The sequence below is a fragment of the Asterias rubens genome, chromosome 13 (assembly GCF_902459465.1).
Source record: "Asterias rubens chromosome 13, eAstRub1.3, whole genome shotgun sequence".
NCBI lineage: Eukaryota > Metazoa > Echinodermata > Asteroidea > Forcipulatida > Asteriidae > Asterias > Asterias rubens.
Genome location: NC_047074.1, coordinates 10,750,178 through 11,038,535, shown reverse-complemented (window position 1 = coordinate 11,038,535; position 288,358 = coordinate 10,750,178). Strand labels below are relative to the sequence as shown.

General features: G+C 39.9%; 6 protein-coding genes and 2 long non-coding RNA genes across 14 annotated transcripts; 3 read left to right on the top strand and 5 right to left on the bottom strand.

Annotated features, from left to right (window-relative positions):
* Positions 1–2,825: 2,825 nt before the first annotated feature.
* On the bottom strand, positions 2,826–6,315 carry LOC117298824. The gene is made up of 3 exons (XR_004520004.1): positions 6,229–6,315; positions 5,731–6,022; positions 2,826–2,911 (listed from the first exon to the last, which is right to left on the bottom strand). It is a non-coding gene; the product is annotated as an uncharacterized LOC117298824 (long non-coding RNA).
* A 4,392-nt stretch (positions 6,316–10,707) lies between these two features.
* LOC117298823 lies at positions 10,708–14,727 on the bottom strand. The gene is made up of 3 exons (XR_004520002.1): positions 14,422–14,727; positions 13,922–14,213; positions 10,708–11,035 (listed from the first exon to the last, which is right to left on the bottom strand). It is a non-coding gene; the product is annotated as an uncharacterized LOC117298823 (long non-coding RNA).
* Positions 14,728–22,536: 7,809 nt separating this feature from the next.
* Positions 22,537–27,398, bottom strand: LOC117298675 (emopamil-binding protein-like). Its single transcript, XM_033781994.1, has 5 exons — positions 27,309–27,398; positions 25,455–25,663; positions 24,659–24,728; positions 24,172–24,354; positions 22,537–23,272 (listed from the first exon to the last, which is right to left on the bottom strand). The coding sequence occupies exons 2-5, from the start codon at positions 25,623–25,625 to the stop codon at positions 23,073–23,075; spliced, it is 624 nt and encodes a 207-aa protein (XP_033637885.1). The 5' UTR covers positions 25,626–25,663; positions 27,309–27,398; the 3' UTR covers positions 22,537–23,072.
* A 312-nt stretch (positions 27,399–27,710) lies between these two features.
* LOC117298532 (DNA polymerase alpha catalytic subunit-like) lies at positions 27,711–75,424 on the top strand. The gene is made up of 38 exons (XM_033781836.1): positions 27,711–27,783; positions 29,202–29,326; positions 29,708–29,804; positions 30,172–30,252; positions 32,362–32,408; positions 32,903–33,049; positions 34,423–34,478; positions 34,629–34,906; positions 35,510–35,636; positions 36,097–36,287; positions 36,976–37,088; positions 38,198–38,311; positions 38,821–38,895; positions 39,224–39,362; positions 39,982–40,136; positions 40,844–40,928; positions 42,217–42,278; positions 43,517–43,606; positions 44,512–44,628; positions 54,428–54,618; positions 55,288–55,417; positions 56,515–56,637; positions 57,813–57,915; positions 58,761–58,873; positions 59,768–59,914; positions 60,554–60,676; positions 61,244–61,276; positions 61,618–61,710; positions 62,474–62,562; positions 63,089–63,205; positions 63,492–63,624; positions 67,308–67,439; positions 68,209–68,383; positions 68,750–68,934; positions 69,844–69,975; positions 71,031–71,147; positions 73,112–73,205; positions 74,175–75,424. Exons 1-38 carry the CDS (start codon positions 27,738–27,740, stop codon positions 74,336–74,338), a joined length of 4,539 nt encoding a protein of 1,512 aa, XP_033637727.1. The 5' UTR covers positions 27,711–27,737; the 3' UTR covers positions 74,339–75,424.
* Positions 75,425–82,282: 6,858 nt separating this feature from the next.
* On the bottom strand, positions 82,283–86,959 carry LOC117298713 (aristaless-related homeobox protein-like). Its single transcript, XM_033782030.1, has 3 exons — positions 86,604–86,959; positions 83,773–83,818; positions 82,283–83,346 (listed from the first exon to the last, which is right to left on the bottom strand). The coding sequence occupies exons 1-3, from the start codon at positions 86,957–86,959 to the stop codon at positions 82,780–82,782; spliced, it is 969 nt and encodes a 322-aa protein (XP_033637921.1). The 3' UTR covers positions 82,283–82,779.
* Positions 86,960–89,584: 2,625 nt separating this feature from the next.
* On the top strand, positions 89,585–99,189 carry LOC117298221 (choline-phosphate cytidylyltransferase A-like). 2 transcript variants are annotated; one of them, XM_033781351.1, is made up of 9 exons: positions 89,585–89,764; positions 92,931–93,058; positions 93,299–93,397; positions 93,993–94,101; positions 95,444–95,560; positions 95,960–96,111; positions 96,977–97,204; positions 97,863–98,051; positions 98,574–99,189. In XM_033781351.1, the coding sequence occupies exons 3-9, from the start codon at positions 93,308–93,310 to the stop codon at positions 98,748–98,750; spliced, it is 1,062 nt and encodes a 353-aa protein (XP_033637242.1). In that variant the 5' UTR covers positions 89,585–89,764; positions 92,931–93,058; positions 93,299–93,307; the 3' UTR covers positions 98,751–99,189. The 2 variants fall into 2 exon arrangements, with proteins under 2 accessions (XP_033637242.1, XP_033637241.1); XM_033781350.1 differs by having other exon boundaries at positions 89,585–89,770.
* A 6,863-nt stretch (positions 99,190–106,052) lies between these two features.
* LOC117298266 (protein unc-80 homolog) lies at positions 106,053–229,914 on the top strand. Of its 6 annotated transcripts, none has more exons than XM_033781413.1 (58): positions 106,053–106,379; positions 110,388–110,436; positions 115,613–118,694; positions 139,498–139,677; positions 143,661–143,860; positions 144,657–144,802; positions 145,554–145,753; positions 147,422–147,540; positions 148,336–148,447; positions 148,966–149,162; positions 150,020–150,241; positions 150,625–150,760; positions 151,342–151,644; positions 152,021–152,128; positions 152,787–152,918; positions 155,452–155,568; positions 163,331–163,530; positions 163,936–164,142; positions 164,547–164,768; positions 165,529–165,667; positions 166,373–166,554; positions 166,954–167,088; positions 170,006–170,047; positions 176,298–176,478; positions 181,870–182,031; positions 189,650–189,793; positions 190,717–190,817; positions 191,662–191,748; positions 192,562–192,714; positions 193,129–193,167; positions 194,454–194,513; positions 194,922–195,018; positions 195,486–195,607; positions 196,878–196,955; positions 197,643–197,753; positions 198,418–198,462; positions 199,556–199,740; positions 200,719–200,797; positions 201,565–201,615; positions 202,581–202,637; positions 203,011–203,118; positions 207,636–207,749; positions 208,360–208,517; positions 208,838–209,008; positions 210,513–210,729; positions 211,569–211,772; positions 212,629–212,724; positions 213,738–213,914; positions 217,180–217,203; positions 221,705–221,828; positions 222,873–223,115; positions 223,288–223,383; positions 223,561–223,649; positions 224,596–224,761; positions 226,326–226,451; positions 227,602–227,752; positions 228,525–228,742; positions 229,578–229,914. In XM_033781413.1, the coding sequence occupies exons 1-58, from the start codon at positions 106,288–106,290 to the stop codon at positions 229,823–229,825; spliced, it is 11,004 nt and encodes a 3,667-aa protein (XP_033637304.1). In that variant the 5' UTR covers positions 106,053–106,287; the 3' UTR covers positions 229,826–229,914. The 6 variants fall into 6 exon arrangements, with proteins under 6 accessions (XP_033637304.1, XP_033637303.1, XP_033637302.1 ...); XM_033781412.1 differs by having other exon boundaries at positions 147,407–147,540; positions 208,841–209,008; XM_033781411.1 differs by having other exon boundaries at positions 147,407–147,540.
* A 7,737-nt stretch (positions 229,915–237,651) lies between these two features.
* On the bottom strand, positions 237,652–247,284 carry LOC117298837 (tripartite motif-containing protein 45-like). The gene is made up of 4 exons (XM_033782182.1): positions 247,111–247,284; positions 240,375–241,606; positions 239,227–239,312; positions 237,652–237,941 (listed from the first exon to the last, which is right to left on the bottom strand). Exons 2-4 carry the CDS (start codon positions 241,576–241,578, stop codon positions 237,870–237,872), a joined length of 1,362 nt encoding a protein of 453 aa, XP_033638073.1. The 5' UTR covers positions 241,579–241,606; positions 247,111–247,284; the 3' UTR covers positions 237,652–237,869.
* Between the last annotated feature and the right edge of the window lie 41,074 nt (positions 247,285–288,358).

Genomic DNA, 288,358 nt, shown 5'->3' with positions numbered 1-288,358 from the left:
TGAGAAAGATGTAATTTTCTACGAATTTGATTTCGAGACCTCAAAATTAGAATTTGAGGTCCCGAAATCAAGCATCTGAATGCACACAACTTCGTGTGACAAGTGTTTTTTTTCTTCTTCCGTTATTATCTCGCAACTTCGACGACCGAGAAAGAAATACATGTAGACATAACACTTACCTATTGTTTTAGATTTGACTTCTCAAACCAGCGAAACGGTGCTGCCGTCACCAGCCGCTAAAAATGGCGGACTTTGTTGGGGTGGGGTCAATCCGGAGTTCTGCATAATATCGGTTCAAAGTCTGTGATCGTGACTTTTTGTCTACCCGATAGCCGAAGTAGCGCCCTCTCGTGGATTAACCTCCGGGATAAAACTGGATGGGTCCATGTCTTCATCCGCAAGGATAAAGACAGGTACCTGTTATATATAGAATCAGTGATTCCATTGGATAAAATGATATTGGATAAACGTGCACAGTGACATGAGCTTTCTGTATAGGTGCCTAAACAGTACACTCCTGCCACGTCCGCAATAGAACTTGACTACGTATTTCTATGTGAAATGCATGTACGTCAAAGGTGAAGGTACACGCCGGTTTAGAGGCAGGTTTCTATCCTGGTTTTTATCATGAACACGTCAGATGTTTAGGATAGGACAACATTGACAGCTTATCCGTGGAAGAGTTTTTGCGAGGCTCATGCTGATACATTTTTTTAAACCCCGATCTCAGACTTGAAATTAAGTCTAGGAGTCATGCAGACGTTGTCAATCCATAATAGCTACAATATAGCTGGGGTCACCTTCAGGAGGTGGGACTTTTATATCGGTAATTTTAATATCAAGTAGTAATAAGCCACACATTATTAATTTTAAGGCTTTGCCTGCGAATGTGTGGTTTTAATAGCGTTTCAATGCAATCTCCTTCTTTTGTAATAAATATACAGTGTATAATTATACATTTTTCCTTTGTTCTCAATTGAACGTATGATAAATGTAATGAACATAATTCGCATGCCTCAAATTGAAATCGGTTTAATCTGTAGAGGAAAAAATGCTGATTACAAATGCAACAATGTGCAAATAGTAATGAACGGGGAAAACCTAGTTATAACTTCCGTATTAAGTTACACAATAACTAGAAGCTCATATTTTGTTTTGTTTTAATAGACTGTGTACGTCAAACAAAGATTTGTTTATCAATTCTATGTATTAACATTATATCAAAGAAACAATGATTACGAACAATAAAAACACTCGTTACAATGTTTATCAAATTAGTTTGAGCTTTTAAGCTCAGACTTTTTTGTTTAAATAGGATGTGTACGTCAAACAAAGAACTATTTTTTTTATCAAATCTACTTTTTAATATTATATCAAAGAACAAATAATTATAAACAATTCAAATATTCGTTACAATTTAAAAATAATAAGTTTGAGCTTTTTTACCAAAAAATATATTGGAAAAAAAAAATTAAAATCTGGGACAAGGATGCTTAACTTGATCTTAGTTTTTTAGAAACTACAATTTGTAAATCCACACCCGAATAATATGCAACTATCTAAGAGCACGGGCGTAAAAGTTAACTCGTGACGCAGATAGTAATCGTAAGAAGACCTTCAACTACCCTTAGTTCTTTTCTAATTAACACTTCTTGTTTGTGGCCACGGTTCCATGAAAAAAGTATTGCACACAAAAATATGACGATGTCACGTGACAAGCCCAAAAAGTAAACTGTCCTACAAGCTGGACACTGAGGGCGCACTTGGGATCCGTACATACGGCTCTGCCCTACATAAAAAAAAAGCCTATGTTCCTTGCCCGGTCAGATTTTTGGCCGATTGACCCAAAAATTTGGATTTAAAATTTAATAGGTATTTTGATGGGGGTCGAGAAAGTTACAAGCTTTCGTTTGAGCCATTGCTCGAAAAAGTCTGCCAATTATTAGTAGCAGTGAAATAAAGTGCTCAAAATTATTTTTTGTCATGGTTCCTGACCATTAAAAGTAAAAGTTAAACTTTTTTTCGTTAGAGCTGGTGATACTCTTTGAAATACCATTCACTCAACTAAATCTTTTTTTTTAATGTTTGGGGCCAAAACAAACATAGCATCTTTAACACTTGCTCATCTCTTATATATATATTGTATACACTTCTCTGAAAATCATTGTACAGCTTAAGCTATAAGCATTTTAAAACAAAACCTTCTGTAATTTAGCCCAAAGATAATAGTTTTAAAGTTTCATTTAATTGCCTGCAAGTCTATTTATATATAAAGTGACACCCATTGCAAGTGTTATCATTAAGATTTAAACGTGACAGTAGGCCTCCCTCTGCATTATACAATGACCCATTGCATTGCGACACACGCGGTTACTGTCACGCTAGCCATTTTTTGTAGTCAAATTACACGCACAAGTTTAGGTAAACAGTGGAGACAGGCCTAAAATGGTGGCCATTTTGAAAATTAATCGTTTTCTCATTTGTTATGAGCTTATTAGACAATATTAACGTTTACATCCTCCTCAGCAATGGGGGACTTTTGGGACGGTTAGTGGCAGCAGACTTACCAGGTAAAATCCATTGTTCTCGGTAATGAGCGCATGCTACAGAACTACTTAAACAATGGAAATTTACCAAGTAAGTCTGCTGCCACCTAGCACCTCAAAGTTTCCCATTCAGATCATCTTCGCTCTAATCATTTTTTTAAAGATTACCATTGTTGCTGCAAGTATGAATCCAATCACTACTCCACCAGTAGTTTTCCAGGAGTTGGCCCAGAACATTTCACCGTACGTGCGCCTTATAGGCTGTGCATACATGACCAAAGATTGACCATCTCTCTCCATTCGGGGAATGGCTTCAGTAAGCTCATCATCCGAGTTGATATTGTAGACACTGCCCTCACCCGGGACTTAAAAAAAATAAAAGCAAAGAGAGTAAAACACACAGGGCTATGGGCGGCCATCAGGGCAAAAAAGACAACTACCAAAATAAAAAGATTGCCAGAAATATATCGAGTCAACCACAAAAAAATAAAAACAATTGCCAGAAATATATCGATTCCTATAGAAATATATCAAGAAATTTATCAATCACCAGAATTACATCAAATCCCAGAAATATATCAATCCCCAGAAATAATATCAATTCCCAGAAATATATCAATCCCCAGAAATAGTATCAATTCCCGGAAATATATCAATCCCCAGAAATACTCCCCTCCCCTGAAATATATAAAGTCCAAGAAATATATTGAGCGCCAAAAATATATCAACTACCAGAAATAAACAAAACCCCGAAATAATTATATCAATTCCTAGAAATGTACCAAGCGCCACAATCAAGCTTCAGAAACGTACAAGCGCCAGAAATATATCAATCCCCAGAAATATATCAAGCGCCAGAAATATATCAATACAATCAAGAGCGCATTGTGCAGAAGGGGGCCTACAGAGCTAGCTAGAGAGGGCGCTAGCTTGAACAGCTCGTTAAAAACGGACCAGAGGACATGGAGGATCGACTTGGGACTCAGTGGAGCTCAAACTATCACTAGTTCACGTTCAGCACAGAGCATTCAGTGGTCTTTTTTAATAACCATTTCCCTAACAGTTTGACGTTGATTTGTTGTATTCCAAATAGTCAAGGCATTGGTTAGAACAGACCTTATGTTTGATGTTTAAATGCAAAAAAGAGTTGGGGTTTCAAGGAGAAACGGGAGGCTGGAGGGGGTAAAAATGAACCTTTTTTTTGTGATAATAATATCGAGCCATTTAATGTATACCTTTAATGGATGGCTCAAGAACATATTTTCAGTGCTTTATATAAGCTGCACTTCATCAGTCACAATTTGTTTTGCTTTTATCCTTTTTATGAGAGTTTTGGTTTATTTAGACAAGAGGATCCAGCAAGACATGTATTTTCTGCTGTGTTGTATTTGCTTTGTTGCTTGACGATAGGGAGCAGGAAAAAGTCCATAATATTTTGAGATTTGTTGAGTTGGAGCCCCACAACCACTGATAATCGGCCTTCCCACCAAACCGAGTACCATCTGGTGGATTTTTGTGGATCTTTGGTAAGAGGTAAAAGGTAAAAAAAAAGAATATAACCACAGATCACAGGACACCGGATAATTTATACACAGACACACACACACGGGACATTTGTGGCGCTTGGTATATATTTCTTGGAATTTATATATTTCGAAGTTTGATTTATTTCTGGAGGTTAATATATTTGTGGCGCTTGATATATTCCTGGAAATTTATACATTTCGGGATAATACATTTCTGGGAATTCATGTATTTCTGGGTATTGATATAATCTGGGGATTGGTATAATTCTGGCAATCTTTTTTTTATTTTTGGCAATCTTTTTATTTTTGTAGTTGTCTTTTTTGCCCTGATGGCCGCCCATACTGAGCTCCATTGTGTACGGAAGCCGGAAGTGCCAGGTGAAGCATTTTTTCCACATAAATTATCTGGCGGCCCGCCACTGGCGGCCGCCAGTAGTCAGTGGTGGACGTCAGATAACACAGTGGTGGCTGCCATGTCATTATGCGGTGGCCGCCACATAATAAAGTGAGGGCCGCCAGATAATAGTATTGGCGGCAGCTAGATATTATTATATAACACCCAAGCAGATCCTTGCCATTTGATTGGAGGATTGTCCGTCACGTGATAGCAAATAAAAAGTACCATTGCACGCTGAGTCACTCACCGTGCTTTTTCGTTCCATCCGAAAAGTACCATTGCACGCTGGCACGCTGCCAGCGTGCAATGGTACTTTTCGGATGGAACGAAAAAGCTGAGTAAAAACATCACTGCGTGCGCGTGTCTTTGGTAACGCAGCAGGTGTTACTGCAAGAAGGCATAGTAAAATTACTAGCATTCGGCTTCTACAGTTGAAATTGTTTGTTTTGAAAGTTTCAATCAAAATGACAAAGTTCTACTTGGATGTTATATAAAACAAATAATGAATGTTTTTCATTCGTGCAATGGTGCGAATATGTTCATTCGTTGAAAGCTGGAATGTTCCATTCAACTCGGCTCCGCCTCGTTGAATAGAACATTCCATCTTTCAACTCATGAACATATTCGCACCATTGCACTCATAAACATTCATTATGTGTATAATAATGTTACAAAACAAATTTCTTGCGCATGGAAACAATAATTATTTCACCTTCCGTAAATTGGTTGCCATCATAACTTGCCCAGTAAACAATATAGTTATTATCCCACCCAGTCGTTTTTTTTTAAATGTTTTTTTAAGTAAACTTGGTGAAAGATGTTCCTGAAAGCAGAAAGTCGGTTTTGCATTGGTGTTTGGTCACTCGTCTATCTTATACAATACTCGTGATAACCCGACAGAGGGCGCGCTCTTCGTTCTTGAGTTAATCAGCTCAGCTGCTAACGACTAGTTGCGACTGTCGGGCTCGGAAGCTAGGAATCGAACCAAGGATAGTGACGCCCTCTGTTGTTTGAATTGATCACACCGCAGATCAAAAATCATTACAGCGGTGGGTTTCCTCTTTGCGGAAGAGCCTAACTTTTGTTTGTATACATACATAGAGTATATAGCTCTATGTTTGTATATAATTGGAAGGCAAAAGGCCAACAGAAAAATGTGGCGTTTTGTGCAGTGATAGTATGGAAACAAATAATTCGATCCGAGACATAATAAAGTCTGGGGAAAATTCGGAGGTGAAACAATTGTTTTGCAGTTAATTACCTTTCCAATACAGCTGAAGAGGTTCGGTCTGATCTAGGTTGAAAATATTATGTATGACAAAACGCACATCCTCATAACGGGGATGCGCATTGCCATGAACAGGTACACGAGTAAAACGGGTTTCTCCGTCTCTACCATTTCGACTCGGAGCGGTCTTGTAGTACGTCACTTTCAGGCGTGTTCCATCCGCTAGATTTTCGTCGTGAGCCATCACCAGAGTTGATGGGATATGACGATGATGGTGCAGCAACGATATTCCAGAATAGGAGCAGTCTGACTCTGAGTAGGCTTACTGCAAAAAACGCGAGGAGACACGTACAATTTACTTTCTGTATATACATGTACATACACCCGTTCCAGACGGACGCTCCTGAGTACACAGACTATGATCCATTATAAGTACTATTATGATGATCCATGTATAAAACCAAACTACGAAATCAAACACGTAGGCCTCCTGAACAAAACTGTTTCACATACAAATTATTATGTACTTACTGTGGTTGCCACAAAGTGTTGTTTTGAGAATACTTTGTATAGGTAAGGCCCCTCACCGAAGCAACGACTTTCGAGCGTTTAACAAACCCAGCGCTTCTGTTGGAAAGGGGATTCCCCCGAATCCAAACTCAATTACATCATTTTAAGCCTAGCTTTGATTTAATGTGTGATTTTATCCTTGTGTACAAGGTTGTTCCGTGTTTGCTGCTCGTAAAAAAAGATGTATGCTCGTAAAAAAAGATGTATAGAAGTAACACTATCCACGGCAGTGTTAATATTATGTGAAATGTGGAGGATTTTACTTCGAATGGAATTCCCCGTGTGCATAGACCCTTTCGCAAATACCGGGGCGCGCGCGTAAAGCTTGGAATTAGGTGCATTGTGGTCTAGCTGGTATTCAAATTTGATCCATATATATCCCACAATGCACCTCATTCAACCAGTCTGCTTGCCCCTAGCATTCGTAAACAATTATACTGCGTCAAACAATTGGCCCTATGCCAAATACAAAACAAATCCTAACATTTCATTTTGAGCTTTTCGAGGCTTGAACGAAAGGGTGACTTTAGCCATGCTCATGTGCACAATGAAAATGTTATACGTGCATGTAAAGAAAGACATGTAGACATAACACTTACCTATTGTTTTAGATTTGACTTCTCAAACCAGCGAAACGGTGCTGCCGTCACCAGCCGCTAAAAATGGCAGACTTTGTTGGGGTGGGGTCAATCCGGAGTTGTGCATATTGGTTCAAAGTCTGTGATCGTGACTTTTTGTCTACCCGATAGCCGAAGTAGCGCCCTCTCGTGGATTAACCTCCGGGATAAACTGGATGGGCCCATGTCTTCATCCGCAAGGATAAAGACAGGTACCTGCTATAGAATCAGTGATTCCATTGGATAAAATGATATTTTGGATAAACGTGCACAGTGACATGAGCTTTCTGTATAGGTGCCTAAACAGTACACTCCTGTCACGTCCGCAATAGAATTTGACTACGTATTTCTATGTGAAATGCATGTACGTCAAAGGTGAAGGTACACGCCGGTTTAGAGGCAGCAGGTTTCTATCCTTGTTTTTATCATGAACACGTCAGATGTTCAGGATAGGACAACATTGACAGCTAATCCGTGGAAGAGTTTTGCGAGGCTCATGCTGAAACATTTTTTTAAACCGCGATCTCAGACTTGAAATTAAGTCTAGGAGTCATGCAGACGTTGTCAATCCATAATAGCTATAATATAGCTGGGGTCACCTTCAGGAGGTGGGACTTTTATATCGGTAAATATCAAGTAGTAATAAGCCACACATTATTAATTTTGAGGCTTTGTCTGCGAATGTGTGGTTTTAATAGCGTTTCAATGCAATCTCCTTCTTTTTAATAAATATACAGTGAATAGTTATGTTTTTATCGTAGGCATGGGTCAGGCTGTGCATATAAGTTTTTATAGTTTTTAATAAAAATGTCTAGCCCCTATCCAACTTGTAATCACTGAGCATTATTATGTCTGCAAAAATTGCTAGCTTGATCCACACTGTCATTCTATTACGCTTTTACAATGAAATTTCTTTCGTATACATTTTTCCTTTGTGCTCAATCAAACGTATGATAAATGTAATGAACATAATTCGCATGCCTCCAATTGAAATCGGTTTAATCTGTAGAGGAAAAAATGCTGATTACAAATGCAACAATGTGCAAATAGTAATGAACGGTGAAAACCTAGTTATAACTCCCGTATTAAGTTACACAATAACCAGAAGCTCATATTTTGTTTTGTTTTAATAGACTGTGTACGTCAAACAAAGATTTGTTTATCAATTCTATTTATTAACATTATATCAAAGAAACAATGATTACGAACAATAAAAACACTCGTTACAATGTTTATAAAATTAGTTTGAGCTTTTAAGCTCGGACTTTTTTGTTTTAATAGACTGTGTACGTCAAACAAAAAATTGTTTTTTATCAAATCTACTTTTTAATATTATATCAAAGAACAAATAATTATAAACAATTCAAATATTCGTTACAATTAAAAAAAAATAAGTTTGAGCTTTTTTACCAAAAAAATATATTGGGAAAAAAAAAAATCTGGGACAAGGATGCTTAACTTGATCTTAGTTTTTTAGAAACTACAATTTGTAATCCACACCCGAATAATATGCAACTATCTAAGAGCACGGGCGTAAAAATTAACTCGTGACGCAGATAGTCATAGTAAGAAGACCTTCAACTACCCTTAGTTCTTTTCTAATTAAACATTTCTTGTTTGTGGCCACGGTTCCATGAAAAAAGTATCGCATACAAAAATATGACGATGTCACGTGACAAGCCCAAAAAGTAAACTGTCCTACAAGCTGAACACTGAGGGCGCACTTGGGATCCCTGCATACGGCTCTGCCCTACATAAAAAAAAGCCTATGTTCCTTGCCCGGTCAGATTTTTGGCCGATTGACCCAAAAATTTGGATTTAAAATTCAATAGGTATTTTGATGGGGGTCGAGAAAGTTAAAAGCTTTCATTTGAGCCATTGATCGAAAAAGTCCGCCAATTATTGGTAGCAGTGAAATAAAGTACTCAACATTATTTTTTTGTCGGGATCCCGACAGTATATCACGTGACCAATTCTTATGTGTTTTATAAGAAACGTTTTAAATTTTTGTCATGGTTCCTGACCATTAAAAGTAAAAGTTAAACTTTTTTTTTCGTTAGAGCTGGTGATACTCTTTGAAATACCATTCACTCAACAAAATCTATTTTTTTAATGTTTGGGGCCAAAACAAACCTGACATAGCATCTTTAACACTTGCTCATCTCTTATATATATTATATACACTTCTCTGAAAATCATTGTACAGCTTAAGCTATAAGCATTTTAAAATAAAACCTTCTGTAATTTAGCCCAAAGATAACAGTTTCAAAGTTTCATTTAATTGCCTGCAAGTCTATTTATGTATAAAGTGACACCCATTGCAAGTGTTATCATTAAGATTTAAACGTGACAGTAGGCCTCCCTCTGCATTATACAATGACCCATTGCATTGCGACACACGCGGTTACTGTCACGCTAGCCATTTTTTGTAGTCAAATTACACGCACAAGTTTAGGTAAACGGTGGAGACAGGCCTAAAACTGTGGCCTTTTTGAAAATTAATCGTTTTCTCATTTGTTATGAGCTTATTAGACAATATTAACGTTTACATCCTCCTCGGCAATGGGGGACTTTTGGGACGGTTAGTGGCAGCAGACTTACCAGGTAAAATCCATTGTTCTCGGTAATGAGTGCATGCTACAGAACTACTTAAAGGCACCTGGCAATATGATTTTTTTTTTTTTAAACATAAGAGTATATGTTTATTAACAATAAAACAATTTTTTGAGTAATTGTTTGTCACGATTTATATGTTAAAAAAATTAATTAAGTGCTTGGGGGGTTGACTCCGCCTACCCCTTTTGTGACTTAGGAAAAGGAAGACTTTGCCTCGATCAAACATAGACCCCCCTCGATGCGTAGATAAACACACGTGCAAAAGTACATGTAATTCTAAGACGTGAGTTTGTACGCTGCGAAAAAGGTTTTTTTTCTGGAATTTTTCCGGCAATGCCGACCAGGTGTATTGCTGCTGGATGCAGCAAAACAACTAAAGATGGGGTCAGTCTTCATCTGTTTCCTGCAGATCCCAAGTATAGGCGGTTGTGGGCTGCGAAAGTCAGATTAACTAGAGCAAAGTGGTCCGGTCCGACGTCTTTCTCAGCGCTATGCTGCAGCGAACACTTCGAGCCGTCGTGCTTCGAATCCGGGATACACCACTCATTTGACATGACGAGAAGAGCCATTCTTAAACACGACGCCGTCCCAACAATTTTTCCAGCTAGTGGGAAGTCGAAGAAGGTATCTGAAAGACATGACGAACCCAGAGGAGCATTTGCTAAACGTGAACAAATTCGGGTAAGTTTGAACTTTGAGGGTATGTTAAGTGACACGATTTTGTGTTGGTACTGCATGCGACTCACCGTGCGTGCAGGTCCTATGTGACCGTCCGCACATTATACAGCAGCCATAGTGCGTGCGTGCAGTCTGCTCCGTGGCCGTATTTCTATAATAATACGTAGAATGACCCACATCTTACAATTGGTCACTAAAAAGTCGCATAGTTAAATAAAAATAGCAGCAATAGCTTTTGTAAAAACCACTAGGCGTTCAACATGTTCAAGTTTCAATGTACGTATGTGTGTAAAATCGTGTCTAAATTTGTTTTGATGTGCCATGTTCCCAGACGTAATGTACGGGGGCCTGACTACACATTTTCTCTTCAAATATCGCGCCTTGAATTACGTCACGGACAGCGCCCTCTCGGGTCGGGGCCTACTCGTAAATTTGTAAATACAATCAAAACTAATATTTTTAAACCTTAGTTAACTTTTTATTCACATTCCTCTCATAAAAACACATGTTATAGTGACAAAAGCTTTATTTAAAAAAAATACCACTTCCAGGTGACTTTAAACAATGGAAATTTACCAAGTAAGTCTGCTGCCACCTAGCGCCTTAAAGTTTCCCATTCAGATCATCTTCGTTTTATTTTATTTTTTTAAAGCACGCAATTGTTGCTGCAATTATGAATCCAATCGCTGTTATAACAGTTGTAGCTTTCCAGAAGTGTTCCCCGATCATTGCACCGTACGTGCGCCTTATAGGCTGTGCATACATGGCCAAAGATTGACCATCTCTCTCCATTCGGGGAATGGCTTCAGTAAGCTCATCATCCGAGTTGATATTGTAGACACTGCCCTCACCCGGGTCTTAAAAAAAATAAAAGCATAGAGAGTAAAAAACACACAGGGCTATGGGCGGCCATCAGGGCAAAAAAGACAACTACCAAAATAAAAAGATTGCCAGAAATATATCGAGTCAACCACAAAAAATAAAACCAATTGCCAGAAATATATCGATCCCTATAGAAATATATCAAGAAATTTATCAATCACCAGAAATTCATCAAATCCCAGAAATATATCAATCCCCAGAAATAATATCAATTCCCAGAAATATATCAATCCCCAGAAATAGTATCAATTCCCGAAAATATATCAATCCCCAGAAATATATAAATTCCCAGAAATATATCAATCCCCAGAAATACTCCCCTCCCCTGAAATATATAAAGTCCAAGAAATATATTGAGCGCCAAAAATATATCAACTACCAGAAATAAATAAAACCCCGAAATAATTATATCAATTCCTAGAAATGTACCAAGCGCCACAATCAAGCTTCAGAAACGTACAAGCGCCAGAAATATATCAATCCCCAGAAATATATCAAGCGCCAGAAATAATCAATACAATCAAGAGCGCATTGTGCAGAAGGGGCCTACAGAGCTAGCTAGAGAGGGCGCTAGCGTGAACAGCTCGTTAAAAACGGACCAGAGGACATGGAGGATCGACTTGGGACTCAGTGGAGCTCAAACTCTCATTATGTTCACATTCAGCACAGAGCATTCAGTGGTCTTTTTTAATAACCATTCCCTAACAGTTTGACGTTGATTTGTTGTATTCCAAATAGTCAAGGCATTGGTTAGAACAGACCTTATGTTTTATGGTTAAATGCAAAAAAAGAGTTGGGGTTTCAAGGAGAAACGGAAGGCTGGAGGGGGTAAAAATGAACCTTTTTTTTTTATGATAATAATATCGAGCCATTTTATGTATACCTTTAAATGGATGGCTCAAGAACATATTTTCAGTGCTTTATGTAAGCTGCACTTCATCAGTCACAATTTGTTTTGCTTTTATCCTTTTTATGAGAGTTTTGGTTTATTTAGACAAGAGGATCCGGCGAGACATGTATATTCGTTTGTTATTGGTATACGTAGTCTCGTCTAGATCAAAGCACTGGTTTAGTTTTTAGTTTTGTGTACCCAACTCTTGTTCCTGTAGTAGGTCAAGCAGGATTTGCAAGTTCTGTTCGTCCATTTTTTTGATTGTGTTTTCTTCGGTTGAAGCTTGCAATCTAGCTCGAATTAGTTGGTCTTTTATGTCTTTTGTCTTTTGAAGGCTAACAGAGGAAGTGCAGGAAAAAGGTTGTGAAGGAAATCACTATCATTAATAAGGTGCCAATGTTTGAACAGTGCACGTTTGAGATTTGAGTGTTTGATCTGTGGGGAAAATGGCAAAGTAAAAACAAGCGGTGGAGTTGTTTCTTTCTTGATTAGGTGGTGCAATCAACATTGAATTTCTGTGGCCATCATTCGATTCCGTGAAGCGGGTCAATTCTGCTGTGTTGTATGTGCTTTGTTGCTTGACGATAGGGAGCAGGAAAAAGTCCATAATATTTTGAGATTTGTTGAGTTGGAGCCCCACAACCACTGATAATCGGCCTTCCCACCAAAACCGAGTACCATCTGGTGGGTTTTTGTGGATCTTTGGTAAGAGGTAAAAGGTAAAAAAAAGAATATAACCACAGATCACAGGACACCGGATAATTTATACACAGACACACACACACGGGACATTTGTGGCGCTTGGTATATATTTCTTGGAATTTATATATTTCGAAGTTTGATTTATTTCTGGAGGTTAATATATTTGTGGCGCTTGATATATTCCTGGAAATTTATACATTTCGGGATAATACATTTCTGGGAATTCATGTATTTCTGGGTATTGATATAATCTGGCGATTGGTATAATTCTGGCAATCTTTTTTTTATTTTTGGCAATCTTTTTATTTTTGTAGTTGTCTTTTTTGCCCTGATGGCCGCCCATACTGAGCTCCATTGTGTACGGAAGCCGGAAGTGCCAGGTGAAGCATTTTTTCCACATAAATTATCTGTCGGCCCGCCACTGGCGGCCGCCAGTAGTCAGTGGTGGACGTCAGGTAACACAGTGGTGGCTGCCATGTCATTATGCGGTGGCCGCCACATAATAAAGTGAGGGCCGCCAGATAATAATAATGGCGGCAGCTAGATATTAATAATGTTACAAAACAATTTTCTTGCGCATGGAAACAATAATTATTTCACCTTCCGTAAATAATTGGTTGCCATCATAACTTGCCCAGTAAACAATATAGTTATTATCCCACCCAGTCGTTTTTTTTTTTTTATTTTTTTAAGTAAACTTGGTGAAAGATGTTCCTGAAAGCAGAAAGTCGGTTTTGTATTGGTGTTTGGTCACTCGTCTATCTTATACAATACTCGTGATAACCCGACAGAGGGCGCGCTCTTCGTTCTTGAGTTAATTAGCTCAGCTAACGACTAGTTGCGACTGTCGGGGGCTCGGAAGCTAAGGCCGTGTCCGAACGGCGACTTCGGCTACAGCTACGGCTAGATCGCGCGCGTCTGCCTATTCTTCAACACTGACAGACGCGCTGATCTAGACGTAGCTGTAGCCGAAGTCGTCGTTTCGGACACGGCCTAGGAATCGAACCAAGGATAGTGACGCCCTCTGTTGTTTGAATTGATCACACCGCAGATCAAAGATCATTACAGCGGTGGGTTTCCTCTTTGCGGAAGAGCCTAACTTTTGTTTGTATACATAGAGTATATAGCTCTATGTTTGTATATAATTGGAAGGCAAAAGGCCAACAGAAAAATGTGGCGTTTTGTGCAGTGATATTATGGAAACTCTGAGACATAATAAAGTCTGGGGAAAATTCGGAGGTGATACAATTGTTTTGCAGTTAATTACCTTTCCAATACAGTTGAAGAGGTTCGGTCTGATCTAGTTTGAAAATCTTATGTATGACAGAACACACATCCTCATAACGGGGATGCGCAGTGCCATGAGTAGGTACACGAGTAAAACGGGTTTCTCCGTCTCTACCATTTCGACTCGGAGCGGTCTTGTAGTACGTCACTTTCAGGCGTGTTCCATCCGCTAGATTTTCGTTGTCAGCCATCACCAGAGTTGATGGGATATGACGATGATGGTGCAGCAACGATATTCCAGAATAGGAGCAGTCTGACTCTGAGTAGGCTTACTGCAAAAAACGCGAGGAGACACGTACAATTTACTTTCTGTATTTATACATGTACATACACCCGTTCCAGACGGACGCTCCTGAGTACACAGACTATGATCCATTATAAGTACTATTATGATGATCCATGTATAAAACCAAACTACGAAATCAAACACGTAGGCCTCCTGAACAAAACTGTTTCACATACAAATTATTATGTACTTACTGTGGTTGCCACAAAGTGTTGTTTTGAGAATACTTTGTATACGCCCCTCACCGAAGCAACGACTTTCGAGCGTTTAACAAACCAGCGCTTCTGAGGAAGGAACTATGTGTTTGGAAAGGGGATGCCCCCGAATCCAAACTCAATTACATCATTTTAAGCCTAGCTTTGATTTAATGTGTGATTTTATCCTTGTGTACAAGGTTGTTCCGTGTTTGCTGCTCGTAAAAAAAGATGTATGCTCGTAAAAAAAAAGATGTTTAGAAGTAACACTATCCACGGCAGTGTTTATATTATGTGAAATGTGGAGGATTTGACTTCGAATGGAATTCCCCGTGTGAATACCCAAACTATACTGAAACAGTGCTGCTGCCACCTTGTGTCGTAAAGGTGTCCAATACTTATAAAATAATTAATAATAATATTATGAATAATGAAATTATGACATGTAGCCTCCCCGTATCGTTTTTAGCTTCATCGTTTACAATCATGATTGTGCAGGCCTCTATTAAAGAGCATTTCGTAGAATTTATTATGCACATCGGCGTGAAGGACCTCAAAACATTTTATAATAATTATACAAAATGGAGAAAACAACATTAATTCGATACGTAGAATGAGTTGTCCATTCCTTACATGGAGAAAACCAAAAATAAAGTATAGGATGCGTTTATGAGTTGTAACGTTATTCAATTCGGGAGGAACATACAACTTGACTGGAACTTGGAAAGTACAACATATTGGTTTACGCATGTGTGTGTTCCATTCAGCAACTGAACTATCTAATCCTACATTGACAGTCTTCGTTGGGCTGTGATCGTGGCTTTTAGTCATTGATCTCCATAGACCTTATCGCAAATACCAATGCGCAAGCGCAGACTGTTGAATGAGGTGCATTGTGGGATATATATGGATCAAATTTGGATACCAGCTAGACCACAATGCACCTAATTCCAAGCTTTACGCGCGCGCCCCGGTATTTGCGAAAAGGTATTTTATACTGACTAAAAGTACAATGCTTTTAATTTACCCGATAGCCAAAATATTTTTGCCTGAAATAGCGCCCTCTTGTGGATTAACCTCCGTCATAATAGCCTATGAGATCAAGAGTTAGGGCATGGTGTGGGGAGTTTTGCGTGGCTGATACTGATACATATTCGCGACTTCAGACTTGTAATCAAGTCTATCAGTCATGCAGACGTTGTCAATCCATAATAGCTAGGGATCCGGAAAAGGGGGTTTGAAGTGGGCTCACCTTCGGTCAGGGTCAGACTTTGTATTTTCAGTATAAAGTATTCATAAATACCTCATACAGTTTCGCTATTCCTATTGGTGGAGAGCGCGTCACGTGGACGTGTATAAACCTTTGTTTATGACCAGTAAAAAGTGTTGAAACATGGGCGTGACACAGTACGCGAACTTGCCCAACGCGCACAGCTTTCCCTTAACAGGAGTTGTTTACCCAAGGGCCTTGACTGGGCCTTATTATATAACTGACATACATATCCTTGTCATTTGATTGGTGGAACTTACTTCACGTGACATTCACTATTACTCCCATCCGCACCGGCGATCAAAATGACCTATCGCCCATGGGGAATAGCATTTCAACTGTCCAACTTGTAATTCTATTGTGTATTTTATGTCTAAAGAATTAAAATAATTTAAAAGAAATAGCTAGCTATTCGATTTTCACGTTACAATTTTTTTTTTCGCAGAAATTTTCATTTTGTGAATGAAGATAATTCGTATGCGAAAAGTGAATTATGTTTAAACTGTAGATGCGAAATAACTGTTCATATACAAATGGAAGAGTGCAGGAAATGTCTTTATTGAACAAAAACCTATAATTAACTTCCGTACTAACAAACTGGATATAATAACTAGAAGATTATTTATTTCTTGTTTATAAGCTGTGCAGCTAGCTACTCGCGCGTTTCGGATCGATAAACCAGGTTAAAACGAAGAACATGTTATTTTTCTCTGAAGTTAAATCTTTGTTTTAAATTATATCAACGAAAAAGTATTAACAAACAAAAATACTCATTACAATTTTTATTTAAAAAAAAAATTAGTTTGAGCTTTCAAAAAAATCACTACTAATTTATTAATTATTATTGAAATTAAATTAAAACTCTGTGGGACAAGGATGCTTATATGATCTGAATTTTTTAGAAACCACTTTTTATAAATCCACACCCGATCAATTATTTGCAGCTATCTAAACGCATCGGGCGTAAAATTTACCCAGGACGCAGGATAGTCGATTCATTGTCAGGGTACTGTGTAGCCCGTTCTGAATTCACGAACTGCATAAATACTATACCGCACGGCACACAGTATACAAATATTGACTGCCTCGATGGTTAAAACTATGACTCCCGAGGTGATCCCCGGAGCGTTCTATTTTTTTAGGCGAAGCCGAGAGAAAATAGAACGCTCCGGGGATCACCGAGGGAGTCATAGTTTTTAACCATTGCACGAGTAAAAGCAGTCAATATTTGTTTTATAACACCCCAAACATTTCTAAATACTGTACTTTTATTATTAAGTTACAGACCTGAATGCTACAATCCACGGACGACGCGAATACAGATTGCAAACACTTTTACTGTACTGCATGTAGTGTCGTGCAATCCGAAATGGTTACAGACTATTAATTTATCATCCTCGTACACGCAACGGTCGTCTGGGTGCTGCACACATGATAGCATGGCAAACCGACGCACTATCACACGGCCGCCGTCTAGCAAAACCAAGACATGTCATGTGACGCGCTCTAAACCAATAAGCAGGCAGAATACTTGTAAGGGGTCGAAGCATGGTTTGTCGAACCTCGTACAACGAGGCTCGTTCTCCTGAATGGACCGATCCGGCCTATCAATCAAACTGTGCGCGTTCACCCATTTGACCAATCACAGCAATTATTGTGGTCGGACAAACTCGGTCATGCGTGCGCGTATATTTGGCACGCGCGGCAGAATCGTGCAGAATGTCATTGGGAGTTTTCGTACACGTGTCTTGTTCACGTGCGCGGTGGGCGGAGCTTAGTGGAAAGCAGGAACGGTCCATTGGTTCTCCTCCTCAAAGGAAAACTGTGATAGCAAAAACATTAATCTTTACAAATCATTAAAATATTCTCAACCTAAAAATGCTTGGAATTTCTCGTTCTTTCTCAGGAAAAACCCACGAATTCCCATTAGTTGCAGCTACCGAATTCGTCTGCTGGTTAAGATTGAAACTTGACAGTACCTATAAGCCATATTGCATAACCATGATCCCTTGCATTGCTACACACACTGTTACTGTTACACACAATTACTGTCTGACTGCCACGCCAACCATTTTTGGTAGTCAAATTACACGTAGTATCAGTTACATAACATGATAACAGTTATAAAGTAAGCAGTTTGTTGTTTGGTTTTCAAATATTTATGAGCTACACTCCTTCAAAAGAGAATTATTACATGGTTGTACCCTAAAGATTACTTTTATTATAGTTTAGACGTATCCTTCAACACCATGCAAAGCTTAACGTCAATTATGAGCTTAATTTGACACCTAGGCCTAGGTTTACAGCCCTCATCTTTTCAGACCACTTTTACTATTGTTTACAGCGATTGCAATGATTGCCACCCTCATGAGTACAACAGTAAATCCCCCCAAAAAATATCCCACCGTAAATGCATCTCCATGGCAATGGAAAAGATCGTCAAAAATGCTTTCAAATATGGTTCTTGTACTTCTTGCCTCTGCATATATGACCAAAGATTGGCCGTCTCTTTCCATTCGAGGAATGGCTTCCAACAGCTCATCATCTGTGTTGAACTTCACCAGACCTTCCTCACCCGGATCTTAAAAAGTAAAAAGCATAAAGTAGATGTTAAAGACACTTGACACTATTGGTAATAGACCTTTCCCATGAAATTATGTAAATTGCACATAGCACGTGCGCACTAACGTTTTTGTTGGCAAAATGAGGGAACATCGTGCTGTTTTGTACACGACTAATGGCTGCGTGACGTAGATGCGATCGCGCGTCTGCTCAGTGCACAAAACTCTATGGCGTTTGCCAACCAAAAGGGTCTATACGCACGCGTGAATGTAACTAGCATATTTCATGGGAAGGGTTCATTGTCTAAGATCAGTCTTCTCACTTGGTGTATCTCAACATATGCATAAAATAACGAACCTGTGAAAATTTGAACTAAATTGGTCGTCGAAATTGCGAGATAATATTGAAAGAAAAAACACCCTTGTCACACGAAGTAATTGCAATGTGTGGTTTCACTTCTTTACTTCTTTCACGAAAACTACGTTACTTCAGAGGGAGCCGTTTCTCAATGTTTTATACTACCATTACTCGTTACCAAGTAAGGTTTTGTGACTAATAGTTATTTTGAGTATTTACCAATATTGTCCACTGCCTTTAAATAGCCCTAACTATAGCTTCATAAAATGTATACTATCGGCTGCAATATTTATCCCGACAACTCGACTTTTTGTATTTTGTTATTATCATCGTGTTCTATTTGGCAAAACCATTGAACATACCTGACCAGGATAGTTGTAGAGAGTCGGTGACATGCAGTTTAAACAGCCTATGTATCTCAGTACACAAGTCATCATGGCGGGGATGCACCAGATTATGTTTAAACCCGTGGTTGGGCACATGAGAAAAACGGACATCTCCGTTTTCACCATTTCGGCTCTGGGCTTTCTTGGATAAATAAACTTTGATATGCGTGATTTGATGTCCTCCTTCGGGCAGCTCTAGCTCTCCGTGATTGGCCATCACTAGAATGGTATACGAAACAAGGGTACAGCAGTAATGCCTATAGGCTTGGCATGCAGGGAAAAAAATGGCGAAACCCATTCAACATAATATGGCTCTTCATTCATAGGCCCTTTTCGAGTTCACGGTTTCGGCTTTCAAATCGGCTTCATCAGGCTCCGTTCTCTCGTCTGAACCCTGAGCACGTACGGAAAGCACGCGCAATTTTGTCAAACTCTAGACCCGAAGCCGTAATTGTTTCGAAAAGGCCACACAACCATTGCAACGTCACATCAGTCTTTGGACCAGTGTCAAAAGAATGTTTGCTGTAAACCGTCGTGACGGTGTAGCAACAATACTCTGGACTACATGAACGTATTGACTCTGATAAACATGGATAAATTAGGCCTGCAGCTTTAAGGCATAGGACACCTTCGGTAATTGTCAAAGACCAGTTCACATGGTGTATCTTATCACATGCACGAAATAACAAACTTGTGAAAATTTGAACTGATTGGTCGTCGAATTTGCGTGATGGTGGAAGAAAAAACACCCCCGTCACACGAAGTTATGTGCTTTTAGAATTATGCTTGATTTTGGGACCTCGAAGTCTAGTTCTGAGGTCTCGAATTCAACCTTCGAATATTTTAGTGGAAAACTACTTCTTTCTCGAAAACTACGTTACTTCAGAGGGAGCAATTTATCACAATGTTTTATGATATCAACAGGGGCCAATTTCATAGAGCTGCTTTAGCAAAAGATTTGCTTAATCACGAAAATAGCTCGCTTATTTTACACATGTTACTGGCTAAAATGTTATGCTATACATTGCTTGTGACTGGTATTAAGCTGTTGTTCACTAAGCACAACAAGTGAGTGGAGTCTTGGCCGGTAATCTGATTTTACTAAGCAAGGATTTGTTTTGCTTAAGCTCAACTTTCTGCTTAAGCAGCTCTATGAAATTGGGCCCAGCTCTCCATTGCTTTTTACCAAGTAAGTTTTTATGCTAACAATACTTTGAGTAATTACCAAAAGTGTGCGGTGCCTTTAAGGCTGCAGCATCAATGGCGAGGACACATTCAAACACGTCATGGCTCCCATCCATATGCCTATATTTTGTAACGTCGCATTAGTTTTTGAGAGACTGGTCTTTGGACCAATGTCAAAAGTACAGTCTGCACTTAATGTAAACAAAAATTCAACATCATTCAAAAGAAATCAAGTTAATATCCGTATCGCCAATCTCTTTAAAAGGGGAGGTGTGCGTTTGGTAGTCACTCTTAAATTTAATGGCAATAAAACCTTTGGTTTGAAGCCTACATCAGCGTAAGATAGAGTAGCTTTTTGATAAACATTCCGTTTTATTGTAATGTGGTTTAGGCCCATACAAAAAATATATCATTTATTTGTATGCCACAATTTGAATCCGAGTGCGTGACTGTAATCTTAGATTGTGTATTTCTCTTGGGGATTATTTTCCTGCTTGGACACATTATAACCGTTCCAGATTTTCGGATGTAACTCATAACTGCGAAATATGTTAGTTTTGTGTATACGTCTTGTATTAATTTTAATAGGTCCAATCCAACGGTACCGAATTCCTGCGTGGCAGGAGAGACCCCCCCCCCTCAACTTTGTACCAAGTCTTCCGATAGTGCCCTCTTTTAAATCACCCCCATGTTCAGCCCATGTTAACTTCCCCACCCCCGGGAGTGGGGTGGGGGGGGGGGGTAAACGCACGTCACACAAAATCCTTGGTACGCCGTCGTTCGGATCCCCCCCCCCAATAAAAACATTTGGTTCTGCCCCGGTCTCCTATTTATAGGGGATGAGACTTTTTTTCTATAGTTTCAAGTAGTTAATATAACTAGGCTTTCCTGCAAGCAAGCGGCAAATTCAAACATCTCATTAACATAATTCGCGTGAAGCTACTTTTTTTGAGAATTCATTATTCTTCTTTCTATTCGCCAAACTTTGTCCTTTGTAATTGATTGCCTTGTAAGTTTAACACATAATTTGTTTTAAAAATGAACGTCGGGAAACCCCATATTAACTTTCATACTTACAAATTTTACATAAAAATGTACAGCTCAGAGTTCTTCGTTTTAATAAGTCCAACTCGATGAAGGCATGTTTTTCCTAAAAGCAGCATTCATACCAAAGATACTATAAAAGTATAATGCATTAGAAAGGAGATTTGCTGGCCAATAAGAAGCCACGATTTCTTGCATGATGTCACTAGAACGTTCGAATGCATTATACATTACATTTTCTCCAACCAAAATCGTTGGCAAAATGTAAAGAAAAACGAGTTGCTGAAGGCGCTTCGCGGCTTACGCTGCTCGCGCTGGTAGTCTTTTTTCGTGCGTTACATTTTTGGGGTTGTGCTTGCCGTCCGGTGTGCAGCGTGCGCCTTGACTAAAGGCTAATTAATTTCCTGAAGCCTGTAAGCAAAACACAGGTTACCAGCCAACATTCCACAAAGTTTATATAAATGTTATTGTTGTGACTGGTTCCCCACTATATTTGTGTTGAGCAATACTTTCTGCTAATCAGCTAAGATTGGACCATGGTTTTGTTGCTTCAATTTTCATGGTTTATAAAACCTGATTTGTAAATCATGAATTTGATGCTTCAATTTTTATATAAATCGTGTTTTAAGATGCGCAAGTTTTCATGGTTTGTGAACCATGATTTGTAAATGTTTATTGCATGTTCATGGTTCGTAAACCATAAACTTACACACAACAAATACAACTGGTTTGTAAACCATAAAAAGGATTTGGCAGCACTGTCTATGGTTTACATCTAATTGCTACCATGGTAAAAACACGTCTTAAAGTGCCAAACAATTAATTGACAGACGGTGCCCCATACTGATTTGAATACAATTTTGAAATTACAAACTCACTGATTGCGGTCTAACCTTTTATAAATTGAAGTGATTAAAATTTATTTAATTCTAATGAATTACTAATCTTTCAGAATAGTACTTAGTACTTGTTTTAATGTATACTTTAATTGCATTACATCAATCACTTAACTTAATACTTTAAAGCCATTATACACTTTCGGTGTTGTCCAAGTCCCACACTTCGTGTATCACAACTTTTATATAAAATAACAAACCTGTGAAAATTTAGGCTCAATCAGTCATCGGAGTCGGGAGAAAATAACGGGAAAACCCACCCTTGTTTCCGTGCGTTTGTGTCATGACATGTGTTTACTATAAATCCGTAATTCTCGACAACGAGAATTGATATTGTTTTAATGTTTTCCCAAAAAGTAAAGCATTTCATAGAACAATATTTCAAGAGAAGTCTTTCACCATTACCTTCTGTAAACCCTGTAAATTATTTGTAAATCTGTGAACTTTTATTTTTTTGTCTATACCGAAAGTGTATAATGGCTTTAATGTGCAGTGTCTATTTAGATATGGAAACAATATTTGCATAAAAATATACAAATCTATGATTTTTCATACTTCTCAAACTTATATCATTCCCAAGGCAATTTAAACAAAACATCAATCCACGTTTCTCAGTCAAATTATTCCTGAGACATGCTTCTGTTTTGAAGTGATTTTCTCAAAATGTACAGGGGATAAAGGAACTTGTACTTTTCAGGCAATATTTCACAAGGCATTAAAATAAATGGTCTGGCTTCGAACATTAATTGTAATAAAAACGTACTTGGTAAAGAAGTACAGCAGCTTTGAAGTATAATGCATTTTGAGAAAGTTTCACTCCGAATTACTGTGCTTATGGAAATTAAGGCTCTCAATTGCTCATCACCAAGTATGATTATGCTACCAATTTTTTTGAGTAATAACCAATAGTGTCCAGTGCCTTTAATTGAACAAAATATACATAGAGCCGAGCTACTTTCTTTTTCCCTTGGCACGCCCCTCAAGCTTGGCATGCTGGTCTCGTAGACTAACCCAGGACTGCCACATGAGGGCGCCGGGTATCACGACCCAGATGCCATTGAAGAAGACGAGGTAGACCCAGAGAAACAGTGCATTGCTGGTGTCCAGGCTCGGGCTACCGGTCAACCACTCTGGACAGAACGTCATCCAACCTGTTGATTTGAACAAAACTGGTTTCACACATTTTTCCCTCATTTTGTTGTTTGTTAGGTTGGTTATTGTTTTTACTCAAGGAGTATCAATATGTCACAGGGAAAGAACACTCAAAAGACCATTTACATGGTCCAAATATTAAACACGAACAGTTTGGAAACTTGGCATCATGCCTGAAGCTTGCAATAATTTTGTTGATCTGCTCACCCTTAGTGGACTATAAAAAGAACGGATTTATTGCCAGCCACTAAAATTTGTCTAGCTACTCCTTAATGTAAAAGATTGAAAACCACTCGTTTTGAATGCCATACCACTCTTGCAAAGAGCCCTATGGGCCATATGACATGGCGGACAAATCTTTTTATAGTGAAGGCAGCAGGTACTTTCAACTCGGTTTAGAGTAAAGTTCGTTCCAATTTCACTTAAAGCCATTATACACTTTCGGTAAACAGTATTGTCCAAGTCCCACACTTCGTGTATCACAACTTATACATAAAATAACAATCCTGTGGAAATTTAGGCTCAATCGGACATCGGAGTCGGGAGAAAATAACGGGAAAACCCACTCCTGTTTTCGCGCGTTTCGCCGTGTCATGACATGTGTTTATAAAACAAATGTGTAATTCTCGCTAACAAGAATTTATATTGTTTTACCGTTTTCTCAAAAAGTAAAGCATTTCATGGACTAATTTTTCAAGAGAAGTCTTTCACCATTACCTTCTGTAAACCCTGTAAATTATTTGTAAATCTGTGAACTTTTTTTTTTTTTCTGTACCAAAAGGGTCCAATGGCTTTAAAAAGAGTGACACAGCTCGACTTTCACAACAGACAAGAGAGTGACATTTTCACTCTTGTACATAAAGAGAGTACAGCCCTGCTCAAACTTAATTGTACTCACCGCCGTAAATTTCACACACGCAGAGTACAATCTGTACATAATGCCTGTAGTGTTTCTTGGCTAGGATTGCGTAAATCAAGACAACAGCTAGAAGTCCATCTACAACCACCGTCAGTATTTCCAACGAGACGATTGTCGGATCCGACTCACCCCAACGAGAATCGGCCCTGGAATACTCCTTCCCTATAAAAAAATAACAGATTAAAACTTGAAGTTATTTTGCCGACCAAATGTCATTCTTTTTCCAAATAAGGTTTTGTTCCGGTTGTTAAGATTTTCTAAAAATATAACTGAACCTGTGCTGGGGCGTGGTAGTATTTCTTGATGTAGTGATAACAAACTAGTTTCCACACACACCAGTACAGGTACATGTAAGATGCACCTACAACGCTGACGCACAATACAGGCCAACCGTTGTTCAATCTGAACCATGTTTTTACTTTTTATAAATTGTAAAGTTTATGTAGACTTTTCAATGTGGACTTACACAAATCAGTTAGGAACCCATCTGATGTCTGCACAGTAGCAACCATGGAATAATAGAGAAACGCACCTTCCTTAAATGAGAATAGAAAAGAAAATTAAAACAGGCTAGCTATGGGGTCTAGTTGTACGATATCTGCCCTAGCAATGCAATGTGGTCTTGGGTTCGAATCCAGCCAGAGTGGTATTTATTTGCTTGTTGGGTTTTTCCTAAGAGCTCGGGAAAGTAAAACAAACTATAATCTTCATCCCTGATCCGAAAAAATTACTCTCGATTTGGAAACATTTTCATAACTTTTTTGATCCGTTTCTAATGTTTATCAGTGAAAAAATACCTATACCCCTTAAAGACAGTGGACACTAATGGTATATGTCAAAGACTAGTCTTCTCACGTGGTGTATCTCAACATATGCACAAAATAACAAGCCTGTGAAAATTTGAGCTTCATTGGTCCTCGGAGTTGCGAGGTAACTATGTAAGAAAAAACACCCTTGTCACACGAAGTTGTGTGTTTTCAGATGCTTAATTTCGAGACCTCAAATTCTAAATCCGAGGTCTCGAAATCAAATTTGTGGAAAATTACTTCTTTCTCTAAAACTATGTCACTTTAGAGGGAGCCGTTTCTCAGAAATATTTATACTATCAACCTCTTCCCATTACTCGTTTCCAAGTGAGGTTTTATGCTAATAATTATTTTGAGTAATCACCAATAGTGTCCACTGCCTTTAAACACATTCACTTTAACATGCAATTTGTTTAACAGTTTGAAAACAATTTTGACATCATCTTACATACTCACCAAAATGAAATGTGTAAGCGCGTCATACACGAGCCATACAACAACCAAGCGGTCAACGGTGGGGAGCTTTCGTCCAAGTCCGTAACCAACAACGATGGACACAATAAAGAGAAGTGCAGCAAAGGCAAGGCTTGGAAGAGTGCTTGCTGATAGGGACGCAGTAGGCTCCATCGCTGTTTGACGAGTGTCAAACTACAATAATAATCGGGCTGCAGACAAAAGATCAATATGCTTTAGATACAATTTGGACCTAGGCCCAATTTCATAGAGCTGCTAAGCACAAAAGTTTGCTTAGCATAAAATTTCTTCCTTGATTAAAACAGGATTACAAACCAAATTTCTATTTGTTGCATATTGCTTGTTACTGGTATTCAGCTGTTGTTTGCTCACCTTGAAAATCACATGGAAACTTGGTTGGTTTTTATCAAGGCAAAAAATGTCATGCTACATGTATTAAGCAAACTTGTGAGCTTAGCAGCTCTATGAAGTTAAGCCCTGGTCATCCCAGGTCGAAATTCCAGTTGAACCTAGTTAAACTGGGTTTAACTGGAACTAGTTGAAACCAGTTGACAAACTAGTTAAACACAGTTAAAACCAGTTGGTTTAATATGGGAAAATGGACAGAGACCAACTGGTTTATAATTTCAACCTAGTTGAACACAGTTAAACCTAGTCCAAACCAGTTGGTTAATATGGAAAATGGATGAGGTGGATCACTATCCAGTTGAACCAGTTGACCCCAGTTAACTAGGTTCAACTGGAATTTTGACCTGGTCAGTGACGGTTTTATCTCGTGATATTTTTTGAACTGGGCATGTTGGCAATGGCATTCCTGGGTCAAACCACTTATGGGTAGTTGTAACTTAAGGTTCTGATTTGAGAAGAATAGTGCCCAACTTCATGACTCTGCTGACCGGCGAATTCTATGCTTGTGATCACCATTCCGTACCAGACAGGGCAAGGGCTGAATTTCTGAGCTAACAGTGTGAGCCTATAGTAACGTAAATATGCAACCAAGAACATTTCTATTCTAGTTGGGATATCATTAACCCTCTCGATCCTCCCTCCCCTGCTAGAGGGGTGCTATAAACCACCTTTATGTCATACACCTTAGCGTAAGCTCTTAATTCCCTGCTTCCAAAAGTGGCGATTCCTTGCTGCTTCCCATGCTTACATACACGGAAAAGTTTCCGTATGGCGCCACCACTTTTTCATTCGAAATAAAATAATATAGTATCTAATTTACCTGATTGATATATCCCTTTTTGTAAAAATGAGTGAAAAAGTGGTGGCGCCATACGGAAAGTTATCCACATACACCGCCGCCCCGGTAAGCAAAATCAATTGAAATTGGTCTCCGGTGGGGATAACTTTCCGTATGGCGCCACCACTTTTTCACTATTTTTTTACAAAAAGGGATATCTCATTATGAGGTAAATTAGAAATAGATACTATTATATTATTTCATATCGAATGAAAATGTGCACAGATTCAAATCAAATCCTACTACATCACATCATGTCACGTAGCCTACCGTATGTCTGCTAGTAGTAGTACTTTCTACTAGGTACTACCGTATTCAATTTAGCAGTTTGGATCGTGCCTGGTGCATGGAACTGCTACCCCCAGGGCCTATTGTTGGTTGGTGCATGGGGATCATGGACTCTGGGGGTAGTTATATGGTTGGTTGGTAATGGTAGGTAGGAACAACAACAAAGGAATCAACTAAACCTTCAAGACTTGTGTCCTCGATCTCGTTTTGGTAAAAAGGGAGTGGTAAGATCATTCAGGGGGATCAAATAGGGCTCAATAATCTTTATAATAATAGTAATACTATTCAAAAAACTAACTTACTTCTTATCACTGCACTGTAGCTTAACACGAACCTCAAAACAAAGCACTACCTGCAAAAACAACCAGCTGACGAGAGATACAACACGTACGTACACACACACATGGGCATCTCACTGTTTACGTTCTTGGGCAAGTTCATTCACGAAGGTTTGCTCGATCCATGAATGTGCAAGTTTAAGAAGAAAAAACATCAAAATTGTACACTTAGTTATTTGAAATTTATTTGTATACAATTTTATAAGATAAAATTTAAATTAATTTTAAATATTTGTTGTCAAAATTCTGTGTAAAAAAAGTATACACACAACCCCCGGTTTTAGAACACCCCTTGGTGCTTTTGGTACAGCCTCGGTCTATTGACCCCAATCCTGTTAATTGACCTCCGGGACGTTTCGCGCCATATTTGATGATTCGAAGTGGAGCGAAAAAATGGCACCGACTTCTGACGATCCAGACAAGGTTCCTGAAGATGATCGTAAGATATTTTGTTTATGTTTTATTTCGATCGTTTAGACCCTAATTTGGTGGCTTAAACATCTTTGGATTTTAAACTAGAAGTACAAAAACATGTAATGTTAGTGGAACAAGCGACCGTATTCGTGTGTTGTGACACAACTTGAACTTGTGTGTTGCATCTCAGACTTGACATGTTTTGTAATGTGTCATAGTCATTTGACGGTCATTCTTTCTTTCTTTCTTTCTTTGATCCGACTCCATGATTTGATTTTAGTGCAACTTTAGCAATTTCTAACAGTTTTGTGATTGTACATATGATTGAATGATCGGGAAATAATAATGTCCGTATTTTTATATTCGATTTCTTCTATTTCTATAAAAAATAAAGAAAAAATAGCTATTTTTAATTTAATTATTTATTGAACAACATTGAAATTTGAGTAGATTGAACGAAAAGGATAACTTTCCGTATGGCGCCACCACTTTTTCACAAATTTTTACAAAAAGGGATATCTCATTGAGGTAAATTAGAATCTGTATTATTTCATATCGTATGAAAAAGTGGTGGCGCCATACGGAAACTTTTCCGGTTTCCATATTAAAAAATGTAATGTACATGATATTGGTTATAATTTAATAAGTTATCTCCCCTTTTCGTAAGCTAAATACTGTCAGTGTCACTGTCACTGTCAGCTAGGCCTACTCAGTCCTATCCGAAACGTTCTGCCCTTCACAGGATTTACTGATGTTCAGGATGTACAGTTCTTCATGAAATTAGATCTTGCAAAAATTAGCTTCTGTGCGTTCTTTTGAGCGCGTTACCGGTACAAGTCTGTTAAGAGCAACAGACTAGAACTCTTGTATTTCTGATCAGCAGAATGTGATGTGGGTTTGAGTTCGGATCTTGACACTTGGGTCCTTATCTTGGCAAAAGATTTTTCATTTTTGCTCCTTCCTTCTATTAGAGTTAGACGAAAAGCTTATCACAGCTTGGTTGCTGCCTAGTAGTTTGTTGTGCTATAAACCGTCAATAAGAGGAACAACGAGTTGTATCCTATTCGTATAAATTATTTGTAATTTTGTATTATGCGTGAAATTGCCAAATTAATAATAATAATAATAATAATAATAATGGAAATTTGTATAGCGCCTATCCATGTAAACATGCTCCTGGGCACTGAACAATTAAAAGAAAACCTATTAAAATCCATACAATTTAAACACCCGAGAGAAAATACAGTAAACATGTAATAAATGCAGAATTTGTACACAACACTCAATGATTAAAAAAACACTGAGAATAAACCCTAGTTAAAAAACTAAAATTAGTTACTCCTTTATTCCCCTGTTTCTGTCACTTTTCCCAAGAACAGATCAACAATTGTCACTGACCCTTTGTATACATTTAATCAATATTTCCTTAAATATTTTCTCCAGTGTCAAGCAGCTTGGCTCAGAGACGTGGAAAGCGAGCGGTAAGCAGCAAGAAGAACAGTCGACTTGCAGCGTTGGAACGACTCAAAGAGGCAAAGAAAGGAACAGGATCCAAAAGCAGATTTGAGGTAATTTTTATTAAGTTATTTATATCGGTTTAAAAACACAAAACATGGTAGGTAGTTTCACTTTACTAAACGCCTTCAAAATATTCACTCTTTGATTTTTTGTTTTCCTCTCAATCGGAGGCTATCTCAATTCTAAACGATATGGAAAGGTTTGTGGTAACACCATGTAATGACTATCTCTAAATGAGTTGGGTTGGTTCTGGAAAGAACTGTTGGTTTCAACTCGACGTTTCGATCAGTATGCTCTGATCGTCATTTAGAGATTACATTACATGGTGTTACCACAAACCTTTCCATATCTTTCAAAACAAAGTTTCATATCCTACAATTCTAATCGATTTTGTAATTGTTTTTTGTTTTTTCTCAAAATTTTGCTATCAGTCGGACGACCTTCAGAATGTGTACGATGAAGTGGATGAAGACGAATACTCAAGAATGGTCCGGGATCGTCAAGACGATGACTGGATTGTTGACGATGGTAAATTATCAGTTCTTTAAACACACTGACAATTTCAGGAGTTACAAGCAGGGATGGGAAATTTCAGACTTTTATCTGAATTCAGACATTTTTTAAAGTCCGACTAGAAATCAAAGACTGCTGTACTGGGGTGGATTTCACAAAGAGTTAAGACTATTCTTATACTGTGATTGCCTCCATGTCTTATGGTCATTGCCTTGGTGCCCTTTAAATGCTATAGAAATGTATAGTTTCCTCATAGGTTGCTCTTTACCGAGGAGAAAATGCCTTGGTGCCCTTGCCCTTTCAAAAACGAAGCATACAGGGCTGATGTAAAGATATCTAGTGACTCAATCTAGCAACTTTACCCTCCCAAATTTCTTTTTAGATGGAGGAGGATACGTGGAAGATGGACGAGAAATATTTGACGATGATCTTTATGGAGAGGAAGGACAGAAAACAGCAAAAGGTGGGTTTCGATTGTGTCGTTGGGCAACTATTGGCAACCACCTACTATACTTCTTGTAATATGAACACTGTATTAACAAACGAGAAATCTTATAACTGAAATTTCTCCTGCCGAGCTGGAATTAGCTATGGCCGCTGTTGCCCTGATCTTTGCCTAGGTGCCCCTTCAAAAACTAAGAGTTTTTAAAAGATGTCCCAGCTAGAGTTTAAGATTTCCCAATGTAAGTGCCCTCGTCATAAAAGTCAACTATTACAAGCAACTTTCAGTAGGCATGATATTCGTCCTACTTTAGTTAGTGTGATACCTGATTTATCTTTTGCCCTTGGAAAATTCAGACTTGATTAAATAGCTGACACTGCCAATATAGGGCTAGATAGCTCAGTTGGTAGAGCGCCGGCACGTTAATCCGGAGGTCGTTGGTTCGCATCCCACTCTAGTCAGTTCTTTGTTCAACCCCAGAAATCATTTACAAATTTACCCAGTCAGTTTCCCTTGTGGTTTATATTGATATCTGAAACAAAAAGTCGCATCCCCTTAAGGTGATCCCCTAGCTGCCGCTTCCCAGGTTGTATCGTAATTTGGGTGTGATCCCTGGCTACACGGCAGTTAACAGTTGTATGGCTTCTGACTGGCACCCCCGAACAAAGATATTGACAAAATAGGGACACCGCCAATATAGGGCTAGATAGCTCAGTTGGTAGAGCGCCGGCACGTTAATCCGGAGGTCGTTGGTTCGAATCCCACTCTAGTCAAAATTCTTTGTTCAACCCCCCAAATCATTTACAAGTTTACCCAGTCAGTTTCCCTTGTGGTTTATATTGATATTGATTAAATAGCATGAAAATTCCTCTGAAGCCTCTACCATGTATGCATGTAGGTCAGCCCCTTGTACTTGAAGGAGGTTGACCCCGAGAAAGAGGATGATAGAGATAATCCAAGCTGGCTTCTGCCCCGTTCCAATAGGAATCAATACCGTCTGGCTACCAAGGGGGTTATCAATAGTACCCTCTTTGAGCAGGAAATCAGTTGGTTTAGTGATGAGCGGTAGACCAATACACACATCGGATAAACCGTAAACATCCAAGTCCGAACCACGAATAAAGACCGTAGGTCCAATACTAACCCCCAGTGCTATTGACCAGAGGAGCAGGACCATAAATATTGTCGACTTCCTCCTTAGCCTCCAATGCATGTAGGTCAGCCCCTTGTACTTGAAGGATTTGGGTTTTTTTTCAAAATGTACATAGATTTACATTAAACTTACAGGGGGTTGAAGATAACTATAGTGGAAAGCTTAGCTTCAAATATTACTTACTGAGGTGCTGTAGTTTTTGAGAAATGAGTAAAACAATGTCATGAAAATACATTTGTAAATGATTAAAATAGTTTTCGTCTCATGAGACGAAAAAATTATTTTCATGACAGTGTTTTACTCATTTCCCAAAAACTACAGCACCTCAGCACGTACTATTTTCAGGGAAGCTTTCTACTATCATTATCTTTGCAAACTGTGTAAGTTTTTAGTGTAAATCTGTGGACACTGTGTTTTTTGTCCTACAAAAGTTACATAGACCCTTTAATGAAATGTTCATACCTTTTTTCAAATGAGTGAAAATCATGCCTGTCTAAGGGGACCAACTATACTACTTGATAGGAACACGTTAGTGGCACACAAGACATTTTTCAAGTGCTCATTTTTACTGCCATGCTGGATTTAGACATGATATGGAGGCCACGACCTCTGTGCTCTTATATTGGACTTGGTGCCCCTCTACAAGAACTTCCAATGGAAGTGCCCTTTTCAAAATGAAAATAGCCTTGCCCTCTCAAAAATTAAATTCCAGGTTGTTCACTATGCAAAAGTAAAAAAACATAAACATTAACAACTTGGAGGGGGGGGGGGTTCGTGGAGAATTCATTGAAACTGGTTGCCTTTGAATTATCTTAAGTGACATTGTCCTTGGAATTTAAGACTGGGGTCTCCTATCGAAAAGATGAGTGCCCGAGCAGGAGGCGGGTCAAAGCATTGGGAGTGGGAGCCCTTACATATAACGTCCTTTGAAGATTATTTACTGAAAGATCAAAATTTGTCAACATTCCTTTCTGCAGGTAAAAAGGACACCAAAGCCGCCAGTGAAAAAGAATCAAAGAAACTGGTAAGACAGAATCTGTTTTTTAATTTATTTATTTTTATAAAAAGCACTATTTAAATAGGGCTAGATAGATAGGTCAGTTGGAAGAGCACCGGCACGTTAATTAGGAGGTTGTTGACTCGAGTCCCACTCTAGTCAATTTTTATTTGTTGAACCCAAAATAATTTAACAGTTCACCAAATCAGTTTCCCTTGTGGTTTATAATATTTAATATCTAAAATAAAAAGTCACATCCCCTGGCAGCCGCTAGAAAGCTCAGTTGGTAGCGCGCCGGCACGTTAAACCGGAGTTTGTTGGTTCTAGTCCCACTCTAGTAAATTTGTCTTTGTTCAATCCAAAATCATTTAAAAAAAATTCCAAGTCAGTTTCCCTTGTATTTTATAATATTTGATATATAAATACTATTTTCTCAATACAATTTTTTTTTTCTTCTTTTTTTTCTGGCCATTGTTGCAAAATTTCCACTTGAAATTGCGTCTGATTTTTCTTAAACATAGAATGTGAAGAAGCCGTCCGTTTCAAAGTCACATGACATCAAGTCCATGTTCAAGATGGGAGCGTCGAAACAGCGTAAACCTGAGAAGGATGCCAGCATCGCTGACGATGAACTTCTTGGAGACATTCTGAATGATCTGCATAGTGATGTAAGGAAATTAAACTACACTAACTTCCTTATTTACATCCTTATTTATCCTTATTTAATCCTACATGTTGTTGTAAACGCTCTTAAAGACACTGGACCCTATTGGTAATTGTCAAAGACCAGTCTTCTCACTTGGTGTATCTAAACATATGCATAAAATAACAAACCTGTGAAAATTTGCGCTCAATTGGTCGTCAAAGTTGCAAGATAACTATGAAAGAACATAACACCTTTGTCACACGAAGTTGTGTGCTTTTAGGTGCTTGATTTCGAGACCTCAAAATCTAATTCTGAGGTCTCAAAATCAAATTCGTGGAAAATTACTCCTTTCTCTATAACTACTTCACTTCAGAGGGAGCCGTTTCTCAGAATGTTTTATACTATCAACAGCTCCCCATTACTCGTTACCAATTAAGGTTTTATGCTACTAATTATTTTGAGTATTTACCAATAGTGTCCACTGCCTTGAATGCCTTGCATAATGCTGTCTTTTGGCCAGGTGCCAAGCCCCAAGAGTTATCCTCCAAGGGCCAGCCTCCAAGGGCCAGCCCCAACCCCAGGGCCTGCAGCCCTAACCCCAGGGCCAGCCCTAAGTGCCAGCCCTAAGTGCCAGCCCTAAGTGCCAGCCCCTAGTAGGGCCTGGAGCCAGGTGTACATAAACTAGACTGCATAAATATTGACCCAAGTTTCCGGTCGGGTCTTCTTCTTTTTTTCTTTTTTTTTAAACACTGTGTAAAATGTACACTGCTCAAAAATTAATGATGGAGCACGAGCCAAAGCCTCTATAGACCTTTCTTTTGCAACGTCACAGCCCGAGTTTTTGCCAACCCAGATTGGAAAACTATGGAAAGCCGTAAGTGCAAATTAAGAAAAGATCGCTATTTTTTGTAACAATGTAACCAAATTTGTTGATTCTGTTAAAAACAAAACAAATAATTATGAGAGGTATTTTATTTAATTGAAAGTTTGCAGAAAATGATGAATTTGGTTAAAACATCTGTTTTTAAGATTTAGTGTTTTACTAACATTCGGCCGGCCATGCCAACCAAGGCGGTTTGTTTATCAACAAAAGAAAGGTCGATTTTGAAGAGGCCTAGGATAAAAGCACTGTATAACAACTCAGTGTTATTATTACTATTATTTCATTTTTTTTAACACAGCAAGCAAAAGAAGTATGACATACTCCTTTGTGTTGGTATAACTCCTCGGGTCAGGCTACATCCCAAAGCCCTAGATCTCAAGAGTCTTTTGCAGGATCCTAGCTTTCCCCAGAAGCGCTGCCTTCTGCAACAGATCTACGCTCGCATTTGTCCCTATTTCATCTAGATGTTTCCATACTTATAATTATTATTATTATTTGCTTATTCTTTTCAGAAACCAGCAATCAAACCTATGCCCATCAAAAAGAAAATGAAAACGCCAACATCTGGGTGAGCATTACTTACGACTGAATGAACTTTATACTTTCCAGGCTAACCTAATGAATAAACAAAATAAGGCCATACCAGTCGTTACACATGCGCTAATGCTTAAGTTAATCCATTTGTATATTATTAATCTATTGATAACTTTTGGTGCAGGATGTCCTCAACGAGTCGTAATCCTTTCTCCAAAACCCCCACACGTCCACGCCCCTCTCCATCGCAACCTCGAAATATGGGCTACGACGCAACTCCGCCAACCGCTATACATAAACAGCGCCCTCCTGTGAGAAAAATGGTGGTCAAACGGGAGCCGGAGGAGGATTATGTGGAACCAGCCAAGAAGGTGAAAAGGTCGGAGGTGGTTGTCAAGGAGGAACCTATGGAAGAGATCGAGGAATATTCAGAAGTGTCACATGATCAAAACCATGGTTTCGGTAAGACAGATTTACTCATCTCAATGAGGGAGACATATTGACTTTAAGGAAGTACTGTACATCTCATTTTTAGGAACATTTTGTATTGTTTTATTATTCTCTCAAAATTCTCCCTTAACAGCAGTCCGCTGACCAATAATAACAGTGAGGACCAGTCAAAATTCTTTCCGTATTGTCCAGCCTTGTGAATAGACCGATCCACTAAGCTCCTCCCCATTGCGTATTGACCAATCACACTGCAATGAAGGTCCGACAAATAAGCTCCGCCTATCTTGGCGCGCGTGGCAGAGTTGTGCAGAAAGGCATTGGAGAGGCCCACGTGTTCTTGCTCACACAAGCGTTGTGGGCGGAGCCTAGTGGATCGGGCCTGATACTTTACAGAAGGCAACTATGAGGAAGTTCAAGTGTGCACCATGGTTAACAAAAGGTTGACCATTTTGACTCGAACCCAGGCTGGTCGACCATTGCTTGACTACTGTGGTCGACCATTTGGAACCAGCCTAGAGCCCATGGTTTCTTTACTGGTCCCAACACAGGCATGAGAATCTTCCGATTTAAACCAAAATTTCAAAATTGTTGTATATAATTCTATTTCGCTTTCAGAAAATGTGGATTTTGACAACGAAATAGATGAGTTTGATTCGGAAGACGTGAAAGAACCAGTGAAAGTAGAGCAGGCAGTCAAAAAGGAAGCCCAAGTTAGCCAGCCCCAGCCAATGAAGAAAGCCTAGTAAGTGTGGGTTGAACGGTTCAACGATATAATGATGTTTCAATTCAAAAGCTGGCCTCATGGATCGTACCAGTCACACCTGCAGCCGATTTCACGAAACGCTAGGATTAATCCTATATCGAGTTAGGTCGAGTAACTCGTCCTAACTTAGGATGGGATCAGTGTGTCCGAAAGTCTTCGGATACGGAACTGAACTCGTCCTAAGTCCTAAGAAAAGTCCTAAGTTAGGGAGAGTTTGGTGAAATCAACGGCTGGCAATTTACAAGTAGGACACAATTGCATATGCAATAATGTCCGCCGGATAGTTTTGCATATAGAGGATATAATTGCATGCGACAGGGGACACAACTTTTTGTTTCAAATATTCATGGGAGTCACAAGTGAATCCGGCTGTGTTTTTTGCTGAAGGCACTCTGTAAATATTTGATTGATCAAAACCGTTCGTTATTCCATTTTAAAGCGTTCATCCTGACGCCTGCTCCAGCACTGGCTGGGAGACCATTCGAGAAGAGGCAGAAGACAACAAGGATGCGGTTGCCATGGATATACAGGTCAACAGTGCATCGTTACCGATGACAACCAATGAAGCAGGGGACCAGGTGTTGAGGTTCTTTTGGTTGGATGCTTACGAGGATCCCTATAAACAACCTGGTATGTCTGTTAACATTGGATGCGTTCCTAAAGGTTTTTTATCTTTGCACAGAAGAACCCTGCTTAACAAAAGTTGGTTACCATGCAAATCATGAATGTCTGATGTCAGTGGGTCAAGTGACCATTTGGTAAAACAGAATCTAGCTTGGTTTCCAGAGGCTGATTCAACAAATAGCTGAGATGGATCTTTACCATGTACCAATCTTATTTGCTAAGTGTGATGTCACAATTCTGACAACTCGTTTTACAGTATTTGGGTACTTTTTGTACAACACAAAACAAAATCATCCACAGATGTACATTATACTTACACGATGTAAAGATAATGATAATAAAAAGCTTCCCTTGAAATATTACTTGCTTGATGAGGTGTTGTAGATTTTGAGAGTAATTTCACAGAAATCATTTTAGCATGTGCAATGGATTTATGTACTCTCCTGAAAACATTGCTTTGTGGTTTTCATTTTTTTCCTCAAATGCTTGAGTAACTTGACAACTAATGGACCTGAAACTTTTACAGGTAAATTATATCACACGTATCTTTGTTAACAGGTTTTTTTGGGGGGGGGTTATTTTTGAGAACTTGTGAAAGTACTGAGTTTACAGTGCTAACACACATCGATATTAGGGTAAAACCAAAATTAATACAAATCTAAATACATATTAATTTTGTTTGTTTGTTGTTTAGGGACTGTGTATCTGTTTGGACGTGTATGGATTGAATCAGCCAAGATCTACGTCAGCTGCTGCCTCACGGTCAAGAATCTTGAGAGAGTTATTTACTTGTTGCCCAGAGAAACGGTATGTCAAGAAATGTCTTTGAAATATGCTTGATTAAAATCGGAATTGTAACTACACACAGAGAGCTTCTTAATCATAAGAGACTTGGGGCTTTTTCCCAACCTTGTCTTGGGCTCCATCTCTGAACTCCGTTTTATGTTGGAAACATCGTGAACAAAAGTGTACACTGTTTTTAAAATTGATGCCGGATACCAAGCCAAAGCTGGAGCCAAAGCCAAGGTGTGGAAAGCCTCCTAAAGGCCCGGTCAAACAGGCCACGATAATGAGAATGAAAATGAGAACGTTAAAAATGCACACCCTCGATTGGTTAAATAAGCGTGGGCGTATTCTGCTTGGAGCACTTCAACCAATAGAATGCGTTCTCTTTTCGTCATTATCGTTTTCGTTATTGCTGCATTGTGACTTTGCCTTAAATTTCACTTTCGTTCTTGTGCTTCATATTACAAAAAGTTGGCCTGTACATGAAATGCTGAAGGAAGCTGTTTGTTTGCACAGAAACTCCACTGGACTGAAGGAGCAGATAGCCATGTCTTTGACCTCGGCCAACTGGTCAGCTTTGAACAGGCATAAATATAACTCCATCATCAACATGATCACAATGAGCCAACAATATGACTTTTAGTACTGTGACGCCAACTGTCAGTTACTTATTGGACTTAAAATGTCAGTTACTTATTGGACTTAAAATGTCAGTTACTTATTGGACTTTAACTGTCAGTTACATATTAGACTTCAACTGGCAGTTACAAATCGGCTTTATCTGTCAGTTACATATTGAACTTTATCTGTCAGTTACATATTGGACTTCAACTGGCAATTTTACAAATTGGACTTTATCTGTCAGTTACATATTGGACTTTGTCTGTGGTCAGTTACATATTTAACTTTATCTGTCAGTTACATATTTGACTTTATCTGTCAGTTACTTATTGGACTTTATCTGTCAGTTACATGGACTTTATCTGTCAGTTACTTATTGGACTTAATCTGTCAGTTTCATATTGGACTTTAATTGTCAGTTACATATTGGACTCAAAAGTAACTTTTGGTAGCCAATCAAATCCTACCATATCAACTGGAATGTTTTTTTATTTTTCATTTTTTTTCAGGCTGTAGACATAAAGACAAAACAAAACACCGGGCAGGAAGTCACCATGACAGACGTCTATCATGAATTTGATGATCTCACCAACAAGTACAAAATCATGAGATACAGGTCAAAGGTCAGTGAATACAATAAACCATTGTCCCAGATCATATGAAATCTGGTTTGCAGGAAAATTGTTCAGCATCGGGCTAAATCTCACAACATCACACAAATTAGCAAAGAAAATGTTTTGGACAAATTTTACCTGAAAATTAAGATTAAATTATCTATTTTAGATTCAAGAAAGTTTAGATCTTTCATTGAAGGTATTGAATAAAGTTAAAATCTTAAAGTTAATTATTGTTCGGATCCTGACATTATCTCACTTCCATCAGCCAAGTACAAACAAATTGCGCAGAAATTCACGCCAGAAAGCCATCAGGCCGTGCACCTTCAACAAGCCTGTGAAGATTTTTTCAAATGCTAATTTCTAAGGTTTTACAGTTTTTCCAGACTTGAAGTGAGCTATTTCAACTACAGTTTAAACTTTATAATCAGTGAGCTTCAAAGCTTCCAAGTTGAAACACACTCACGTCTATATTATAATGGTTAAGTCAACCCTAAAAAAATTGCTTTTAATTGCAGAAAGTGACCAAGCAGTACTGCTTTGAGAAGGAAGGGGTACCAGCCGAATCAGAGTACCTGGAAGTTAGATACGCGGTGAGTACCCAAAAGAATGTGGTTTGTTTGTTTGTTTGTTTGTTTGTTTGTTTGTTTGTTTGTTTCCTGTATTAATGCCATGGAGTTTTAGCTCTAAATTACTCTTTTTGTTTTTGTTTTATCAAAGTCAAAGGGTTTTGGTACCTTTTGTGGATCAATACAACATTGCGTGTCTTGTTTTTTATGCAGGCTGACCGTCCACAGCTTCCCAGTGATTTGGAAATGAAATTGCATTAAGATAACAGGTGTGAGTTGTCAGATGCAAATGATGTTTCACTTTAACCTCTTTCTTAAATGAACAATGTGTGTCTGTTTTGTGTTGATGCAGGCTGATCTTCCACAGCTTCCCAGCGATCTAGAAGGAAGTACATTTAGTCGTGTATTTGGTACAAACACCTCAAGCTTGGAGCAGTTACTCATGGAGAGAAAGATCAAGGGTCCAAGCTGGCTGGACATCCAAATGCCTCGTAAGATATTGTTGCAAACTTTCCTTTAGGGCTATTGTCTTGATAATAAACAACTAATAATTAACTGCATCTATTAAGCACACAGTATGTGAAAAAAGAAATGATTTTCAAGGGCGCACTGGTTCGCAAAGTCAAAAGTCCAAGATTTAAAATGCTCGTTTGAAGAGGTGAGTTTTGAGCTGTCGTTTGAAGATTGAAGGATTGTTCGGTGTTCTGGGGTCAAGTGGCAGTGAATTCCATATACGATGATGCAGCTTGCCCTGTAATCCTACCCTTTCATGCTTCCTGCATTGTTACAATTAGAAATGCAGTTTCTGTAGGTCTATAATCAAGGGTGTTGTGGCTGAGCAGCTTAGGACGAAAGGCGAAGTTCTGTAATTTACAGAGTGTGGTTTTGAATCCTGATCTGGTCAGTCACTGCCCTTGTGTCCTTGAGCAAGGCACTTTAGCAAATCTTGCGGGCACTTGCGGTATTGTGATAAAAGCAGCTTGAGGCTGCTGTGTATTTACTGGATAACGAAAATCACATGGACAAAAATAACTTTTATGACCAGTAGGATTTTCCATTTCTAACAATATTTTGTGTCTTCTTTTTTTTCTTTCTATGAAATGTTGACAGAGGTTCCAAACCAGCCAATAAGTTGGTGCAAAGTTGAAGCGGTCGTCAACAAGCAAGACCACATCACCGTCGTGAAGGACATAACCCCTCCTCCCTTGGTTGTCATGACGATAAGTCTACGCACTATTCTCAATCAGAAGACCCATCAGAATGAGGCGAGTTATTTATTTTTGTTTACTTTGAAAATATTTGATGTACATAGCACATTAATATAAAGTTATTTCTAGGTGCTAAAAATTTGGATCACAGTTTAACAATTGTTTTTTGTCAGCAATGACTCTCGCAACCCTGGTTGTGGTGGTGTTCTAGTCCTGGACCCAATTTTAATAAACATCCCTATGAAATGGAAATCGCACAGCAAGCACAAAATCAGCCGTTAAGCATCTCTATAAAACTGGGCCCTGGGCCAACTGTCATAGAGCTGCTTAGCACAAAAATTTGCTGAGCATGAAATTTCTTCCTTGATAAAAACAGGATTACCAACTAACATTCCATTTGTTGCATATTGCAATTGTTACAGGTATTCAGCTGTTGTTTGCCTTTCCTGAAAATCACGTGGAAATTTGGTTGGTAATCTTGTTTTTATCAAGGCAAAAAATTTCATGCTCAGCAAATTTTTGTGCTTGGCAGCTCTATGAAATTGGGCCCTGGTGATTTGGTTAATCAGAGGCTTTGAAGTTATCCTGAGTGGATGCTGTTCTTTCTGGGAAGCACTTTAATTGTAAAAAAAACCAACACGGAGCCCTTTCCTTAGTTGCCAGTTCATGTTTGTTGTGTTGTCATTTTTAGCCTTTGAAATAGACTCTGCTAGGTTTGAAACGTCGTGCCATTAACAATTTATTACGTTATTTCTTTGCGTCAGGTGATTGCCATTGCTGCCCTCATACACCACAAGTTCCCAATGGACAAAGCTCCACCCAAACCTCCATTCCAGCAACATCTATGTGGTAAGCTAAAATGTGTTTTTATATTAAATTAATTCCTTACATCAAACTCACCTTTCCCGGTTTAGATGTTCTGCACACAAGCTTTTTATAGAAAGTGGAAGGTATGTAGGAATCAAATATGAACAGCGAATTTGCCCTCATTGTAATTTTGAGGTTGAAACTGAGATCCATTTTTTACTCAATTGTCCATTATACAGTGCTCTTAGGGAACAAATGCTTAACTTTGTGAGTGGAAATAATGCACATTTTCAGCTGTTTACTAACAGTGAAAAATTTGAATTTCTTATGAGTTCTACAGATGAATCTATTATTAATTGGGTTGCCAAATTCGTCTTTTTATTTATGAACTTAAAAGAAAAACATAATGTCTGATTGCCCCTGTTAGCTTTATTTCTGATTACTTCTGTGGACGTTATTTTTCTCCTGCCAATGTATATTAAAATAATTCAGGTTTAAAGATGTTGTTGTATCCCTCCCCGGGATTAAGGGGTGTGTTCCAAGTTGGAGTAAACAACAAATGAATGAATGAATGAATTAAAACCTATACCTTACCAAAACCAGCCCTCTGAAAAGAAGGTCAGCTCCAACGATGGGAGGCTGGCGACAGAGCTCCTAAAAGGCCCAATTTCACAAAGCTAATAAGCAGAAAATACTGCATAGCAAATTTCTATTCTAAGCAAAACATGGGTGGGACACCAGTCACAACAATCTAAACTTCATGGACTTTTAGCTGGTATTCTGCTGAGCAATATTTTTTTTGCTAACTTGCAAGTTGATGTGCGTACAGGCCTCATGAAATTGGGCCCAGGGCCGTAAGCAGTATTTTCTGCTTATTAGCTTTGTGAAATTGGGCCTTTTAGGAGCCCAGGGTCCAATTTCATAGAGCTGCTAAGCACAAAAATTTGCTTAGCATGAAATTTCTGCCTCGATCAAAACAGGTTTACCAACAAAATTGCCACATGATTTTCAGGATGAGCAAACATCAGCTGAATACCAGTACCAAGCAATATGCAACAAATGGAAATTTTGTTGGTAATCCTGTTTTTCTCAAGGAAGGAATTTCATGCTAAGCAAATTTGTGTGCTTAGCAGCTCTATGAAATTGGGCCGAGGTGGTAGCAGATACTTTTTCATACGTTTAAGGATTTGGGTTTAGCACAATCCATAAACAATGTATTTATTTTCCAACATGGAAGACGTCACTAGGTCGACATTAAAAAACATTGCATGAAAGTATTTTAAACATTTAGATTAATATCTGCTTTAAATTTCTTCTTTGTCTTGAACAGCCATCTCTAAGCCGAGTGATTGTGTGTTTCCCTTTGACATTAAAGATGCCCTCGGTAAACAGGTAATTATCATTTCATGTTAGAAGTTTGTGGGTACCGCTCATTTGAATTTTCTAAAACAGAGTCTTGGCTCTGGGAAAAGAAGCCTTTATTTCCTCAGATATAAATCAATCCTGCTATTTGATCTACTTCTCTAGCACTGAGGATACTGTTCCCAAAAGCTCATTGGTATCTATAACTCCAGGGGTTACCATATGGTGGAAATGCCATCATTTCAACATATCTCCTTAAATTCAGATTGGCTTCAGATTTTTTTCAAATAAAACATGAAATGGCTGTATACTGCTCTCTGTGAATGCGATATGTCACCCGCTACATGAAAATGAGTCAGATGTCGCCCAATGCATTATTAAGTTATGGACAGTTTAATGTAAAAAAAAAAAAAAAAAAATTACTTTTTAAGATCTTTATTTGCATGGTTAACCTTGAGAACACTTACCTTAAAGCTATAAATACAACACTTTTGTGGTCATACTTTTGTCTACTTTGTATCCTTTCGCGCGAAATGGTAGTTTAAAACATCGCTTTACTTGTAATTCGTTTTTCAGAAAAAATGATGTATTGGCTTATTTCAAATGGGAGTAAGTCAGCAACGCGACACACCCCCAAAGCTTAGACATATATACCAAATTACTGATGCTGGTGTGTTCTTTCCAGCAATGCATACAACTCAATTGTTGAAATTGTCAACATCTGACTCATTTTCACGTAGCAGGTAACATATGTACACAATCCATGTTCTTGTTTGAACTTAAATTATATGGGATTTGAGCCGTTGCATGGTGAGATAACAATGTTTATCTTCAAGTACGCGCTAATCCTCCAATCAGATTCGCAGAATGGAGTGGTGATAAAAACCTATATTGCATGGCTAATATCACTACCTGCGTCTTGTGTGTTCTATGGTCACGCGCCATGTGTGCTTGAAGATAAATACGTTATCACACGCGCGCTTGTGGAAATACGAAAAATATAGCGCGTCTGCGTCCCATACAGCCTTGTTGGATATGGGACGCAGAAGCGCTTTATCTTTCCGTATTCCACTCGCGCTTGTGTGGTAACTTGTAATATTTAGTTTGCAGTAACACCATGTGTATTATCTACTTGCTGGATAGATTATGTTCTTTTGAGAACATACTCTACCCAGCAAGTAGATACACACATCACATGGTGTTACTGCAAACTAAACACACATTGAAATTAAATAGATATGACGGGCATTGTTTCTTTTCCCGTTTAGAAATCCAAAGTTGAGATCATGGCAACTGAGCGAGCACTGCTTGGATTCTTCCTGGCCAAAGTGCATAAGATCGACCCCGACATCATAGTGGTGAGTCAATATCTTGGGGATATTATACAAGTACTAAGCGTGGTTTTCTCTATACACAAGCTAGAGTATAGACTTTTATCACGCTGTCACCATCTTGGTGATGTTCCCTGTTTCCATAATAGTAATGAATGCTAACATTCATTGCGCAAACATGGCACCAGACTATTATTTCATCCAGCCTCAGTTTGGTTACACTGAGTTGGAATAGAGTAAAATCAAGATGGCCACACTGTGATTGAGGTCTATTGGGTTTTGGCCGATACATCAAATTGAAATAAAACTATGACCCAAAAATACTTCAACAAAAGATTTTAGATCAAGCTCACAAAATCATCTGGAATCATTTAAAATGTCCCAGATGACACAGTAGAGCTTCTAAAACTAAACATAAATATCAAGTATATAATAATCAACAGAACTCATTTCAATTCAACTTGATTTGGCCAAACTTGCAAAACATGTGTCTAGATTTCTATAGTTTTACTATAGAAAAACTATAATTTTACTATTTACTAATAGTAATTTTTAATAATAGTTTTACTATTTTTCTATTTTTATATCTTTCTGGTAAACAAACTACGGGACCCTCAAAAGTGCTATAGAAAAACTATAATTTTACTATTTACTGATAGTAATTTTTAATAATAGTTTTACTATTTTTCTATTTTTATATCTTTCTGGTAAAGAAACTACGGGACCCTCAAAAGTGCCTAGCAATGTGACCTTTAGGTCTCAATGTGACCTTTAGGTCTGAAAAAACTTGTCAAGAAGAGTACATATGAAGATACTGTCCAGTTTTAGAAGTAGTACAACAAATCAAAAAGTAGGAAAACCTAGGCAATTTTGTAGGGACTGCAAACTGAAAAGGTTGTACTATATACTTTTGAATTTTGTTTTCTTTTCAGGGACATGACATCTTTGGTTTTGACTTGGATGTCCTGCTACACAGGATCAATGCTAACAAAGTTCCACACTGGTCTCGGATTGGACGACTAAAGAGATCCATTATGCCCAAATTGACGGTAAGAGTAATTTGACATCGCTGTTTGACGTCATATGCAGCTTGAAATTCGCTTCGATTTTCACAAGAAGTATGGCTTTATGGGTAATTCATTTGATAATAATGTTTTGAATGAAAGGTTGTTATTAGACACATAGTCTTTAGGGCTCAAATTTCACGCAGGCCCGAGGCCAGTGATTTTAGCTTCGGTCCAGTATACTTTATGCCGAACAAGTCCGGCGGTCTTGTGGGTTTTTCATGCATACTAATATAGTTACTATTACAAATAATTATATGAAATATATTATCTTTCATTAAAAAATGTATTTCAATCTCATTTAGTATAAAAGTTTTTGTTTTACTTGTCGTCAAATCAGTGTTCTGAGCACGCCTGCGGAACGTCAATCCGTCCTTTTTTCACGTGCATCAGGCTGCATACAAGTTTTCCATTCAGTTTACTCATGCCCACACCTTGTACATCTAGTCTCAAACCATTTATGTTTATGCACCCGGGGAGTGAGCGAGCGGGGACGAGAGAGTGATGTGTTGGTACCCGGAGCGGCGGCACACCTTAGTACAGCGATGTTTGATTACCACTGACCATGTGTAAAGTCTGATACCTTACAAAGGAGTGTTGAATTTGCATTAAGAAGGTCTGGTTGCAATACCACACATCCCTGTGTTGCATGGATTAAAAGTAAGGTCTTGTTGCCAAACGCTTGCTAAGTATGGCTACCAACAGTGATGAGCTTCTGACTACTGCTGTCAAATTTTTGGTCAATCTTTTTATGACGATCTTTTTATGAATGCTGCACGTTGCAGTGTTTTGTTGGTGATTTGACTGTCAAGTCGGAATTTATTTTTTGAGGCGGAGAGAATGACGTGAAGTAGGTATATGGAACTTTATTGATTGGGTTTCACAGCAAAAAAAAAGCCTCCTAAGGGATGAAAAAGGCCTGCTGTTCTATCGTGTTAACTTCTTTTTTCCTAATAAAAGTTTGGTTTGTAAAAAATCTTCCGGTCCAGTAAAAATTCTGAGCAACAAGCCCTGCGGTCTTGTGGATTTTTTCCCCAAATTCGAGCCCTGGTCCTGATCTTAAGATTGTTTCGATGTCTCTTTTTGTGGTCTTGGGCTGCAAAAGTCTGTCTCAGGAGGGCTCGAAGTTAGATGGGGAGGTCTCAGAACTATTTACTACATCAGCAGACCTTGCTACGAGTGTTGCTTTATTAAGGCCGTTCTATCATTCAATGCATGTTGATGGGGCAATCCAGCCAGAGCCATGATGACATCAATTTGGCTTTGCTAATGTAGCCAGGGCCATGGCCATGTCTGGATTGGCAGTTGTGGCTGTTGTTAAGATCTTGGTATTTCCTATCATTCAATGCATGTTGTGGGGATGTAGCCAGAGCCAATGGCTATGTCCGGATTGCCAGTTGTGGCTGTTGTTCAGAATATTGCTTGAGATGTCCTCTCCTTCAATGCATGTTGAAATGTTTGCTGCCTGCACAGGCCTACTGATAATAAAGGGGAGGCCATAACTCAATTGATGACAAGTGCTATAGCACCATAGAGTTATATATAAGAACTAGAGTGCGCACTGGCCTATATATGCGACCCGGCATGCGCGCAGGCGGCCATTTTCTAAGTTGACAAAAGAGGCATCGCACAGCTTGTGTTTGTGCGGCCGTTTGTAAGTTGACACAACAGCATCGTGTATAGAGATGTTCTATCATGTTGATGATGTAGCCAGGGCCATGTCTGGATTGGCAGTTGTGGCTGTTGTTAAGATCTTGGTATTTCCTATCCGTCAATGCATGTTGTGGGGATGTAGCCAGAGCCAATGGCTATGTCCGGATTGCCAGTTGTGGCTGTTGTTCAGAATATTGCTTGAGATGTCCTCTCCTTCAATGCATGTTGATGTTGGGATGTAGCCAGAGCCAATGGCTATGTCCGGATTGTCAGTTGTGGCTGTTGTTAATGAGTATTGCTAGGGATGTCCTCTCCTTCCACGATGTTGATGTTGGGATGTAGCCAGAGCCAAAGGCTATGTGCGGATTGGTTGTTGGCTGATGTTCAGAGTATTGCTAGGGATGTCCATGTTGGTGACCCAGCCATAGCCATGTCAGGATAAGTGTTTGCTACGAGTGTTGCTATATTAAGGCCGTCCTATCATTCAATGCATGTTGATGGGGCAATCCAGCCAGAGCCATGATGACACCAATTTGGCTTTGCTGATGTAGCCAGGGCCATGGCCATGTCTGGATTGGCAGTTGTTAAGATCTTGGTATTTCCTATCCTTCAATGCATGTTGTGGGGATGTAGCCAGAGCCAATGGCTATGTCCGGATTGCCAGTTGTGGCTGTTGTTCAGAATATGCTTGAGATGTCCTCTCCTTCAATGCATGTTGATGTTGGGATGTAGCCAGAGCCAATGGCTATGTCCGGATTGTCAGTTGTGGCTGTTGTTAATGAATATTGCTAGGGATGTCCTCTCCTTCCACGATGTTGATGTTGGGATGTAGCCAGAGCCAATGGCTATGTGCGGATTGGTTGTTGGCTGTTGTTCAGAGTATTGCTAGGGATGTCCATGTTGGTGACCCAGCCATAGCCATGTCAGGATAAGTGTTTGCTACGAGTGTTGCTATATTAAGGCCGTCCTATCATTCGATGCATGTTGATGGGGCAATCCAGCCAGAGCCATGATGACATCAATTTGGCTTTGCTGATGTAGCCAGGGCCATGGCCATATCTGGATTGGCAGTTGTGGCTGTTGTTAAGATCTTGGTATTTCCTATCCTTCAATGCATGTTGTGGGGATGTAGCCAGAGCCAATGGCTATGTCCGGATTGCCAGTTGTGGCTGTTGTTCAGAATATTGCTTGAGATGTCCTCTCCTTCAATGCATGTTGAAATGTTTGCTGCCTGCACAGGCCTACTGATAATAAAGGGGAGGCCATAACTCAATTGATGACAAGTGCTATAGCACCATAGAGTTATATATAAGAACTAGAGTGGGCACTGGCCTATATATGCGACCCGGCATGCGCGCAGGCGGCCATTTTCTAAGTTGACAAAAGAGGCATCGCACAGCTTGTGTTTGTGCGGCCGTTTGTAAGTTGACACAACAGCATCGTGTATAGAGATGTCCTATCATGTTGATGATGTAGCCAGGGCCATGTCTGGATTGGCAGTTGTGGCTGTTGTTAAGATCTTGGTATTTCCTATCCGTCAATGCATGTTGTGGGGATGTAGCCAGAGCCAATGGCTATGTCCGGATTGCCAGTTGTGGCTGTTGTTCAGAATATTGCTTGAGATGTCCTCTCCTTCAATGCATGTTGATGTTGGGATGTAGCCAGAGCCAATGGCTATGTCCGGATTGTCAGTTGTGGCTGTTGTTAATGAGTATTGCTAGGGATGTCCTCTCCTTCCACGATGTTGATGTTGGGATGTAGCCAGAGCCAATGGCTATGTGCGGATTGGTTGTTGGCTGTTGTTCAGAGTATTGCTAGGGATGTCCATGTTGGTGACCCAGCCATAGCCATGTCAGGATAAGTGTTTGCTACGAGTGTTGCTATATTAAGGCCGTCCTATCATTCAATGCATGTTGATGGGGCAATCCAGCCAGAGCCATGATGACACCAATTTGGCTTTGCTGATGTAGCCAGGGCCATGGCCATGTCTGGATTGGCAGTTGTGGCTGTTGTTAAGATCTTGGTATTTCCTATCCTTCAATGCATGTTGTGGGGATGTAGCCAGAGCCAATGGCTATGTCCGGATTGCCAGTTGTGGCTGTTGTTCAGAATATGCTTGAGATGTCCTCTCCTTCAATGCATGTTGATGTTGGGATGTAGCCAGAGCCAATGGCTATGTCCGGATTGTCAGTTGTGGCTGTTGTTAATGAATATTGCTAGGGATGTCCTCTCCTTCCACGATGTTGATGTTGGGATGTAGCCAGAGCCAATGGCTATGTGCGGATTGGTTGTTGGCTGTTGTTCAGAGTATTGCTAGGGATGTCCATGTTGGTGACCCAGCCATAGCCATGTCAGGATAAGTGTTTGCTACGAGTGTTGCTATGTTAAGGCCGTCCTATCATTCGATGCATGTTGATGGGGCAATCCAGCCAGAGCCATGATGACATCAATTTGGCTTTGCTGATGTAGCCAGGGCCATGGCCATATCTGGATTGGCAGTTGTGGCTGTTGTTAAGATCTTGGTATTTCCTATCCTTCAATGCATGTTGTGGGGATGTAGCCAGAGCCAATGGCTATGTCCGGATTGCCAGTTGTGGCTGTTGTTCAGAATATTGCTTGAGATGTCCTCTCCTTCAATGCATGTTGAAATGTTTGCTGCCTGCACAGGCCTACTGATAATAAAGGGGAGGCCATAACTCAATTGATGACAAGTGCTATAGCACCATAGAGTTATATATAAGAACTAGAGTGGGCACTGGCCTATATATGCGACCCGGCATGCGCGCAGGCGGCCATTTTCTAAGTTGACAAAAGAGGCATCGCACAGCTTGTGTTTGTGCGGCCGTTTGTAAGTTGACACAACAGCATCGTGTATAGAGATGTCCTATCATGTTGATGATGTAGCCAGGGCCATGTCTGGATTGGCAGTTGTGGCTGTTGTTAAGATCTTGGTATTTCCTATCCGTCAATGCATGTTGTGGGGATGTAGCCAGAGCCAATGGCTATGTCCGGATTGCCAGTTGTGGCTGTTGTTCAGAATATTGCTTGAGATGTCCTCTCCTTCAATGCATGTTGATGTTGGGATGTAGCCAGAGCCAATGGCTATGTCCGGATTGTCAGTTGTGGCTGTTGTTAATGAGTATTGCTAGGGATGTCCTCTCCTTCCACGATGTTGATGTTGGGATGTAGCCAGAGCCAATGGCTATGTGCGGATTGGTTGTTGGCTGTTGTTCAGAGTATTGCTAGGGATGTCCATGTTGGTGACCCAGCCATAGCCATGTCAGGATAAGTGTTTGCTACGAGTGTTGCTATATTAAGGCCGTCCTATCATTCAATGCATGTTGATGGGGCAATCCAGCCAGAGCCATGATGACACCAATTTGGCTTTGCTGATGTAGCCAGGGCCATGGCCATGTCTGGATTGGCAGTTGTGGCTGTTGTTAAGATCTTGGTATTTCCTATCCTTCAATGCATGTTGTGGGGATGTAGCCAGAGCCAATGGCTATGTCCGGATTGCCAGTTGTGGCTGTTGTTCAGAATATTGCTTGAGATGTCCTCTCCTTCAATGCATGTTGATGTTGGGATGTAGCCAGAGCCAATGGCTATGTCCGGATTGTCAGTTGTGGCTGTTGTTAATGAGTATTGCTAGGGATGTCCTCTCCTTCCAAGATGTTGATGTTGGGATGTAGCCAGAGCCAATGGCTATGTGCGGATTGGTTGTTGGCTGTTGTTCAGAGTATTGCTAGGGATGTCCATGTTGGTGACCCAGCCATAGCCATGTCAGGATAAGTGTTTGCTACGAGTGTTGCTATATTAAGGCCGTCCTATCATTCAATGCATGTTGATGGGGCAATCCAGCCAGAGCCATGATGACATCAATTTGGCTTTGCTGATGTAGCCAGGGCATGGCCATGTCTGGATTGGCAGTTGTGGCTGTTGTTAAGATCTTGGTATTTCCTATCCTTCAATGCATGTTGTGGGGATGTAGCCAGAGCCAATGGCTATGTCCGGATTGCCAGTTGTGGCTGTTGTTCAGAATATTGCTTGAGATGTCCTCTCCTTCAATGCATGTTGAAATGTTTGCTGCCTGCACAGGCCTACTGATAATAAAGGGGAGGCCATAACTCAATTGATGACAAGTGCTATAGCACCATAGAGTTATATATAAGAACTAGAGTGCGCACTGGCCTATATATGCGACCCGGCATGCGCGCAGGCGGCCATTTTCTAAGTTGACAAAAGAGGCATCGCGCAGCTTGTGTTTGTGTGGCCGTTTTGTAAGTTGACACAACAGCATCGTGTATAGAGATGTCCTATCATGTTGATGATGTAGCCAGGGCCATGTCTGGATTGGCAGTTGTGGCTGTTGTTAAGATCTTGGTATTTCCTATCCGTCAATGCATGTTGTGGGGATGTAGCCAGAGCCAATGGCTATGTCCGGATTGCCAGTTGTGGCTGTTGTTCAGAATATTGCTTGAGATGTCCTCTCCTTCAATGCATGTTGATGTTGGGATGTAGCCAGAGCCAATGGCTATGTCCGGATTGTCAGTTGTGGCTGTTGTTAATGAGTATTGCTAAGGATGTCCTCTCCTTCCACGATGTTGATGTTGGGATGTAGCCAGAGCCAATGGCTATGTGCGGATTGGTTGTTGGCTGTTGTTCAGAGTATTGCTAGGGATGTCCATGTTGGTGACCCAGCCATAGCCATGTCAGGATAAGTGTTTGCTACGAGTGTTGCTATATTAAGGCCGTCCTATCATTCAATGCATGTTGATGGGGCAATCCAGCCAGAGCCATGATGACACCAATTTGGCTTTGCTGATGTAGCCAGGGCCATGGCCATGTCTGGATTGGCAGTTGTTAAGATCTTGGTATTTCCTATCCTTCAATGCATGTTGTGGGGATGTAGCCAGAGCCAATGGCTATGTCCGGATTGCCAGTTGTGGCTGTTGTTCAGAATATGCTTGAGATGTCCTCTCCTTCAATGCATGTTGATGTTGGGATGTAGCCAGAGCCAATGGCTATGTCCGGATTGTCAGTTGTGGCTGTTGTTAATGAATATTGCTAGGGATGTCCTCTCCTTCCACGATGTTGATGTTGGGATGTAGCCAGAGCCAATGGCTATGTGCGGATTGGTAGTTGGCTGTTGTTAAGAGTATTGCTAGGGATGTCCATGTTGGTGACCCAGCCATAGCCATGTCAGGATTAGTGTTTGCTACGAGTGTTGCTATATTAAGGCCGTCATCATTCGATGCATGTTGATGGGGCAATCCAGCCAGAGCCATGATGACATCAATTTGGCTTTGCTGATGTAGCCAGGGCCATGGCCATATCTGGATTGGCAGTTGTGGCTGTTGTTAAGATCTTGGTATTTCCTATCCTTCAATGCATGTTGTGGGGATGTAGCCAGAGCCAATGGCTATGTCCGGATTGCCAGTTGTGGCTGTTGTTCAGAATATGCTTGAGATGTCCTCTCCTTCAATGCATGTTGATGTTGGGATGTAGCCAGAGCCAATGGCTATGTCCGGATTGTCAGTTGTGGCTGTTGTTAATGAGTATTGCTAGGGATGTCCTCTCCTTCCACGATGTTGATGATGGGATGTAGCCAGAGCCAATGACTATGTGCGGATTGGTAGTTGGCTGTTGTTAAGAGTATTGCTAGGGATGTCCATGTTGGTGACCCAGCCATAGCCATGTCAAGATTAGTGCTTGCTACGAGTGTTGCTATATTAAGGCCGTCCTATCATTCAATGCATGTTGATGGGGCAATCCAGCCAGAGCCATGATGACATCAATTTGGCTTTGCTGATGTAGCCAGGGCCATGGCCATGTCTGGATTGGCAGTTGTGGCTGTTGTTAAGATCTTGGTATTTCCTATCCTTCAATGCATGTTGTGGGGAGTTAGCCAGAGCCAATGGCTATGTCCGGATTGCCAGTTGTGGCTGTTGTTCAGAATATGCTTGAGATGTCCTCTCCTTCAATGCATGTTGATGTTGGGATGTAGCCAGGGCCAATGGCTATGTCCGGATTGTCAGTTGTGGCTGTTGTTAATGAGTATTGCTAGGGATGTCCTCTCCTTCCACGATGTTGATGTTGGGATGTAGCCAGAGCCAATGGCTATGTGCGGATTGGTAGTTGGCTGTTGTTAAGAGTATTGCTAGGGATGTCCATGTTGGTGACCCAGCCATAGCCATGTCAGGATTAGTGTTTGCTACGAGTGTTGCTATATTAAGGCCGTCATCATTCAATGCATGTTGATGGGGCAATCCAGCCAGAGCCATGATGACATCAATTTGGCTTTGCTGATGTAGCCAGGGCATGGCCATGTCTGGATTGGCAGTTGTGGCTGTTGTTAAGATCTTGGTATTTCCTATCCTTCAATGCATGTTGTGGGGATGTAGCCAGAGCCAATGGCTATGTCCGGATTGTCAGTTGTGGCTGTTAATGAGTATTGCTAGGGATGTCCTCTCCTTCCACGATGTTGATGTTGGGATGTAGCCAGAGCCAATGGCTATGTGCGGATTGGTTGTTGGCTGTTGTTCAGAGTATTGCTAGGGATGTCCATGTTGGTGACCCAGCCATAGCCATGTCAGGATAAGTGTTTGCTACGAGTGTTGCTATATTAAGGCCGTCCTATCATTCAATGCATGTTGATGGGGCAATCCAGCCAGAGCCATGATGACACCAATTTGGCTTTGCTGATGTAGCCAGGGCCATGGCCATGTCTGGATTGGCAGTTGTGGCTGTTGTTAAGATCTTGGTATTTCCTATCCTTCAATGCATGTTGTGGGGATGTAGCCAGAGCCAATGGCTATGTCCGGATTGCCAGTTGTGGCTGTTGTTCAGAATATGCTTGAGATGTCCTCTCCTTCAATGCATGTTGATGTTGGGATGTAGCCAGAGCCAATGGCTATGTCCGGATTGTCAGTTGTGGCTGTTGTTAATGAATATTGCTAGGGATGTCCTCTCCTTCCACGATGTTGATGTTGGGATGTAGCCAGAGCCAATGGCTATGTGCGGATTGGTAGTTGGCTGTTGTTAAGAGTATTGCTAGGGATGTCCATGTTGGTGACCCAGCCATAGCCATGTCAGGATTAGTGTTTGCTACGAGTGTTGCTATATTAAGGCCGTCATCATTCGATGCATGTTGATGGGGCAATCCAGCCAGAGCCATGATGACATCAATTTGGCTTTGCTGATGTAGCCAGGGCCATGGCCATGTCTGGATTGGCAGTTGTGGCTTTTGTTAAGATCTTGGTATTTCCTATCCTTCAATGCATGTTGTCGGGATGTAGCCAGAGCCAATGGCTATGTCCGGATTGCCAGTTGTGGCTGTTGTTCAGAATATTGCTTGAGATGTCCTCTCCTTCAATGCATGTTGAAATGTTTGCTGCCTGCACAGGCCTACTGATAATAAAGGGGAGGCCATAACTCAATTGAAGACAAGTGCTATAGCACCATAGAGTTATATATAAGAACTAGAGGGCGCACTGGCCTATATATGCGACCCGGCATGCGCGCAGGCGGCCATTTTCTAAGTTGACAAAAGAGGCATCGCACAGCTTGTGTTTGTGCGGCTGTTTTGTAAGTTGACACAACAGCATCGTGTATAGTCATCCTATAATGCATGTTGATGATGTAGCCAGAGCCATGGCCATGTCCGGATTGGCGACTGGGGCTGTTGCTAAGAGTTGCTAGAGATGTCCTCTCATGTTGATGATGTAGCCAGGGCCATGGCTGGCCATGTCTGGATTGGCAGTTGTGGCTGTTGTTAAGATCTTGGTATTTCCTATCCTTCAATGCATGTTGTGGGGATGTAGCCAGAGCCAATGGCTATGTCCGGATTGCCAGTTGTGGCTGTTGTTCAGTGTTCTGCTGCCCAAATGCCAATTAAAACACATGAGAACAAGTCTCTCCAAGTGATCCAGCAGGCTAGTTCAGTGTTGAAAAGCATCCACATTTAATTCGAAATATGAACCAGTGAAAAAGGTGGCGGACTAGTGAAATGGCAATTAACTGGTCTTGCTTGCTAGTCAATGAAAAAGTGAAAGGCAAACCTTTTTAAGGAATAGGGGAACTTCAGTGGAACTTCTTGGGAGATTTTTATTTTATGTCTGTACAATTAACACAGGGCGGTTACGGAGGAAAGGGCGGCACCTTTGCCGAGAAGAAATCAACATGCGGTCGTATCATCTGCGATATCAAGATCTCTGCCAAGGAGTTGATGAGATGTAAGAGCTACGACCTGACTGAGTTGACTAAGCAGGTCCTGAAGAGCGAGAGAACTCAGATACCGTTTGAAGAATTCAAAAATATGTACAGGTAAAAAAGTTGTCCTTTTTTTAAAAATATCAATATAAACCACTTTTTTTAAAAGTCAGAAATGGTCTTGTCTTACGAGGTATCAATGTATATTTGGTTTGAGGTAACACCATGTGTGTGTCAATTTGCCTTGTATATTTTTTTCTTTAGAGAACTGTCTTGCTATATATTCTACTACCGCAGAGTAGCTTTCCCGAAAAAAGTTTCTCGTAATCGGAAAAAAAACTAATCCGCGGTAGTGGAATATAAAGCAGGACAAGTTCTCTAAAGAACAAAATCTACCTGGCAAGTAAACACACTAATGATGTTATCCCAAATCAAATAACAAAAGTAAGTGCTAAGAAGTCAGAAGAAAATGAGAGAAGAAAACCAGGATCGATTTAGACAGCAATTGAAACAGCTTTTCACAAAGCTACTGCAATTGCTTTGCTAAGCAAGAAAATATTGGGGTACCAGTCGCAGCTTTTTCTGCTTAGCAAGATTTTTTTGTGCTTAGCAAGTTTTTGTGCTTACAGGCTTTATAAAGTTTGGCCCTTGCAGCGATGCTTTCAACTATTTTTTTATTTCAATATTTCCTTGTGTCTCAACACAAAAGAGACAGCTTAAACAATCTTCATAATTTTGTACACCTGGAAGTTGATTTTTATTTAATTTTGTTTAACTCTTCAGCACCTCTCGTCAGTTGATGTATTTCGTAGAGAATACTTGGATGGATGCGTCGTACATTCTAGGCATCATGTGTGAACTCAACGTCATTCCTCTATCCTTACAGATCACCAATATCTGCGGTAATATCATGGTAAGTTTTAGTTGCAATAAACATTCCCTGTCCACTTCCCTGTGACAGTTAACATTCTCTCCCCGTCCCTCTGTTTAATGTTGATGGGAGCGCAAAAGACCGCGCAATGAAAGCCAACATTGAAAGGGGGCACTGGGGCCCTGGTGGGGGGCCAAAGGAGATATGGCAGGGATTGTATCGTCAAAAATGTTTTGAGATTGTCACCAAGTTGGACTTTTTTTCTGCTGGGTTAGGATAACCGACACCCAAGGGTTGCCAGCAAGACACCCAAGAGATGTTAAACTTGCATCGTGGATAAAGAATATTAATTTTGGTTTTTACCCATACATCGATGTGTGTTAGCACTGTATACTCAGTACTTTCCCGAGTCCTGTGAAAAAATATCACAGGCATGTTACTCGGGTAGGATTCGAACCCACGACCCCTTGCAATTCTAGAGCAGTGTCTTACCAACTAGACTACCGAGGTTGCCCGGTAGTTAGAGGCAGTTCGAATCCTATGTTTTGGCAGCGGGTACCTCAACTGTATGGGTAAAAACCAAAATTAAGACACCCAAGAGTTGCCAGCAAGTCTGGTTATCTTGTGGGTGGTTCTACAGACATCTGCGAATGATCCTGTATGTGAGTGATTCTACAGACGCCCATTATTTCTTTGGCTTCTGACAGGCACCCCCCGAACAAAGATATTGACAAAATTGGGAGACCACCAACATAGGGCTAGATAGCTCAGTTGGTAGAGCGCCGGCACGTTAAACCGGAGGTCGTTGGTTCAAATTCCGCTCTAGTCAATTTTTCTTTGTTCAATCCAAAATCATTTAAAAATGTACCCAGTCAGTTTCCCTTGTGGTTTATTATTTATTATTTCTTTTGTCACAGTAAAAAATAAAATGTGTCACAGTAAAAAATCCCACTGTCAAAGGTCCACACAATCAGGTAGGGATTATAAACCCAACCCAAGGCTTCGGTCTTAAATTGGATTCGAACCAGGGTCATAAAAAGGTGCATGGCAGGGAAAGAAACCACTGAGCCAACCTAGCTGAGTATGAACTTAAAGATAAATAACACAACAAAATAATTTAATTCTTGGCCTTTGTTTAGTCGCGGACTCTGATGGGAGGTAGATCTGAGAGGAACGAGTATCTGCTCCTTCACGCCTTCTTTGAGAAGAACTTTCTCTGTCCGGACAAAGAATACAAGAAGAAAACTCCTCAAGCAAATGCCGTAAGTTGTTTTTGTTTATAGTAGGGTCATAGATACAAAAGTTTGACCATAAAGAGGTACTTGGTGAGCGGCTGTTTATTGTATAAATTATTTTGAGAAAGGATTCCCATAAAAGTAATTTGGTTTGACTGATTGTTCACCCAAAAACATTTAAATCTTATAAATGATTCATGCATGGTTTCTCAGATTTTGGAGGGTGGTGTTAGATGGATTGCTGTGGCCCGGGATGCGGTTGGTTTCTCGCTAAACATGACTGGATGCAACGGTCCTGTGAAAATATAATGACAGTTTCTTGCTGTTTTCTCGTCAAGCAGACACTGTATGCAGCAGAAGTTTTGTGTTTTTCATCATATCTTTCTTTGTAATCTTGCCTTTAAAGACAGTGGACACTATTGGTAATTGTCAAAGACCAGTCTTCTCACTTGGTGTATCTAAACATATGCATTAAATGACAAACCTGTGAAAATTTGAGCTCAATTGGTCGTCAAAGTTGCGAGATATGAATGAAATAAAAAATACCCTTGTCACATGAAGTTGTGTGCTTTCATATGCTTGATTTCGAGACCTCAAATTTCTAAACTTGAGGTCTCAAAATCAAATTCGTGGAAAATTACTTCTTTCTCGAAAACTGCGTCAATTCAGAGGGAGCCGTTTCTCACACTATAAGTTATCACACAAGCGCGAGTGGAATACGGAAAAATAAAGCGCTTCTGCGTCCCATATCCAACGAGGCCGAAGGATATGGGACGCAGACGCGCTATATTTTCCGTATTTCCTCGAGCGCGCGTGTGATAACGTATTTATCTTCAAGCAAACTTGGCGCGTGACATAGAACACACAATACGCATGGTAGTGATATTGGCCGTGCAATATAGGTTTTTATCACCACTCCATTCTGCCAATCTGATTGGAGGATTAGCGCGTACTTGAAGATAATGTTTTATACTATCAACCTCTCCCCATTACTCGTTACCAAGTGAGGTTTTATGCTGATAATTATTTTGAGTGATTACCAATAGTGTCCACTGCCTTTAAATTAGCGCAAAAGTGACAAAACCAATCTACATGTACACGTATGGCCATACATCAAAGTTGAAAATGTTCTCAAAGTGTCTGTTACTAACTGAGTTAACGAGTCAATGTGAAAGGAATCCTCCTATTGATGAACCTTTCAGCATGATGATGATGGAGACGAGAACCAGACTGATAGGCAAACGACTACAAAGTCAAGACGGAAACCAGCCTATACAGGAGGCTTAGTACTGGAGCCAAAACGAGGTAAATATTGAGTCCGCTCTCTCATTATATTTGACCCCGAAGGAATTTAGGGTAAAGGAATTATTTTTGTATAAGGGATTTCATCACAGGGCCATTGAAGACCATTTCAAGGTGAAGGCTACACTTCACTGATTTGGGCTATTGACCAAAATCAACTGTCACCAGGGGCATATTGCCACCTACTCCTGGGGCTGAAACAGGGGTTATCCCCTTCACAGTCCGTAAGGATGTTGGCATGGGAATCATCCACTGGGAGCCTGGCTGGTAGAGTAGAATGCTTACTCCCTCTGACCCCCAACATTCTAGAGCAGATGTCTAAAAGCCATTTGGACACTTTCGGAAAAGAAAAAAAAAAAAAGTTCACAGATTAACAAATAACCTACAGGGTTTACAGAAGGTAGTGGTGAAAGACTTCTCTTGAAATATCATTCCATGAAATGCTTTACTTTTTGAGAAAATATTAAAACTATTATCAATTCTCGATATCGAGAATTACGGATTTATTTTAAACACATGTCATGACACGGCGAAACGCGCGGAAACAAGGGTGGGTTTTCCCGTTATTTTCTCCCGACTCCGATGACCGATTGAGCCTAAATTTTCACAGGTTTGTTATTTTATATATAAGTTGTGATACACGAAGTGTGGGCCTTTGGAAAATACTGTTTACCGAAATTGTCAAATGGCTTTAACGGCTATTGCGTGGTGATGAGAGGCCATTTTGAAATCTGTCGTTTGCAGTACTGCATTCAATTCAAGGGTTAAACAAAAATGACATCCTTTGACCTCAATGAAATTATGACAATGAATTAAATTGTCCATTTTGTACTTTTATTTTGTTTCAGGTTTTTATGACAAGTATATTTTACTGCTGGACTTCAACAGTCTGTATCCATCAATCATACAGGAGTATAACATCTGCTTCACTACCATCAATAGAACACAGCCAGAAGAAACGGTAAGAGTACCTCCTTTAAGATGTGATTCAGTCTTTGAATCAAGTGACTGCCAGTAAAAGATCCTCCTTGCCTTTCAACTGTCCTGCGCTGCTCTTCGTAAAATTGGTCAAAACTGAAGCTCATCATCAATCAGGGATGAGAGATTTCAGACTTTTGTCGTTAGTCTAAAGGCTGTTGGTTCAAATCTCGCTCTAGTCAATTTGTCTTCTTCAACCCAAAATCATGTAAAATTTACCCAGTAAATTTCCTGTAGTGTAGTCGCTTTAAAGTCGCGTGCCACTTTAAGCTTTGCGCACGCGCTGTTGAGTTGTTGTAATCAGTTTTAAGAGTTCAGTTGTGAGGAAGAGTTTATTTCAGCCATGGAGCCAAGAAGTTGACATTAAATGTTATAAACGTACATCAATACTTGCGCCAGTCATTTTAGGGATTAGGACATAACATTTTCCTTGTGGTTTGTTATTTGACTTTGTTATTATTATGACTTTAAAGTCGGACTTTTTAAGTCGGCCTTCGAAGAAAATCAGGCACTATTTTTCCACATGTAAAGAAATCCTGCTCTTTGATCTAGTTCTTAAGTGCTAAGGATACTGTTCCTAAAAGCTCTGCGAAATTTAAACCCAAGAGGTTTTCAAAAAGGTTCAAATGCCATCATTTCAACATACTCCCTGAAATTGTGATCCTCGATTTAGATTCTCAACCCCTGATTATCAGGCCTGGAATTTCACGGAGGCCATGGCCTAAATTGCCCTGGTCTTAGCCTTGGTGCCCCTTCAAAAGTTTCTCATAGCCTTTAAGATTTCCCAATGGAAGTGCCCTATTTTCAATATATGAACATGGCCTTGCCCTCTCAAAGATTTCAGGTCTGGATAATTCTGATTTGTGTTTTTTTGCAGACTGACGAGGAATGGATACCAGACGTTCCAGACAAGTCAGTGGAGTTCGGAATCTTACCGACTGAGATTCGTAGACTGGTTGATAGACGTAAGCAGGTGAAGCAGCTTATGAAACAAGCAGACCTCAATCCTGATCTCAAACTCCAGGTAAGTACTCACTTCCAAAGATAGGCCTGCCGTCGAATTCACAAAACTCTTCCTAACTTAAGACTAATCTTAGGACTTAGGACGAGTCCCAACCCTGCACTGTAGCATGCAGACCTTAAGGTTAATTCTAAGTTAGGAAGAGTTACTCGTCCTAACTCGAGATAAAACGAGTCCTAACTCTTTGTGAAATCGACCCCTGGGTGTTTTCTAACAAGGTTCAACACTGATTTCAGGCTTGAGGTAAGTACTCCCAAAGAATGTGTGAGGGGGCTTAGGTTTTGGGGGATCAAGCAAACCTCAACGCTGATATCAAACTTCAGGTAAGACTCGCAAAGAATGGTAACGGGTCTTTGGGGTATAGGGTTGGTATATTAAAATTTTAACTAAAAAGTTAGTTAATAAATAGTAAATTTGCGGGTACAACCCTGTAACAAATCTCTTTTAAAAAGCCGGTATGGTCTCAACATTTCGAACAGTATGCTCTGCTCGTCATCATGAGAAAATTATTTCTTATTATTCACACTATGCAAGGCTTCAAACATCACTTACATGTAGATAGTTAATGGCCTGATATTTGGACCCTTGCAGTGTCTTTCGCAGACACTTATTGTGTTATTATTTATCACTCTTGACTTACAGTATGACATTCGTCAAAAGGCTTTGAAGTTGACGGCTAATAGTATGTACGGTTGCCTAGGTTTCTCACACTCAAGATTCTACGCCAAGCCCCTAGCCGCCCTGGTGACTGGCAAAGGAAGAGAGGTAACACTTGGGTTTCTTGCCCAAAAGTTAAACTCAAATGTACATTTATTTCTGTTATTAGATAAACAATGTATTGTAGTTTTATTTTTCTCTCATCCCATGTTTGGTTATTTTCTCTTCTATGCTGACAGGCATATGCCTAATCAAATAGTGTGTTTGTTACTTTGTGCATCCATGTAACACGGAGAGAAAAATGTGCCACTTAGGGAAAACCTGAGGGAGCTGTCAAGGGTCTTGGATTCAAATCCTTGTCTCAAAAAGTAAAATCTTTTCAAAATGAAAAATACAAAAATGTTGATAACCCTAGTAATATTTGTGGTGTGTACGAAAAGTAATAATACCACTAAACACATTTGTACTGTTTACAGTTGCCTTTTGAGTGAAGAGCCTACTAAACAGTTTGATTTTACATCAACTCCAGTTTTGAAAAAAATGTGAAATCAATCAATAACCCAATAGTTTTAAAAAGAAGACAAAAAGAAGAAATAAATCCCAAATTCAAACCTTCTTGATAATCTTGATATTGTAAATGACAAGATTTTTTTTAAATTTGTTTCTGTGTCTCAGATTCTTCTGCAAACAAAAGACCTTGTACAAAAGGTAAGTTAAACAATACATTTTGTGTATGTATTGAGTTTTGAATCTGTCGTCTTTTTATGGTTTAAATTATTTTATTGTGAACTTTGTAAACGCTTTATTGTACCTAATTTGCAATTTTGTTTTACTGTATTACGGTGTTCATGCACCTTTTTGCCAATAAGGCTTTGATTTCTCTTTTGCTGATTTTTACCGGTGTACCTTTTTTGAAACTTTTTCTGTGTAATTTTCTTTGGGTATTTTTACTGCCCCCTCGAACAGGCTGGTTCTGGAGAGAGCGTAATATAAATTCAATAAACTACTATTATTAGTTATTATTAAAGTCTGAGTTTGTTACTTTTTAGATGAATCTTGATGTGATCTACGGTGATACAGATTCCATTATGATCAACACCAACACCAATGATCTGGACCAGGTCTACAAAGTGGGCAACAAGGTAAGAGTGTTAATAGTTTCACATTGGACGCTGTGTTTACACGCAAACATTTTGCACTAACTTATAGAAGACATTTTTTAACACCCAGAATAACTTCAGGGTTTTCATCAGTTTTCATCAGTTTTTCACTGACAGCTGTATGACACATTTTTATCCACCTTAATTTTCCAGTGATTAACAGACGGGCACCTACCTTAATTTTTTCACAGGACTCGGGAAAGTACTGAGTATACAGTGCTAACACACATCGGTGTGTGGATAAAAACCAAAAAAAATATTCTTTATCCCCGATGCAAATTTAACATCTATTATATACCTTAATACACTTAATTTCACTTGTACAATGAGCAACAACAGATTCTGGAAATCATGCCTTATAAAATCCCTTCCTGGCGGGCGTTATCAGGGATGAGATTTTTCAAACTTTTATCTGAATTCAGACTTTTTATGCTGACCTGGTGAAGACGTTATTTTTTCCACATATAAAGAAATCTTGCTCTGGGGTGTGGTTTCTCTAGTACTGCTAAAACTGGAATCTATAACTCCAGGGATTACCAAAAGGTGGTAATGCCATCATTTCACCATTCCTTAGAATTTGTATCCCAGTTTAGACTTTTTTGTTACCAATGATTCTCATCCCTGCATTGTGTAACCCCTTGATTCCAGACCATCGTCCCGTTGCAATCGTAGAATACGGGAACAGACAGGCTCTACCCTCATGGTGGTTGAACCCTCCTAAATTTCATACTTATTTTCCCACCAGGTCAAGGTTGAAGTAAACAAGTTATACCGCCTGCTGGAGATTGACATTGATGGTGTCTTCCAGTCAATGTTGCTTCTAAAGAAGAAGAAGTAAGATTCATGAATTCTTATTCGGTTTGGTGTTTTGGGTTTTTTTTTGGGGGGGGGGGTGTTCAAGAGGGTAAAAAAAGAAAAGGAAATTGTCTCAAAAAGGGAGTGTTTTCTAACTGAATTTATAGAGGGCCAAAGCAAAACACAGTGGACCTTACCCAAATGGCAACATCATAAGATCCCTCAGAATAATAATATACCGTCCCTTCTCACCCATACACTCTTGTTTTGCTGAGATGTACAACAAAGAGTCGTCCCAACAGCTTTGTTCCACGTACTGCATATCTTTTGAACTCCTCGCCTGGTGCATGTTTTCATCCATCCTACAATCTAGACTGTTTTAAGAGGAGTATCAATTTCCAACTTCAGGTCCTCTGAGTTATTTTTACTGAGTTATATATTCTTCTGGTAGCCGCATACCTAGAAGAAAATTGTTTGGGGCGAACTTGTATAAATAAATAATTAAAAAAAAAAAAATGTTGAAACTGAAAGTGAATAAAACTTTTTGAATTTGAATTCCACCCAGGTATGCAGCACTAGCCGTTGAGCGTCACCCTGATGGCAAAATAACAACCAAGCAAGAATTAAAGGGTCTGGACATCGTCCGCAGAGATTGGAGCGAGTTGGCAAAGGAGGCTGGAAAGTAAGACTAACCTTTGACCTCATCTTGATGAAGTTATTTAAGGACACTGCTCACAAAAGATCGCTCCTTGAAAAAAAATTCAACTCCAGGGGTTACCAGAAGATGGATATGCCATCATTCCAATATACCCCCTGAAGTTAATAACGTAGTTTAAAACTTTTTTGTTAGGAAAAAATTCTCATCCCTGTATATTATTATGTTGGCTTCTCTTCTTATTTGGACTTTGGTGTCAACTTAAATAATCTGGTAATATGGATAGTTGATGTTTTGCATATATTATTTGCAGCTATGTGATTGGTCAGATCTTATCAGCTGACCTGAGAGAAACCATTGTGGAGAACATCCATTCCAAGCTGACGGAGGTCGGTGAGAAGGTCATGAAGAATGAAGTCCCTCTGGAGATGTATGAGATTAACAAGGTCAGTGTCGACCCCCAAAAGGGTCAAGTGATCAATTCGGGGTCAATGTTCTTCAGTTAAGAAACGGGGCCCAATTTCATGGAGATGTCCTCTCCTTCAATGCATGTTGAAATTGGGCCCAATTTCATAAAGCCTGTAAGCACACTTGCAACACAGAAAAGTATTGCTTAACGGAAACAGGTTTCCAGCCCAAATTATATTAAGTTTACACTGTTGTGACTGGTGCCCCACTCAATTTTTGCTAAGCAAAGAAATTTGTCTAGAGGTATTTTCTGCTTAACAGCTTCATGTAGAGCCCCTTCACAGCTGATTCTGTGCTTGCTACGCGGAATTCTGTTTTTAAGCGCTGCTAAACGTGGGAACACGAAAAGGCGTGCTGTCCGGATTGCCAGTTGTGGCTGTTGTTATGATCTTGGTATTTCCTATCCTTCAATGCATGTTGTGGGAATGTAGCCAGAGCCAATGGCTATGTCCGGATTGCCAGTTGTGGCTGTTGTTCAGAATATTGCTTGAGATGTCCTCTCCTTCAATGCATGTTGAAATGTTTACTGATAATAAAGGGGAGGCCATAACTCAATTGATGACAAGTGCTATAGCACCATAGAGTTATATATAAGAACTAGAGGGCGCACTGGCCTATATATGCGACCCGATGTGGCGGTTTCAGTCTTCCGCCGTGTTCAGTTTTCCAGGTGACGTAGTTGGTCATATCAGCACGTTGTTCGAACGGTTTTAGCTTTTGCTAAGAGTTGCTAGAGATGTCCTATCATGTTGATGATGTAGCCAGGGCCATGGCCATGTCTGGATTGGCAGTTGTGGCTGTTGTTAAGATCTTGGTATTTCCTATCCTTCAATGCATGTTGTGGGGATGTAGCCAGAGCCAATGGCTATGTCCGGATTGTCAGTTGTGGCTGTTGTTAATGAGTATTGCTAGGGATGTCCTCTCCTTCCACGATGTTGATGCTGGGATGTAGCCAGAGCCAATGGCTATGTGCGGATTGGTAGTTGGCTGTTAAGAGTATTGCTAGGGATGTCCATGTTGGTGACCCAGCCATAGCCATGTCAGGATAAGTGTTTGCTACGAGTGTTGCTATATTAAGGTCGTCCTATCATTCAATGCATGTTGATGGGGCAATCCAGCCAGAGCCATGATGACATCAATTTGGCTTTGCTGATGTAGCCAGGGCCATGGCCATGTCTGGATTGGCAGTTGTGGCTGTTGTTAAGATCTTGGTATTTCCTATCCTTCAATGGATGTTGTGGGGATGTAGCCAGAGCCAATGGCTATGTCCGGATTGCCAGTTGTGGCTGTTGTTCAGAATATTGCTTGAGATGTCCTCTCCTTCAATGCATGTTGATGTTGGGATGTAGCCAGAGCCAGTGGCTATACGTGCGGATTGGTAATTGGCTGTTGTTGAGAGTATTACTAGGGATGTCCATGTTGGTGACCCAGCCATAGCCATGTCAGAATTAGTGTTTGCTACGAGTGTTGCTATATTAAGGCCGTCCTATCATTCAATGCATGTTGATGGGGCAATCCAGCCAGCGCCATGATGACATCAATTTGGCTTTGCTGATGTAGCCAGGGCCATGGCCATGTCTGGATTGGCAGTTGTGGCTGTTGTTAAGATCTTGGTATTTCCTATCCTTCAATGGATGTTGTGGGGATGTAGCCAGAGCCAATGGCTATGTCCGGATTGCCAGTTGTGGCTGTTGTTCAGAATATTGCTTGAGATGTCCTCTCCTTCAATGCATGTTGAAATGTTTGTTGCCTGCACAGGCCTACTGATAATAAAGGGGAGGCCATAACTCAATTGATGACAAGTGCTATAGCACCATAGAGTTATATATAAGAACTAGATGGCGCACTGGCTTATATATGCGACCCGGTGTGGCGGTTTCAGTCTTCCGCCGTGTTCAGTTTTCCGGGTGACGTAGTCGGTCATATCAGCACGTTGTTCGAACAGTTTTAGCTTTCAGGCGTGTTCAGTTTTCCGGGTGACTTGTCAGATGCCTCCGCGAGTACCCTGGTGGGCACTGTAGTTCTCTCAGCAGTGACCCCACATTGTTTATTATTACGATTCTTTTCTGTGTAGTTACATAATCTCTTGCCCCATCTTTACATGTATTCATGGGTACAACTTCAGGCAGGTCACACTCTGCTTGCGTAAAAAACAACTCATACGATCCACGCGTTTGCCGCTAGTTGTACTCGACTCGTGGACGCCGCCATGACAGCTACCGGAGGGTAACGGATGACTCAATACGGCACTAAAATTGAACTACTTTCGCTTGCTGTGCGCAGGCATCGCATGACGTAATGCTACCGTATTTGGTCATTCAAAAAACTGAACACAGCGGAAAGTTGAAACCGCCACACCGGCATGCGCGCAGGCGGCCATTTTCTAAGTTGACAAAAGAGGCATCGCGCAGCTTGTGTTTGTGTGGCCGTTTTGTAAGTTGACACAACAGCATCGTGTATAGTCATCCTATAATGCATGTTGATGATGTAGCCAGAGCCATGGCCATGTCCGGGTTGGCGACTGGGGCTGTTGCTAAGAGTTGCTAGAGATGTCCTATCATGTTGATGATGTAGCCAGGGCCATGGCCATGTCTGGATTGGCAGTTGTGGCTGTTGTTAAGATCTTGGTATTTCCTATCCTTCAATGCATGTTGTGGGGATGTAGCCAGAGCCAATGGCTATGTCCGGATTGCCAGTTGTGGCTGTTGTTCAGAATATTGTTTGAGATGTCCTCTCCTTCAATGCATTTTGATGTTGGGATATAGCCAGAGCCAATGGCTATGTCCGAATTGTCAGTTGTGGCTGTTGTTAATGAGTATTGCTAGGGATGTCCTCTCCTTCCACGATGTTGATGCTGGGATGTAGCCAGAGCCAATGGCTATGTGCGGATTGGTAGTTGGCTGTTAAGAGTATTGCTAGGGATGTCCATGTTGGTGACCCAGCCATAGCCATGTCAGGATTAGTGTTTGCTACGAGTGTTGCTATATTAAGGCCGTCCTATCATTCAATGCATGTTGATGGGGCAATCCAGCCAGCGCCATGATGACATCAGTTTGGCTTTGCTGATGTAGCCAGGGCCATGGCCATGTCTGGATTGGCAGTTGTGGCTGTTGTTAAGATCTTGGTATTTCCTATCCTTCAATGCGTGTTGTGGGGATGTAGCCAGAGCCAATGGCTATCCTTTCTGTGCTTACTGTATGAAAATTAATGACGTAATAATACAAATCCATGGTGTATGCGCAAGATGGTTGAACATTTCTTTCAAGCCTGTTAAATACCAGGCATGCAAGTTTTCCTCGAATCAGCTAATTTCCTTTATTTTTTGTTCTCAGTTTTACCATTTGACATTGAAAAATACTATACAAAATCATTGACATTTTGTAATTTCCTCTTTCTTTGGGAATACCCTTTCGCAAAAAAATGTCTGCTATAGTTATTGCGAAAATTTGCTACATGCCTCATGCATTTGTTATCAATGAACACGTTATTTTTTTTCCAAACAGCCAAATATCATGCCCGCTTAATGTTAACAGATGTTGCATTAGTAAGTTTAATCCCCATTAATCCTCTGCCATGTATCTGTCTATAATCCTGATTAATCCCTTACCATGTGGGTTTTCTGTAATCCCCATTAATCTTCTACCATGTCTGTAATCTGCAGAGTCTGACGAAAGCCCCCCAGGACTACCCCGATAAGAAGAGCCTTCCTCATGTGCACGTTGCTCTGTGGCTCAACAGCCAGGGAGGCAAGAAGGTTGGAGCTGGAGACACGGTGTCTTACATCATTTGTGAGGTGAGTGGGTGAACAGACAGGGAGAAGCATCTTCATACTTTCATCTGAATTCAGACTCCTTTTGAGACCTGAGGCATGCAATTTTTTTGCGGGGATTTTTGCGTTTTTTTTTAATAGAAATAATAATTAAAAAAAGCCGCTTTGGATGGACAAAAAAATCACCCTGAATTAAACACAATGTTAGAAATGGCGAACACCCATACACAATATAGTACCAGGGTTTGCTCACCTGGACGTTGCTGTACAAAAGCTTGCCCGTCCAATTTGACATAGCAACTGTCTCTAAATTCAAATTTAGGCAGTACATTGTGACTCAAGCAAGTCATTGAACATGACTTTGTCCAAATCCAACTCACATAAGGGTTATTTGTTAGTACAACCATGGCCCAATTTGATAGAGCTGCTAAGCACACAAATTTGCTTAGCATGAAATTTCTTCCTCGATAAAAAAAACATTACCAACCAGATTTCCATTTGTTGCATATTGCTTGTTACTGGTATTCAGCTGTTGTTCGCTTATCCTGGAAATCAAGTGGACATTTGGTTGGTAATCCTGTTTTTACCGAGGCAGAAATTTCATCCTAAGCAAATTTGTGTGCTTAGCAGCTCTATGAAATTGGGTCCATGTGTAACAAAAAAAATGGGAGGGAGGGTTGGCCTTGAAAAGTGCTGTTTGGTCTGAATGTTTTAAGCAGAAAACTCTGTGGTAAGAAGCCCCGTGAAAATTGGTCATGCATTCAAAACTATTTCTCTTTTATTCTTTTCATAGGATGGCTCTGTGTTGCCAGCCAGTCAGCGTGCATACCACCCAGATGAAGTCCAGAAGCAAGACCACCTGAAGATTGACTACAAGTACTACCTAGCACACCAGGTTCACCCGGTCGTGTCGCGCCTCTGCGATCCAATCGAGGGCACGGACTCTGCCCGAATCGCTGAATGTCTTGGTAAGAAGTTTTTTTTTTAGGATGGTCGAACTAATAATAAAAATAACGACGTCTTCACAAAAAGTGCTCATTGCGCTCGCTTCAATAACAAAGTTCCCTCTTGGTTGTCCTCCAGCAACTAAGCAATGCTTGGCAACTCTATATTTGAATTCAGACCTGATACTTTACGGAGGCATGAAAGGCGATTGCCTCCATGCCCCCTGGTCATTGCCTGTGCCCTTGAAATGCTACAGTAGAAATTTACAATTTCCTCAAAGGGTGCCCTTTATCAAGGAGAAAATGCCTTGGTGCCCTTCCCCTTTCAAACATGAAGCGTACAAGCCTGTAAATTTGATCAATGTTCATGTGTTAACAATTGATTCGTAGGACTTGATCCGGCCGGTTACCGTCATGCAGTGCGCCAGCATAATGACGAGGCTGATGCCATGCTTGGAGGCGATGCAGCCATGGCGGACGACGAGAAATACAAAGACGCTGATCGCTTTAAGTTTATCTGCCCACGCCCTGGATGCGGTAAAGAGAATATTATCGACAGCGTCTTCACTGGAGGGGTAGGTCTTTATAATTAAAATGAGAAAGGGTTTCGGTACCTTTTGTAGATCACTTTGAATGAAGATGTTACCCGTAGAAGTTTCAGCTTCATTAGGCGTCAAGTTTTTGAGAGAAAACGTGAAAATCACAGAGCAATGTTTTTAGGAGATTCGGGTAAATTCGTTGGACACACTAAAAGCAAATTTGTCTCTCAGAGATGAACATTATTTTTGTGAAATTGTTTTAATCATTTCTGAAAAAAACAAAGGCACCTCAGCTAGTAGTATTTTAAGGGAATCTTTCTTCTACCATCGTTATCTGTAAACCATGTAAGCTTATTGTAAATCCGTTGATGCTTGTGTTTTTTGTGTCGTACAAACAGTACCCAAACCCTTTCAAAAGCTGCATTGAGGGAAGCGGCCAACAGTGGCAGAAAACTCTTGAGTACTTTGTTACAATTACCGTCTTAGTAAGAGGTACATACCTTCTGGGATTTGGAAGTACCGAGTATACAGCCCAGGTCAAAATTCCAGTTGAACCTAGTTAAACTGGGTTTAACTGGAACTAGTTGAAACCAGTTGATAAACTAGTTAACCACAGTTAAAAACCAGTTGGTTTAATATGGAAAATGGACAGAGACCAACTGGTTTATAATTTCAACCTAGTTGAACACAGTTAAACCTAGTCCAAACCAGTTGGTTAATATGGAAAATGGACGAGTTTGATCACTATCCAGTTGAACCAGTTGACCCCAGTTAACTAGGTTCAACTGGAATTTTGACCTGGGAGTGCTAACATACTTCAGTGTGTATGATCAAAAACCAAAAATCAATACAAGTACATCACTTTTGGACCTAACAGGCATTATATTCCTCCTACTTAAGTCTGATTTCTTCTTCTTATTTTTTTCTGTGAATTCCCTACTTCAGGACAAGCTGGTTCGGTGTGCGTTGGACGAGTGCGCAAACCCCGAGTGTAAGACAGTCTTGTCCAATCACTGGAGACTCATGAGTAATCGACTCAACCTACTTATCAGGGGATATATACAGAGATATTATGCGGTGAGTTCATTCAGCCGATTGGTTTGGAAGCCATTCATTAATTTGTTTGCTCAACTAGTTGCCCCCCTGATTATGCTCTGTTAGCTGTTATTGTTATTAATTATTGTGTGCTTTTTGCTTGAATACTTATTGTGTTCATTATCAATTTGATTGGTTCGATGAGTTATCGTTTCACTTTTACTGTGCTTTATGATGTTTTGTTTAGGTCAAATAAATAATATTAATAATAACTGTCTACGAACTTCTTCTGGAAACGCCATATTTTATTGGCGACATCGGGACAGAATCTCCAGGGAACGGATTTCTTTGGGACACTGGCTGCCATTCAGTTGTACAAAATAAAATTGGGCAGCTGGAAAAGTGCTGCAGTATCACTCATGTTCCAACTCCACTATCCTTAAAGTTTTGCTATTTTTGGTGTATGGTTTCCTTTTTTTTTTTAGTGTCTGCCTTTTTATCTTTCTAGGTTTTACTTTTTGACCTCTTTAATTTGTAGGCCTACTTTTTTATACCGTATCCTTTTTGATTTAATTTATGTGTGTTTTTACGATAACGGTCGCAGGAATTTACCAAACTAGGAAATTATAGTGTTTTTATTGTGTTGTATTTTACTTATTGCAATGAACTGTATTGTATTGTATTTGGTTCTTAGGCAGGCCAGTAAAAAATTATAAAATATCAGTGTTGTGTGGCGTTATAAAATGTCATAGAAATTTATCAAACTAGGACATTATTGGTCTTTTTTGTTATAAATGTATTGTATTGTGTTGTACAATATTTGCTTCTAAAACTATAAACTTACCTAAAATGTGTTATTTGAAATTCGTTAGGTGACTGCTGCTTGTTAGAGTTTTGTGATTTGGTTTTTGCTTTGGGCACTTGTGGAAATATGTAAGTGCTATTCAAACATACATCTGGCTATTAAAGAGGCCAGTCCACAACAATTCAGGACAACAACATAAGGGAAAATTCTGCCAGTAGTCTACATCTAAAAAAATCCTTTTTTTACTTTTTTGAATTTTGGGCATACTGAGTAAAAGCTGTTCTTTTTCTAGGGGTGGATGGTGTGTGAGGATACCTCGTGTGCACACAGGACTAGGAGAACCCCTCTGAATCCCCAACGGCAGGGCTTCATCTGCCCAGTGTGTCAAAGAGCCGTTCTGAAACCAGAGGTAAGACAAGTAGGATTTGAAACTTTGCATGGTGGAAATACGATATAAAAAGGTTTGCGGTAACACCATGTAATGACTATCTCTAATGAGTTGGGGTGGTTCTGAAAAGAACCGTTGGTTTCAACTCGACGTTTTGATCAGTATGCTCTGATCGTCTTCTGGAGAAAGCCAGAGGTAAGACGTTTAGCCTGATGAAGTTTTCGTCACATAGACGTGAACTGTGCTGAAGTTGACCTTCAACATACAAGTTCAGATTTTACAATGGATTTACCCGGTAAGTCTGCTGCCACCTATCGTCACAGAAAATCTCCTATTGGTGTTGGCAGGTAGATTCTCTTTTAATACAGTAGTTGTTGTTGCACGCTTCAGTATTGTTTAAACAAAAAAGTTGCTGTCTGTACATTTTTAATGCAATTTTTTGTTACAATTTTTCGTTCAGATCAAGATACCTTTATTTATAAGGAGTGTTTGGAGCATTTCATCTCGCGAAAAATAAGAAGAAACTAAACAAAAATAGTAAACTTGAAGACGTACAACCATGTATAAAACTCTTTTGGGGAAAAGTGTTGGTTCTGTAAAGAGCCGATGTGGTCTCAACATTTTGAAAAATATACTCAGCTTGTCTTGAGGAGTTTTTTTATATTTCAGGCATGAGAATCTTCCGGTTTAAACCGGAATTCCGGTTTTTTTCCTTTCAAAATTGTGGTCTCCGAGTTCGATGTGAATTTGCTATAAAATTCGGGGGGTAGGTTTTTGGGGGGTATAGATTTGGATTTCTCTAATCCCTCTTCTCTAGTCAGACAATGTAAGTTTACCTTTGTAATCGCGGATCCCCACACGTCGTTCATGAAATACTGGCACCTAAACAATAAATTGCCGTCCAGCAGCTAGCCCAATTTATGGCTTGTTGTCTTCCTGGCATCGCGCATGCATGCAGCAGCAGCGACAGATGTATAAACTTGCCTCATTCCTTGCTTCGTTTATAGTGGTACGGTTCAATAATGTTTGCGTGTAATGCGCTTGCTGCTGCAGCAAAGATAACACGTGTGGAGACTTTTGAAAGTCTACTGAAAAAAACAATGCACGTGTTTGCACCATGTGTACTGTGTACTGTGTACTGTGTACGTGCAGGTTTGCACACGAACCAATGAGCGGCGCGGCACAGATCTGAGATCGCCGGCAGGCCATGGTAAACTGGTACCTGTTATTGCCTCACAACCAGCGAAAGATATATTCGGAACCAGCGAACACACTGTACGTCCGGACGACGTGCTTACTTTATTGGTTCTATTTCTTTGTTGGGGTCTAATCTCAACCTCTATGCTGAATAACAACCTCTTTCACAAAAACACATCGCTCTCGCCAAATATATAGGCCTATATATATTTTAAATGTGCGTCGCCGACGGATCGTTAAAATCACAAACATTTAATTGCAAAAGAATTTCTTTTACACAACCGAATTTCAAATCAAGAACCTATACAAATGGTTGTTGGTGAGAAAAAAAGCATTTTCAAGGGCAGAAATAAAGGATAAGATCGTCAAAAAAAAAAAAAAAATTTATTACTATTATTTTTTTCCTCCTTTCTTTTTCCGGAATTGTAACAAAATCGCAGGCGAACCCAAAATTGTTTGAATTGTTTGAGCTTTACATTCCTTATTTTCCCTTAAACCTATTATAAAAAAAAAAAAGGAAAAATAACACAAAAGTAGCTCACTTCTACCTGGAAAAATAGGTGTCAGAAATGCATCAGAGACCACCACAGAGCTTCTAAAATACGCAGAGCTCCCAGGGCCCTTAAGCGGGCCCTGGACCCCGGCCGTAAGGGACTTCGCGCTGCGCGCTCGTATTGTGTGCTTCGCACACACAAAATGATGGAATATTGACATTTGCAATCAACTGAATTTTTTCCTGTTTTTTTATCATCACCCATTCTCATGCCTGATATTTGTTGTTGTTGCAGTACACGGACAAGTCCCTCTACTATCAACTGTCCTTCTTCCAGTCCATCTTCGACGTCGACAGAGCTATCAAGAAACTGTCTGAGGGTGAGAAGGGTAAGTTCACCACGTTCCAATCTTATGAATGTTTTCAAAAGAATTATTCCTATATTTTAAACTTGAATTATTTGATCAAAACATATCTGATAGATTTAGCATTAGCAATGTTTCTGTTTTTAGATGAGGTTTGCGGGTGGCACCATTTGTAAATCTCTTTTGAGTAGTGTTGCTTCTGAAAAGAACCAGTGGTTGATAATAAAGACTACTCAGAACTTCAATCAGATTACTCTATTTTTGCTTACCATTCCTAGGACCCGTAGCAAATCTGGCGATCGCACATTCACTGTAACTGCATCCACAGAATGGAACAACATCCCTTTCATTAAAGCCGCTAAATCCACAGACCAATTAAAAAAAACTTCTGAAAACACATCTCTTCCCTGTTTAAGATTTTCTCTTTTTCTCATTCTTTTCAAACATTGTGTATGTAGCTTTTCTGATTTTGTTGTTTATTGTGCAAATCAGTGTTTGTAAGCGCTGTGATATAGTTTTCTATGGGGAGCCTCTCTAAATACATGTTATTATTATTATTTAATACTCCCATCAGAGCATAATGACACGTTGAGTTGTCTTCATTTCAGAACCAACACTACTCAGTCTTCATTTCAGAACCAACACTACTCAGTCTTCATTTCAGAACCAACACTACTCAGAAAAGATTTACTAAAAGGTGCTACTGCAAACCTCACCTAATTGTACTCCCACCATGCAAAAGTTCAAATCTTACTATCGTAGGATGTCATGGCTGAGTGGTTAAGAGCATCAAAACCATGTTCTGGTGGTTAAGTCATCGGAGTGTGGGTTTTGAATCTCGGTCATGACACTTGTGTCCTTGAGCAAGATGCTTTACTATAATTGCTTCTCTTTACCGAGGGGTATCAATGGGTACTGAGGAGAAGTTATTGTAAAATGTGCTTTAAAAGAACTAGTTATTAAGATTATTATTATTTGTTCCTCAACCCTAAGGTTTTGCCAGCGTTGCTGTGAGGGATCATCTAGAAAACTACGCCCGACTCAGGAACTTCTTAGACAAGAAACTAAAACAAAGCAAGTACTCCGAGGTGGATTTGACTAGACTCTTCTCAGGGCTGACAACAATGGTACTCGGGCAATCCATAAAGAAAGAATGAGCTAGTCTCCATACAAGCAGTTTGGGTGTGTAATATTTAATTGTGTATAGACTTTATACCATAATGTCTACTACTTTGTTATGGTCACTGAATACTTTTTGCATTGAAAAGAGACCAAACTCCTATTGTGCCTGTTTTGGGTATTATTCCTTCTAGTATATCATTATGTCACTGAACAGAACGGACTGGTTGCTAAGCTCAAATTTGAGGCATTAGAAATTTCAGACTCCTATCTCGAGTTCAGACTTTGTTTATGTCTGCATGGAGAAGAAAATCACTGCTATTTTAATGAAGTCACTGAACAGGACGTACTGGTCACAAAGCTTGGAATTCAGGGATTAGAAATTTCTGACTTTTATCTGGAGTTCAGGTTTTTTTTAGTCTGCATGGTCATGAAAATTGCTGCTATATTTTTTCAGTGATAAAGAAATCGTAGTCTCTGGTTTACTTCTCTAGCACGGAGGGCACTGTTCCAAGCAGTTCTTGAAATCTATAACTCCAGTGGATACAAAAATGTGGAAACGTTTTCAAAAGTTGTCTGTTAAATTATATAAATCAAATATTTTAAGAGAACTTGGTTTTGGTAATCTTAAATATTTTATAACTTTCCTGGCGAAGTTCTAATCTTAATCTCCTATTTCAAAAGTTGTCTATGACAACTCCAGTGGCTACAAAAATGTGGAAACGTTTTCAAAAGTTGTCTGTTAAATTATATAAATCAAATATTTTAAGAAAACGTGGTTTTGGTAATCTTAAATATTTTAAAACTTTCCTGGCGAAGTTCTAATCTTAATCTCCTATTTCGAAAGTTGTCTATGAAAATTATATCAAATAAAATATTTTACTAATATCAACTAAATATGGCTGAATCTTTCTACTGTCCTATTACAAAATAATCTTAAATGTAAACTAAATTATAGCTTGTAAATGTACAAAGTTATTAAAAATGAAGAAAAATAAGGAGAATTTCCCATGACACAGTTGTGACTCACTCTTGACTCCAGTTGTGAATGTTTTTCCTAACAGGAATGTTCTTGTTTATCAAATATCTAATCCACAATTTGGAGAGTAGGTTTTTCTAATAAATGGTTATTACAAACTTATCGTTTCAATTTTGATTTTGTTTAAAATGTTTTGTCTTTATAAAAAATAAGAGTTGTCTGTGTTTTTTGCTGTATATGATCTTCTTTTTTCTGTGCAGTATTGTGTTTTGGGTTTTCTTTTTAAACACAGGACTAGGTTTTTGCAGAGATGTGTGATTTCTAAACGTATGTCTTTGCACTGTCATCAGAGTGGCTGCGGTCATTATGTGAATGCATGAGAGACTAAAGTTGATTTCTTTTGTCCCACTGTCTCTAACCTTGTGATTTGTCAGGACTTTTTAATGATCTCCCAGTGCCTTCAGATTTTCTTCAAAGAGATGAAAAGTCTTGCCCGTGTCATGACCAGAGACCCACTAAATATCTAGTTGAAATGATGTAAAGAGGATCTGTAACATCATGATCTTGTGAACTCGGGCACTTCAAAGAAAAGTGTATTCCAATGTTCAAGAAATTTCGTTTCTAATCTCACCCATGGTTTTCCCATTATCCTCTTTGTCTCTATGGATGTTCTGTCAAAAGCCATTCTCAACATCGGGAATGAGATTGCTCCGTCTTTTAGCTGAATTCAGACTTTTTATTTCGGCCTGGTGAAGAAAATCAGACAATTATTTCTTCCAACAAATAAAGAAATCCTGATAATTGGTCTACTTCTCTAGTGCTTTGGATACTGTTTCCAAAAGCTCATGGAATCTATAACCCCAGGGGTTACCAAACAGTAGAAATGGCATCATTTCAACATACCTTTGAATTTGTATCAAAGTTTCAGACTGTTTCGTTAGTATATGACTTTCACCCCCTGCTACATAGTATATCAACATTGTGTCGTTCCGTTTACTCGACTGTTTATTCATAACTTTCTTGACAGGTAAAAAAATCATTTCCTTACTTTTGTTTTAAAACGTGACCTTCCCGGTCGCGTGATCCATTTCCGTCAAATACTTCTCCGTTTACTCATCTGCCTATTTCTTTGCATCTCTATATATTTCTTGATTCGCCTTGAGCCGTCACTGAGTTATCGCATTGCTCATGTTGTCTTCTGTAAGTTGTTCTTTTACTATTTTGGATTTTTGTATGCAAGTCGCCCAAAACAAAGCCACTCTAGGTTAAGGGCTACAAGGAAGAAAACATAGACATGCAGAAACTCAGTGGAGCTGAAGGTAGGATTTGACATTCCTCGTAAAAGATGGAAGATCATAGGATGAAGGGAAACATGCACCAGGCAGGGAGTTCCAAAGAGATGCAGTACGAGGGAAAAGGCTACTGGAGTAACTCTTTGTTCTATATCTCGGCACAGCCACAGTATAAGGATGAGAACAAGCAGAAAGCCTGGTCTCGCGCTCAAACACCCTGACAGGAGGAACAAGGTTAGATAGACTGGTGGAACATTTACCATGGAATTTTATCTGTAAAACAGACAGAGGCTGGCTACAGACCTTCGGTGAGAAAGGGGTTGCAGTGTAGTTCCTAACTCTTCTCCAACCAGGTTTATAATACGCTTGTGGATGATGCATTGAAGGCACACGTGGAATATCAACCATAGAGGCCTACCGTTTGCACTGTTTTGTATTTTTACATCCAAACTTGAAATCCAAATCTTTGCTATTCCTCAGAATCTCATTTTGGTTTTGTCCATCTTTCCCAAACCACGAAAGTATACATATTTTTTTCTGTTGGCATCTTGATTTTTTTTTTACATCCCAAACTTTAAATCCAAATTGTTCAAATTCTCACTTATTTTCTGTTCAAACTTTCCCGAACCACACCAGTGTCCTCTCCTTTCTCTCTGCATCTTTAAGTTTTTTTCATACCAAGGAAACGCACCCATCCCAGCTGCTTTCTACATCGGACCCTTACATCTAAACAACCACAAAGCATTTAGGGTCCACTTGTTCCACCACACAAAAGTAAAACTTTGCAAGTGTTGCAGTCTTTAACAAAAGGGGTGAACCGATCCCCACTACCCTCTGCTCAGTCTCTAAGACCAGCCAGTAAAATGTCGGGGGCCTGGCCAGAGTCCCCATCGAATTAGCTCCCCTCATTGGTTCTTGAAGGATCTGTAAATGGATCCTTATTTGGAGATAAAAGACCCCGAGAGACTAGGGACTGATTGCGCCTGCCTTTGATAAATGAGGGGAGCATCATATTCTTTCTTTTTTTGCGTTAATGCCGTTTTCCAGTCTGGTGGCGATGTATTGTCAATGGGTCATCCCCTAACGCTTGGCCGGACTAATCTTAGGTACCAGAAGTGACAAGGCTGGCGGATAGTGTCGCAAAGGGCCTCCTCTGGGATTATTATTTTAGGAGTTTTCCCCAAGACATAATGCCTTTGTGATGGGGAGATGCGAAGAGGTCTGCGGTGGGTTCATTTTCGTTTTGTTCTTGGCGAAAGAAACGAAGAGGCCTTCTGGAAGGTCAAATTATTGATGGTTATCAAATAATAGTTTTTAATCTTATTAATGCTCAGTACATAATGTTCCAGCCAGTTGGCCGACAAATCTGTCTGAGAAATGTTTCAATCTGAAATTCAGTCAGTTGAGGAAACTACAGATGTAGACCCAGGAACCACTGTTTCTTATTTCTGTTTGCAGCAATCGTGTGCACTGCTTGAACCAATTTTTTAACACCTTTAAGCAGAAAAAGACTGCTTGACAAATGTCTTTACTAAGCAAAAATTGAGTGGGGCACTATGGCAAATTTTCTTGCCCCCTTAATCTAATAGTGGCTGATAATTTGCTCCTGGTAAGCAATACTTTGCTGTGTTTAGCAATCTTTTGTGCTTACAGGCTTTATGATATTGCTGCTGGTCATAATCCCTGACAAAACACGCACTCTCAAAATTCCTGTGTCAATTGACCCGATTTCGATATTCAGAGTCCCATAGTGGGCCTTACCCATGTGAGGGTCAGGCTGACCCATGTGAGGGTCAGGCTGACCCAGAAAGTGGTAACAATAGGATTCTGATACAGTTTGGCCCATTTCTGGATAATTTTGACACATGATTCCGGGTCATACTGACACAAAAATTGGTAAGACACCCCAGGACCCAGATCCTAGTAAATTCACCCGAAGTTTTTAGATTTTACCCAGAGCGTTCATTCTCCCTCTGGACTTTTCTGATTGTTGCAGATCTCTCCCCCGCTCCCCGGGTGTTACAGCCCTCCCACTGGGCTGTCTGTTGCATCCCCTCTCTCCGTCGACCCAAGTGGCTTAATAGGTGTGACGACCTTGTTTTCTGTCTGCTTGAATGTCTGTCTATGTTTGTGGGGATTGCTCTTTTAGTTCGCTTTGGGGATAGTTTTGCAACCTACGCTCTTGCTCAAGCAACGTTCTCCTTCGGGCATCGAACAAACAGTAAAGAAGGAGACCGAGCCTAATGCGAGCCCAGCGCTTTGAAACTCCCTACAAGATAGCTGCAGATATGCAACCTCACTTGAATAATATCAGGAAATTGTTGACGACACACTTGTTTTGTTGACAGTGTTTGTATTTGCTTTGTACCATCTTTGATTTTTGTATTATTTATTTCCACCCAATGGAAAGGGCACTATAATGCCAGCTTGTTGTTATCTCCCTATAGGCCTAAAGGCTGTTGTTTGTTGTTGTGCCTTTTTTGCACGATTGGACAAAAGTTGTATGTGATGAGCCGTAAACAACTTTGAATATTGTGTACAAGATTAAAGGCAGTGGATACTATTGGTAATTACTCAAAATAATTATCATCATAAAACCTTTCTTGATTACGAGTAATGGGGAAAGGTTGATGGTATAAAACATTTTGAGAAACAGCTCCCTCTGAAGTGACGTAGTTTTCGAGAAAGAAGTAACTTTCCACGAATTTGATTTCGAGACCTCAAGTTTATAACTTGAGGTCTCGAAATCAAGCATCTGAAAGCACACAACTTCGTGTGACAAGGGTGATTTTTCTTTCATTATTATCTCGCAAATTCGACGACCGATTGAGCTCAAATTTTCACAGGTTTGTTATTTTATGCATATGTTGAGATACACCAACTGTGAAGGCTAGTCTTTGACAATTACCAATAGTGTCCAATGTCTTTAAGGCCCTGTTCGTAACTTCGGCTTTGGATTCGGCTTCAGGCTCCGTCCTCTCGTATGAAGCCCTGAGCACGTTCGCAAAACAAACGTGAGGCCAAGCTAGCCAGAGCCGCAGCCGTGGTTTCGAAAAGGGCCTGAGGTGACCCTGGAGATACATCGCAAATCCTAAAATATAGGCTTCATCTTTTAAACTCATTGCAAAACAGTTTCCACCAATCGGGTTTACTTTTCCCATGGGGAAACGGATGACGCTTACACCGTCTGGGAAGCCAAAAACAAGCCTTACCTCCAAAACATTGTTCCATGAGGACCAGACTACGAGACGAGAAGCACCTTTCTTCACACTTTTTCGGGTCATTATCCCCCCCTATTGAATTGATGATGAGTTAGTTCTACATGTTTACAAAGGATGCAACTAGCGGTCGCTGTGGGTATCATGGTACCGTTAATCCGAGCGTAATCACCGGCTGGCTTAACCAACAATGCTGCTTCGATTAATTTCCATTAAGGGCAGAGAAAGGCTCAGTAAATAGTGTAATCGAACCCGATATTGGTTCGATTGACTACTGTCATTAACCCCAAGAGTAATAAATAATCTTATGGCAGGTCATTTCCCCGACACCTGAGCCCGTCTTCTTCACCGCCACCTAGCTCAGAAAGAAACAATGAATTACTGGTTCGAGGAAGAGTGCACTTATTTCCATCCTCGGGTTTTCAACAAACACACTATACAGCCAAGCCGCGTATTATCATTAATACTGACAGTACATCTAAGCCAGCCAAAAACACTAGTCAATATGGTCTCTCAAAATGGTCCTGCTGTCCCATTCGCTGTTAAAATCCTTCTCTAATTATTTCAACTCGACTCATCTCTACATTTATTTCCAGATTATTGCAAACAGCAAAATGAACATACACATAATTATAAAGAATGTCTAGTGGAGTATAAAGAACTGCTAGAATAATATTTAAAGGAGATACAATGAAAAAATAATATTTAAAGGAGATACAATGAAAAAATAATATTTAAAGGAGATACAATGAAAAAGAGGCAGATATGGAGGCATATTTAAAAGTCAAAGTCTTGTATATAGCAGTATAGAAATGCCTTATAAACAAAATACTGGACTTTAGAACACAATTAACCGTAGCCGTAGCAAAAGACGCGTCCCTCCGACAATGCCTCGTTAAAATATTGACCAGAGAAAATAGTTCTTGTACAGAGTGCTTGACGATGCGCGGCTACACGAGCTAGCCAGGTTAGTCTCGGTGCAAGACGTTAGTGTGCAGTTCCTCTTTCCTCTGTTTGAACATTGCACTTTATGTTGGACTTAGTCGGTTATGTACAGCGCGATTCGTTCACAAGAAACTTCTTGTATCAAGACTATACATAGTAACACCAATGCAATCAAATGACCTCTAAAGAAGGGTCTGACCTTCCGAGTCATCAAGGTGTGTTTAATTCGAAATGCGGTAATCAATAAAAGAAACTAGCCTTGCTATGATAAATTACCTCACTGATAATAGCAGACTGTCTGAAACTGACACCTAGGGGGAGATCGAATGTACAAAGTAAACGCACCCCGAACCTTTGTAGTGATAATTGGATTGGAATTGGTGTCATTTGTCAAAAATGGGAAGATGTTCAGCTCGGGTGTCATGACGGGCTTGTGGTAAAGGTGACTTACATAGACGATAGACCGAAGACCACCGTCCCTCTCCCAGACCCAGTACCGTCTTGCGGTCCTCCCTGCCTCATCGGTTTCTTGACTCGTCAGACCTCCCGTGTCTCGAAAAGGACTACTTTTTTGGACAAATACTACACACAACTCTTGACATGTCAGCGACTACGAAAAAAGACAACGAAAACCACCGTTTCTCGACCAAGACACATGACGTCACTCCAGCCCTCCTCACCCCATCATAGGTTTCGTGTTACGACAGCGGCTACGAAGACACAAATGCGACCGCCCCTTACCCAGACCCATACCGTCCTCCAACCCCACCCCATCGGTTTCTTGACACCTCAGCGACTACATGGAAGAGACCGAAAACCACCGTCTCTCACCCAGACCCATCGCCGTCCTCTGGCTCTCCTCACCCAATCGGTTTCTTGACTGGTCAGCGACTACGGAGTTTATAAGAGACCGATTACCATCGCCCCGCTCACCTAGACCCATACCGTCCTCCGGCTCTCCCCACCCCATCGATTTCTTAAACTTTTAGACCTCCCGTGTCTCGAAATAGACTACTTGTTGTTGACTAATACAAGGCTGTTCCATTTTTTTTATACGCACAACTCTGAATGAATTACAAATTGATCAAAACACAAATGTTTACCTTCTGCATTCTGTTTATGTTTTACTAAGTAGACAAACTTGACAGTTTTGTATAGAGAGCATTTAAAGTGTAATGCAAAGCAAAGCAAAAATCATAAAGTTGAAGAAAACAACTTACAACAAAGTTCTGGTTGCTTGTAGATTTAAATGTACTCGATCCTGGACATGGCACAATTTCAAAGAGCTGCTTACAGCAGAAAATACTGCTTAAAAATATTCTGCATAGCAGAAATGAGCAGGATACCAGTCACAAATTGTACGTGTGACATTGTGGTTTGGCTGGTAAAATTGTTCTGGTAAGCATTGCATGTGTCCTAAGCTATATTTTGTGCTTGAAGCAAGTATTCATGCTAATATGTGAATATATATATATATTGAGAATTACCAAACCAGTGCATTGAAAGTAAAAATATCTCTTTTCACACGACGTCTTAAATAATGGAGTATTCTTCTTTATCCCCCAATGCAAAAATAGAAATAGTAAACCTCACTCCAAATATGGTGTGTTCACTCACGCCGAAATGCTTCGGCTACGGACCTTGTGCCATCACACATCAGCTTTTTGGGGGTCAGATTCACTGTATACACAATGGCATGTACAGTAGTTTCAATTCTCAATTTATAACAAGGAACCAGACTACCTCCCCTTCCAGCTTCACTTTGGTTACGTTGCTTTGAATGAAAGAAAAACAAACAAGATAAAAGTATTTTGTTTTTTTATGAAAGATGACGTCATGTGCACTCCATCTATAAGCAGGTGACGTCACACCACGGCACCTTGAAACCTTCTCCCATGCTTGCTTGATGCTTGCGCGCTTTCAGACGCAAAGACGCAATGATGTAGTGCATCCGATGTAGTGCTGTTAGTGCATCCGACGGCTGTTTTCGAATGTCATTGTTTTTAGCATTGATCTCTAAATAATATAATAGATATCAATGGTTTTTAGCAGGTGACGTCACATCGAGACAACACTCCTTCTCCCATGCTTGCTTGATGCTTGCGCGCTTTCAGACGCAATGACGCAATGCTGTACGAGCTTCTGTCTGTTAGTGCATCCGACGGTTGTTCCTCAATGTCATTATCACTTGTTGTTGGAATACTACAACTGGATACTTTTCTCTCTTCGGGCTTCTTTTGCGGTACCAAAGTCGTAGCTGGGCACCACGGCGAGAATTGTTGGGGTTGGGCAAATGATGGAGAAACGAACGGACGGTAGGGCGTGAAACCAGGTTGGAGTAGTGGGTAGTACAGCGACGTGAAAGGCGAAGAAGCTGGTAAACGGGAGAGTATGGCAGCCGCCACTCCAAAGCTAGACTGCTCCGGTGGTGAGAGGGGCACCGCGACGCCTCGTAAATCTAGACGGGGCTGGGCGAAGGGATGTACGGTCGGGGTGTGGAGTGGTGGCCCGCTATAAGGCAGTCCGTGATTATACCCGCATGATGTGGATGCAGGATGGATCCCCTGCTTCTCTCGCTTTCTCCATTTGGCTCGTCTATTCTGAAACCACACCTGTTGATAAATTGGAAAATTTTACATCTGAAATGTTCTTGCCAAACTTAGGCTTTCCCACCGAGGAGGGTATTTTATTGAAACCATAAGTCCATTGTTTTATTTGCAACCATGGGGCGTTAATTTTCAGATGATGTGATGTTTGATAGTTTGTTGTTTGTGTTTGATGTTTTTTGGTTAGACACCAACAACTTTACTCGGTAAAGCTCCCACAATACGAGGGAATATAAACGCCAAGCTGCCAGCAGCCAATCTCTCCCATACAAACCTCTTGTTTTCACGTCTATGATTATGAATTGCACAAATCAAGAAATTGTGATTCAGTAACTAGACGCTGCCCAGAGTGTACACGCATGCATTTTTTTCGTTGAGTGTGATCAAAGATGGCCGTCAATGACGTCATGAGCACTCCATCTATAAACTTACCTGAACCCGTGCCTCCGTTAAATCGACTCGCACTGCCAAGTCCTCCCTGTGTGGAGTAATCAGAGACAAATGCATTGATATTTCTAGATATCTTTGGGGAAATGTGTGTCATTACCGTTTATTCTTATGAATTTTGACATAATTAATAAGTTTAATTATTTCTGGCATTAAACCCGAAGAATCGGCCCAATTTCATAAAGCTGTTAAGCAGAAAACACTGCTTAGGCAAAAAATAAGTGGGGCACCAGTTGTAACAACAAACTTTACGGAGTTTGGCGGGAAACCATTTTTTAAGCAATGCTTTTCTGTAGTAAGTTTTTGTGCTAACGGGCTTTCAAAAATTGGGCCCTGGCAATAGTGGCAGATTCCTCTGACTCAAATCAGCCTAACAACTTTCACTCACGCAACCCAAAGCGAAAAAATATAACTCTCAAATACCCATTTCATCAAGAATATTGTTTTTTTTTTTTTTTTATAACTGCTACAAATTATGTAAATAGGCCTACGTAACTCAAAACTGTGCCATATTTAGTTATAGAAATCCACGTCTGCCTAAATGCATTTTTTTGTATAGCTCCATGGTTAGACCAATGTTGCCTTTTTATTATTCATAAGGGGTTTCTACTGGCGGCCCAATTCATATGATTTCACGTTGGATTTCACGACGAAGCACGGAGAAGCGAGCAGGTCGACATCAGTGAATCCCCACGGGAGATATATCACGGATCTCCCCGGTCTCGTCCTTGTGCTTTAATCCCCTGATCGCTTCCGCGCCGTAGGTTTCCCAAAACCTCAATTAACCAACAAAAATCTGTCCAATTCGCCGGCTTCGTTTGCTAGCCAGTCGAAATCAGCGTAAAACTTAAGGTATCCTATTATTTTGTCTGGTTGATTTCATACAGTAGGCTCACCTCGTAGGCCGATTTAAAAACCTCAAGGACACATGTTTTTAACACTGTAAGACATACCTACCCCATATATCTATGTTATGAACGCTTAGTTTTGATGGTGTACTTTTTGTGTTGATTGGTGCTCAAGAGATTTGTCTGAGCATCTTCTAACCAGTGTTAATGCTCACATTGCGAGCGTGGATTGAAAAGCCGGCTGTCTGCCAATTCAGCGTGTAATTATTTTGAATTATTCGGGTGTGGCGCCTGGGGCTATTGCTCGTAAACCGATAGTTTATAGAAACAAAAACTCAACATGAAGATGGCCACCACCGGATGAATAACACCTAGAATAAGTTTCTGTTTGACTTGTCTCAGCAAATTATAAAGTATACTTTAGTAATAATTTCCACTTTGATATCTGATGTTTGGAATGTTTCGTACTGAACCAACTTAATTTCCTCCATTCGCGACGCAAGTGTTGCATAATATTTTATTTACTGAAAAATAAATTGTTTGTGTTCTGATATTGCTATATCATGTGGCATTCGATATTCTCCTTTTCCTTTTTGGTTTATGACATTTCTTCTTTGCACCTATAGAGGCTTACTGTTTCATAACTTACACTTATTGTTAAAGGCAGTGGACACTATTGGTAATTACTCAAAATAATTATTGGCATAAAACCTTTCTTGTTGACGAGTAATGGGGAGAGGTTGATGGTATAAAACGTTGTGAGAAACGGCTCCCTCTGAAGTGTCATAGTTTTCGAGAAAGAAGTAATTTTCCACGAATTTGATTTCGAGACCTCAGATTTAGAACTTGAGGTCTCGAAATCAAGCATCTGAAAGCACACAACTTCATGTGACAAACGGGTGTTTTTCTTTCATTATTATACCGCAATCGACGACCAATATTAAGCTCAAACTTTCACAGGTTTGTTATTTTATGCATATGTTGCAATACACCAAGTGAGAATACTGGTCTTTGAAAATAACCAATAGTGTCCATAAGTGTCTTCAACTTAAGAAAATTACGCCTGAGTATAATTCTTTTGAAGAAAAAAATACAAGAAACTTTGTATATTGCTTGTTTTGTATGTCGTCCACAGTCATACACACATACAAATCTGTATTCATGACTGATCCTTTATTTAGTAAAAAAATGCAAGGGTATACCTACATGTTCAAGAGAAAACTCAAATGTGTTCTCTTAGATAATTACCATGATTGAATAGTATTATTTTCCCTTAAGTATATATTACTATAGTTAACTGCTTTTGTTATATATTATTTTTGATACAGCTTTTACCACTTTTTTTTTACTTTTCTCTGCATATCCACCATAGAGAACCACTGTCTTTGTGTTTGTTTGTCCTGTTAGTGTTTGTCCATGTCTTTCCATGTGTAACTTTTTGTGTGCTTTAAATATCCCAGGCATTGTTCTGAAAACAAACTACGTTTGTATTTACTCACATCCCTGGGGGACTCCACCCTACAAGCTTGCTTTTGGGAGTCCTCCACCACTTAATCTATTGTGTATCTTAACTACTCTATGTTATATCTTGTCATCTGAAATGATTGAGTGGAAATAAAACTGAACTGAACTGAACTAGTATAGTTAAATTTGCATCGGGGATAAAGAATATTAATTTTGGTTTTACCCTCATCCAGTACTTCCCCGAGTTCTGTGGTGGAAAACTGCCTCTTTATAGCTACCGGGCAATCTCGGTGATCTAGTTGGTAAGGCAACGCTCTAGTATTGCAAGGGTCGTGGGTTCGAATCCCACCGAGTAATAATATTCAGTTAAATTCAGTTTAAAAAAAACCTGTATTGATCCTTACAGGCCAGCTCGGTTAGGGTTATAGGGTTAGCCAGCTCCATATAAAAACTATACCTGTGATAATTTGCTCAAACAAACAAATAAACAAACAAACAACACACCTTGTGAAAACATCCGGATAGTGCGTCTTGCGAAATGCCCGCTCTAATTCCTCCAACTGCTCGACGGTGAACGTCGTACGGTAACGTCGCTGCGTTCGCTTGGCCATCGTCATCCCCGGCCTGTATACGTAACCACCGGCTATACTATCACCGTCTTCAGAGCACTCGATGGTGGGTGGTGGAAGAGCGCTCGCCCCGTACTCCGCGTCTGACAGCTCCGGTGATGTCCACTGGTGGTTACTCGTACGATCAGTTTCAACTCCTGTGTCGTTTGGGAGGACGACGTGGCTCCTACCAACTCGCCTCGTGAGGAGAGATGAGCAATCGACCGACTCGTCATCCGAAGTTGGACTCATCACCAAACAATGGCACAGATCGATGTGTTTAGTTTCCAAAAGGCTTGTTTAGGTCAGCATCGCATGTTATCTCAGAACTTCTGCATGACGCTTGCTTTCTTTGCACACTTTACTTTCCATAACACCATCATTATCAAATCATACCGGGATCAATTTCGCTCCGCGTGGAAAACTATAAGTAAATTTTTCACCATCCGTAACATTTGAAGCAGATGCATCATGCAAACGTGAAGTTGTCTCATAGGTTAGGAGGCAACACCATGATGGTGAACCCAGTAAAATTCAGAACTCAGAAATATTGAAATTGGCCTACTCGTTCATTTGCAACAGTCTGTCTCGAAATAAAAGAAACAATGTATTCGTCTTGGGGCCCGACTGCAGACAAGACCCAATATTTAACTCTGATTATCCGGTTTGTGCGTGTGTTGGGGTCGGGAGAGGGGGGGGGGGGCGGGGGTATCACAGAAAATGGTCAGTGAGCCGCAATCGGATTTTCGGTTATTGTTTCCGAAATCTGCAGACGTCTGGAGCTGTTCTAAAGTGGTCGCGGTAAAAATAAAAACAGTACGCGAAATCTCTCCCCGGTCGAGTGTGGGGGAAAAGACTCATCGAAGCTTGGCGGATGAGGGGGGCCTCTGTCTCGGCTCACGTCATGCGCGTGATAGGATTGTAACGGCCTAAGATAATCCACATTTGATGGTTTCACGCTTTAGAGAAGTGATGGGGCTCAGCGCTCTTGCAGCCCCCATCATCTTTGTTCAGTGGTCACTTCGGCACGAGACAAGAGGGATCAGCTGTCCCAGTGTGTATATAACGGTGATGGACAAACGGTAGACTGTTTGATCAAGGTTTTGATTTAGCCAAAGAGATGTATATTTAGGTGACGGGATAGACAACTTAGAACACAATACGATGCTGTGTGGTGAACCGTGCACCATTATTGGCTTAATTGGTTATCAGTGACAAGGCCGAGTAGTTCTTCTGTGGTATTTGTAGCAAAGTTTGTTATCAAGAGGCGCTAGAACACAACTATGGACAATGTTTGTGATACAGCGAGTTACTAACTTACTAAAGTTAACCATAGACAACGGAACCCAGTTTTGAGTTCACTAAGTATAGAAAATGGCTCATTATAGAAAGTGTTTTATAAAAAGAGCTGAAATGGCAGGTTTCGGGAGGTCATCAGAGCCTTAATATTGGACCCCGACTATATGCGGGCGCCCAACTCACCAGTCCATTTCTAGTATGATTCTCATTGTTGACCCCCCCCCCCCCCCCACACACACACACACCCCTCCCCCACCCGCCATCTTCTCAAATAATATTCTTTCTTTGTTGAAATAATTGGAAACGAATGGTTACTTAAAATGGGAAGCAGGTGTGTAAAGGGCACTGGCATTAATGATTCAGCAAGGAGAAATAATAAAGAAAAACAGAGAAGTAGACGGGGGGGGGGGGGGGGGGGGGGGGCAACACCAGAGTCAGGGTTCACCCCTAGGTTTATATTATACTGGGCATGAGATGAATATCAAAGAGTGCGTGTTGTCACCATGGTCCAATTTCATAAAGGCTGTAAGCACACAAATTTGCTTAGCATGAAATTTCTCCCTTGATAAAATCGGGATTAACCAATTTCCTCGTGATTTTCAGAATAAGCAAACAACAGCGGAATGCCAGCAAGCAATATGCAACAAATTAAAATTTGGTTGGTTATCTTGTTTTTACTAAGGAAGAAATTTCATCCTAAGCAGATTTGTGTGCTTACAGGCTTTAAAGGCAGTGGACACTTTTGGTAATTGTCAAAGACTAGCCTTCACAGTTGGTATATCTCAACATATGCATAAAATAACAAACCTGTAAAAAATTGAGCTCAATCCGCCATCGAACTTGCGAGATAATAATGAAAGAAAAAAACACCCTGTCACAATAAGTTGTATGCGTTTAGATGCTTGATTTCGAGACCTCAAGTTCTAAATCTGAGGTCTCGAAATCAAAATAGTGCAAAATTACTTCTTTCTCGAAAACTATGGCACTTCAGAGGGAGCCGTTTCTCACAATGTTTTATACCATCAACCTCTCCCCATTACTCGTCACACTAAAAGGTTTTATGCTAAAAATTATGTTGAGTAATTACCAATAGTGTCCACTGCCTTTAAGAAATTGGGCCATTGTCACAACATGAAACCATGGATGAAATAAATATTACCGGCTCATTTTGCAAAAATGGACGGGACAACAAACTGCAACTGCCGTGAAGAAGCCGGTGTCGAAGTGAATTAAATTAAATCAACTTCAATTAAAAAAACTTTAATCATCCTCAACAGGCAATTACATATCAGTTGGCCAAATAATTTCTCCATGTAAAAACGATAGACAATAATTTAAAAATAAAATATAAAGATTATATTTTAGCAGAATGTTCATAGTTTTAAGATCGTGTCATTTTTTGTTAGCTGATTGTGTTTTGAATCAGTTATTATTTTAAAACAAGCTATTATTTTCTTTTTCCGGTCCAACAATTCGAACACTTGCCGATTGAGGGCGGCATTGCAAACAAGCAGTTCACATGTAATGATTTTGTGACGCGTGATGATGATGTGTACATTTTGAGGGGTCACTCAACAAGCTAGCTGCACTGGATGACCCCGAGACTGCTGATGACCTCCAAAAAATAGATCATGCGATTGCGAGATTTGCCAGAGATTTTTGAACGTTTATTTATCACAAGTTTACGATGTTCGACAGACTTTTCAAATAGTTGATGGGCAGTAGCTTTTGCTGAATTTAAAGGCACATTTGGGAGAGGTAAATGTAAGTTCGTAACTAATTATTTAATTTTAATTAGTTGTGTCGTTGAACTTTTAATAGCTGAAATAATTAAAAGACAACACACACCAACTTGCAATTGCATCATGTTGTTGCATAGTCTTTATCTTCATAATCATACAAGGGAAAAGTTTCCGTATGGCGCCACCACTTTTTCATTCGAAATAAAATAATATAGTATCTAATTTACCTGATTGATATATATCCCTTTTTGTAAAAATGAGTGAAAAAGTGGTGGCGCCATACGGAAAGTTATCCGTGTACTGTAAGCACTTTATGTAATCCACCATACCATAAGGCATGCCATAGGCATAAAGCAAACCTGTACTAGTAGAAGTTTGAGATTGATCGGCCGTCTTGGTCACGAGAGAATAGTGAAAAAAAAAGATTACAAATTGTGCATTGCATCAATCAATGCCAAAATAAAAATTAATAAATTGTTCCCGCTGCTCACTGCTGAGCGATAAACTCCAAACGCGAAGTTAGATGATTTATTTCTCATCAAATAATTTATGACATTTCAGACAGAAATATTTTAAGGGATGTTTTCTAATATCATCATCATTAGAGTTAGACCGTTTAGAGTTAGAAGTTTTATGTAAATCTGTGATCTTCGTGATTTTTGTTTCTTACCAATTCTGTACTCTTCCTTTAAAATTATCACCTGAGAAATTGTTAATTTTTGTAAAGAAAAACACAAATAATTGTTATTTTAACCTGTTTTTGTTAGCTACCTCCAGGTTGCGATATAACGTAACCCATTCCCAAGTTTTCTCGACAGCGAAGAGGAGGGTTGCGTTATCGCAACTAGCTACTTCTGTGGTTAGACCCAACCAGTCTGAGACTGGGGCGCTGTACTGTACTCTGTTTTGGAAATTTGTCATTAGGCCTGTCAGTCGTATGACAAATTAGACTTTGTTGAGACTTGTGGGGGATCTGGCTGGTGGTGGTAGCTAGACCCAGTAAATTACTACTACAAGGGTGGGCAGGGGGTGGCTGTACTCCTTTAAAAAATTGACATCTTATTCTTAGGTAGTACAATGAACCAGAGAGACCCTGTCCCTAATGATGCGAGCAGCAGTTAGGCATTGGCTATGAAATGATTTTCTGAACACCCAGCCATAACTTTAAAAAACGACCGGCATTTTTTTGTGGCTGGCAGCTCAAGAATAGGAAAATAGCTTGAAAAAAAATCGAACTGGCTTCAAGCTGCAACAGCAGGCTTTTTATTCTACAACCAACAGCCGGAACGATCTTGATGAACGAAAAAAAAAACTATTGAAAAAAAAATATTTTCCAGCCAGAGAGTTGGGCTACCTTTTGTCTTCTCCCAAATTTCTTTTTGTAGGAAAGTCTAACTTTCCAATCATGAAAGTTTGATGCACACTTTTATAGACTTTGAACAAGATCAATTTCTGTGTGCACAATTTGCAATGTGTAAATATACGGTTTTAAAGTAAACAAAATAGTTTTTTAAAGTAAATATTTTGAGCTGCGATCAGCAAATGAACTTTGGTCCATTGTCACACATTCTGTGCATGCATCAGACTGGCATGTAGTTGTATTGTACGGTAGTTCTAAGAAATGAAAGCATGATAAAGCTATTTTAATTATGCAATCAATCTATTGTTGCTGGGAAGCAGAGGTGGTACAATGTAAATCAGTTTGAATGTAGGGATGTTGTCTAGATTTTGTATAATGTGCATGGAGCTGTGCCACCATGCGAGGCATTGAAATGTACAGACAACCAGGGCCCAATTGCATGGCTCTGCTTACCGTTGAATTCTGCGCTTACGATCACGATTCCCTGCTTACCTGCAAGCGCCAAATTTCTGCGCTAGCCTTGTAAGCGTAGAATGCCTAGTAACGGTGAGTATGCACGCGCAGAGGCCAAAATTCGCCGCTAACCCGTGAAACAGGCTTGCCATAAGCACAGAATTCCCTGCTTCAGTAAGCGCCGATTTTTTTCTTACTTTAGGCAGAGCCATGAAATTGGGCCTAGATTTGCTTACCACAATAAGTTGTTAACTTCTGAAATCGGGCTTAAAGGAACACATTGCCTTGGATCGGTCGAGTTGGTCTTTGAAAAGCGTTTGTAACCGTTTGTTATAAAATTCATATGATAATATGGCCTAATAATCCACACAAGTTATTTGTATCACTCGTAGTTGCGTGCTTTTCCTTTTACCTGGTCGACTAACACGGTCGGCCATTTATGGGAGTCAAATTTTTGACTCCCATAAATGGCCGACCATGTTAGTTCGCAAAGTAAAAGAAAAACCACGCAATTTCGGGGCAAATTTGTGTTGATCATTATATTCTACTTTTAAAACACCTTTCTAACAATTTTTTATGCATTTTATAACCATTTTTAAACGCTTTTCAAAGACCAACTCGACCGATTTAAGGCAACGTGTTCCTTTCATTAAATTTTTCATTTTAAATTTGGCCCAGCCAGGCCTGTATGCTTCAGGTTCTTTTTCAAAGGGCTAGAGCACAAATTCATTTTCTCCTTGGTGAAGGAAGACTCGGGCATGACAGGCACCCTAGAGGAAGTTGTAAATTTCTACTGTGCATCTCAAGGGCACTAAAGCAATGACATGGGGCATCAAGGCAACGTCCTTCATTGCCTCTGTATAGGAGTACATGTATCAGGACTGCCTGCCCATGTGTTTGATTCTCCTGAAGGATTTATCCTGGTTTAAAGCCATTGGACACTATTGGTAATTACTCAAAATAATTATTGGCATAAAACCTAACTTGGTAAAGAGTAATGGGTAGAGGTTGATATAATGATAGTATAAAACATTGCGAGAAAGTGTCCAGTGTCTTTAAAGTTTGGGATTTTTTCAAACCTCCTTGAGCCTTTGGTCTTGAAAGAAGCAAAACAGCCACTTAAGAAATAAAGAAGTAGCCCACATAGTGCAAGCCTGTCTAGTATTGTATCTCAAGTGGTGCACAAAATCTGCAAACTTGTTGGATTGTAACATCTGGGAGAAGGTTTTGGGTCTAGAAATGATGGGGAGGGGGCCAGGCCTGCAAGCCATTAATCAGGAGTTGTCATAATTCACTGATTGTTATACAAATGTTTGCGAAAACTTCATGAATCTTACAAGTTTTGTTTTTGTTGTTTTATTGTTCATAGAATAAATTGAACTTCGTACCTGGTTCACAATCTTATCTCAGTCATCGTTGATATAGATACAAAGTTTACAAATTCCAGCACCACCGGGTTGAAGAACCATCGGCATAAGAGTGATCAACTAAACAAAGGTAAGAAAAGGCTGGATCTGAAAGTCTTAAAGTTGTCTTGGGTTTGTGTCTTTCTTCTGTCCATGTACAATGTACTTCACGCCTGTCAATCTATAACTCCATGGGTTACCAAAGGTGTAAATACCATCGTATCAAGATACCTCCTAAAATTTAGAGCACGGTTTCAGACTTTAAAGTCAGCAATGACTCTCGCCCCGGTTTGTTTTTTAACTGGGTGTCATATTCAACCGTTGATCTTAGATACCAGCCATGGCATCAACGTCTACAAAAAGAAAACGCACATTAGAAGATGCAGAGAGTGGGACTTTGGATGCAACGCCACACAAGGTCCACTGTATGGTGAGTCTTCCAAAGAAATGTCGCCGGGGGTTGTCATGGCCGAGCGAATACGAGCACCGAACTCAAGCTGTGGTGTTTCTGTTCCACAGAGTACTCGCTCGAGTCCCAATTGTGACACTTGTGTCCCTGAGTAAGACACTTAACCTATAATTGCTTCTCTCCACCCAGGGGTATAAGAGGGTCTGTGAGGGCAGAGATGGTTCTTGTGATTGATTTAGCTTTGTCACGCATATTTGTTGCACAGGCTGTGTACTCCCCAGGGAGCTGAGATGGTTTAAAGTGTTTGTAACACAAAACACAATTTCCACAGATTTACATTAAACTTTTGCGGTTTGAAGATAATGGTGGTTGAAAGCTTCCCCTTAAATATTACTTGCTTAAGTGCTGTAAGTTTTGAGAAAAGAGAAAAACACTGTCACAAAATACTTTTTGTCTCGATAAGACGAAAATCATTTTAGCATGTACAAACAAATTTACCAGTAATGGTACTATATATACCAATTGAGAATACAGGTCTTTGACAATTCCCAAATATGTCCAGTACCTTTAAAGATGATGATGTTTTTACTCTTTATTTTTAATTTTTTCCGAGCAGGGTCTTCTAGAACCAGCTATTCTTGGAGGATCAGTGGAATCGGCCAGGGAGAAACAAAGGTGGCAATTCTACCCACTCACTCTAGAGCAAGCAAAGAAGGGTGACCACGGTAAACTAACAATCTCAGAATGTTGTCCCTCATGCACAAAACTAGATCAAGTCCCATTTTAGTGACTCTGCTTACCGCTTAATTCTGCGTTTATGATCATCATTCTTGGCAAGCGCTGAATTTATACGCTAGCTGTGAAAGCGTAGAATGCCTAGTGTGTGGAGTTCACACACACACAAGCACAAATTCCTTGCATTATGCTTGACGTAAGCGCCAAATTCCCTGCTTCTGTAAGCGCTGAATCTTTGCTTACTGTCAACAGATTCCATAAGCGCTTACCGTAAGCAGATTGGGATGAGATTGGGCCCTGGTTGGCTTGGGGTTTTGTTTTGACATAAGCGCCGAATTCTCTGCTTCCGCAAGCGCTGAATCTTTGCTTACCGTTGACGAATTCCATAAGCGCTGGATCTTTGCTTACCGTAAGCAGAGCCATGAGATTCGGCCCTGGTTGGCTTGGGGTTTTATTTTGACATAAGCGCCGAATTCTCTGCTTCCGCAAGTGCTGAATCTTTGCTTACCGTCGACGTATTCCGTAAGTGCTGGATCTTTGCTTACCGTAAGCAGAGCCATGAGATTCGACCCTGGTTGGCTTGGGGTTTTGTTTTGACATAAGCGCCGAATTCTCTGCTTCCGCAATTGCTGAATCTTTGCTTACAGTCCACGTATTCCGTAAGCGCTGGATATATAATGACTGTAAGCAGAGCCATGAGTATTGGCCCTGGTTGGCTTGGGGTTTTGTTTCCTGTCTTTCACATAAGTAGACCCCTGGTTCAAATTCCGAACCAGAGCCTCGCATGGTGATTGGGTATTCAGTCTCTTTATAATAATAATATCGAAGTCTTATCTGCTTATATAGCACATGAATCTACCAAACAAGGTACTCAAGGCGCTGAGTATTTACAAACTTTCAGAAAGATAGGTTATTGCAGTGATGACTACTGAGACCCAATTATTTAGCACCTTATAAGGGTTAACAAGGTGCTACGGTGCATACAGCAGCCACAGCCAAAAATACTGGGGCCAACCCCTTCTCTTTTCCGATAAGTGCATTGGGTTCTTTTACATGCGTTAATTCACAACACACGGAACCAACGGCTTTGCGTCCCATCCGAAGGATGAAGCAATGGTTAAGTGTCTTGCTTAAGGACACAAGTGTCACGGCTTGGGATTCGAACCCACGCTCTGCTGATCAGAAACACCAGAGTTTGAATTCGGTGCTCTTAAATGCTTGGCCACGACACTTCCATACACCTTCTCTTTGGAGGTGAAGGTTGGGTAGACTGGCTCAGTCATCTTACCAGTCATTCATTCGCTGTATTCTTGCGTATGGTTTGTACGACAGGCTCAAGACCGGTGCGGGTGTATGCAGATGGCATCTTCGACCTTTTCCATGCTGGTCATGCGAGGGCGCTCATGCAAGCTAAGAACTGTCTACCGAACGTATATCTCATAGTTGGAAGTAAGTTGTTTTTCATTTCAAAATAAAAAGTGTTAAAATTTTGTGTTTTTCCTTGAAGCCAAATCTGTAGTTTTATTTAACAGAACAACATAGTAACAAAAATGGCAAAGAAATGGTTGATATTGTTTCAGCATTGTTGCATAAATCTTGATGTGTACTCATTTATAAATGAGTACCATACAAAATATTGTGTTTGTTACTTTGCCCATAGTTGCGTACCCATGCAACACAGAGGACAAAATGTGGTTCTTATTTCCCCCATAGCTTAGTTGCTAGAGCACCTGCTCGAAGTGTCAGGAGTCTTGGGCTCAAATCCCAATGGGGACCGTTTGAGTTTTCTCTCATCAAATGTTGAGTTTTTTTGTGGTTGAATTAGTATTTTTATTTTTCAAATTTTAGTTTGCAACGATGAGTTGACAAGGAGGTTAAAAGGCAATACAGTACTGAATGAATGGGAACGCTATGAAGGCGTCAGACATTGTCGTTATGTTGACGAAATCATCTGTGACGCACCATGGGTCATTACTCCAGAATACCTCGATGAACACAAGGTCAGTTTTAATAATATCAATAATATTGTGGCGTGTGGTGGTTAAGAGAATCGGATTCAAGCTCTGGTGTTTGATCAGCAGAGTGTGGGTTTGGGTCCCGGTCGTGACACTTATGTCCTTAAGCAAGACACTTAACCATGATTGCTTCATAAAGTTAGGGAGGTAGTGCTTTCTGCCCTACCAACCAGGCTTCTGATGGATAATACCAAAAATGGTGTAGGGTTAAAACCAACATAAATATTCTTTATCCCGATGCAAATTTAACATCTATCAGTCTCCTGACGATGACTAGAGCGAGCTAGTCGAAACGTTGAGACCAATTGTTAATATTTTTAGACTCGCAAGCCGAAATGAATTTCACTGTATATGTATTTATATGTGTGACAAACAATTGAACTGAATTGATTTCAAGAACTGACTCCGCGGTAGTACAGTTAATTACGATCATGTCAGCTTAAGTAGTAGTCCAAGCCTACGTATTTCTCTGCCATCCGCCCTGGTAATAATTAATAAACAGGACAGTTCAATTCAGAACTGAGAAGTCTCTCGAACACCCGAACAATATACTCCGCGGTAGTACAATAAAGCAAGACAGTTCTCTAAGAACAAACTCTACCTGGCAAGTAGATACACACATGGTGTTACTGCAAACCAAATAAATATATATCTATTAAATCGTTGTGGTATCTGCTGCTAAAATATAGGATTTGAACTGCCTCTTGCTACCGCCCAATTTCCGTGGTCTATTTGGTAAGACACTGCCTAGCATTGCAAAGGTCGTGGGCTCCAATCTAGTTGTGAGGGTGAAACCAAAATTAATAAGATGATATTGTCAAAAGGTTTGAAATCTTCTTTACGTTCTTAGATTGATTTTGTGGCACACGATGACATTCCGTACAACACCCCCGGTGTCCAGATGAACGACGTCTACAAAGACATCAAGGCGGCGGGGAAGTTTGTCCCGACGCAGCGAACCGAAGGTATCTCGACGTCGGACATCATCGCCAGGCTGGTCCGCGATTATGACATGTACGTCAGAAGAAACCTCTCGAGAGGTTACACGGCTAAGGAGATGAATGTTAGCTTCATCAAGGTAAGGAGACGAGTCTGAGGGGATAAGATTATTAAGACTTGTAATGCGTAAAAAAATGGGGGGGAAAAATATATAAAAAATAGACACAACAAAATGAGTCCTCAAAAACCTGTCACACATGAAATAAGTTTTGAGAAATGATTTGAATTTTGTGGTACAAAGACAAGATCTAAGATTAAGTGGTAGAGAGTTCCAGATACGTGGCGCAGCTAAAGAAAAAGACCAGTCACCCCCAGGAGTCTCAAGACTTGGGTTCAATGAGGAGAAGCATGGAACTTGATCGAAGATTCCTTGATGGAGTGTAAACTTGAAGTAGTTCAGAGATGCAAAGTCTTATTTATCATCCAATGTGGTTTGCAATGATACAAACTGTGGCAAGCTGCACCGTTTAGGGCACACTACTAGCAGGGCTACCAACACTCCCTGATTTCGCAGAAAATTATTTCAATGGATAATGGGACTCTCCTGAAAACATTGCTCAGTGATTTTCTCTTTTTTTTTTCCCTCAAAAACTTGATGACTAATGAAGCTGAAACTTCACCAGGTAAATTATACTACTTGCATGTTCATTCACAGTGAGTAGGAATTTATGTCATGCCCGAAAACTTGATCTACAAAAGGTACCAAACCCCTTTAATGTTGCCTTGTTTGTTTGAAGGAAACCAGCCTGAGTTTGCAGGACCGAGTTGACAAGGTCAAGAAGAAGGTCACCAGGGTGGAGACCAAGTCCAAAGAATTCGTCCAAAAGGTGGAAGACAAAGGAAGGGAATTAATCCAGCGATGGGAAGAGAAATCCAGAGAGATGATCGGAAACTTCTTGGACATGTTTGGATCTGACGGACCATTGGTAAGTTTCTCGTTCTAACTCGAGATAAGACGAGTCCTAACTCTTCGTGAAATCGACAGCAGGGTCCCAGAGGTGGAAGGCGAGGCAAGACACCACTACACCTAGCCTGTATATAGGACTCTTCCTCTGTGCTGATTGCAGATACAAAGTCCTAAATATTAGGGCCTGTTTCTGGGGTGGAAAATTTTCAAAGCTTCATAACTCAAACTTGCCTGCCAGAAGCCACTAAATTCAACACAATCACATTCCATGGCAGCATACATTTTTTCTGAGTAGGGTTTTGGTCATCATATATTCCTCACAAATCCGTCATTTTTGTTAAATAATGCAGCTCCCAATGTTAAGAAGTTCCCGTTTTGATCGCATTCACACAGTTGTCTACCGTGTCCCGTTCTAGTCAATTTTGATATGTTGAACCCAATATAGTTTTTTGCTTTATACTGATTCTAAAAAAAAAAAACGGGAAAATCATGATGGTGTTTTTTAATTTGAGACCTAACTCTTGCTGTTTTTTTTTTAAAGAAAAAGATTTTTGTGGACGGCACAGGTCGTCTGAGAAATGCCATTTCACCTCCGGCCAGTCCAAGCTCCGCCTCATACCAAGACGACTACTCTTCAGGAGATGAATTAGGCGAGGAGGAAGAACATCAAGAAGAAGAAGAAGAAGACAAAGACGAAGAAGAAAATGATGATAACTAAGTATACAACAGACCCTCTGATTGGCTTTTCTTTTTAAATAAATTGCAGTGATTGGTTGATTCGTGGTGATGAGCACACACAAAAATGCATCTTTTGAATACGAAACCATTGTTTTATAACAGATGTTCCGATTGGTCCATATGGCAGAACGCATCACGGTGATTGGTTGGTCCGACTATTTAACTTTTAAGTGCTACAGGGTGAGTGACACCCACTGATGTTAAAAACAACTCTTCTGATTGGCTGGTATTTTTGAATTGATAACACAGTTATAATTTACTTCAAATCTTCTGAGTACTATTGAAAATCAGGTTGTCATATTTCTCACATTCCAAGAGAAGAAGAAAGAATTAATGTTTTGGTCTTTAAAGGGACTATGTACTTTTTGTTTGCACAAAAAACACAATGTCCACAGAATTACATTAAATTTACAAAGTTTGAAGATAATGATAGTAGAAAACTTCCCTTAAAATATTACTTGCTGAGGTGCTGTAGTTTTTGAGGAATGAGTAAAACAATGTCATGATAAGAAAGTATTTTTTGTCTCGGTGATCATGAGATGAACATAATTTTAGCATGTAAAAATGTATTTTCATAACATAGTTTACTCATTTCTAAAAAACTACAGCACCTCAGCAAGTAATATTTTCAGGGAAGCTTTCTAATATCATTATTTTCAAATGGTGTAAGTTTAATGTAAATCTGTGGAAACTGATTTGTGTTACAAAAAGTATCAAAATCCTATAATAACAATGTTTTAATTATTATTCTAAATCACCTGCACGCAATCACCAAATTTAAAGTCCCTTCATTATTCTTAGATGCTGTGAATTCCACATTTGTAACAACTCATAATGTAGTTGCCCATTTTTGTATTTTTTTCCAGAGTGAAACAAAGTTGTTGTTTTGCTACCTTTCTGTTATAGATTTGTGGGTGGTTTGCAATTTTAAGGGCATTGTTTGTGCCAAACACGATCTTTGGTTGACATAGACGATGTGGTTTAGTGTCGATCTTTGGTTAAAGCCATTAGACACTTTTGGTAAACAGTATTGTCCAAGGCCCACACTTCGTGTATCACAACTTATATATAAAATAACAAACCTGTGAAAATTTAGGCTCAATCGGTCATCGGAGTCGAGAGAAATTAACGGGAAAACCCACCCTTGTTTCCGCACGTTTTGCCGTGTCATGACATGTGTTTAAAATAAATCTGTAATTCTCGATATCGAGACGTGATATCGTTTTAATGTTTTCTCAAAAAGTAAAGCATTTCATGGAATAATATTTCAAGAGGAGTCTTACTCTTTCACCATTACCTTCTGTAAACCTTGTAAGTTAATTGTAAATCTGTGAACTTTAAAAAAAAGTTCTGTTTCGAAAGTGTCCAATGGCTTTAACATAGAGGATGTGGTCTAGTGTCTTAAAAGACCTGCGGCCCAATTTCATGGCTCTGCTTAAAGCCATTGGACCCTTTCGGTACAGAAAGAAAAAAAAAAGTTCACAGATTTACAAATAATTTACAGGGTTTACAGAAGGTAATGGTGAAAGACTTCTCTTGAAATATTAGTCCATGAAATGCTTTACTTTTTGAGAAAACGGTAAAACAATATAAATTCTCGTTAGCGAGAATTACGGATTTGTTATAAACACATGTCATGACACGGCGAAACGCGCGAAAACAGGAGTGGGTTTTCCCGCTATTTTCTCCCGACTCCGATGTCTGATTGAGCCTAAATTTCTACAGGATTGTTATTTTATATATAAGTTGTGATACATGAAGTGTGGGACTTGGACAATACTGTTTACCGAAAGGGTCCAATGGCTTTAATAACAGATTTGGTGTTTACCGATTAATTTTCATTTCATAGCGCTGTTAACCATATGCAATAGGAGACTTTCCAACGCTAGGTGGCAGCAGACATACCGGGTAAATTCCCATTGTTTACGTAGTTCTGAACATGCGCATAATTCTGAGAACAATGGATTTACCCGGTAAGTCTGCTGCCCTCTATCGTCCCAGAAAGTCTCCCATTGAAAAGACATCCCTACCTTCAGGTGCTTTACTGCACAAAAATGAAAAGACGTCCCAATGCAAATTCATGGTGAATGCCCTTCTTTTCTTGCTAACCTGTTAAGTACGCTCACACCTTCAAGGGAAGGTACTTGTTTGGTAATTACTCAAAACAAATATTAACTTAAAAACTGACAAGCATTGGAGAGCTGTCGATAGTATAAAACATTGTAGGAAACGACTCCCTCTGAAGTAACGTAGTTTTTGAGAAAGAGGTATTTTCTCACTAAAATAATAAAAGAGCTACATGTACATGTAGAAGTCTTTTATTCCGATCTGAAAACACAAATTCGTCCAAAAAGGGTGTTTTTTCTTTCATCATTTTCTTACAACTTCGATGACCGATTGAGCCCAAATTTTCACAGGCTTGTTATTTTATGCTTATGATGGGATACACCAAGTGAGAACACTGGTCTTTGACAATTACCAAACGTGTACAGTGCCTTTAAAGGAAACGTTGCCTTGGATCGGACAAGTTGGTCCATAAGAAGTGTTTGTAACCAATTGGTATAAAATGCATATGATTGGAAAGAGGTTGTAAATGTAGAATACAGTTTTCCTTTAACTCGTCGACCTACACGGTCGGCCATTTATGGGAGTCAAATTTTTTACTGTTAGCTCTCAAGGTAAAAGGAAAACGACGCAATTTGGAGGCAAACTTGTGTGGATAATTTTATTCTACTTATAAAACATCTTTTTAACCATATGCATTTCATAACAAACGGTTACAAACGCTTTTTATAGACCAACTCGTCTGATCCAAGGCAACGTGTTCCTTTAACAATTTAGTGATTCTGTAACTAATTGCAAAACAAAACTTGTGGTTAATATTTCACCTTTTTCGATGTGCCTAAACTGTGGATCCTAATTTGAGTTTCAGATTATTATTTGTTTTTTCATCAAATACTCTAACCATTGAAATAAATATTTGCTTGTCTTAATTTCTGTGATTGCAGCTATACAACCCATTGCTTGGGTCCTATTTTGTAAAATCCTACAAAACATTAAAAATGATTGAACCAAATGAAATTAAACTAAATGAATTATTAAAATATAAGAAGCATATATATATATTGAAAAAGTAAATAAAGCTTTAAGAAAAATAATATACCTGTTATTTTTTCTTTATATTATGTAATGTTATATTGTGGTAAATTCTGTTTTGGTTCTGTTTTTGTTTTTCCCAGTGTTCAATTGATTTGATCATTTAGTTGGGAAAATATATGTCAAACTTAGTTCAACTTGGTGCCTTCATGTTATTATATGTAGCAGTAAACAAGTCTTGTTTTTTTTTTAAAGGCAGTGGACACTATTGGTAATTACTCAAAATAATTATTAGCATAAAACCTTTCTTGGTGACAAGTAATTGGGAGAGGTTGATGGTATAAAACATTGTGAGAAACGGCTCCCTCTGAAGTGCCATAGTTTTCAAGAAAGAAGTAATTTTCCACAAACTTGATTTTGAGACCTCAGATTTAGAACTTGAGGTCTCGAAATCAACCATCTAAACGCACACAACTTCGTGTGACATGGGTGTTTTTTTCTTTCATTATTATCTCGCCAGTTCGATGACCGATTGAGCTCAAATTTTCACAGTATGGTTGTTTTATGCATATGTTGAGATACACCAACTGTGAAGGCTAGTCTTTGACAATTACCAATAGTGTCCACTGCCTTTTAAAGCAGAAATTAGGCATGACATTCTTCTTACATTAGTCTGATTTCCGATTTTGGTTTGTCCTTGGAAAATCAGAATAATTGTGACCAAATAGCCAGAAAAGTCTATAAAAGGAACACGTTGCCTTGGATCGGTCGAGTTGGTCTTTGAAAATCGCTTGTTATAATATGCATATGGGTAGAAAGATGCTGTAAAAGTAGAATACAATGATCCACACAAACATGCCTCGAAATTGCACGGTTTTCCTTTTACCTCGTCGACTAACACGGTCGGCCATTTATGGGAGTCAAATTTTTGACTCCCATAAATGGCCGACCATGTTAGTTCGCACAGTAAAAGGAAAACCAGGCAATTTCGAGGCAAACTTGTGTGGATCATTGTATTCTGCTTTTAAATTATCTTTCCAACCATATGCATTTTATAACAAACGGTTACAAACGCTTTTTTATGGACCAACTCGTCCGATCCAAGGTAACGTGTTCCTTTAAAGCCTACACCATAATGTGATGCGATCAAGGTAAATGCATGATTGCATATCAGGCCAACATAGGTCGACATGGGTGTACATTTTTATACATCTCTTGGTGTTTCGACTTCTATAACTTTTGAACCAAAGGTGATATCAACACGGGGTTTTCATGTCCTTCAAGCTGAGATTGTACTTCTTTGAAATAGATTTTTTTTTTATTTTTTTTTTTCAAGGGTCGACAAAAGACTCATTTAGCTTGATCGCATCACATATGTACAGGTAGGTCAGCCTCTGTACTCAATAAAATTGTTCTACCTTTTTCCAAGGACCAAATATCATGCCTGAGAAATCTGAAGAAGGTAGTAACAATACAAATCCTTCCACCAAGGACAAACAATTTCAATTTATTTTGATTAATGTGATTTTGGGTCAAACACTCAAAATTTGAATTTGTACAATTCAAACCGTTCTGTAGTCTTGGTGCAAGACGTTATTCACTATCCCTCAACTCTCACGATCTGGCGGGTGCTGTTGGAAATCTTCCAGATCATCCACCACCAAAGACCTTTTTTGCAAATACATTTGTACCCATTATGCAAGCGATAACTGTGGAATGAGGTGCATGCTGGTCTAGCTAACGATCAAGCTAAGCGAGCGTACCGATTATTTGCAACAAGGGCTACGCACTCTATCGGAGGAATAGTTGTAATGTGTGTTGCGATCTGGTGTAGGGCCTTTGGGTTTTACCAACAACGCAAAAAGAACAACTTGCACCAAGACTAACCGATTCTGTTGAACCAAGTAGAAAGGTAGTAGTGATGTCTTGAATGAAGTCAAAATTTACCTAAATATAAAGGCGTCCATAAGAAACAATGATTTCAGGTCTTCCTTATTTAAATGAAATGAACATTTTTCAAGATGATCACTTGGATGTATAATTTCATAAAGTAATGTTGTGATATTTTTCTTCGACTGATAATTATATTTATATTATGTAGTTGTACTTCATGCTGGATTTTGCAAATGCTGTTAACGCCAAGTTTAAAACATGGTTTTTGTGAAACTGTAAATTAATTATTCAAGTTTGTTTTCAACAATAACACCATTCATTTGACCTCGTTAAATTTTGCACTATAGAAAGTCCTTGGTCAGAGTTGACCCGGATTCACTGGTCTTGACCCATTTATGGGTCAGTTTGACCCACAAATTGCGAACAAAATGTGGATTTGACTTCAACACTGCATCAATTTCGCAATGTATTAGGTCAGTTCTATGCTGACCCAGATGTAAAACTGACCCAGATGGGATAAATTTCGCCATGTTTTAGGTCAGTTTGATACTGACCCAGATGGGATCAATTTCCCAATGTTTTAGGTCAGTTTGATACTGACCCAGATGGGATCAATTTCGCAATGTATTTGGTCAGTTTTATACTGACCCAGATGGGATCAATTTTGCAATGTTTTAGGTCAGTTTGATACTGACTTAAATGGGACCTCGAATCTGGATAAATTGTGAAAAAAAATCTTTTGCGAAGGGGTTCGTGTCCGATCATACTTGGCTTATTTCGATTCCGACAATCAAAATAAGCAACCGTGGTATCTGGTCTCAGTCAATGCTATTCTTCTTGACTTGTTTTGTGAAGAGGTGTATGTCTGATCATACCGGGCTTATTTCGATTTTGACAATCAAAATAAGCAACTGTGTGGTATCGAGTCTCAATAAAATGCTATTTTCTGGACTTTCTATAAAGTATCTCAGATGTAAATATTTCCCTGGTGGAATGGTTCTGAGGTAAAATAATGGTAAAACCAGTATAAAGTTTGCAAATTAAAAACATGAAAACGAAATGGGGATAATCATGATTCCTTTTCCTTGAAGGGAAAGCTTGTTCTATTATGTAAAGTTTATGATTTATTGTTGTTATAATACATTCATGGATACAGCTGCATGAAATTAATTTTTTGTTTGTATAACAACTTGCCTTTTGTTAATTCTGTGGAGATTTATTTTTTCTTTTGAGATTAGGTTGAAGGAAAGAATTTTTTTTTGAATTTATTTACAACGTGCGTTCTGGAAGAATAAATCTTTTACAATAATGTTGCATGATGATGGGAGGTGCTGATACTTTGAAGAAAGCATTAAAAAAAACATAAAATAACTGTGGTGAAGTTATTGTTATTAATATTTTAAGCACAACAATTTGTGTATAAGCCATCTTTTTATGTTATCAGACTCGTTTATCAAAGTTACAAGTCCCTCCCCCTCCCCCCCCCAACTTTTGAAGGCTGGGGACAAAGTCCCCCTCCCCTCGTTTTGACCACCTTTATTATGAAGCTCAGGTATTTGTGACACGCTACGTGGAAATGAGTCGGATGTTGACAATTTCAAGGATTTAGTTATATGCATGTCTGAAAAGAACACCAGCAGTAATTTGGTGTCTATAAGCTTTGGGGTGTATTGCGTTGCTGAGTTACTTCCGTTTGAAATTAGCCAAAACATTTTCTGAAAAACGAATTACAAGTGAAGTGATGTTTTAAACTACCATTTTGCGCTAAAGGATACAAATAAGACATAAGCATGATCACAAAATTGTTGTATTCATAGCTTTATTACCTAAAAGTAATAGTCTAAACATAGATCTTAAAAAGATCTTTTCCCACATTAAACTGTCCATAACTCAATATGCATTGGGCGACATCTGACTCATTTTCACGTAGCGGGTCACATTTTATATGTTGTAAAACCCAACCCTTTATCCCGCCATCGGCATCAACCTGGGGGCAACGGATGGCACCACTTTTTAAAGAGTTTCCTCTCAAAATTGGCCTGATATTGCACCAGATCAAGAATGCATTGTCCCGGGCCCCTTTTATGTACCTCAATTAATCAAAAGAGGGCGCTTTAATACTTCCTGTGTGCCGAACGCAGTTCACGCCCGACAGCTGCAAGGCTTCATCCGCATGCAGCTATTTGTTTATGTGTCAAACTGCCTGTATGCGTGATGCATCGGATGGCGTATACACACGCGCGATTGCCCAATGTCATAATGTTATGTACGACCACAACACCGGCCGCGCACCATTGATGACTGTGTGTATTACGTGATGCATGAGCATGCGGCTAGCCGGCCAGCTGATCGTCTCGTTTACGTCTCCTTTGCTGAATGAAATGCACGGCAACCTCTGGACACAATTTTTGACTGTTCCTCTACTTTCCAACAATGATAACTCCCTCCTAAAAACAACGTAAACCTTCTGCTCAAGATGTGGACATAAACCAACAGTTTCTTCCTTCGGCAGGAGCTTCTTTTCCAAGATGGTCAAACGGAAAAGTTGCAACGATGACCCGAAAATTCTTGCCCGATCTGTGCCGTTGCCGTTGCAGATTTTCCTGTGGAGGCAAACGAGGTTCGTTCTCTTTTTTTTTCTTGTCACTTTTCCCCGTGCGGTTGTCTGCTCAGTTTCTCTGTTGTGGTGTTTAATGAGATTGCCGTGCGCTGATTTAGGATGGTCTGCATTTTTGGAATATTTTGAATCCCGCTGGTGCAATTTCTGGTCAGATATTAATAGAGCGTTTTGTTGAGTGGTGCACTTCTTAAAAAAATATGGAGGACATTTTTGAAAGGAGAATGAAAATATGGTCAAGCAAGATGGAGTGTTATATCTGTCAGATTCGGACACTTGACTTTTAAGAGCAAAGACCAGATTCAACAAGCACTACACTAGAGCTTATAATTAATATTACCTAGTTTGAAACCAAAAATAATAAAAATCGGCCATAATTAAACACAGAATCAACTAAAGAAATTGGATGCAAGTAATTAACTTTTTGAGTAAATATTTTTTGAATATATTACAATTTCTATTGTTGTTAAATATTTGCTTTTAGAATAGAAGATCTCTTCTTAAACTGACTTTCATACATACGTACAGTACAGGTTAAATCACAAGAGCAGTTAAAAAATATTGTAATTGTTACGTAGGCTCAAACACAAGTCAGGAAAAAAACAATTTATAGTATATTTACTGTGTTTAATTTGTATTTTTGCACAGTGGAAACTGCGCACTGTATTAATATTAATACTAGATGAAAACCGTGGAGGTCTGTCACTTTGTTCAAAATCAAAGGGGATTAAACAAATTAAGCAGATTAAACAAAACCCCTGAAACAAAACCATACATTTTTCACCTGTCACACTATGTTCATACCATGGTCAATACATCCATGGTCAAACTTTGTATCATAGCTTTTAGCAATAAGCATAGGAAAACAAGGTTGATTTATTTAAGATGCTAATCACTTCATTAGCTGATGTTTATTTGTGGTTAAAGTAAAACTAGACACATTATCTCTACGTACTAGTACAGCAGGCCTACTGTACAGTGCTGCACTGTTTGGGTCCTGTGTCTCGTGTGACCATAGAGCTAGGACCCACCATGGTGTGACAAGGCCTTGTATTGTTTAGGGCCTGAAGTGTTTATTTACCAGGAGTTAGTAGAGCTGACAAAAATAGTCACAGAAAGTGTTCATGTATTGTGTGATCAACCATGAACAAACCTGTGGGAATTTAGGATTTATCTGTTGTACTGGTCACAGGAGAAAATAGTGGAAACTGGAAAACTTCACATTTTCAGCATTTTAATTTGTGACAACTAAATTAGCCGAACATTGTGTTTTTGTAATAAAACAAAGGAAAACTGTCAATATCCTGCCATCACTTTTATTTCCCCAAAGGAATATCTCATTTGACTAAATTATATTATTATTTAATTTCATATTAAAGGAATATCTCATTTGACTAAATTATATTATTATTTAATTTCATATTGAATGAAACTTCTGTATCTATGGTTTTCAGATATTTTCTTGAATTTGAATTTGTTTCAGAGGGAAATATAACTAATACTATGTTCTTATGAACTTAATAATCAGTAAGCTTCTAGACAAAATTAAATTATTTATGTTTTTATTCTGACCAATCCTGTACCTTTAAAGTGAACACCAAGGCCTAATTTCATGAAGCTGTTTAAGCACAAAAATCTTCTAAGCACAACAAAATGTTGATAACCAGAATAAGGTTACCAGGATATGCACTATTTGTGACTGGTATTCTGTTCATTCTGCTTAGCAGGGAATTGTTTTGCAATATTTTCTACTGAAGCAGCTCTACGTATGAAATTGGGCCCAGGGCCCAATTTTATAAAGCCTGTAAGCACAACAATTTGCTTAGCATGAAATTTCTTTCTTAAAGGAACACGTTGCCTTTGATCGGATGAGTTGGTCTATAAAAAGCGTTTGTAACCCGTTTTTTATAAAATGCAATGGTTAGAAAGATGTTGTAAAAGTAGAATACAGTGATCCACACAAGCTTGCCTCAAAATTGTGTGGTTTTCCTTTTACTGCGCGAACGAACACGGTAGATCATTTATGGGAGTACAAAATTTGAAAAATGGCCGACCGTGTTAGTCGACGAGGTTAAAGGAAAACCCTGCAATTTTGAGGCATGTTTGTGTGGATCATTGTATTCTACTTTTACAACATCTTTCTACCAATGCATTGTATAAAAAACAGTTACAAACGCTTTTTAAAAACCAACTCGACCGATCCAAGGCAATGTGGTCCTTTAATAAAAACAGGATTACAAACCAAATTTCCACATGATTTTCAGCAAACAACAACTGAATGCCAGCAACAAGCAACATGCAACAAATTAAAATTTGGTTGGTAATCGGGAAGAAATTTCATGCTAAGCAAATTTTTGTGCTTACAGGCTTTATGAAATTAGGCCATGGTCTTGTCCTTGCTGTGCATACCGGAAATCCTTCCCATGTTCAGTCTAAAACATTTAAAAGAAACAACAAGTAAGCCTGTACTACAAAAAAGTGTTTACATTTAAAATTAATTATCGGGTTCGGCCTACATTGAAACATACAAGGTAAATTAATGTATTATAATTTTTTAGACTCAACAAGATTGTTGTTAATAAACTTCAAAACGGTCAAAATGGTTAAAAACTGTAAATTAATTTGACATTTTTACAAATCAGATTGTTTATATCAGAGATACTCCCAGCGGAAGTTTATCTCAGACAATAATTGATTAATGAGAAATATTATTTGATTAGTTTAAATTAATATCGAAGTGTACCATCTCTGTCCATTACAGATTCTTCTGAGTAATTTAGTAGGAAATTTCTATAATTTAATCTGAAAACATAAATTGGTATTTTAAAGCGCAGACCTGTGTAGAACTCTGAAGCTCAGAAAAAATCTAGTTTTTCTTTAATTTCTATAGGCCTAGTAAAATATTTTTTAATTTGAGATATTTGATTTAAATTTTTTAATCTGAATGCTGAATTAATTATACTGACCAAACAAAATAAATTGTATTGTTACAGTTTACCAACTTCCAGAGACAACATTTTTATCTGAGGAAAAAACACTAAAAAAACACCAAACTGATTGCTTTATTTTAATTGAGTGGAAAATGTTTAAAAGCCTGATATAATTTGCAGAATCCCTGCCTAAACTTTGCATTTTTGCCTTTCCTACCTTAATGTGACCAGCTACTGAGTGTAAGTAGTATTAAATAGTTAGTTAATTTTTCAGGCTGACTCTTATCAATGTCAAACGTAAATAAATAATAATAATTATAATAATAATAATTTGGGGGGGCTAATCGTCCTTACTCGCAGCAAAGAGCTGAATTGCGATGGACGCGGCTACAACGTGTTCGAGAAGCAGGCATGCAAGGGCGCATTCAGCTGCCAGCCACATCAACCCATTATGACCACGGAGCACAGCCAAGATCGAAAGTGTTTGATTTTTTCCTGAGGGAGGAAAACCGGATAGTCTGGAAAAACCCTCGTGGCACAGCAGAGAACCAACGCACAACTCAACTCACATATGGCCCCGACCGGGAATCGAACCGGGGTCACCTTGGTGAGAGGCGAGCGCTTTACGCACAAGCCAACCGTGCCACCCGTGCAAATAATGTAATTTCACGGTGAGGTTACATCAACAAAATTAACATAAAAATTATGTTTGTGTACTCAAGAGAATTAGAAAATAGAACGATTCATACATTCTACCGACATGTAGCCAATTTCCAGCCCATCTCGCATGACATGTAATTAAATCATGAAGCCATGATGTAGTTCATCTCACAAGACCCTGACATTTTCTGAGACGTTTTAAAAAGGTTTTACACAAAGTAGTACTTTGTCTTTTTGAGATCCGGAATGGATTTTATCTTCATAATAACAAATATAAAAATAAAAAAAATATACAAATATTTACAGGTGGGTTATTGTTTATGATAATTGAAAAAAAAATTGGGGTGGGTTCCACAACATGTTGTGCTCTTAATTTTTTTTACTAAAACATTAAATGTACATTTTGTTCTCTTAATTACAGCCCCTTCATCAGACCTAAGCTGGGACGACTCTATGAGGCCAGTTGTGTGGTGAGTAGGAGTTTGTTTTTTAAATTTAAAGCAAACCAACCAATAAATACCAGGCAGGATATTTTTCCTACTTGAGTCTGTTTTCCGATTTTGTTTGTCCTAAGATAAATCAGAATTTGGTTTATTAAAATGGCCGGAAAAGTCTAGTTAAACCTATGTACACCATACTGTGTACATATTTTATCAAGGCCAGCCTCTGTACTCGATAAATTGTCGTACTTTTTTTCCAAGTACCAAATATCATGCCTGCAATACAAATCTGAAAAAGAAGCTGAATTCTCACTCTGATTTGCACAATGTTTCTCACTCAATTAGTAGAAACACAAAGTAAGCAAAATTAAATTAATAAACTGTCACACTGATACATTTTGTGCCATACTTTCTTTGAAATTGGATAGTATGTATGCAAAAATTACCGTTGCTGTTTAAAATTGTTTTTCACAAAATAATTAAAGCTATTATTTTTTAATTAAAATTAAATTACAAGTTGTATTTAAAAATTAAAGCCCATGATCAAGCACTTACATTATTATCACATTATTATTAGAAACTTGCATTTATAATTTAAAACATAATTTATGTAGACTTGTGAATCTTTTTAAATTAAATTCAAATTATAAGTTGTAGGCCTATTACTTTTTTTTTCAAGCCTGAAGCACTTACATTATTATTAGAAATTTTGCATAATTTTAGAAATGATTTATCGAGACTTGTGAGTCTGCATGAATCCTTGCCTAACGACACTGCCAGAACAGCTCGTCACATTATGCAAGTCTGCTCCAGAGACATTAAATGTATAATGTGAAATCAGAACCCCCGCCTCTCCGCCACACACTCAGTATGCATTTCATCAGTCTATAACGGTTGTGATTTTAATCTGTGCACAGTAAAGTAGGGACATCCTTTCCTTGCAATCATTTTAATGATTTATTCGGGGGGTCCAAACATCCGCAACAGCTGGTGACTTTATCCCTCCACTCGCCAACCATTGGCAGGCCCTTTTGTCTGCATCTCACTCCTCCGTGGTCGTCCTCTTTGCCCTAGCTTACAACGCAAGATTCAAGCCTATTGATTAAGTACACACAGGGTGATTATCATTGACAATTATTTATGAGGAACCTTTTTTCGCCGTGGTTAGGGGCCAGGGCATCGCGTGGCAGCAGGCGAGCTGGCTGTTTAGTCGCGCATTTTCTGTACCATATGTGGCGTGGTAGCGTCGGTGGAGTGTCGGAATAACTGTTCTCGTGTGCACGATTGAGCCGGGCAATTGTATTGTGATTAAAATGTTAATTTAGCCTAAATTAATCTGGCTGTAGTCACGAGCCTTGGGCTGGTTGCAAATGTACAGGGCAAAATGCACAATCTGGGTCAGGGAGAAAATAATTTCTTGTGTAAGAATTTAGTTGGCTACATCTGGTGTGTATTGTATTTGATTTGTTTCACAAAAGTGTACACCTATCGTAAACAAAAAGTGTATGATATATTTACACTGTCCACTGTTCTCCCTAAATAATTTGATGTGTAAAAGGAATATTTACTATTAAACTTGAAATGAAAATGACATTTTATTTTCCGCCAAAATTTGTGTTCAATTACTGAAGGTATTTTACCCAAATTGTCAATCAGTGACATTTTTTTTTACCATCAGAAATTGATGTTTTTAAACGGCGATCAGCTATTAAGTAACTTCAGGTTTGAAAAGGGCTCAGAGCCCGCGATTATTATAACCAAAATTTTATCATCGGAAATCAATGTTTTTCATCAGTGATAATGAGCTCAAAATTTTCAGATTTGAAAGGGGCCCAGAGCCTGCTTGATGATAATAACCTAATGAGTGTTTTTTTTAATTAATTGTAATACTGCTCATTAAAGGAACACGTTGCCTTGGATCGGTCGAGTTGGTCTATGAAAAGCGTTTGAAACCGTTTGTTATGAAATGCATATGGTTAGAAAGATGTTTTAAAAGTAGAATATAATTATCCACACAAGTATCACTCAAAATTGCACGGTTGTCATTTTACGTCGCGAACTGACACGGTCGGCCATTTATGGGAGTCAAAGTTTTGACTCCCATAAATGGCCGACTGTGTTTGTCGACGAGGTAAAACGAAAACCACGCAATTTCGAGGCATATTTGTGTAGATCATTGTATTCTACTTTTACAACATCTTTCTAACCATATCGATTTTATAACAAACGGTTGCAGGACGCTTTTCAAAGACCAACTCGACCGATCCAAGGCAACGTGTTCCTTTAAACGTACAAGGAGTGTTCAACATAGAGTCGCTTGTTGACACAGCATATGGGGATCTGCTGGCTGGCAAGCTAAAACATGCTACTGAATGATGCTAACCATCCGCTTCATGGTGCGCTTGCCAGCCAGTTGATCCCTAGGTCTGGTCGTATGCGAGTGCCATATTCTGCGACAAACCGCTACCCATCCTCCTTTATCCCTCGTGCAATAACACACCACAATCTCAATTTTAAACGTTAATTATAAATTATCGCCCAGGCTCCAGTAGTTTTCTTCTCAATTTTAAAAGTTTATTGTAAATTTATCGCCCAGTCTCCAGTAATTTTCTTATCGCTTTTAAGGGTTTTTTCTTGTAATTGTATTAGCCATTGTCTGTTTTGTAATTTTTTTAATGTGTCAATGTTTTTACTGTATGCAAGCATTTGAATTACCCTTTTTGGGATCGAATAAAGATTATTGTATTGTATTGTATTGTATAGTGCAATTAAAGACAAAACATCTCGTGTTAGTCACAGAGTACCCTAGTATGCCAGGAATAATATCTTTGTGGAATTCTTACAACTTGCAGACATTGATATTCCTCCTACTTAAGTCTGATTTCCAATTTTGGGTCCTCAGAAAGATCCGCAAAATCAATAGAATGAAAAGTCTGATAGCCTTTGACATTGCCCTTTTCTGATAGCCTTTGACATTGCCCTTTTCTTGTACTCAATAAAAAATGTTCCCAGGTTCATGCCTAAATATTTGTATCTTAAAAAAGGTGCTAAGTGAATCAAATTGGTTTGGGTAATGAACAGACTTAAAAAGAATTTTAAGCATGGAATCCATAAAAAATAAATTAATCCGAAGACACCAAAAGAAAAAAAGTAATTATGAGAAAATTATTGAAATGCAATTAGTTACGTTTGTGTAACGCTAAATGCTGCAGAAAGTTCCCCTGTGATTTTGTTGAACAAAATGCATAAAAAGGCTGAAAACCTTAAAGCAGAGGCTTTTCCCTGTGATGGTGTTAAGACACATCTTTAAAGGTTAAAACCTCTGCTTTAACGTCTAATGAATTACACTGTACGGGGTACTGGATGACCTTATACGTTACATTATAATATTACGGCTTGCGGAGGTAAAGAGCTTTGTAATCTGATGGCATAATCTGGACCCATGCAATGTTTGCAACGCTATTCACTGCGTGCACAGATTACATGGAGCAGTTTAATCGGGACATACCATTTAGTATTAAATTCTGTCTTGTCACCATGGCAACCCATCTCCTTCTGCCTGACTGAAGGCACTGCAGTGTGTTACTTTAGATGTAAGATTTTTAGCTTGACTCAGTTTGACATTTAAAATGGCAAATGTCATGAATTTACCATGCATACTTCTTTTTCTTTCGTTTTAATTTTTTTTTTACAAAAACACTTCCATAAAACAGTTCATTGAATGAAGAATTGAAAATACCAAAGTGACATTTTTGTCAGAATTGACTCGCACCCCTGAGACCTGTTTTTCCTGAGGTGGCATTTTCTTGTTAAGCAATTTCACTTGTCGGTTCATGATTATAGCCAATGAATATAACATTTTATTAGCGCAATCAAAGTGACTCAAGCAGTGCTTGAAAATGTACTGTCGATCAATTTTTATGACTTCTCCTGAATGATGTAAAACAATAAAAACAGGTGAAGCCTAGTTTATGTATTTGCTTTATTTGTTATGGGAAAGAGCTGAGTTTATTGGAGCAATTGCCCAGGCTGCTCGCAATACATGTACACAACATGTGTAATTGTGAAAGTTTAAATATTTAATTTGACAATGCTGTGTTGTTTCAGCATGAAGGTATGAAGATTTGAATCAAATAATAAACCGCAAGGGAAACTGATCGGGTAAATTTTAAAGTTAAAGAATAATAGCAAAAATTTATAACACGCCCATTTTCACGGATAGAGTGTTCAAGGCGCCTACATAAAACCGTATACTTTAAAAGCTTACAAATTTATACATTTTTATCATTTATCATTTTTATTATTACAATTTATCATTACAATAAGTGAAAAAATGCTTGAAATACAAATTAGTTTTTAACTGAGATTTAAAAGTACTTTTTTTTGGGTAAAGAGTATACGTTTGTAGAATTCAATCCAACACTCCTTCATTTAGCTTTTTCCTGCAGCTTTTGCCATGCTGGCCCTAGCCAGATCTATAAAAACAAAATCACTCCAAACCAATTTGTTCACGAAATTCCAAGTTTGTATTATTTTAATTTTCTTGTTATTGTATTTATTTAGGTGTTTTTTTCTGTTTGCAGTGAGCGCCATGAGTGTTTTGCCTGACAGAATTGTTCGCTATTTGAGAAATCACTATTATTATAATTACATTGCCGTGTTCTGTGTATCTTACACAGGTTAAATTACTTATGATTTGTGCAGTCAGTGTGTGCCATTTTTATGTAAAACTGTATAGCAAAAGTCTTACATAGCGCACTGTCAATGAAACAAAACATTTAACAAAAGTATTTATAATGTGTGGTAACACATTATGTACTATACATCCCTTGACTTATATTATCAGAAATGATATTTAAAAAATGACTCGTACATACCATCAAGAATTAGAATATCAATTTGCAATAAATTGAACTTGCACAGGATCCCTGAAAAATGGTTTGGTTTTTGTTTGTGTGTTTATTAAAAAATTGCCACCTGCTGGGACAGACATTACACAGATTGGTGGAATGGTGTGTCTTATTAAGAATTGGAGGATGGGTTGGAATTAATACTCTTTAAAAAGACAAAAGATGTGTTATCTCTTCAAGTAGTCCAGTGTCTTCAAGGATGTTTTAGATTGTTTAGCTTGTTTTAATAAATCTGTATTCTGTGGAATGGTTCATTCAGTTTGTTAATAATGATATTTTCTTCTTTTCCTCTGCAGTCATTTGAACGAGTACTCGTCGAGAACAAACTCCACGGTCTATCTCCAAGCCTCTCCGATGCGATCAACAGCATCACAAGATGGCAGTTGATTCAGGCTTCCTTACCGCACCTCATGCACTGCTCTGCTGCCCTCCTCAGCAACCGTGCCAAGCTCGGCCATGCGGACAAACTGGGTGTGGCCGAGACCAAGCTACTCCACACCCTCCATTGGGTCCTGATAGAGTCCCTGGATGAGTGTATGCAGGAGAACAGTAGCCAGCTGGACTTCCTGCGGCTGCCAGGAAACTCAGAGCATGGCCTGACTACTATCCAGCTCTTCGTTTACCTCTTCGCTCCTCTTGTCTACTCCATCAAGGAGTCGGACCTCACTTTCCGTCTGGCCAATGGGTTGAAGCTCTGGCGATCGCTTTGGGAGCATAAACTGCCGGATATCTCAAGTTTCAATGCCATGGTGAAGCCCAAACGGTGCTACAGGTTAGCTCGCCGAATCTGGAAGGAACCTGAAATGAGCGAGAAGGTGGAAGAGGAGAATGAGATGGTTGAGGAAGAACAGGTTCAAAAAGAAGAGGAAGTCAAGGCGGAATCACCAAAGAAGGAGGAAGTAGCCTTGCCGGAGACACCACCGGGAGTGATTGTACCCCTTGCAGACATCTCAGAAGTCAGTCGTTTCAGCAGCGGTATAGTCACCCCAGATCCGCCGTCTGTTAATGTTGAGATAGTGTGTGAGGTTTGTAACACAACAGTGACACAGAACAATGTGTGTCGATGTGGAAATCTGAAGGTTACGGGCGACATGGCTGCTAAGACCAGATTTGATTTCGACCAGATCAGCTCATCCAGTTCTGAGGACGAGACAAAACCACTGAAGCCAAACAGAGCAAAGGAACGTCCCAAGTCACTCATTGAAAGAAGTATCCTCCCTCTCAATGAGGGCTTTGACCACGCTGAGCTTGCTGCTTCTCTTTCGGTGCCAAGACCTCCACCACCTTTAACCAGCCCAACAGACATCCCCAAACGAAGACTCCCACAACGAATCAATGATGTCTTCTCTGCCACCTACTTTGATGTAGGTGTGATGCGATGTCTGTTTATACCACACTGGGCCGAGGAGGGGGTGCAGTGGGCACTCATCTATCTACTGAATAGACTTCGACAAATTGCTGATGAGACCATGGCAGCTGAAAGAGTCCGGCAAAGAAGTAACTCATCGCCGATACCGCAAATCACCATATCCTTGTTTTCTCCTGTGCCAGGACTGCCACCAAAGAAATTTTCCGTCCCAATGAGCTGCATGGGAGGTTCTGAATCGTCCAAAGATGAAGGTAGGCACAGGGACTCCTACCCCTTGAGCGGATCCCCAAAGAAGATGAAGTTTGAGAGAGTGGAGCCATTACCTCTGAGAAAGATAAGTCCTCCGAAACGCGCCAGTTTTGTAGACCAGGGCCGTGGGAAATCTCATCGAAATCTCAGGCGTACTTCAAGTCTGTCCAAAACAGTTGGTGCTCTTATGCCTAAACTTATCAAGGAAGAGATGGAAGGCTCTGGGAGTGATGAACAGATAGTGCATACCTCAGAGTCAGGCTCTATTAAACCACCTACTCTCGGGGAGATGCCAAAGAGCTCCAGCGCGGGAACCCCAAAGCTGGAGCCTTTCAAGTTTAAAATTGACGTGGTGCAGTTGAAAACAGTTCCAGCACTTATGAGCCCAGAGGAACTTTCTAAGACAACTTCTCCAACATCACCAATGCTCTACTCAACCGGGTCCTTGGATTCCAAGAGACCTTATACCGGGGTGACCACCGCCTCCTCATACGTCTCAAGGCCTACAGCTCTACCATATCAACAGAGCTTTTCAGCTACTGCAACTAAGTTGACGTCTTTCGTCCAAGTTGGTGCAGATGCTGCACACCGACCATCCGTCATGACAACACAAACCAGGCCATTCGGGGCGATGTCTAAAGTCTCTCCCATGGAAGTCATCCCACCATTAAAAACGGAGAAGTCCTCAACCTGTTTCACAGTCACCAAGACTACAACGAGTGTGCAATCAACATCTGTTCGAATGGCCAGAGCTGATTTCCTGGCAGAAAATACAAACTCAACTTCATCCAGGTCAGAAAAATTATATGAAAGACGAGCTGTCAGGGCAGAGAATAATGCTATGACTTTACACAATCCTGTCTCGGTTGACGTCCACGACCGGCCACTTCTAATTTTTGACGAGCCGATCAAGATCGAACCTCAGCCTGCCAAAGTCACACACAAGGCCACTGTAGTGCAGCACAAAGCCCCTATTGTGGTCAATCGCCCGATGCTGCAGCGACAGTCTCCAGTATTTGAAGTGCCCCTTCAGTCACTCGAGGCACTACCGACCAATGACACTACCTTTGAGGTAGCAACCCCTTTAATTACTCCAATCACCACCATGACCAATTCCAAGTCGCCTCCTCTATCGCCAGAAGAGTATTACCCTGAGAAGTCTCCGTCATCGGTTAGCTCCGGATCTCTCCTGATTCCACTCTCAGAGGAGATAAGCGAGCCACCACCACCACCACCTCCTCAACCTCAGTCTCCCCACTCGCCGGATCAAACTTCTCACCATGATTCAAGCTCCAACATGTCCACCCTGGACATCCCAACATTCCTGCCTCGCAGTGCGTCTGATACCTTCGTCAACTACCATACCGCCGAAGAAGAAGAGATCACCGAGGCTGCCGGGTCAACCTACTACATCCAAGAGGATGGACAGATGAACTACAACGTCATCATCAAAGCGCTTCACAAGATCATCACAAAGGACACCTCAGCTAAGATCTGCGACACCTCCCTGCACATCATCGAGACTATCCTAGAGTTTCGGGTGATCAAGCAGAGTGAGAAGCCTTCCCAGGCCAAGATACCGGTCATCAAGGTAGAAGGAGAGAAGGTCAAGGCTCCAGACAAGGACAGCGAAGGGGACGTAGCGTCTAAGAGCCTTGAGGACATGACTGTACATAATCTGGTGATGGAGACACTGATTCAAGTGTTCAGAGCTCTTGGATGTCATCATGGATGTGGCGAGGGTCTGAGAGGACATTCTGGTGAGTGCTTTCTTTTTATTTTATTAAAAATAACTGTTTTTGTATACATAATTTGTTTTTACCCATACACGGAAGTGTGTTAGCACAGACATATTACTCGGGTGGGATTCGAATCCTTGACCTTTCTAAAGTGTCTTACCAACTAGACCACCAAGATTGCCTGGAAGCTAATGAGGCAGTTCGAATCCTATATTTTAGCAGCGGGTCATAGCACTGATTTAACAGATGGATATTTGCATTGGAGATAAAGAATATTTATTTTGGTTTTACATAATGCACAACACATGACGTACACATGGATTTCCTGTTTTAGATTTGAAGTCATTTATCTGAGCTTTATTTCGTGTTATTATTTTTGTTGGCTGGCTTCAGCATGGATACGTCATCGCTGAACACTGATACTGTCCAATTAGTAAGAATAGCAATTACAATGAAACTGAACACGGTGAAAACTGCTTGAGCTGAAATTGGCTTTTAAATGCATGCCAGACTGTTTAGGTCTATACATTGAGCAGTACATTCAACTGTACATATGGGATTGGATTAGTTCTCATTGCTCTTATTAGAGCCAAACCGGAAGAGAGAACACAATAAAGAAGTTTCAGTTTTAGATGTGGCTGGAAAACCCCAGAGAATTATCTCATGGCAAACCCATTCTGCAGTCAAGTAGGGACATAGTGCCCGCGGTGGGATTCGAACCGGGGCCCTAGGCGTGGAAGGCAATGCAAGACACCACTATTAAAAAAAAAGAACCTGACCTGCATTTGAATGTCAGCTTAATAAGACATTTAAAAAGGCGGACCTTTTTGTAAAATTTTGTTTTCAATGTTCATTTTCAACATTTTTCAAATTGGATTTTAAGTTCATCTAAACCTATTCATTTTTTACAAAGTACAATTGATTTACTCTACATACAATAGGCTCACTAAAGCTCAAACAGTTATTTCCTGGTAGTTATCTGCAAAGTCTTGAATGTACTTTTCTCGAGATGTGCAGATCTATAATAAAAAAATTATTCCCGGCATTTACAAGCTAAAATTCCAAAGAGAACTCACAATTTGGATTTGTACACGGAAGCGTCATGCATTTGTGATAGCGCTGCATTCTTTTTGCAGACTGCATAAATTTACCTTTGCTTGTCAATTTTAACATTTACCATCTCTGTCACAGTTCGTCAGGGAAACACAGCTGTCAGAAATACATGTAAACGCACACATTTGCTTAGCTCAGAAGAATCTTGCTTAGCATAAACATATTACCAGCCAAAATTGCCATAGAGTTCAAATTCAGAATCTTGCTTAGCATAAACAAATTACCAGCCAAAAATGCCATAGAGTTCAAATTCTTGCAAACTGGGCCCAATTTCATAAAGTGTTTAAGTTCAAAATTTGCTAAGCACAGAAAAACTAGTGCTTAGCAAAAATATGTTACCAGTCACAATACCGTATCATTGATGTGACTGGTACCCAACTCATTTCAGAGTTGTCTGCTTAACAGCTTTAGATGGACTACATGTAAGGACCTGCTTTGTGTTTTCTGCTTTCAGCCTCATTAAATTTGGCCCTGGATTTTTATGAACAACTAATTGTATAGTAAGCAGCTATAGTGTCATTTTAAAACTAAAAATCCATTACTGTAATACAGTGATAGCGGTTCGTCAAATTTTAAAATATTATTGTATTTTTCTCTGTATTTATTTATGAGCTAAATTTACAGTAATTTTTTCAGAGAGTAGATTCACTCATTACAATGGTAAATTCGAACTATAAATCGTTGATTCATTATTTTATTATTATTATTATTATTATTATTAATTTTTTTTTTTGTTTTTTTGGGGGGGGGGTAGGAGTTCTTTTTGTTTTAAGATAATCACAAAACAACTCAAAACAAACCAACATTTTGGATTTTTTTTTCAGTTTGCTTGAATGTCTGATATGGGCAAAAAACAAAGTACAATAAATTATTTAACCGATATTCTCTTGAACCCAAACAACCTTTTTTCATTATGAAATAATAAACCAGTTGCTTTTTTGATCAGGTTTATAGTTAAAAAGCAGATGGTTAGGTTTATATATGGAAAATCAATGATCAACGACGCCTTTATAGAGAACAATAGTTCACTGACACTGTCCACGTATTATATTCTACACATGAGGTGTGAAGATTGCAAAAACAATGCGAATATAATTCTGGCTCAAACCCCTGTGCGTTGAATTGATTAGAGAAGGATAGGTGTCTATCCCACCATAAAGTACCTGCAGCCGATTTCATGAAATGCTAGGATTAATCTTAATCTCGAGTTAGAACGAGTAACTGGTCCCAACTTAGGATGGTTTCAATGCGTTCTAATGTTTAGAATACTGAACTTAACTCGTCCAAAGTCCTGGGATTAATCCTAAGTTAGGGTTTAGTGAAATCGACAGCTGTACTAACACGTCACCCTCACAAAATGGGAATATCAGTCTGGATTTTTGGATTGAACCCAGTTAGCTGCTGGTAGTTTATGCCTCTTGAGGAATACTTGACTTCATGAGTCTCTTGAATGTACTTTTATTGAAAAAATACCGTATTATATTGCTGATAAAAATACATGGTGAAAGTACCGAGTATACAGTGCTCAATGCACATCAATCAGTGTAAGGGTATAAAACAAATTTGATTCTTTACCCCCTGATGCAAAATTAACATCTATTAAAAAAAAGTTTTTTTTGATAACTACAAAACAACTCAAAACAAACCAATGTTTTAGATTTCAAAAAAGTTAAGTTTATTGTTATTTCAGTTTGCTTCTCCTCTGATATGGGAGAAAAAAATAACTTGCAATTTTAAAGGAACACGTTGCCTTGGATTGGTCGAGTTGGTCTTTGAAAAGCGTCCTGTAACTGTTTGTTATAAAATTGATATGGTTAGAAAGATGTTGTAAAAGTAGAGTACAATGATCTACACAAATATGCCTCGAAATTGCGTGGTTTCGTATTAACTCATCGACAAACACGATCGGCCATTTTTGGGAGTCAAAACTTTGACTCCCATAAATGACCGACCGTGTTAGTTCGCGACGTAAAAGGAAAACTGTGCAGTTTTGATTGATACTTTCATTATATTCTACTTTTAAAACATCTTTCTCACCATATGCATTTCATAACAAACGGTTTCAAATGCTTTCAAAGACCAACTCGACCGATCCAAGGCAACGTGTTCCTTTAACAGATATTCTCTTGAACCCAAAACAACCTCTTTTTTTAATGAAATACACAACACCAGTTGCTTTTTTTATCAGGTTTATTGAAAAAAAAAACCAGATGGTTAGGTTTATAAATGGGAAATCAATGGTCAACTACGCCTTTGTATATTAAGAACAATATACATGTAAAGTTCACTCACACTGTCCACGTATTACATTATACATACGGGGTGTGAAGATTACAAAAACAATGAGAATATCATTCTGGCTTGAAACCCCTGTGTGTTGAATTGATTATATAGGAGGCTAGGCCTAGGTGTCTATCCCACCATAAAGTACCTGTACTCACACGTCACCCTCAGCCAAGCTGACGCCGCGGAGCGTTAAACAAGACGACTAAGCATGGGTTTTTTGACAGGCTCGACGCTCACGCCATTAACATGGAGATTGATATGTGTGGCTGGAGCTGTCAGTGGGAGCATTAATTCATTCCATTTTCTCCTTGTCAGTCGGGATGCGACTGTCTAGTGTGCATTCTGACAGCATGATGGGGAGGAGGGATGAGACATTTTTTCATATACGCAGACAAAATCTGTGCAGTACACTCGCCATACGAAGCAACAACAAAAACTGAGATCGAATAAGGTGTACAACCAGATCCCTGCAAACAATAAAAATATAGTTAAAATATAATTATTACAAAAATGGAGATTGCACACCAAAGGCTAATGAAATCATACAATTGTGGAATATTAAAACAAAAGCAAATTCAAAACCTGGTAAAAAAAAGCAACTTTTTACACAGTGGCCACAGATTTGCATTAAACTTACAACAGTTTGAAGATAATGAAAGTCGAAAGCTTCCCATAAGATATTACTTGCTGAGGTGCTGTAGTTTTTGAGAAATGAGAAGAATAAAAACAAGTCACAACAATAATTTCTGTGACATTGTTTTACTCATTTCTCAAAAACTACAGCACCTCAGCAAGTAATGTTATTAAGGAAAGCTTTCTACCGAAATTATCTTCAAACTGTTTATTGTGTATCTGTGAACATTGTGTAAAAAGTATCCAGACCCTTTAAAGAAAAATGTGATGAGTCTACACCTTTAAGACAGTACAGTTGACATGAATTCAAGCCTCCTAGCGTCTGTAATTGATATCTCATACTATGCAAATAAGATTATAATATTTTAATTCAAGTAAACATGGCCGATGCGCAGTCAATATACAGCCTAATATCACTTCCAGTGATGTAAATTGAATATTATCTCCTATGATTGATTTTTTATTACACTTGAAGTTGACTCATTAATATACAGGTTGTACACTGTTAAAGGCAGTGGACACTATTGGTAATTACTCAAAATAATTATCAGCTTCAAACCTCACTTGGTAACGAGTAATGGGGAGAGGTTGATGGTATAAAACATTGTGAGAAACGGCTCCCTCTGAAGTGACGTAGGTTTCGAGAAAGAAGTAATTTTCCACGAATTTGATTTCTCTCGAAATCAACCATCTAAACGCACACAACTTCGTGTGACAAGGGTGTCTTTTCTTTCATTATTATCTTGCAACTTCGACAACCAATTGAGCTCAAATTTTCACAGGTTAGTTATTTCATGCATATGTTGAGATACACCGAGTGAGAAACACTGGTCTTTGACAATTACCAATAGTGTCCAGTGTCTTTAAGCTTAAAGGCATAGTACATTTGAAAACAACTTTTTGTTACCTTTCTTCCCTTTTGTTCATCTCCTGCTTTCTCTGTACGCTTTCATTTAATATATCTAGCATCTATTTCCACTTGCCTTCTTCTATTACACAAGTTTGTGAATCTGTTTATGATAATGGTGTTTTCATGTAGCCTTCGAGAAAACTCTGTGAGGGTTGAACTATCAGGCAACTGATTATTTTTTTGCAGTTCCTCAAAGTATAAGAGGATATTCAACATGTAATTTGACTCTTTCATTGGTTTCTGAACAGTTTTCTGAAACACTCACAAAATTACGTAAGCCTTTTTGAGATGTGGCGGACACAATGCTATACAACCCTGTAAAGTTGTGGTAAATTTGTGCGTATTGACCATAGAAATAGAACGTATGTTATTCAGTGAAGTGCGCATTTTAGGCGTTTACACGAATACACGTGAACCTAATGACCACCAACATGGTGAGCGTGGCATCAGTTTTTTGAGTAGCTGTTTTTAACATTGATCAAATTATTCTTAGTTTATGGGCAAGTATACTGTCATAAACAGAATTGAAACATATTGATCGGACTGAAAGTCAACATGAGAATTTTGTGTTTTGAATTACAGGTTTAAGTATTTAGAGTAAATAGAATTAGCTGTTGTAAACAAATTACCAACCAAATGGACGATGGTAAAAATGCAAAAAAAAAGTGTAATTATTTACACGGTGAGGTAATACGTGTAGTATTGAGTTGAAAAATGCAGTCCATTTTAAATTTGAGACCCTGGCTGATAATAACATAAATTTTATTTCAATTTGCTAAGTCGGAATAAATGCCTGTGTGAAGTCCTACTTATGACTACCCGTTTTCCTAAATAAAAAAAATTGCAGTAAAGATAGAAGGTAGGGACCATATCAACAGTTACAGTCAAAATCGAATTGCAAAATCATTGTTTAAAAATATTTCATTTCACACTACATGTTCTGGGCCAAATTTCATTGAGCTTCTGAAGCAAAACATTTGCTTAAGCACGAAAATAGCTTGCTTTTTTTACACATTTTACTGGCCAAAATTCCATGCCACATACATTGCTTGTGACTGGTATTTAGCTGTTGTTTGCAGAGCATAACAATTGAGTGGAGTCTTGGCCCATAACATGATTTTACTGAGCAAAGATTTGTTTGCTTAAAGCAAAATTTTGTGCTTAAGCAGCTCCATGAAATTGGGCCTTGTCCATTAACAATGTTTAAGCACTAACAAAAAACTCGCCAAATAACACAATTTATTAGGAAACAACACAGAAAAACTAACAGTAAACTTTAAGTAGATACAAAGTTCGAGCATTCAATTGTGTGAATCAAACATGTTTTAGGCAACAAACAAAAAACCTAACACAAAAAAAAACATACATAACAAATATTTACAAAATACCATACAAAACAAACATTTACAAAATAACATACAAAACGAACATGATGTACAAAATAAATAAGAGCTCTGGAAATATAGGGGTGACCATAACATCCATTGAAGATGCGTAACCCTCATTAATCCTTTAAAAACCCAGACATATTTTATTCAAACCTATACATTGTACATTGCACTTCTCCTTCAAACCTGCATTTAACACTAGAGTACACTTTCGACCGGTCCCCATATTCCCAGCGTAATACATTTTAAATTAAGCAACGGTCGGTCCACTGCACATCCCTACTCGCTTGCCGTGTACCCCCCCCCCCCCTGAATGATTAATTAAATAATAGAGCGCTGAAATGCTGGCTACGGACACGATGCATGAATGATGGTGTAACGCTTCACGGCTCGACAATTTTTTGATTTGCAATACACAAAGTTTGGGACCAGATTCGTGCTATGTGCTGTAATGTGTCATACATATAAAATAGTCTGTATGCTTCGTTTTTGAAAGGGCAAAGGCACCAATGCATTTATTTTCTCCTTGGTAAACGGGACCCTATGAGGAAATTTTTTATTTCTATCTGAAGCATTTCAAGGGCACCAAGGCAATGACCAGGGGGCATAGAGGCAACCTTCTTTGTTGCCTCCGCCCCGTGAAGTATCAGGCCTGTAGTCGTACGTATTATGTAATAGGCAAGTCTGTGCCCAGGGCAAAATTTCATAGAGCTGCTTATGCACATAATATTGCTTATTAATGCTCTGCTTAGCAAGGTACCAGTCACAAATTGTGACATGGTAATTTGGCTGGTAACCGTATTCTGGTAAGCATAATTTTGTTCGTGCTTAGCTACGTTTTGTGCTTAAAAGCAGCTCTATCCTGCCTCAGTGAAGTATCAGGCCTGTCGTCATACGTTGTGTAGTCTCGTGCCCAGTTTGTCTTGTTATGTTAGCATTTTATACATGTTACTCTCGGCATGTTGACGCTTGTTTTTATAGTAGGGGTCTGTTGTTATTTTAAGAACTGACCTTTACGGAGACTAAGGAGACGTTCAGGGAAGGACATTTTTGTGATCTGATGGATGGATCAATCAGGGTTATCGTACATGTACCCACTTAATGGAAGAGATTCTTAGAGAAAACAACAATTTTGAAATATAAGACAGGTACATAATAGGCAGCGGAATGATTATTTATATGCATTTTAGTGTGTGATTCAAATTAAATTGTATTCAATATTTTTGTTAATACCCCTTTTTTTTAAGAAGATCTAAGCATTATTTTGTTTAGATTGTAATTGGAATGTATCACATGTTTTTTGTTTGAAGATCCAATAAAAACACTAACAGAAATTTGAATAGAAGAATTTTAAATAAAATTGTAGACAAACTAAAGGCCTTAAATTCAGAATAAGTTGTTGTTGAAAAAAAAATTAGCAGATTCTTCCTTTCTCAATAAGTTGTCTCTTTATTAAAATGAATAATTTACAGGCGACATTTATTGTGGTTTTCCTGGTAATGGGCATTACATTGACAAAAAAACAAAAAACGACCTCACATTTAAGTCAGAGAATACCAAATCAGTTGAAACTGGTTTGCATTAGAGCCCTGAAGGAACAATAAATCTACTGCATTTGTGCATAATGCACAGTTAAATTTGATTAGTAAAGAAAATACAAAGTAGTAAATTGCAGTGTGCATTGGTGTCCAGCAATAGGTAGTATTTGGATGAATAGTATTATTCTGCACAATTACCTTGAGAGAATACCAAATCAACTCGGAGAAATTACCAAATTAGTTAAAACTGGTTTCCATTATTAATATTAGAGCACTGCAAACATGCACAAAAAGTTTACTACATTTTACTTTATGCATAATGCACAGTTCAGTTTGAATAGTTATAACAGAATACAAAGTACTAAATGGCTGTGTGCATTGGTGTCCAATTGGAGAATACCAGATCAGTTGAAACTGGTTTACATAAGAGCCCCTCCCCAGACAGTAAATATACTGCATTTTATGCATTAAATGCACAGTCAATTTGAATAGTTATAAAATAATACAACAAAATACAAAGTACTAAATTGCAGTGTGCCAGATCAGTTGATACTGGGCCTAATTTCAAAGCGCTGCTTAACGATGAGCACATTTTCGTGCTTACTGTAGCAGAAAAATTTGCTAAGGTGCAAGCGTATTTCATAGACTAGCAGAAAAGATGGGCAGCCATGTTGGCCAACTACCATCATGGGTTTGCATTTTGACGTCATTTATTTTCGTGCGGTAAGCGCCGGAAGGTTAGCATGTCTTTTTGTGTGCTAACGGTTTGCAGCGCTGTGAAATGGAAATCGCGCAGTAAGCACAAAATCGGCTGTTAAGCAGTGCTATGACATTGGGCACAGCATACATGTACATGAGGCCGAGTAAAAAAAACAACATGTTTCACGTCCGGGTTTTTCAAAAAAAGGAGGAAGAGGGGCTTTTTATTTTTTATTTTTTATTTTAAGATGGCCGCCATTCTTTGTTAAAATGTCAAATATCCATTGTTTTTTCTACTGCTGAAATACACAAAACATAAATGAAACAAGTTAGTCGAGGCATTCAGACAAGACATTCAGATTGTTTTTGCTGAGATCATTTAAAATGACCCTATTTAAAAAATAAAAAAAAATTAAAAAGGAGGCGGCCTGTAAAAAGGAAGCAGGCGGGGACGCGAAACATGTTTTTTTTTTTACTTGGCCTTAACAATAAATTTACTGCATGTAGGTAACAATGGGAGACTTTCTGGGACGATAGAGGGCAGCAGACTTACCGGGTAAATCCATTGTTCTCAGAATTATGCGCATGTTCAGAACTACGTAAACAATGGAAATTTACCCGGTATGTCTGCTGCCACCTAGCGTTGGAAAGTCTCCTATTTGAAAAACAAAATACCAAAGTGCTATATTTTGTAGACTTGTGCGTTAATGTCCAATATTGGACATTAACTAGTTAGGCAATATGAGCCTAATTAGTCTGCACAATTACCCTTGAGTGGCGGTAGTGTATTATTCATCAAGCTGATTCATCTATTGATCAAATGAGGAAGGGTACTGCATGCTTAATAATACACAATTGCAACAAGGCGAAGAAGGCAAATCAAATCCACAGTTTGTAATTTGTAAATCACTGAAATTTATCAAATGTTGTCATTAAATAAAGAGCATCCTTATCAAGTAAAAAAAAAATCAACAGATAAGAAAAAACATTTTCATATTGAGTGTTAAATGTCAGGCATGTAATAAATGAATTTAATTATTATATTACAGACTCTTCGAGATTTGAGTTGGATGATGAAGGTAAATTTAGTTAAATAATTGTAAACTAGGGAATACTGTTAAATACAAGTAAAACAAGTTAACAAATTAATTTAAAAACCTGTGGGGAATGAAATGTTTTTATAAATATTATGGTGACATGCCAGAACCTAGCACTTTCTGCTGATTTTTTTATTAATTGTAAAATATGTTGAAAGGAGAGCTTGCAAATAACACCTTAGAAATAATCACTCCAGTTCCAGTTACATAGTACATTATTTGCCTAAAATGCTTGGCAATAAAAGAAAATTGTAACCTCAGACCTTATTTAAATGCACTACCAACAAAGTCAAAAGGATCAAATTCAGAACTAAAATATGTACAGTCATTGTACACATTTTCAGACTGTTTGCTTCGTTTTTGAAAGGGCAAGGGCACCAAGGCAGTCTCTCCTTGGTAAAGGGCACCCTATGAGACAAACTGTAAACTTCTACTTGAGCATTTGAAGGGCACCGAGGCAACGAGCATCAGGGGGCATGGAGGCAATTGCCTTCATTGCCTCCGTGAAGTGTCAGGCCTGCATTTTAACAGCAGTACCTGCTGTTTAGTTTGATCACTGCCTTGGTTATAAACTGTGCTGTGGTATTTATTACATGCAAGGTAATATTTATTTATGAAGATAAAATTCCCCTCCATGTTATGGTAAATTCTAGGCGGAATATTTTTAAAATTTAAAGAGCATGGCTCTTTAAATTTGAAAAATTGATAAAATGTGTGTGTGTGTGTGTGTGTGATAACGTAATTATCATACGCCATTGTTTCCAAGTCTTAAGTAATGTGAGTTGGGCCATGAAAAAGCACTGACTAAAAAGCATTGAAGCATGAGATACAAATGTGTAATTATTACCATCAAATGAACAAGCAGACGCACGGCACAGTTTTGCATTTTATTCACATGGAGAACAACTATCGCTGATGATAAATAATCCAGGTCTACTAAAAAGTATTAAGCCCAGTCTGGTATGGTATGGGGACAATTTCATGCAGCAGTTTGTATAGCAGAGTATTTAGACTAAAAATGGAAAAAAAATGATGATTTTTGAGCAGCAACCGACACATTTTGTGTAGCATTCCACTCTGATGATAAATAATCCAGGTCTTTTAAAAATATTAACCCCAATCTGATACACTGAATGTTTTCATTGTGCAGTTTTGTAAAGCAAATATTTAGACTAAATTGCATTTTTTGTGCACACTATAAATGTTAATATTTCAGTAGAAAATGACGGTTTCAGAGTAGCAACCGACACATTTTGTGTAGCATTTTGCTGTGATGATAGACATTCCAGGTCTAACAATAAAATTAGCCCCAATTTGGTACAATGAAAAATTTCATTGTGCAGTTTTGTATAGCAAATTATTTTTTGTGCACACTAAATGCTTATAGTGAGTTGCAATTGATTGTTTTTGAGTATAATCTGACACATTTTGTGTACTATTTTGCTCTGATGATAAATAATCCAGGTCTTATAAAAATATTAGCCCCAAACTGGACCAGTTAAAAATTTCATCCCTCAGTTTTGCGTAGCAGAATATTTAGACTACACTATGCTAATATTGCAGTAGCAAATGAGGATTTTCTTGTAGCAACTGACACATTTTGTAAAGCATTTTTCTCTGCTATCCGAGTGAAATCGTTCTCGCTGTGGTATATAAAATATCATTCTCTATGTCGTTTTTAATTTGATCTACACATGTAGCTGTCACTAGACGTATCCAGTGTTGGTGAGATTGAACCATATGGATCGTGAAACGAAATGGTTAGAATTACGGTTTACTAAAGGTGAAGCTTCGGTCTGGGTGTTCATTGTGACAAATAAAATGTAGTAGCTTAAAGCCTGGTTCATACGTCTTGTGAATCCCTGTTTTTTCCCTGTGAGCACAAGTCAACCGACGCGAGTTATTAGTTGCTAACGTTTGTTGTCAAAGTTCATATCACGTTCGCATTCGCATTCGCAGGGAGTATGAACCAGGCTAGTCTGGTAGCTTCCTGATGGTAAAGATACAAATGCTAACTGCTGAAAGAATAGCTGTTAGAAATTGGCAAGAACATCTAAAATCACTGATTGCTTAGAAATTGAAAGAAGCCAGCCCGTTTAAAGGTGCACAAAATCCCTGAAAATAAAAACAAATGTTAATCGTGATTTAGTTTATATTTGTCATAGTTCCAACACTTTGAAGCAAGCTACCCACCCTCATTCGAGCGACACCTTCATTGGATACTTTAAAATCATTTCTTATAGCAGTGGACACTATTGGTAATTACTCAAAATAATTATTACCATAAAAACTAACTTGATAACGAGTAATGGGGAGGGGTTGGTAGTATAAAAAATATAAAACATTGTGAGAAACGGCTCCCTCTGAAGTGGAGTACTTTTCAAGAAAGAAGTAATTTTTCTCGGATTTGATTTTGAGACCTCAGTCAGATTTAGAATTTGAGGTCTCGAAATCAACCATCTGAAAGCACACAACTTCGTGTGACAAGGGTGTTTTTTATTTCATTATTATCTCGCAACTTCAATTGACCAATTGAGCTAAAAAAAAAATTATTTTATGTATTTTTTGAGATACAACAAGTGAGAAGACTGGTCTTTGAAAATTACCAATAGTGTCCAGTGCCTTTAAAACCCATCTGTTTTGTCAATCTGATTTATGTCTGGTTAGAGCGCTTAGAAACATATTAATCGTTCTAAAAACGTTGTAGTTATTACTTTTATTATTTATCACAAAAACCTCACCATCTAATCTTACAACATTTTTTAATGTTGATTATTTTTAAACTAGAGGAGGAGAGGTATTTCACTCTCCCCAAAAGCCAGCAATGTAAGCCCTCCTCTTGATCATTATGCATAAACCGATGTTATCCATACTGCAAAAACCTGCATGCACAACAAACAGCCTGTCACCGAGGCTGCTGAGTAAATTGCCTTTCCCTTGAAAATTCTACGGGGAGTATTCTCCTGCACAGAGAGAGATGGCTGACTGAATTTCAGATAAAATCTTGATTGAAAACCCAGGCCGCTATAACAGAAAAAAAGAAAAAAAAAGGTAATATAATAATAGAAGGGGATGGCCAGACATTCTCCCCTGCAGTGTCCGCCTGACGACCGAAGCATTCAAATGCCAAGTTGCCAGAGTGACGGTCTTGGACCTGGGGAATTTTTTCTTCTTCTAAACCTCCCCTCATTTTTTCCCCCTATTTTTGTTGTCCTCGTCTTGTGGATTGGAAAATGCGATGTTGCTCAGCGTTAATATTTAATGAGGGAGTTTGACACACGTATCGGGTATATATGTGCGGCGATAAATGTTTCTGTTTAATTTGAAATCTTTGGTTTGTTTGTATAGAGAGGAAAGTATGGTGGTATGCGTGTTGACTGTTCGTGTATTCGAGATGGTCTCTACTCGTGTGTGTGTAATGCAACCGTCTGGTAAATTTATGATTACTTGTATTAATTTATTCTTATTCTTATTCTTTATTTGGCCTTTAGACAATTACAATTACAAATACAAGCAGACAGTATGTCAAATAGATAATATGAGTACATGTACAAAAGTAAATACAAAGCAAGACAAACAGTAAGGGCACAGGAAATTACAAAACAACCCTAATGTGATGGCCAGGATCATTAAAAGTATAATTAAACACTGTAGCTCGGAAGCCTGTTAATCCAGTCACATAGGGAGGCAAACACACTATATAAAATACTCTCTTTGGAAAATGATAATAATTTGAAATAAATATAAACATAAATAATCTGTATACACAAAGCACAATATAAAATAACCAAAACCAGAAATTAGACAAGCAAATAGTAAATAAATAGTTAATTTAAAAAATATAAATAAAAGGAAAGGTTTTCTCTGTCAATTTCGGCAAATGAGCAGCCAATTTAACCAACAAGCTATTCTATTTCGCGCGAAATCGAATGCTACAAAAAAGGGTCATTCGATTTCGTTTTATGATTCGTCAAATGTTATGTTGCGTCATTCGAATTAACAAAACAATACCTCAATTTAACAATTCATCAAAACAGCATTCAAATTCACAGACGCTTCTTGAGGAATTTGACTCGACTCAAAACAAAATTGAATGGCCAAATTCTGAATTTGAAACGCAGTAACAACTGGAGAGGCAAAACAGCTTTAATTCGAGCGCATGAAAATGAAATTGGCTGCTCATTTGCCGAATTTGACAGAGAAAACCTATATTAACAAATAAATGAATAAATAAAATACAATGTCTGATATTTCAAAGTCTGAATATACTAGCTCACTGTTACATAGGGGGGGGGGGTGCAGTGCTCCAATTTGGGGGGAAATCCATTAAAAACTATCAGGATATGTAGCTCAGTTTTTTCATTGGACCAGATTTGATTTTGTAAATTTGCAATCCTTGTTTTCTAGTCTATGAAAAGGACTCTAAAGGGACGAAACGTCAGGCCTTAAAGGGAAGGTACACGTTTGGTAATTACTCAAAACAAATATTAACTTCAAAACTTACTTGGTAACTAGCATTGGAGAGCTGTTGATAATATAAAACATTGTGGGAAACGTCCCTCTGAAGTAACGTAGTTTTTGAGAAAGAGCTAATTTCTCACTAAAATAATAAAAGACTTCTAGCTAGAAGTCTTTTATTCTTATCTGAAAGCACACAAATTCGTCCAACAAGGGTGTTTTTTCTTTCATCATTTTCTCGCAACTTCGATGACCAATTGAGCCCAAATTTTCACAGGCTTGTTGTTTTATGGTTATGATGGGATACACCACAACTTACATATTTCATATACCGGTAATTTTTTTATTTGAAGATTAGGGCTTTGCCTCTAAGACGTTATGTATTTCAACTGGTAAACTAGTCTTGTAAGCATTATTATGATTGTGCTTAGCGACTATTTATGCTAAGTAGCTCTATCAAATTGGAGCCTGGATTATGAACCCATTTTCAGTCTAGATGGCATTTGCACAGAGTTGTTTTTGTGGTTGGGGAAAAATCATGCAGGATGGGAAATTAATTTACCCATCCAAGAAGAAAACGAACACACTTGCTCCTTTAAGAGTGTAATGATGATGTGATGGAGTCATCTTGCAGCATCAAGGCTCCTCCTCAAGGAACTCTCCGTGGTCTTATACTGATCACTGGATGTCTTAAGTGGACATTCCTCTGCAAGGGGTCGTCTTAGAAGCTTGTGACTCACATAATTGCTGACATATTTTGAAGGGATAAGCTCAGATGGTTGGGGTTGTACATACCTCAGATGTTACACATGAGCTGTGTAATCTAGTGTCTTCTATCTGCATAAGTACAAGAATTACTGCTATGGACTTTTGCCTATAGAAATTAGAATTGGTCCCTTGCTCTATGGTGGCACAAAGAAATAGGGCTCGATAATTTTTAAATATTTTTTTAAATTATTTTTTTTTTGGGGGGGGGGGATGCGCGGCTGGAATAAGTTTTGAAAAATAAGTACTTTGACTGCTCGCTTCATTTTGATGTTAAAAAATAACTTGATAAAAATTTTTTTTTTCAGAAACAGTGTCTACAAAATTTGTATAGGTCTAAAATATATCTTGCACAACACAAGTAAACTTTTAGGTAAAGTAAGGATATTATGTTTGTATTGATCTTCGCATACATGTATAATGTACAGTTAAAACTAGCACAGTGATGGGCCTATAGCTTGATCATATTTTTTTTTATTTTTATAAATATGTTTTTTCTAATTGCAATTCTACTTAGCATTTATGAATTTAGTTTTTCTACAGGTAAATTTAAAGATTAATTTATTAGTTTTATTTCTCTCTTTCCTGTAATTGGTCTTTCGTCCGCTGTTGGTTTGGACAATCAAATACAATACGAAGTAGAATAAAGACAATATGGTAGAAGAATCAAGAAAGACAGTTCTCTAAGAACAAACTCTACCTGGCAAGTAGATACACACATGGTGTTACAGCAAACCAAATATATATTGATACCTCACCATGCAATGCCTCAAATCCTAACAATACAATACAAAATTGGATTCAACAGAGACAGGTGTTCATAGAAAGGTTGCCCTACAGAAAGGCCTGTGTGTGATAGGCAGGCCAGATGTAAATTTTATCTAATCTTTGTTTATTTAGTCATATCTTGAATCAGTATCAACACAGAAATTCTGTCAGCTTCTGTTTTCAACATATGAAATGATAAAGGTTTCAAACTGTAAATGATCTGATAATGGTTCATAAACATTAATTAAAGGCAGTGGACACTATTGGTAATTACTCAAAATAATTATTAGCATAAACCTTTCTTGGTGACGAGTAACAGGTTTGTTATTTTATGTATATGTTGAGATACACCAACTGTGAAGGCTAGTCTTTGACAATTACCAATAGTGTCCAGTGTCTTTAAACCAACCAGTGCACTCCTGTAGTATTCACCATATTTCAAAAGGTTAAAGACCGTATCCTAATTGGCCTCTACAGCTACGGCTACGGCTGTTGCTAAGGGCGTTTCTAAGTACGTCCTATACCTCAACGCATGATGACGCAGAAATCTAGCTGTAGCTCTAGCAGTAGCCGCCAATTAAGACACAGCCTGAGCATGTTTTCACACAAGCAGGTACATATTTTTTTTTCACTAGCTGGCTGATTAGACCAGAGAAGCAAGTATGACTCTGTATGGTGCCTTACTCTGATGTAACACCTACATGGCACTGGTTGATAAATCATTCACATAGGTAGCGCCCCAACTAGCCATAGCTGGTACGCCAATCAGTTATTAGACTTGTGGACAAGTCGTTAATGTCTGTCGTGGTGATAGCATTCCGAATCTCTATTCCGAATCTCCCCGCGATTCCCGCTGTATTCTCGCGAGACTGCTGGCCCCGTAGACTACTGCTCTCACGACTACGTTCCTATTGGGGAGTAGAAGTCGGAAACCAGCAGTTCGCGCGAGAGCAACGATCTCGCGAGAGCAGTCTTCAATCGCAGAAACCTGAATCATTACGACACCGCCACAACTAGACTATCTCATCACGGCAGACAATTAACGACTTGTCCACAAGTCTAATCAGCAATACATGTTGCTCACAGACTGCATGGCCAGCATCATTTATTATTCACAAAATCTCTTAAAGGCCCTGGGCACTAATGGTAATTACTCAAAATAATTGTTCGCATAAAAACTGACTTGGTTCAACGAGCAATGGAGAGCTGTTGAAAGTATAACATATTTTGTTAAACGGCTACCTCTGAAGTAACATAGTTTCTGTGGAAGAGGTAAATTCTCACTCAAATATTAAAAGACTTCAGGGGTCGATTTCACAAAGAGTTTAGGACTAGTCCTAGGAGATATACAAATTGCATGGATAGTCCTAAGTTAGGCAAGTAACTGGTCTTAACTCGAGATAAGACTAGTCCTAACTCTTTGTGAAATCAACCCCAGGCCTGAAGCCTTTTATTTGGGCCTGAAGCCATTTAATCAGCATCTGAAAGCGCATAAATTTGTGTAACAAGGGTGTTTCATCTTTAATTATTCTCTTGCAACTCAAATCAACGACCAATTGAGTCCAATTTTTCACAGATTTGTAAATCTTATGTATATTTGTATAAAAGTGGAGTGCTGATATGAACTGTAAGAGCTGTCAGATCAAGCCCTACCATAATTTTCTTGTAGTCAATAATTAATGAAAACTACCAGCAAATACTACAGGTAGGTCCCCATTACTAAACCATACACAATATTTTTATCAGTAATAACATTTGTTTCTAGTTCTCTAAAACTATGAAATAGGGAAACCACAGGGGACTGGGTAAATTTTTAATGACTTTAAAGGCAGTGGGCACTATTGGTAATTACTCAAAATAATTATTAGCATGAAACCTTACTTGGTGACGAGTAATGGGAAGAGGTTGATAGTAAAAAACATTGTGAGAAACAGCTCCCTCTGAAGTGACGTAGTTTTCGAGAAAGAAGTAATTTTCAACAAATTTGATTTTGAGACCTCAAGTTTAGAATTTGAGGTCTCGAAATCAAGCATCTGAAAGCACACAACTTCGTGTGACAAGGGTGTTTTTTTTCTTTCATTATTATCTCGCAGCTTCGACAACCATTTTAGCTCAAATTTTCACAGCTTTGTTATTTTATGCATATGTTGAGATACACCAAGTGAGAAGATTAGTCTTTGACAATAACCAATAGTGTCCAGGTCTTTAAAGAGTGACTTGGCGGGACTTTAACCTGCCGCTCTCAAATAACTAAAACATGTAATGCACAAAAACTCATCAGTACAATACACTTTTTGCAGACTAACACGCCGGCCATTTTATGGAGTCAAAAACTTGACTCCACAAAATGGGGTGCTGTGTTAGTTCACTACATATAATGAAAACCGTGCACTTTCGAGGCATTTTTGTGTGGATAATTATATTCTACTGATGGGAACGTGACATTGCGTGTTTTTTTTACCTCGTCCACTAACACGGTCGACCATTTATTGGAAGCAAATTTTTGACTCCCATAAAGAGCCTACCGTGTTAGTTCCCGAAGTAAAAGGAAAAACCACGCAATTATGAGGCAAATTCGTTTTAAAATAACGTTTTCTGGAAGATATCCTCTTTAAAAAAAATATTGTTTTTTAACGATATTTTGATAATTTCAAAACCAACACCAGCATTGGCGATATTATTTTCAATATCGTATCGTGACGATATTCTCGTCTCCTAAAAGATCCATGTCATATTGTAAGATAAAGTTTTTTGCAGGTTGTCACATTGCCAGCAGTGACATCAATCCCTGGATTCAACCTGTCTTCTCAAACCCAGGGTTTAAGTACAGGAGAAAAAAAAACGGATTTTAACGATCCTCTCTTCAAGTGCAGAACTGCATACATGACACATCTTTTCACAATGTATCAAATAATTTGTCATCTCTTAAAAGATCTATGTCATATTTCCAGTTAAAGGCACTGGATACCTTTGGTAGTTGTCAACGACCAGTATTCTCACTTGGTGTATCCAAACATAATGCATAAAATAACAAACTGTGAAAATTTTGGCTCAAATTTGCAAGATAATAATGAAAGAAAAAACACCCTTGTTGCATTACTTTGTGTTCTTTCATCAGTATGCATAATAAAAGGCTTCAGCTGAAATCTTGTATTGAGTGTGAAATTTCCTCTTTCTCAAAACTACATTACTTCAGAGGGAGCCGTTTCTCACAATGTTTTATACTATCAACAGCTCCCCATTGCTCGTTACCAAAGTAAGTTTTTATATTAACAATTAATAGTGTCCTGTGCATTTTAGGTTTTTTTTTACCTTTAAAGTTTTTAAGAAAGAATTAATTTCTCACTAGAATATTTGAATTGAATTAGAGACCTCAGATGATGTCTCAAATTCAATGTATCTGAAAGCAAATAACTTGTGCGACAAAGGTGTTTTTCCTTCCATTATTCTCTCACAAGTTCGACGACCAATTGAGTCCAAATGGTCACAGGTTTGTTATTTGTGCATTTGTTGTGACACACAATCAAGTGAGAAAAATGGTCTTTGACAATTACCAAAGGTGTCCAGTGCCTTTAAGTTAAAATGTTGCCATCGTCGACATCAATCCCTGGGTTCAGAACCTGTCTTCTCCTAGAGTCCTACCCAGCCTGTGTACACACAAAAACCTCTCTCTCTCCAGCCAGCTAGGGCAGCTCCATATTTCATACAGACCAATCAATAATAGAAATCAATAATCAACGCTTGACTTCCTAAATGGAGGTGTGGACAACAAAGCAAGGCTAATTGATGTCTGCTCTTAAGAAATTAAACGTTCCGTGAATAATTAAAACACCTCGGCAATGATGGGGGTGGTACGTTAATTTCCTACTTGCATATTTTCTGAGACGGTAAACTGCGACGTGTAATGAGATTGTGATGTTGCGTTGTTCATTATTAATTTAATACAATCGCTGTTTAGAAGCCACTTGACCGCATTTGTGTGCGAACTCTATAGTAGCTGTTTTAACGAGATTAGAGATGGCATGAAAAGTTAATTAAATTGTCATCTTGTAGTTGAGGATGAGGCAGAGGATATATGAACCCAAATCAAAGAGATCTTTTTAATAGATGTTAAATTTATATAATGAACCAAAAACATAAAGCTCTTTTAAATGCAGTGGACACTATTGGTAATTAGTCAAAATAATTATTAGCATAAAACCTTACTTGGTAGCGAGTAATGGGGAGAGGTTGATAGTATAAAACATTGTGAGAAACGGCTCCCTCTGAAGTGACATAGTTTTCGAGAAAGAAGTAATTTTCCACGAATTTGATTTTGAGACCTCAGATTTAGAATTTGAGGTCTCGAAATCAACCATCTAACTGCACACAAATTTGTGTAACAAGGGTGTTTTTTTCTTTCATTATTATCTCACAACTGCGACCACCAATTGAGCTCAAATTTTCACAGGTTTGTTATTTTATGCACATGTTGAGATACACCAATTACCAATAGTGTCCACTATCTTTAAACTGATATAATGAACCAAAAACATAAAGCTCTTTGTAATAAATTATTCATCTTGGTGGTCTAGTTTACTGTAAGACATCGGATAGCATGGAGCTGTCACTTTGTGCCAAAAATGTGAATTTCAAGAAAATCAGAAAATGCCTGGCAACACTGCAAAAAAATGATTTTGTTTTTGTTTCCCCAAGCAAATTTTGTAATACTTCACCAGTCCAGTGTCCCATCTCAACTCTTATGTGGTCGAAATTGTGGTATAAAAATAGCTACATATAAAAAATGCCAGCATGATGTGAATGTAAGCCGACAAGCCACACTTGCAAGAGCATACATAAATGTGTACCTGTAATGCCAGAAAACCTGCAGTGCAGGATATTTACATAATTGACCTACAATTGAGATATTTTTTTTTTATTGTCACAACTCATTTTTAGGTTTACTTTTTGAACTGTTTGTGTCCCCTTATACATTTTTTTTTGTAAGTTTGTGATTATTTATTGTACTTAAATAAGAGTAACAAAACATAAAAATTAATGGATTGTAATTTCTTATGCACCATAACTTATTGTTGTAAAAGCCGATATGAATTTCTGTGGATAATAAAGTGAATTTGAAATTGAACTTTATTTTGAATACCCGTTTATATGAATCTTTTTGTACACCAGGAGACAAGTTACGGCTGATGGGACAGCAGTGCCTGAATCGCATGTTCAAGATCGACCCATCACAATTCCGCCGTTATCTTCGCTTCATGATCAGCACGCATCCACTGGAGAACATTCTGGATTTCTTGCATGCGTTGCTAGGATTCTGTGAAGACCCAGTCAGGATACCCCACCGGCCTGGTGAGTAGATGGCGTAAGATGGTCATAGGGGGCAAGCATGAGTGGGAGGATGGGGGCTTGGGGGATTTTGACCAAAAGTGATGCTTTTATTAGAGCTCAACTTTAATTGGCTGAGAAACTGCAAATGGAATAGTATTGAGGTCTTTTGAGTATGGTATGCAATAAGATAAGCAGGTAAACTCTGACTCTGAAGGGCAAGGCATGCAGGACTTATTCCTTAATAAGGGGCACCTCTACATTATGTGGGAGTGTTAAGGGGCGCCAAGGCATTTGCAAGGGATGTCAAACAATTGGAAGGGGCTAGGTTGCTTATCTTGCCAAGATGACCTTACATTTAATTTTGAAGTGCTCATATAGTCCGGCACTACATTTTCATGGTAGTTAAACAAAGTTGACATATATATATCAGGCTTGGCATTACGTGGAGGCCATTGCCCCCGTTGCCCCTACCTTGACCTTTGTTTGTGCCCCTTCAAAAGTTTCCAACAAAGTTTCAAAATGGAAGTGCCCTTTTGAAAAATGAAAAGACTTGGGACAAATTCCAGTGTGAGCTGTGGCTTGTTTCTTCATGCTGAAGAATGTTGACGTTTTTGATCAGTTAGGACTTGAACCAAAATATGTCTAATAAAGCCCTTGTCTTGCTGCATATATATGATTCCCTGGAAATAAAACCCCCAAGAAATTTCTGGGATTAGACCCCAGGAATTACCTGGGGAATTTCAACCTCCCCTGCCGTCCTGTGTTCCTTTCACACTGAACTAAATGTTAACCCTGGTGTTATCCCTTGTGGGTTCCTTACCGAGACAGGCTGGTAAAATTTTCTGGGAATTTTGCCTGTATGAAAATTCTAACCAAATTTTCCCAGGGAAGTTTCTGAGAAATTGACCTGGTGTGAAAAGGGGTTAGAGTATGTATGGGAGAGATTAGAGCAAATATTCTCTCTTGCCAGTATATACATGCATGCACTAAACCTTGTACATGTAAGTACCTTGCCGTATGTTCATCTGCCCATTAGACTAATTCCTTTAAAGCCATTATACACTTTCGGTACAGAAAGAAGAAAAAAAATGTTCACAGATTTACAAATAATTTACAGGGTTCACAGAAGGTGATGGTGAAAGACTTCTCTTGAAATATTGTTCCATGAAATGCTTTACTTTTTTAGAAAACAATAAAACAATATCAATTCTCGATAGCGAGAATTATGGATTTATTTTTAAACACATGTCATGACACGGCAAAACGCACGGAAACAAGAGTGGGTTTTCCCGTTATTTTCTCACCACTACAATGACCGATTGAGCCTAAATTTTCACAGGTTTGTTTTATTTATATATAAGTTGTGATACACGAAGTGTGGGACTTGGACAATACTGTTTACCGAAAGTGTATAATGGCTTTAAATGTGCCACAGTCTTCAAACATTCTCACTTCAAACATTCTCGACTGAATCAACTGTTCAACAACTAACAACTAAGCACAACTAAATAGTGCTTAGTAGGAATTGTCCAGCTTTACAATTTGCTGTTGATGTGTGTTCACTACACGTGGAAGTTTAGCAAATAATTTGTTGAGACATTTTTGAGGGAATTTTCCCAACATAATCAATTACAGTTCTCATTTCTGATGGATTTTGATAGGTTGAAGTTTCATTCGTTATGAAATAAATTAGTTTAATTTTTAGTTTTAATCTAATTTACTCAAAACTGAAAGGAAAAGTGGTGGCAGGAAGCGGAAATCTTCCCGCAAGGGTTGTGGGTTTTTTGGGGTGTTTTTTTTATAAATACAAAAGTTTATTTTTGGGGGCAGCAATTTTTTTAATTTGTTTCCCGAAACACAATTTTTGAAACACAATTTCTTTTGCGCCAATTCTGTAGTCAAAGTATTAGTAGGTGGGCCTCCCCGCTTTCTTTTTTAAAGCCGTTATACACTTTCGGTAAACAGTATTGTCCAAGTCCCGAACTTCGTGTATCACAACTTATATATAAAATAACAAACCTGTGAAAATTTAGGCTCAATCGGTCATCGGAGTCGGGAGAAAATAACGGGAAAACCCACTCTTGTTTCCGCACGTTTCGCCGTGTCATGACATGTTGTAAAATAAATCCGTCAGTCTCGCTATCGAGAATTGATACTGTTTGAATGTTTTCTCAAAAAGTAAAGCATTTCATGGAATAATATTTCAAGAGAAGTCTTTCACCATTACCTTCTGTAAACCCTGTAAATTATTTGTAAATCTGTGATCTTTTTCCTCCGTACCGAAAGTGTGTAATGGCTTTAACACAGATAAAACACAAAAAGTTGTTCTTGGTAAAATGATACAAAAGATGTGGCAAGAGTGACCGTTACCCATTCTGCTCGTCAGTAGTTCCCCATCACGTTTTTAGAAGCATTACCTTGCATGCTTTAGTAAAGGAGGTGTACACTCTAACCTAAATCATCCTACCCATAGAATTCATTCAAACAAGGCATACTCAAGACCAACCTTTTGCTTTAAAAGGTACTGGGCACTGTTGGTAAATACTCAAAATAATTGTAAGCATAAAAACTTACTTGATAACGATCAATGGAGAGCTGTTGATAGTATGTTAGAAACAGCTCCCTCTGAAGTAACGTAGTTTTCGAGAAAGAAGTAATTTTCTACTTAAAAATTGAATTTGATTTCAAGACCTCAAAACAAGATTTTGAGGTCTCAAAATCAAGCATCTGAAAGCACACAACTTCGTGTGACAAGGGTGTTTTTTCTTCCATTTTTATCTCGCAACTTTGACAACCAACTGAGTTAAAATTTTCACAGGTTTGCTATTATGCATGTTGAGATACACCAAGTGAGAAGACTGGTCTTTGACAATTACCACTGTCCAGTGTCTTTAACCATGGTCTGCTTAGCAAAAATAAACAGGTTACCATTTACAATGGTGGTACATTGACTCACTTTACATGTACATATTTTGTTGGCTGCTTACTGTTATCCGGTAAGCATGATTTTGTTGTGCTTAGCTACTTTTTGTGCTTTAAGCTACATGTAGTAGCTGATTTGGTTTTGTGTAAAAATTACTGATAAAAGATTGAACTGGATCTTTTCATTTAGCATTCTGGTTTGCCAGGCTTTTAGCATTACTCCATTCTAAATGTTTAAAAAAACATTGGTGTAAATATTTGTTGCCATTTCTAAATGAAACCAAAACGCAATGCACTTGTTATCTTGATGCCAACTTCTAACATTTAATCCAATAATGACACAAATCAAACACATACAAAATCTTTGTAATTTTCCATTTACATCCAAAAAGATTTATAATTAAGAATATCCAAATCACCAACTGGCAATGACAAATTCGGGTAAAGATTTCCAAAATCGCCAACTGGTGACAAACCTCAGGTGTACACAGCCTTTAGATACGTATATCCCCCTGTCCCCCTGAACTATGTTCCCAGATGTTAATCCAGTGATGTTTGTTGTGCAACCCTTCTCCTCCCACTACTATCTCCGCCCACCCTTGTCTCTTTCCCCCTCTGTCTCCTCCAAACCCATGTCTACCCCAACCCCTGTCTCCCCCTTTCACTGTCTTCCCTACCCCCTATCACCCCGACCCCCAAAACCCCTACCCCCTACCCCCAAACCCTCTTACCCCTTATCCCCCTACCCCCGTCTCCCAAAACCCATGTCTCTCCAAACCCATGTTTCTCTAAACCCATGTTTCTCCAAACCCACTGTCTCCCCCTACCCCAATCCCCCAACCCCTATCCCCCAACCCCTATCCCCCAACCCCTACCCCCTATTCCCCTACCTCCCTACTCCCTACCCCATATCCTCCTACCCCTTACCCTTTCCCCCTACCCCCTAACCCTCTACCCCTCATCCCCTCTACCCCCATCCCTCTACCCCTCTACCCCCTATCCCTCTACCCCTCTACCCCTCTACCCCCCTATCCCCCCTACCCCATCTCCTCCCTACACTGTACACAATCCTGTACATGTAGGTTCTCCTTTCTACAATGCAGGTCCAAGCTCAGGTCCAAATGAAGGGATCGCTAGAGGGGGCTTCGCGACCAACTTCGGCAGTGGCGTTGCCGGGACCGGGGTACGTGGAGTGGAGGGGACCATCGTCGGTAGCATCTTCAAAGCGCTCGTCACCAGACTGGCCAACTCTAGGGAAGAGTTGAACATCCCGGAGAATTCGGTAGACATTTATTTATATATATTTATTTATTACACGCCCAACAGCGCAATTAGGGCCAATTACAGGATGGAAAGAAAACGAGAAGAAATTTTATTTTAGATGTTGGATGGAAACCCAAAATGGGGAAAACCCGCGCAATCAGGTAGGGACTGAAAACCTAATCTACATGCAAGGCTACATTCTGAGGTGAGATTTGAACCGGGGTCAACAGAGGTGAAAGGCAGGTAAAGAAACCAATGAGCCCAACTTGATCCCCAAGTTCTTCGGTTTTTACGTGAAGTTGCTGGAATCAATTTGTACCCCTGGGTGGAGAGTTATGATAAAATGCCGTGCTCAATGACATGTCAGGATTCGAACCTACATTCTGTAAATTACAGAATTTGAGTCCACTGCCTCAGCCACGACACCCCACCACAAACCATGGTATTACTGTAAATCTTGCACTTTTGTAAAAGAATCTTCGAACCAGTACCACTTTTTTCTTCAATGAACCCGAAGTCTCGACACTCCTGGGGTAATAGCTCTTTTTCTTCAGCTGCGCCACGCATCTGGAACTCTCTACCACTTAATATTAGATTTTGTCTCAGAACCACAAAATTAAAATCTCTTCTCAAACTTATCTTATTTCACTGGTTTTCAAGGACTAATTTAGTTGTGTCGTTTTGTTTTGAGTTTTTTCCTTCCTACTTTTTTTTTTATATTATTTTTTTAATAAAACGTATGTGCACATTACGTCTTTATCAAGTCTTTATTATTATTATTATTACTTTTTATGTGATGCTATGATTTCTTTCAGGCCTTGTATGGTGATGTTCGTCAGCTTCTTCACTACATCCGTGAGGCTCATGGCGGAGTGTTTAGAAGAGTGGCTCTGAGTGGACTCATTGACTCCTCGGGGAAGGGGCAAGATGAGAAAGATAAAGACAAAGCCGGCAAACAAGGGTAAGACAGGAGTTCCAAGATAATTAAGTACAAATACAAGATTCCTTTTATAGGTGCAAGTTACGTGGTTTATTATCGATAAACCCAAAAAGAGCTAAAGTGGCATCAAGAATGCATTCAGTTTCTACCTCGAAATTCACACTAGAATTAATTGCTTGAAAGGGAGACTTAAGCCAAACTTATGAAAGTAAGACTGCGATGTCTGAATTGGCGGCTGGAGTTCTACATCACTATGTGTTTAGGTATAGGACGTCTTTACCAATACCCTTAGCACTAGCCATAGCCTTACCTGCCAATTTGGATACGGCTTAAGATCCCAATTAGGTTGGTCCGAATTGGTGGCTATGGCTGCTGCTACGACCGTTGCCAGGGGTGTTGCTAAGGGTGTCCTATACTTCAATGCATGACGGCGCGGCGATCCAGTCGTAGTCGTAGCCATAGCCGCCAATTCGGATACGGCCTTAGTTAGGTATAGATTTTAATACTGCTCGGTATTTCCTCTCTGTCAGCTCCATTCCAACCTGGTGGCAATGATGTTACATGATTGTTGATTTTCCAAATTATTTTCAAATGCCCTTTGAAGACTCTTAGCAGAAAAATTCATCTTTTTAGATGTTTTATCTTGGGGTCAGATGCACAGAAATTGGTAATTGCATCAGGTTAATTTTTTTTCCAAATGAAGGTTTACTTAGCAACTGCATAGATTCAACAACATATAGAGTCCAAACTTCATGGATCCTTTTCATTTCAGTGAGACCAAGTCTGACTCTGACAGGAACATACCGGCACCACCGGGTAAAGACGGTGGGGACGGGGGAGATGTCAGTCCAGGTACCCGCCTCAGAAGGCACCTCTTCAGGAAGAAGTTCCGCAGTACAGACTGCGCCCTGGATGATGAGAGATTGGCAGAGGGAGCCGGTGGGAAGAGACGGTTCAGTGTCTTTCAGTTCGGTGAGGAATACCAGAGTAATGCATGACTTGATGGCTGCAGGGCTTGAAGGTTGGGGGACAATCGTCAATACCACAAGGCTGGGTTTTTTATAGCTGAAAGTTGTACTGAACCAGAAATTTGCTGTAGTTTCTTGAGTACCCTCACAGTTGCCTGGAAACATTCCTTACAGGGACAGCACTGTAAAGGACAACATTCCCATGTTACAAACATAGTAATCTTGAAGATGATCCCCAGTTATTACTTAACTACAGAGAAGTGTGTCTTGCTCTTTGCAATTACCCTCACAGTTGCCTGAAAACATTCCTCACAGGGACATCACTGTAAAGGACAACACTCCCATGTTACAAATATAATAATTTGGAAAATGATCCCCAGTTATTACTTAACTACAGAGAAATTTGTCTTGCTCTTTGCAAACAAAAATCCTATAGTGTTTTGGAATTGGAAACAAGCTGGACGGAACTCTACTTTTTTCATTTTTGCCACCCATTTATGAAAAAATGTCACACCCCATTAATTAGTGTGGACACAGACTCAAATACCAAAAGTGTCCATACCCCCAGTGCCTTAAAAAGCAAGATTGATCTCATTTGTATTATGGGTAAGTATACTTCAATACTTTACCGTCCCAATACTAAAACCAATGGCCTCGAGTCTGTGGTCCGTTGAAAACTTGCACGCTCTTGACTGTTTTGATGAAGTCCTACTTTACTCTGGTATTCACCCAAATCAAATGAAACTTATGTTAAATCTTAGATAAGCCATTTTTGAAGTGCGCATTTCAGGTGACAGACACTGCTAGATGTAGACCATATCTTGACATGCAGTTTGACTCCCAAAATGGACCATTATGCAGATTGTAACCGCTTGTAATGATGTCTGTGCATTTAACTTTAGCATAAAATTGTTGGTTTTACACATTTAGTTGTTGTTGAGAAAATAGAACTAGCTGTTGCAAACTGCTTACCTACCAAAAGGACCTATGTTATAAATGCAATATTCAATGGCCTGACACTTCAACCCTAGCAGAGTCTTTCTCAGAAAGACTCTGCTAGGGCCGACTGTCAGCCGTTAATTTTGTTTTGCAAATTAAAAAAAAAAAAAATTAAATAAAGAATCTTGGTTTTTGTTCTGATTCTATGCCAGTGCCAGTTAGGTACTAAGAAAGTGTCATTAAAGGCAGTGGACACTATTGGATTGTCAAAGACTAGCCTTCTCAGTTGGTGTATCTCAACATATGCATAAAATAACAAACCTGTGAAAATTTGAGGTCAATCGGTCATCGAACTTGCGAGATAATAATGAAAGAAAAAAACACCCTTATCACATGAAGTTGTGTGCGTTTAGATGCTTGATTTCGAGACCTCAAGTTCTAAATCTGAGGTCTCGAAATCAAATTCGTGGAAAATTACTTCTTTCTCGATAACTATGGCACTTCAGAGGGAGCCGTTTCTCACAATGTTTTATACCATCAACCTCTCCCCATTACTCGTCACCAAGAAAGGTTTTATACTAATAATTATTTTGAGTAATTACCAATAGTGTCCACTGCCTTTAAAATTGTTTTGAAATAATGTAGAAATAGTGTGATTTTTCGTGTGCGGATATAATGTTTTATATGGTGATTTCAGAATAAATTTACTAATTGATAGATATTTTGCGTACAGCCCAAGCTGTGACCACTTGGCGCAACCGGGCAATACGCTCAAATCTCGGCTCCGATGACGGCGCAGAGATTCCCGAACCAACAGAGACGCCCAGAGTGAAGAAGGTTCACGTCCACACTGTGAGTTCAGAAACTATTTCTTCTTTATTGCATACAGGATTTGAGGCATAGCATGGTGAGGTATCAATATATATTTGGTTTGCGGTAATAATAACAATAATAATAAAAGACTTGTAATGCGCACATATCCACCCTGCTGGGTGTTCAAGGCGCAGAAGATAACACCTTACATGTATGTGTATCTACTTGCCAGGTGGATTGTTCGGGTGTTCGGGAGACTTCTCAGTTCTGAAAAGAACTGTCCTGCTTATTAACTATTATCTGGGCAGATGGTATAGAAATAGGCTGGGACTACTACTTTAGCTTATAGGATCGTAATTTACTGTACTACCGCGGAGTCAGTTCTTGAAATGGTCTCAACGTTTCGATTAGCTTGCTCTAGTCATCGTCAGGAGACTTAAGTTATATGACTATGTAGGATACTATAGTGCAGTTTTTGATTTTGTAGGATTCCATGCCTGTAGAGTGACAAAGATTGTGGGTTCAAATCCTACCCAAGTAGTGTGCAAGTAGTATAACTCAGACAATTACTGAGTAACAGAACTTTCAGTTTTTGAGAATGCATATTTTGTAAATCACGTTTTTGAAGGATGTTAAGATGGTACCATGATAATAATGATAATAATTTGTTCTTGATATAACGTACACCATAAAATCATAAAATCTCAAAGCACTTTCGGGTCAGGAAATTACAGGAAACAAAATACAAAGATGGTCGTTACAAGAACAAAAATGTTTTAAGACATTTTCTTATTTCAATCATGTTTTCATTTTCCTGCCATTCTTTTCTTTCAGGACTCTGGCAACCTTTACTCAAGCCGCAAGAAGGTAGAGGATCACTCTTTCTTCCTCTCCAAGTTTCGCAAGAAGAGTAAACGAGACCCATCCTCAAATGAGGAAAGAGATGGTGAGAAATAAAAGCTTAATTCGATGTTAGTTTTGCTTCGCGGATAAAGAATATGATTTTTTTTTTTAAATCATTACACTGTAAGGTTAAAACTTAATTGTTTTGTTCTCCTCAATGCAAATTTAACATCTTGGTAGTCTAGTTGGTAAGACATCTGGACCCATTTCAGGGTTCTGCTTACCATAAGCAAAGAATTTGCGCTTGCGGTAAGGGAATTCTGCACCTACGACAAGCGTTATTTCATGGGTTAGCAGGGAATTTTGGCTTGTGCACGTTCGTACTCCGCGTTACCAGGCATTTTACGCTTACACAGCTAGCACAAAAAATTTGGCGCTTTCATGTAAGCGGAGAATGGTGATCGTAAGCGTAGAATTTGCCGGTAAGCAGAGCCATGAAATTGGGCTCTGCTCTGTCATGGCAAAGGTTGTGGTTTGGAATCCCACCTGAGTAAGTCACAAGTCTGATCTTACACCACACAAAGCTTCAAGTCTTAACCTCCCACCAATCAAACCCTACAGAATGTGACACACCTCGCTCGATGGAGGATGAAGAGGAAGCCGCTTCGGACTCCTTGGACCTCCCCACTGAGAAGGAGAAGAAGCCAGTGGACAGGGTAGTCATAGCCGCTGGGATGAAGAGACTTAATCTCTTGATGGACTGCTGTAATCCAGGGACAGTCCCTGATGCTGAGTTCCTGGCTGCTGCTCTAGACCTGGTAAGACAGACTCGGGCCTGACTCCGTCAAAGAGGGAATGAAGGTGATTGCCCCCTGGTCATTGCCTTGGTGCCCTTGAAATGCTCCAGTAGAAACTTAAGATGTCCTCACAGGGTGCCCCTAACCATTCCAAGGAGATGGATATGCTAAATTCATACCTAGTGGGGTTTTAAAATAATAATAGTATTAACAAACATTCAAAGGACATTCAAAAGTGCCTTTAACCAGGGGATGCAAAGCGCTGGAAAAGAACAAGAAGAGAAAGGGACATTCCCTGATGCTGAGTTCCTGGCCGCTGCTCTAGACCTGGTATTAAAGACAGACTCACAGGCCTGATACCTCACTGAGGCAACGGAGGCGATTGCCTCCATGCCCCCTGGTCATTGCCTTGGTGCCCTTGAAATGCTCCAGTAGAAACTTAAAATGTCCTCACAGGGTGCCTGTTTTACCATTCCAAGGAGAAAATGCCTTGGTGCCCTTGACCTTTCAAAAACGAAGCATACAGGCCTGCAGACTGGTATGTTATCGAATAGAGGAAAATAACTAACACTCACTGGTTTATGGATGTAAAATGTACACACAGTACTCTCCTGGAGCAATTTGTGCTCACATTCCTCATATTGTAACTACACAACCTCCTTTTTTACTTGAACCTCAGTTTGAATTTGTCAAGTTTGGACTAAGCAAGCTAAATTTCGACTCGGAATGTGTTTGACTTGATGTTTACGATGGTTTTCGAAAACTCTCCTATGCCATCTAGAGACCTGCTTCTTCAGTTCTCCTATGTATGATACAAGTTCTTGAGTTGTCATCAGAGCTTAGTTGAAATTCACAATTTGTTTTTCGTTCCTCGCCAGAATGCACCAGTGGTTGCGAGGGCAGCCTTGCTGCTAGAGTGCTGCCATTTTGTTTATCGTTGTAACCATGGTGACTGGCCTGAGTGGATGAAGAGCGGCCGTTCCTACCAGCGAGGGCGTGTCTCTAGTAATGTCTTCAGCTCTCGTACGATGGGTTCCTGCTATAGGAAGAATGCCTCGCTGCAACGGATGGCCGCCAAGATGTTCTATCTCTGGGCTGAGGTATTGTTAGTTGTCAATAGAAGCCATTTGTGATGCGATCAAGCAAAATGAGCCATTCGTCAACCCTGGACTTCAAACAATTCTATTTGTAAAAGAGCATTATCTATGCTTAAGTACTGTTAAACCCCATGTTGATACCACTTTTGGTTCAATATTTGTGAAAGTAGAAATGCCAAGAGATGTGAGAGAATAAAACTGAGAAAAGGGGTTTATAAAGTTGAGTTGTTTAAAAAAAAAAAAAAAAATACACTGTATACTCAGTACTTTCCCCGAGTCCTGTGAAAAAATATCACAGGCATATTACTGGATTCGTACCCACGACCCTTGCAATTCTAGAGCAACCAATCAAAAACAAGATTCCCGTTCGTCTTTTCCCCTTGCAGGCGATCGGAGCTCGCTTGGAGGAGATTGAACGGCAGGAGGCGAGAGACTTGACCGTGGTTATCGGTAAAGTCAAAGACGAGAGTGTCAGGAAAAGACTGAGGGAACAGGACGATCAGGAGGATTTCTTAGACGAAGGTAGGAATTTGAAAGAAATATTTAAATAAATATCAAAAAGAGAGAGTTTTTCTCTCCTGAAGATGAGCAGAGTGTACTGTATGAAACATCAAGAACACACCTAGGCTCTTTTCGGAGCTAACACTCCTCCGAAAGAGATTTTGTACATGATTGGATCCACAAGTTTACTAGTAATGGTTAATTATTATCCTATTTTCCCACACCATGCAAAGCTTCAAACAGCACTTAGAAAGTTCTGATGTTAATCGGTGGATACAGTCTAATATCACAGGCATTTTACTTGGGTGGGGTTCAGAGGTGGATTTCACAAAGAGTTAGGACTAGTCTTATCTCGAGTTAGGACCAGTTACTCGTCCTAACTTGGGACTAACCATGCAGTTTGTATATCTCCTAGCCTAACTCTTTGTGAAACCGACCCCTGGTGATTTTTAGAACCAACACTACTCAGAAAAGAAATTTTCACATAGTGTTACCGAAAACCTCACCTATTTATACTCCAACCATTCAAAGGTTCAAGTCCTCTTTATAAAAATATCATCATTGCAAACTGTTATTATTATTTATTATTTGTTTACCTCTAGCCACCGTTAACCCAACCGGCACTGCCTGCCCTCACGCCTTGAAGATGGTTGCCTGTCAGCTTCTTCTAGAAATCACATCCTTCTTACGTGAGACCTACCAGAACCTTCCGAAACCCCGTAAGGTGGACCGAGGCGGCTTCGGTCGAGCCCCAACCCGGGACTCTGAGTATCTGGAGTTGCCTTCCTCATCGGCGCCCAGCATGACGACAGTACAGCGGCAGGCTAGCGCTGGGTCAAGCGTCACGTCTAGCCCTCCCCCACCAAGGCACAGCGCGCCGCATACTGTGGTGGATAGTCCTTCTGGTAGGTTTCAACTTGAGGACCATGTACCACGAAAATCTCTTTTGGGAAGTTTTGGTTCTGAAGAGTGTTGTCAACCACTGGTCCTTCTCGGAACCACCAGTACTCAAAAGAGATTTTCCCATGGTGCTACTGCACTCATCACCTAATTATACTTTTACTATGCCAAGTTTAAAACCCTACTCACTTGAATACCTTGTAAATATTTGGACTAAAGTGATGGCTGAGTATAGTAGCCTGATGTCTCGATCCTACAAGAGTCTTTCCCAAAGGTAATCGACCAAATCAGACTTTGCAAGGGACGAAACGCCAGGTCACTAACACTGTTTTTGCAGGATATAGCTTTTATAAGAATCCATATTACTATTAATTTGACCAGGAACGAGTGAGAGGAAGATCAGCTTTGCTCTTGGAGGTGATGATGATTCCCAACATAGCAGTAACACTGAGCTCAACAATGTGGATCAACAGCAGGACGACAAAAAAGGTAGCAGTCATAAAATCGTTCATGTCTCAACCAAAGACATTTGAAGAAATGTGTCTATGAGGTTTCCATTTGTGTCTCTGAAAAGAAAGTTCCCAGGGTCCAAACTTAGCGGTCACCCCTTCGCGTCAGACGTGTTAAATAAACCCTTCCTTTTCTAGTCTGTTGAGGTGAGTAACAAAATGTCAATGTCACTATAAAAGAGAGGTACAATGGTAAAATCCCAAAGAGAGATTGTTTTTAAGTTTGTAAGATGGTGTAAAAAGTTGTATTCATAAACAATTTTTGTTTGCGTCATTGATTGATAAATGTCAAAGATTTGATTGCAAAAGAGTTTTATACATCCTTAAATCACGAATTCATGAAAATGGTTGTTGATGGAAAAGTAATAAAGTGGGATACTTGTGAACTTCACTTACTTGTTTTTTATTTAAATTTGTTGCTACTTTTTAAATTGTGTGCATTATTACGTGAACAAATGAGTGGTGATGAGTGGGAAAAAAAAAGGTTTAGGGAAACCCCAGCCCTTTTAAACTTTTTCTAATGTAAGAGGTTAAGATAATGAACTCTTACATAAAGTGCTACAAGTGTATTTCTGTTACTCACTTTCTTGAAAATTTCAGACAATTGATATAGTCTGTAATACTGTTTTGATTTTCAGTCACCCCCGGTAGGAAACAGAGTCGTGGTGGACTCCTACGCCGTCATCCCGTCCCTTCATCCCCAGCTGCAAGGGATCAGCATAATCATAGCTTCCGTAACCGCCATCGTAGCCGACCGGACTCGCTATTCGGTAAGGTTGTCGCTAGAGTTTAGTCCCGAGGATTTTTTTTCTGCTAACACAAAGCTAGAACTACCTGGAGGACCTTTCCTCTGTTGCCCCCTGCTCTTTGCCTTGATGCCTTTTCAAAATATTTACACAGACTATTCAAGCAAATATGAAAATGGCCTTTTAAAATTTTTGACGAAATGTGATTGTTCAAAGTAATCTTTGCTTTTGGTCCAAGCAAATTGGAATGGTGCCATCAAATGCCACAGTGTGGGTCTGGAGTAAAGGATTATTAAATGGATGAGAAATGTCTAGACTTTTATCTGAACGGTTTTTTTTTTTTGGAATGACTGCTTGGTACAAAAAGAGCTTCTGTTTTCTTCAGATTTGTGAAACATGTAGAGCACAGGACACTGGTCTTAAAATCTCCTAACATTTAGGTTCTAGTTTATTTGGGTTCTAGTTTATTTGGGTTCTAGTTTATTTGGGTTCTAGTTTATTTGGGTTCTAGTTTATTTGGGTTCTAGTTTATTTGGGTTCTAGTTTATTTGGGTTGTTTATTTGGGTTCTGGTTTTGGGTTCTGGTTTTGGTTGGGTTCTAGTTTTGGTTGGGTTCTAGTTTATTTGGGTTCTAGTTTATTTGGGTTCTAGTTTATTTGGGTTCTAGTTTATTTGGGTTTTAGTTTATTTGGGTTCTAGTTTTGGTTGGGTTCTAGTTTTGGTTGGGTTCTAGTTTATTTGGATGCTAGTTTATTTGGGTTCTATTTTATTTGGGTTCTAGTTTATTTGGGTTCTAGTTAGTTTGGGTTCTAGTTTATTTGGGTTCTAGTTTTTTTGGGTTCTAGTTTTAGACCCCTTTCAAGCAATGATTCTCACTCCTGGATTAAAACATAAAAGGAGAAGAATTTTTTTGTTAAAAACTCTTTTTCTAGTTTAAGAGTTGTGGATCTCCAATCTCGAAGTTTCTTCTTCAAAAGTATTTTAGTCCGATTGTTCTGAGTGGTTTTAATTCATTGATAACACACACAAAAATACTTTCATCGATATTTAAGCCTTTAACACTGCATGAAAGTTCATTATTTGTTTCTGTTTCTACCAGATTTTTGTCTATAAACAATGATTTAAAGCCACCTTTTGTTTTTACTGAAGAAGGCTGTTGTCATTTTGTTTTAGTTTGTTAACAGGGATTCTTGCTTGTGTAAGCAGTAAATATCTACTTACTTTTAACACATTTCATTTTATGGAATGATTTTTTTTTTAACGCTCAAAAATATTCATCATTGATAAGTTTCATAGCTTGAAGTGAACATAAACAATCAAACCAATGGTTTTTTTTTAAAGCATGAATATTGACACACATTTACTTTTTATTTATGCGACTGGCATGAAACCTTTAGAAAAAAATCAGTAAAATATTTACTATTAAGGCTTCAAATATCTGTTACAGCCTACACCATGTGTGAATGAATATCAGCCCTTGTACTGGAAATAATTGTCCTACTTTTTTAAAAACCAAACATCTTGCCTGTATATGAATAAGACACGATTGAAGAGGTTTGCACTGTGCGACAAACCAGCTCCTATTTGTAAATCACTTCTTTTAAGATGTGTATTTTGTTCAATTAGTTGAAAAATTAACTTATCATCCAAATTCTTTGAAAACTTTTCACATATTTACAATATTCTTCCGGCTGGTATTAAAAGGCACTGTTTTATTCTGTTCACTTGCTGAAGAACTTTCTGTTTTTAATGAAATTGTTTTGGGGTTTTTGTGTGGTAGTTTTCTTGTGGGTTCAAACAGTTTTCCAAACATGTGCAGAGGAATGCATGCTATTATTTTATTAATCAGTGATTCAACACCTTCTTACAAGCTTTCTCGAGAAGTTTCCCTGTTTTTTCCACTACAAAAATGTTGTGACATGAACACAATTTTCTTTTTATGCCCTGCAAGCTTCTAACCATAAATTTGTATTACCATTCAATTTAAGAGTAATTACCAAATGTATACATTCCTTTTAAAGGCACTGGACACCTTTAGTAATTGTTAAAGACCAGTATTCTCACTTGATGTATCCCAACATATGCATAAATAACAAATCTGTCTGTGAATTTTGTTTTACTCAATTGGGCAACGATGTTGCAAGAGAAAAAAAAAACCCGAGAAAAAAAACCCACCCTTGTTGGGCAAATTTATGTGTGCTTTCAGATGCCTAATAAAGGCTTCAGCTAAGTCTTTTAACATATTTGAGTAAGAAATTACCTCAATCCAAAAAACTACATTACTTCAGAGGGAGCCATTTCTTACAATGTTTTATACTATTAACAGCTCTCCATTGCTCGCTACCAAGTTGGTTTCTAAACTTTTTCTAGGGAGTGACACAAGAAATATTTTCTCAAAATAAGATGTTTTTCTTATTTCAAGAACACAATTTTTAGCATTTTTGCATATATGCAATTACCTTTATCTTGAGTAATTTACAATAGTGTCTCCAGTGCCTTCTTAGGAATCCTTTGCATGATTGTATAACAGTGTTACAATCCCACCCCTATATACCAGGATCCCAGGCTGGTTCCCAGGCCACGCCGGTCGCCGATACTACACCGCACGTTAAATTCAGTGCTGAGAGTCAACCAACTATCATCGGCATGTCTCATGACAACAGCGCCACCGCAGGTAGAAAACATGCCAATGGCTTCCAAAAAACTTCATTGTTTGTGTTTTTTGGTTTTTGTTTTACTTTCTCTTTTTTTTTTTTAAAGAAAGGCATCAGTGTACACTTCTGGTGGAAAGACAGCAAAACTTAAGGTTTACTGGGCCAGAAGCAAATTTAATGGCGCTGCTTTTTTTCCGCTCATGCTTACTGGGCCGGAAGCCAATTTCATGGCGCTACTAACGCAGGGCATTTTTAATTTCATTTCTAATGCGCCATGTTTTGGACTAACACTTTAGTGGATTTGCAGAATCGCAGACAAGTCCCATGCTTTATATTCCCCCTCCACCAAGCTGGCCTCGAAGTTCCCTCTTGTTTATGTAAGCGAGGAGCCAAATTCATGCTAGGTTCACAAGGAGTCTAAAGTGATACTTGGTAACGAGAAGTCCTTAGTCATAAAAGCTATGTGAGGAATTCATTGCCATGATGCTTTGCTTACCTGTGATATTTTAAACATAAACCACAAAGTGTTCTGTTACCGTTTGTAGAAATAATTGAAATATTAATAAACAGCGTCATGAACTTTGGAAAGTGCATGATCTACTTGTCATGTTCCACCAGTGGTGTACACAACTCCTTCGCAGCAGTCCTGAAATTTTAACAGCGCTTAATTTGTAATTTTGCTTTGCTGGTTAATTTCTTCCTTTTTGCATTTTTTTTAGCCCGCAATGTGAGTGAGGAACATTATATAGAGTTTTCTTAATTTGATTGTGTATTTCAGTCTGTGATAGCTATCCACGAATGCGCTTTAAAAAATATATGAACATTGCTTGAAATTAGACTATACACATAGATTTTTAAAGTACTGACTTAACATTTAGTCGGGGCCCAACCTCACCAAGCTTAAAAAGTAATTTTTCCTAAGCAAGACTGAGCAGGGATCCACACCTGCACCATTACATGATAGTTTTTGCCAGTAAATTTCTGAGAAATAAGACTTTTCTGTTCTTAGCACAGTTTTTTTTTTCGCTTACAGCTTAAAGAAATTGGACCTCAGAACTAGAAATCATCACACACACACTTTGAGACCTAATTTCAAAGAGCTGTGCACACAAAATTTTAACAAAAAGTACTATTCTAAAACGATGTGATTACCGAAAACAGTTACCAGCAAACTGCCATGTCGTGTCGATGTGACTGGTTTCCCACCAATGTGTGCTTTTTAGAAATTGGTTTAGCAATATTTTCTGCTTATTAAGCAGTTTTATGACATTGGGCCCTACCAGTGTTGTTGCTTTCTTGGTCACCTAAATTTGTCTGAGCATCTTGTAGTTTTACTAAGCATCTTGAATTGAAACTCTGAGTCTGCGCTGCATATTTGAAAAGGAATGTTTGATATGTATGGCAGCATTACTAATCTAATGGCATGGGAAAGTACAACAGTGGTTTGAAAATTGTTTTAAATCCTACAGTCCCATTAAAATTTATGTGGTTCATCATTTTTCTCTGTCATTATAATCTAGAGAGAACGCTCTAAGCTGTGACATAAAAATATTAAACTGGGGTAATTTTTTTTTTACCTTTTTGTGAAATGTGAAAATGTGAACTTTCACAATTACTGTTGAACTATCCCTTTACTTTAATAATCTTAATTTATATTTGCCTGTCAATGCCTGATTCACTTTTACATCTGACTTTCTCTTAGAGACACAAATTCGTGCAAAATATTTTTATGAAAAGTTTCACATATTTAATCAACAGTTTGATCAAAATAAATTGGGAAAATCATAAAAAAACATTGCAAGAAATTGTATAGTCATCTTCAACCCTTATAAGTTGATCTGGGTATGCATTTTTTCCTCTACCTGGTTCTGTTTTTTCTTACCCAGGAGAAATTTTAAGAAAAGTTTCACAGATTTAAGCAACAATTTTTGGTCAAATTAAATTGAGAAAAATCATAAAACATTGAAAGAAATTTGATGTCAACTCTTCAAACCTTTTAAGTTGATCTGGATATGTTTTTTTCTGTACCTGGTTCTGTGTTTGTAGTGAATAGTAATTTTAATTTCTTAAAAGAAGCGTTTTGGGGGTTTTTCTGCTGGGATCCATAATATCTGAAACGCCATCAGTGGTCTGTGAGAGACACGAATAGCAGCACTTATATATGGAGAGAAAAACAATCCAAGACATGTTTTGAATCCCTTCATTGGACTTTGAGTTTGGAATGCTTTGCACCGGAATCTTTAGAGTACAACCTAGACGTAGAAATGTAGATATTTTGGGCAAGTCAAAACAAAGGTGCCATTGTGGTGCCATATGAAATGCACCTTGTTTTATGCAATCATCCCACGGACCAATAACTTCTCGGGAGTATACTGCTGGCAGATGCTTATAGTTTATAGATATAAACAAATCATTGAAATCACTGACTATCTTAGCTGCTTTTGTAAAGGTTTTATTTTTCTGAATGTCCTTGGGTTATCGTTAAAGGAACACGTTGCCTTGGGTCGGTCGGGTTGGTCTATAAAAAGCGTTTGTAACCGTTTTTTTTATAAAATGCATATGGTTGGAAAGATGTCTTAAAAGTAGAATACAATCATCCACACAAATTTGCCTCAAAATTGCTTGGTTTTCCTTTTACTATGCGAACTAACTTGGTCGGCCATTTATGGGCGTCAAAAATCATAAATGGCCGGCCGTGTTCGTCGACGAGGTGAAAGGAAAACCGTGCAATTTAAAGGCAGTTTGTGTGGATCATTGTATTCTACTTTTACAACATCTTTCTACCCATATGCATTTTATAACAAACGGTTACAAACGCTTTTCAAAGACCAACTCGACCGATCCAAGGCATCATGTTCCTTTAAGATTGATGCTTATCTTAAGATCAATCTTAGCTCTTTGTGAAAGGAAAACCCGTTCACACATAAACATTCTTATGCATGATTTTCTCCGGTTAAACGCCCTCAATTTGTTGTTTCGGACATTTGTTAATTTTCTTGAATTAATGTTTTGGTTTAACTAACTTGACAAAGAGTTAGATATTTGAGTGATGATTATACATATTTTGATGATAGACTCTTTTGAGATCTAAAAGAGGGAAGATAGTTACAAGAAAAAATACTCTGGGAAATTATACTCCACCGGAAAAATTATCAGTTGAGCATGTATTAGTTTTCTCAGCTAGTGGATAGCTACCATAGGACAATCGATTGCATAGAAAAGCGCTTTGAATATTAAAGGAACACGTTGCCTTGGATCGGTCGAGTTGGTCTTTAAAAAGCGTACATTGTATGTGACCGTTTGTTATAAAATGCATATGGTTAGAAAGATGTTTTAAAAGTAGAATACAATGATCCACACAAAATTTGCCTCGAAATTGCGTGGTTTTCCTTTTACTTTACCAACTAACATGGTTGGCCATTTATGGGAGTCAAAAATTTGACTCCCATAAGTGGCCGATGTGTTAATCTATGATGGAAAAGGAAAACCACGCAATTTCGAGTGATACTTGTGTGGGTCATTATATTCTACTTTTAAAATATCTTTCTATAATCATATGCATTTCATAACAAATGGTTTCAAGCGCTTTTCAAAGACCAACTCCTCCGATCCAAGGCAACGTGTTCCTTTTAGTAAGTAAGTAAGGTTTGCGGTGACACCATGTAAACATATATTTTTTTATGAGTAGGGGTGGCTCTGAGACAATCCATCTTGTTCTACATGGTGTCAATGCAAACCTTACTTACTTAGTATTTTTCCAACATGCATAGTTTTATCTCGCTTTGAATATATTGTATTCTGCAGTGTGTATATGTTTGGTTTTTTTTTTTTTTTTTTTTAAACAGTGTGTCTAAAAGTTTTTTTAAACATATCCCTTGCTCTTCTAATATTTCTCTCAGATTGTTTGATAACGAGTCAAAAGTTTTTTGTTTAAGTCAATCTTGGGAGGCGCCTCTTTCAAAAATGTGTTATGTATCCATTTGGCAGGAACTTAACACAAGCTAGTTTTACCGATTTTCTGAAGATTTTTTAAATGAAAATTCTAAGAGTTATACCGATTTACTTTTGTAAAATGCGTTTGAGAGAAAAATTAACTTTTTGATAAAATATGTTTGAGAGAAAAATAAGAGAAGAGCTCCGTGGGGCAGTTGCATGGTAACTCACGTAACATTGGCCACTTTTCAGAAATCAGGTTTCCAATCTGAGTTTTAATGACTCATATCAAGAGATTTTCTGTCCAGAATTGTGACTCATGTGACCAGTGTAATGCGAGTAACTGTCTGGGTTTACTCGCATTACATTGGCCTCGCTTCAGAAAACTGGTTTTCAAACTGAGTTTTATTGACTCGATTTCAAAAGATCTTCTGTAAATACATGTAACAAAAACTCAATACTGTCTTTGAAATCATTCTCAAGTCCAGAATTGTGACTCATGTGAATAGTGTCACGCGAGTAACCTATGTTTTGGTTACTCTCGATACGTTAATCTCATAAGTAAACATGGGTATAAGAAACTTGGTTTTTGTAATGAATTTCGATAACAACTAAAAAATATCCACACGAGTATGCCTGTGATTTATTGTCCACTGAACTCAGGAACGATATACCATACATACACACACTGGTGTAAGGGCAAAACCACATAATACAAACAAATCTCACTTAAAAACCAGAAAACCAGAATTGTGGCTCTTGTGATCAATGTAAGGCGAGGAAAGCCCAGCTCGTACTTCCTGCGAATGCGATTGCAATACGAATGTTGACGTCACAAATTCGCAACAAAAAATTCGCAGCAGTTCAACTCTGCTCAACTCACTTGCGAATATCGCTGCGAAAGCAGGGTTGCGACGACAAATTCACGTCAAATTCGCTTCGCATGAAGTATGAACCGGGCTTAACCTACTTTTTTTTTTTGCAAAAGGCATTGTACATGTTATTTATGTTTGCTTTATATACACAGATGAACACCCCATGTTTGGCATAGCATCCTCCTTTTTGTCTTCGTGTAAGTGTTTAGATTGTCTCGCACTGTTAAAGATTAGTTTACAACATTGCAGCATTTTTCCCCTCCTTTTAAAGTAATGTTTTTTTGTGGTGCTTTTTTTTATAAGATGATGTGGAACACGTAGAGTAGGTTAAGGAAAGAAATGGTGCTTGTTTAGTGTCCTTGTTCAACCTAGGATAGCCACTTGCTCTGCAAACCAAATTTATTAAGTCGGGAACTTGTGAGATTGAATCAAAGCCTAAAAGTCTACATTTGGAATTCTACATTTGGAACTTTCCTTTTCAAATCTTGGTTTTAATTTGATAGAAAAATACTCAATGTTTATTCAGTAAACATCCCAAAGCTTTGTGTTGAAAATGAAAACAAAAATTACACACAATACATATATATATTTTTCCACAATCACACTTTCTTTTGATGAGGATGCTGACCAATGGACTATTTCTATTCACTAATCCAATGATCACTCGTTTCTGACTTCACTATACACATTCTACCTCACCATAATTTAACATGAAGCAGTCATTCGTATTTTATCCAGCAATGCATTTCTTTTCTTGCATTTCTTTTCTCGAGTGGAATTTCCTCCAATCCCAATTCATCATCCCTACCTCATTTCACTGTTAATCCATCCATTTTTGGTATGAGATGTCACAGGTAATATTTGTTCATTGATTTTCAAAGGTAGTGTTCTGTTCTGTAATGTGTGCGTAAAATTTCAAGATTGATTGTAAAAGAATCAAAAGGCATCATTGGTAAATTATTAACATTTTGGCATAAATTCAAACCAGTGGTGTTAGATCGAAAAAACACATGCAAATTGTATGTCATTAGCCCTACACATGTGGTTGTATGACTTCTGACTGGGGTACCCCAGAACCAAAGATTCTGACAAAACAGGGAGACTGCCTTTGATAAATCTTGAAGATTGCTGGTTCAAATCCCCGGATTTGTCAATTTGTCTTTGTTCACATTAAAGGTAAAAACTACCTCAAATTTTACAGACACTTTCCTAAAAGTGAACATTACATGTACCTTTGTATAGATCAATCACAGCATTCTTCATTCTGCTTTCCTATTTGATAATTTGTTTGCTGTCTCGAAATGTGACGCTCCACCAAAGAATTGGACACATCGTGGAAATAGTCAAATGGCATGAGAAGTCAAGAAAACAGAAATATCAGCCTTGATTTCAGTGTGATGTGATTTCTGAATTATTTAATTGTTGAGATAACACTTGGACCTCTAATTAACCCATAGTGATGCCATGTACATGTACTTTGGCTGTGGTGCTCTTTGCATTGTTCCACTACAAATTTACATTTTCAGCCCTTGTGCTAAAAAAAAAGCTTTCCTACTTTTTTCAAAGGGCCTACATATCATGCCTGATTATGAGAAAATGGAAAAGTTGATGTTATTTCATGGTGGTGGTTGCCTGGAATTGCATTGTGTGACAGAATAAAACAATGGCTTACACCAATGAGCAAGTTCGAGTGACGACTAGACTTGACTAGACCGGCTGGACTATTAACCAAAAAACCATGGAGCAAAGGGAGATTGACTATGTCGAACCATGCATTGGAGCATGGTCGTATATGGTCAATTCAAGAGCTACATGTACATGTACATCACAGTTACTGGTCAAATGCTGAGCGTCTAGTCATAGTGGAGGCAATTTTTACTAGCAACTAACTGCATTATTCAAAAGATACACTTTAGAGCCCTACTTCACGGCACTACTTACCATGGAATTCTGCGCTTACCATGTTCTGTAGAGCACAGGATTCTATAAATAAGCCAATTTAAGCGCAAAATTATTTGGTAAGCAGCATGTAGAATGATCAGGGCAAAATTTCATAAAGGCTGTAAGCACAAAAACTTGCTACGCACAGAATAGTATTGCTTAACCGAAACAGGTCACCAGCAAAAATATTATAAGTTTACATTGTTGTTGCTGGTGCTCCTCTCACTATTTTGCTTAGCAAAGAAGTTTGCTTAGCAAAGAAGTTTGCCTAGCAGCATTCTCTGCTTATCAGCTTTATGAAATTGGGCCCAGATGTGTTGACTTACTAACTTACTAATTGCTGCGTTTGACCCCCCAACATCAACCACCGACCCTCCATCAAGCATCTCTTAACCCTAATCGTTGTTTCGGCCCTGGGCCTAATTTCATGAAACTGTTAAGCAGAACAAATTTTGCCTAGCAATTGTTTTTCCTTAGCAAAAAGTAGCTGGGAATCGTGAAGATTACACTGTTTAGGCTGGTAACCCATTTCTTCTAAGCAAGATTTGTTTTTTGTGCTAAGCAATTATTTTTGTGCTTAGCAGCTTTATGAAATTGAGGCCTGTTGCCCTTTTTGTACTTAATCTCCTCTCATGTATCCCAATGCCCAATGGATGAACGAAACGCCTTCCTACAACACAGACTCCACTAATTCCTAAACCCTGTGCCGCTTTGTTTTAAAAGCAGTGTTTCCTGCTAAATGCAGTTTGATTGAATCTTGTTCCTGCCACTGCATCTCTGAATCTGTTCCCATCTTCCTCAACCTCTCCCCTTCCTTGGACATTCATTCTTAAGACGCAACACTAATCCCTGAAACGTTCTTTAACATTGTTTTAAAAGCAGTGTTTCCTGCTTAAAGCGATTTGATAGAATCTTGGTCCTGTCCTGTCGCTGCCTCTCTGAACCTTTTCCCTGAACCTCATCTCTCCTCTTTGTGAACGTTGATTCTTAAGATGCTAAACTAATCCCTGCAACCTTCTTGACCTCCTTGTAGTGCTCGGTCGTTCAGGTAGCATCAAGAGCCGTAAGATCAGTTCGGTCTCTGTGGATGAGGATTCCACCGGGGAGACGAGTAGCGTCTTCAGCGAGCAGGTCAGCCCTCAGGAACCAGAGCATGTTCCTGAAATGGCTTCAACCCCGGACACCGTGGGACTGGATGAGATTGATCTCAGCAAGAATATGCCTTGGATTCCGGTAAGGGAAAGTAAAATTGTTTGATTCCTGTCAAATTTAACCTCAAGATAAGGGGGAAGATCAACAGTGATCTTGTTTGATTCTGGCCGAGTAGTGGGATCATACTGGCTGCTGGGGTTGTAACGCCCTGTTTCTCTATAGTATCGAAGCTACCAGCTTGAATTTGTGCGGTGTGGCAGCCCACAAACCATTGATCACATCATACAGTTTATTGTAATTAAAGTAGTAGAAACTAGATATACTTTTTTTCTCATTTCATTTCTGGTTTTGGCAAAAATCATTCTGAATTTTTTTTAGAGCAGCCCTGTCGTCTTTTGGATTCACATTCAAGCCCTGTCGGTTGAGTTATGCCATACATGCAAATGAAAATAAATTAATATCTCCATTTGTGTTTATATACATTAGATCGTTGTCGAGATAGCAAGCAAAACCAACTTCATCTGCAATCACCAGCGATGCTGCCACCCAAACTGCTTTGAGCGTCAGAAGCGTAACTGTTATCGTCTGATGAAGGCAGTAAGGTACATCAACGGTGAGGAAAGTCTCCTCAGACCAAAGGATGATGACTCGGATGATCGGATGAGGAGGGTCGATGGCAAAGGCAAACGCAAGGTAGGAGGGTTTTGTTAATTGCATCTAAGATAAAGATGTGTGCAGTACTCCCGAGTTACCTAGGAAAAAATCCACTAATCGGGTGGGATTTGAAATCAGTATCACTGCATTCTATTGGTAGATGTCTTAACAAAATAGACCAATGAGGATGCCCGGTGTATGGCGTGAGTGCATTCAGCAGATTATATCATTCTGCAGGCTTGCGTAAGATCCTCCACAACCATAGTGGATGACTTTGATTGGTCAGCTAGATTCATTCACCACAGAGTTCTATAGTGCAGACTGGCATAGTTTAACTATAGATTAAAACTACATTGAAAATTATCGAATGGTCAGACAGTAGGAGGGTTAACATTAATAACGAGAATAATTAAATGATTCGTTTTTACTCTTATAAACTTCAGGAGTCGGGACAGGGCCACTCTACGCTACGCAGCTTCCGTGAGCTAAGGCGAGAGAGCACCTCGTCTACCTTGGACCGGCAGGTCAGCGTCTTCCGTCACCAGGCCAACACTTCCACCAGCCGCACTAACTCTGCTGTAGCCCTGACCAGTGGATCTTTCCCTGTAGATCTAGAATGGCCTAGGAAGGAAGATTCTCCTCAACTGAAGTATCTCAAGTCACAGGTAAGGGCTGACCTGGAAGGACTGACCAGTAAGGGCTGACCTTTTCGTACTGACCGGTAAGGGCTGACCGAGAAGGACTGACCGGTGAGGGCTGATTGGTAAGGGCTGACCAGTAAGGGCTTGACCGGTAAGGGCTGACTTGTAAGGGCTGAGTGGTAGAGGCTGAGTGGTAAAGGCTGACCTGTAAGGGCTGACCGGTAAGGGCTGACTGGTAAGAACTGACCGGTAAGGGCTGACTGTTAAGAACTGACCGGTAAGAAATGACCGGTAAGAACTGACTGGTAAGAACTGACCGGTAAGAACTGACCGGTAAGAACTGACCGGTAAGAACTGACCGGTAAGAACTGACCGGTAAGAACTGACCGGTAAGAACTGACCGGTAAGAACTGACCGGTAAGAACTGACCTGTCGGGAGTTACTGGTAAGGGCTGACCGGTATGGGCTGACCGGTAAGAACTGACCGGTAAGAAATGACGGTAAGAAATGACCGGTAAGAACTGACCGGTCAGGAGTTACTGGTAAGGGCTGTCGGTAAGGGCTGATTGGTATGGACCGACCACGAGGGCTGACGGGTAAAAGCTAACGGGCAAGGGCTGACGAGCAAGGGCTGACGAGCAAGGGCTAATCCATCACTAATCAAACAACATGGTGTTACGTCAAATTTATCTATATTATTACTTTGTTCCTACCAGGTGTAGTTTCTAGTTTTACAAAAGCTGATTATATTTTGATTACATGTACATTCATTCCCCCAACCTAGGCTATGTACCTGTGGCACAGCCCCCTGTCTCTTCTCAGCAAGGCAGCTCCAATCCTGACTGAAGATCTCTTCGCGGACATCCTGACGCTTGCTTGGGAGTTACTCCTGGACAGCAGTCAGCAGCTGGCTGGATCTGCAGGTAACCTCTCGCTCTAAATATGAAAGAACTACATAATTTTGTTTGGTTCATCAAAGATTATAAAAGATTACAGAAAGCCGAAGGCACAAGATGGGGAAGTGGGGTGGTTTTCACGAAGAGTTAAGACTAGTTTAGAAAACTAGCCTTAGGTTTTTAATAACTCCTAAAGAGTTCCAGGACTGGTCCTAAGTAAGGACTATTTTTGTAAAATCCACCCCTGCAGCCGATTTCACAAAACTTTACGCAACTGCGTAAGTCCACTTGCGCAACATTTATGGCGTAAGTTGCGCCATAAATGTTGCACAAGTGGACTTACGCAGTTGCGTAAAGTTTCGTGAAATCGGCTGCAGGTGCTCTATCTATTGTTTGAATGTGAAACTTGCACAGCACAATCTGTGAGAACCATTATCAACTATTAATTGTAAATGTCGCACAACCTTCCACTAGCTCCAATGGACCTCATCTGTGCTGTCAACATCATCAAGGTCATCAGAACAGTTATGGCTCATGACATAAAAACCGTCGTGGCCCTCCCAACCCCCTCCAAAAATGTGTGTATCTACTTGCGAGGTAGATTTTGTTCTTTAGAGAACTGTCTAATTGCTTTATATTCTACTAACGTGGAGTAGATTTTCAGAACTTGTGAGACTTCTCAGTTCTGAAAAGACAAAAACATGTTAACAAATTTCTCCAACCTTCCACTAGCTGCCATGGTCCTCATCTGTGCCGTCAAGATCCCGGAGGTCGTCAGTAAACTCATTGCTAGTGAGATGCACCACCAGGAGCCCGGCCAGCGAGTAGATGCCACTCAGCGGTTCGCCGTTCTCTGGAGGTTCAGGCATCAAGTCTGGCCACGCATGGAAGAAAAAGCTTCTATGATCTTTAGGGTGAGTACCACCAATCTTTTGCCTCCTTCGGCCTCAATGAGGGCGTTTTTTTTTTAGAGTGTTATATCATCGGCCTTACATTGTTGATAAAAAAACTGCGCTGGTTGGCATGGACAACAAAATGTTAGTAAAACACTCATGTTGACATATATTTTAACAAACTTCACTAGTTTCTGCAAACTTTCAGTTAATCAAAATACCTCCAATGATTGGTTATTTTTTTTCCAATGAATTCAACTCAAGTTTTGAATATTTGTGTAACATTTGCATCTTTGGCTTTCCATAGTTCCAACCTCGGTTGGCAAAAACTTGAGCTATGATGTTGCAGTAGAAAGGTCTTCAAACTGGTTATCAAACCAAAATACTATATGAAAAATAAAAGGATATTTCTCCTCTTAGGTTCCACCGCCTAGCATCGACTTCACTGTGCCGTCACCCACCATTGGGCTGTCCCATCTCGCAGTCATTGACCCACCTTGGATGCCAGTCACGACCTCCGACCTTGAAGAGAAAGTCTCAACCGAGGAAGAAACAGTAAGTTTGCGAAATCACTACAAGTTCTCAAAAACAGTCCACTCTCAACAACTGTTGTTAGTCCACACTAACCACTTGGTTTAACTTGGTATGTGGTGAAGTAGATGTATAGAAATGGCAAGTATTTTAATTCAGTTATAACTTTTATTTTATTTTAATAGACCCTTTTTTTGATGACGTAAAGGTTTGTTTACTGCATGGCTTAAAGGGTTTTGGGTATTTCTTGGCCGCAACAAGATTATGATGGTAGAAAGCTTCCCTTAAAATGATATTTGCTGAGGTGCTGTAGTTTTTGAGAAATGAGTGAAACAATTTCACAAAAAATAATTTTTGGTTCAGTGAGACAAAAATTATTTTAGCACTGATTTACGTGTGAGACTCTCCTGAAAACATTGTTCAATGATTTTCACTTTTTTTTTCAAAAAAAAACTTGAAGACTAATACAGCTGAAACTTTGCCAGGTAAATTATGTTGCATACATCTTCATTCACAGTGAGTAGGGATTCATGTCATGGCCAAAAAATTATCAAAACCCTTTTTAAAAGTGCTGTAACTGTGTCATGCAATTCTGACAAGAACAGAGACCAACAAAATTCTTGTTTCTTCTGCTAAGTGGTAAACAAACTGTGACGTCATCGGCACTAAAGCTCTATTTTAATTTGGCTTCTTTTTCTCTTTGGTTTTTGTTCTTTCAAAAAAACGTTGCACAAAACTTTTTTTGGCCGATCACGTTGTTTTTATTGTGTTTGCAAACTCTGTGGATGCGAATTTTCTGTGAAAGTATTAAGGAGGTATTATACTTCTGAGAATATGCTTTTGCTCGACACAATAAGATTCCTATTCAGATTCCTATTTTTTTTATTTTTTTTTATTTTTTTATTCAGACATTGGGTTTCTCTCATAGATTTTTCTTGAGTCCCCACCCCCTGTGAGTAGAATAGCGCGACCCATACTGCAATAGGTTTTAACCTGAAGGAAAAGTAATGACCATCCCATTTGAAGTCACAGGGGTGGTGGGAAAAGGTTTAAACATTCCCAAACTGAAGATTAGTTTGTTTGGATATGAAGTTGTCACTAACACATCTCACTAGTAGCATAAGGTGATCTTGTGTACAAGTCGTGATTTAGGTACAAATAAATAAAGAAAACTGATTTTTATAACCCGGTCATTCTACAGTTACTCAAATTGTACTGTCCATGGAGGAACACAAATTCTTGTTTCTCAATAATTTTGTGCCTGGGTGGTAGGAACTCATTTAAATTGTTGAAATTTGTTTAAAGGAACACGTTGCCTTGGATCGGACGAGTTGGTTTATGAAAAGCGTTTGAAACCGTTTGTTATGAAATGTATATGGTTAGAAAGATGTTTTAAAAGTAGAATATAATGATCCACACAAGTATCGCTCAAAATTGGACGGTTTTCATTTTACGTCGCGGACTAACACGGTCGGCCATTTATGGGAGTCAAATTTTTGACTCCCATAAATGGCCGACCGTGATTGTCCACGAGGTAAAACGAAAACCACGCAATTTCGATGCATATTTGTGTAGATCATTGTATTCTACTTTTACAACATCTTTCTAACCATACAGATTTTAAGACAAACGGTTACAGAACGGTTTTCAAAGACCAACTCGACCGATCCAAGGCAACGTGTTCCTTTAATAATGAAAAAGTGTTCACCATGTCAAGTTATAAAATGTTTTTGAAAAGAAGCAACTTTATTTCTGATACCTGTGGTCAGTGGACTGTGCTGAGTGAGTATCTCTAGAATAGACCCTTCTCATGAAATATGTAAATTGCACATAGCGCGTGCGCACTAACGTTTTGGTTGGCAAAATGAGGGAACATCGTGCTGTTTTGTACATGGCGAATGGATGCGTGACATAGATGCGATTGCGCGTCTGCTTAGTGCACAACTCTATGGCGTTTGCCAACCAACAGGGTATGTACGCATGCGTGAATGTGATTAGCATATTTCATGGGAAGGGTCCATTGCCCTTATTGATGTGTTGCCCAAGGAGGTGTGTACAAGAGTACAGAGGAGAAGGTTGCCTGAGGTACTCCGTACAGCCACTATAATATGCTGTCAATTTTTCTTAAGCGTTTATGAAACATAATGTCCTTACAGGTTTCTCTAGTATACATTGTAGTAAGCACACAAATTTGTTTACCAGTAAACAACTTAAATGGTTTGGTTACTTTTTGTACAACACAAAACAAAAAAACTTCCAAAGATTCACATTAAATTTGTACGGTTTAAAGATATTGATTGTCAAAAGCTTCCCTTAAAATATTACTTGCTGAGGTGCTGTATTTTTTTTAGAAACGAGTAAAACAATGACGCAAAAAATAATTTCAGCGCGTACATGTGCAACGGATTTATGCGACACTCCTGGGTAATATTGCTTTTGGATTTTCTCAAAACAAGACGACTATTGAAGCTGAACCTTCAACAGGTAAATTATGTTGCATGGTACATTCTTCATTCATAGTGAGTGGGGATTCATGTCATAGTCAAAAACTTGATCTACAAATGGTATGAAAACCCTTTAATCATTGTAGGTTGAAAGGTGTGCTGAAGGGTAACAGTCAGATGTAGGAGCAGTTAATATTTCCTACTATCTTGAGTTTCGATCAGTATGCTCTGATTGTCTTCTGGAGGAAGCTTTCTCCAGAAGATGATCAGAGCATACTGATCGCCCAGAAGACGATCAGAGCCTACTGATCGAAACGTCGAGTTGAAACCAACGGTTTTTTTCAGAACCACCCCAACTCATTAGAGATAGTCATTACATGGTGTTACCGCAAACCTTTCTATATCGTATTTCCACCATGCAAAGTTTCAAATCCTACTTATCTTGAGTTAAAAGTCACAAGTTTTAACATGTACTTTCTATTATAACATTTCTGCAGCCGGGATTCTTTAGGACAGGGTCTAAGTGTTGGCAGTTTGCAGTAAGTAATGAGTTCTTAATCGGCCCTCTCCAGTTTTGCCCGGTGTGTTGCATTTAGGTCCCCCCGTACTGACTGCAGAAATACACCCATCCCAAAAATGACAAAGAGTACTGTCAGGTTTTTGTTTTTGTTTTTTGTTTTTTTTACCCCTAAGTTTTCATTTTCATCACTCCCACAAATTCCCAGGTCATAATGTCATAGTGTTTTAGTGATTTCAGAAATGGTATTTGTGAAAGCGGGGACTACTTCAGGGGGTGAAACCATGGTTGTGGCTTTTGGCTATGGCTTGATACAGTACATTGGGCATAGCTTATGGCTTCACAATGGTGGACAGGAAGTCACAGCCAGAGTCGCAGGTTTATACATTTTCATCACAGTATTTCTTGCACACTTGAGATCAATAAGCCATTTGCAAGTTAGATTTGAATAGTGTCTGGTACCTTGGCTTTTTTAAGTCACAAGGTTAAGCTTGAAGTTTGAATTCCTTGGACTATAGATACAGTTGCTATGTCACATGACTTGGGACTCGGGCAAGCTGTTGAATAACAACCTCCAGATGAGCAAACCCTGGGGGTGGATTTCACAAAGGTAGTCCTAACTTAGGACTAGTCCTAGGCAATGCTAAGAGATAGGACCAGTCCTAAGTTAGGATGAGTTACTGGTCCTAACTTAGGACCAGTCCTCCAGTCCTATCTCTTAGCATTGCCTAGGACTAGTCCTAAGTTAGGACTACCTTTGTGAAATCCACGCCTGGTACCATTGTGGCATACTCATTCATACAAAATTGTGTGTTGGTGATCACCGTCTCTTATGTGACTCCCAAAAGCTTGCCCCAAATCATGCGACAAAGTGACTGTCTCTAAAGTCTGAGGGTTTCAGGTTTAAGCAGTGACTAAGCAAGTCATTATTCCAGACAATATTAAAATCTAACTTGCTACTTGCTATTGGCTTTACTGTATAAGTGGGATGTGCACACCTTTGATAACATGTCTAGAGGTTCAAAGCGATTTTTAAAAAATGAAAAAAAAAAAAAAAAAAAAAAAAAACTTTATTGGGACTGAATGGCAGTGGCAATAGCACATTTTTGACCGTTTCGTGGCATTTTTTAAACGAGTCTTTCTGGGCAGAGAATGTACATGTACTGTACTCCTTTTATAAAATCTGTGCCCTCGAACCTGATTCAGAAATGTCCAGGTATCAGTTGGGCATCACACGCACTGTTATGACTCTCACTCCATATCAACACATGGTGACTTAGTACATTGAATCCAACACACATGGTGTAGAGTTTATTAGAACTACATTTAGATAATCGTCCTCTTTGAGGCCTTTAGTGTTGCATGTCATGGCTGTATCACACTCTAGCAAGACGACTGCTCATGTGTGTTTTTTGGGATCGGTGTTTTCTGCCTGCCAGGGGTCCTTACAGAGTGAGCATGGTTTTTCTCGACATGATAGAGGTTGATTGGCCACAATGTGTTTGCATCATGGAACAGGTTAAATGCTATAAGGATTCAAAAAATCATCATCTTCATATCAGTAGACCATTTAGGGGCGAGTATCGACCAACTTTGAAGAACGGTCACCAAACCCGGTAGTCAATGGGAGACTTTTGAGATGTCGGCGGCAGCAGACATAAATAATGGTCCTTTTTTGCAGCTGTAAGCGTACGCGCACATAGACTTTTTCGCAAATACCATTGCGCAAGCGCAGACTGTTGAATGAGGTGCATTGTGGGATAGATATGGATCAAATTTGGATACCAGCTAGACCACAATGCACCTAATTCCAAGCTTTACGCGCGCGCCCAAGAATTTGCAAAAAGGTCTATGCTCAGTATTGCGCGGGGGGTAGGTCTGAGCACGTAAACTACTGAGTAGAACTTTGAAAAGGACCTTCCAAAGGTTTCCCATGTCCACCAAAGTGGAACATTTATTGCAACAGGCTGTTGTAGTGAGTGACTGCATGCCACCGTGCCATTGGCCAGTTAAATTTGAATGGTGTCTGGTACACTGCCTTCTTCAGTCATAAGTGAATGCTCAGTTTAAATTCCTCAGACTATATCCAGTCACATGGGTAGGGATAGTAAGCTTTTCGATTAATTTACTTGTACATCAGAAACAACAAACAAACGTTAAAAAAATATCATTAAAATACCCGGCAAAGTGCTCTTTTGGAAGATAATAAAAGCTTGCCCTGAACCACGCAATGTACGAGTAGCAACGACGTTTGAGGTTTGGGGAGTTTAAATTTGGCATTCACTGGGTTACCGAACAAAGGACACCAAATGGCATTCAAATCTAACTCACATGAGGTTTAACTATCACAAACTGCACATTTACTAATTTGATCACTTAAAACACACTTCCCTAACACCAAATGTGTGCAGCATTTTGGACTAAAAATGCCAAAGCAGTTATTGTGCCCTACTGTTTGAGTAACTGTCAAATGCATATATCGGTTGACTTCTACCCGTTTGAAAAGTGGCGAAGATTGGGGCGCCATTTTATCTGCCGAGGGTAATGCTGCATGTGATCAACATGCACATAAGATCTCCAGAGTTTGCCAGGCATGGTGTGATTGTCTGTGTGGAAAACCAAATGCAGTGGATAAGAGTTTTTCAAGCTTCACCACATAACAGAGTCATCTAAATTTTGCTGACAGTTTAAAAAAGGGAAATGTTTAAGTTCTATTTTGTGGTAAACTCCAATAGCTACGTATGTGAATGGAGAACAGATTACAAGTCTCTATCCTCACAATAAAAGGGTGTAAAATGCCATCGCATTCATTATCCTCCCATCTTAAAATATCTGATGACCTCATTCTGAGAAAACTTCATTACTGACTTTTCAGATAATTTTCTGATATTTGAAACAATGACGCCTATGGGTCTTTACATTCCAAAGAGGAATATTTAGACAGTCAAAATGTCAAATTTAAGGCTGTTTTTAAAGAATATCGTTGAAAGTCAGTACCAAGTTTACTGATCTAATTTTTGCTCAGAATTTTTGCTCAAAATTGAAGTTTAGATTCAAAAATGACCTTTAGTTTCAAAAATGACCTGGTGTGACATATTGGGTGTGTTTGGTTAGCTTTCCTGGGTTGACCCTGGTCTGCCCCCAGTACGTTCGAATAGCTTCGAAGTCATTCCAGGGGCTCAGCCGGGCCAGCCCCAGTGCCCTGCGTGTGGAGTGGGTCACTTGGGGGTAACTTGAGGTGCATGCCGTCACCACGAGAGGGCGAGTTTGATCGTTTGATTAGCTCTTGTCAGGGGCTCACCCAAGTGAGCACTGCGGAGTCGACACAGGGTAGCTAATCGAACGCACCCATTATGTCACAGTTTGGGCCAAGTCACATGAGGCAATTTACAGGCAACCAACGGAAATACTCAACTTTGTTCTGACTTAATTTTCTGGGGTTGTTAGACACTGCCAACAAAAGGTCTCGAGTATTTTGAGAAGTTTTCATTTTGTATGCAGTGCAGTTTGGTGCATCTGTGTTGCATTTTAAAATTCATGTGCCACTTAAACAGCTCATATGCATAATTAAAAAGAATTAGCATAATGGTTAGTAACATAATAGGGCCCAAAAGGATAGGTGGCAGCAGACTTACCAGGTAAATACGTTGTTCTCAGAATTGTGCGCAGCCTCAGATCAATGTGAACAATGGAAGTTGACCTAGTAAGTCTGCTGCCACCTAGCATTCTAATAGAGCTCATTAGCAGAAAATCTTGCTGAATATTTTTTTTACTATTCAAAATAAAGTAGGAAACACAGCCATAAATGGTATGTGTGTAATATGTATTGGACACTATTAGTATGTGTGGTTAGTAACTTCTTCTGATCAAAAGCAGTGTTGGTTTACGCTTATCACAAATGGTATGTGTATATGGTGTTAAACAGTAACAATTGTCATAAGAAATATTCACATATGAAATTCAGCCACTTTATAGAAAACAGCGTCCCAACACTTTAATTTCTTGTTTGGATTCACCTAATCAAAATCAGCATGTATGAATTTCATCAGTGACTAAGGCCCGACAAAAGCTTGGTTCATATTTCTTGCGAATGTGAAGTGAAACTTGATGTCGTAATAATCAGTACGCGCTGTTTTTCTAATTGTGACGCAAAGAAATTCGCTTCGCACGAAGCATTCCCAGGAAGTATGAACCGGGCTTAAGACGCATGTCTCTGATTATGTTTTAGAGGAGTGCAGTGTTTCAAAGTAGTGGGAAAAATATTGTACGATGGGTTTTTTTGACGTCCTGTTTTTTTTAACAGTGGTTAGTCTGTTAGTCTGTTAGTTTAATAATGAAAAGTGTGTATGGAATCTTCTTTTGCGCTGTTTTGCAATAATTTTCTGTAACAGAGTGACATAGCTTTGAAACCAGTCTTGGTTAACACTAGGATGTGTGTTGTGATATCTTTTCTATACCCTCAGTAACAAGAAATCTAATGCATGTCTAACTGCATTGGATGACATCTATTCTCCTATTGGCCAGTCTTTTGGGTTTCTGTCCATTTCTTCCACAACTAGCCAATGACAAGATCCCTTTCAAAGATAGAAATAGTCAGATGTCTAACTGCATTGGATGACAGCTATTCTCCTATTGGCCACTCTTTGGGGTTTCTGTCTATTTCTTCCACAACCAGCCAATGACAGGATCCTTTCCAAAGATAGAAATAGTCAGTTACTGTTTTGTGGGTGGTCATCATTACTCTGTTGTTATTTTTTTTATCAAATCTCATGGTGTCCCCCAGGTTCTCTTTTTTGTTCTCCTCCTGCATGTTCATACTAGAGTTTTCCCACGAGTCATCGCCCCCTTTTTATTTTCACGATTTGTACAGATTTTATGAAGAATAACAGTGCTTTAATCTACTCCCACGTTTAGGTGTGAGTTTGTCATTACCATTTTTTACAAGAACTGATCTGGTTTTAGGAAGATACATGTATTCAATCGCTCTTGCTGTAGTGTTTGTTTAAATACTAAAGCAGGGGAGTCAAAACAGAGAACTGTATGGTCTGAGTCCGCTGCTTCTGCCCCCCCCCCCCCCCACACATAATGGGCCTGATGGAGATTAAAATCACTTGATAGTGAGATCTCTATTGTCAGTTCTGTACATAGAATGCTTTTTAAAAGTTTCACTTTCGGCGCATAAATCAAAGGTTGAGACCAGTGGGCCAATTGAATCAAAACTGGACTCTTGAATATTTTCCCAAAGTAATTTCTCAATTCGTATTATGTTAATTTTTTGTTGTGTTCTCTACAGACTTGCATTTAGGCACAAACTTATTTCAAAAGACCTTATAGAAACAGAATTGTGGAATCTTTATGTTCTTCAACATCTTGTTTTCGTGTTAGTTTCTAAATCAAACTTCTGGCAAAGTGATGGATCACAATATACAAGATTCAAATGTAACTAATTCATCCGCTTATTAACAAGTTCAATTTTATTCTTTTTGCACTTCAGATGTCTTTGTTTTTTTTCTAAATACGGGTTGACTTTCATTAAATGGTTAAAAAAAAATTCCCTTATTGGTCTCACAAACTAGGCACTCCAGTTTTTGCTATTAATAGAGTGTTTTCAAGATTATTTTAAAAACGTAATAAACATAAAAAAAATTAACAAAGTAAAAAATGAACATGTACATCTGATCTGATTTAAAAACACAAGTAACCTTTCAAAGCCAGCACTCCCACCAAAAGATATTTACATATGGTTGTAACTGGTTGTTACTGTTTAGTAGTAACCATTATGTGCATTATGTAACTTGAACTTTTTGTGATTTGATTTGAGTTCTGAAAACTAATTGAAAAGAGCAAAATTAATCAATAAAGAAAATTTATAAGAATGTCTTTCCAGCAGTTACTCAAAACATGCGCTTGCATTCTCTTACATCAATTTGACTCTTGACTCTCCCTGAAGGTTGAAATTAAAAAAAAAATTACAAACAATATATGAACAAGTCCAACATTCCAACTAAAAAAAAATCTAGTAACAAAAATCCCTCAAGAATTTCGGTTGTGAGTTTTCCCGCCAGAAATCCCACTTGGATCTTGGTTGTGAACTATCCCGTCCAGAATCTTGGTTATTCAGAATGACCTAAACCGGGATCCCGGTAAGAAACCTGGATATTGCCAAATATTGCTAAATCTCGGTGGGATCCGGGCATAATGGAATCTGAGCCTTGCAAATGCTGCCATTACAATTCATATTACTAATCAATCATGCGGTTGTTTTTCAACAGCGCTCCTTCGCCGCCGTGGCAGTCTCCCGTACCACCCAGCGCCGTGAACACATCAAGAAGACGCTGCTCCGCGAGCAGGAGAAGAAGCGAGCGGCTCGTGAGACCTTCCACATGACCAACGTGCCCATCCTGACACAGGCTGCGTACGAACCCTCACACCACGTCACCTCAGACGACGAAGGTAAGCCTGATCCAAAACGAATTTAGTGGTTGTGGCATCTGTGCGCTGTCGCATGTTTGTCTGGAGTGTGTCTTGGGCTAATTTTTTCCCCCTTTTTCCCATTAAAAAAAAACTATAGATAAACGAAACTTGAAACCAGTACCTAGAGGAATGAGTGTCTTTTTTTTCTTTTCTTGCAATAATATTAAACTGCGCATCTAATTTGATTTGACTGACGAGTACACCTGTCACTTATAAGGCCACATCAAATAAAAAAGTTGTTGATCATCCCCGCCCGACCGTTCAAAACCCCCCGACCCCATTTTAATTTTTTTTTTAATATTTGTTTTTAATCATAAAATACATGTCGGGATATCTTTTTATACTTTTACTGCCCAGATTTTTCAGCTGATATTTTTTTCAAAATGTACAGGTTTGAAAAGATGTTTAAAGAAGGTTTTTATTCATGTTGGCATAGCAAGAACAATTCTTCAAATATTTACTTGGGCTACAATGTGCTTAGTTGTCTGGAAAAGTTTACAGAAATGTCATCTAGGAGTTAAATTTGTTTGACAAAACTATTGAAAACATCAAAAACACACAAACCCTCTGTTTTATAGTGATTGTGATGATTTCTTTATTCTTGATTTCATACTTTGGCATGTCAACAAAACTTTTAAAAAAAAAATTTAAAAAACTCCCTCCCTCCCCATCAGCAAAAAAAAAGGACGATCAAAAATTTTTTTTTTATGTGGCCTAATAGCTTGATTTTTAGAGATGGAAACATCTTGCTGTTCCAATAATTGCATTGATCGTGAGTTCTGCCCTGAAAGGATCTCAACAATTACTTGATTGGGTGCGCATACCAAAAAATAAGTATTTTTGGCTCAAAATCAACTCAAATATAAAGGGGTAGCACACCGTTATGTAATAAATGTTTTTCTACGAAGATGATCAGATCATATTGATTGAAACAGTGAGTTGCACATAGTGTTACCACCGACCTTACAAAATTACTTCTGAAGACGATCCAAGTATACAGATTGAAACATCCAATAGTTACGCCACAGGTTCTTTTCAGTAGAGCTGCTACAATTCTTAGATATTTCACGTACATAGTGTACCACAAACCATACAAAATTTCCCCCGGAGAGAGTTCCAAAGCCTGGACCATTACATCTTGATTAATCAACTTTTGGATGAAGCAATCTTAATATAATAAGTTATTATAGACAAATTTTGGAAATATTTAAGCCTTTTACCTACAAATATTCTGGTTCGGGTAGATTGTATGCATATGAAATTTTGTAAATTCTTCTTGTTTAGATTTGTTTTGAAATAGAACACTCCTCCATTTTATATAGACAATTTTTGATATGTTTTGCCTTAGAAGGGAATGCCTTTATCACACTCACATAAAACTATATTACTATAACAAATTTTATCTGATGAAAATGTAAAATGTCCACTCAGTTTGACTCGGTGCACGTTAACAGCACTGCGTTTGTCTGGGATTGTGCCAGCCATTGACCAATGGGAGACTTACAGGGGCCACTTAGTGATGTCAGACTTGAACCGAGTCAAATCCATTGCTCTAAAAAATGAGCGCATGCTCAGAAAATTACTCGGCCTGTCTGCTGCCACCTAGTGTCCGAGCTAAAGTTTCCCCCACTTATTTCGCACCTCTTGATGACTGTGCATAAAAAATGCAGCACAGATTAATGAAAAGCATTTTTTTGTTGAACTGTTAATACCTGGGGATGTGCCTGGCCCCTGACAAGCATTGCATGTGACAGTGTATGCTCTTTCTTTCTTTCTGTTAATGTAAAAATGTAAATGTATGCTCTTTTATAGTCCTATGGAAATAGAAATCAAGACAAACTACGGTCAAATTTTGATATACATTTTTTTTCTTAAATGCTGTGCGCCATTTTAAAATTGGGTAGAATTTTACCAGACTTTTTTATTTATTGATGGATTATGAAGACGAAAACAAATTATCCTCAAAGATCCTCAAGATTAAAGTGGTTGAAAAGGACACATCTGCTTGATTCGAATAGTTGTGTTTTAATGAGAAGAACCACCAGAGAAATAACTTAGGATGAAGTCGCATTATAGTATTTAAAGGCAGTGGACACTATTGGTTATTACTCAAGAAAGTTATTCGCATAAAACCTTACTTGGTAACGAGTAATGGAGAGAGGTTGATAGTATAAAACATTGTGAGAAACGGCTCCCTCTGGAGTGAAGTAGTTTTCGAGAAAGAAGTAATTTTTCTTGAATTTGATTTCGAGACCTCAGATTTAGAATTTGAGGTCTCAAAATCAAGCATCTAAAAGCACACAACTTTGTGTGGCAAGGGTGTTTTTTCTTTCATAGTTATCTCACAACTTCGATGACCAAATGAGCTCAAACTTTCACAGGTTCATTATTTGATGCACATGTTGAGATACACTAAGTGAGGAGACTGGTCTTTGACAATTACCAAACGTGTCCAGTGTCTTTAAAATAACCTTCTGACGAGATGGATTGATCTCTGCAGAAGGTTTTTTTATCAATCTTTATGGACCAACATTACATTGTCTATTTCAAATTTTCCCAAAACGTTTTAGCCACCCTCTCTTTGACTTTATTTATTTTGTTTGCTGGTTTTATTTCTTATCTATGTTCTTCTGTTTATTATGCAATTATTTTATATTTTTGTTAATGTTTAAAAAAAAATATGATTGATATTGTTTTGATTTATTTTTAGTATTTAGAGTTTGATTTGATTTGTTTCGATTTTTTTTACTGGAATGTGTCCTATTTCAAACGAAAATTATACATTTCTTCTGACACAACTGGCTAATAATAAGCTTTCTCTTTTGCGTTGAAATATTTTCCCTGAAAAATAATGGTTTGAATAACTTGACCTGCGTAATGAAAGACATAGTAGTCGGGAAAGTGCCCCTGACCTAAAAGAGGGTGTCTGTATTTGTCCCCCTCACTGAGCAAGTGAGGTCAGAGATTGTGCACGATGCTCATCAATAGACAGACAAGAGAAGAAACTAAATGGAATCATTTTTAATAGTGACGCTTTTTAATCCTTTCTTTACATTGTGACACCTCAAGGACCAGTTATTGTCAACTGAAATCTTTTCCTACAATTTTGATCACCATTGAGATAACATGAAAATCCTCATATATGCAAAATTCAGTTCTGAACAGGGCAAAGTCTTCTTCTAATTCTAACAATGAACACTTCCATTGGGAAAACCTTAAAGTCTATGGGAAACTTTTTAAGGAGCCCCCAAGGCCGAGACCAGGGGCAACAGAGGCCCTAAAACTGACCAATATTTTATTTCCACTGTTCATAAGATGATTATAAATGTGTACATTTCTTTGGTTTTTAAACAGGAGCTTGTGTTTGTGTATGAGACCAAAAAAAAATTAGTCTTGAGTATATGTATGTTTGTAGGGCATTGTTCTATATTGTTTTTTCAGTGTAAGTATGTATTCTTCGTTATAGCATTACTATTGAGTTATGACTGGTTATGTTGTCTTGTTGTCAGTGCGTGTGTCAATATATATTTTGTATATCTCCCCCCCCCCCCCAAACTCTGATTAGCTCTCAGACTCATTATAGCACCCCACTCATCTTCACAGGAAATGCCATTGTTTGATATCATGCCGAGGTCATTTTGTGGAAATTGGGTTTAGGAAAAAAGTCTCCAAACTGTTTTTTTTTTTTCCTTTATTAAATAAGCAAGAACAACTGATAAATATAGAAAGGGGTTGATAATTACAACAACAAAAACCTTTTTAAAAAAACAGGTCTGAATTTTTTTTTCATGGAGGGATGAACCAAAATTATTATTATTATTATTATTTTATTTTAAGAGTTTCTTAAGAAAATCAACTGTTAGGGTAGATTTTGCTTAGTCTAAACAACCAAATCTTACTTGGTGAAAAATGAGTTACCAGCTAAAATTCTATTCTATGTACATATGCAGGATCCCTGCCTATTTTTGCTCAGCAAATATGTTGAGTGGGCAATGTTGTCTGGTTAAACAGATTTGTGAAATTGGGCAAAGAGTGATCTTTTTGAAAAGGGTACCAATGCCCATATAAGGGTATCATAGCCCAGACAAGGGCGCAAGAACGCCTCTGCCCAAATTTGGTTCCTTTTTACTCCTTGAACAAAGGTCACTCAATGTTGGCTGACGCTCACCATGTTTGCCTAAAATGTGCACTACAGTATAAACCCGCAGTCCAAAAGCGGCACAACTAAGATTATATAGTGATGAAGTTTTCAGGTGAATTGAGTTGATAGCCAACAGAGTAAAATTTACGCTTTATAAACCAAAGTTGGCCCAAACTCCACAAGATGACCTCAAGAAGACATTCCATGTTTTGTTCATAATCATGAAATGATTGACCCGGAAGAGCAACACTATTATTTCACTCTCCTCTAAGAAGATGAAGCCCACATAGTTTGATATACTGGCTCAAACTAAGTGCTTAGTAGGTACTACTTGTTCATAACCCACATTCCATCAAGTGCTTAGCTAAGTACTACTCTAAAGTAACCCACCTCGAACAAGTGCTCAGGTACTCCTCTGAGATAACTTATTGAGACATTCAGTCTTGTATTAAGAAGCGGGCATGATGTTTTTCCTGCTTTAGTCTGGTATCTGATTTTTGGGGCTCTATAAAAAAAAATATGAAAAATTGTGATAGACTAGCCTGAAAGTCTATCAGAGCCTACAATAAAAATGTTTATACTTTTTTCAAGGACCAAATACTGTACATGTACATGCCTGAAGAAAGTATGATAAACTTGTATTAGTCTTTTTCTCTTTTTTTTTTAGCAAACAGTTCAATGGTGAATGACAGATTTTTCACTCTTTTACACCAATCTCTTTTGTCCATTTTCTCCCAATTCCAGTGTGTTTAAAATCCCAAGCTATAAGGCATGACATTGCATTTGTAATATATGCATTGTGCCGTGCATCACTAACCTCGCACAATGTGGCTAATTAATATTAATCAATTAATGAATTAATCAAACTGACCAATTAGCGTGGGTGATCAATATTAACACAGCCGTTCTTCTCATTGAGGAGGGGGGTGTCGGGGACGACAGTGCATGCCCAGCATAATTACATCCAATCTAGCCCCGCCCCCCTCTTTTCATAAAGTAAGATCACAAACGGGTTTAGTGACGAAACCAAACTGACTACGTATCAAGCTTCTTTAACGTTGCATTTTGTGTTTTGTCGTGTGGCTTTTTTAACTGATATTTACCACACTAACATGCATTTTCATATTCACACCACATTCCCATGATTTTTTCCCCCATTCCCCTCCCCCTTTATCCTGCCGGCTGCCCATTTCGCGTCTGCTTCCACATTTTTTATCCGCCCTGTTCAGACGACACGCCCATGCCCGTGACCGTATCCATGACAGCGCGTCGTGTGTCCGTTGCCCCGCCTGCCACCATGGCCGCAGCATGCGGTCTGAACCGGGGCCGGAATTTATCCATTCGTCGGGCTTCACTCTGGTCTGGGGGAGCTTCAACAGGCAACGCATCAGGTATCCCTTTGGTTGGTGTTTTCTGTTTCCAACACATCCCCCCTTGTGATCCCCCCTTCTCATTAATCGCCTGTCTGTGGCCCCTCCCACCCCCTCCCCCTTTCCAATCCCTTCTTCCCCTTTCCCCAATCCTGATTAAGTAATCAGCTTATTTCAGATTTACTATTCATGTGTTGTTATCATCATTCAATGCTCTATCCTGTCATGTTTTTATCCATGCAGCCATAGTAACGCTTCTTTTTACACCAATCTAAACACCCCATCATTACAATTTGACTTTCTCTCTTTTCTATAGAGATCATTGTCTGGTTCCCTGATGGTCATAGTAGTGATTAGTTGGTGATCACATAGAGTCACCAGCCTATTTTTTTTAATATTTTTAAATTAGAAACTTTGGCCTCATTTTTTGTTCCCTTCTGTTTGTAGATTCCTACAGAGTGCATGATCATGGGTACTTACTTCTTGTACCAAAACACAGGGCCTTGCATGAAGTATCTTTTTTCAACTCAAATAGATAGAATTTTTTCATTTCTATACTTATCCAAATCAAAAAGTCCCTTACAATAAGGTAAAGAAAAAATGTACTTTGTAAAAAAACACACACATCTCTATATTTGTTAAAGCCATTGGACACTTTCGGTACAGAAACAAAATTAAAAGTTCACTGATTTACAAATAACTTACAGGGTTTACAGAAGGTAATGGGGAAAGGCTTCTCTTGAAATATTATTCCATGAAATGCTGTACTTTTTGAGAAAACATTAAAACAATATCAATTCTCGATATCGAGAATTACGGATTTACTTTAAACACATGTCATGACACGGCGAAACGTCCGGAAACAAGGGTGGGTTTTCCTGTTATTTTCTCCCGACTCCGATGACCTATTGAGCCTAAATTTTCACAGGTTTGTTATTTTATATAGAAGTTGTGATACACAAAGTGTTGGCCTTGGCGATACTGTTTACCGAAAGTGTCCAATGGCTTTAAGCCAGAAGCGAAACAAAACATGGGTATACAAATTTTTGCTTCAATTTAACAACACAAACTCCCTTTTTCTGAGGTATTTTTTAACATAAATTTAAGCAACAAATTTGAGGATTCAAAAGTAAATTGCCAATCCAGATATTCAGTGACATTATTTTTTCTTGTCGAAGAGTTCACTCCATCAGTGTGAAAACTTGGAGACACAAGGCAGGGTTAACCCTCCTACTATTTGCACACCAGACAAAATACTTACTACCATTACCATTTTCATAATATTAAAGTAGGCTTTCGGATAAAGAATACACATTTTATGTTTAGATTCATTGCCAAAGTTTTACCATACTTTTAAGTGACTCAAAGTTTTGAAAACCTCTTCAAATGAGATTAAATCTTTCACCAAAAAAAATACAAAACTTTTTTTTCCAATTTATGGAAATGTTAACAAACCATACGTTTTTAAAGGGAAGGTACACGTTTGGTTACTACTCAAAACAAATATTAACTTAAAAACTGACTTGCTAAAAAGCATTGGAGAGCTGTTGATAGAATAAAACATTGTGGTAAATGGCTCCCTCTAAAGTAACGTAGTTTTTGAGAAAGAGGTAGTTTCTCACTAAAATAATAAAAGACTTCTAGCTAGAAGTCTTTTATTCCTATGTCAAAGTTCTCTTTATTCAACCCCGAATCAATATTTTTGTTCTGACCAATTTTCTAATCCAATCACACACTGGTATTTATCAGAAATCTCTTGGCAGTCGTTGGGCCTCACTCCCGACAGCTCATACTGTGAAGGGATTTCACTTATGAGTGGTAGACGTGGAGGCTCACCACGATTGAACCGACAACTATATACTCAACTCATATCAGGTAACTCAAATCCACCACCGAGGAACACCACACACTCAATAACCGGTGGACTCCATTCACAACCAACACTCAATTATCCACATGTTGGTTATCATGTTATCCACTCACCACTATCCACTATCACCCAATGAGTAAATCCACACAATATATCGCATCGAGTAACGCCACACACTCAACAATCGTTGGACTTCATTCGCAACATGTTCAACACTCAATCAGCCACCTTTTTGTTGTCATGAGTTTTATCCACTCACCACTTTTTACATCTACTATCATCCAGTGAGTAAATCCACACAATATATCGCATCGAGTAACGCCACACACTCAACAATCGTTGGACTTCATTCGCAACATGTTCAACACTCAATCAGCCACCTTTTTGTTATCATGAGTTTTATCCACTCACCACTTTTTATATCTACTATCATCCAGTGAGTAAATCCACACAATATATCGCATCGAGTAACGCCACACACTCAACAATCGTTGGACTTCATTCGCAACATGTTCAACACTCAATCCGCCACCTTTTTGTTATCATGAGTTTTATCCACTCACCACTTTTTATATCTACTATCATCCAGTGAGTAAATCCACACAATATATCACATCGAGTAACGCCACACACTCAACAATCATTTGACTTCATTCGCAACATGTTCAACACTCAATCAGCCACCTTTTTGTTATCATGAGTTTTATCCACTCACCACTTTTTATATCTACTATCATCCAGTGAGTAAATCCACACCATATATCACATCGAGTAACGCCACACACTCAACAATCGTTGGACTTCATCCGCAACATGTTCAACACTCAATCAGGCACCTTTTTGTTATCATGAGTTTTATCCACTCACCACTTCTTATATCCACTATCACCCAGTGAGTAAATCCACACAATATATCACATTGAGTAATGCAACACACTCAACAATCATTGGACTTCATTCGCAACATGTTCAACACTCAATCCGCCACCTTTTTGTTATCATGAGTTTTATCCACTCACCACTTTTTATATCCACTGTCACCCAGTGAGTTAATCCACACAGTATCAACTCATCACCAAACTGACTCCACACTAAACTTACTCCACACTAAACTTACTCCACACATAATCACCTAAATACACATCAATCTTCCACTCATTATACATGATAATTCCACTCAGTCTTTGTTCAAATACATTTATCACACCCTAAGTTCAGTCAATCACTTTGAGTACATATTCCCACCAAACACATTACTCAGTACTCAATGAGTATCTCCACACACTGATTATGTTCATCAACTCCTCATACCAGTATGTGGTTAAACTTAATTTACTTCATCTATGATACAAAATATTGCATTTATTAAAATATCAAAATTGTTTTAAATTAATAAAATTTAGGTTAAGACACAGGTTTGTGGCCTACCAGAATGATGTCTTTAAAATCAGAGAATTCCAATCGCTGGTTTTGGTAAAACATTCCATGAAAACTAGTCGACGGGAAAACATTTCTCTTTTATTTAAAAATTTATTGTAGTTAGCCATCTCACACCACAAAATTCCACGCTTTGAAGAGACCTCACAATAGACTGTATTGAAAAACCCCCTTTTTGCTATGAAAGTCGCCATCTTGTAGGTCAGACCGTCTAAACGCTAAACATCAAAGAAACACGCAGCTATAATGTTCCCAGTTTGATGTCTACGGCACAAGCACGCACACACACACCCACACGCTCGCAGACGTCATCTTGTAGGGCAGATATTTGAACGGTGACGTCATATTCAATACGGTCTATACCAAATGTTTTAACTTCATTTTCTGTGCACTGTTAAAAGCTGCACATCACCACACCTGTACACAAAGCAGCAAAATTGATTGGGAGAGTAAAGCGCACATAAATCCAAAACCTTGAATAAGGCAAATGCAAATGTATCACTACTTAAAATGCTGGCACAAGCATGACACAGTTCTTCTTTAATTATCACTCATCCACGCGGTGTCCTCAACAAACTTGTTTGCATCTCACAAACAAATAAACTTCACCAGCACTATAAAGGGGGGCTTTCTGATACTCAAAATGATATCTGAATATTTGTTGATTCACCTTTTATTACTCCTATACAACTCTTCCTGCCTTTTTTTAGTGTTTTTCTGAACGTGCCAAATATCTCAACGTTTTTCCTCGTCATCTTTCATACTATTTCGTAGTTGATTTAATATCTAGTAGTGTCAAAGTAGTAATACAAATTAAATCGCATAGACTATGCCAGTCTTGCCCGTATATCAACATTAAATTGTAGCCTTAGATACCAACATTTGCTTTCTTGATTGATGAAAAACAAATCCTGCTTCAACAAGGTCCAATGTGCGTAAAGTAGACTTGCATTTTCTCATAACATCAAGCATGTCCATTTCCAGAGATCTTTACTTTGATTCTTTTCACATCGTAGTAGAAATGCTTCATTTCTAGTTAAACCTAAGTAGAAAGTAACCCCTTAAAAAATATGATCAGTTTTGTAATTATTTAGTGGCAGATCTGACTAACACATTTGATTTACAGCTCTTAAGTCAACGACCCTAACTTAGATGCCCTTCAATTAACAACAACGTGGCAAAAGCAAGGGACCCAGTAAAACAAAACCAGAGCTCATGGTTCAATGTTTTTAGAATTTGGATGACATTCCCTGCAATTTTTCCCTGCTTCTGCAGAAAGTTCCCTGAAACTAACTAATGTTTACATGTCCATACTTAAAAATCTCTCTGACTATGGAAACTGTGTCCCTAACTATATTGATCATAATACAAAAAGGTATTGATTCTTAAAAAAAAAAAAATACGTTATGCTACAAAATAATGAACAAACAATATATTCAACCAACTTAATGAAATTTTCTCCAAGTTCAATTTTGTGGAAAATCTTACTTTTGTTTATTTTGTCCTTTTAATCAGAACTTTCTATATCCAACTTCACCTCAGCCTTAGTTTTTCCTGCATTCTGTTAAACTTCTCATTGGTTGAATTTTTCCTTATCCATTTTTTTTTTTACAATTTTCTCTTTATCATTCCTGAACTCAGCACTTATTTCAGTTCAATAGTTTTCCATAATTACATACTTTTAGCACTCCTGGTTGATTTTAATGATTTTTAAATCATTAACATCAACCAGGAGTGCTAAAATTAAAATTGTTTTTTAAATTTGATTTAGTTTTTTCAGGCTTTACTCTGTAGTCAAGTGTTTATAAACCTACATGTAATTCAAACATCTAAAAGGGTCTGTCTGCCTTCCCATAGATATTAGTTGACAGGAGAAAAGTCAAAATTCAAACTATTTTTTTTGCTTGACCAAGAGTTTTTTGTTTGGGGGGGGGGGGGGGCTTAGTTTAAATATTTTCTCAAAAGCAAAAGGAAGACACTCCCCCCACAACTTTTTAGTATTATTATTAAATCCAGACACAAATTTTTGAAACACATTTTGATATTTTTGTTAAAATATAAGTTGCTTTGGGATATATACATGTACAAGATTCGCTCTTGCAAAACCCCAAACTTCTCGGAATTTACCATGATGCGTAATGACCATGGACAGATCACAACTATTGACCCAGTGACCAATTTGAGATTTCCATGTAACCATTTAGAGCATTTTGTCTAGATTCTGATGAAAGAAGAAAAACCGACTGGCACCTCCGAACAGAGATATTGACAAAATAGGGAGGCCACCAACTTAGGGCTAGATAGCTCAGTTGGTAGAGCGCCGGCATGTTAACGCGGAGGTTGTTGGTTCAAATCCTGCTCTAGTAAATTTTTCTTTGTTTAGCCCAAAATTCGAAAAAAGGAAAAGAATGATCTTTTCAGAGCTTACATATCATCTTAGGAGAGGTTTAGACGTTTTGAACCAAGAACAGACAATAACTGAACAGAAAAGACTGAAATAAGCTGAGGCTCCCCTCATGTTGGATCCAAACTCACAAATCACAATAAGCCATTTGTGAACTAGTTTTGAATGATTTCTGCTGTTAGAGTGACTTGCTTAGTCACACCACTTAGTCACAAGTTACTGCTTAAAGACAAGTGACTGTTAAAAGTCACAAAATACTGCTTAGTCACAAGTTACAGCTTAGTGACAAGTTACTGCTAAAAGTCACAAGTTACAGCTTAGTGACAAGTGACTGCTAAAAGTCACAAGTTACAGCTTAGTGACAAGTGACTGCTAAAAGTCACAAGTTACTGTTTAGTGACAAGTGACTGCTAAAAGTCACAAGTTACTGCTTAAAGTCACAAGTTACTGCTTAGTGACAAGTAACTGCTTAGTGACATAAGTTGCCGCTTAGTTACAAGTTCCAGCTTAGTGACAAGTTACTGCTTAGTCACAAGTTACTGCTTAGCTACAAGTTACTGCATAGTGACAAGTAACTGCTTAGTGACATAAGTTACCGCTTAGTTACAAGTTCCAGCTTAGTGACAAGTTACTGCTTAGTGACAAGTTACTGCTTAGTGACAAGTTACCGCTTAGTTACAAGTTCCAGCTTAGTGACAAGTTTCCCCTTAGTCACAACTTACCACCTAATTTGGAATTCCTTTGACTATAGAGACATTTGCTACATGTATGTCGAATGCAAGTTTTTTGCTAAGTTACGAAGGAGACACTAAACACTCATATCTGAACGAGTGTGTAAGGCACAATGAAACCAATGTTTCCCATCGTCATATGAATAAAAATGGTCCGAGTCATGTGACATAGCAACTCTCTCTGTAGCCTGAGGAATCAAAATTAAAGCGGTAACTTGTGACTAATCAAGTCATTGTACCAGACATTATTCAAATCTAACTTGTAAATGGCTTCATGTAAACTAACGCTTTTTACCCAAAATGTGGCCTGTAAATCTGCATGGTTCATCTGTGCTGAAAAAAAGTTATACAAATTTGACAATTGTAAAACCGTTATGAAGTGAAATCCCTAAAAAACCTCCCCAGCCATAATCTAACAGGGCTTTCCATTGTGAGCAAATTATAATTCCCCAAAAATTAACTCTTGTAGTATAACATCCGCTTAAAAAAAAAAACGGCTTCTCACTGTGTGTATTTAGTTCTTTTTGTTTTATCAGCTTTTTTTCATTTATTATTATTTTGTTTAATTCATTTTATTTTTTCACCCAGTATTTTTAGTTGATTACTTTCCCACCTCATTGTGTTTCTTTCTTTGTTCCGATTCATCACAATCATCACCATTTTTCCATTTTTTTTTTTAATCATTTTCTTTTCTTTTAATTTTAAGGTTCCATTTTTAGGAACTTTGGTAGCACTTGTGTTTTAAATTCTCCCATTAACAATCCCATAAAAACATTGCTTCGTTTCTGTTCTAAAACGTTCTGTTTGAATTTAAAAAATTGTGTCGTTTTTCTATGAAGTTACGTTCCATTCAATTTTGGTGAGACTCACGAGTTCTGTGTTTGAAAAAAAATCGTTGTTGATGTCCAACTGTCACCGTAAAGTCCTGGACATGTGAAACCGTTTCTTGACAAAATAAATCTGAACAGAAAAAAGTCTGTGGCTGTATCGTTTTGGTTTTTTTGGTCTCCCGTTCTGTTATTTTTTGCTGTCAATTTTTTTTCCAGGAGACAAATTCGTACAATGACTCATTTTCAGAGACAAAAACAAAAACGAAAAACCTTTGACCCTCAAATCACAAAATATTAAAGGTTGTACAACATCCAAGCGGCCATGTTGGCCGTCTGTGACCTTTGACCTTCTCTGAATATTAATTAGGTGATGATGAGGGATTGGTGACTGAGCGTACTCATCACAGTCCACCTACCTTTGGAGTGTTCTTCCCGTCCTGTATTTGTACCACCATTGTTCATTTGGTGGCGCTGCTGGATGATTCTGAAGTCAATAAAGAAGGCGTTGCAGGTGAGTCCACTTATTTTGTGTATTAATTTTGATTTTTTGAAGAAGAAGAAAAAAATTGTTTTATTTTTTTTTCCTTCATGAGAAGTTGCCAAACATCACAAGGCCACGAATAAGCCATTTTTGAGGTAGGGTGGACAAAGCACTATAGGCAAGTGGTGAACATTTCAAAAGAGGGGTATTTAAGGAGTTCAATGGACCCACCCTACACACCTTCATCATACATCATTAGAATGCTTGGTATGTCTTCTTTCGCATTATACTATTAGGTCTGGGTAAACTTGTATGTAGATACTCGAACCAAACAGTGCAATACTATAGCGTCCTCCATACCTCAAAAGGGCAAATGGCCGATTCAAGGTGAGGGCTATATTAAACTGACTTGGACTGTCCACCCAAATTAGCTGCCACCATGTACTTTCTCAAGTAGGATTTGAAACTTTTCGTGGTGGAAGTAGAACTAGAAGAGGTTTGCGGTAAAACCATGTGAATATCTCTTTTGAGTAGTGAATATCTCTTTGTGACATTGGCCTTAGGTTTTAAATTTTTTTTTTCGCAGTTCAGGTTTGTTCATCAGTTTCTGGTACCATTCCTATAGCACAATGTATCTCGTATCAGCCACAAGGCAATTGACTGGGTAACTTTTAAATGATTGGGGTTGAACAAAGAAAAATTGGCTAGAGTGGGACTTAAACAAATGACCTCCAGATTAACGTGCAGGCGCTCTACCAACTAAGCTATCTAACCCTATATCTACCAACTAAGCTACATGTATCAGGAAACCGCCATCATGGGGCTAGAGCACAATTGGTAGAGCACCGGCACGTTAATCCGGAAGACGTTGGTTCGAGTCTCGCTCTAGTCAACTCTTCTTTAATCAACGAACCCCAAATCTTATATTATCTCCTGCAATCATTTTTCCTCAGTGTGTGAGGTCGCAGAGAAGGTCCTATGGGCATGTCTTGTGGAAGAGCCTGCTCTAATCTGTCGTTACATCTTGGAGAAGATCACAGCCAAAGACAAGCAGGTAGGTTTAAGACACTGGACACCTTTGGTAATTTTCAAAGACCAGTGTTTTCACTTGATGTGTCCCAACATATGCATAAAATAACAAATCTGTGGCAATTTGGACTCAGTTGGTCATCAAAGTTGCAAGAAGCAACTATTATTTGAGTGCGAAATTACCTCTTAAAAACTACATTACTTCAGAGGGAGCCATTTCTCACAATGTTTTATTCAAAGTCAATGATAACCTTAGTGGTAGGACATCTACTCTAGAATACTGGGTTGTGGGTTCGAATCCCACCTGACTAGTATATCTATGGATTTCCCCCGCAGGAATCCTGAAAACACAAAGTATTCAGTGCATATTTCATATCAGTATGTGGTTACACTTGAGTAGCTACCTATAGTGTCCAGTGCCTTTAAAGGCAGTGGACACTATTGGTAATTACTCAAAATAATTATTAGCATAAAACCTTTCTTGGTAACGAGTAATGGGGAGAGGTTGATGGTATAAAACATTGTGAGAAGCGGCTCCCTCTGAAGTGCCATAGTTTTCCGAGAAAGAAGTAATTTTACACAAATTTGATTTTGAGACCTCAGATTTACAACTTGAGGTCTCAAAATCAACCATCTAAACGCACACAACTTCATGTGACAAGGGTGTTTTTTTTAAATATTATTATTATCTGGCAAGTTCAATGACCGATTGAGCTCAAATTTTCAGAGGTTTGTTATTTTATGCATATGTTGAGATACACCAACTGTGAAGACTAGTCTTTGACAATTACCGATAGTGTCCACTGATTTTAAGTATTTTAAAGTTAAATTTATCAAGTCTCCATTTCCCATTTGTTTGTTGTCTATAGGAGGATCTCATTCTTCTGATGAAGAAGATGGTATCTCATTTTGGAGAACTACCAGCCCAGACTGCCCACTGTCTCTTCAACTACCTGGTGAGTTATCAACACATTGGAGTGATTGGAAGAGTGTGCGCTCATAGAAACAAGTGTAACTTGATTGATAGTCCTAGATCATCTTCCTTAAGTCTTTTTTACAAACTGACAAAAAAACAATTGAACTTTATTGGAGACACAAAATGTCTAACTCATAAACAGTTTTAGGGTCAAAATATAGAATTTGTGTTTCAGATAATTTCCTGAACTTTTAAACAACTTGAATTTTTTCTCCCCTTGTCACCAGCTTGACAAGCAACAATTTTATGTTCAAAATATATATATATTTTTTGTCAGGTAATTTCCCAAACTTTAAATAATTTGAATATTTTCTCTCTGTGAAACCAGCTTAGGTTTATTGTGTACCACTGCCGAGCGCCCCATGAAGGGGCAAACATGACAAACTTTAGGTTCAAAATAGAAATTTTTGGTTTCAGGTAACTTCCCGAACTTGAAAATAACTTGACTCTTTTCTGTCCATGAGCGCCGAGCGCCCCATGAAGGAGCCAACGAGGTCATAGCTCTCAAGACACAAAATGTCTAACTCATAAACAATTTTAGGTTCAAAATAGAAAACTTTTTTTTAAGGTCATTCCAAAACTTGAAATAACTTGAGTATTTTCTGTCCATGACCGCAGCTTGGTTTTATTGTATACCACTGCCGAGCACCCCATGAATGAGCCAACGAGGTCATAGCTCTCAAGACACAAAATGTCTAACTCATGACAAATTTAAGGTTCAAAATAGAAAACTTTTGTTTCAGGTCATTCCGAAACTTTAAATAACTTGAGTATTTTCTGTCCATCACTGCAGCTTGGTTTTATTGTATACCACTGCCGAGCGCCCCATGAAGGAGCCAACGAGGCCATAGCCAACACCCTGACCGTCCTTTGGCACATCATCCCCTTCGTGTCTGGCATCTCCTTCAAGGACCTCAAACAGACTCTCAAGAAAGAACAGTGTGATGTAAGTGGCTTCGGCATAGATAAATAGATATGTAGATAGATAGATACTGTCCTCACAGCGCAAAGACTAAATTATGACATTTTTACACTTTACAAACTAAATAAGGGGGAAGTAAGCCACTAGTCATTGAACAAGAACAAAAAGTTAAAATTAAGAAAAACTAGCAAAACTAGTGAAAAGGACAACAAAAACCAGAGAAACAATTTATTAAGCAGATCAACTCTTTGCTTGTTTTAAAAACATTAAAAACGGAGTAACATTGCTGTTTCTAAAACTTTTATCATATTTATTATTGCTTTTAAGTTGGGTTTTGTTCTATAAATTGGATGAGAAATTCCAGACCTTTATCTGAAGTTAACCCATTTTTTTTTCTTTCTGCCAAATGAACTATGCATATTCTTTTACCTTCTACAGCCCACCATCCTGATCAGTGCTAATGTACCATGTGCAAAGGTTAGTAATTTTTTAGTATTTTGTTTCCTAGCTCTGATAAAGCAACAGGCAAGAGTTCTAGCTTTGTTTTAAAGGCAGTGGACACTATTGGTAATTACTCAAAATAATTATTAGCATGAAACCTTTCTTGGTGACGAGTAATGGGGAGAGGTTGATGGTATAAAACATTGTGAGAAACAACTCCCTCTGAAGTGCCATAGTTTTCGAGAAAGAAGTAATTTTCCTTGAATTTGATTTCGAGACCTCAGATTTAGAACTTGAGGTCTCGAAATCAACCATCGAAACGCACACATCTTCGTTTGACAAGGGTGTTTTTTTCTTTCATTATTATCTCGCAACTTTGATGACCGATTGAGCTAAAATTTTCACAGGTTAGTTATGTTAAATTAAATTAGTTAAATTAAAATGTTATGCATATGTTGAGATACACCAACTGTGAAGGCTAGTCTTTGACAATTACCAATAGTGTCCACTGGCTTTAATGAGAATGTTTTACCCTTTCACTTCTCTATAATGATCACCATGCACCCAGACATTGCTACTCTTTTTGCGCAGCTATTTTCAGGTAAAATGTCAGGAAAATTAATAAGAAACATAAATACATGCTTTTGTTTTTTAGTTGTAGGTTTATTTTTTGTTATTCCCTGGAGGAGGAGTTTTTCCAAGCAACTTTAATATACAAAACTACAAAAACTACTGGTAAAACCAACTACTTATAGATCGATGCGTAAAGAGAAATGGCAAACGGCAAAACAGGAACTTTATGAAGGTCTCATAATAGACCCTTCCCATGAAATTATGTAAATTGCACATAGCGCGTGCGCACTAACGTTTTGGTTGGCAAAATGAGGGAACATCGCGCTGTTCTGTACACGGCTAATGGGTGCGTGACGCACACGCGACTGCGCGTCTGCTTAGTGCACAACTCTATGGTGTTTGCCAACCAACAGGGTCTGTCTCATGCGTGAATGTAATTAGCATTATTATTATTATTATTATTATTATTATTATTATTATTATTATTATTATTATTATTATTATTATTATTATTATTATTATTCAGTTAGTACAAACCACAAAAAAAGGCTCCCATTTGGTATTGAATTTATCTAAGTTGCAGATTCTATGTTTACCCAGGAAACATTGGACAAATGTCAATCCGGTCCCAAACCTTTTCTTTGACCCCATTGTTTGAGCAAAAGTTGGTCAAATATTCAGCCTCTCTGAGCTATTGTCTCTAAAGAGTTAGATCATAATAACATGTTTGGTTTTCTACTTCTACACAGAAACTGATTGTACACGGACCCAATGAAACGGACATCCCTACTCAGCTTCCCATCAGTGAGGTAGGCTCATTTTATTTGACTCTGCAGTTGAAAGACTCGCACTACACCTTTATCATTATGCAACCTTCTTAATCATTCTCCGACCTCTTTTGTTGTTCTGCAACCTGTTATTATAATTATTCAACAATCTATTTCATCATTCTGCAGTTCATCCTTTACTAATCAGACATTTTGTATCATTCTGTACTCTCATACTTTTCTCTAGCAACTTCTTATCATTCTGATAGGCATACTTCTCTTCTTTTTTAAATCTGAAACTTTGAATAATTTTGCAACCTCTCTTATAATTCTGCGTAATTTGTATTATTCTGTGACCTTTAATCATTCTGTAACCTTTTTATCATTCTGTACCTTATTATCATTCTGCAAACTATTTTATCATTCTGCAACCTTTTTTTCATCATTCAGGATATGCAGTTTGAGGAGATCCACCAAGACTGTCTGGAGTTCTTCAACATTCCTATCCAGGACCACTGCTCCCACTTCCTTGTGGATAAGAAGACTAGTAAGTGTGTTTTACAGATGCTTGATTAGTTGGGTAATTAAATTTAAGGCACTGGACACTATTGGTAATTACTCAAAACAATTATTAGCATAAAACATTACTTGGTAACAAGCAATGGAGAGCCGTTGATAGTATAAAACGTTGTGAGAAATGACTCCCTCTGAAGTAACATAGTTTTTTGAGAAAGAAGTAATGTCGCACCCAAAGAAGTCTTTTATTATGCATCTGAAAGCAAAGGAATTTGTGCAACAAGGGTGTTTTTTCTTTCATTATTTTCTTGCAACTTCAATGAATTTTTTTTACAGGTTTGTTATTTTAAGCATGTTGGGATACACCAAGTGAGAATACTGGTCTTTGGCAATTACCAAACGTGTCCAGTGCCTTTAAGTAGGATACATTTTATAAACATTATCATTCAGCAGCAGTAAGTTACTAACATAATGAATTATTGAATCTCACTACCGCAGACCAAATGTTGGATGTGAAGTCGTACGTTCGAGATTTTTACGCCTACAAGCGATCACAGTGCCCTGAGCTAATCCTGAAGAAGATGGACCAAATGGAAGGTTTGGAGCATCTACAGAGACAGGTATGTACCCTTGAGAACATTGAAGTTGATTATAGAGGCTCTTTCCGAGTTTGACTTGTATGGATCAGGTTTAGAGCATCTGCAGAGATAGGTAAATACCCTCCAGAACAATGAGATATTCTTAAGGCTCTGTCTGAGTTTGACCTATATGGGTCATTTTGGAAGGATTTTAGCATCTACATGTACTATCCAGAACCTTGTTGTCTTGTTAAGGCTCTGTAGAACAAACAAAAAGAAGCTGAAGTGGCTTTCTTCGGACCCCGATTTTTCGAGTGAAGTCAGCAGAGACAGGTACTGCACCCTCCAGAATAATGAGTGTCTCGTTAAAGCTCTGTCCAAGTTTGACCTGTGTTGGTCATTTATGTTGCCACAATGGTTGTACTGAGTTCTTGTGACTTCAATGAAGTCGACATTTTGTACACTTTTCCAATCCTGCGTTTTGTATAATTTACACTGCAAACCATTTACAAATATGTCAAGTGACATTTACAGCTCTGTCCACGAAAAAGGTGTGGGAAGGTAGTGCATTCTGCTCTACCAGCCAGGCTCCTAGTGGATGATACCCATGCCTACATCCTTATGCACTTATGCACTGTGAAGGGGGAAACCCTCTTTCAGCCCCCAGAAGTAGGTGGCAACGTGCCCCTGGTGGCAACGTGCCCCTGGTGGCAACGTGCCCCTGGTGGCAACGTGCCCCTGGTGGCAACGTGCCCCTGGTGGCAGTTGATTTGGGTTGACAGCCCAGTGTAGCCCTCACCTTGAAGTGACCATCCAGTCTTGTGAGTTGGGCGATACCTCATAAAAAAAAACAAATTTTAAAACGGTGTAAGACCCTGAGACACTGTTAAAGGATTTGGGTACTTTTTGTAACACAAAACACAATGTCCACAGATTTGCATTAAACTTACAGCGTTTGAAGATAATGATAGTAGAAAGCATACCTTAAAATATTAGTTATTGAGGTGCTGTAGTTTTTGAGAAATGAGTGCAACAATGTCATGAAAACACATTTTTACATGCTAAAATAATTTTCGTTTCATGATCACCGAGACGAAAATTATTTTCATGACATTGTTTTACTCATTTCTCAAAAACTACAGCACCTCAGCAAGTAATATTTTCAGGGAAGCTTTCTACTATCATTATCTTCAAACTGTGTAAGTTTAGTGTAATTCTATGGACATTGTGCTTTTTGTCCTACAAAAAGTACATACACCCTTTAAGGTAGTTCTAATAATCCATAACTGTATTATTCTGTATTATTCTGTAGGCCTTCACACTGAAGATTGCTGAGCTTGGCCGTGTGTATTTTGCTCTAGCCACTTTGCAGAGCACCCCGGCTCCTTTGGTAAGTTTTGCATCCATTTAAGCTAAGAGCTGCAGCTAGCTGTTCATTATATTTTATCATTGTTATCATTTATCAATTGCCAATCTCTCACCACTGTGGCCCTGGTTCGATTCCCGTCTAGGGCCATGTGAGTAGAGTTGTGGGTTGGTTCTCTCCTACGTCGTGAGGAATTATGCTCGGGGCCCAGGCATGACATTCTTCCAATCATCGTCAGATATGAAACTGGTAGAGTTAAGATCGAGAAGATCATGGGGGGATAGATCCTTTGCTGCAGCAGCCCCCCCCCCCTCTCTGGAACTCTTTACAACCACCCATTAGGTCATGCACCAGCATTACAACATTTAAGAAACAGCTAAAAACTCATCCGATGGGAGTTGCTTTTATCATGACTTTCTTGTTGGCACCTTGAGCATTTTTAATGGATATGTGCGCCCTATAAATGTACATTATTATTATTATTATTTCATTTGTGGGAAATTCTTCCTCTTCCTACTTTATTCTGTTTTCTGTTTTTTTTTTTTAGGGGGGCCCTCAGTCAAATCTTTTAAACAAAATGATTGAATAGCCTGAATAGTCTTTGAAAGCTATTACACCATGTATACATGTACGTGCAGGCAAGCCCTTGTAATTGGTTAGATTCCCTACCAAATTGTTGTCATTATTGTATTCTAATTTCTATCTGTTTAGATGAGTTCCCACATCACCTTTCTTCACGATGAGTTGATAAGGCTTCCGTCCTTCCCTCGCAAATCTCTGGATGCTGAGTTCATGCTCTACACCATACCCAAGCAGGGCAAGGTAAAGCAACATGGGGTAGTGTACTCATATAGTAAAAAGACCTGGGGCCAAATGAAATATTGCTTATCAATTTTCTGGAAAGCAAAAATGTACAGTATTACTTACAGGGAAAGTGACTCTCAAAATGGCGCTACCAGTTTGTTACAAATGTTGATGTCGGATGAAATAGATGTACATGTAGGTCAACTCCGTCTATATTTTTTATAAATAAGTAAGTAGGATTTTAAACTTTGCATGGTGGAAATACGATATGGAAAGATTTGCGGTAACACCATGTAACGACTATCTCTAAATGACTTGGGGTGGTTCTGAAAAGAACCGTTGGTTTCAACTCGGCGTTTCGATCAGTATGCTCTGATCGTCTTCTGGAGAAAGAACCACCCCAACTCATTAGAGATAGTCATTACATGGTGCTACCGCAAACCCTTCCATATAAATAAGTAGTGATATAGGAAAAGTCAAGCTGCTATTACCATACATGCCTTGTGGTATGTAGTTGGCAGACGTCTGTTTTAATGACAATGTCAAAATTAGGGACATCTTCCTCTGCTCATCTTAGATTTGTTGGTTGGTGATCGTATGCCTTGTGGTTTACAAACATAACTATCATTGTCTCTACAGCTATCATTGTCTCTTTTATATTTGGATTTGTTATTTTTTTTAGGAACTCTTCGGTCTAGACGTCGTGCACAAATACATGTGGGTTAAGGTAAGACCTGTTTGTGTATAAATTGAAAGATGGAACAGTTTTTGTTTGTTGCATTCATTCTCTTAGAAATTCTCATTTTCAAGTTCATAACAATTAAAAGCAAAAGACTGAGCTAACTAACTAGCCCCAAACAAAGATAATGACCAAGTAGTGAGACAACCGTCATAGGGCTAAATCATGGAACTATGCAGTTCAAATCCCACTCTAGTCAATTTGTAAATAGTTCGCCTCAAGATAAACCAAATGAATTATTTTACTTGCAAGTAACATTGTGTAAACAAGCAAACAAACACATTTGAACGTTGATTGTCTGTTTTCTAATGATCTTGATTTTGGCAGGAAAAAAAAGTTTTTAAAAAATGACTGGAGCGGGATTTGAACCAACACCCTTTCGGATTAAAGGAACACGTTGCCTTGGATCGGTCGAGTTGGTCTTTGAAAAGCATTTGTAACCGTTTGTTATAAAATGCATATGATTAGAAAGATATTTATTCAAAGTAGAATATAATGATCCACACAAATATCACTCAAAATTGCGTGGTTTCCTTTTACCTCGTCGACAAACACGGTCGGCCATTTATGGGAGTCAAATTTTTGACTCCCATTAATGGCCGACCGTGTTAGTTCGCAAAGTAAAAGGAATACCACGCAATTTCGAGGCAAATTTGTGTGGATCGTTGTATTCTACTTTTAAAACATCTTTCTAACCATATGCATTTTATAACAAACGGTTACAAAAACGCTTTTCAAAGACCAACTCGACCGATCCAAGGCAACGTGTTCCTTTAACATGCCGGAGGTTGTTGTTTCAAATCCCGCTCTAGTAGAAAAAAAATCTTTGTTCAACCCAAATCATTTATAATTTACCCAGTCAGTTTCCCTCGTGGTTTATTAATTTATTTTTAATGATTATTATTGTTGTTATTTATTTGGCAATATAAATACAAAATTGCAAATAATTTATACAAAAACGATTAAACTCTTAAAAACATTAAATAAAAAAAGTATATTCATCTGGAATGAAAAATCAGTCAAATAAAAAGGGTGTTACATCATATTCATGATCTTATATACTCCTTGTGTCCTCCTTCAGTTTACTGCAGTGACTTTCTTGAACATGTCGTCTGACTTCTCCTGGAGCGGGGACATCCAACTCTTCCTGAATGTCTTGAATGGTTGTCTGTTGCTTCACTGCGAGGACATCTCCATCCTGCGTCTGTGCTTAGCGTCCTTCATTAACATCTCGCGCCATTTCAAGCAGATGTTTGCAACGAAAGGGTAAGAATATTGGCCCAATTTCATAGAGCTGTTTTTTTAATTTGAAGAATTGAGCAGGATACTACAGTCACAATTTGTACTTGTGATGTGGCCAGTTTGGCTGGTAACCTTATTCTGGTAAGAACGATTTTTATTTGAAAATTATATCAATTTTACTACTATCTGGGCGTATGCATACATACATCAGTGAAAATAGAGGCGAAAACTGCAGTTTTTTAAATTTATGCAAATTATGCATATTTCCCCTGCTTACTTTACTTTTTTCTACTTTTTTGATATGTTGTTTTGGAGGGTTTAAAAAGACCATTGCAAAAAAAATAATTTGTGTTGCAATTTTGTCGAGGTCAAACCACAGATTGACTAGACTAAAGGAGAGGGTTGATAACAAGTGACTGAAAACAAAATATGTGAAGAGAGTTAAAAGAAAAATGACCAAAAAGAAACAGTGGCAAGGATTTGAAGAGAGTTTAAAAAAAATTACCTTAAACAAATGACCGGCAAAGATGTTGAGGGTGTTTAAAGAAAAAGTGACCCAAAACAAAACAACAACAAAGATAAGTAAGATTTGAAACTTTGAAACAACAAAGATGTTGGTGTTGGAATTGCTCCAACTACATGTGCTAAACAAAGGGAGGACAGGAGCTTTCTTGAATAGGTGTAGTTGATGTTCCCTTTTTGTGTCTACAAAAGACCAATCCATTAAGCCCGGTTCATACTTCATGCGAATGCGAAGCGAATTTGACGTGAATTTGACGTCGCAACCCTCCTTTCGCAGCGATATTCGCAAGTGAGTTGAGCAGAGTTGAACATGGGACAGTTCTTTTTAGAACTGAGAAGTCTCCCGAACACCCGAACAATCTACTCTGCGGTAGTAGAATTAAGCAAGACAGTTCTCTAAGAACAAACTCTACCTGGTAAGTAGATACACACATGGTGTTTCCGCAAACCAAATAAACATCTCTCTTTCTATTGATGCAGGTTTCAGTACATAATGCCAACTATCCTGAGAGTCTACAACTATCATAGCAACAATCGATTGGTTAGAAGAGCTATAGAGGTAGGATGCTCAACATAATAAAGTACAAAACATTTATGAAGCACAAAAAAACAAATGGTCTCTATGCACTGTTAAAATTGCTTAACCTTACACCTAAATGTTGTCTTTAAATTACTGCTTATTTATTTTTTGAAGTATTGTGCACCTACCTCATACTATATTGTTTGTTTTAACTTTGACATAAATATACGCTATTGTATTATTGTTTTGTATGACAGCATTGAAATAAATGTACTGAATATATTTATAAATGCTCTTATTATTATTAAAATTATTATTATAGAGTGCACCCAAAAAAAAAATTCAAAAGAGTAACAGATATTATCGAGAAATAGACCGTACAAAACAATAAAGAAATAGCAACAAAACAAAGCTGGAAAAAAAACACAAGAAAAGACACAACAAACTGACAATTCAAGAAAAAAAAGTCCTGACATTTGTATGAACAGCTGAATAGTAAAACACATTGTACTCTCAGTCAAGATCTTAAGCATTTCACAGTAAAATTTGTTATTGAAATTAAAGATTAAACAATTTTTTTTACATATTTTATGTTTAAATGGAGAACTTACAAGAAGTGCCAGTAAGTGGCAGTAATTGCAGGTGGATTTTTAGTATTAAAATTAAAGATAAAACTATTGTTTAAATATTTTTGAAAGAAGTAAAGTTAAAATGGGGAACTTATAAGAAACTCTAATTGGCAATGCTTGTAGTTTTTAGGAGGACTTACAGTGGATAACTAACTGTTTGTCTTTTGAATTTTTCAGTACGTCTGTCGGCAGCTGTATGTTCTACACATGAAGCCATTTGTGCTGCAGGTATGTTCATGTTTTGTCTGTCAAGCATTAAGCTACTTATGTTGAGTACAGACTGCTAACCTAGTCTACCTCAAAGGCTCCAGAAAAATACTCTAGGGTCGAAATGGCTGGCTGCTACAACGTTCTGTATTCTATACCACTGGTTATTTTGGGTGGTAAAGCGATGTGTGCATCACTCAGAATTTGTTTGCAACACACAGCGGCAATGGCTTTCAAGTATTTGTGAATTTTTGGATTGACAGACTTTAGAGTCACAGGGTTTAAGTACTCTTTTATTAATCCTGGCCAGCTTGAAATGGGTTGTCTCTGTCCCTAGTTCCCTGCTCTTCCCTCCCCCACCCTGTTTCCTGTCCTTTCCCAATCTACCCTACTCTCTCATCTATTCTTCACATGTTTCTTGTTGTATCCAAACCTTATGTCAGTCATCTTCATTTAGGACCAGTGCTTTAGTTGCCATTATTTAGCATATTTAGCCTTTATGTAGTTCGGTTCAACATATTTTTTTATTTTGTTTTTCCTATTACTAAACTCTTATTAGCAATTACAATTATTGTTATTGTTCTTTATGAAATGGCCGAATAAATAATAATAATAATGTTTAACAGTATTCATGTCAACACCACACGTATGGTGAGGCACTGTGGCGGATTCACGCACATAGGCAGATGTTTCATGGATTCCCTCTACTCGTGGTTAAGTGGCGATTGAGTTTCATTGACAAAACGATTAATGGCTAAAAAGAAGCTTTTTGTCTTACACTATAAAGCTGTAGATCATTTTTTAATTTAGAAAACAATTTTAGTTTTTGGTTTTCCTTTTAAAAATGTGCAATTGAAGTGAAAATAATTCTGCATGCGTAACAGGAAAATGATTTATTTGTAATCATAAAGCGAACTGGTTAAATCTCAAGCTCCTCCAAAGGTTTTAACCACTTATCCCATTGTTTCACCTTTTTTTCCCGGTAGTTATTCGGCAGTGCTGCCCCCCTTCTGCAGGGAGAGGAGGAGATCAACCCGCAAAAGGTGGGCTACAAAGCTAGAGAATATTTTATAATTTCCTTATCCCTTTTATAGTTCGGTTTTATACTTTTGTAAAAATATTATTGTACAGACTTGTATGTTTTTAGAGATTGGACTGGACAACAGTGGAAAACAGCGCTCATGCTGAGCTGATGTTTACCTATTGTAAATAAAGAATAAATCAAATGAATAAAGAAATGAACATAACAAGAACCATTCACTTGTGACAAAATACCTAGAAAATTCCTAGGAATTTCTTGGGAGATACATGTACCTGGGAATTCCTAGGAAATTCTTTAGAGATTCCTTCAAAATTTCCTAAGAAATTCTTGGGAAAGACATTCCTGATGTTGATGAACTTTTTTTTCTTTGTTAGATTTCTCCCAAGTGTCTGTTCCGTCTTCTTCTCTCCATGGAGAAAGACAGCAAGGATTCACTGGACATTCTGGAGCTGGTTACCGGTGAAAAACCCATGAAGACACTGGTAGGTGTAGAAGAGAGGATGTAGCAGTATGCCATAAGCAGACTGACTCAAGTCTAGTGTTTACTTCCCATAATGCATTGTATCACCTTATAACATGGCCGCCCGCATGTAACAGTCAACTCTCATTATCTGAAATAAAGCTTGACTTATAATCATAACATACGAAGTTGTATCATCTTACAACATCCCAACATCAACATCGTGGAAGGAGAGGACATCCCTAGCAATACTCATTAACAACAGCCACAACTGGCAATCCGGACATAGCCATTGGCTCTGGCTACATCCCCACAACATGCATTGAAGGATAGGAAATACCAAGATCTTAACAACAGCCTCAACTGCCAATCCAGACATGGCCATGGCCCTGGCTACATCAGCAAAGCCAAATTGATGTCATCATGGCTCTGGCTGGATTGCCCCATCAACATGCATTGAATGATAGGACGGCCTTAATATAGCAACACTCGTAGCAAACACTAATCCTGACATGGCTATGGCTGGGTCACCAACATGGACATCCCTAGCAATACTCTTAACAACAGCCAACTACCAATCCGCACATAGCCATTGGCTCTGGCTACATCCCACCATCAACATTGTGGAGCTTAGGAGAGGACATCCCTAGCAATACTCATTAACAACAGCCACAACTGACAATCCGGACATAGCCATTGGCTCTGGCTACATCCCAACATCAACATGCATTGAAGGAGAGGACATCTCAAGCAATATTCTGAACAACATCCACAACTGGCAATCCGGACATAGCCATTGGCTCTGGCTACATCCCCACAACATGCATTGAAGGATAGGAAATACCAAGATCTTAACAACAGCCACAACTGCCAATCCAGACATGGCCATGGCCCTGGCTACATCAGCAAAGCCAAATTGATGCCATCATGGCGCTGGCTGGATTGCCCCATCAACATGCATTGAATGATAGGACGGCCTTAATAGCAACACTCGTAGCAAACACTAATCCTGACATGGCTATGGCTGGGTCACCAACATGGACATCCCTAGCAATACTCTTAACAACAGCCAACTACCAATCCGCACATAGCCATTGGCTCTGGCTACATCCCAACATCAACATCGTGGAAGGAGAGGACATCCCTAGCAATACTCATTAACAACAGCCACAACTGGCAATCCGGACATAGCCATTGGCTCTGGCTACATCCCAACATCAACATGCATTGAAGGAGAGGACATCTCAAGCAATATTCTGGACAACAGCCACAACTTGCAATCCGGCGGAGCCATTGGCTCTGGCTATCCCCACAACATGCATTGAAGGATAGGAAATACCAAGATCTTAACAACAGCCACAACTGCCAATCCAGACATGGCCATGGCCCTGGCTACATCAGCAAAAGCCAAACTGATTTAATCATGGCTCTGGCTGGATTGCCCCATCAACATGCATTGAATGATAGGACGGCCTTAATATAGCAACACTCGTAGCAAACACTAATCCTGACATGGCTATGGCTGGGTCACCAACATGGACATCCCAAGCAATACTCTTAACAACAGCCAACTACCAATCCGGACATAGCCATTGGCTCTGGCTAGATCAGCAAAGCCAAATTGATGTCATCATGGCTCTGGCTGGATTGCCCCATCAACATGCATTGAATGATAGGACGGCCTTAATATAGCAACACTCGTAGCAAACACTAATCCTGACATGGCTATGGCTGGGTCACCAACATGGACATCCCTAGCAATACTCTTAACAACAGCCAACTACCAATCCGCACATAGCCATTGGCTCTGGCTACATCCCAACATCAACATCGTGGAAGGAGAGGACATCCCTAGCAATACTCATTAACAACAGCCACAACTGACAATCCGGACATAGCCATTGGCTCTGGCTACATCCCAACATCAACATGCATTGAAGGAGAAGACATCTCAAGCAATATTCTGAACAACATCCACAACTGGCAATCCGGCGGAGCCATTGGCTCTGGCTACATCCCCACAACATGCATTGAAGGATAGGAAATACCAAGATCTTAACAACAGCCACAACTGCCAATCCAGACATGGCCATGGCCCTGGCTACATCAGCAAAGCCAAACTGATGTAATCATGGCTCTGGCTCATGGCTCTGGCTGGATTGCCCCAAACTGATGTAATCATGGCTCTGGCTGGATTGCCCCATCAACATGCATTGAATGATAGGATGGCCTTAATATAGCAACACTCGTAGCAAACACTAATCCTGACATGGCTATGGCTGGGTCACCAACATGGACATCCCTAGCAATACTCTTAACAACAGCCAACTACCAATCCGCACATAGCCATTGGCTCTGGCTACATCCCAACATCAACATCGTGGAAGGAGAGGACATCCCTAGCAATACTCATTAACAACAGCCACAACTGGCAATCCGGACATAGCCATTGGCTCTGGCTACATCCCAACATCAACATGCATTGAAGGAGAGGACATCTCAAGCAATATTCTGGACAACAGCCACAACTTGCAATCCGGCGGAGCCATTGGCTCTGGCTACATCCCCACAACATGCATTGAAGGATAGGAAATACCAAGATCTTAACAACAGCCACAACTGCCAATCCAGACATGGCCATGGCCCTGGCTACATCAGCAAAAGCCAAACTGATTTAATCATGGCTCTGGCTGGATTGCCCCATCAACATGCATTGAATGATAGGACGGCCTTAATATAGCAACACTCGTAGCAAACACTAATCCTGACATGGCTATGGCTGGGTCACCAACATGGACATCCCTAGCAATACTCTTAACAACAGCCAACTACCAATCCGGACATAGCCATTGGCTCTGGCTAGATCAGCAAAGCCAAATTGATGTCATCATGGCTCTGGCTGGATTGCCCCATCAACATGCATTGAATGATAGGACGGCCTTAATATAGCAACACTCGTAGCAAACACTAATCCTGACATGGCTATGGCTGGGTCACCAACATGGACATCCCTAGCAATACTCTTAACAACAGCCAACTACCAATCCGCACATAGCCATTGGCTCTGGCTACATCCCAACATCAACATCGTGGAAGGAGAGGACATCCCTAGCAATACTCATTAACAACAGCCACAACTGACAATCCGGACATAGCCATTGGCTCTGACTACATCCCAACATCAACATGCATTGAAGGAGAAGACATCTCAAGCAATATTCTGAACAACATCCACAACTGGCAATCCGGCGGAGCCATTGGCTCTGGCTACATCCCCACAACATGCATTGAAGGATAGGAAATACCAAGATCTTAACAACAGCCACAACTGCCAATCCAGACATGGCCATGGCCCTGGCTACATCAGCAAAGCCAAACTGATGTAATCATGGCTCTGGCTCATGGCTCTGGCTGGATTGCCCCAAACTGATGTAATCATGGCTCTGGCTGGATTGCCCCATCAACATGCATTGAATGATAGGATGGCCTTAATATAGCAACACTCGTAGCAAACACTAATCCTGACATGGCTATGGCTGGGTCACCAACATGGACATCCCTAGCAATACTCTTAACAACAGCCAACTACCAATCCGCACATAGCCATTGGCTCTGGCTACATCCCAACATCAACATGCATTGAAGGAGAGGAAATCTCAAGCAATATTCTGAACAACAGCCATAACTGGCAATCCGGACATAGCCATTGGCTCTGGCTACATCCCCACAACATGCATTGAAGGATAGGAAATACCAAGATCTTAACAACAGCCACAACTGCCAATCCAGACATGGCCATGGCCCTGGCTACATCATCAACATGATAGGACATCTCTAGCAACTCTTAGCAACAGCCCCAGTCGCCAATCCGGACATGGCCATGGCTCTGGCTACATCATCAACATGCATTATAGGATGACTATACACGATGCTGTTGTGTCAACTTACAAAACGGCCGCACAAACACAAGCTGTGCGATGCCTCTTTTGTCCACTTAGAAAATGGCCGCCTGCGCGCATGCCGGGTCGCATATATAGGCCAGTGCGCCCTCTAGTTCTTTAATACCAACAGTCCAAGGGTAGGTTTCACAAAGAGTTAAGACTAGTCTTGTCTCGAGTTAGGATGAGCCACATGTTTCTAATATCTCCAAGAGTTAGTACTAGTTCTAACTCTCTGTGAAATCGACCCCAGAGGCCCAATTTCTGGAGCTGGTTACCGGTGAAAAACACATGAAGACACTGGTAGGTTTATAGGCATGATATTATTTCAAAATTACGTCTGATTGTTATGGCCCTGGACAAATCTGAAAAATTGTGATTAAATACCCTGAAAAGTCTATTAAGACTACATCAGTAGGTCTGCCCTTGTACCCAATAAAATGGTCCTACTTTTTTACAAGGACCAAATATCATGCATGAAGGCTTGCGAACAGTCATGTTTCGAGAAACTATTCAATGAAATGCCTACAAACTCAAGGATTTCTTGAGGTCCTGTTATTTTTATAATTGTTAACTAATTTGAATTTACATTTTTGTGTAGGATTTCTGCTACAGCAATGATCACTTAGCGACTTTCAGCGTCAGTGAGGCAATCAGACTCTGTGCCATAGTGGTGGCATACGCACCCGAGTCCATAAGGAGTGCACAAATGCTGGTAAGTGGCTTTGTAATAATTTGTGTTTCTTTTTTGCTTCATCAAGCCATGTAGGCCTTACCCCATATTTGCTTACACTTTTCTGAAGTTCTATCTTACATTTGTAACTCCTTAGGAGTATCGGCCAGTATGCAGCGCTGGTAGTCAAATGGCCATACAATAAACAATCTCTACCCAGTTCTCCCGAGTAATGCTCAAGTAAAAATTGCCAGGGAGCCACTGACAATATGACAATTTGCTTGGTAAACTGTTTCTGCTCTAAAGCAAGATTGTTTGCTCTATGCAAGATTTTTTTTCCGCTAAGTAAGAGTTTTTTGCTAAGCAAGATTTTGTTTTCTAAGTAAGATTTTGTTTGCTAAGCAAGATTTGTTCTGCTAAGCAAGAATATTTCTGCTTAGCAAACATTGTTTTGCTCAGCAAAATTTGTTTGGCTAAGCAAGATTTTTTTACTAAGCAAGAATTTTTCTGCTAAGCAAGAATTTTTTGCGCTTATCAGCTGTGAAATTTGATCCAGTGTACTCATACAATCCCCGGTCCAAGGGTAGATGGCCTTGTGTGGGGAGACCCCAGCCTAACAAATCTTGAAAATACTTCCTTTATTGTTCCTCAGACCGTGTTGGCAGACCTTGTCCCCCTCTACCTAGACCATGTCAAGGAGCAGACCAAGAAGAGAGACAATCCCAGCGCAGCGAAGTCAGAGACGGCCGTTATAAACAGCATGGGGATCTGCATGAAGTCTCTCATCATCGGAGCTGAGACATTGGCACGGTGAGTTATAAATAGACAACTCCACAAAGTGTACATTACATACATACACTGCCATTTCATGTACATGTAGATCAAGTTACTTTTGCAAACACACACAAAATATGTCTACTTTTTTTAAATAGCTTAGTCAGTTGTCATAAACAAATGTGGCAGGCGGCCATTTCAAAGAAAAAGAAAGAAAAAGAAAGAAAATCTTCACTTTTTTCAAAAAGGCAGGACGCCAAACATGTTTTTTTTGCCCTTTTTGTCTTGAAAGTGTCTTCTTTGTAATGCCAAAGAATTGTTGTTTTTAAAATATTGTTTGCCATTTGTTTGGACAGTAGTACAAGTGGACCCAGTCGCAAGATTGAAAACGTAAACGCAACGACGAGCTTCAAGAGTTCTAATAACTCCCAGCAGAGCTCCGTCCACAAAGCTTCTCGCAAGTCAGCCATGAATATAGGAGGAATGGAACTTGGTGAAGAAGACATGAGGGAAGACTTTCAGTTCAGGTATTCTATCATTAGTCTAATCTCTTATTAATCCTAATTATTAGCTCATGATTCACCGATTAATTCACTTGATCAGGGATTAGCTTATTTTAGATATTTTATTGGAAAATTCACATGAAGAACACTTTCAGTTGAGGTATCAACTGAGGATAAACCTTCTCTTTGATAATGATTGTGACTGTTTTTTTTTAAAGATAATTTATTCTTATTTTGATACGAGTGGAATTATTTTTGGTCCAGTAAAGATTTTGAGCTACAAGACCTCTGCAGTCTTGCCGAGTTTACGCCCAAATGTTAGCTCTGACTTTATCGTCTCCCCAAACCAGGCATGATATTCTTCCTACCTTAGTCTCGTTTCAGATTTGGTTGCCATTAGACAAATTGTGGTTAAAGGGTCTATGTAGCTTTTGTCAGACAAAAAACACAATGTCCACAGATTTACACTAAACTTACACAGTTTGAAGATAATGATAGTAGAAAGCTTCCCTGAAAATATTACGTGCTGAGGTGCTGTAGTTTTTGGGGAAATGAGTAAAACAATGTCATGAAAATAATTTTTGTCTCATGAGACGAAAATTATTTTAATATTTTACAAACGTGTTTTCATGACATTGTTTCACTCATTTCTCAAAAACTACAGCACCTCAGTAAGTAATATTTTAAGGGAAGCTTTCCACTATCATTATCTTCAAACCCTGTAAGTTTGATGTAAATCTATGGACATTTTGAAAAAGTATCCAAATCCTTTAAACAGCCTGAAAAATCTATTAAAGCCATTGGACACTTTCTGAACAGAAAAAAAATTAAAAGTTCACAGATTTACAAATAACTTACAGGGTTTACAGAAGGTAATGGTGAAAGACTTCCCTTGAAATATTATTTCATGAAATGCTTTACTTTTTGAGAAAACATTAAAACAATTATCAATTTCTTGATATCGAGAATAACGGATTTATTTTAAACACATGTCATGACACGGCGAAACGTGTGGAAACAAGGGAGGGTTTTCCCGTTATTTTCTCCCGACTTCGATGGCCGATTGAGCCTAAATTTTCACAGGTTTGTTATTTTATATATAAGTTGTGATACACGAAGTATGGGCCTTGGACAATACTGTTTACCGAAAATGTCCAATAGCTTTAAAGCCTTCACCATTTGCACACGACAAATGATTCCTGCTTTTTTCGAAGTACCAAATATGATGACTGAATAACTAATGTTCCTACTTGTGCTGTTGGATATGTCAAATTAGGAATGAAGACTTTAACAAAATTATTCCTAAAACATAGGATTCGAACTGCCTCTAGCTGCCGGGCAACCTCGGTAGTCTAGTTGGTAAGACACTGCTCTAGAATTGCAAGGGTCGTGGGTTCGAATCCCACCCGAGTAACATGCCTGTGATATTTTTTCACAGGACTCGGGAAAGTACTGAGTATACAGTGCTAACACACATCGATGTATGGGTAAAAACCAAAATTAATATAAAATTATTCCTCTCCACCAGGTACAATGACTACAGAGTGCGTAGACGTTACGAAGACGACTCCGAGGATGCAGAACCTATGAATGAATTCTGCAAGCCAAGAGACATGCTGCTGAGCATAGCGGCCGGCTACTACTGCCATAGTCTGGCTAGGCTGAAGGAGCTCAGGCCCCACAATGATTCTAGACAACACAGCTCATCCTCTTCGCTGGAACTACTGGATCAGAGATGCCATCTGGTAAAAATAACAACCCCCCCCCCCCCAAAAAAAAAACTCTTCCTAACTGAAGACTAATCTTGGGACTTAGGACGAGTCCCAACCCTCCACTGTAGCATGCAGACCTTAAGATTAATCCTAAGTTAGGACGAGTTACTTGTCCTAACTCGAGATAAGACGAGTCCTAACTCATTGTGAAATCGACCCCTGGTGTTTGAAAGAAGATGAATGGTGGCTCTTAAGATTTTTCAGGCTGAAAGAGGGATTATTGAGGAATTTGAAAACTCATTGGTTCAAAACTTATTTTTGTCAAGACTTGTACAACTCCTTTTAATGCTAACCCTACTCTGGTAATCATTATTTAGAAGAAGAATAAGAAGACAGCAGTTTTATTTGCAACCTCAATTTCTAAAACGGTTGGATTAAATACACTTGAATACAAGGTAAAAAGTTTGTTAAAAATTGCTGAAGAACTACAACGCAAAAGATTGAGCTGTACACGTATTAAAACGTTGAGAAACAATAGATACATGTACATACAAAACAATGGAAAAGCGACTGGTACATAAATCTTAAAACACAATGGGCATGGAATAGAAAAGAGTACACTGAGATGAGAATTTGTTTGTGATTAGCGACCTTGGGGGCTCTAAATTGGATGCAAAGGTCCTCAGGCGGTGAAAGCTTCAAAACAGAAACTGGTGTACAGAAACATAACAGGAAAAAACCAGTAGGATTTGAAACTTTGCATGATGGAAATATGATATGGAAAGGTTTGCGGTAACACCACGTAATGCTCTGATTGTCTTCTGGAGAAAAGAACAGATTTGTATTGATTTTTTCTCTTAACTAAACCACAGAGGCTAGCCGAGGTCGCCCACACCCTACTAAAGGTAGCCCCCCATGACCCTATCACCATGGGGTGCAAGGGTCTACAGATGTACATCACCCAGATGATCCCACAGACAGATTGGACCAGTCAGGACCTACGCCCAGCCCTCATCCTCATCCTCAAGAGACTCGATAAACTCTTCAACAAAATTCACAAGAAGCCAACTCTCATGGTAATGAGTGCAACAATTCAAATCTAATGCGCTGTATTTTTTACCCGTGAGGGCGTTCTTAATAGTATATAAAATACTCCAGAGGGTATACACGATTCTGCCTGCGCAGTTTTAATCAGTGTTCTGTTATTTTTGTTGCGCCGTAGCTTTAAGTTGCTTTGGTGGTGGGATATCTTTGGTGGTAATGTGTTCCAGCCTTTATTAACTGTTTTGGGTACGAAGGAATGTACATTTGTACCCCTGGAAGTGATACAAATTGGTCAAAAATACGGCGATAAAGCTTCCAGGCTTCTTGGGCCCTGCCCGGGCCCTAGTGCGTCTCATGTTCACTTTGCCAGTTTGCCTGGATCATATGCTGACATTCTTGCCCCTTTTCTCTCAAGGGGGCTGGAGTGCAACAGTTTCAAATCCAATGGGAGACTTTGGGACGCTAGGGTGGCAGCAGACATAACCAGGTTAACCCTTAGAAAAAAAAACTACACGAATCTTATAGGAATCTGATGCCCACTGTGCATAAAGATATATGTAATAGAATTTACCTGTAGAAGTTTCAGCTTCATTAGTTGTCAAGTTTTTTGGGAAAAAGGTGAAAATCACAGAGCAATTTTTCTCTGGAGAGTAGCGTAAATCCATTGGACATGCGAAAATAATTTTTATGTAATGGTTTTACTCGTTTCTCAAAAAAACTACAGCAACTCGACAAATAATACTTTAAGGGAAGCTTTCTATCATCATTATCTTTAAACCGTGTAAGTTTATTGTAAGTCTGTGGGCTTTTTTGTTTTGTGTCGTACAAAAAGTACCCAAACCCTAAAAGTATATTTTCAAATTGTCTGGAGTCTGTTTTCCGTTGCAGCGTCACATGGATTGGGAGTCTGCAGCCAACTTCTTGAAGGGGATCTATGTGACTCTGACCAGGCAGAGCATCATCAGCCATCTCCCTCACCTTAAGGTAATCAAGCTTATACAACGAGTAAGCACAATAAATTTGCTAAGCACAGACAGTCATGCTCAGCAGAGACAATCATGCTTAGCAGAACAGGGTTGTCATTCAAAATGCTGTCTAAAGGCCGGCGATACAAATTTTGACGTCACAAATTCCCAACGAGAATTTCGCAGCAGTTGAAATGTGCTCAACTCCGTGAAACATTCGCAGCAAAAACAGAGGTGTGACATAACAATTTGCATGATCGCGTTGGCAATAGCAGGAAGTACGAACCGGGCTTTAATGACGTTGTTGAGACTGCTCATATTTTCTATGCAATTACAGTTTAAGCAGCATTTAGCATCAGAGTCTGGCTTTCAACTGAAGACAATTACAACATACTGATCAAAATGCTAAGCCCAGACAATCTTGCTTAGCAGAACTGGGTTACTGTTCAAAATGCTGTAAAATTGACACTATTGTGACTGCTTATTTGTCAATGATTGCTACCATTAATGCATCAAAAAGATACATTTATGTATGACAATACATGTTTAAAATCAGGGCTACAAAAAGTACAGGGGTAAGTTGAACCAATAGTTTATTAGCCTGGTTTGCTACTTAAAGGGAAGGTACATGTATACGTTTGGTAATTACTCAAAACAAATATTAACTTAAAAACTGACATGGTAACGAGCATTAGAGAGCTGTTGATAGTATAACACATTGTGGGAAACGACTCCCTCTGAAGTAACGTAGTTTTTGAGAAAGAGGTAATTTCTCACTAAAATAATAAAAGACTTCTAGCTAGAAGTCTTTTCTTTCATCATTTTCTAACAACTTCGATGACCAATTGAGCACAAATTTTCACAGGCTTGTTATTTTCTGCTTATGATGGGATACACCAAGTGAGAACACTGGTCTTTGACAATTACCAAATGTGTACAGTACCTTTAACAAAACGCTTATAAAGAGCAAGGCCTGTAAGGATACAATTTGTATCAACCCGAGCAAAAACCGTTTGATTTTTCATCTTATAGTCCCTGCTGAACATCTGCCTAGCCCTGCTTCTCTGCGACGGCTCAGCCCCTGGGGGTGGGGACGGTCTGTCTTTACTCACGATGGCCTCTCCGTCAGTTGGGATGCGCTTTACTCCCCCACCAGTCTTCTGCTCAGCCGTGGTGCGTCTGGTGGCGATGCAGATGCATTGCATGAAGGTTTGTGATGGGAGTTTGTTGGGTTTTTCCCTTATGGCGGGGTGGGGGTCGGGGGGGGGGGATTGGAGGGAAATGGACAAAATGTAGACCAAGTAGATAGTTGGTTTAAATATGTGGGTTATCTTAATCTTTTTCTTTTCAAAATCTGTACTCACAACTACTTGATCATTAGGAAACTCATTACTACTTGATCATTAGGAAACTCATTACTCGAGGCTTTCCAAGTAGATCGCTGGTTCAAATGTGTAGTGGAATATCTTCATTTTTTGTTCTTTTCAAAATCTGTATAGTCACAGTAACTTGATCATTATTAAGGAAACTCATTAGTCATGGCTATTCAATCATTACTAAAAAAATACCAAGTACTCAAGGCTACTCATTACTTAAAGGAACACGTTGCCTTGGATCGGTCGAGTTGGTCTTAGAAAAGCGTTTGCAACCCTTTGTTATAAAATGCATATGGTTAGAAAGATGTTTTAAAAGTAGAATACCATGATCCACACACATTTGCCTCGAAATTGCGTGGTTTTCCTTTTACTTTGCGAACTGACACGGTCAGCCAAAATTTGACTCGCATAAATGGCCGACCGTGTTTGTCGACGAGGTAAAAGGAAAACGTACGCAATTTCGAGTGATACTTGTGTGGATCATTATATTCTACTTTTAAAATATCTTTCTAATCATATGCATTTTATAACAAACGGTTGCAATCGCTTTTGAAAGACCAACTCGACTGATCCAAGGCAACGTATTCCTTTAAGGTTACTTGATCAATACACATCTGTACTCATACATAAAGCTACTCAGTCAGTTGTCAAATATACTCAGTACTCAAGGCTACGCTACTTATGGCTACTTGATCATTTCACAAATCTACTCGTTTCTTAAGGCTACTCAATCATTACTCAAATATACTCAGTACTCGAGGCTACTTCATTTCACAAATCTACTCATTACTTGAAACTACTCAATCGATACTCACATTTACTCAGTACTCAAGGCTACGCTACTGAAGGCTACTTGATCATTTCACAAATCTACTCATTACTCAAGGCTACTTAAACATTACTCAAATATACTCAGTACTCAAGTACTCTAAATATTAACTGATTGTTTTGGGTTTTTTTTTTATTGAAGGGAAATAATTTTGTCCCGTTAATTATTTTCCCCACCCCTCAGTCTCCTGATGTCATTAGTTTGATTATGGCACTCACCATGGTAGTGTGTCATGCTGTCGTTGAAACGAGTATGGTTTGTTAAAGACGGATATTTTTATATGAAACTGGCCAATGTGAACCGTTTTGTCCGCACCGTAGCCTTCTAAACCATCCTGTTGCTTTTGAATATCCAACACAGTGTGCCAGTTTTTTAATTTCATTTTTTGACAGCAACGTCTTGTTTTTTGGGGTTCCGTCTGTCTCTGTGCAGAGACGATGTGTTTTGTCATTTTTACGTTGACTGGTTTTTCTTTTTTTTAACAAGTCTTGTTATTGAGATGTCAGCGTGTATAATTCATTTTGACTACTAACAATTCTAAATTTAATTCAACAAATTAATACAAGATCCAGTAAGGGATACAGAGGACCAAAAACAGTTGCATACAATATTTTTTTTAATTCTTTGAATTGAAAAAAAAAATTATAATAATAAAAAAAAAAAAAATTGCCCGTTTTTTCTAGTAGATACACTCTCCCCTTTGCTATGAAAAGCGTGTGCATTTGAAAACTACCTCTGGACTTGTATCCCATCTGCATCAGTTAACAGTAGTGATAACCTCTACTCTTCTACTTCTCTATTAAAAAAAAATCTTTTTTTTTTCCCCCCCATTAAAGATAGACTAACTGTTCAATAGCAGTTTTATAACCCAATCGATTATCAGTTATTGATTATGGATTAACTGAGTGTTCCAGCACAATCATCATCAGCGCTCAATTGGTAACTGTGTAGCGGCAAAAATTTGTTTACGGTTGGGGTTTGAAAATGAGACAGTTTGAGAGAAAACAACACCAAAAACTCCAAAACAACCCCCAAAAACCCAAAACGGCCCCAAACAACCCAGCAACAATATTGTACTTACCTTTTAAAGTAGTTATCAAGTTTGAAAGTATTGAAGCCTTCTATTGATAGGCTTTTAATAAGTGCTTAAGACACTGTAAAACTTGCACTATCAATTGGACCGTTAGCCTTTTCAAAATCATCTCAACTCCTTGTGAGCATGCAGCACCGGCAGGCAAACTGGCGAACAGAATGCTTATAATACATATCGACAATCTCAACTCTTGCAAACACTTTTTTGCAAAAAATTGTTGAATTGTCATTTCTTTTGTCTATTTGGTTCGGTCAGCCTTGCATTTTGCTACATGTATGCCTAAAGAAGGGTAACTACCATCCGAAAAATCCCAGTTGGGATAAGGTGTTGGACCCCACTTCTCCTAATGAGGATCTTATCCACCTGGGTGACAATTGGGGCCGCTTGCGTTCCACTAAGCTTAGCAGGGTAATTACCACGCAAATATCCCAGTTGGGATGCAGTGTTGCCCCAGATGGATCCCACCTTCCCCAAGTGAGGATCTATCCAAATTCCTACTGGGTGACTTTTGGGGGGTCACTAGGTGGTAGGTTCGTTTGCATTCTGCTCTGCCTTGTAGGGTTGTTACCACCCAAAACATCCCAGCTGGGATGCAGTGTTACCCCAGTTGGATCCCACTTTTCCCAACGAGGATCTATTCATAATTCCTAACTGGGTGACTTTTGGGGGTCACTAGGTAGTAGGTTCGTTTGCATTCTGCTCTACCTTGTAGGGTTGTTACCACCCAAAACATCCCAGCTGGGATGCAGTGTTACCCCAGTTGGATCCCGCTTTTCACAATGAGGATCTATTCATAATTCCTACTGGGTGACTTTGTGGGGTCGCTGGGTGCTAGGTTTGGCCACCCTTGCATTCCACCATTCCTAATTACCAACCGGAATATCACAGTTTGGATACGGTTGTACCCCGGTCAGACCCCAACTCTACAAATGAGGATCCATCCAGCATCCAAAAGTTTTCTCCCGTCTTCTTCCAAGTTTATTGTTCGGGCTGAATTTGAGCAAAAAGTCACAAAGTACCGCAGTTTACCAATTGAGCGATGACCACCCGCCCCCTCCACACCGTATTGCCATGCCATGTGCATTTTTTAAAACGTGATCACTTGTCTTTGACTCTCGTTTCTCGTTGGTCTTGTTTTCCGTGCCTCGTCAACGGTGCCACACTCACCCCCATCAGCATCAGTACTGGATGAGATCCAAGGCAAGTTACGCTGAGCCTTCCCCCCCCCCTACCCCCCTCTCCCCTTACCCCCCTTCCTCTTTCATCTGCTGCCCTCAACAGACCAATTTCATAAAGCCGCCGCCGTGCGATCCTTTTTTTGTTGTTGCAGTGCCACAAAACCGCAGTGGACAAAACTTTGCCAGATGAGATTTCTATTTTATTTATTGAACAATCCAAATCTGTGTTGTGCTGGTGTTATTTTTTCTTTCTTGTCTTGTTGAAATGTGCTTAGCAGGTATCCATCCATGCTTAGCGAGGAGATATCTGCTAAGCGGTGACGAGCGGCGTTATGAAATTGGCCATTGCTTTGGCACTCCGCTGCCGTTCTTTTTCACTTTTATAAACTTTGATGAATTTAACTCTTTTTTCTTTCTCAGAACTTCTCCTCTTTTTTCATTTTTAAAAATTTCTCTCCTCTTGTGACTTTTTAAAAGAAAAGAACGGGCCAAATTTGTTTTTGCCCCCCTGCTTTTTACAGGTTTTAAAATTGGTGATCAGTATTTTTTAATTTTTTTATTATTTTTTTTATTACTGAAGATAAACAAAGCATCTGTGAGTCACCATTGTGTTTGTACCATGTTGGAGTGTGTGTTTGACAATTGTTACTTGTTTACTAATTTAATAGGCAAGCAAAAAAATAGCCATTCATCACAAATTGAAGTACATTCCAAACTGGCAGAAACGATTGTCTGAATGATTTATATACTCTCATTGGAAATAGTTTTTCTGTATCATTTCTGGTTTTTGATGAGAAAATTATGTCAGTCTGTGAATGTCATATATAAGTTGTACCTCAGTACTTGTTCCTCTGCTTCGATCACTTAAAGCCGTTGGACACTTTTGGTAAACAGTATTGTCCAAGGCCCACACTTCGTGCATCACAACTAATATAACAAATTTAGACTCAATCGGTCATCTGAGTCGGGAGAAAATAACGGGGAAAACCCACCCTCGTTTCGGCACATTTCGCCGTGTCATGACATGTGTTTAAAATAAATCTGTAATTCTCGACAACGAGAATTGATAATTGTTTTAATGTTTTTCTCGAAAAGTAAAGCATTTCATGGAATAACTTTTTTCAAGAGAAGTCTTTCACCATTACCTTCTGTAAACCCTCTTAGTTATTTGTACATGTAAATCTGTGAACTTTTTTTTTTTTTTCTGTTCCGAAAGTGTATAATGGCTTTAACACTAGCAGGTTCACTGCCAGACGTATTTTCCATCATTTCAAATATAAAAAAGGGATATTGCTTAATTATTTGGTTCCGAAATCAATTGCTTATTTTACTGCCTGATTCTGTCAAAGATATCCAAATATGGAGCACACCATTTGGTGACTTAAGGGTGTCGTTTGTTTATGTGTCTGTAATGAATCGTTTTGTTCTTTATAAACAAGCCTTGTGCCTTGTGTCACCGTGCTGATTTATATATGCATCCCCAATTTAACAATATTGATTCTATGTGTACATTCCATTGTTGCATCATTGTGTGCATAAAGTTGTCTTGGCCAGTTTGTCGAGTCTCGTGTCCTCCTGTGGAGTTATCCCACCCCCCTCCCTCCCTGGCTTTGTTTTATTAATCAGTTCTTTTTCATTTTGTGGATTCCTAATTCACTTGCATGTGATCTGTTCCCGTTCTCCATTAGTCGAGTCATTTCCTTAATAAGGGTAGCCTGATTTGGTGAGTGGGATTTCAGTACCCGTTTGGGATTACTATTAAGGTTGAATGGGATTGGTCAGTACTTGTTTGGGTATATATCGGGTGAATGGGATTTCAATACCTGTTTGGGTATATAATGGGTGAATGGGATTTCAGTACCCGTTTGGGATTACTATTAAGGTTGAATGGGATTGGTCAGTACTTGTTTGGGTATTTAATGGGTGAATGGGATTCCAGTACACATTTGGGTATATATCGGGTGAATGGGATTTCAGTACCTGTTTGGGTATTTAATGGGTGAATGGGATTTCAGTACCTGTTTGGGTATTTTGGTGAATGAGATTTCAGTACCCATTTGGGTATGTAATGGGTGAGATTGAAGTACCTGTTTGGGTATAAGTGAATAGGATTTCAGTACCTGTTTGGGTATTTAATGGGTGAATGGGATTTCGGTACCCGTTTTTGTCTATAATGGGTGAATGGGATTTCAATACCTGTTTGGGTATACATTTTGTAAAATACGCGATTGGGATTCCAATGGGCATGCAGTACCTTCATTGCAGTACCCATTTGGGTACATTTATGTTATATGTAATTTAGATTTGGGTGCTCGTTGGATATCACTTTTTGAGTTGAAGTATCGGCCTACAATGGATAGATGGGATTTCAGTTGGGTTTAAAATTGGTTGGAGGGATTGCACTCCCTCTTGGGTGTATAATGGTTGGAGGGGATTTCAAATCGGTCCCTTTTGGGTATGCAACAGGTGGATGGAGTGCAGTATCCGATACTGAGTGTACAAGAAATGGGTACATTCTTAGTATAAAATGGATTGGTGGGATATGGTGAGATATTGGTGGAATATTTACTTTTTAGTTTATATATTTCGTAGTATTAATTGTGAACTTTAAGGGGGGGCGGGGACAGGCTAAATGTTACCCAACAATTCAGAATGCACTTTTGAGAAAGAGAGAAAGGGGGCACAAATTATGGTGTACTTTTGGGAAAGAGGATTTGATAAGGGAACAGAGAAAATGATCAACAAAAGCTCATCAAACACTGCCTGCAAAGGAATAATTTTAATTTTAATTGTCTCATCATCTCAGTGAGTGCTTGCATCCTATACAAGCCTATACAAGGGGTATATGGGTATACAGGCATATAACTGGGTAAGATTTTTGGGGGAGTACTTAGTGAGGCCTAGTTTTGAGGAAAAAATTTACATTAATTATGAAAAGTGGCTGAAAAGTATGTTAACGGTGGGAAGGGTGACATTTTGTGGGTTTTTTTTAAAGTTTTGTTTTATGGGGTATCTTTTTTTTACGGGGGGGGGGGAGGGGGGGGCTGATCTGGAATGGAATGGTTTATTGTAATGTTGTCACTCATGACAATTCACTAAAAGTGGGGGGAAAAACAGGAAAGTTGGGTCAGGTAGGGTTCCAAGTTGAGAAAATTTAAACTGTTTGTGGATCCCTTCTGCGTTTTGGATGATTCTGAGTGTTCAAATCCTACCAGGGGCACCATGTGGATTGGGTTTTCGAGTCCCTACCCGACTGTGTGGGTTTTACCTGGAATGATTCTCTGGGGTTTTCCTCCCACATATAAAACTGAAATGTCTTCAGTTTGTCTTCTCACCTTGCTCAAGATGCTGAACAAGCTTTGACAAGAATTATCATAGATGTAGATGTAGGAGTTGCAACAATGTTGACAATTGTTATTATTTATTTATTTGTTTTGTTTGGCCACAGTCCTCACAATTGCAGAATCACTTTGCAAACCAAAATATCAAAATGTTGATATTAAGTTACTTTTGAGTGTCAAAATATTCTTCTTTTTTTTAGGCAAGTTGGCAGGCTTAGATGCCTGGTAGGCCCTCTAGCACATTGCTTTGTTAAAATGCACATTTCGCTTCTGGACAGCGAACTAACAAAGCTTTTAAGAACAAAGCATACTATTTTTGGTGTGTTTTTTAAGATGTGGGAACATTGTGTTGCTTCAAAACAAACTGGTGATTTCTAAAAGCTTTTTCTTCCACAAGATGAAGCCCCTGCGAATTTTTATTTATTTATCTCTGTTGCAGAAAGTTTTGTCCAGGAGGTCCTTACAGCAGGGCCCAATTTCATGGAGCTGCTAAGCACAAAAATTTGCTAAGCATGAAATTTTTGCCTTCATAAAAACAGGTTTTCCAACCAAATTTCCATTTGATTTTCAGTACAAGCAAACACCAGTTGAATACCAGTAAGAAGCAACATACAACAATGGAAATTTGGTTGGTAATCCTGTTTTTATCAAGAAAGAAATTTCATGCTAAGCAAATTTGTGTGCTTAGCAGAACAAGCTTCCCACAATAAATTTTTCCCCATGCAATGTGGCGGAATAAAACACACATTTTTTTTTGTGCAGCAAATTTTTTGAAAAGAACCTTGAGCAAATATATAATCCCTTGCACCTAGTCGGTCTCTATTGCAGTGGAAGACTTGCCTCCTACCAGGGCTGCCCCAAACCCTACCAATCGCCTACCAATAGCCTATCGGTCGCCTACTGATCGTCCTAGCGATTGCCTACCAATCACCCGCCAATCGCTTACCAATCGTCTACCAATTGCCTACCAATCGCCTACCGATCGCCTAGCGATTGCCTACCAATCACCCGCCAATCGCTTACCAATCGCCTACCAATTGTCTACCAATCGCCTACCAACCGCCTACCAATTGCCTAGTCACCTACCAACAGCTACCTGAAGCTGCTGCTGCCACAGGATTGATTTATGCATTAATAGACCACCGGTCTAAGATTAGGAATGACTATTTTTCCCATGTTTAGGACCTGTATACCCTGGAGCAAGTGTTCGGAGGCACACCTGTCTTCAACTCAGCAGAACGGACGGAGACCATCTTGTTGTACCTCGTCCTGCCTCTATGTTTGAGGGTCGGCTGTGGGAGAAAAGGTCAGTCCGTGTTCAACCCTTGTAAACTCTAGCTGTATGTCAGGCCCTGGACTTGAAGGTCTTCAATTGGACTCGACGGCTCACGCCCATGATGTTTAAATCTGTTGTAAAAAGCCACATTAATTTTCAATTTATTGACAGATTAATTGAGTGATTCATCGATTGACCTTTTGTTTTACTTTTCGAAACGATACAAAATTTACAGAATTTACAAAAACACAGAAAACTTTAAAATTCATCAAAAAGACAAGAAAAGACTTTTAAAAAATCCAGGTCGGGATACTTGGATTGAAGTTACATCTTAACACATAAGCAAATTCATATGTACAGCATGGTGGAAAAGGGAAAAAAGAATTACAGAATCCATTTAATGACATTATCAGTGATCTTTGATATGTTGCCGAGACCTCGTCTTGAAAGGGGAACATTGTTCAGGAGCTGGTAGTAGCGGTATGCTATTAAGATTTTACTCTTAAAGATGCTGTGTCAGATTTTTGGCCCAAACATTAAAAAATAGATTTTTTTGAGTGAATGTTATTTCAAAGAGTATCAGCCGCTCTAACGGAAAAAAGTTTAACTTTTACTTTTAATGGTTGTGAACATGACAAAAATTTAACACGTTTCTTATGAAACACAAAAGAATTGGTCACGTGATATATTGTCGGGATCCCGACAAAAACTAATTTTGAGCACTTTATTTCACTGCTACTAATAATTGGCAGACTTTTTCGAGCAATAACTCAAATGAAAGCTTGTAACTTTCTCGACCCCCATCAAAATACCTACTGAATTTTAAATCAAAATTTGGGGGTCAAATCGGCCAAAAATCTGACATAGCATCTTTAATACGATATTTCCAGGTTTCTAAGCAGTCTTTGAAATTGGAGTGCACATATAAATAGCCAGTGTATACTAGCTTTGAAGCTGACAATTAATTAGTTACAGCTAAATCAACGTTTTGACTGATTGACTTATTGATTCATTCATTGATTGATGGATGGATGGATTTATTGATTGATTGGTTTACATTCCCTTCTTACATAGATTCTCCCAAGATCCGACCATCAGACATCTCGTTCGCACTCACCATGATCCTGTATGCCCTCCTACCACCCAAGCGTCAGCCCCGCCCTGCTGGTGCGCCTGGGAGTGGTGGTGGTGGTGGGGGAATCCCCCCAAAGCAACATCATTACTCATCGCTCACAGACCTGCCGAGTCATACGAGTATCTCTTACCGAGACTCAAACTCTGTCATTCCAGACTCACTATACGAGGCTGGATTCTTAGGTGAGTTAAGGCCAGGGATGCTTAGCGTCCCTGCCCGCTTCTTTTTATAGAGACCGCCGCCTTCTTTTTTTTGGGGGGGGGGGGGTATGTCTGGAAATTTAATCAGGTACTGGGGTTTTGTTTATGCAAATATAATAATAACAATAAAAATAATAATGTATTTTTCCTGCAGGTTTGAAGATGATGATGGTCTGTTTTGAGAGCCAGTTATCCCGGGAATGGTTCCGCATTGCTTCAGCTGTCAAGGAACTCGGTTCAGGAATGATGGGTAAGATTTTATAAAAACCCTCAAATTTTCACAGGCTTGTTATTTTATGCATGTTGAGATACACCAAGTGACAAGACTGGTCTTTGACAATTACCAATAATGTGACTTTTCAGTGTCTTTAAGCCAAGAATGAAATCTTGCTAATGTTTGAATTTGTTGTGTGTATTGTTTCTACAGGTGGTTTAGCTCTATGGAGCTTCATGGATTTTGTCATCACTGTGCGTACTCCACTCTTTGTGATGCTGAAGCCATTTATTGCATTCAAGGTAGGAATGGGTACATGTAGTACCGTAATTTTCGGATTATAAACCGCGGTTTATATGTTGATTTTGACATTTTTTTGAACTCCTGCGGTTTATTCTCCGGGCGGCTTGTAAGCCGACGTATAAATATTTAAGAGAAAAACATACAGGTACATATGTAACATTAACCCCCCAAAACATCCGATAGAAGGACAGGGCTTTGCATGTTCATTTTTGTTTTGTATGGTCTTTAAATGCACTTGACACTTTTGGTAATTACTCAAAATAATTTTTAGCATAAAAACTTACTTGTGAACGAGCAATGGAGAGCTTTTTTGAGAAAGAGGTATTTGTCACTCAAATAATTAAAGACTTCAGGCCTGAAGCCTTTTGTACAAATGTGCAACAGGGGTATTTTTTTTTCCATTATTTTCTTGTAACTTCGATGACCAATTGAGTAAAAAGTTTCACATATTTTTTATTTCTATTGGGATACACCAAGTGTGAGAATACTGGTCATTGACATTTACCAAAGGTGTCCAGTTCCTTTAAAGGCAGTGGACACTATTGGTAATTACTCAAAATAGTTATTTTCATAAAACCTTACTTGGTAACGAGTATAAATGGGGAGAGGTTGATAGTATAAAACATTGTGAGAAACAGCTACCTCTGAAGTGACGTAGTTTCCGACAAAGAAGTAATTTTCAACGAATTTGATTTTGAGACCTCAAGTTTAGAATTTGAGGTCTCGAAATCAAGCATCTGAAAGCACACAACTCGTGTGACAAGGGTGTTTTTTTCTTTCCTAGTTATCTCACAACTCTGACGACCAATCGAGCTCAAATGTTCACAGGTTTGTTATTTTATGCATATGTTGAGATACACCAAGTGAGAAGACTGGTCTTCGACAATTTACAATAGTGTCCACTGTCTTTAAGGTTTTTAATTTTTAATTTTTTTTAACGTGTAGATGATGAGAATGATTTGCGAGACAGACCATGAGGTGATGCTACAACGCTATGTGGGACAGAAACTACGCGCTACCCACACACCGCAAACCAAGTGCAAGTCAGAGATCATGCTGGAGTTGGTGAACGAGCTACGCCATCTACGAGACAACATGTTCGTCCCAAGAGGTATTACAAGTGTTTCTCCTTCGTGTTCTTGTCTGTTCAGAAACAATTTTCCGTTCTATAATAATTTGAGGCATTGCAGGTTGAGGTGTCAATGTCTATTTTGTTTACTTTTAGTTTTATTAGACTTCACACTGGCATAAAAATATAAATATACAAATCGATACATAAAGAAACCAAGAAGCGAAATAGCTAAAAAATACCAAGCCAGTGAGTGGCGAGGAGGAATAGGTGACAAGCACCTCTACAAAGCCGTCCTGCCACAAAGAATGTCCCCTTATACCCACCACACAGTTACAAACCACCCATCCCACTGTGAAGAAAGAAAAAAGGGGGGGGGCGCTTGAAGGCGGGACTGACACAAAAGACGACAATACGATGACAACTTGAAGCACAAGGACAGACGAAGAACAAAAACACAACCCTTCTCAACGAACAGCGCCCTCACCAACAACGCGGTAACACCATGTCGTCTGCTCGGACCTATAAGGTCCTTAGTATGGATTTTGCAAAACTGCTTTTGCATATTTTGAGCTCCTGGTGATTGGAGTTTATTGATCAAGAGTGGTCTTCACAGTATTTGTTTGGCAAATAGAAACATCCGTTTTCCGAGTAAAACATTCTTATTTTGATTTGATTTATTCATTCATTCACAATGCTGCACTAATTATTTTCTCGCAACCCAAATACACACACGCATCCACTCTTCTCAAACAATTACACTGGTTACCAGTTAAACAACGCATCACCTTCAAAACATCAGTGAACATGCACAAAGCACTCTCTAACGTACTTCCACAATACCTTACAGAGTCGCTAAATTTCAACAAACCTGGCGGAGTGGGCTCCGCTCCAGCCAGAATCTAACAATCCCTCGCACACACAAAAGGGCAGGGGACGGGTCCTTTTCAGTCACTGGTCCCCGGTGCTGGAACGACCTACCAAGTCATATTCGGAACACCAACACACTCCAGACATTCAAGAGTAAATTAAAAACACATCTATTCTCATAATCGTCTTTTCCGTAGCACTCTTCCAGCGCATTGAATTTTGTAAAATGCGCTTTATAAGTCTCGTTTATTATTATAATTATTATTCAAACTGATATTTATTTCCATACTTCATGAAAACAGAGTACAAACAATGTTTTAAAGGAATAACCAATAAACAAAGCTATTTAATGAGGGTGAGACAAACAAACAAATAGAGTATGGAGGCATGATCTGGAAGCCGAGGCTTATGTAGGGATGTCTGGGGACAGACAATAAACAGGGACAAGAACGAACGGACTGACAAATAGAACAAAGATAGACATGATATATTTTTGAAGTTTTTTTACAAATTTTTCATGTAAGGAGCTTTTAATCATTATGTTTATTTAATTGCCATAGGACCTATTGCTGACGATGTGTATATATGTATCTACTTGCTGGGTAGATTAATGCATTCTTTTAAGAACTTGTCTTGCAATATATTCTACTACCGTGGAGTAGATTTTTTTGGAAATTCGTGAGACTTTTCCCTCAGTCTCTGACTCATGTACATTTCTTGGGATGAACTCTTGCAGACCGTGTGAAGTTTACTGATGATCTAGCGGTCATGACAGGACAGAGAGCACAGGTATTTGAGGAGATGGAAATCACGTCCCCATTCCAGCAGCGAGGCTCCATCATCAGTCGTCTTACGAGGAAAGGTAAAGAAACTGTTTCCTCAAAGTTATGACCAGATTGGGCTAGCAGACTTGAAGGCAGTGGACACTATTGGTAATTACTCAAAATAAAACCTTACTTGGTAACGAGTAATGGGGAGCTGATGATAGTATTAAACATTGTGAGAAACGGCTCCCTCTGAAGTAACGTAGTTTTCGAGAACGAAGGAATTTTTCAGCGAATTTGGTTTTGAGGTCTCGAAATCAAGCATCTGAAAGCACACAACTTCGTGTGACCATAGAGTAAGGACATGACAAGGGTGTTTTTTCTTTCATTATTATCTCGCAACTTCAAATTTTTTGAAGGTTTGTTATTTTATGCATATGTTGAGATACACCAACTGAGAAGACTAGTCTTTGACAATTACCAATAGTGTCCAGTGTCTTTAACAAACCAGGTCTGTAACTTACAGGATTGAAAAAGTAAAGGAAACAGGGGTGTAGTGACCAAAGACCAAGTCACCTGTGTCGAGTCCAAGTCCGAGTCTCGAGTCACTTGGTCAGAGTCTGAGTCACTTTTTTAAATTACCAAGTAATAAGAAAACTTAAACAAGTTCACTTAGATGACTGGATCACAATTGATTGCAAACCAAATATCGTAATATAAAAATAGGAAATGACAAAATAATTTGAGTCCTACAACTCTGCCAACCCCGTCAAAGGCCAGGAACTGGCTTTTTCCCTCCGTGCTGCACTTTGGAACTCCCTGTCTGTATCTTGCTGTCCACCAACTAATCACAATCTGCCACATTTCTGTTACTGAATCACTGTTTCTTGATTTGTGCAATTCATAATCATAGACGTTAAACCAATGTTTGTATGAGAAATATTGGTTGTTGCCAGCTTTAATTAGTGTTGATATCCCCTTGTCGAAGTTTGCAGAGTTCCCTCGATGGGAAGATCATCTAAAGAAACAAACAAACAAACAAAACAAACAAACAAACAAACAAACAAACAAACAAACACACAAATAAACTTTTAATAATTGTCCTCTTAGCCTAGCCCTAACCCTGGTTGGCCTTTTTATTTGGCCTTGAGTCTTTTTTTGCTGTAAAAATTATTTAAAATCTCACCACTATACCAATTTATTATCACATACACTGATAGTTCTTCATTCTTGACGTTTCTGTTACAGCCACCATCACGTCTCGTCGAAGCTCCAGTCGCCAGAGTTCAAGTCGTCGTAACAGCACTCGCCGTCGTGGGTCTGTCCGCAGTGCCGACTCAGCCGACCAAAATGCCAACAATTCGGATCAGCAGCGGAGCTTGTCGAGATCAAATAGTGGGTAAGTATTAACCAAGTAATGAAGCAATCGGGGAAGATTTTGCAGGGGTGAGAGTCATTGCTGACAAAAAAGTCTGAAACTAGGATACAAATATTTGAAAAGTAGTTTGATATAATGGCATTTCTACCTTTTAGTAACTCCTGGGGTCGATTTCACAAAGCACTAAGATTGATCTTAAGATGAGTTGTCAGTAGTCATTAGCCGAGTTGGTTTAAGGAATGAATTAAATGGCCGTATGACTAGGGGCAATTATATTGGAAACGCTTTGAGACGCCCCTAAGCGCTATATAAGAACTAATTAGGTGTTTGGGCAACAGCCCGAACAACTCTTTGTTAGGTGTTCGGGGCTGTTGCCCGAACAACTCTGTGTTATTATTGGTCGTTTTTTGTTTTGTTTTGTTTTTATTCTTCCTCTCGACGTCAATTGTCCGCAAGAAAAAGCATAGCTGCGAAGCTTGAATTAAGTTGAAACTTTGCATGCATGTAGACAATAACCTTTTGACCTATCTAAACCGGAAGTGCATGTAAAATGCTTTGAAAAGGCATTATTTAATGGCTTTTCTTTTGATGCTTTACATGTACCATTATTACGCATCAAGAATACATTTTCTTTTTGCTTTCTTTGCATTTTGATGAGCTTTTTAACAACACTCTTTTCATTGAGTCAAACACTGACCCAATGATAGTTGAACACCTTGTGTAGTTATTATTCATTATTATCAAGAGGAATGCAATCCATTCACAATCGCACCCATGTCTTGATCGCTTTCAGGTACGGACGTAGAAGCATCCGTCACGCGGATACGTCTTGCATCGCGGAGGCGGACGATGAACGAGAGGAAGAAGAAGAAGAGATGGGATCCCCACTCAGGCCGTTCCAACGTCGACACAACACCAAGAGAATCAGCCGTAGCACCAGCTCACGAAGACATGTCCGCCCAGAGGCCGAGGTCCATGCGCTCGAAGAGCCGAGAGAAAATGTCATTCATAGTAAGTGGAGTCTTTTTAATGTTTCTTGTTGTTATTTTGTTTTTCTCCGTTTTCGACACCAAATGCAGGGATGAGACTTTACAAATGTGCAAACGACTTCCGGGTCTCGGTCCCCCTTAATTCTAAACTCCAAGCCTCCAATATGTAACAATTCAGGAGGTTTACAGCCTCTGCGGTATCACCAAAACCAAAAGTTTGAACTTAAAGGCAGTGGACACTATTGGTAATTACTCAAAATAATTATTGGCATAAAACCTTACTTGGTGACAAGTAATGGAGAGAGGTTGATGGTAGAAAACATTGTGAGAAACGGCTCCCTCTGAAGTGCCATAGTTTAAAGGCCCTGGGAGGTTTTGAGTAAATTCCTGAAATCACACGCCTGCAAATGAGATAGACTCTAGAAGGTAACTGTTAGCTGCGACCTCGCTTGATCTATTCAGTGGGATACCCGCTTAGTAATAGGATCAATTATTGATAAAGTCAAGCTTGATCATGACTATCAGTTACCCTTTAGAGCCTATCACCAAGTGCATCCTCACAGTTGCCCAGCAGAAAGAGCTGAGCAAAATGCAGGAGATATTTCTGTTTTCTGCAACAAAAAACAAATTAAGTCAGGACTAGAGCCTGTTTCACACTACCAAGCCAATGCCAAGGTACAGTAAAATCCAAGGAAATTCCTGTAGATTTTTAACCCCAGGGCCATTTCATTCTTAAAATTGATGTCAATAATAACTATTGGTTGTTCATAATCAAGAACTTGACAGTAGTTGCTGTCTTCTCCTTTATAGCGACCGGTTCCAGTTGATAAAATATTCTCTCTTTCCCAATTTTCCAGTTGACCCCCTGATCGAGAAGTCCGACGACGATATCGAAGATGGAACAAACGAGCAGAGTCGCCTCCTCCAGCAGCCTGCCACTCCGAGGGATCATCACAGCTTTTCTGCCCCCATGGCACCCACAGACACAGAGGATGATCTGGAGGGTATACAGGAGACAGTAAGGCTGTTGGATATGGCCAAGACGGTAGACCCGACGATCATCGACCGACGAGGTAGCGCAGGGGTCCATGATACGTGTGTGTGAATCCTGACGGCAGCATGGGCCCAATTTAATGGCTCTGCTTACCCCCGAATTCTGCTTACAATCACCATTCTCCACTTGCACTAGCTTTGTAAGCGTAGAATGCCTAGTAACGTGGAGTACGCACACGCACAAGCCAAAATTCTCCATTAACCTGTTAAATACGCTTGATGTAAGCGCAGATTTCCCTTCTTCTGCAAGCGCCGATTCTTTGCTTATGGTAAGCCAAGAATCCTTTGAGAAGCCTTTGCTTCGGTAAGCAGAGCTATGAAATTGGCAATGGTAATCCATTTGAATCCTCAGTTGGAACTTTGGACTTCGAAACTTGGTCCAGTCTCACAAAGCTTTTAACGTGATGCAAACTTGTGGTACAACATTCATGCAATGTTTCTCATTGATAAAGACTCAATCCTCAGAAGTTGTGTAAAAAGGCAGATGTTTAGTTTTAAAATGGGGGAAAATGAGAAAAAAACGTACGGAGAAGAACGCTGATGCATGAATGAATGCGAGATAACTTTACAAAGAACTATGATAATGGTAATAATGTGTAGTGTAAATAGAGAAATAATATGAATCTAATAATGTATGGATGAAGATAGTGGAAAGCCAGTTGTATTTATTATTTATTTATCTAATGACAAAATACAGTAATTATTATAAGTAACAAACAAATTATTATATTGAGACGGGGTTAAAGTGCAGTGCGCCGTTTAGTGAAACATTTTGAGCTTCCAGACGGCAGGGCTATATGGGAGACTTTGCAACGATGGGTTGTCAGTAGACTTACCAGGCAAAAGTTCCATTGTTTCAGAGTTCTTGCCTTGACACATTTTTAAGATTAATGGATACTTCTGGTGAGTCTGCTGCCACCTGGTGTCTGAAAAAGTCTCCTGTTTTGCTTTGAGGACTATATATAGACCTTTCTTTTGCAACACCGCTGCCCAAGATTTTGTCAACCGGGGTTGGAAAACTATGGAAACAGATGGCCACAGTTTGTAACGATGTTTACACAAATATTCAAACTTAGTGTTGAATTTATTGAAAACAAAGCAACCAATCATGGGAGATACTTTATTTAATTTAAAGTATGCAAAATCTTTTGGCAATCCAAGCCAAACGGCGCGGTTTCGCAATGGAAAGTTCTTTATACAGCATTGCTATGGGAGTTGTCAAAATGCCGTTGTTAAAATCGGTCATACTGTTTTGGTTGAGTTGCCCGTGAGTGTATATTATTTCCTGTAGCCTAGAAATCCAAGTATGTCTGGAGTATTATTGAGCCTACGCTGTGCAGCTTTGTTCATGCTTAGCTGTGATTCACATAGTCATGAAAGACATCCTTAGTATCATTTAGGTTTTGCATATTCATATCAGCTAGCTAATTTGAATATGCAGGAGTAAAGTCATTAGTTCTTAAGTCTGTCTAATTTAGATTATAATGCTCATGCATATTCAAATCAGCTAGCTATAATTTCTGCTGGAGTAGTCATTAATTCTCATCTACTGTAAAGCTCATGCATATTCATATCAGCTAGCTAATTTGTATCAGGCCTTCATTTTAATAAATCCGAGGAGAGCTGTAAATTGCTCTCCTTAATTCAAGAAAATGAATTAAGGAGAGCGTTTTGCTCTCGCTAACAAAACCCAAGTTTAATGAACACGTACTCAAGAAAATGAACACAAAGTTCACCAGTTGTTTAACTTTTTCTTACTCAATTTAATGAGTTTACTTTAATCATGAAACAACTTTTTTGCAATCAAAATGAATGTTTCGATAAATTAAATAGACCCCACAATTATGTATATCCCCCAGGCACCCCCCCCCCTAAAAATAAAAAGTTTGGTTATCCGCTGTTAATGTTGCCACCCTTTGAGAAAAAAAAGAATAGGCCTAAGTACAAAATATGGCAGAGAATGAAATTGTCTTAACTTTATAGTAATTATCTTTTGTGAATTTGCCTAAAGATAACAGAAAAACTGTGTCCGCTATTTTTCAATTATTTTGTTATTTCTTGGGGCTTGTTTAATACTGTAGTTGTCTGTAGCTCTCTCCAGAGCAAAGAAACATTCTTGTCTGTGGCTGTGCACATCGGCACCGTAGTGTGTACATGTACGTCAGCGTAATCCGTATTGGTATTATGAAGCAGTGTGGGGAACCACCGACTGCTGCCGATCGTCGATCGCGCCACAAAACGACCGCGACTGATTAGCCTGCCTTGGTACGGCCAGCTTCACATACTGCACACAGGGCCGACCACGGGCCATACTTTTGTACACTTGTACTGGACATGCAGTACATAATTATTATACACAGTGCAACCTTATCCATATGCATGAGCTACAACACCATGTGTGCTTGTGATTGGTCTGGAAAAATATCTGCATACAATGGGTAGTACGCGGGATCTTCCATATGCATCAGTACGCGATTATGTGACTTGTGATTGGACCGGCGTTGCAAGCGCCAAGAATGAAGGACGCGCGCTGGCAGTAGTTGTTGCAATGGCGCTATTTAAAATGTACGAGGGGTTTGAGGGCTGGGCTCGAGAGCTGGGCGGGCGGGACTTGAATTGGAGCCAAAAATATCCTTTGGGTTGGGGGGGGGGGGGGGGGGGCATACAATTACTTGCGGGTGCGTTCGATTAGATTTCCCGGGTCGACCCAGATCTGACCATCCCCAGTGCGTATGATTAGCTTTGACGTCAAAGCTGTGTGGGCCCGAGTGAGACCCAAGTTCATGACGTAACGGCGAAAACTTTCTCAATGGCCACCATTTTGTGTGTAATTCAGCGGGACATTTTTTATGAAGTTTGACACACATTTTCGCCATTAAAACAGCGTTTTTGTGAGCAACAAGTATTTATTATTCGAATCAGTGTACCTTTTTATCACTGTGGGGTTGTAAAAGTGTTTAAAGTTGCAGGTATATCTTGAGAATAATTATTTGACGATGTTTTCATGAATCCACGAAAAGTATCGGACGAAATGCACAAAATGGGAGTAGTTCCGGTCGGCTGTCCCTTGGCGTTCTATCTAGCTCATGTCTTGGGCTTGTCCACGAATTCTTTTATCCTGCTTGATTTTGTCGATATATGTCCGACAAACCTTACACCAAATTTTGGTTACCATGACCCTGTCATTTATTGGTGCCGTCTCGTAACCATAACTTTCCAAATTCCACCTCAAGAATGTTGATAATTGAACACTTGACATCTTGATGTCATAATCCAGCATAAGCAAACAAAATTTTCACGTCGAGCAGCATGGGGCTCTTACTGTAGTTTACTGTGCATGATCCCAGTTCCTTTCAATTGTTTTTACTCCAAAATGCGTTTGTCCAGCCAGGTGGCCGGAGATCCCCCCCCCCCCCCCTTTACGGCATACTTTTATCATGACAAAATACTTAACCAATCATGAGCGTGTATTTGCGGTACCACTCTTTAGTGTAAGAGCCCGCCCACCAGTGTGGAATTCTATAGGCCCCACACAGATACGTCTGTGTGACCGGCTGCGGTAAACATCAAGCACGTGCGCGCAAAAACACAACCAGTGTGGAATCGCTCACATTCGTCTGTGTGACCGGCTGCGGTAATCATCAAGCACGCGCGCACGCAAACACAGTCAGAGCAGACTATAATAGGACTCGTTTGCCACTGCCAACTCGCAACATTCAAGTGGCAGCAGGCTTATAAACTCCGAGATTCAAGCGGCTTATTTTAATCAACAATTAGGGTATTGAAAAAACATGCTCTTGTTAAATTTGTAAGGAGCGCTTTTTTTTGCTCTCCTTGGAAAACATTAAGGAGCGCGGAGGAGCGCGAGCGCGATCGCGCTCCTTTAAAATTATGGTCTGTTGTATATGTTTTTATCCACCCGTGGGTTAGAAGGAGCCGGTCTCCGACCCAAGGTGAGGTAATGTATTGTAAAACAGAACTGATAGCCATATTTATTGTATTCATACAAGTAACATCCACTATGAAGTTATTGCATTAATTTCATTGGATCAGGGGTGCGTTTTACACGGCTGTAATCAACTGTTTTGGGGCCAGTGATTAAAGACGATGGACACTATTGGTAATTGTCAAAGACCAGCTCCTCACTTGGTGTATCTCAACATACGCATAAAATAACAAACCTGTGAGAATTTGAGCTCAATTGGTCGTTAAGAGATAATAATGAAAGAAAGAACACCCATGTCACACAAAGTTGTGTGCTTCCAGATGCTTGATTTCGTGACCTAAAATTCTAAATATTAGGTCTTGAAATCAAGTTTGTGAAAAATTACCTCTTTCTTGAAAACTACGTCATTTCAGAGGGAGCAAATTCTCACACCATGTTATGCTATCAACCTCTCCCCATTACTCGTTACCAAGTAAGGTTTTATGCCAATAATTATTTTGACTAATTACCAATAGCGTCCACTGCCTTTAAGTAATGGTGAATTCAACCGAAACAGTTTTTGCACGTGGATTGTGTTTTCAATCCCTACCTGAAAATGTGGGTTTCCCAAGGGTGTTACTTTCACATACTAAAACCAAGAGTTCATCATCATCATCTAGGCCTATACAAATGTGTAGGTCCTTACAGGGCCCAATTTCATGGAGCTGCTTTCTGCTAAGCAAAAAAATTAGCAGGATACCAGTCATAAATTGTGAAAGAGAAGTGGCATTTTGGCTTGTATATTCTGGTAAGCATAATTTTGTTGTGCTTTAGTTGCTTTTTGTACTGAAGCAGCTCTATGAAATTGGGCCCAGATCACAGTGCTGGTTTGCCGTTACCTTGAATATAGTTTAAGTAGGATTTGAAACTTTGCATGGTGGAAGTAAGATATAGAAAAGTTTGCGGTAACACCATGTAATAATCTCTAAATGAGTTGGGGTGGTTCTGAAAAGAACCATTGGAGTTAATCCAACGGTTCTTTTCAGAACCACCCCAACTCATTTAGAGATTGTTATTACATGGTGTTACCGCAAACTATTTTATATAATATAGTTTAATATTAATAGTAATTTGATGTGTTTTTTTAATCTGTACCTGGTGACTTGAGCAGGCTGAGCTAGATTTGTGGGTGTTAAGTGAAAACATTGTCAGTGTTTTGTTTATGGTGACTATTAATTGGTAATTAAGGCCTGCATGCTATTACACACAGATCAAGGGTCGGTTTTACAAAGATGGTCCTATCTTAGGACAAGTCATATTGAAAACTTATCGCATAGTACTAAATTAGGATTGGTATGAACTACTCTAAAATCATTGAGCTTTCAAAGTGAAATTAACTGGTTTATTTTACTACAAATCCTGTTATTTGTCTTCTGTACTTCATAATCATCATGTCAAAATATTTACAGAATTCACCCAATTCTTAGTTGTGCCATTTTGGGAGGCAATATCCCTGGGTGTTAAAAAGTGTAGGGTGCATTTTATACGTTTACTATAAATTATTAGTGCAGTTTGACTCCTTAAACGGAGACCGTGGCGGACAGTGGCCGTATGTGGCATTTGTGCAAGGGGTCAATAGGGGTCAAAGGTCAGTTTTAAAATTTCTTGATTACTGTTGGATTAACTATAAAGGACATAATCTGGTATAATTCTTAGAAGTGACTGCTGTGCAGACCATAATCTGAGTTATCTCAACTTTTGTGTCAACGTTTGTTTTTCTTTTGTTTTTGTTTTGTCAGTATGGGCTGTGTTTGAGAAAAAACCTTCGCTGTTAGTACAGGACTTGATTTAAATATGTATTTATTTATTTATTTATTTATTTATTTATCTATTGAAAATGGATCAAAGATAGTAGTATATTTAACAGTTGAGAAAGATAGATTTTTATTGATTGCTAACAGTACTTTATATTATGTGCTTTTTCTGAAATGTTGATTTAGGGTCGTATTTATTCACGCATGTATTTCATTTGGTGCCATTACATCGATTACAATATTTATTTAATTTTATCAATTTTGTAACGTAATGGAGATGATTTTAATTACTGTAGAAACTGCTTATTTGTGTTTAAGGCGACATCTTGTTCAAACCTTAACTTTAAACAAACCGCAACTGAATATAAAAAAAACATATGTCTCCTTGGTATTGCTTTTTGTTCTTAAAATAACCCCTTGTCGTTTTTTCCAAATTTGGCCCAATATTATCAAACGTCATTATTTTCACAAATTTTGCAATGAAAAGGCATCACTAAGACCTACTGCATCATTTTAGGGCGTAAAATCAGAATGTAAAATTTTGGCCACATTTTGACAAAAATTCTGAACTTAACCCTTGTCGTTTTTTCAATTTTGGCCCATTTTATCAAATGTCAATATTTTCACAAATGTTGCTGCAAAAAGGCATCAGTAAGGCCTACTGCATCATGTTATGACGTAAAATCAAAACGTTAAATTTGCGCCCAATTTTGATGAAAATGCTGGACTTATCCTTGTTGTTTTTTCAATTTTGGCCCAATATTATCAAATGTCAATATTTCCCACATATTTTGCTATGAAAAAGGATCAGTAAGACCTACTGCATCATTTTATGGCGTAAAATCAAAACGTTAAATTTGCGCCCAATTTTGATAAAAAATGCTGGACTAACCCCTTGTATTTTTTTCAATTTACACCCAAAATTATCAAATGTCAATATTTCCACATATTTTGCTATGAAAAAGGATCAGTAAGTTCTACTGCATCATTTTATGGCGTAAAATCAAAACCTTAAATTTGCACTCAATTTTGATAAAAATGCTGGACTTGTATTTTTTTCAATTTTGGCCCAATATTATCAAATGTCAATATTTCCACAAGTTTTGCTACAAAAAGGCATCAGTAAGTAAGACATAACGCATCATTTTAGGGCGTTAACTCAATTTTTTAATTTTGGCCTATTATTATTTTCACAACATTTTCACAAATTTTTCTATGCAAAGGCTTACTGCATAATTTTAGGGCGCAAAATTAAAATGTTAAATTTTGGCCCAATTTTGATCAGGTTCTTTTTTCTTCAGTTTTGGCCCAATTTTAATCATGCAATGTTTTTTTACAATTATGGGTAAAGTTTTAAGAAAGGCCATCTGGAAGGCCTACTGCACTAGTGCAGTGCGTAAAAATTTAAATTTTGTTTAAAAATGCCTTGCGGTTTGACTCTTTTCTTCAAATGTCAATATTTCCACAGATTTTGCTATGAAAAGGCATCAGTAAGACCTACTGCATCATTTAAAAAGGCGTAAAATAAAAACGTAACATTTTTGCCCTCATTAAAAGTGGATAGATTTGCTGGTGTTAAAAAATATATAAAAAAAAACAGGTTTTCGTTGTTTTCTTTTTAAAACAACATACACACGCAACTGTATTGTATATTTCTTAAAATTGTTGCCAATATCTCATGAGGTGTAAGTTTTTAAGATTGTCCTAAATTTGTGCAAATTATGAAAACTATCTAAAACAGTAAAAACCAGGCTAAAAAAAACCTATAAACCTGAGTCAAACACATACTGCACTTAACAACAAATAATTAGCAACTAAACTTGGTTAAACTCATCAAACAATATTCAACTGGACTGGTGTGACAATTTTAACAAAAATGCTTGACACTGTGAACTTACACATGAAAAACATCTATGACAAGTAGTAGTACTTGTGGGTTAAAGGCACTGGACACTATTGGTATAAATATGAACTACTCAATTAATTGCTAGCATGAAAACTGACTTGGTGACGAGCAATGAAGAGCTGTTGATAGTAACACATCGTGAGAAAAGGCTCCCTCTGAAGTAGTTGCTTGAGTAAGAGGTAATTTGGGCATCTGAAAACACACAAATTTGTGCAACAAGAGTTTTTTTCCCTACTTTTAGTAATCTCTCGCAACTTTAATGACCGATTGAGCTCAAATTTTCACAGGTTTGTTTTTGTATGCATATGTTGGGATACACAAAGTGAGATTACTGGTCTTTGACAATTATCAATAGTGTCCAGTGCCTTAAACTGTACGTCAACGAAACCCCGCTGATACCACTGATGCGTCGTCGGCGATTCCTGAAGGGTGCTCAGTACATTATTTTCCCTCAGCGTCTTGTTTTACGACGCTTCACCTTCCTTGCTTCAACTACCTGCGTGGACGCTTTGCTGTTGGCGATCTGTAACATTACAAAACGAGAAATGATGCAGGCATTTAAAACAAAAAACTGTATGATTCAAACTGATTGGCCAATCTCTGTGGTCTAGTTGGTGTACAGGGGTCGATATCACAAAGAGTTACGACTCATCTTATCTCGAGTTAGGAGGCGTAACTCGTCCTAACTTAGGATTAATCTTAAGGTCTGCATGCTTCAGCGCAGGGTTGGGACTCGTCCTAAGTCCTAAGATTAGTCTTAAGTTAGGAAGAGTTTTGTGAAATCGACGGCAGACACTGCTCTAGAATTGCAAAGGTTGTGGGTTCGAATATCATCCGAGTGTTTTTTTTTTTAGAACTTGGAAGTACAGAGTATCCAGTGTTATAACACCCCAATATTCTGCCTTTTCATTGGTTTAGAGCGCGTCACATGATATGTCTTAGTTTTGCTAGACGACTGCCGTGTGATAGTGCATCGGTTTGCCGTGCGCTAGTCCGAAAGACTAGCACACGGCGTGCAGTACCCAGACGTCCGTTGCGTGCACGAGGATGATAAATTAATAGTCTGTAACCATTTCGGATTACATGACACTACATGCAGAGCACAGTAAAAGTTTTTGCAATCTGTATTCGCGTCGTCCGTGGATTGTAGCATTCAGGTCTGTAAAGTATGTACAGTATTTAGAAATGTTTGGGGTGTTATAAAACAAATATTGGCTGCTTTTACTCGTGCAATGGTTTAAACTATGACTCCCTCGGTGATCCCTGGAGCGTTCTATTTTCGCCTCGGGAAAATAAAACGCTCCGGGATCACCTCGGGAGTCATAGTTTTAACCATAGCACTCGAAGCGGTCAATATTTGTATACCAACACACATCAGTGTAAAGGTTGAACTAGAATTAATATTCTTCATCCCTGACGTAAATTTAAAATCTCTTAAAGGGTGTATGTACTTTTTGTAGGACAAAAAACACAATGTCCGCAGATTTACACTAAACGTACACAGTTCGAAGATAATGATAGTAGAAAGCTTCCCTGAAAATATTACGTGCTGAGGTGCTGTAGTTTTGGGGAAATGAGTAAAACAATGTCATGAAAATAATTTTCGCCACATGAGACAAAAATTATTTTTAGCATGTACAAACGTATTTTCATGACATTGTTAACTCATTTCTCAAAAACTACAGCACCTCAGTAAGTAATATTTGAAGGGAAGCTTTCTACTATCATCATCTTCAAACCCTGTAAGTTTAATGTAAATCTATGGACAGTCTGAAAAAGTACCCAAATCCTTTAAAGATGTGTAATACCTGCTCTCTTTTGACTCCTGGCACTTCTTGATCTTTTTCCTTGAAAAAAGCTGGAACAGAAGTTATTGAGTTGTCTACCACAGTAGCTGCGAATAAAATAAGAAAATCATAAGTAATAATAAAAAGAACAACAAAATAATAAAAATTCTTATATAGCACATTCACAATAACCGTCTCAATTTGCTTTACATTAGTGCCCTGAGCATTGAGCCCAAAAACATCCCTTTACTCTTTCTCAGCTCCTTGGGGAGTACATCTATACAAACAGTTACGAGCAACCATAGCGCTCCAAAGGCTTCTTCATACACAATATCAACCTCTTAACCCCCTCGCAGGTACCTATTTATACCCCTGGGCATAGTTTCAAGTCCGAGTCTTGACACTTAACCAATAATGCTTTGTCCTTCAGATGGGACGTAAAGCAGTAAGTCCAATAGGAGACTTTCCAACGCTAGGTGGCAGCAGACATACCGGGTAAATTTCCATTGTTTACGTAGTTCTGAACATGCGCATAATTCTGAGAACAATGGATTTACCCGGTAAGTCTGCTGCCCTCTATCGTCCCAGAAAGTCTCCCATTGTGTTGCAAACGGCACAATGCTTGTAAGAGAACCGTCAGTGAAATAGAACTAAGCCTGGTTAATACTTCCTGCAAATGCGAATGCGTTACGAATTTTGAAGTCACATGGCTGTTTGAGCGCAGTTCAACTGTTGCGAATTATTTGTTGCGAATTCGCGACGCCAAAATTTGTATTACCTTCACGGGAAGTATGAACGGGGCTATACACGATAAGAGTTTAAGAGAAGAAAAGAATTTGCCCTGGTGGTTTGGCAGTGGCTGCTGACAGTAAACCCTATTAGGGTGCTATAAACCGATCTCATGGTTGAACATTTTTGGACTAAGCAATCAATAGCCGCGACTGCGACACTAGTCGCACTAGTCACCCAGCCGTCGATTTCACAAAGAGTTAGGACTCGTCTTATCTCGAGTTAGGACGAGTAACTCTTCCTAACTCAGGATTAATCTTAAAGTCTGCATGTTACAGTGCAGGGTTGGGACTAGTCTTAAGTCCTAAGATTAGTCTTCAGTTAGGAAGAGTTTTGTGAAAGCGACGGCAGGCTTGGAATAAAATACAACTCCTACCAACCTTGCTCGGCTCCACTCTCTGGATGTAGTGAGGTGACAGTGGATCCGAACGTCCCAAGACCGTGCCCCAGCCCCGTTCCTTGTTTCTTCGTCGGTGGTGGTAATAAGGCAACTCTGCCCCCCAACTCCACTTGACCAAATAGCCATGGTACTCGACGTTTCCGTACCTTTACAACCTTCATGAGGGGTAGCCCATGGTAGAAGTCTGAAGGCTTTCTCTTAAGAAGTGTGGACAATTCGTCCTTGACGATTGCCTGTAAATGACCGAAATCTTCGTCTGACGACACATTGGCGACTTCATTGGCTGTGTCTATGGCATGACGCATTTCCCACATAGCAGTGTCGACCTTCACTGCGCAGCGATTAAGCGTCACTCTCTGCTCCTGGTACACTCTGTCAATTTTCTGGATGAGACGCATTTTTTGGCTGTCAATGTACGTTTGATACTCGCTGGCGGACTCGTTCACTGTCTTAATCAGGATTTCAGCATGAGTTTTAAATTCTGGGACTGCTTGAAGGGCAAAGGCTTCCGACATGGATTGTAACCTTGTGACAGCTTTCTCAAGGCTTGCTGTACATTCTTTAATCCAACTTCGACATTTTGAGTTGTACAGATCATTGTCCACAACTGTATGGTTTTGACTATCGTGCTTGGCAATTCTGCAATCTCTACAGGCCCACTGTTTACAAGTTTGGCAGCAGAATTTCAACTTCTCTCCGGGGTGCTCAGTGCACAAGCGTACCCACTCCTTCCTTGGTGTCTTGAGACCCTTACCACCACTAAGGTCATCAAGAGATACCACTTTGTGTTGAGACAGAGCAGGGATGTTGCCATGAACTATCTTACAATTCATGCACAAATACATACTGCAGTCAAGACACCTGGATGCTACGTTGCCCGTCGCTAAACATGCTCTGCAAATAAGCTCTGTCTTTGGACTTTTCGTCACTTCTTCCTGGATTCTAAAACCTTTAAGTTTTTCCACGAGGTGGGAACTTGACTTGAGTTTATCGACGAGATCAACTTTGGTTTCTCGAGAGCAGAGTGGGCAGACGATGACTTTTGTAGCTCCATCGGATTTACACAAACAGTTTTTACAAAAACTGTGCAGACAATGTAGGATCTTCGGATCCTTAAACTGCTGATCGCACTTAGGACATTCCAGCTTAGCAGCGTCATAACTTGAAGATGAGAAGTTCGCCATCTTTGAGTTTCTGTTTCTCCTCAACTACCTGTAATGTAATAGATAGTGTTGTAATATTAATTTTGAAAGTGTGTTGAAAAACTTATCAAATGGTTAGTCTTTCCTATACAGTCAACTGAAAGAGTTTAAAGTTTAAAGACACTGAACACTATTAGTAATGTGTCAAAGACTGGCCTTCACAGCTGGTGTATCTCATCATATGCATAAAATCACAAACCTGTGAAAATCTGAGCAAAATCGGTCGTCGAAGTTGCGAGATAATAATGAAAGAAAAAACACCCTTGTCACATGAAGTTGTGTGCTTTCAGATGCTTGATTTTGAGACCTCAAATTCTAAATCTGATGTCTCGAAATCAAATTCAATCTCACTGCTCTAGAATTGCACAGGTCTTGGGTTTGAATCTCACCCGACAATGCCAGTGACTTTGTCTTCACAGGGCTCGGGAAAGTACTGAGTATACAGTGCTAACTCACACTTAAGTGTGTATTGGGTAAAACCATTGCAAAATTAATATCCTTTATCCCCGATGCAGGTTTTGTTTTCTCTGCTTGAAGACACTGGACACTATTGGTAATTGACAAAGACCGGTCTTCTCACTTGGTGTACCTCAACATATATGAACAAAAAAACAACCTGTGAAAATTTGAGCTCAATTGGTCGTCGAAGTTGCCAGATAATAGTTATGGAAGACAAAACACTCATGTCACACAAAGTTGTGTGCTTTCAGATGCTTGATTTCGGAACCTCAAAATCAAATTCTGAGGTCTCAAATACTTGAGTTTGAATATTCTAGTGGAAAATTACTTCTTTCTCCAAAACTATGTTACTTCAGAGGGAGCCGTTTCTCACAGTGTTTTATACTATCAACAGCTCTCCATTGCTTGTTATCAAGTATGTTTTTATGCAGAACAATTATTTTGAGTAATTATCAATAGTGTCCAGTGCCATTAAGTTGTTAATTAATTCCCATTGATTTTAACAAAGAGGTTGACTTTTTATACTATATTATTTACTTTCCTTTACCATTCATGCCACAACATTTATTGGATCTGTGAGACACTTCCAGCTGAAAGTTCCAACATGGTCATTGTTTATTGCATGGAATTTGGAATCACAAGTAGACTCATTTGCATATTCTTTTGTGTTTATATAGTTGTTTCATGTATCGTAGCGTCATACGTTATCGACCCTCATATTTTTTCGGTCCCCAACTTTGATTCCCGTTTACCGCAAGATTGTGCAAGCTGCACCGGTGACAGAAGCTATATGAAGTTTACTCACAGTCTGTATTTTCATCAGGCTTAATCATGCTGAGAAAAAAGTTTCCTGTTGTTGGTTATGCTCAAACATTTATAAAATGATTGATTTTTGGTACTAATCACTAGTGCATTATTATGCCAACATTCAAATGAGTCAAAGAAACATCATCCAACCTCGAAGTTCAAAACAAAATTACTATTTCATAATCTGCTAGATTGAGTTTCATTCTGCTTTAGTCACTAGATGGATCACGTTTAGGTGGTTACTATTTGGGATTCTATGGTGTGCCAATATGGTGAAAATGACAAAAAATCTTTTTCATTTATTTACTGCATACTGTAATAAATTCCGTAATAAATATTAAGTCTACATTAAAGAGAAAATATCATAGATTGGTTTCTTATCTCCTGAAACCAAACATTACTGGTCTGAAATGGGGGAAAACGGATTGTTATGAAGTGTGTGTGTTTCAAGGGGGGGGGGGGGTGTTTTACTTTCATGCCTTATGATATATCTGGATTCTAATATAGTAGCCAAAATGCCTTAGGACAAAAATGTAATTAAATTTGTTAAGTAGTCATTGATAATATTTTTGATTTATTTTGCATGCCATCCTAGCTTCTGAATATTCAATAAAATACCAACCAATGAAAGGAGTGAAAACGTATGACGTTGCTCCAATGTCGTGCATGCATATAAGCACTGTTAATGGCGGACTGTCTCTCGCAACGTAAATCCAAAACTTTAAAAATTTCAACACACCATGAAGTGTAAGTGTTATTGTTAAAAAATTGGATAGATGATTTGAAGAAAAAAATACTTAGTTTTTGATTGTGAACAATTTTCCTGTTATCCTACTGAAAACACATGACACCAGGATATATTCATTAGCTTAGTAACAGCCCAGGAATGCAGTATACACTGTTCCCTGTGGGTCTCTTTCATAATCTTAATTGAGTAGCAGGGCTAATTCTACCTCCATGGTTGCAAGACATCAGAGGCAAAGTTCTTGAAGCCATTGGACCCTTTCGGTACAGAAACAAAATAAAAGTTCACAGATTTACAAATATTTACAGGGTTTACAGAAGGTAGTGGTGAAAGACTTCTCTTGAAATATTATTCCATGAAGTGCTTTACTTTTTGAGAAAACAGTAAAACAATATCAATTCTCGATAGCGAGAATTACGGATTTATTTTAAACACATATCATGACACGGCGAAACGCGCGGTGGGTTTTCCCGTTATTTTCTCCCGACTCCGATGACTGATTGAGCCTAAATTTTCACAGGTTTGTTATTTGATATAGAAGTTGTGATACACGAAGTGTGGGCCTTGGACAATACTGGTAACCGAATGGGTCCAATGGCTTTAAAGAGATATAGTTTTGTAACTGAGCACTGGTTTCAAGTCAAGTACCACTAAAAACAGCAAATAACCCAATGAATCATTAGATTGAAGTGTGCTTAAACAAAAATGCAAAAGCATAACTTTGTCTGAACTTTTACCAGAAAAAAAAAAAGTACGCACTTACACACGGACAACATATCGGCTTAAAAACTATGTTTTGACCATTACAAAATAGGAATTTTCTACCGACCATTTTCCACCCTTCCGCCTGTCACAAGAGAGCTCTGTAGTTTATGGTATTATCTGGTTAAGTACATGCCACCTAGCTGAAACGTAAGTTTGGGGCATTGCCCTACGTCATTGACCATATATGGAAGTATAACGGGGTTTCTTTTGTAAGTTATTTCTTGCATAGTAATGAGGTGATTTTGTATGGGGAACCTTACGGGCAGTGGAATGTCTAAGGTTCAGATCCGTCCAGCATCTCGAGGAGTGCATTAGCACAGTTTGGCGTTAGCCTAAGAAATTATTGGCGATAGCCTAGTAGTGTTTGGCGATAGCCTAGTAGTGTTTGGCGTTAGCCTAAGAAATGTGTGGCGATAGCCTACAGTAGTAAAGTCATATTTGGCGCTAACCACGGAGTCCAGCGATAGCTGATAGATTATTAATTTGGTGGATGCAAGGGACACTGCAGCAGAGGACAGACGGTACCGTGGATGTGGGTGCCTTTGGAGACGCGTCGCTACACCCGGAACACCCGGCTGAAGTGGAGAGACTCCCGGAGCCTAAGGACGAGAAGGATTGGTGATGGAAACTTGAAACGAACTTATATTGTGGACGCCAGAAGAGTAATTTGTGGACGCAGTAGTCATCCAGACTTTGAAAGATTATTGTTGAACTGATTTTAGGCAGTTTCAGTGAAATTTAATGCAGGTGATTTTTTCTCTGACAAGATGTGGTCTGTTAAGGTGTATTCTAAGAAGTAAAAATCAATTTAAAATTTTGAAATCGAATGTTTGGTTGCAGAGATATACCGTTTTTAATGAGCGTGGATCGTGCAAAAAACGTACCTGTGTTCAAGTGTTATGTTTTTCTTCATATCGGCTACAGCCAAGTTTAATGCACAGCCTATGGCAATAGAGGGCACACTATAATCGAGCGCCCTCTATCAATGGGGAGGTTTACAAACTGTACTGCGCGGCGCTAGTAATGATTTTTATGAACGGCAAAAAGTGATATTTTGTGAATCAAACTGAGGAGCGGCATCATGGGGGAAATTGTTAACTATAAAAATTAAATATGTGTCAAGTTTTGCAGGTGTTTGTGTGAATATTCTTTATTAATTATGCCAACAAATAGCATTATTAAATTAACCAGAATGGAATAAAATAGAAGAGTTTATGACTGGAATGTTTTCTTTAATTTAAGATCAGTTGATCCTTTGATTTAAAATTGTAGCATTAATACAGTAAAAATTTAGAACAATCTTTAAAAAACTTTAGGGATGAAGGCATTGGTACACATCGATTATTTTTGTTATATTTACAAAGACAATTTCTAAAAACTAGTGGCTACAATACAATCAATTGTTTTGTTCTACTTTCGTTTCAATTAGTATAGGCCTTAAAAATAGATAATAAATACTAGTTTCTTTTGACTCAAGATGAGCAGTCTGTTATTATCAATTCAGAACGTGGAAATTATCAAAAACAAGATCGGGCAGCTTTCCCCCAACCAAGACGAAACATAATATTAGAGCCCCGGCCTATCAAACTTATTGTAACACACGCCCTCTTGTGTTGGCACATCACGGAAACACGAAGATGTACGGAAGTATTTAGGACAACTTTGCAAGAAATGGTTGAAGTTGAACAAAAGCTCTTGGAGGGAGAAGAAAACATAATCAAACTACACCAAATTTTCACAAGTTAAACTTAAAAGTATGGGAATTAGCACTGACAAAGTCGCATTCAATTTTGATGATTGTCTCTGGAAGAAATCTTGATTCAAAAAACGGAAAACGCCGACAAAAATAGGTTTTTATGGTAAAAGCTGTGCGACTAGATGTACCATGTGCGGAATTTTATCGGCTACAGGATGATGTAATCGTTATCTCATTTTGTGTAAAGATGTGCTCCCTCATCGCAAAAAAACGTCTTCGGGCTTCTTCAGCGCTTTCCGAAGATTTCTGAAATCCGTAGTCCACGGGGTTCATAGGTGACGTCATGCACAAACGAATGGGCGCTGCACGCGAGGCCAAGCCTCCGGTTTTCGTCGTTCCTCTCTATTTTTTACAATATCTCCGAAACTATTCATTCGATTTCAAATATTTTTGAAATGTAAGCACGAGGAGAGAATGCTTCTACCTGCTGTCAAGTATCATAGTTGTGAGTTGTACAAAATGTGGGATAACTTTCCGTATGGCGCCACCACTTTTTCACTCATTTTTACAAAAAGGGATATGTCAATCAGGTAAATTAGATACTATATATTATTTTATTTCGAATGAAAAAGTGGTGGCGCCATACGGAAACTTTTCCAAAATGTGAGTTGTGATTTAATATATTTCGTTCTTTTTTTTCGGGGCTGTGTGTGTGGTGTGTTTTGGTACACGTGAAATCAACTTGATAGAACCATTAGAACTGCCTACTGATTTGCGACATCGTAATTTAATAATTTATTCGTACTTATTTTCCTTTGTTAAATTGGTCCAAGTGTAAATATTCAATTGTAAATAAATAAGTTAGCGTAAAACGCATTAATTCAAAAGTCGGCGTTTATTTGTAGTTTTGTGGTGTGCTTGGAGGAACAGTTTTCTTTTTTACTTTTGATTTTGGGTATTTGGGAGAAACTATAAAGATGATGAACAAACCATAGAGTCTAGACTATATAGAGGAAGGACCTTCCTCTATGGACAAACATACCTTTCAAATCACACGGAGACACAGCTTCTTCCAACTCAACTGTCAAAGTAAAAAATAATCCGGATTTTATCGAGGTTTTGCATACCATTACATACAAAACTCACAATCCAGTACGGAACACCACCCGAGTCTACAGCCCTGCTGACAGAAATTGAGCGCGGTGCACGTGTTGCCGACCGCCCCTTCCTTAGTGATAAGTGAAGATCATTAAAACGTGTAGTTGGTGTCAAAGAGCCAAGAAAGTGGCCCTTTTCGAAACCACGGCTTCGGCTTTGGATTCGGCTTAGCTCAGGCTAGCTTGGCCCAGCCGGTTGTTTTAACAATTGCGCGTGTTTTGCGTGTGCGCTCAGGAGCTTGAAGCATAATCCAAAGCCAAAGCCGTTTTTTTCGAAAAGGGCCAAAAAACACTCATCTGAACAACGCACTATAATGTTGACTATGAACTACACGGATTTAGCTTGGAAAATAATGAAGAAAAAGTGGCATGTTTGTTTGAAACGTACACCTCCAGTAATGCAATTCATCAATTTTTTTCAAAACAATTTGAATAATTCTTTATTATATCGAGTATTGTTTTAAATTTGCCTTGTACAATCATAGAGCATAGAAGGTACAAGCATGGAGGTAGTTCTACCTCCATGGTACAAGCAATCTCAAAAAAAAAGCTGATGTGTCTTGTTGTTTATCCCATTGGATTGCAGACCTTTTTCGCAAATACCATTGTGCAAGGGCTATACGAGATGCATGCTGCATGAGCGATCAAACTTGACCCCTAGCTAGACCAGGGCCCAATTTCATAGAGCTGTTAAGCTCGAAAATTTGCTGAGCATGAAATTTTTTCCTTAATAAAAACAGGATTACCAACCAAGAATCCTGTTTTTATCAAGGGAAAAATTTCACATTTTTGTGCTTATATAGCAGCTCTATAAAATTGGGCCCTGCATGCATGCGTACCGAGTATTTGCAATAAGGTCTATATGATATCACACAATAGGTATAAATGTTTGCTGTCTGCACAGGCCTACTGATAATAAAGGGGAGGCCATAACTAAATTGATGACAAGTGCTATAGCACCATAGAGTTATATATAAGAACAAGAGGGCGCACTGGCCTATATATGCGACCCGGTGTGGCGGTTTCAGTCTTCCGCCGTGTTCAGTTTTCCATGTGACGTAGTCGGGCATATCAGCACGTTGTTCGAACGGTTTTAGCTTTCCGGCGTGTTCAGTTTTCCGGGTGACTTGTCAGATGCCTCCGCGAGTACCCTGGCGAGCACTCTCAGCAGTGACCCCACATTGTTTATTATTACGATTCTTTTCTGTGTAGTTACATAATCTCTTGCCCCATCTTTACATGTATTCATCCAGATCATGGGTACAACTTCAGGCAGTCACACTCTGCTTGCGTAAAAAACAACTCATACGATCCACGCGTTTGCCGCTAGTTGTACTCGACTCGTGGACGCCGCCATGACAGCTACCGGAGGGTAACGGATGACTCAATACGGCACTAAAATTGAACTAATTTCGCTTGCTGTGCGCAGGCATCGCATGACGTAATGCTACCGTATTTGGTCATTCGGAAAACTGAACACAGCGGAAAGTTGAAATCGCCACACCGGCATGCGTGCAGGCGGCCATTTTCTAAGTTGACAAAAAAAGGAATCGCACAGCTTGTGTTGTGCGGCCGTTTTGTAAGTTGACACAACAGCATTGTGTAAAGTCATCCTATAATGCATGTTGATGATGTAGCCAGAGCCATGGCCATGTCCGGATTGGCGACTGGGGCTGTTGCTAAGAGTTGCTAGAGATGTCCTACCATTTTGATGTAGCCAGGGCCATGGCCATGTCTGGATTGGCAGTTGTGGCTGTTGTTAAGATCTTGGTATTTCCTATCCTTCAATGTTGTGGGGATGTAGCCAGAGCCAATGGCCATGTCCGGATTGCCAGTTGTGGCTGTTGTTCAGAATATTGCTTGAGATGTCCTCTCCTTCAATGCATGTTGATGTTGGGATGTAGCCAGAGCCAATGGCTATGTCCGGATTGTCAGTTGTGGCTGTTGTTAATGAGTATTGCTAGGGATGTCCTCTCCTTCCACGATGTTGATGTTGGGATGTAGCCATGAGCCAATGGCTATGTGCGGATTGGTAGTTGGCTGTTGTTAAGAGTATTGCTAGGGATGTCCATGTTGGTGACCCAGCCATAGCCATGTCAGGATTAGTGTTTGCTACGAGTGTTGCTATATTAAGGCCGTCCTATCATTCAATGCATGTTGATGGGGCAATCCAGCCAGAGCCATGATGACATCAATTTGGCTTTGCTGATGTAGCCAGGGCCATGGCCATGTCTGAAATGACAGTTGTGGCTGTTGTTAAGATCTTGGTATTTCCTATCCTTCAATGCATGTTGTGGGGATGTAGCCAGAGCCAATGGCTATGTCCGGATTGCCAGTTGTGGCTGTTGTTCAGAATATTGCTTGAGATGTCCTCTCCTTCAATGCATGTTGATGTTGGGATGTAGCCAGAGCCAATGGCTATGTGCGGATTGGTAGTTGGCTGTTGTTAAGAGTATTGCTAGGGATGTCCATGTTGGTGACCCAGCCATAGCCATGTCAGGATTAGTGTTTCCTACGAGTGTTGCTATATTAAGGCCGTCCTATCATTCAATGCATGTTGATGGGGCAATCCAGCCAGAGCCATGATGACATCAATTTGGCTTTGCTGATGTAGCCGTAGCCAGGGCCATGGCCATGTCTGGATTGGCAGTTGTGGCTGTTGTTAAGATCTTGGTATTTCCTATCCTTCAATGCATGTTGTGGGGATGTAGCCAGAGCCAATGGCTATGTCCGGATTGCAAGTTGTGGCTGTTGTTCAGAATATTGCTTGAGATGTCCTCTCCTTCAATGCATGTTGATGTTGGGATGTAGCCAGAGCCAATGGCTATGTGCGGATTGGTAGTTGGCTGTTGTTAAGAGTATTGCTAGGGATGTCCATGTTGGTGACCCAGCCATAGCCATGTCAGGATTAGTGGTTGCTACGAGTGTTAATTGCTACATTAAGGCCGTCCTATCATTCAATGCATGTTGATAGGGCAATCAAGTCAGCGCCAGATGACATTAATTTGGCTTTGCTGATGTAGCCAGGGCCATGGCCATGTCTGGATTGGCAGTTGTGGCTGTTGTTAAGAATATTGCTTGAGATGTCCTCTCCTTCAATGCATGTTGATGTTGGGATGTAACCAGAGCCAATGGCTATGTCCGGATTGTCAGTTGTGGCTGTTGTTAATGAGTATTGCTAGGGATGTCCTCTCCTTCCACGATGTTGATGTTGGGATGTAGCCAGAGGCAATGGCTATGTGCGGATTGGTAGTTGGCTGTTGTTAAGAGTATTGCTAGGGATGTCCATGTTGGTGACCCTGCCATAGCCATGTCAGGATTAGTGTTTGCTAAGAGTGTTGCTACATTAAGGCCGTCCTATCATTCAATGTATGTTGATGGGGCAATCCAGCCATCGCCATGATGACATCAATTTGGCTTTGCTGATGTAGCCAGAGCCATGGCCATGTCTGGATTGGCAGTTGTGGCTGTTGTTAAGATCTTGGTATTTCCTATCCTTCAATGCATGTTGTGGGGATGTAGCCAGAGCCAATGGCTGTCAGTTGTGGCTGTTGTTAATGAGTATTGCTAGGGATGTCCTCTCCTTCCACGATGTTGATGTTGGGATGTAGCCAGAGGCAATGGCTATGTGCGGATTGGTAGTTGGCTGATTGCTAGGGATGTCCATGTTGGTGACCCAGCCATAGCCATGACATAAATTTGGCTTTGCTGATGTAGCCAGGGCCATGGCCATGTCTGGATTGGTGACCCCACATTGTTTATTATTACGATTCTTTTCTGTGTAGTTACATAATCTCTTGCCCCATCTTTACATGTATTCATGGGTACAACTTCAGGCAGGTCACACTCTGCTTGCGTAAAAAACAACTCATACGATCCACGCGTTTGCCGCTAGTTGTACTCGACTCGTGGACGCTGCCATGACAGCTACCGGAGGGTAACGGATGACTCAATACGGCACTAAAATTGAACTACTTTCGCTTGCTGTGCGTAGGCATCGCATGACGTAATGCTACCGTATTTGGTCATTCGGAAAACTGAACACAGCGGAAATTTGAAACCGCCACACCGGCATGCGCGCAGGCGGCCATTTTCTAAGTTGACAAAAGAGGCATCGCACAGCTTGTGTTTGTGCGGCCGTTTTGTAAGTTGACACAACAGCATCGTGTATGGTCATCCTATAATGCATGTTGATGATGTAGCCAGAGCCATGGCCATGTCCGGATTGGCGACTGGGGCTGTTGCTAAGAGTTGCTAGAGATGTCCTATCATGTTGATGATGTAGCCAGGGCCATGGCCATGTCTGGATTGGCAGTTGTGGCTGGTGTTAAGATCTTGGAATTTCCTATCCTTCAATGCATGTTGTGGGGATGTAGCCAGAGCCAACGGCTATGTCCGGATTGCCAGTAATGGCTGTTGTTCAGAATAATTGCTTGAGATGTCCTCTCCTTCAATGCATGTTGATGTTGGGATGTAGCCAGAGCCAATGGCTATGTCCGGATTGTCAGTTGTGGCTGTTGTTAATGAGTGTTGCTAGGGATGTCCTCTCCTTCCACGATGTTGATGTTGGGTTGTAGCCAGAGCCAATGGCTATGTGCGGATTGGTAGTTGGCTGTTGTTAAGAGTATTGCTAGGGATGTCCATGTTGGTGACCCAGCCATATCAATGTCAGGATTAATGTTTGCTACGAGTGTTGCTATATTAAGGCCGTCCTATCATTCAATGCATGTTGATGGGGCAATCCAGCCATCGCCATGATGACATCAATTTGGCTTTGCTGATGTAGCCAGGGCCATGGCCATGTCTGGATTGGCAGTTGTGGCTGTTGTTAAGATCTTGGTATTTCCTATCCTTCAATGCATGTTGATGTTGGAATGTAGCCATAGCCAATGGCTATGTCGGATTGCCAGTTGTGGCTGATGTTCAGAATATTGCTTGAGATGTCCTCTCCTTCAATGCATGTTGCTGTTGGGATGTAGCCAGAGCCAATGGCTATGTGCGGATTGGTAGTTGGCTGTCGTTAAGAGTATTGCTAGGGATGTCCATGTTGGTGACCCAGCCATAGCCATGTCTGGATTAGTGTTTGCTACGAGTGTTGCTATATTAAGGCCGTCCTATCATTCAATGCATGTTGATGGGGCAATCCAGCCAGCGCCATGATGACGTCAATTAGGCTTTGTTGATGTAGCCAGGGCCATGGCCATGTTTGGATTGGCAGTTGTGGCTGTTGTTAAGATCTTGGTATTTCCTATCCTTCAATGCATGTTGTGGGGATGTAGCCAGAGCCAATGGCTATGTCCGGATTGCCTGTTGTGGCTGTTGTTAAGAATATTGCTTGAGATGTCCTCTCCTTCAATGCATGTTGATGTTGTGATGTAGCCACAGCCAATGGCTATGTCCGGATTGTCAGTTGTGGCTGTTGTTAATGAGTATTGCTAGGGATGTCCTCTCCTTCCACGATGTTGATGTTGGGATGAAGCCAGAGCCAATGGCTATGTGCGGTTTGGTAGTTGGCTGTTGTTAAGAGTATTGCTAGGGATGTCCTTGTTGGTGACCCAGCCATAGCCATGTCAGGATTAGTGTTTGCCACGAGTGTTGCTATATTAAGGCCGTCCTATCATTCAATGTATGTTGATGGGGCAATCCAGCCATCGCCATGATGACATCAATTTGGCTTTGCTGATGTAGCCATCAGGGCCATGGCCATGCCTGGATTGGCAGTTGTGGCTGTTGTTAAGATCTTGGTATTTCCTATCCTTCAATGCATGTTGTGGGGATGTAGCCAGAGCCAATGGCTATGTCCGGATTGCCAGTTGTGGCTGTTGTTCAGAATATTGCTTGAGATGTCCTCTCCTTAAATGCATGTTGAAATGTTTGTTGCCTGCACAGGCCTACTGATAATAAAGGGGAGGCCATAACTCAATTGATGACAAGTGATATAGCACCATAAAGTTATATATAAGAACTAGAGGGCGCACTGGCCTATATATGCGACCCGGTGTGGCGGTTTCAGTCTTCCGCCGTGTTCAGTTTTCCGGGTGACGTACTCGGTCATATCAGCACGTTGTTCGAACGGTTTTAGCTTTCCGGCGTGTTCAGTTTTCCGGGTGACTTGTCAGATGCCTCCGCGAGTACCCTGGCGAGCACTGTAGTTCTCTCAGCAGTGACCCCACATTGTTTATTATTACGATTCTTTTCTGTGTAAGTTACATAATGTCTTGCCCCATCTTTACATGTATTCATGGGTTCAACTTCAGGCAGGTCACACTCTGCTTGCGTAAAAAACAACTCATACGATCCACGCGTTTGCCGCTAGTTGTACTCGACTCGTGGACGGCGCCAAGACAGCTACCGGAGGGTAACGGATGACTCAATACGGCACTAAAATTGAACTACTTTCGCTTGCTGTGCGCAGGCATCGGATGACGTAATGCTACCGTATTTGGTCATTCGGAAAACTGAACACAGCGGAAAGTTGAAACCGCCACACCGGCATGCGCGCAGGCGGCCATTTTCTAAGTTGACAAAAGAGGCATCGCACAGCTTGTGTTTGTGCGGCCGTTTTGTAAGTTGACACAACATCATCGTGTATAGTCATCCTATAATGCATGTTGATGATGTAGCCAGAGCCATGGCCATGTCGGGATTGGCGACTGGGGCTGTTGCTAAGAGTTGCTAGAGATGTCCTATCATGTTGATGATGAAGCCAGGGCCATCGCCATGTCTGGATTGGCAGTTGTGGCTGTTGTTAAGATCTTGGTATTTCCTATCCTTCAATGCATGTTGTGGGGATGTAGCCAGAGCCAATGGCTATGTCGGGATTGCCTGTTGTGGCTGTTGTTCAGAATATTGCTTGAGATGTCCTCTCCTTAAATGCATGTTGAAATGTTTGTTGCCTGCACAGGCCTACTGATAATAAAGGGGAGGCCATAACTCAATTGATGACAAGTGATATAGCACCATAAAGTTATATATAAGAACTAGAGGGCGCACTGGCCTATATATGCGACCCAGTGTGGCGGTTTCAGTCTTCCGCCGTGTTCAGTTTTCCGGGTGACGTACTCGGTCATATCAGCACGTTGTTCGAATGGTTTTAGCTTTCCGGCGTGTCCAGTTTTCCGGGTGACTTGTCAGATGCCTCCGCGAGTACCCTAGCGAGCACTGTAGTTCTCTCAGCAGTGACCCCACATTGTTTATTATTACGATTCTTTTCTGTGTAAGTTACATAATGTCTTGCCCCATTATTACATGTATTCATGGGTTCAACTTCAGGCAGGTCACACTCTGCTTGCGTAAAAAACAACTCATACGATCCACGCGTTTGCCGCTAGTTGTACTCGACTCGTGGACGGCGCCAAGACAGCTACCGGAGGGTAACGGATGACTCAATACGGCACTAAAATTGAACTACTTTCGCTTGCTGTGCGCAGGCATCGGATGACGTAATGCTACCGTATTTGGTCATTCGGAAAACTGAACACAGCGGAAAGTTGAAACCGCCACACCGGCATGCGCGCAGGCGGCCATTTTCTAAGTTGACAAAAGAGGCATCGCACAGCTTGTGTTTGTGCGGCCGTTTTGTAAGTTGACACAACATCATCGTGTATAGTCATCCTATAATGCATGTTGATGATGTAGCCAGAGCCATGGCCATGTCGGGATTGGCGACTGGGGCTGTTGCTAAGAGTTGCTAGAGATGTCCTATCATGTTGATGATGAAGCCAGGGCCATCGCCATGTCTGGATTGGCAGTTGTGGCTGTTGTTAAGATCTTGGTATTTCCTATCCTTCAATGCATGTTGTGGGGATGTAGCCAGAGCCAATGGCTATGTCGGGATTGCCTGTTGTGGCTGTTGTTCAGAATATTGCTTGAGATGTCCTCTCCTTAAATGCATGTTGAAATGTTTGTTGCCTGCACAGGCCTACTGATAATAAAGGGGAGGCCATAACTCAATTGATGACAAGTGATATAGCACCATAAAGTTATATATAAGAACTAGAGGGCGCACTGGCCTATATATGCGACCCAGTGTGGCGGTTTCAGTCTTCCGCCGTGTTCAGTTTTCCGGGTGACGTACTCGGTCATATCAGCACGTTGTTCGAATGGTTTTAGCTTTCCGGCGTGTCCAGTTTTCCGGGTGACTTGTCAGATGCCTCCGCGAGTACCCTAGCGAGCACTGTAGTTCTCTCAGCAGTGACCCCACATTATTTATTATTACGATTCTTTTCTGTGTAAGTTACATAATGTCTTGCCCCATTATTACATGTATTCATGGGTTCAACTTCAGGCAGGTCACACTCTGCTTGCGTAAAAAACAACTCATACGATCCACGCGTTTGCCGCTAGTTGTACTCGACTCGTGGACGGCGCCAAGACAGCTACCGGAGGGTAACGGATGACTCAATACGGCACTAAAATTGAACTACTTTCGCTTGCTGTGCGCAGGCATCGGATGACGTAATGCTACCGTATTTGGTCATTCGGAAAACTGAACACAGCGGAAAGTTGAAACCGCCACACCGGCATGCGCGCAGGCGGCCATTTTCTAAGTTGACAAAAGAGGCATCGCACAGCTTGTGTTTGTGCGGCCGTTTTGTAAGTTGACACAACAGCATCGTGTATAGTCATCCTATAATGCATGTTGATGATGTAGCCAGAGCCATGGCCATGTCGGGATTGGCGACTGGGGCTGTTGCTAAGAGTTGCTAGAGATGTCCTATCATGTTGATGATGAAGCCAGGGTCATGGCCATGTCTGGATTGGCAGTTGTGGCTGTTGTTAAGATCTTGGTATTTCCTTTCCTTCAATGCATGTTGTGGGGATGTAGCCAGAGCCAATGGCTATGTCCGGATTGCCAGTTGTGGCTGTTCAGAATATTGCTTGAGATGTCCTCTCCTTCAATGCATGTTGATGTTGGGATGTAGCCAGATCAAATGGCTATGTCCGGATTGTCAGTTGTGGCTGTTGTTAATGAGTATTGCTAGGGATGTCCTCTCCTTCCACGATGTTGATGTTGGGATGTAGCCAGAGGCAATGGCTATGTGCGGATTGGTAGTTGGCTGATTGCTAGGGATGTCCATGTTGGTGACCCAGCCATAGCCATGTCAGGATTAGTGTTTGCTACGAGTGTTGCTATATTAAGGCCGTCCTATCATTCAATGCATGTTGATGGGGTAATCCAGCCAGCGCCATGATGACATAAATTTGGCTTTGCTGATGTAGCCAGGGCCATGGCCATGTCTGGATTGGTGACCCCACATTGGTTATTATTACGATTCTTTTCTGTGTAGTTACATAATCTCTTGCCCCATCTTTACATGTATTCATGGGTACAATTTCAGGCAGGTCACACTCTGCTTGCGTAAAAAACAACTCATACGATCCACGCGTTTACTGCTAGTTGTACTCGACTCGTGGACGCCGCCATGACAGCTACCGGAGGGTAACGGATGACTCAATACGGCACTAAAATTGAACTACTTTCGCTTGCTGTGCGTAGGCATCGCATGACGTAATGCTACCGTATTTGGTCATTCGTAAAACTGAACACAGCGGAAAGTTGAAACCGCCACACCGGCATGCGCGCAGGCGGCCATTTTCTAAGTTGACAAAAGAGGCATTGCACAGCTTGTGTTTGTGCGGCCGTTTTGTAAGTTGACACAACAGCATCGTGTATAGTCATCCTATAATGCATGTTGATGATGTAGCCAGAGCCATGGCCATGTCCGGATTGGCGACTGGGGCTGTTGCTAAGAGTTGCTAGAGATGTCCTATCATGTTGATGATGTAGCCAGGGCCATGGCCATGTCTGGATTGGCAGTTGTGGCTGTTGTTAAGATCTTGGAATTTCCTATCCTTCAATGCATGTTGTGGGGATGTAGCCAGAGCCAATGGCTATGTCCGGATTGCCAGTAATGGCTGTTGTTCAGAATAATTGCTTGAGATGTCCTCTCCTTCAATGCATGTTGATGTTGGGATGTAGCCAGAGCCAATGGCTATGTCCGGATTGTCAGTTGTGGCTGTTGTTAATGAGTATTGCTAGGGATGTCCTCTCCTTCCACGATGTTGATGTTGCGTTGTAGCCAGAGCCAATGGCTATGTGCGGATTGGTAGTTGGCTGTTGTTAAGAGTATTGCTAGGGATGTCCATGTTGGTTAGCAATGTCAGGATTAATGTTTGCTACGAGTGTTGCTATATTAAGGCCGTCCTATCATTCAATGCATGTTGATGGGGCAATCCAGCCATCGCCATGATGACATCAATTTGGCTTTGCTGATGTAGCCAGGGCCATGGCCATGTCTGGATTGGCAGTTGTGGCTGTTGTTAAGATCTTGGTATTTCCTATCCTTCAATGCATGTTGTGGGGATGTAGCCAGAGCCAATGGCTATGTCCGGATTGCCAGTTGTGGCTGTTGTTCAGAATATTGCTTGAGATGTCCTCTCCTTCAATGCATGTTGATGTTGGGATGTAGCCAGAGCCAATGGCTATGTCCGGATTGTCAGTTGTGGCTGTTAATTGTTAATGAGTATTGCCGTTATAAAAATGTACCATTCGGTACCATATAAATTACCATTGTTATTACCATTGTATGGTATTAAATGGTGTTATCGGACACTTACCATTTGTGGTTTTGAATGGTACTCTTAATGGTAATCTGAATGGTTTTCAGTAGTCTTCAATTACCATTCAACCAATGGTGTTATCGGACACTTATATGGTAAAATTATTCGGTTGGTAACCATTAGGAGGTTAACTTAATGGTATCTTGAATGGTATTAGAACTAGATGGGAAGATTAAACACAATGGTAAACCAAATGGTATTTAGGAAGGACTGAATGGTATTTGGAAGAGTAATCCGAATGGTAGTCTGAATGGTATTTAGAAGAGCAATCCGAATGGTATATGGAACATTTATCTGAATGGTATTTGGAAGAGTAAACCGAATGGTACCATTGATTATACCATTGATTGTACCATTGGTTGTACTGTTGACCGTACCATTGGTTGTACCATTGGTTGTACCATTGGTTGTACCATTGGTTGTACCATTTGCTGTACCATTGGCTGTACCATTGGCTGTACCGTTGGCTGTACCGTTGGCTGTACCGTTGGCTGTACCATGGCTGTACCGTTGACTGCACCATTGGATGCACCATTGGCTGTACCATTGATTGTACCATTGGCTGTACCATGGCTGTACCATGGCTGTACCATTGGCTGTAACGTTGACTGTACCATTGGTTGTACCATTGGTTGTACCATTGGCTGTACCGTTGACTGTGTACCACTGGTTGTACCATTGGCTGTACCATTTCCTCACCCTATGGTGGTGTGGGTTTGGTGTATTTGTGGTGCATTTTTGGTACAGGTCTTTGGTGTGTACACCACAAGTACAGGAAAATATAATCTAAATAAAACAAGCAGAATAACAAAGAAAAAGAAAAAACACAACTGTTTAATTATTATTTAATTATTTAACAGTGTTTCTTTTTATGAAGGTCAGCCCTGATACTTCACGACGGCAACGACGGCAATTGCCGTCGTTGCCCCTACCGATTGCCGCAATGCCCTTCAAAAAACCAATTTTTCACGGCAATGATTGCCGTGCCCTTTTCTCATCATTGCCGCCGTGCCCTTCCTCCCGAAAACAAATTATATTCAACGTTGTCAAAGTTCGAAAATAAGCCAAAAAGTCCCGATGTCTGTGTAAATTTCACGCAACGAAATATACCCCAATTTCACGCACGTAAGGCACAACAGCAGATTTCAGGCCCGTTAGTCGTTGTTCTTTGCGTGCGACAAAAAAATACTCGAAACATCGAACGTTAGAGGGCGTTTTGGAACAGAGCGATAGCGTGAGAGTAAACGCCCTCTAGTGGTAAAATTACGCGAACCAACGCTAAACGCCTTGAGAAAAAGACTCGATGTGCCTTTGCATGCTGGGATAGTGGTTTTCCCCATGCTTGGTACATGTGATGTACCATCATGTACAGCATAGTCGTCGCGCACCGCATGCATTTATTCTGTCAACATCGTGTCAAAATGGAGCAGTTACGTGGGAATTTTAGCGTCTCTACGAAAAACTACACAACGTGCATGACCAATAGTAGGATTACGTATGAACAAAAATTATTTAGGAATTGTGTATTGTAAGTAGTTGTTCTTTATTTTGTTGAATTAGATGAATGCTTTCTTTTTTCATTGGGTAACAGTTAGAAAATGGAAAAATTGGAAGAACTATTTTTTATAGGCAACTCTGAGGTTTTTTTTCAAACTGCCGTCGTGCCCTTCGCAACTTTTTATGATTGCCGTGATGCCCTTCCAAATTTGTGAAAATTGCCTTGGTGCCCTAAATTTTTACAAAAAGTCAAGGCAAAACTGCCGTGCCCCTTAAAAGCCGAAGTATCAGGGCTGGAAGGTAAATAACAGAGAGTAATTTACACCTTAGAGAATAACATTTTCTTAAATCACAATCGAGTACACAACAGAACAGAACAGGGGGTTCAATCTCTTTTTGGAGTAATTAGCTTAAATGAGGGTCTTGTCACTGTGCTTCACCATGCTGCTGGCCTTCCGTTAAAGATGGTAATGAAGATCTGACAGCAACCCTCGAGAAGAATCAGAGAAGTTGTTTGAACTGTTGAAGAAAGCGAAAAAAGAAAAAAAAATTAATCATTAAGATCAATTCCAATGTAAGCAATTTGGTTCTAGTTTCCAGACGCCACTGCATTTCAAGTTTTTAACTTGTTTAATCTTCGTCCACTTTTGAAAAAGTTGCAAACTTTGAGGGGAAAAAAACCTTTTGACACTGACAATACATATTTCAAAATTAGTTGGTAAACAGACTCTGTCACTCTGAAAGATACTGGACAATATTGATAATTGTCAAGACCAGTCTTCCCACTGGGTGTATCTCTTCATATACATAAAATAACAAACCTGTGCAACTTTGAGTTCAATCGGTCTTCGGAGTTGCGAGATAATAATGAAAGAATAAACACACTTGTCACAGGAAGTTGTGTGCTTTCAGATGCTTGATTTCGAGACCTCAAATTCTAAATCTAAAGTCTCGAAATCACATTCATGGAAAATTACTTGTTTTCTTGAAAACTACATCACTTCAGAGGGAGCCTTTTCTCACACTGTTTTATACCATCAACCTCTCCCCATTACTTGTTACCAAGTAAGGTTTTATGATAATAATTATTTTTAGAGTTTTTATTATATTAGATTAGCCGGCAACTGCAGACGACATGGTTTTTCAGTGCATATTATAATAACTCTTAATTTCAAACGTGTTGACCTTTGTTGGCCTCATCATTTGTTGTGATCGATTCGTGTAACTGCATTAGTATAATTTTGGGGGGGATGTGTATCTTCAACAAACATTGAATTATCAAGAAGGATCAACAACTTTTTTCCTCCACAAAATTTCCGAAATTAAAAATAATATAATAAAAAAAAAATAAAAAAATAATTCAAAAGTTAGTACAAGATACTTACCAGTGAAGAATTAGAAACAAGGATCCAGCTTGTTGGGTCACAAGGATCAAATTGGGGAACAACAGCAAGCAGCAGGATCATCATGATCAGATAGTATCACCATCATTTGAAACGGCCGTTGAAATAATGACCGACCGTGCGTGACGTTTGTTGAAGAACGACAGAAAATAAGTTCAAGTTTGCACAGTAGAAAATACCATTATTGGCAGCTATTTCCTCATTCACTAAATCTTACAACATCAGATTTACTAAATTTGTAAATCCTTCATTACTACTACCTTGAAAGCTTACAAGTTTCGTCAACAAAATGTATTTTAAGAAAAATTCGTGGAGCACAACATTTAAATCTATCACTTTCATCTACGCGCCTCTGCAGTGTGTGCAAGTGTGCAACAAACCCCACATAGAAAAAAAAGCATGGGCTCGAGCCATTTGTGTATCAATTATACACACGCGAAGTCTGGGTGGCGCTCCAAACTAAACTTAAATTTTATACCAGTCCTTCCAGTATTTTATTACCGACTGGTCGTCAAGCATTTTTTAGACTTGCTACAAGTAATTTTAAATAGGAAATCAATTTCTTACGTCGTTTCAAATACAAATTAAACTATACAATTAATTTAAGTATGTACAAATTAATTGATATAATCGACCGTTGTACCACTGATTGAACCATTGGCTGCACCATTGTATGTACCATTGGCTGTACTATTGGTTGTGCCACACTGGCTGCCTTGCCATTGGCTGTACCATTGGCTATACATGTACCATTGGCTGTACCATTTGCCTCCATGGCTACCATCTGGTTACCATTGACTTCAAATTTTAACATTCAATACCGTTGCAATGCACCATTGTTTACCATTCGAAACCATTGGCGACTGTATGTTTACCATTGACCTAAAATGTTACCATTCAATACCATTGGCACATACCATCGCATGTCCATACAATACCATTGTTTACCATTGGGTACCATTGGCGACCGTATGGTTACCATTGACCTGAAATGTTACCATTCAATACCATTGGCACATACCATTGCATACCAATGTTACCATTGGGTACCATTGGCGACCATATGGTTACCATTGACCTGAAATGTTACCATTCAATACCATTGGCACATACCATTGCATACCAATGTTACCATTGGGTACCATTGGCGACCATATGGTTACCATTTACTTAAAATGTTACCATTCAATACCATTGGCACATACCATACAATACCATTGTTAACCATTCGGTACCATTGGCGACCATATGGTTACCATTGACCAAAAATGTTACCATTCAATACCATTGGCACATACCATTGCATACCAATGTTACCATTCGGTACCATTGGCGACCATATGGTTACCATTGACCTAAAATGTTACCATTCAATACCATTGGCACATACCATACAATACCATTGTTAACCATTCGGTACCATGTGCGACCATATGGTTACCATTGACCTAAAATGTTACCATACAATACCATTGGAACATACCATTGCATACCAATGTTACCATTGGGTACCATTGGCGACCATATGGTTACCATTGACCTGAAATGTTACCATTCAATACCATTGGCACATACCATTGCATACCAATGTTACCATTGGGTACCATTGGCGACCATATGGTTACCATTTACTTAAAATTTTACCATTCAATACCATTGGCACATACCATACAATACCATTGTTAACCATTCGGTACCATTGGCGACCATATGGTTACCATTGACCAAAAATGTTACCATACAATACCATATGGTTATCATTGACCTAAAATGTTACCATACAATACCATTGGCACATACCTTACAATACCATTGTTTACCGTTCGGTACCATGTGCGACCATATGGTTACCATTGACCTAAAATGTTACCATACAATACCATTGGCACATACCATTGCATGTCCATACAATACCATTGTTTACCATTCGGTACCATTGGCAACCATTATGATCACCATTGACCTAAAATGTTACCATTCAATACCATTGGCACATACCATAGCATACCATACAATACCATTGCTTACCTTTCAGTACCATTGGCTACCATACATGTACCATTGATTTTTTTTTATAAGGGTGCTAGGGATGTCCTCTCCTTCCACGATGTTGATGTTAGGATGTAGCCAGAGCCAATGGATATGTGCGGATTGGTAGTTGGCTGTTGTTAAGAGTATTGATAGGGATGTCCATGTTGGGACCCAGCAATATCCATGTCAGGATTAGTGTTTGCTACGAGTGTTGCTATATTAAGGCCGTCCTATCATTCAATGTATGTTGATGGGGCAATCCAGCCATCGCCATGATGACACCAATTTGGCTTTGCTGATGTAGCCAGGGCCATGGCCATGTCTGGATTGGCAGTTGTGGCTGTTGTTAAGATCTTGGTATTTCCTATCCTTCAATGCATGTTGTGGGGATGTAGCCAGAGCCAATGGCTATGTCCGGATTGTCAGTTGTGGCTGTTGTTAATGAGTATTGCTAGGGATGTCCTCTCCTTCCACGATGTTGATGTTGGGATGTAGCCAGAGCCAATGGCCATGTGCGGATTGGTAGTTGGCTGTTGTTAAGAGTATTGCTAGGGATGTCCATGTTGGTGACCCAGCCATAGCCATGCCAGGATTAGTGTTTGCTACGAGTGTTGCTATATAAAGGCCGTCCTATCATTCAATGCATGTTGATGGGGCAATCCAGCCATCGCCATGATGACATCAATTTGGCTTTGCTGATGTAGCCAGGGCCATGGCCATGTCTGGATTGGCAGTTGTGGCTGTTGTTAAGATCTTGGTATTTCCTATCCTTCAATGCATGTTGTGGGGATGTAGCCAGAGCCAATGGCTATGTCCGGATTGCCAGTTGTGGCTGTTGTTCAGAATATTGCTTGAGATGTCCTCTCCTTCAATGCATGTTGATGTTGGGATGTAGCCAGAATTCAATGCATGTTGATGGGGCAATCCAGCCATCGCCATGATGACATCAATTTGGCTTTGCTGATGTAGCCAGGGCCATGGCCATGTCTGGATTGGCAGTTGTGGCTGTTGTTAAGATCTTGGTATTTCCTATCCTTCAATGCATGTTGTGGGGATGTAGCCAGAGCCAATGGCTATGTCCGGATTGCCAGTTGTGGCTGTTGTTCAGAATATTGCTTGAGATGTCCTCTCCTTCAATGCATGTTGATGTTGGGATGTAGCCAGAGCCAATGGCTATGTGCGGATTGGTAGTTGGCTGTTGTTAAGAGTATTGCTAGGGATGTCCATGTTGGTGACCCAGCCATAGCCATGTCAGGATTAGTGTTTTCTACGAGTGTTGCTATATTAAGGCCGTCCTATCATTCAATGCATGTTGATGGGGCAATCCAGCCAGCGCCATGATGACGTCAATTAGGCTTTGCTGATGTAGCCAGGGCCATGGCCATGTCTGGATTGGCAGTTGTGGCTGTTGTTAAGATCTTGGTATTTCCTATCCTTCAATGCATGTTGTGGAGATGTAGCCAGAGCCAATGGCTATGTCCGGATTGCCAGTTGTGGCTGTTGTTCAGAATATTGCTTGAGATGTCCTCTCCTTCAATGCATGTTGAAATGTTTGCTGCCTGCACAGGCCTACTGATAATAAAGGGGAGGCCATAACTCAATTGATGACAAGTGCTATAGCAGCATAGAGTTATATATAAGAACTAGAGGGCGCACTGGCCTATAAATATATGCGACCCGGTGTGGCGGTTTCAGTCTTCCGCCGTGTTCAGTTTTCCGGGTGAATAGTCGGTCATATCAGCACGTTGTTCGACTGGTTTTAGCTTTCCGGCGTGTTCAGTTTTCCGGGTGACTTGTCAGATGCCTCTGCGAGTACCCTGGCGAGCACTGTAGTTCTCTCAGCAGTGACCCCACATTGTTTATTATTACGATTCTTTTCTGTGTAAGTTACATAATCTCTTGCCCCATCTTTACATGTATTCATGGGTACAACTTCAGGCAGGTCACACTCTGCTTGCGTAAAAAACAACTCATACGATCCACGCATTTGCCGCTAGTTGTACTCGACTCGTGGAAGCCGCCATGACAGCTACCGGAGGGTAACGGATGACTCAATACGGCACTAAAATTGAACTACTTTCGCTTGCTGTGCGCAGGCATCGCATGACGTAATGCTACCGTATTTGGTCATTCGGAAAACTGAACACAGCGGAAAGTTGAAACCACCACACCGGCATGCGCGCACGCGGCCATTTTCTAAGTTGACAAAAGAGGCATCGCACAGCTTGTGTTTGTGCGGCCGTTTTGTAAGTTGACACAACAGCATCATGTATAGTCATCCTATAATGCATGTTGATGATGTAGCCAGAGCCATGGCCATGTCCGGATTGGCGACTGGGGCTGTTGCTAAGAGTTGCTAGAGATGTCCTATCATGTTGATGATGAAGCCAGGGCCATGGCCATGTCTGGATTGGCAGTTGTGGCTGTTGTTAAGATCTTGGTTTTTCCTATCCTTCAATGCATGTTGTGGGGATGTAGCCAGAGCCAATGGCTATGTCCGGATTGCCAGTTGTGGCTGTTGTTCAGAATATTGCTTGAGATGTCCTCTCCTTCAATGCATGTTGATGTTGGGATGTAGCCAGAGCCAATGGCTATGTCCGGATGGTCAGTTGTGGCTGTTGTTAATGAGTTGCTAGGGATGTCCTCTCCTTCCACGATGTTGATGTTGTGATGTAACCAGAGGCAATGGCTATGTGCGTATTGGTAGTTGGCTGTTGTTAAGAGTATTGCTAGGGATGTCCATGTTGGTGACCCAGCCATAGCAATGTCAGGATTAGTGTTTGCTACGAGTGTTGCTATATTAAGGCCGTCCTATCATTCAATGCATGTTGATGGGGCAATCCAGCCAGCGCCAGATGACATCAATTTGGCTTTGCTGATGTAGCCAGGGCCATGGCCATGTCTGGATTGGCAGTTGTGGCTGTTGTTAAGAATATTGCTTGAGATGTCCTCTCCTTCAATGCATGTTGATGTTGGGATGTAGCCAGAGCCAATGGCTATGTCCGGATTGTCAGTTGTGGCTGTTGTTAATGAGTATTGCTAGGGATGTCCTCTCCTTCCACGATGTTGATGTTGGGATGTAGCCAGAGCCAATGGCTATGTGCGGATTGGTAATTGGCTGTTGTTAAGAGCATTGCTAGGGATGTCCATGTTGGTGACCCAGCCATAGCCAAGTCAGGATTAGTGTTTGCTACGAGTGTTGTATATTAAGGCCGTCCTATCATTCAATGCATGTTGATGGGGCAATCCAGCCAGAGCCATGATGACATCAATTTGGCTTTGCTGATGTAGCCAGGGCCATGGCCATGTCTCGATTGGCAGTTGTGGCTGTTGTTAAGATCTTGGTATTTCCTATCCTTCAATGCATGTTGTGGGGATGTAGCCAGAGCCAATGGCTATGCCCGGATTGCCAGTTGTGGCTGTTTTTCAGAATATTGCTTGAGATGTCCTCTCCTTCAATGCATGTTGATGTTGGGATGTAGCCAGAGCCAATGGCTATGTGCGGATTGGTAGTTGGCTGTTGTTAAGAGTATTAGGGATGTCCATGTTGGTGACCCAGCCATAGCCATGTCGGGATTAGTGTTTGCTACGAGTGTTGCTATATTAAGGCCATCCTATCATTCAATGCATGTTAATGGGGCAATCCAGCCAGCGCCATGATGACGTCAATTAGGCTTTGCTGATGTAGCCAGGGCCATGGCCATGTCTGGATTGGCAGTTGTGGCTGTTGTTAAGATCTTGGTATTTCCTATCCTTCAATGCATGTTGTGGGGATGTAGCCAGAGCCAATGGCTATGTCCGGATTGCCAGTTGTGGCTGTTGTTCAGAATATTGCTTGAGATGTCCTCTCCTTCAATGCATGTTGAAATGTTTGCTGCCTGCACAGGCCTACTGATAATGAAGGGGAGGTCATAACGCAATTGATGACAAGTGCTATAGCACCATAGAGTTATATATAAGAACTAGAGGGCACACTGGCCCTATATATGCGACCCGGTGTGGCGGTTTCAGTCTTCCGCCGTGTTCAGTTTTCCGGGTGACATAGTCGGTCATATCAGCACATTGTTCGAACGGTTTTAGCTTTCCGGCGTGTTCAGTTTCCGGGTGACTTGTCAGATTCCTCCGCGAGTACCCTGGCGAGCACTGGAGTTCTCTCAGCAGTGACCCCACATTGTTTATTATTACGATTCTTTTCTGTGTAAGTTACATAATCTCTTGCCCCATCTTTACATGTATTCATGGGTACAACTTCAGGCAGGTCACACTCTGCTTGCGTAAAAAACAACTCATACGATCCACATGTTTGCCGCTAGTTGCACTCGACTCGTGGACGCCGCCATGACAGCTACCAGAGGGTAACGGATGACTTAATATGGCGCTAAAATTGAACTACTTTCGCTTGCTGTGCGCAGGCATCGCATGACGTAATGCTACCGTATTTGGTCATTCGGAAAACTGAACACAGCGGAAAGTTGAAACCGCCACACCGGCATGCGCGCACTGGCCATTTTCTAAGTTGACAAAAGAGGCATCGCACAGCTTGTGTTTGTGCGGCCGTTTTGTAAGTTGACACAACAGCATCGTGTATAGTCATCCTATAATGCATGTTGATGATGTAGCCAGAGCCATGGCCATGTCCGGATTGGCGACTGGGGCTGTTGCTAAGAGTTGCTAGAGATGTCCTATCATGTTGATGATGTAGCCAGGTCCATGGCCATGTCTGAATTGGCAGTTGTGGCTGTTGTTAAGATCTTGGTATTTCCTATCCTTCAATGCATGTTGTGGGGATGTAGCCAGAGCCAATGGCTATGTCCGGATTGTCAGTTGTGGCTGTTGTTAATGAGTATTGCTAGGGATGTCCTCCACGATGTTGATGTTGGGATGTAGCCAGAGCCAATGGCTATGTGCGGATTGGTAGTTGGCTGTTGTTAAGAGTATTGCTAGGGATGTCCATGTTGGTGACCCAGCCATAGACATGTCAGGATTAGTGTTTGCTACGAGTGTTGCTATATTAAGGCCGTCCTATCATTCAATGCATGTTGATGGGGCAATCCAGCCAGAGCCATGATGACATCAATTTGGCTTTGCTGATGTAGCCAGGGCCATGGCCATGTCTGGATTGGCAGTTGTGGCTGTTGTTAAGATCTTGGTATTTCCTATCCTTCAATGCATGTTGTGGGGATGTAGCCAGAGCCAATGGCTATGTCCGGATTGCCAGTTGTGGCTGTTGTTCAGAATATTGCTTGAGATGTCCTCTCCTTCAATGCATGTTTATGTTGGGATGTAGCCAGAGCCAATGGCTATGTGCCGATTGGTAGCTGGCTGTTGTTAAGAGTATTGCTAGGGATGTCCATGTTGGTGACCCAGCCATAGCCATGTCAGGATTAGTGTTTGCTACGAGTGTTGCTATATTAAGGCCGTCCTATCATTCAATGCATGTTGATGGGGCAATCCAGCCAGCGCCATGATGACATCAATTTGGCTTTGCTGATGTAGCCAGGGCCATGGCCATGGCTGGATTGGCAGTTGTGGCTGTTGTTAAGATCTTGGTATTTCCTATCCTTCAATGCATGTTGTGGGGATGTAGCCAGAGCCAATGGCTATGTCCGGATTGCCAGATGTGGCTGGTTGTTCAGAATATTGCTTGAGATGTTCTCTCCTTCAATGCATGCTGATGTTGGGATGTAGCCAGAGCCAATGGCTATGTCCGGATTGTAAGTTGTGGCTGTTGTTAATGAGTATTGCTAGGGATGTCCTCTCCTTCCACGATGTTGATGTTGGGATGTAACCAGAGGCAATGGCTACGTGCGGATTGGTAGTTGGCTGTTGTTAAGAGTATTGCTAGGGATGTCCATGTTGGTGACCCAGCCATAGCCATGTCAGGATTAGTGTTTGCTACGAGTGTTGCTATATTAAGGCCGTCCTATCATTCAATGCATGTTGATGGGGCAATCCAGCCAGAGCCATGATGACATCAATTTGGCTTTGCTGATGTAGCCAGGGCCATGGCCATGTCTGGATTGGCAGTTGTGGCTGTTGTTAAGATCTTGGTATTTCCTATCCTTCAATGCATGTTGTGGGGATGTAGCCAGAGCCAATGGCTGTGTCCGGATTGCCAATTGTGGCTGTTGTTCAGAATATTGCTTGAGATGTCCTCTCCTTCAATGCATGTTGATGTTGGGATGTAGCCAGAGCCAATGGCTATGTCCGGATGGTCAGTTGTGGCTGTTGTTAATGAGTTGCTAGGGATGTCCTCTCCTTCCACGATGTTGATGTTGTGATGTAACCAGAGGCAATGGCTATGTGCGTATTGGTAGTTGGCTGTTGTTAAGAGTATTGCTAGGGATGTCCATGTTGGTGACCCAGCCATAGCAATGTCAGGATTAGTGTTTGCTACGAGTGTTGCTATATTAAGGCCGTCCTATCATTCCATGCATGTTGATGGGGCAATCCAGCCAGCGCCATGATGACATCAATTTGGCTTTGCTGATGTAGCCAGGGCCATGGCCATGTCTGGATTGGCAGTTGTGGCTGGTTGTTCAGAATATTGCTTGAGATGTCCTCTCCTTCAATGCATGTTGTGGGGATGTAGCCAGAGCCAATGGCTATGTCCGGATTGCCAGATGTGGCTGGTTGTTCAGAATATTGCTTGAGATGTCCTCTCCTTCAATGCATCTTGATGTTGGGATGTAGCCAGAGCCAATGGGTATGTCCGGATTGTCAGTTGTGGCTGTTGTTAATGAGTATTGCTAGGGATGTCCTCTCCTTCCACGATGTTGATGTTGGGATGTAGCCAGAGGCAATGGCTATGCGCGGATTGGTAGTTGGCTGTTGTTAAGAGTATTGATAGGGATGTCCATGTTGGTGACCCAGCCATAGCCATGTCAGGATTAGTGTTTGCTACGAGTGTTGCTATATTAAGGCCGTCCTATCATTCAATGCATGTTGATGGGGCAATCCAGCCAGCGCCATGATGACATCAATTTGGCTTTGCTGATGTAGCCAGGGCCATGGCCATGTCTGGATTGGTGACCCCACATTGTTTACTATTACGATTCTTTTCTGTGTAGTTACATAATCTCTTGCCCCATCTTTACATGTATTCATGGGTACAACTTCAGGCAGGTCACACTCTGCTTGCGTAAAAAACAACTCATACGATCCACGCGTTTGCCGCTAGTTGTACTCGACTCGTGCACGCCGCCATGACTGCTACCGGAGGGTAACGGTAGTCTTGGTGCAAGACGTTTCTCGTTCCCTTTTCACGCACGCCGACCGCGGCCAATTCACCGACAGCGCGCGCACCGACTCACCTGACTTAAGTCCACTCACCGCCCCGGAGAAACGTCTTGGTCCGTGTGCTGATCGCTCGGGAAATTCCGAGCACATTCCAATCATGCCGTGCTGCGCTAGGCCTGCATAACTCTGACGTAGCAGTATCAGCATAATTTCCCACAGTCTGGTATCTGTACGTATTCTGTGCAACGCAACCAGAAACAGCGAGGCTTCCTCGTATGTTAGTTGGTGTGTCAGTCTTGTACATTTACGTTCGTCTTTTAATTTTTGTAAAACATGATTGCTGCTGAACGATGTGCAAATTATAGTTTGCCCTAAAATATGTTTTTGGGGAAGATTGATTTTGAGAATTTTAGTAAGTGCAATTAATTGAGGGGAATGGAATCTTAAAATATTTATGAACGATGATGTTTTTTAGCAACAGAGCTAACAAAAATAGATCGATGTACACGAACGTGGGATTTTCTGGCATTTTTAGTCTTAGTCCAAAGGGTGACTTTGTAGGTAAAAATAATTATAGGGTCACAGTGCCTGAAAGTACTTTTTATGCAGAAAAAACTAAACACTACATCCAAAACTTCCGTATCATACTCACACAGCTTGGTCAAAATCAACCAGTGGTCGACCACTATTAAATATCTAAGCCTATGAGTAATTTGACACGTCTTCGCGAAGATAAGAAGCCCAGCCACAACACCACGTTGGCATTCGGTTGTGTACTGTGTGCATGTGTACAAGAAGGTACATGTACATATCCTTTGCCCACGCACTTGGCCACAAGTAGACATGACATGTATATGGAGGACAATTTTGGCGAACGATTGTGATCTCTTCGCCCAAAACTGTGCCGGCCATGCAGGATATCTTTCTTTATTTTCGAAATAATGTGCAAATACACCCATACAAGTTACAAGTTCTCTCATCTGCAAATAAAACACTCGACTCCTCGAGTCTTGCCGATGGGGTCAGCAATATTGTTATAGTATTTTTTCATTGACTGACAATTTCTTCCCTCTAAAACAATCGATTGCAACCGCTGATCTCTAATTAATAATAACATAAAGATCAGTGATCGCCTTTGCATGCGCAACAAAACGCACATGGTGTGTATTTCCCCGGGTTCCCGCCGTAGCATGATGCAGCGAGGCTTTTTGACTCGACACGTCAGGTGCATGCAAGTTACCAGGCTGGCCTGCTTGTCTGTTTCCAGTTGTGCGCGTGCGTAGTATTTTATTGACCCACACGTTGAATATGTATACGAAGGTCACATAACTCAAACATGCACACGGACCAAGAAGTTTCTCCGGGGCGGTGAGTGGACTATAAGTCAGGTGAGTCGGTGCGCGCGCTGTCGGTGAATTGGCCGCGGTGTGGGTGAAAAGGAAATGAGAAACGTCTTGCACCAAGACTAGGGTAACGGATGACTCAATACGGCACTAAAATTGAACTACTTTCCCTTGCTGTGCGTAGGCATCGCATGACGTAATGCTACCGTATTTGGTCATTCAGAAAACTGAACACAGCGGAAAGTTGAAACCGCCACACCGGCATGCGCGCAGGCGGCCATTTTCTAAGTTGACAAAAGAGGCATCGCACAGCTTGTGTTTGTGCGGCCGTTTTGTAAGTTGACACAACAGCATCGTGTATAGTCATCCTATAATGCATGTTGATGATGTAGCCAGAGCCATGGCCATGTCCGGATTGGCGACTGGGGCTGTTGCTAAGAGTTGCTAGAGATGTCCTATCATGTTGATGATGTAGCCAGGAATATGTTGTTAAGAATAATTGCTTGAGATGTCCTCTCCTTCAATGCATGTTGATGTTGGGATGTAGCCAGAGCCAATGGCTATGTCCGGATTGTCAGTTGTGGCTGTTGTTAATGAGTATTGCTAGGGATGTCCTCTCCTTCCACGATGTTGATGTTGGGTTGTAGCCAGAGCCAATGGCTATGTGCGGATTGGTAGTTGGCTGTTGTTAAGAGTATTGCTAGGGATGTCCATGTTGGTGACCCAGCCATAGCCATGTCAGGATTAGTGTTTGCTTCGAGTGTTGCTATATTAAGGCCGTCCTATCATTCAATGCATGTTGATGGGGCAATCCAGCCAGCGCCATGATGACATCAATTTGGCTTTGCTGATGTAGCCAGGGCCATGGCCATGTCTGGATTGGCAGTTGTGGCTGTTGTTAAGATCTTGGTATTTCCTATCCTTCAATGCATGTTGTGGGGATGTAGCCAGAGCCAATGGCTATGTCCGGATTGCCAGTTGTGGCTGTTTTTCAGAATATTGCTTGAGATGTCCTCTCCTTCAATGCATGTTGATGTTGGGATGTAGCCAGAGCCAATGGCTATGTCCGGATTGTCAGTTGTGGCTGTTGTTAATGAGTATTGCTAGTAGGGATGTCCTCTCCTTCCACGATGTTGATGTTGGGATGTAGCCAGAGCCAATGGCTATGTGCGGATTGGTAGTTGGCTGTTGTTAAGAGTATTGCTAGGGATGTCCATGTTGGTGACCCAGCCATAGCCATGTCAGGATTAGTGTTTGCTACGAGTGTTGCTAAAGGCCGTCCTATCATTCAATGCATGTTGATGGGGCAATCCAGCCAGAGCCATGATGACATCAATTTGGCTTTGCTGATGTAGCTAGGGCCATGGCCATGTCTGGATTGGCAGTTGTGGCTGTTGTTAAGATCTTGGTATTTCCTATCCTTCAATGCATGTTGTGGGGATGTAGCCAGAGCCAATGGCTATGTCCGGATTGCCAGTTGTGGCTGTTGTTCAGAATATTGCTTGAGATGTCCTCTCCTTCAATGCATGTTGATGTTGGGATGAAGCCAGAGCCAATGGCTATGTGCGGATTGGTAGTTGGCTGTTGTTAAGAGTATTGCTAGGGATGTCCATGTTGGTGACCCAGCCATAGCCATGTCAGGATTAGTGTTTGCTACGAGTGTTGCTTTATTAAGGGCGTCCTATCATTCAATGCATGTTGATGGGGCAATCCAGCCAGAGCCATGATGACATCAATTTGGCTTTGCTGATGTAGCCAGGGCCATGGCCATGTCTGGATTGGCAGTTGTGGCTGTTGTTAAGATCTTGGTATTTCCTATCCTTCAATGCATGTTGTGGGGATGTAGCCAGAGCCAATGGCTATGTCCGGATTGCCAGTTGTGGCTGTTGTTCAGAATATTGCTTGAGATGTCCTCTCCTTCAATGCATGTTGATGTTGGGATGTAGCCAGAGCCAATGGCTATGTGCGGATTGGTAGTTGGCTGTTGTTAAGAGTATTGCTAGGGATGTCCATGTTGGTGACCCAGCCATAGCCATATCAGGATTAGGGTTTGCTACGAGTGTTGCTATATTAAGGCCGTCCTATCATTCAATGCATGTTGATGGGGCAATCCAGCCAGCGCCATGATGACATCAATTTGGCTTTGCCGATGTAGCCAGGGCCATGGCCATGTCTGGATTGGCAGTTGTGGCTGTTGTTAAGATCTTGGTATTTCCTATCCTTCAATGCATGTTGTGGGGATGTAGCCAGAGCCAATGGCTATGTCCGGATTGCCAGTTGTGGCTGTTTTTCAGAATATTGCTTGAGATGTCCTCTCCTTCAATGCATGTTGATGTTGGGATGTAGCCAGAGCCAATGGCTATGTCCGGATTGTCAGTTGTGGCTGTTGTTAATGAGTATTGCTAGTAGGGATGTCCTCTCCTTCCACAATGTTGATGTTGGGATGTAGCCAGAGCCAATGGCTATGTGCGGATTGGTAGTTGGCTGTTGTTAAGAGTATTGCTAGGGATGTCCATGTTGGTGACCCAGCCATAGCCATGTCAGGATTAGTGTTTGCTACGAGTGTTGCTATATTAAGGCCGTCCTATAATTCAATGCATGTTGATGGGACAATCCAGCCAGAGCCATGATGACATCAATTTGGCTTTGCTGATGTAGCCAGGGCCATGGCCATGTCTAGATTGGCAGTTGTGGCTGTTGTTAAGATCTTGGTATTTCCTATCCTTCAATGCATGTTGTGGGGATGTAGCCAGAGCCAATGGCTATGTCCGGATTGTCAGTTGTGGCTGTTGTTAATGAGTATTGCTAGGGATGTCCTCTCCTTCCACGATGTTGATGTTGGGATGTAGCCAGAGGCAATGGCTATGCGCGGATTGGTAGTTGGCTGTTGTTAAGAGTATTGCTAGGGATGTCCATGTTGGTGACCCAGCCATAGCCATGTCAGGATTAGTGTTTGCTACGAGTGTTGCTATATTAAGGCCGTCCTATCATTCAATGCATGTTGATGGGGCAATCCAGCCAGCGCCATGATGACATCAATTTGGCTTTGCTGATGTAGCCAGGGCCATGGCCATGTCTGGATTGGTGACCCCACATTGTTTACTATTACGATTCTTTTCTGTGTAGTTACATAATCTCTTGCCCCATCTTTACATGTATTCATGGGTACAACTTCAGGCAGGTCACACTCTGCTTGCGTAAAAAACAACTCATACGATCCACGCGTTTGCCGCTAGTTGTACTCGACTCGTGCACGCCGCCATGACTGCTACCGGAGGGTAACGGTAGTCTTGGTGCAAGACGTTTCTCGTTCCCTTTTCACGCACGCCGACCGCGGCCAATTCACCGACAGCGCGCGCACCGACTCACCTGACTTAAGTCCACTCACCGCCCCGGAGAAACGTCTTGGTCCGTGTGCTGATCGCTCGGGAAATTCCGAGCACATTCCAATCATGCCGTGCTGCGCTAGGCCTGCATAACTCTGACGTAGCAGTATCAGCATAATTTCCCACAGTCTGGTATCTGTACGTATTCTGTGCAACGCAACCAGAAACAGCGAGGCTTCCTCGTATGTTAGTTGGTGTGTCAGTCTTGTACATTTACGTTCGTCTTTTAATTTTTGTAAAACATGATTGCTGCTGAACGATGTGCGAATTATAGTTTGCCCTAAAATATGTTTTTGGGGAAGATTGATTTTGAGAATTTTAGTAAGTGCAATTAATTGAGGGGAATGGAATCTTAAAATGTTTATGAACGATGATGTTTTTTAGCAACAGAGCTAACAAAAATAGATCGATGTACACGAACGTGGGATTTTCTGGCATTTTTAGTCTTAGTCCAAAGGGTGACTTTGTAGGTAAAAATAATTATAGGGTCACAGTGCCTGAAAGTACTTTTTATGCAGAAAAAACTAAACACTACATCCAAAACTTCCGTATCATACTCACACAGCTTGGTCAAAATCAACCAGTGGTCGACCACTATTAATATCTAAGCCTATGAGTAATTTGACACGTCTTCGCGAAGATAAGAAGCCCAGCCACAACACCACGTTGGCATTCGGTTGTGTACTGTGTGCATGTGTACAAGAAGGTACATGTACATATCCTTGCCCACGCACTTGGCCACAAGTAGACATGACATGTATATGGAGGACAATTTTGGCGAACGATTGTGATCTCTTCGCCCAAAACTGTGCCGGCCATGCAGGATATCTTTCTTTATTTTCGAAATAATGTGCAAATACACCCATACAAGTTACAAGTTCTCTCATCTGCAAATAAAACACTCGACTCCTCGAGTCTTGCCGATGGGGTCAGCAATATTGTTATAGTATTTTTCATTGACTGACAATTTCTTCCCTCTAAAACAATCGATTGCAACCGCTGATCTCTAATTAATAATAACATAAAGATCAGTGATCGCCTTTGCATGCGCAACAAAACGCACATGGTGTGTATTTCCCCGGGTTCCCGCCGTAGCATGATGCAGCGAGGCTTTTTGACTCGACACGTCAGGTGCATGCAAGTTACCAGGCTGGCCTGCTTGTCTGTTTCCAGTTGTGCGCGTGCGTAGTATTTTATTGACCCACACGTTGAATATGTATACGAAGGTCACATAACTCAAACATGCACACGGACCAAGAAGTTTCTCCGGGGCGGTGAGTGGACTATAAGTCAGGTGAGTCGGTGCGCGCGCTGTCGGTGAATTGGCCGCGGTGTGGGTGAAAAAGGAAACGAGAAACGTCTTGCACCAAGACTAGGGTAACGGATGACTCAATATGGCGCTAAAATTGAACTACTTTCGCTTGCTGTGCGCAGGCATCGCATGACGTAATGCTACCGTATTTGGTCATTCGGAAAACTGAACACAGCGGAAAGTTGAAACCGCCACACCGGCATGCGCGCACTGGCCATTTTCTAAGTTGACAAAAGAGGCATCGCACAGCTTGTGTTTGTGCGGCCGTTTTGTAAGTTGACACAACAGCATCGTGTATAGTCATCCTATAATGCATGTTGATGATGTAGCCAGAGCCATGGCCATGTCCGGATTGGCGACTGGGGCTGTTGCTAAGAGTTGCTAGAGATGTCCTATCATGTTGATGATGTAGCCAGGTCCATGGCCATGTCTGAATTGGCAGTTGTGGCTGTTGTTAAGATCTTGGTATTTCCTATCCTTCAATGCATGTTGTGGGGATGTAGCCAGAGCCAATGGCTATGTCCGGATTGTCAGTTGTGGCTGTTGTTAATGAGTATTGCTAGGGATGTCCTCCACGATGTTGATGTTGGGATGTAGCCAGAGCCAATGGCTATGTGCGGATTGGTAGTTGGCTGTTGTTAAGAGTATTGCTAGGGATGTCCATGTTGGTGACCCAGCCATAGCCATGTCAGGATTAGTGTTTGCTACGAGTGTTGCTATATTAAGGCCGTCCTATCATTCAATGCATGTTGATGGGGCAATCCAGCCAGAGCCATGATGACATCAATTTGGCTTTGCTGATGTAGCCAGGGCCATGGCCATGTCTGGATTGGCAGTTGTGGCTGTTGTTAAGATCTTGGTATTTCCTATCCTTCAATGCATGTTGTGGGGATGTAGCCAGAGCCAATGGCTGTGTCCGGATGCCAGTTGTGGCTGTTGTTCAGAATATTGCTTGAGATGTCCTCTCCTTCAATGCATGTTGATGTTGGGATGATGTAGCCAGAGCCAATGGCTATGTGCGATTGGTAGTTGGCTGTTGTTAAGAGTATTGCTAGGGATGTCCATGTTGGTGACCCAGCCATAGCCATGTAGGATTAGTGTTGCTACGAGTGTTGCTATATTAAGGCAGTCCTATCATTCAATGCATGTTGATGGGGCAATCCAGCCCAGCGCCATGATTACATCAATTTGGCTTTGCTGATGTAGCCAGGGCCATGACCATGTCTGGATTTGGCAGTTGTGGCTGTTGTTAAGATCTTGGTATTTCCTATCCTTCAATGCATGTTGTGGGGATGTAGCCAGAGCCAATGGCTATGTCCGGATTGCCAGTTGTGGCTGGTTGTTCAGAATATTGCTTGAGATGTTCTCTCCTTCAATGCATGCTGATGTTGGGAGTAGCCAGAGCCAATGGCTATGTCCGGATTGTAAGTTGTGGCTGTTGTTAATGAGTATTGCTAGGGATGTCCTCTCCTTCCACGATGTTGATGTTGGGATGTAACCAGAGCCAATGGCTATGTGCGGATTGGTAGCTGGCTGTTGTTAAGAGTATTGCTAGGGATGTCCATGTTGGTGACCCAGCCATAGCCATGTCAGGATTAGTGTTTGCTACGAGTGTTGCTATATTAAGGCCGTCCTATCATTGTTCAATGCATGTTGATGGGGCAATCCAGCCAGAGCCATGATGACATCAATTTGGCTTTGCTGATGTAGCCAGGGCCATGGCCATGTCTGGATTGGCAGTTGTGGCTGTTGTTAAGATCTTGGTATTTCCTATCCTTCAATGCATGTTGTGGGGATGTAGCCAGAGCCAATGGCTGTGTCCGGATTGCCAATTGTGGCTGTTGTTCAGAATATTGCTTGAGATGTCCTCTCCTTCAATGCATGTTGATGTTGGGATGTAGCCAGAGCCAATGGCTATGTCCGGATGGTCAGTTGTGGCTGTTGTTAATGAGTTGCTAGGGATGTCCTCTCCTTCCACGATGTTGATGTTGTGATGTAACCAGAGGCAATGGCTATGTGCGTATTGGTAGTTGGCTGTTGTTAAGAGTATTGCTAGGGATGTCCATGTTGGTGACCCAGCCATAGCAATGTCAGGATTAGTGTTTGCTACGAGTGTTGCTATATTAAGGCCGTCCTATCATTCAATGCATGTTGATGGGGCAATCCAGCCAGCGCCAGATGACATCAATTTGGCTTTGCTGATGTAGCCAGGGCCATGGCCATGTCTGGATTGGCAGTTGTGGCTGTTGTTAAGAATATTGCTTGAGATGTCCTCTCCTTCAATGCATGTTGATGTTGGGATGTAGCCAGAGCCAATGGCTATGTCCGGATTGTCAGTTGTGGCTGTTGTTAATGAGTATTGCTAGGGATGTCCTCTCCTTCCACGATGTTGATGTTGGGATGTAGCCAGAGCCAATGGCTATGTGCGGATTGGTAATTGGCTGTTGTTAAGAGCATTGCTAGGGATGTCCATGTTGGTGACCCAGCCATAGCCAAGTCAGGATTAGTGTTTGCTACGAGTGTTGTATATTAAGGCCGTCCTATCATTCAATGCATGTTGATGGGGCAATCCAGCCAGAGCCATGATGACATCAATTTGGCTTTGCTGATGTAGCCAGGGCCATGGCCATGTCTCGATTGGCAGTTGTGGCTGTTGTTAAGATCTTGGTATTTCCTATCCTTCAATGCATGTTGTGGGGATGTAGCCAGAGCCAATGGCTATGCCCGGATTGCCAGTTGTGGCTGTTTTTCAGAATATTGCTTGAGATGTCCTCTCCTTCAATGCATGTTGATGTTGGGATGTAGCCAGAGCCAATGGCTATGTGCGGATTGGTAGTTGGCTGTTGTTAAGAGTATTAGGGATGTCCATGTTGGTGACCCAGCCATAGCCATGTCGGGATTAGTGTTTGCTACGAGTGTTGCTATATTAAGGCCATCCTATCATTCAATGCATGTTAATGGGGCAATCCAGCCAGCGCCATGATGACGTCAATTAGGCTTTGCTGATGTAGCCAGGGCCATGGCCATGTCTGGATTGGCAGTTGTGGCTGTTGTTAAGATCTTGGTATTTCCTATCCTTCAATGCATGTTGTGGGGATGTAGCCAGAGCCAATGGCTATGTCCGGATTGCCAGTTGTGGCTGTTGTTCAGAATATTGCTTGAGATGTCCTCTCCTTCAATGCATGTTGAAATGTTTGCTGCCTGCACAGGCCTACTGATAATGAAGGGGAGGTCATAACGCAATTGATGACAAGTGCTATAGCACCATAGAGTTATATATAAGAACTAGAGGGCACACTGGCCCTATATATGCGACCCGGTGTGGCGGTTTCAGTCTTCCGGCGTGTTCAGTTTCCGGGTGACTTGTCAGATTCCTCCGCGAGTACCCTGGCGAGCACTGGAGTTCTCTCAGCAGTGACCCCACATTGTTTATTATTACGATTCTTTTCTGTGTAAGTTACATAATCTCTTGCCCCATCTTTACATGTATTCATGGGTACAACTTCAGGCAGGTCACACTCTGCTTGCGTAAAAAACAACTCATACGATCCACATGTTTGCCGCTAGTTGCACTCGACTCGTGGACGCCGCCATGACAGCTACCAGAGGGTAACGGATGACTTAATATGGCGCTAAAATTGAACTACTTTCGCTTGCTGTGCGCAGGCATCGCATGACGTAATGCTACCGTATTTGGTCATTCGGAAAACTGAACACAGCGGAAAGTTGAAACCGCCACACCGGCATGCGCGCACTGGCCATTTTCTAAGTTGACAAAAGAGGCATCGCACAGCTTGTGTTTGTGCGGCCGTTTTGTAAGTTGACACAACAGCATCGTGTATAGTCATCCTATAATGCATGTTGATGATGTAGCCAGAGCCATGGCCATGTCCGGATTGGCGACTGGGGCTGTTGCTAAGAGTTGCTAGAGATGTCCTATCATGTTGATGATGTAGCCAGGTCCATGGCCATGTCTAAATTGGCAGTTGTGGCTGTTGTTAAGATCTTGGTATTTCCTATCCTTCAATGCATGTTGTGGGGATGTAGCCAGAGCCAATGGCTATGTCCGGATTGTCAGTTGTGGCTGTTGTTAATGAGTATTGCTAGGGATGTCCTCCACGATGTTGATGTTGGGATGTAGCCAGAGCCAATGGCTATGTGCGGAATGGTAGTTGGCTGTTGTTAAGAGTATTGCTAGGGATGTCCATGTTGGTGACCCAGCCATAGACATGTCAGGATTAGTGTTTGCTACGAGTGTTGCTATATTAAGGCCGTCCTATCATTCAATGCATGTTGATGGGGCAATCCAGCCAGAGCCATGATGACATCAATTTGGCTTTGCTGATGTAGCCAGGGCCATGGCCATGTCTGGATTGGCAGTTGTGGCTGTTGTTAAGATCTTGGTATTTCCTATCCTTCAATGCATGTTGTGGGGATGTAGCCAGAGCCAATGGCTGTGTCCGGATTGCCAGTTGTGGCTGTTGTTCAGAATATTGCTTGAGATGTCCTCTCCTTCAATGCATGTTGATGTTGGGATGTAGCCAGAGCCAATGGCTATGTGCGGATTGGTAGTTGGCTGTTGTTAAGAGTATCGCTAGGGCTGTCCATGTTGGTGACCCAGCCATAGCCATGTCAGGATTATGTTTGCTACGAGTGTTGCTATATTAAGGCCGTCCTATCATTCAATGCATGTTGATGGGGCAATCCAGCCAGCGCCATGATGACATCAATTTGGCTTTGCTGATGTAGCCAGGGCCATGGCCATGGCTGGATTGGCAGTTGTGGCTGTTGTTAAGATCTTGGTATTTCCCATCCTTCAATGCATGTTGTGGGGATGTAGCCAGAGCCAATGGCTATGTCCGGATTGCCAGATGTGGCTGGTTGTTCAGAATATTGCTTGAGATGTTCTCTCCTTCAATGCATGCTGATGTTGGGATGTAGCCAGAGCCAATGGCTATGTCCGGATTGTAAGTTGTGGCTGTTGTTAATGAGTATTGCTAGGGATGTCCTCTCCTTCCACGATGTTGATGTTGGGATGTAACCAGAGGCAATGGCTACGTGCGGATTGGTAGTTGGCTGTTGTTAAGAGTATTGCTAGGGATGTCCATGTTGGTGACCCAGCCATAGCCATGTCAGGATTAGTGTTTGCTACGAGTGTTGCTATATTAAGGCCGTCCTATCATTCAATGCATGTTGATGGGGCAATCCAGCCAGAGCCATGATGACATCAATTTGGCTTTGCTGATGTAGCCAGGGCCATGGCCATGTCTGGATTGGCAGTTGTGGCTGTTGTTAAGATCTTGGTATTTCCTATCCTTCAATGCATGTTGTGGGGATGTAGCCAGAGCCAATGGCTGTGTCCGGATTGCCAATTGTGGCTGTTGTTCAGAATATTGCTTGAGATGTCCTCTCCTTCAATGCATGTTGATGTTGGGATGTAGCCAGAGCCAATGGCTATGTGCGGATTGGTAGTTGGCTGTTGTTAAGAGTATTGCTAGGGATGTCCATGTTGGTGACCCAGCCATAGCCATGTCAGGATTAGTGTTTGCTACGAGTGTTGCTATATTAAGGCCGTCCTATCATTCCATGCATGTTGATGGGGCAATCCAGCCAGCGCCATGATGACATCAATTTGGCTTTGCTGATGTAGCCAGGGCCATGGCCATGTCTGGATTGGCAGTTGTGGCTGGTTGTTCAGAATATTGCTTGAGATGTCCTCTCCTTCAATGCATGTGTGGGGATGTAGCCAGAGCCAATGGCTATGTCCGGATTGCCAGATGTGGCTGGTTGTTCAGAATATTGCTTGAGATGTCCTCTCCTTCAATGCATCTTGATGTTGGGATGTAGCCAGAGCCAATGGGTATGTCCGGATTGTCAGTTGTGGCTGTTGTTAATGAGTATTGCTAGGGATGTCCTCTCCTTCCACGATGTTGATGTTGGGATGTAGCCAGAGGCAATGGCTATGCGCGGATTGGTAGTTGGCTGTTGTTAAGAGTATTGCTAGGGATGTCCATGTTGGTGACCCAGCCATAGCCATGTCAGGATTAGTGTTTGCTACGAGTGTTGCTATATTAAGGCCGTCCTATCATTCAATGCATGTTGATGGGGCAATCCAGCCAGCGCCATGATGACATCAATTTGGCTTTGCTGATGTAGCCAGGGCCATGGCCATGTCTGGATTGGTGACCCCACATTGTTTACTATTACGATTCTTTTCTGTGTAGTTACATAATCTCTTGCCCCATCTTTACATGTATTCATGGGTACAACTTCAGGCAGGTCACACTCTGCTTGCGTAAAAAACAACTCATACGATCCACGCGTTTGCCGCTAGTTGTACTCGACTCGTGCACGCCGCCATGACTGCTACCGGAGGGTAACGGTAGTCTTGGTGCAAGACGTTTCTCGTTCCCTTTCACGCACGCCGACCGCGGCCAATTCACCGACAGCGCGCGCAACGACTCACCTGACTTAAGTCCACTCACCGCCCCGGAGAAACGTCTTGGTCCGTGTGCTGATCGCTCGGGAAATTCCGAGCACATTCCAATCATGCCGTGCTGCGCTAGGCCTGCATAACTCTGACGTAGCAGTATCAGCATAATTTCCCACAGTCTGGTATCTGTACGTATTCTGTGCAACGCAACCAGAAACAGCGAGGCTTCCTCGTATGTTAGTTGGTGTGTCAGTCTTGTACATTTACGTTCGTCTTTTAATTTTTGTAAAACATGATTGCTGCTGAACGATGTGCGAATTATAGTTTGCCCTAAAATATGTTTTTGGGGAAGATTGATTTTGAGAATTTTAGTAAGTGCAATTAATTGAGGGGAATGGAATCTTAAAATGTTTATGAACGATGATGTTTTTTAGCAACAGAGCTAACAAAAATAGATCGATGTACACGAACGTGGGATTTTCTGGCATTTTTAGTCTTAGTCCAAAGGGTGACTTTGTAGGTAAAAATAATTATAGGGTCACAGTGCCTGAAAGTACTTTTTATGCAGAAAAAACTAAACACTACATCCAAAAACTTCCGTATCATACTCACACAGCTTGGTCAAAATCAACCAGTGGTCGACCACTATTAATATCTAAGCCTATGAGTAATTTGACACGTCTTCGCGAAGATAAGAAGCCCAGCCACAACACCACGTTGGCATTCGGTTGTGTACTGTGTGCATGTGTACAAGAAGGTACATGTACATATCCTTTGCCCACGCACTTGGCCACAAGTAGACATGACATGTATATGGAGGACAATTTTGGCGAACGATTGTGATCTCTTCGCCCAAAACTGTGCCGGCCATGCAGGATATCTTTCTTTATTTTCGAAATAATGTGCAAATACACCCATACAAGTTACAAGTTCTCTCATCTGCAAATAAAACACTCGACTCCTCGAGTCTTGCCGATGGGGTCAGCAATATTGTTATAGTATTTTTTCATTGACTGACAATTTCTTCCCTCTAAAACAATCGATTGCAACCGCTGATCTCTAATTAATAATAACATAAAGATCAGTGATCGCCTTTGCATGCGCAACAAAACGCACATGGTGTGTATTTCCCCGGGTTCCCGCCGTAGCATGATGCAGCGAGGCTTTTTGACTCGACACGTCAGGTGCATGCAAGTTACCAGGCTGGCCTGCTTGTCTGTTTCCAGTTGTGCGCGTGCGTAGTATTTTATTGACCCACACGTTGAATATGTATACGAAGGTCACATAACTCAAACATGCACACGGACCAAGAAGTTTCTCCGGGGCGGTGAGTGGACTATAAGTCAGGTGAGTCGGTGCGCGCGCTGTCGGTGAATTGGCCGCGGTGTGGGTGAAAAGGAAACGAGAAACGTCTTGCACCAAGACTAGGGTAACGGATGACTCAATACGGCACTAAAATTGAACTACTTTCCCTTGCTGTGCGTAGGCATCGCATGACGTAATCCTACCGTATTTGGTCATTCAGAAAACTGAACACAGCGGAAAGTTGAAACCGCCACACCGGCATGCGCGCAGGCGGCCATTTTCTAAGTTGACAAAAGAGGCATCGCACAGCTTGTGTTTGTGCGGCCGTTTTGTAAGTTGACACAACAGCATCGTGTATAGTCATCCTATAATGCATGTTGATGATGTAGCCAGAGCCATGGCCATGTCCGGATTGGCGACTGGGGCTGTTGCTAAGAGTTGCTAGAGATGTCCTATCATGTTGATGATGTAACCAGGAATATGTTGTTAAGAATAATTGCTTGAGATGTCCTCTCCTTCAATGCATGTTGATGTTGGGATGTAGCCAGAGCCAATGGCTATGTCCGGATTGTCAGTTGTGGCTGTTGTTAATGAGTATTGCTAGGGATGTCCTCTCCTTCCACGATGTTGATGTTGGGTTGTAGCCAGAGCCAATGGCTATGTGCGGATTGGTAGTTGGCTGTTGTTAAGAGTATCGCTAGGGATGTCCATGTTGGTGACCCAGCCATAGCCATGTCAGGATTAGTGTTTGCTTCGAGTGTTGCTATATTAAGGCCGTCCTATCATTCAATGCATGTTGATGGGGCAATCCAGCCAGCGCCATGATGACATCAATTTGGCTTTGCTGATGTAGCCAGGGCCATGGCCATGTCTGGATTGGCAGTTGTGGCTGTTGTTAAGATCTTGGTATTTCCTATCCTTCAATGCATGTTGTGGGGATGTAGCCAGAGCCAATGGCTATGTCCGGATTGCCAGTTGTGGCTGTTTTTCAGAATATTGCTTGAGATGTCCTCTCCTTCAATGCATGTTGATGTTGGGATGTAGCCAGAGCCAATGGCTATGTCCGGATTGTCAGTTGTGGCTGTTGTTAATGAGTATTGCTAGTAGGGATGTCCTCTCCTTCCACGATGTTGATGTTGGGATGTAGCCAGAGCCAATGGCTATGTGCGGATTGGTAGTTGGCTGTTGTTAAGAGTATTGCTAGGGATGTCCATGTTGGTGACCCAGCCATAGCCATGTCAGGATTAGTGTTTGCTACGAGTGTTGCTAAAGGCCGTCCTATCATTCAATGCATGTTGATGGGGCAATCCAGCCAGAGCCATGATGACATCAATTTGGCTTTGCTGATGTAGCTAGGGCCATGGCCATGTCTGGATTGGCAGTTGTGGCTGTTGTTAAGATCTTGGTATTTCCTATCCTTCAATGCATGTTGTGGGGATGTAGCCAGAGCCAATGGCTATGTCCGGATTGCCAGTTGTGGCTGTTGTTCAGAATATTGCTTGAGATGTCCTCTCCTTCAATGCATGTTGATGTTGGGATGAAGCCAGAGCCAATGGCTATGTGCGGATTGGTAGTTGGCTGTTGTTAAGAGTATTGCTAGGGATGTCCATGTTGGTGACCCAGCCATAGCCATGTCAGGATTAGTGTTTGCTACGAGTGTTGCTTTATTAAGGGCGTCCTATCATTCAATGCATGTTGATGGGGCAATCCAGCCAGAGCCATGATGACATCAATTTGGCTTTGCTGATGTAGCCAGGGCCATGGCCATGTCTGGATTGGCAGTTGTGGCTGTTGTTAAGATCTTGGTATTTCCTATCCTTCAATGCATGTTGTGGGGATGTAGCCAGAGCCAATGGCTATGTCCGGATTGCCAGTTGTGGCTGTTGTTCAGAATATTGCTTGAGATGTCCTCTCCTTCAATGCATGTTGATGTTGGGATGTAGCCAGAGCCAATGGCTATGTGCGGATTGGTAGTTGGCTGTTGTTAAGAGTATTGCTAGGGATGTCCATGTTGGTGACCCAGCCATAGCCATATCAGGATTAGGGTTTGCTACGAGTGTTGCTATATTAAGGCCGTCCTATCATTCAATGCATGTTGATGGGGCAATCCAGCCAGCGCCATGATGACATCAATTTGGCTTTGCCGATGTAGCCAGGGCCATGGCCATGTCTGGATTGGCAGTTGTGGCTGTTGTTAAGATCTTGGTATTTCCTATCCTTCAATGCATGTTGTGGGGATGTAGCCAGAGCCAATGGCTATGTCCGGATTGCCAGTTGTGGCTGTTTTTCAGAATATTGCTTGAGATGTCCTCTCCTTCAATGCATGTTGATGTTGGGATGTAGCCAGAGCCAATGGCTATGTCCGGATTGTCAGTTGTGGCTGTTGTTAATGAGTATTGCTAGTAGGGATGTCCTCTCCTTCCACAATGTTGATGTTGGGATGTAGCCAGAGCCAATGGCTATGTGCGGATTGGTAGTTGGCTGTTGTTAAGAGTATTGCTAGGGATGTCCATGTTGGTGACCCAGCCATAGCCATGTCAGGATTAGTGTTTGCTACGAGTGTTGCTATATTAAGGCCGTCCTATAATTCAATGCATGTTGATGGGACAATCCAGCCAGAGCCATGATGACATCAATTTGGCTTTGCTGATGTAGCCAGGGCCATGGCCATGTCTAGATTGGCAGTTGTGGCTGTTGTTAAGATCTTGGTATTTCCTATCCTTCAATGCATGTTGTGGGGATGTAGCCAGAGCCAATGGCTATGTCCGGATTGTCAGTTGTGGCTGTTGTTAATGAGTATTGCTAGGGATGTCCTCTCCTTCCACGATGTTGATGTTGGGATGTAGCCAGAGGCAATGGCTATGCGCGGATTGGTAGTTGGCTGTTGTTAAGAGTATTGCTAGGGATGTCCATGTTGGTGACCCAGCCATAGCCATGTCAGGATTAGTGTTTGCTACGAGTGTTGCTATATTAAGGCCGTCCTATCATTCAATGCATGTTGATGGGGCAATCCAGCCAGCGCCATGATGACATCAATTTGGCTTTGCTGATGTAGCCAGGGCCATGGCCATGTCTGGATTGGTGACCCCACATTGTTTACTATTACGATTCTTTTCTGTGTAGTTACATAATCTCTTGCCCCATCTTACATGTATTCATGGGTACAACTTCAGGCAGGTCACACTCTGCTTGCGTAAAAAAACAACTCATACGATCCACGCGTTTGCCGCTAGTTGTACTCGACTCGTGCACGCCGCCATGACTGCTACCGGAGGGTAACGGTAGTCTTGGTGCAAGACGTTTCTCGTTCCCTTTTCACGCACGCCGACCGCGGCCAATTCACCGACAGCGCGCGCACCGACTCACCTGACTTAAGTCCACTCACCGCCCCGGAGAAACGTCTTGGTCCGTGTGCTGATCGCTCGGGAAATTCCGAGCACATTCCAATCATGCCGTGCTGCGCTAGGCCTGCATAACTCTGACGTAGCAGTATCAGCATAATTTCCCACAGTCTGGTATCTGTACGTATTCTGTGCAACGCAACCAGAAACAGCGAGGCTTCCTCGTATGTTAGTTGGTGTGTCAGTCTTGTACATTTACGTTCGTCTTTTAATTTTTGTAAAACATGATTGCTGCTGAACGATGTGCGAATTATAGTTTGCCCTAAAATATGTTTTTGGGGAAGATTGATTTTGAGAATTTTAGTAAGTGCAATTAATTGAGGGGAATGGAATCTTAAAATGTTTATGAACGATGATGTTTTTTAGCAACAGAGCTAACAAAAATAGATCGATGTACACGAACGTGGGATTTTCTGGCATTTTTAGTCTTAGTCCAAAGGGTGACTTTGTAGGTAAAAATAATTATAGGGTCACAGTGCCTGAAAGTACTTTTTATGCAGAAAAAACTAAACACTACATCCAAAACTTCCGTATCATACTCACACAGCTTGGTCAAAATCAACCAGTGGTCGACCACTATTAAATATCTAAGCCTATGAGTAATTTGACACGTCTTCGCGAAGATAAGAAGCCCAGCCACAACACCACGTTGGCATTCGGTTGTGTACTGTGTGCATGTGTACAAGAAGGTACATGTACATATCCTTTGCCCACGCACTTGGCCACAAGTAGACATGACATGTATATGGAGGACAATTTTGGCGAACGATTGTGATCTCTTCGCCCAAAACTGTGCCGGCCATGCAGGATATCTTTCTTTATTTTCGAAATAATGTGCAAATACAACCCATACAAGTTACAAGTTCTCTCATCTGCAAATAAAACACTCGACTCCTCGAGTCTTGCCGATGGGGTCAGCAATATTGTTATAGTATTTTTTCATTGACTGACAATTTCTTCCCTCTAAAACAATCGATTGCAACCGCTGATCTCTAATTAATAATAACATAAAGATCAGTGATCGCCTTTGCATGCGCAACAAAACGCACATGGTGTGTATTTCCCCGGGTTCCCGCCGTAGCATGATGCAGCGAGGCTTTTTGACTCGACACGTCAGGTGCATGCAAGTTACCAGGCTGGCCTGCTTGTCTGTTTCCAGT

What these genes read in the sequence shown, in the direction of transcription:
- LOC117298675 (XM_033781994.1), bottom strand. Translation starts at nt 25,625, where the DNA reads ATGGAGCCTACTGCGTCCCTATCAGCAAGCACTCTTCCAAGCCTTGCC. An exon ending in CGCTTACACATTTCATTTTG is followed by an intron (nt 24,729 to 25,454) that starts GTGAGTATGTAA and finishes TTCTCATTTAAG; the next exon opens with GAAGGTGCGTTTCTCTATTA. An exon ending in TGGGTTCCTAACTGATTTGT is followed by an intron (nt 24,355 to 24,658) that starts GTAAGTCCACAT and finishes ATTTTTTTATAG; the next exon opens with GGAAGGAGTATTCCAGGGCC.
- LOC117298532 (XM_033781836.1), top strand. Translation starts at nt 27,738, where the DNA reads ATGGCACCGACTTCTGACGATCCAGACAAGGTTCCTGAAGATGATC. An exon ending in GCTGGACATCCAAATGCCTC is followed by an intron (nt 39,363 to 39,981) that starts GTAAGATATTGT and finishes AAATGTTGACAG; the next exon opens with AGGTTCCAAACCAGCCAATA. An exon ending in ATTCCAGCAACATCTATGTG is followed by an intron (nt 40,929 to 42,216) that starts GTAAGCTAAAAT and finishes TGTCTTGAACAG; the next exon opens with CCATCTCTAAGCCGAGTGAT.
- LOC117298713 (XM_033782030.1), bottom strand. Translation starts at nt 86,959, where the DNA reads ATGAGTCCAACTTCGGATGACGAGTCGGTCGATTGCTCATCTCTCCTC. An exon ending in TATCCGGATGTTTTCACAAG is followed by an intron (nt 83,819 to 86,603) that starts GTGTGTTGTTTG and finishes TACTCCACACAG; the next exon opens with GGAGGACTTGGCAGTGCGAG. An exon ending in TAACGGAGGCACGGGTTCAG is followed by an intron (nt 83,347 to 83,772) that starts GTAAGTTTATAG and finishes ATTTATCAACAG; the next exon opens with GTGTGGTTTCAGAATAGACG.
- LOC117298221 (XM_033781351.1), top strand. Translation starts at nt 93,308, where the DNA reads ATGGCATCAACGTCTACAAAAAGAAAACGCACATTAGAAGATGCAGAG. An exon ending in CACACAAGGTCCACTGTATG is followed by an intron (nt 93,398 to 93,992) that starts GTGAGTCTTCCA and finishes TTTTCCGAGCAG; the next exon opens with GGTCTTCTAGAACCAGCTAT. An exon ending in TTGGATCTGACGGACCATTG is followed by an intron (nt 98,052 to 98,573) that starts GTAAGTTTCTCG and finishes TTTTTTTTAAAG; the next exon opens with AAAAAGATTTTTGTGGACGG.
- LOC117298266 (XM_033781411.1), top strand. Translation starts at nt 106,288, where the DNA reads ATGGTCAAACGGAAAAGTTGCAACGATGACCCGAAAATTCTTGCCCGA. An exon ending in CAGGATACCCCACCGGCCTG is followed by an intron (nt 139,678 to 143,660) that starts GTGAGTAGATGG and finishes CTGTACATGTAG; the next exon opens with GTTCTCCTTTCTACAATGCA. An exon ending in CAGTCGTCTTACGAGGAAAG is followed by an intron (nt 226,452 to 227,601) that starts GTAAAGAAACTG and finishes TTTCTGTTACAG; the next exon opens with CCACCATCACGTCTCGTCGA.
- LOC117298837 (XM_033782182.1), bottom strand. Translation starts at nt 241,578, where the DNA reads ATGGCGAACTTCTCATCTTCAAGTTATGACGCTGCTAAGCTGGAATGT. An exon ending in AGAGAGTGGAGCCGAGCAAG is followed by an intron (nt 239,313 to 240,374) that starts GTTGGTAGGAGT and finishes TTTTATTCGCAG; the next exon opens with CTACTGTGGTAGACAACTCA. An exon ending in CAGGAGTCAAAAGAGAGCAG is followed by an intron (nt 237,942 to 239,226) that starts GTATTACACATC and finishes GTAATGTTACAG; the next exon opens with ATCGCCAACAGCAAAGCGTC.